A 232,867-nucleotide genomic window follows, 5' to 3' on the forward strand; every position below is an offset into this window, starting at 1 on the left:
GGTGGCAATCGGGCACTAAGGCTGCTGTGAAAAGTGATATTGGGGAATATCGCTCTTCACGTTTCCTCCCTTCCTTCTGCACTGCTGCTGGCATGGCGCTGCCTTCAGAGCTGGGTGCCCAGCCAGCAGTCACTGCACTGTGCTTAAATAAGGCGGCAGGGGGGCGATGAAATAAGTTTGAGAGCCATTGGTCTAGATCCTCCAAAGTCTTTAGGTGCTTAACTCTCCTTGACTTGAATGGAAGTCAGGCCCCTAAACATCTTTGAGGATCTGGCCCTTAGACACTTTGTTTCAGATGTTTAAGGAGTGGTAGTGAGTCAAATGGGAACAAAGAGGACAAATTGCCCTTCAAGCTCTATGAATCTGCTCTCAGTGACTGAATTATCCCCTGGTACTGGAGGACGTTAGTCAAACGGCTCTAACAGATATTCTCAGAGAGAATGAGGGCACCCTAGATTTCAAGAATAGCACAATTGTACAACGGCGCTGAGAAATATTTGCCTCTTCGCGACCTAAAAAAGAACAGTTTGTCAGATAATGGCAAGGTGAGCCATGGTTATCCAGGCCAGACGCAAGCTCTTCTACTAGGCGAGATAAGTGGTGGTGGATACTTTTTTTTCCTGGAGATTCAAGGAAGCATATAGCAAAAGAGTAGCCTGAAGTAGTGGTCAGCATTGTACGTACAGCTGTGTGTGACAGCTGCTTCCCCTCCCAGGTGCCACCTTGCCTAGGGAAAGAGATCCATTAGAGAGAGAGAGAAAATTAACTGCTCTCCTTATATTTCTCTTTTGTCCTGCTGAAGCAGTGGTGCTGAATACGGATAAGGCACTATTTAGTCCAACCTCCAGGCAGTCCTTTCTGAGTATTAAATGCTGGTGCCAAATGCATGACCTTTGCGAGAACTCTGTTTTGCAAGGACAGGTATTTTTGTAGCCTGAGCTGGAATTTAAGAAGATTGAGTAGCTCACTTGCTGATAGTGCCGGTGTGTTTTTGTTTTGGTTGTGATGAGTGGAGGGAAGGTGGATGGATTCTCTGGAAGGAGAGTTGCTGGAGGCTCAGGAAAAATAGGATTTGAACTAAAAGGGGGTAAATCAAAGGAGAAAACAAAAAGCAATACACAGCATCAGGCCAAACCGTGACTCAACCCCATCTCCCACGAGGTGGGTGCCAGCTGCTGGACAGGAGGGACCTGGATCCCTTGAGCAGTGTTGAATTGACTATGGCCAGGACTTGCAAGCTCAGAAGTTGAAGCACTTAAGGTGGGATTTCAGAAGTGCTCAACATTGGCCTCACTCTTCTCCCATTGAAGCCAACAGTCAGATGCCCACTGACATCCATGAGATCAAAGCTAGGTCATCCCAGAGTTCTTAAAGCCACACGGAGACACCTAAATAATTGGCTTGATTTTTCCAAGCTGCTGAGCACCTTCAACTTCCATTGAAATCGATATCTGGCCCATCGCAAGTGTGCACTGATTTATTGATTGATTTTTGGTTTGGTTTTGCTTGCTCTTGCACATTTGCTGGTGCAAGTCCACAATGCATTGCATAGGGAGACTGAAATAAACGAATTTGTTCCACTTGCAAATATGAGTTTGAGTATAACCATTTCTAGATCAATGTGCTTCTGATTATTTTAAAATAATCTTTTACTTCCTATTGCTGGCTCCTTTAACGAGTCTATGCCCATCTGATTATAATTTGTCTGGGTGAATTCACTTCTGTGTGGCTTTTGAACTCTCTGTAACTAGGACTCCAGATTTCTGGGAGTTTTCCTGGGTATTTATGGCTTCAGCGTGACAGAGAGAATTTGAAAATGTGAATCTGCCCTGGGGGTGATGTTTCTTGCTGCAAAGACCCAGAAGTACATTACAGGATTCACACATGCTTTATAGAGCAGTTTATCATTTTCAGAAAGACTGCAGCAAGTTGTTCACAACACGTGAATTTGGAGCCATCAAGCAATATCCCACAGATTCACATGGAAAAAAATATTTCTGCTCACCCACTAAAATGTTCTCTGTTCTCTTTCACTCTGCTCACAGAATTTCATCCAGGTAGCCCAGTACTGGGCCCAAGAACTTGTGTTTGACTAAAGCACACCTTCCAGAAAGGCATCCAGTCCTGACTTGAAGACATCAAGATGGGGAATCTACGCCTTCCCTTGGTAGTTTGTTGCAATGGTTAATAAACCTCCTGCGTAAAAGGTTTTGTCTTATTTCTAATTTGTATTTGGCTGGCTTTGGTTTCCAGCCGTTGGTTCTTGTTCTGCCTTTCTCGTCTACATGAAAGAGCCCTCTGGTACCTGGTGTTTTACACTATTCTTTCAAATACGCCCATTCTTGCTTTCAAGCTGGTTAGTTACAGTGGGGCAGCACTGGAAAATAGACTGGATGGCTTTACTGGAAGCGAGATCTTTTCTAAGCCAAGTGTCGGGCTTGTTCTGAGGCCTGAGTCTACCACTCAGTCTGTTAATGACTCCAAGAAGTGGCTCAGCCAAGAAGACAGTGAGTTGTTGGGAGTCTCACAATGCACACATAGCGCTCCTGAGCCAGAACCCATCTTGGGTAGGCGATTGCTATTGCTGTTCCATAGGACAGCCGTGCCAGGTTTTTGCTAGGGAATGGGACAACTGTACTTTGCACACCACACTGGAGCAATTCAGGGCACTTTACACATAAATTAACTAAGACTTACAACACATCATTGAGGCAAGTTAATATTTAGTCCCATTTTACAGATGCCAAAACTGAGGTACATGCTAAAGTGACTTGTCCAAAGTCATACAGCTAGTGGAGAGTAGAACACAGCACCCTGACCGCCCCAGTGCCCCCTGCTCTAACTACTAGGAAACACTGCTTCCCCATACAAACACTCCAGGACAGTAAGTGCATCCACTCAGTGTTGGTTTGCTGGGCAGCAGTATGCCATGAGATGAAACAATGGGCTTTAAGGGCAAGCTGCTCAAAAGAGAAAATGGTATGAGAATCCTTGGTGGACCTCAGTTTAGTCCTCGGGGACCTTGCAGGGCTGGACAAATATTGCAAAATAAATTCATGGCCATTCATAGACGGTCACACTAGATGCTCACAGTGATGTTCTCTGGCTTTGGAATTGACAAATAGCTGCAGTCGTAGCACCTCCCCATTGAGTCGCTTTGGGTAAAATGTATGCCCATTCATAGGGCCAGCACATGCCCAATTCACCATGTAAGGTCCACTTATGTCCTCTAGTCAGTTGAATAGACTTTGGGGGAACAATGCAGCTGCTTGGCCAAAATGACATTGTTACCTCCAGCTGTGCCATCACCAATGTCAAGTGCCACCCCAGAAAACAGTTTTGATTTGTTTAACATAGCGGGTCTGACGACACAGGAGAGAGCCAGGGACATTAGGAGCGTGTCATAAGTTGGTTCTTCAGCCAATGATTTTACGGGCAGGTGTCACTGTAATCACGCTCCTTTCAATGACACATCGTCCACATTCAAAATCAATGAGAATGCTGTGGATGCAAAAATTGTTTCCTTTGGGGATGCAACCGAAGCTTGACTTGGAAGAATAATCAGCTCATTTCAGGGCACAAACTAGTGACGAGTGGTTGTACCGTGCCTTAGAAACTATTACGTTTGACGAGGTCCCTGGGGTTTTTTCCCCTCCCCCTGAACTAGTGGCTAAGTATCACTGGGAGGACTTTACATTTAATCAGGATGCTAGCTGGCGCTTGTACCCACAATTAAGCTGTGTGCTCAGTGATGGTTCTGTTCTTAGGTGCACCCCCAACCCTTTTATCTAGGAATCATGCTGACCTGGCTGCTTCTTTTCTTAACTCTACATGCCCCTGGGTTCTTTCAGCTGGGCTTCCCCAGCCCCATCCACAGCTCAGCCATGCACTTTATGGTCACTTTGGGTGGCCCTGACCAGACGAGATTCATTTTATTTATAACCAGGCCAAGAAGACAGTGGCTGAAACAACAGTTGAGACCAAAACGAAAAAATGAATCAGAACGGAAGTAATTTCCAAGCGGATGTTTAAATGAATTGTAATTAGGGCTGGAATAAAACGAAGCGGGGGAGAAGGGTGATAAAATGGGTACTAACTATGGGCTTGGACTGACTGTTTTAGCATCAGATACCTGATCAGATTTTTAGCAAAAGGGACGACAGGCTAGACTAGTTCGGCTCATACAGCTGTCAAAGTTTCTAAAGAACGAGATGTCTATTCTTTTGACAAAGGCAATAGACTACGATTTTAATAATTTTTCATGGACGTTATGGCTTTTTCGCCATAAACATTGCACCTTTTAAGGTCACCAGAGTGCCTGCACCCTTTCTTTCCTGGGGCTGTGAAATTTAGTAACTGCAAAGCGATGGCGAAGAAGATAACTCTCTAAGTGCACTGCTGTTCCCACAGGGGATCAAAGAGTCTAGCCACAGCTTGTGCAGAAGGTAAACCAGCAAGGCCTGATGGTTACAGAGCAGAAGGTTACAGGGTTGTAGCCTCATGGTCCTAGTTCAGAGGGGTTGTCAGAACCATTTAATCATGCTCCACATAGGCTAACAGAAAGCATTAATAGTTTTCTCATGTATAGTGGATGGTAGATAGCAGCCACTTCAGAGCCCATACTAACCCTGTGTTTTCACCCTGTTTTCGCGCTGAACTTTTTTATATGCTTTGTCATTTCCCAGCGGTGGATGCCTTTCAAAAACTGAAGCAAAAAAAATCCCTTCAGCAATGTCTGAACTCAGTGAAGGGCAAAGCGATGCGCCATGTCTCCCATTGTCATCCAGCCATCCCACACGCGTCCTTGTGTTTGTTTGAAAACAACGCAGGCCGACCGCAAAGCTGGTTGGCATCTGAACCGTGGCATGTACAGAGCCCACCCTGGGGCGAGCGTGTTTTCTTGGCGACAATGCGGCGTTTGACGTGTTGGAGCTGGGACTGCTTGAACACTGAGCAGCGAGCCGAGCCATTCCATAAAATCGGGTCACATGTAGAAAACCCAAAGCCCATTAACCAGGGTGACCTTATGGCCTGGACAGGCCCTTTTTTAAGCCCTGTCCCGGCCATCCCAGCAAGAGCAAATGGGACAAATGCCCACATTTGCCAAAAACAGGTGCAGAGGAATGTGCAGGGGAGGGGGAGGTGAGCAGCTAGGCCAGCTCTGCAGGGGGGGAGGGCGGGGTGGGGAGGAGCAGGGCTCAGACCCTACCAGAAGTGCCACATGAAAGGAAATTGGTTTGTTGTATTCAGCACAGGAGAGGCATCCACTGGAGTACAGTGTCCAGGGGAGGTGGAGTCTTCCTAAAAGTGTGTGTGTGTGGGGGGAAACACACACGCACACTTTTAGAAAGCCCCCACCCCCCCCCACCCCGTTGCTCACTCTGCCATCCACTGGGACTCACTGGCCACCCGCCTAGTCAGGCTAGGAGGCACTGACTCGACACCTGCTCAATGGGTCACTTCCCAGAGCGAGGGGGCTGGAGAGGGGAACTCAGGCAGAGCAGGGCGGAACTGACCCCAGAGCGAGGGGCTGGGAAAATTGGGGCACTGGGAAAGGCCCAGAGCGAGGGGGTCAGGGAAATCGGGGCACAGCAGGGTGGGGGTCTGTACCTGGAGCATAGGGCTGGGAAAATCAGGGCATAGCAGGGATGGCGGGGGCAGGACCCAGAGTGAGGGGCGGGAAAATTGAGGCACGGGCAGGAATGGAGTGAGGGCCTGGGGAAATTGGGGCACAGCGGGGTGCGGATCTGTCCCTGTAGCAAAGGGGGGGGGAACCCAGAGCAAGGGGCTGGGATAACTGGGGTACAGCAGGGTGGGGTGGGGGTGGTGTCTGTCCCTGCAGCAAAGGGCTGGGGAAATTGGGGCACAGCTGGGCAGGGGGTGGGGGCATCCCGAAAGCAATATGTGGGAAATTGAGGCACAGCGGGATGCGGGGGTGGGGCAGAGTGAGGGGCTGGGCAAATCAGGGCACAGCAGGATGGGGGTGTCTGTCCCTGGAGCAAAGGGCTGGGGAAATTGGGGCACAGCTCGGTGGGGGTGTCCCTGGAGTAATTGGCAGGGAAATCGGGGCACAGCAGGGCAGGAGGGAGGTGAGCAGAACGAGGTGCCAGGCTAATCAAGGCACAGCAGGATGCAGGGAACCCAGAGCGAGGGGCTGGAGCACAGAGGGGTGTGTGTGGGGTGTCTGTCCCTGGAGCAAAGGCCTGGGGAAATCGGGGCACAGTGGGGTGTGGGGGGTGGTAGATAGGTTATTGCCGCTGTCCAGGAGCAGCCAGGTCTCTCCATCAGGCTGGGGGGTGGGAAGAGCCGCAGTTGCCAGGTGGTGGCGGTCGGTTACTGCCAGGTTCCCCTTTTCAACCGGACGTCCTGGTCGAAAACCTGGCAACCTTAGGCCCCGCCCACTTTATGGCCCTGCCCCTCCCCTTCCCCCCCACGTGACCAGAGTGTAACTGAAACAGCGAAGGCTGCTTGAGTCTGCAGCCAGCCTGAAACAGTGGCTTCGAGGTGTGTGAACATGCCCACGTACTTACACTCTTAAGTCTAACATCTCGTGCTACCACTGTCCGTATCATAGACTCATAGAATCGTAGAATATCAGGGTTGGAAGGGACCTGAGGAGGCCATCTAGTCCAACCCCCTGCTCAAAGCAGGACCCATCCCCAACTAAATCATCCCAGCCAGGGAATCACCATTCCCCCGTGCAGATCTTATCCGACAGGATTGGGAAGGCACTGGCTGTGACCTCCCATGGGGAGAAGGAGGAGTTCCTGGGAAGGAAATGCAGAGGGGAGAAAAGAAGAGCCACACAGAGACAGGGAAGGGGGAGAAAACCAGAGAAAGGACAGCAGGGGAAGGAAGCCAAACAAAGGGCAGAATAGCTGTGGGGCTAAAGGTGAGGTTAATTTTCTCCCTGGATGAAGGTGACTGTCACTCACCCAGCAGTCATGATGCCACGAGATCAGTGTGCAAACCTCCCTTCGGCCTCTCCTAGCTCTGCTGGGAATTGATGGGGTGAAGGCCGGAGCCCCACTCTTCTGCCCCAGCCTCGGGCCCTCAATTTAAAATGGAAGTTTGACTCTCTCCCACCACGGTTATATGGTGACTAAGCTGAGGTGGTTTTTTTCGAAGGGCTAGTTAGCAAGCCTGGGCGATTTCACGCACCTCGGCCTGCGGCTTTCTCCCAGATGCCGGGACAGAAACTGGACGCGGCGTCCGTGGGTTCCTCTCCACTGCAAGCGGGCGATGTGAGTGCAGCACATATAACTCGCTCAGACATTAATCGCGGGGCAGCTTGCAACCTGAGCTAGCAGCCTGCGTACAGGCCTCCCCCGGGGGCCCTGAGTCAGCGCTCAGGTAGGTAGCCAGCCTGTGGTGCAGAACGCGCGACTGCAGCTTCACGGCTATCGGTTCCAGGGCTTAGCTTGGGCAAATCCAGCTCAGGTAGGTCTACACAGGCTGCGTTCAGACCTCTGCCGCGTAGACAGATCCTGCAAATAGGCAGCTTCCTTCTACTCGACACACACAGTTGTATCAAGCCTCTGGGGGAAAGGGCCTGGTTTCTTTCACTGCAATCTTATTGAAAAATTCCATCTGTAGCGCAGACATCAGTAAAGCATTAGCTCCATTTTGCAGGGCACAGAGCTCAAGCTAAAAATGTTCAAAAAGTCTCCTGGAGGCAGCCCACACAAAAGACTCCAAGCAGGGCAGAAGGAGCCAGATAGCAGCTCCGCTTCACAGCCTCGATCCCTTACAGATGGTGTTGGATGTGCTTGAAAGGAAAGCAGCTGATGGCCGGCGGGTGGGGGAAGACACAGTCCTTCAAGTTGAATTACGAATGGCCTGGTTTCTGAAAGAGCGGCTCAGCCCTTAGGCTTCCATTGACCACAGAGCTTGACTTCAATGGGAGCCATGGGTGCGCAGAGCTCTGAGAATCAGGATGAAAGAGGTGCTAAAACAGAGATTAACAATGGCAATGCTGCAACATTCTTAGGAAAGATGTAGCCTAATTCACTGAAAATTAGAGGGAAAATGCCTTCCACTGCCAGAATCCCGGGGTGAAATTCTCTGCCTTGTGTTATGCAGAAGAGCAGCCTCGAGGATCAGGACAGTCCCTTCTGGCTTTAAAATCTCTGCTGTTTACCCTGTTAGTATAAAAGGTCCAGAGTATACATGCAGTCAGGTCAGGCCTTTATGGCCTGCTCCTGGCACCATGGAACCTAGTACAACATACCATGGGTCGGGTGCTCGGTACCTAAACCAGGAACCCCACCACTCACTGAGTGATGGGGAGGAGGGGGGGCAGGAGGCCGGGATGCCAGATACCCACTTGAATGAAAACCAGTACCCATAAAGGAGCATCTCCCTCTGGCATTGCTGCCCTGCAGCTAGTTCTTGATCAAATAAAAGTGAGAGGTGTAAACCCTGAACCAAATGCAAGGTGGGGAAAAATGTTAGACACACGGCACTGCAACTCAGCTCTGCCCTCTGGCATCTTCTGCAGCCATGCTGGCTTCTGAATGTCTTGGCCTCCAAGACTTTGGGCCCAGTTGGTGCTGCCAAGAGTGGGGGCTTTGCTGCTTATTAGTGTCTGCCAAGGCAGACATGCCAAAGGTTTGGTTATACTGGTTGCTCTTTTTGTACATGCACAGGAATGACAAACAAACAATCTAGAGGTGGTCAGTGATCCAAGAAAGGCCTCCATCATTGACGGAGAGCTGGAGACGCTTGATGTAGACATAGCCACTTCTCCGAAACCAGCCTAGCTGCCCCAGGTTCACTACATGAGCTTACATCTCGTTCGACTTTGGAAAAAGCAAACAAGATTGCTGCGAACCCGAGGTGAGTTTTGCAGTCAAAACCTTATTAGAACCTGTGGTTGAATGTCCCGTTGCAACATGAATATCCTTCACCGTTTGCTTTGTCATTTTCACCCTTCCATATGGCCCAACACTTTCCTCCACCTCTGAAGAAAAGGACTTGCTCTATCAGCAACTCCGTGGTGTCATCAGTAAGTTACCAATGGGTGAGGACCTCTATCTACCAGGAGACTTCAGTGCTAGAGTTGGGTCAGATCACAAGATGTGGTCGCTATGCATTGGTCACCATGGGATGGGAAAAATGAACGACAATGGGTAAAGAATGTTGGAGCGCTGCACCCACCGACGATTTTGCATTACCCAACACGTGCTTCCAAGGTGGTCCCCTCCAGAAGGGCTGGTGGAGACACTTCGGAGCTGGACCCTGGCACCAACTGGATTGAACTGTCACTTGTAGAAAACACCAACAGGATGTTCTCCATACTCTCCGTTTTCCCAATGCAGACGGTGACACAGGCCAGAAGTGTGTATGTTGCCAAAAAAAGGCTTTCTCTGTGGAAATTCCATCATACCAAAACCAGCTGTTAACATCAACAACACGAAAGACCAAGGAAGGTGTTTCCAATTTACTACAAATCTCAGGGAAGCGATGTCATTGATTGCACCTCCCCTGAATGCTAATGTAGCATGAAATGCACTCAGACTAATAGCCATGTGGCTGCAATCTTAACTTCTGGTTAAAAAAAAAATCTGTATGCGATAAAGACTGGTTTGCAGCATACTCTGAAGAACTGCTTCCAGTTACTGAAGTCAGCTGTACTGCATACTTCCACCACCACATGTCCTGAGACATGTGCTAAACTCAGAGTGGCCTAGAATGCATTGCAACGAACAGCAAGGCAATGTGCCCATTCACAGCGGTTGGTATGTGCAAGAAGATGCAAACAGCCTTTGAGAATGGAGATCTAAGCAGTGTATTTGATGGAATCAAGACCACAAGAGGATCTTCACCCAAGAAGTTTGCCGCACTCAAATCTCTTAATAGAGACCTCATTGACAGAAGCAAACATATGCAAGGTTGGGTGGAATTCTATCACAAACTCTATTTGATTGAAACCACTGTTTCTGAAGCAGCACTAAATGTGATGCCCAAGGCTCCAGCCTATTAAAGCATTGCTATAGAACCATTGATGAATGAGCTTAAAATGGCAACCACCTCCCTGGCCACAGGAAATCCTACAGGAAAAAAACCTGAAATTCCAGTTGAAGTACTGAAACAAGGAGGACCGATTGTACTTAAACATCTGGCCAATGTCTTGCCTGCCTGCTGGAGGGAAGAAGGGGTACCACACGATACAAAGGATGCCAACATTATAACATATAAAAAACAAAGGACATCATAGTGTTTGTAACAACTAAAGAGGAAGCTATCATTTTAGTGTTGTAGGCAAGGCATTCACATGGGTCATTCTCAAAAGACTAAGGTATTGATGAATGGGTGTATCCCAGCAGTCAGTGCAGCTTTTGTGTGGACAGATCAACGATCGACACAGTCTTCATACTAAGGCAATTGCAAGACAAGTATCAAGACCAAGGAAGACCTCGCTACATGGTCTTCATTGATCTTACAAAGGCTTTTGACCTGGTCAGCACAAAGGGCCTTTTCCAATTGTAAGAGAGAATTGGTTCCCTCCCCCCTCCCCCGCCTCCTCCACACCAAAAATCTCAATCTGATTTGATCCTTCCGTGGTAGCATGAAGACTATAGTCCAAGTCCAGTATAATGATGATGAAGTAGACAACTTTGAAATCCATAGTGCTGTCAAACCAGGAGGCGCTTTGCCACCAATATTCTTCCCTCACTGCTTTGGCACGCTGTCTCATCTAGCCCCAAGGATGTACAGCTTCATGCAAGATCAGGTGGAAAATGCTTCACCAGTGCATGTCTAAGAGATAAAGGCAATGTCAAACACCTGCTGATACCAGAACTTTTCACTGATGCTGCAGTGTTCATTGTGCACAGTGAAGAGGAGCTCCAGCAACTTTGCTTATGATGGATTTGGACTAACCATCAGTCTAAAGAAGACCATGATTATGGCACAAGGTGGGTTGACTGCACCAGAAGTTAGAATAGCTAGTGTGCTCTGCTGGACATTGCCAACACAGTAGCTCATAGATAGCAAAACTTGTGCACAAACTTAACTCCAGATGCATAGCTTAATTCTCACATTGGCAAGATACCACATTTGGCCAACTGACCAATGCATGTGTGAAAACAGGAAACTAACACTGAACAACTAGCTACAGGTCTACCAGATGTGCGTTCTAAGCCTGCTGCTGCATGGTGGCAAGACCTGGCCCATGTACAGCAGTCATGAGAGAAGGCTAAACAACTTCCACACCCATAGTCCTCACCATATTCTAAATATCAAGTCCCTGACACTGAAGTACTTGAGAAAGCAAAATTGCCAAGTCTAATCACTAGCCTCAGCTCCATTGGCTTAGTCATTTGCACGGAATGGCCAATAGGCGCATTCCAAAGGCTCTCCTGCAGGGGACCTCGTGGCTGCACCAAGGCCACTGGGCCGATGTAGGCGCAGGTTCCAGGTTCAGAGGGACTTGAACACTTTCAATATTGACATAACACGTGGGAAGAGGGAGTTAGGAACAGGCAACGCTGGAGGGCTGCACTACATCAGGGAGTCACAGAGGCTGAAGGGAGGTGGCTGAGAGAAAAGAAAGCACAGCAGGCCTCAAGACGAGTAGGCCACCATCCTCTGCCTTACACACGATTAGCTGGGGTAAGGACTGTCAGTTGAGAACTGGACGTTTTAACCATGCGTGGTGCTGTAGCGTGACACGCAGTAGCTGAACTATGCTTACGCAGTCATCTTTCAAGGTGGACAGTAGCTACCCTAGTATAAAGGAGACGCAGGTCCCAAGTATCTAGACTGCCCTAAAATACACCCACAGCAGCGTGGCCGAACAGCAAGGTCACATCTGGTCCTACACGCTGTATGTGAAATGACCTTTGCGGGAAAGCCATGTGTATGCAAAGTCTTCCCTGTAGTAGCATATCTCACAAAACTGTCAATACTCCAGGTCAGAAAGCTGTAACCCAGCCAGATGACAGACAAAAACATGATTAAAAATGGAGTTCCCCTCACCCCTGAAACCATGCTTATCATTCCTGGGGCTCAAGACAGAACACCCCTTCAGCTCCTTAAAACTCTCCTCTGCCACATGCCTAAAATAATTCAACAGTGGTCAGGCAGTGCTAAGATCACCATTTCCCTCATGCTGACCCGTACTGACTCATCGCGGCCTTGTACTTCCCATCTAGCTACGCCGTTGTCACATGCCTGATCCTTAGACTGTAAGCTCTCTGGTGCAGGGACTCTCTGTTCCTTGTGACCAGCACTGGGCAGCACTGATTCATGGCTGGAGTTGCTAGACACGAATAATTGATAAAAGCGTTATTGGTACTTTCTTTTTTTCCTGCTTTTCTTCATCTGAAACACGGCTCTAATAGACATAACTCCACCGACGAAAAGGAATTATTGGTGTTATTATAGTGCTTAGGAGCCGCAGGCATGGCCCAGAACCCCACTGTACTAGGTGCTGTAAAATCAGATCACTTGCATAGGTCACTTGCCTAGCTATAATTTTAGGTGCCTACCATTAGCAGGCATGTTTGAAAATTTTGGCCTAGATTTTCTGTGCGGTGTGCAGCAATAAGTCTGCCCAAAAGGGTCTCTCTGCCCCAAAATGTTACTTGCCTAGGTTGAGTGGGACAACAGTCCTGCATGCCTTTGCTCTTGGGTTCCCCCTTCTAGTACAGCTGTATTCTTGGAGTCATAAAATTGCATTGAGAGAGGAGGTACCTTTGGGTGTGATACAGTGACTGTGGCACCTGTGTATAGCGGAGAATGCTACAGAATCAGGCCATAAATAGGAATTAGCCTAAATATCACTGAGGATCTGGAACCCGGGGTTTGGAGTTTTAGGTGGTAATCCATGCTGTCGGGTAAATATCTTATCCTCTAAACTTTCAGTGGGTTGACCACATGGCCATAGGAACCTTCTCTGTGCTGTTGCTACACCAAAGGTTGGGCTTACTTCTCCCCCAAACTGATGGGTTCTGTCACTCGTGCTCCTTTGATTGCTAACTGCTAAACTTTTATTGCTTCCTATTTCCTATGGGGGGCCTATAATCTCAACCGTATTGTGAGAACTCATAGGGACTTTAAAGAGCTGGCATCCTCCCTTCTCCTACCTTATTGTGGGCCTTCCAAATATTCCCAAGATAGTAAACCAGCTCGCTGGCTTTCAACCGTGGCAAAGCTTACACATCCCTCAGGCAGGGAGCAGGGACTATGGCAAAGGACTTCTCTCTCTCTCTCTCTGTCACAGGAGAGAAGCAGGTTTCAATTGTCTATATGATGTGACTGGCCTTCATTTAATTTCGTTGCCATGGAAAATATTGGAGAGAGGGATTTAAGCAAGGGGTAGATTGTACATGGAACTTCTGAGAGATTGCTTTTTCCAAGTAGCCCTGGATGAACACATTTGCTGTTTAATGAAGACTGGAGACATCAATATAAGGAATAGTCTGGAGCCTGGAGAGGCTCATTGCTTAGCTTCTTAGCAGAAAATGAGTATTTTGTATCCACAAGCGATGTCAACAATTTTTAAAATTTCATAAATACGGAAAACAGGGAAAAACTGACACATTTTCCCGCAAATAACTACTCGCATTATTCAGCCACTTAAGAAGGGAGGGTCCACACTTTTTTTTTTAATTTTGAAATTTCAAAGAAGTTGTTTCAGTAACATGTCTGTGAAAATATTCCCCCATTTTTTGGAATTGGTGCCAGTGTTCATCTTGTGTGTTTTATACAATTGCAATTGGCCTTATTTGCCGACTGAACCTCAGTGTTAGGTGACAGAAAGACAGCTATAAGTGAACTTTGTCTGTTGGTAAGTAAGGAGTTTCTATGGAGAAATGACAATGTTGGGGAAACAGGAAAGAACAATGCAAGGATGATGGGAAATAAATTGACAGCGACCCACGGCATCTCTCGCTTTTCTGCATGAAACAGCAATCCACTCCTCCTCCTGCTAAAAACCCCAAGCTTTTCTCTTTGTCCTGCGAAAGGATCGAGGAGCTCCTTGACAGGAATTAGCAAAACAAATCCTAGGGCAGTGGTCCTCGAATTGCCTCTCTTCACCTATGACACTCTCATTGATAGGGCTGCTCAGATTTTAATATATTCACTTTTACTTTACTCCATCCTTGTAGTTTTTCTTTAAAGGCAAGTGTCAACTTCAGACTACGGCTAACCTTTCCCAAAGTGCATGGGTCCCAGATCCTCAAAATTATGGAGGTGCCTAACTCCCACTGAGCTGGGCCCTAGTCCTGACTGATGGCCTAGGTGGAGGTATCTCCCTCTGCTCAGGATTCTCAGCCATGAAGCTTCTCGTGGCGTTAAGTCCTATGGCAGCCCATGCTCTAGTAGCTGAAACCCAGACCTTGCTTGCAAAAAAAAAGAGAGGCCTGTCCATACAGCCAATAGTCCAAGGGTTAAGGGTTAGGGGATGACCATGTTTCAAGTCCTTGCTCTACCTGATTTGGGGCAGAGACTTGAACCAATATCTCCTACACGAGTGCCTTTACACAGTGTTTCCCAAGCAGTGGCTTCCAACGCACCAGTGGGTTGTGGGAAGGATCTAGGTTGGCCACGCATGCCCTGGAGGTGCTTCTGTGCTCACTTCCCCGGGCAGCAGCACAAAGAAAGCGCCTCTGGGACATGGGAACTGGCAGGGTGGGAACTGGCTGTGGCCTGGCATGCTTGGTAGCGCTGGCTGCTTCCTCTGCAGGGCTGCTGCTGCCTGGATCCCGCTCTCACTTCCCCAGGCAGCAGGCAGCAATAGTGTGGAGGAGGAAGAGGCCAACAGCAGCCTGGTAGGGATTGTGGCCTGGCAGCAGGAAGAGAGGGGCTGGCTTGAATGAGCATGCCCAGACACAACAATCCTTTCTTTTTAGCATGGCATTGCAACGTGGGCCATATTTTCAGCACCTATGGAATGGCCCTAGTTCTTTTCTGACTTCATTCATTAAGATTCTTATCTTCTGCAAAGCCATTCCATGTCAGTGGCCCATACCTAGAACAGCCTGGGGGATTAGGGCCTTAGAGAGGGATTATATTGTAGCAATCATCTCTGATTGGTGATAAGCCTTGACCTCCTGTTTAGGTAACCGGCAAATGTAACATTATAGCCACTGATTTTATCAGAAGACTTTTCTTCCCATTTTAATGTTGGTAATGCAAAGCCATAGAAGGCAGTAACCTTGTAAATGTTGGCCAAGAAATTTATGAATTGACTATACAAGTGAGAGTTAATTCTCAGGAGGTTCAGTTATGTGAAGCACTTAGATCTGAAAGACAGTGTGCGGACCTAAGAGATTAATTGTGTTTTTTAATCAGTGACAATGAGTGAAACTGTATTTTTGAGACGCAAAATTATATAAAGTACCCTGCGATTAATGTCATATTTGTCATTGAGAGAAGTCAACTGACCCTACTTACCAGAACTCTTTTGGATACCATCTAAAAAGCTGGGATTCTTAGTAAGAAAAATGATTTATAAATTACAGGTCAGAGCCTCACCTGATGAAAACTGGTGTCACTCTAGATTCCAAGAGAGCTATGCCAATTTTCATCAGTTGAGGAAATGGCCATACATGTGTAAAATGTGAATCAGAGTCACATTAACACAGCCGATTGCCAAGGAGCTCCTATATGTGGACGATGCTGATTTCTCAATAAACCATCAAAATCAAATCATATAGGGCAGTGTTTCTCAATGACTGGTCTGTGGACCGGAGCCGGTTCCTGAGATCTCCCTGACAGAGTTTAGGAAGGCAGCAAGCAGGTCCCTGGTATCAAAAAAGTTGAGAAACACTGATCTAGGGGATTTAGTTAGTTTTTGTGCTTTAATAATAGAACAGACTGAAAATAAATGAAAACGATGACTCATAACTTCACAAGTAATAGACATTCTTTAAAAAAAACCACACACACACACACATTGGTCTTTTTCCCCTTTGGATCAATATTTCCATTTATTCCAACTGGAAAAACATTTGTTGTTTTAATACTTGGTCGTGTCTCTCTCTTTTTTTTAAAAAATAATCATCATCACATTCTCCTTACAAACAACAAAAATTTCCTAGCAATAGTCTGTGGTATGGAGACCTCCATCTTCAAGATTTCCCGCATTCACTGCTTTTGACAGGCAATAGTTTGTTCCCAGTTACAAAACACGTTACGTTTGGTCCCAATCCTGCAATGGAATCTGCCTTTGTGGCTCTAACTGCAGGAATGGGTCAGGAGCATAGAGGTCTTTCGGTGCCTAACTATGCAGACACGTGCTTTTGTAAACCCCACTAGGTGCCTAACTCCCATTGACTTTCAGTGGTGTCTGACCTGCTTAGGAGCATTTGAAAATCCCACTTTGCTGCATCTTTAGGCACCTAAATGCCTTTGTACCTCGGCTCCTTCTGCCACTGACATCAATGGGAATTTTACCATCAACCCCAATGGGCGACTGGTTGAGTACTATACTGGTTCCACAGTATAGTACAAAAGCTGTCGTGACCTGGCAACACCCTGGCTGGGAACATGTGAAAGAAACTGCACCCATATCACAACCCTACAGAAAATCTGCCCTCTGCACTGTCCCATGTGGGCACAGGAGGGGACACACCTTGATGTCAGGACCCAAATGGTTTAAAGCATACAGAGAAAAACTCACATCCACCACAGCACAATACATTTGAGTCCTATTTATATAACACTCTACCATGTTGATGCTTTTGTAGATTGATTCTAGCTCCAAATAATGGGCTCAATCCCACCCTTGGACTATGCATGCCAAACTCCTATTGACCTCCAAGGGAACTTGGCAGGGCATAGCTCCAAGATGGAATGAAGCCCAATGTGATTAGTTTGTATTCATTTTATAATGATCTATGTAGTAGGCAGTGTTGAAGATTCCTTTTGGTAATGAACAGCAGTTAACATAATCCAGGAAACTAGAGCACCATAAGACAATTCTATACTCAAAACGACGTCATGCTGACATCACACAATTGCACCATTTACACTTTTATTTACTCCAAATAATAGTTCAAAATTTAGTAACATCAGCATTCTCTACAGAGATGGAAAATTCCTTCCCCAACTTTGGTTGTTAAAACTTTGCAGACATTTGGTAGTTGGTTCTATTCTATTTGACAAAAAAGTCACTTTTGCAATTGTAAAGACTCCTGTATGTCACTGATAAGAGTAACTGAAAATCGAAGGTGTGAGCAGACTCCAAAACGCCATCTAGACCTCTTTAAGATTGAACAAAGCATAAAATGTTCTTTTGATTTCCCAGGAATGAAAAGACTTAATCCTGCCCCACCCCCAAGATTTCACTGATATACTTAATACATTTGATGGCAAAATGAGAAGGAATTCTGAAGTACCATTTGTTTAGCTCTGGCTGAAAACAATTATGAATGTGCATGCCGTTTCCCAGTGACTCCTAAGATATAGAAATTCCTCTGATATTACAAAATACAAAAATATTTTCTCCAAACTCTCATTTACATTGCATTTACAACAATCATGGAAATAACTTAGACTCCAGCACTGACTGAGAGACAAATTACTTACCAAAATGGGTAATGAAAACCAAAGCGCATTAGGAGAACACGAGCTATTGATTACAGTGAACAGGGGTAACTAAACCATACAGACAAACTGGACTTAAAGGAGTAGAAGTATTTAGGAAAAAGAGGGACAATACTAGGTAAATACTCCAGGCTAAAGTGAATTGTTTTTTTCCAAAGTAAAATGTGCAAAATATATTCACCGTGCCAACGATTTATGACTACTTATAGAAGCCAATCTACAACCTTCTGACAAATCCCCGGTCTTCAGGGCTTTTTGTTACAATAAAAAGCGCATATAAGATCTAAAACAGTGCAAGGTTATGAGTTAATTTACATTCTCAGAAAGTGCCCAGGCAGTGACACTGTTACGATATGATACAGTTTTTGCTCTTGTGTCTTTTTCGGCTGTGCGACTGTCCTCTGCCACCCAATGTGGAAGACTTGGGCATGCCATACGGTCCATATTTGAGCGGGAGCTCCTCGCTGGCGACGTATCGGAGACGGGCCGGTGGCGGGATTGGCTCCCCGAGGAAATAGCCTTCGTTGCCAGACTCTGAAGAGGAGGAGCAAGTAGAGCACCAGTCATATTCGGCAAAGTAGGGGCCCCGCCTCTCCCCCAGATGGTTCTGCAAAGCAAGATCCGACACAGTCCTTGGACACTGACCATACAGGTCTCTGCGGGGGCCCTGTTCCAGCGTCTCCCTGCAGCTTCTCCGATGCATGAATTGGTCATAGTCCTCTCTGGCTCGCGGCGAGGGCCTCTCTTTCAATCGACAGCACTGTTCGCTGGCCAGATGGAGGGCGTTATCTGAGCGGGAGCGCCTGGACCGCCGGGGTCTGTGCGGGCGGTAACGCCGATCGTCATCCCGGAGATTAGTTCGTCTGCGGGTGCGCTCGCTCATAGGGGGAAGCCTAACACTATCCTGTCCAGGAATTTTGTTCCCTGGAATCCCGCTGTCGTACTCAAAACTCTGATGCATCCTTCCATGCGACGGCATCTCTCTGTAACTGACGGGATTGGCAAGGTCGCGCAAGGTCGGCTCCATATCTTGGTACTGTTGCACAGACAAGAGGCTACGGACTGACTCGGCACTTCTAAACTGCACAGAGGAATTCAGCGTCCCCATGTTACTCAGCTTCTCTGAGACATTCATTCCAGAATCTTTGCTCAGATCAGGCATTGAGAATCTAGAGAGATGCTCCTGGCGCTTGGCGCCACAGTCCGCAGAGAGTCCTGGTGGGGAGGAGGAGAAAAAAGGCCGTTAACATGAGAATCTTCCATTGCAACTGCACAATGCGAGGAGCTGCACTTTGCTTGGCAAAACCGAGTACTGTATGGTCTATGTGACCCAAAGAGGAGCAATTCTGTCACCCAGGAGAGGGCACTGGTGCAAACAGACATGAGCCAGTTCACTACAGTGGTGCACAGTGTCCCCCACAAATGGGATGGGAAAGAGGAAACAGTTGCTTCCATGGCACCGTATACCTGCCCACTTTGGAGGCCTGGGGCCTGGCCAGGCTGTGGTGGAGAGGTATAGGGAGCCAGGCTAATGGCAGGCCTAGGGCCTGGCCAGGCTGTGGTGGAGAGGTATAGGGAGCCAGGCTAATGGCAAGCCTAGGGCCTGGCCAGGCTGTGGTGGAGAGGTATAGGGAGCCAGGCTAATGGCAGGCCTAGGGCCTGGCCAGGCTGTGGTGGAGAGGTATAGGGAGCCAGGCTAATGGCAGGCCTAGGGCCTGGCCAGGCTGTGGTGGAGAGGTATAGGGAGCCAGGCTAATGGCAGGCCTAGGGCCTGGCCAGGCTGTGGTGGAGAGGTATAGGGAGCCAGGCTAATGGCAGGCCTAGGGCCTGGCCAGGCTGTGGTGGAGAGGTATAGGGAGCCAGGCAGACACGTCACCTTTCCTCCAGGGCCACGGAGCTCCCTGAGACAGTGCTGGGATTCTGCAAAGCTGCCCCAGAAGGACCACAAGGGGAGTCGGACTGCTACACAGGAGCGGGGTTTACCAGTGCAGACTGGCCCTAGCCTCCCTGGGGAACTGCCTCATTTTGGGGGAATGATCAGGGATCCTTGTGCTGATTCTCTGTCCCAGAGCCTCCTCTTGTAGGATGGGGGAGCAAGCTAATATTAGTAGTGAGACGTACAGAATGGCAACTGGGTGGGAAGTCAGTGGCTCTTAGCAGCAGTAGAGGGCTTGTTACAAGAGCACAGGTTAGCTCAACATCCCCTTGGGAACGGGAACTAGAATACAACCCACGCCCTTCACTGTTCCTCCCAGTTCTGCTCTCCCAGCCTGAGAGGCTGAGACTATCCGCCCACTGGCCTGGCAACTGGTTGTGCCCAAGGCTCATGTTGCATTCTCTAGATGCCACGTTTCAAAAGGGATTTCAGTTGCAGTCTAGTTTAGCCCAAATCCCAGGGCGAAGGGTGACTTTGGCATTTTTTGATAACCTTTCTGCGCAAACTAATTGGTAAGATCTCTGCACCATTAGCATGATGCATGCCCCTTATGCCATCGCTGAAACATTCTGACTCTGTAAATTGGTTGAAAAAAATCACAAATAAATTGCTCTGTTTTACTTAATAAAACTTTCCATTGATTAATCCGCAGCCTGACTTCTTTGGCATAAGCCATTTTCTGGCAAACTTTATTTTATTAAGGCCAAATTCTGCTCTCAGTAACCATGGTTTAAATCTAGAGCACTTTGGTCAAAATCAGGATGTTACTCTGGACTTTCTGCATAATTTGGTCCCTGAAAAGCAGCTGTTACTTGACAGAAAACTTCAAAGATTGACCAGGATTATCAAATGCGCTCAGTTTTGGCTTATCCTATCCCACTGAAGCCAATGGGAGTGTTACCATTGCAACGTTGCCAACTCTTATCATGAGTCTGACGATCTCTCGTGTTTTTCTTCCAGCCCCAACTCCTGGAGTCATGTTATTATGTGAGAATCTCAGCTTTCATTTTAAACAAAGTATATTTCTAGACCTAATGGTTATAGAGAAAAGCTAAAAAATGTGACTCCTAAAGACTCAAACCCCAGAAGTCAAATAAACCAATGGTGCATTTTTATTTTTTAAGCCAATCTCATGATTGGGGGGTATGAGACTCATGATTTTGGAACATTTGGGGTTGGCCACACTGACTTTAATGGGGGCAGATTGAGGGCAACCCTGCACACTTTTGAAAATCCCGCCCATAATGTCTGTTTAGAAACAGTCCTGCCTTATGCTTGATGCCACTTTCATTTTTCCTTTCCTCATCTCCCCCGCCTCTGTCATCACTATTGATATTTTCCTGGCAAATGGATCTTTGCTGCTTGAGCAGTTATCTTCCCCTCCTCCTTGTTCCCCACTCTGTCACACCAGTCCCTTCTCAAGCAATCAGTTTGGGGATGTCACAGACGTGAAGCTTCAAATGAGGAATAACTGGCTTTTACTAATAAGGAACAGCAGCACCACTTTGCATTTATAGTTTCAAATACCTCTGTGTAGTTCCACAGCAGCAATGGATTGAGCCTCAATATCCTGTGAACCAGACACAGGGAAAGAGAGCAAATAATTTTCCTTACATACACAGCAAGCCTTCCCTGATCAGACATTAGAACCCACATCTCTTGCCCCGCAGTCCCATGCTCCAACCATGAGGTTCTGTTAAAAACACTCCACTTCCTTTAATTCATCATCAGTAATAATAAAAATTACTGTCAAGGGAGAGTTACATACAATATGGAAGTAGATCTACAGCTGAACAATGGTTTTAAATTATCCAGGAGATAACTTAGGATCCTTAATCCCACCAATCAAGACATGTGCAAAGGAAATGCATGTCACACTGGGCTCTTCTCATGTTCGAGATATGAAATTCTAAAGAGATGATCATTTATTTCAGGTAGTGCCCATGATGCGCTAGGCCAGGGGTTCTCACAAGAAATTTTTTGGTGGCCTCAGAGTGCGGCCACCAACTCTTGCTGGTGGCCACTCTGATAATTTTTCCTAAAATACTTAACCTTAGGAAAAACAAATATGCACATATCCACGTTCAAATCACTGTCATTTATTTAAGTAGGGGTTTGTGCTGACTCAATAAAAAAAATAATGTACAATTGTCCCTTTTCTTTACTGGACCTAAACAGAATGGAAACTAAATAAGGTGCTTTGCAAGGTCATGTCTTTTTTGTTATTTCCTTTGCTTTTTAGATTCCTTTTTTAAAGAGTTGCTAGCTAGTAAGTCTGCTGCTGTGAAAACTGATATTTGTATGTTTGTTAATCTTCACTTTTCACAGCAGATTTACTAGCTAGCTGGGAGGCAGTGAAAAGTGATATTAACAAACACAGAAATATCACTTTTCTACGGCAGACTTACGCAGCCCCAGCACAAACTGGGTGACAAATTAAGCCCTGGATAGAGTGGGTGGGAAGGCACCGGAGGCCGGGGCGATGTAGGGCCGAGGGAATTGGCGGGGTCCAGAGGCAATGGGGGATTGGTGAGCCCGTAGCCGGAGCTTGAAGCCCTGAAGCTGGGGGATGGAGCCCCACAGCCAGAGCCTGCCGCCCGCCACCCTAGGGAGGAAGCCGGAAGCCCAAGCCCCATGGCCGCCCCTGGGAAGGTGGGGAACTCACATCGGCTGCCTGCTCCTCTGGCATTTGTGGCTCCAGACAAGGTTGGTGAGTTGTATGGGCCCATGTTTCAGCAAATTTAGGGCCCCGGGCACCTGGCTCCACTAATGTTCCCCACCTGCTGCCCCCGCACGCCTCCCCCATACCCTGGGGACCGGGCGGCTGCTCCCTGAGAAGGGAACAGTGCTGGAGGCAGGGAGGAGGTGCAGTGGCATGTCAGCCTCCCCCGCCCTGGCAGGCAACTCCTAGGGGGCTTATCCTGTCTGGACCTCCTGAGGGGTAGCCTGTGGTGTGGGTGAGTGTCGTGCCGGGGGGGGAGGGGGAGGAGACGAGCTCCCGCAGATCTCGCTCCTGCTGGCAGTGAGAGGGCTGTGGGGAGTCCTCTCTGGCCCCAGCCCTGGGGAGCCAGCCTTCTGCACCCAAAAGTTTGAACTCCTCATCCCCGGCCCAGCCCCACCCCAGAGTCCGCACCCCCAGCCATTGTCCTCACCACCCCCCCCGACCCCAACTCTCTGCTCCAGCCCTGAGCCCCCTCCTGCACTGTGAACTCCTCATCTCCAGCCTCAGTCTTTGCTTAGGAGTTGGCATTTCTTTCCTTTGTCCTTTATAAGTGGTTCTTAGGGGTGCATTGCTGTGGGTACTAGACTGTCTGGTTTGCAGGCCTTGTCTGCACTGGGTGATTTTACACCAACGTAGCTGCAATTGTGCAAGCCCCTAGTGTAGACAATCCATGCCCAGTTAACCATGACTTGTGCAGGTACAGTTTATCTCAGTGTGAATCCCCAGCGTGGACAAGCCCTTAGTAAGGGGACAGCTCCACTTTATCTAAAAAAAGAGCTTTATAAAAACAAACCCTTAAGACCCACAGAAAAACATTCCCCCTGTTATGCTTTTAAATTCCATTGAAAACACTGGTTTTACAGCAAGGACAAATTTCCATCACGTGTTCGCAACCCGAGTGTTACAGCACTGAGAACTTGGAAGCACCTTGATTGATTTTCATTGTCCAAGATAAGAGATGCGCAGACCGAGAAGAGTCATAAATAGGTAGAGAAATACCTGTTTACAATATCTGGCTTTCCGGATGGCCATGTCCCCAATAATAGAGTTCCGCCTTTACCTCCCTATGCACATTAATGAAGATTTACCCTTTTAGATTCCTTTCATCTTGGTTACTAGGCTGAAATATTTGTATAAGAGTTAAAACAACAAATCCAGTTAAATCAGTGTACATCCCCAGTCGTAATGCTCTGCACAGCCATGCCAGTAATCCAGTTCTGCCTGCTCTCCAGCCTGGGAGAGGAAAGGAATCTTACCCCTCATCCCCACCCCACCCTAGAGCCCACACCCCCAGCCAGAGCCCTCACCCCAACCCTCTGCCGCAGCCCTGAGCCCCCTCCTGCACCGTGAACCTCTCATCCCCAGCCCCAACCTGCAGCCCTCACTCCCAACCCTCTGCCCTCACCCCTCCCACACCCCAAACTCCATATCCCTGGCCCCACCCCGCAGCCCTCACCCCTGCCCCCCAACCCTGTGCCCTACCCTGCGCCTCCTCCCACACTCCAAACCCCTCATCCGCAGCCCCACGCCAGAGCCCTCACGCCCAGCCAGAGCCCTCATCCCCCCCTCACCCCAACCCTCTGCCCGAGCCCCTCCCATGCCCCAACCCCCTCATCCCCAGCCTCACACCAGAGCCTGCACCCCCCAGCAAGAGCCCCGCCCCGCACCCCAACCCGCTGCCCCAGCCCTGAGCCCCCTCCTGCACTGTGAATGCCTCATTCCCGGCCCCACCCCACAGCCCTGACCCCCGCACCCCAACCCTCTGCCCTACCCTGAGCCTCCTCCCACACTTCAAACCCCTCGGTCCCACCCCATTGATTTTGTGTAATATCATCAACAATGGATAAATTCTTAATAAAGTTACCCAGAGGAAAAAGAACAAAAGGATAATTCATCAAGTGACGGCCTGAGTCCGACACCCAGCCTGTAACCTTAGACAGAAGAAAGATGCGGGAAATCTAAAAGATCAGAAAGGAGCTTTCATCAGTCCTGGCTGTCAAGATTTACGTGCTTGGAGTCCAATAGCGAATTACACAGAGCTTTTTGCTTTTGGGGGTGATTGATCCAAGAGTGCTTGGTTGTTTCCATATTCAAAAGAGTATTAATAAAGTTGATATTCTTAGTTAAATATATTTTTCTTACAACAGTGATATTGTGCAATATAGGGAAACTGTTAAATGCTTACTCTTTCCAGTTTGTGGAAGGGAGTACAACATACAGACAGTTACGTTATGCTATGTGCCCTTAGAGCTGTTACCCTTTTCAAAGATGTCCAAAGGAGGAGAGGGCGGGTCATTAGGGCATTGATGATTAGGTTGAAATTTGTGTTTGATGATCACGGAGTCGCCACAAGCAGCAGAGGTGTGATAAGATTGCCAGTGACTGACATAAATTGAATGTCCACACAGACCTCCTTTAAAAACTTGGCTAGAGATTGAGCTGGGTGGGGCTACATCTTCAAGGAGGCCATGTCTTGAGGATGGCAACATGTTTCCACATTGTACAATTTTGTCAGAAGGAAAATAAATGGCATGCGGCTTTCTGGTTGGCTGCCACGCGGTCCTACTCTTGTATACTGGCAACCCATCAATCCATGGAACTTCAAGCCAAGAATGTCACTGCAGGTAACAACAGCTGTAATAGTGAAAACAAACAGAACTGCAGAGGGTAAACATGGCCAAAGGTTACTTGACAACAGAACACGCGATGGCCACGCAATGCTTGCCTGTTGATGGAAAGGGACAAGAGGCACGTCGCCATAAGAACTGCAGAAAGGGGCAGACGGAGCACCAGGAGGAGGAAGAAAAGTTCTCAAGCAAAAGTTAAACGTCTGCCAAAGAGAAAGGCCCTCTCCTCTCTGATGGACTCACCAATACACTGGGCCTATATAAGACTTTCTATATAAATTACACAGTTAAAAATAGGACCAATTTTCAAAAGCTAAAGACCCCCAGAACTCCTGCAACCAAATTTCTCCCATGCTTTCTCCCTCCCATCTCCTCACAGGAAAAGTTTGGGACAAGTGACATGTCTTGTACACACTGTGCATCTGCTTCATGATCTTTGCTCCCGAACAGCACTGCTACCGTAGGAACCTCTATGACCGAGGAAGGCGGGGGGCGCGGAAGGGGCAGGTTGGAGTTGGCCTTTAAGGTGCTTTGAGGTTCTCCAATAAAGGCTCTAGAGAAATGCGAAAGGAAACTCAATGGGACGTTAAGCAGATAAGCTATTTAGGCATCTAATGATGCAGAAAAGTGCCTACATCGACATCTTTAGGTGCCTAATCCCTATGGAAATCTGGCCCTGAGACAATGTGTGTGTGTATATATGTGTGAGTGTGTGACATAGTCACAAATGGTTAACCACAGCTACAGTAGTAGTTAACAGCAGATCCCCTGGCTCAACCCATTGTGCAACAGAACTACTGCGTGATTTGAAGCCTTTTGACATTATCGTTGGTCATTTGTATTGCAGTCAACTCATGGTTAACAAGGTGGCTGTGGAAGCTTGTGGTTTATACGTGACGTTTATCCACATTGCCTCAACGTACCTTTGAGCTCAGTTTGAAAGTGGCAGGTTCTAACAGGGCCCAGTACTGGGATAGTTATATGCCTAGTAACCGCTACAGGCCCCAGAGGTGCAAGGTGCCACTTTAACCAGTTCCTCAGCATATAGGGAACACTCAGCTACTGTTGAGCTGATGTAGTTCTAAGCCGTGCCCCATCGCAGCAGTTGGGCACTGGGGAGATGGCTGGGAAAAGAGGGTGTGTCAGGAGTGCCTCTGCAGTCTGGCTAATTCCAGCTGCCAGAGCAATGCCTTGGGGCCATGGGCAGCCAGGTGTAAATTAGAGCAGCCTTTGGGTTGCTCTGATTTGTACCAGGGGCCATGTTTATACCAGGGGCTCCTGCTCGCTCCAGAATTGTCTCTCTCCCAATTGGATTCCTAGTACATTTTAATATAAATTGCGTTCACTGAATAAGGTGCAGTTGAGGAAACAGGAGCCTGAGTGTCCACTCCATTACACGGGGTGTGTAACCATTATGTGAGTGTGTCCCCACTGACATCAATGGAGATATACTAACGTAAAACAGTGTGACAGAGTTGAGATCTAGGCTGTACTGCTCAGATCCACAAAGGTATTTAGGCTCCCAACTTCCAGTAATTTCAGTGGATCTGGGCCTAGATCTTTAATTGTGCTCAGTGCCTTCCAGACTCTTCCCCACTCACAACACACACACAGCTATTTTTCTTGAGAACTGGAAGTCACACAGGAAAACGATTTCGGAATACAGGGCAAGTGATGCAGCGTTATCCAAGAGTGGGGTTTAAGCAGCACTTCTTAGGCCCATGGGATTTTGGGGCTCTTCACCCATGGAGCCTCATTATTAAACATACATCAAGATTTAGAAGAGTGGGGGAATTGTTGGTTCCAGCCTGAACCTAGTTCTGAGAACATCTACTGTAATCACTGCTGAACAACTGCAGGGTACGCTACTGCACACACTCTGAGAAGCCCCCAGCGCTGTTCCTGGAGGGAAGACACTCCAAAGCAAACAGGAAGTAAGTCAGCTGTCCAGCAGCTGCATATCATCATAAAGCTACTCTGACCATACCCGTGGAGTGAGGTTAGGCCCGCCATAGCTAAGGGGGAAGCCAGCTTTTCATTATCTGGCTTAACTTGACTCGAAATAACTTTGCAAAAACTAAACCAAATCCACTTGAAACTTCACAAAGACGATCTCATGCCAGCATAATTTTTTTTCCTACCAAGCTTGAAGCAAACTGGAGAAGGGTGTCCGTGGAATATGAGGGGGTCCAAAAAAAAAAAAAAGAGGTGGGCTTCACTTTAGAAGATTTCCCCTAACTTTTGCCTCCTAATCTGTCAAAAAATAACTTGGCCTAGAGACTCCAAATTTGTTTTAATCTTGTTGACCTTGGCAACGAGGAGCACGTTTCACTGGTCTGAGATTGCTGGAGGAGAAAATTAGCTCATTAATCAATGGCACTGACGCAGATATCAGGAACGCTGTGGACTCTGAAAGTGAGCAAAGCAAGGACGTGTGTTCTAGGCTATTCACAACCACAGGCTGTGGAATGTCTAAAGCACCTAAAATGCAAGTGGAACTTTGAGGGTGAGCTACAGGAGATGACTTAGTGATCCAAACACCAGGGCTGTCCCCACTGACGTCAGTTTGCCATTGATTTCAATTGGGCTACGATTTCTAAAAGTCTCCAAGAAGCTAGGTTTATATTGGCTCAAATGTCCTGATTGCTCTGGCCAAACATTAGAAAATCCATCATGCATTCAGGAAGACGACGGATTTGCCCTGGTGTCCTGTACCATCCTTCTCTTGCACCCAGTCTCACGCCGCATGCTGGCTGAAGGTACCCACCTCTCCAGGCGCAGCTGCAGTGAAGGGCATCATATGTATATCATTTGTAAAGTGCTTTGGGCCAAAAGGTACTTTATTGGGATATCTCCTAAGATATTAGTCACAGTGCATGGAGTTGGGCCCATGCAAAAGGCTTTTTTGCAGGATAACGGCTTTACTTTAACAATAATGAATGGTAATAACGGCTCTGCTTAAGTGTCGTATCTCCTGCTTGATCGACCAAGTGCCAGTAAGTGGGTTCTAACCAGGTGTCACCCATTTTAACTCATTACTGTGCACAAGGACTGGGCTCCCCGTTGCCTTGGAGCTTTTACAACTAATGTGACTTTGCAGCTAGGCTGTCTATGCTTTGCCTTATAAACCACAATGGCCTCGGTTCAAGGTGTCAGCAGCAACAAATGTAATACACATGTCTGCAGGGTTTGAGACGTTCTCAGTTGCCGAGGTATCCAGCAGTAGTGGGGTTTCATATTAGTCGTGATTATGGTCTCAGATGTGTATTGACCCTCCATGGAGGAATGAGGAGACATGAGGGTAATATTTAAGTAGTGCTGTGTTTCCATAATATAGATGAATGTACCATTAACTTTCCATTTTCTCTTTTTTCAGGCATTTGTTTTTTAATTACGACTACAAAATCCGGGGTGATGCCCTTAAATTACTGATATTTATTTACAGCCCCCTTCGCTCCAGCTTAATGATGTGTTTTGTCTGGGAACACAGTTCATAATTTGATCAAGTGAAATGTTACCCTGGAAGAAAGAGAGAGGGACCCTGCCATGCAAAGGATATTTTTCTATTAAAGAAATTTGAGAATCTGTTTCACCAGACTATCCAGGCGAGCAGAAAACTTACGCTAGCCCATGGCTTGAGGACGTTTTTATTGTACAGATATAGTTTCCCATTTCCCCTCACATCTGCAGGACCTTCTGAAATGTCCGTTTTGATTGGGATTAAATCACCATCTCCTGATGACGCTTCAAAGCCTCAATGTGAGGAACTGGAACAACTGTATAGCCTTGCCAAGCCTACTGCCGTGTGACTTGGCTGAAGGTAGATGGCTCCCTGGTGCTACCAGAGTGTGGCACAGTGCAAAAGGCCAAGCATCTTGTTTTGCTGATTCATGTCAAATTGTTGAATGAAAGCACCTGCCTCATCAAGACACCATACATTAAAGGCTAGAATTATGGGGGACTGCAAATATCTCAGCACACCCTCTGAGTTTCCAATTCCAAACAAACACGAAAGCCTCAAAGCACGACTGACCCCATCTACATTTGAGAAATCTACCTACCCTCCTGCTGTCTCATTGACAGCAATTGATCTTAAGCAACACTATTTCCAGTCAACAACTATACGGTTACAGGAGTACACTCCCCCTAATGTAGTTACACTGCACAAACATCAAATGAGGCTCACGCCTTGTAACAGCATCCTTGCGTAACATCAGATTAAGCTGCTTTTGTACAAACCCCGTTTGATGTCAGTGCAGTGAATCTACATTAAGGGTTTGCAGTGATGTGACTGCACTGACATAGTTACACTTGAAAGCACAGAAAGGGCGGGCAACGTAAATGCTTCAAGGAGAATCTCAGCTCATGCTGCATATTGGTAACTTCGAAGGCCCAGCCAAGGACAGACCTGAATGGAGAGCAACTAGCGATAAAAGCTGTAAACACTTGGAGAAAGACAGATGCACAAAACAATTTAAAAAGAGCCAAGTGTCATGTCAAGTCTTCAAGGAGAGGCTTTAACTTCCGATGTCACATCTGTTCGTGACCTTGCTCCTCACAGATTGGCTGTACAGCCACAAGAAAACACATGAGCTGCCGCGACACCATTATCGGGTACGATGGACAGCCATGCACAGTTACACGGGTTCAAATGTCTCGGACGTAGGCAGGGCTTCAGTCAAAACCAATAACAATGACCAGTGTCCATGCTGGGCCATGGAAAACCAGACTTTAGATGAATGCACACATCATCTGGAGGTCACTCTAGACCAAGCTCAAGTTCCCCTAAAAGACTTGTGAACCTTGTGATGATGCACAAGACACGAGGTAGGTTTTGCAATGGTTTTAGGGTTTCTCTGTGAACATTTTTGCCCAACTGCAACTTAAATCCCACCCTCATGCTGTCTCATTGACAGCAACTGGTCTTAAGCGCATGCTTGATGCTTTGCAGAACTGGGCAGAAAGGAGGTTTCAATAATGCTTGATTAGTTTATTATACCACTTGTGAATACAGCAATTCACTGCCACTCCATTTCCTTACACTCACCACAGGGAATGGAAAGCAAGTCCTCTGTGTAGCATAATAACTGAGGTCTGAAGCGTATTAAATGTGTAAAGCTGAGTGTACGTTTCCAAAATCAGCGTCTCCTGAATTGGCTTTGTTTAACTGCAGCGTACGCAGGCAGAACAGATCTGAACACTTTCACTTCTGACCTTCCCTCCCCCAAGTGCCCCCGAAGCTGTTGGATTCTGGCTGCCTCTGTAGTGCTAGGTAGGCACTTTCCTAAGAACCCACAGCCCATGAAATGGGCTTGATTTTAAATTCCACCGCAGGAATTGAAAGGAACTTAAGAGAAAGAGGAGCAGTACTGTCAGTGACTTGTTTATAGCACAGCTTCACTCCACTTCGACCCTGGGATTTGCAGAAATAAAAGGGAACAGTTATATAACCACTGGAAAAAGCTAAAAGTAAACAAGGCTGGGAGAGAAAGGCAAGGAACCTTGTAATTCAGAGACAAGCGAAGTGCCTGCCAAGCCATTCACGATTCTGACACTTCGCTGTGCAGCCTGGTGCACTGTAAATCATGAAGATTTTCTAACGATTTCAGGATACGTTTCTTGTCACAAACAGCTCAGACACCCAGCGCACTGAAAACAGCCACTATGCCAATATCATCTGGGTGAGAGATTTGACTGGAAATGATTACTGCAGTGTGCCTAGTTTAACCACCTCATCCGCCATGCCTCATTAGTGAAGCCTCAGTCTTTGGGGTACTCAGTGAGATAATCAGGGGAGGTTTCTACACCAGTCATTCTGCAAACAGGACTCCCCCCCATTCCTCCCTCTGTTTTGCCTGCAGCCAGAAAAGACAGCCCCCTTCTTGCAGAATCCTTCTGCTGCTCCTTTTGTCTGCCTGCTTTGCAGTGGAGGAGTTTTCCATAGGAAAGAAAGCTGTCAAAACTCTTAGATTTGCATGAGGAAGGGGCTGGTATCATTTCAATGCATCATTTTGGGGACTAATTCCAGTTTTTCTCCCAACAACTGATTTGCAGGTAAGAAAGATGAACACTGTTACAGGGCAAGCAACAGCTGAGAACGTGTGAGCAAACAAGGGAGCACCACACATTAGAGAAAGCGTCAGCAGAGCCCTCCAAGTGGCTAACGTTGGATTTTACGACTCTCCACAAAACCAACAGGATTCCATCTTGTAGAACACAACACTCTGGGTTTGGAAGGGTCGCTGATGGGTCAGGGAAGCACAACTATTTGATGTACAATTATTTTCTTGCCACAAAACGGGTTTCCAAGGGTCCATTTCAGGTCTCGTTTTGTTTTGCAAAGCATATGCCTCCGTGCCTTTGTCTAAAATAAAAGTCCATGCCAGCAGCCTAGTGTTTACCACCGGAGATCCAGCAACAGCAAACTAGCATATACTCACGCAAGGCAGGAGCATCTCAATATACGCACAGACTGCAGGCCAAACTTCCAGGGGAACGAAGGAATGAAAAACAAAAGAGTGCACAGAGTGTACTAATCAGAGTTAATACACCTTGATATTGTCCTTGTCAGAAGGAGACTCTCAGGCTTTGCCTGTTTGCCTGGGAAATTCAAGGGTCTCTCTCTCTATATTTTGAAGTTGCAACAAGTCTGCTAAGTGCTGTTGCCCTAGTGACTTGAAAGAAATGTTCCATTTTCCAGGGCTGGAAGGGAAGGGGATGGCTGAAGAGCTGGGAGACGTCTCCCTACCAGTGAAAAAGACAGCGACAGCTCAGTGGAATTGGGAGCGGTGTGCTGACTAGCTATGTATTGGATGGTACAACACTCTGTCTTTTCATCCACCGCCCTGTCACGAACATCCGCATCCTCAATGGGGGCGGGAGGGGAAGAGAAAAGAATACATGAGGAGTGGGATTTTCAGCAGTGCTCAGCACTGGCCACTCTGAGCTCCCCAGCTTCCAGGGACTTCAGTGGGTTTTTGGAAACCCCCACCCACAATCTTTCATCTACCTTTACAGCAACAAAGAAAAGGGAGAGGCTAGTTTGGGCCCCCAGGTATTGCAAGTATGTCTGAACTGCAAGCAGGGCTTTCCGCTTTGAATCCCCTCCTCACCTGGAGGAAGAAAGGGAAACAGATTGAAAGCAAAGAGCCCGCCAGGTCAGTCTTACTGCCACTGTCGTCCCACTCCGTACACTGACAGACTCTCTCCACCCCTTCGCTTCTGATTCTTTGTCCGATGCAGGGAGGCAGATGGGCTTGGACGCTGCCATGAAAGGCTGGGAACAGAGCTGCTCAGTTGGGGTGAGACACTATTTTCTGAGCTTCCTATGACAGTGGTCGAGTCTTGCCAAATATGGCTGACTTGGCACAGGGAGATGACCTTTTTGAAAAGGTTTTTCCGTCGTAAAAGATCCTGAGCTTCAATGCCAGCATGAAACAACTTCTATTGTGATGGTCTCACATCCCTCTCTTCCCTTTTTGCACGTGAAGCTATAGTTTGCAGAACATACTTGAGGGGAGCAGAGATGGTAATTCTCTCCCTCTCTGTTTACAGGCGGTCTGAGTTGCTATAAAGCTCAGCTGGAATTTCCACTTTAATTCCAGAACTGGGTCTTTGTTAGACACTGCAGCCTTCTTTTATGCATACCGCGTTCATTTTACGGCCACCGTCTTTACTCTGCTAACGCCCATTTGTCTGTCTCTTCCACCAGCCTGCAACCTTAGACTGGAAATTCTTTTGGGCAGAGACTACCTTTTACACCTGGTTGGTCAGTTTTTAGAAGAACCTAATTGGGGTCTCTAGGTGTTTCGTGATATAAATAACTCCAGTAGATACCTGCTCTATACCTGTTAAACCCAATTCTGCCCTGATTGACACCCCATGGAATCCCACTGACTTCAGAGTAGTTACTCCAGATTTCCACCTATGTCAAATGAGGGCAGGATTTGACTCTATGTTGTTAACCTACATTGAGCTGGTTTTCTGGTTAAACTTTGTTTCTCCTTTTGAGCACTCCAACAGTGTCATCATTCAATGTGGGCCTGACCTCTGATACCTCCCCAAGTTGTCTGCAAACAAAGAGACTGTTATTTGACATTGAAATTTTGCTTGCCAGTACTTCTTAAAGGGGGCTCTTAGACCGACTGGTGTTTTGCTAAAACCATTGTTCGGAATCAGCAGAGAGAAGCTTTTATTTATAATTTGGTCGCTAAGTATGTGCAACGCTTTGCATCAACTTTGACAAGGTTATGAAACACCCATTGGAATTAACATGACAATAGCAACAAGACAACTATTGGGCTCAAGATCAATTCAATAAGGGACTGAACGCCTTCCAGGTTGTGCTTAATCTCTGGCAGGATCAGCTCGTTCTCATGAGATAAGGATCACAAACGCCAGAACACCAGCATCCTGCCAGTTTAATGAATGAGACAGAGGCTTTGGTGTAAACCTTTTTACAATGGTAGAATCTACTGTTGCTAATTTTGTGATGTTGGTAACTTCCATTTAATGGAGATTCCCAAAGTTGGCTGGCCAAAGGAAACTGAATATGATAGGCAGGGGAAAAGTAGCTGCCCTTCAAAGAGTGAGCTGCAAATCTATTAACATCTCAGCTTCTAAACTGGGTGACCCATCGCAGAGCAACTCGGAATGCTGAGTTTACTGGAATTGCAGCTGTGAGAATGCTAAAATGCTGATATACTCCCCCTAGTGGCTCCATTCTTGTTGGCCAACAAATAACTGAAAATGAAGAGTTCCATGAAGTTCTCTGAAGAACTCGAAAGCACAAATGTTTTAATATTTCAGCACCCTGTCTGTTCACAAGAGTAAAGCCAGCAAAGAGGCTAGAAAGATGGCACAGCTGGGAATTTAAGAATGTTGCGGCACTCTCTTTTGGAGGCCAAATATTGGACCTGCCAATTAGGTTCTCTTATGAACCTCTGTTGGGAGTGGGACTTCTGTAAAGTTGCCCATCTGATCTCAGTAGGAGGATGCTCTCTGACTTTCTCATAGAGCTCCACTGAGACCAGGCTGGCTCCAGGCTGCATTGGAAAACTAATGTATTTCTTCTCCTGCCCCTACGTCCGATTCTGTTTCTCATACATTTAGACAGATTAGTCTAATCTCAATGAAGGCACCATAGCAATTCAGATTGTCTCATAGATTACGATTGATACTGAGGCCAAGGAAACATTTAAACAAATCACAATTAAAAAATGAAAGGGAAATGAGTTGCCTAAAATTAGGAGTCTATTTTCCTTAGCTGGTGTGTGTGGTTACGTCCCATAATTGTTAATGGAGATTAGACATGCCCAGCTAGGGGAAAACAGAGCGCTAGGGACCTAATTTAAATGCACAAACAGAAAGGATATGCAGAGTTATGGCTAGCACTGAAAATTCAGTGGTCTAGCTGAATCTCAAGATATTAGTATACACAGTGTGACGACAGAGAACGTCTAGACACTCAGGGTGAGTGGTCAGTAGGTTTTCTCTTAACATTAGTGTTACTTAACTATCCCATTAGGAATTGGCTCTCAAGGGTTTAACTAGAATCTGCTTAGAAAGAATCCCACAGGATTTCATGCCATTCTCATGGGTGTAAAATCCGGCTTACAAAGTCACCAGTGGGGCACACTTATCCAGTGCTTATTGTCCATCCGGTGCAACCATTTACTAGGTAGGACCATGAGGAAAGGAAGATCCGCTTGATGCCCAGGCACTGGACTGAGACTCAGGAGATCTGTGCTCAATTCCCACCCGTGCCTCAACATTCCTGTGTGACCTCAGGCAAGTTATTTAGAAGAGCCTTCTTGGGCAAAGCACTTACGCGTGTGTTTGTACCTCAAAGTTTGTCAGGACCCTGTTGACTTAAATGGGATTACTCATGTGCTTTGCTGAATCTCTCTGTGCCTGCATTTTCCATCTGTATAGAATCATAGAATCATAGAATATCAGGGTTGGAAGGGACCCCAGAAGGTCATCTAGTCCAACCCCCTGCTCGAAGCAGGACCAATTCCCAGTTAAATCATCCCAGCCAGGGCTTTGTCAAGCCTGACCTTAAAAACCTCTAAGGAAGGAGATTCTACCACCTCCCTAGGTAACGCATTCCAGTGTTTCACCACCCTCTTAGTGAAAAAGTTTTTCCTAATATCCAATCTAAACCTCCCCCACTGCAACTTGAGACCATTACTCCTCGTTCTGTCATCTGCTACCATTGAGAACAGTCTCGAGCCATCCTCTTTGGAACCCCCTTTCAGGTAGTTGAAAGCAGCTATCAAATCCCCCCTCATTCTTCTCTTCTGCAGGCTAAACAATCCCAGCTCCCTCAGCCTCTCCTCATAACTCATGTGTTCCAGTCCCCTAATCATTTTTGTTGCCCTTCGCTGGACTCTCTCCAATTTATCCACATCCTTCTTGAAGTGTGGGGCCCAAAACTGGACACAGTACTCCAGATGAGGCCTCACCAATGTCGAATAGAGGGGAACGATCACGTCCCTCGATCTGCTCGCTATGCCCCTACTTATACATCCCAAAATGCCATTGGCCTTCTTGGCAACAAGGGCACACTGCTGACTCATATCCAGCTTCTCGTCCACTGTCACCCCTAGGTCCTTTTCCGCAGAACTGCTGCCTAGCCATTCGGTCCCTAGTCTGTAGCTGTGCATTGGGTTCTTCCGTCCTAAGTGCAGGACCCTGCACTTATCCTTATTGAACCTCATCAGATTTCTTTTGGCCCAATCCTCCAATTTGTCTAGGTCCTTCTGTATCCTATCCCTCCCCTCCAGCATATCTACCACTCCTCCCAGTTTAGTATCATCCGCAAATTTGCTGAGAGTGCAATCCACACCATCCTCCAGATCATTTATGAAGATATTGAACAAAACCGGCCCCAGGACCGACCCTTGGGGCACTCCACTTGATACCGGCTGCCAACTAGACATGGAGCCATTGATCACTACCCGTTGAGCCCGACAATCTAGCCAGCTTTCTACCCATTGTGTATAATGGGCACAATGCTACTTTGTTTTTCTAACCTTTGTCTGTCATTTAATTAGACAATAACTCTTGGAGGGGGGGTTCTTCCTGTGTGTGTTTGTACAGCACCTAGATCTCAGTTGGGGTGTCTAGGTACTATTGACAGCAATGCAGATATAACAGTCACAATAACTTTTCACAGGTGGAAGACACAGGTAGCTTTTTACCCATAGAAAATGGACTTTAGCCACACACCTGGTTTGTTATCTGCTTTCCCTGGCACCTCCAGCTAATTACTGGCTGAGCTGTAATAGAAACATCACAGCAGAATTTCCTGCCAGGATGGAGTCAGTCAGATTGTAACATGTGCTGTGCAGGTCAGAGACTGTTTGCCCTTCAGCTCTATATAAAATAAATGTTTTCAGTGATGTCATAAAAATATTGGACAGATTCAGAATGAATCACTCCACACAGTGTATTTTACAAGGTGGAGCAACTGTGTGGAGAGAGAATTTTAAAGGGACTTTCTCAGTGTTTTAGTACAAAGGGAAACGCTGGAGCGTTTTGCAAAAAAAACGCACTCGAGCTTTCTTGGTGGGAGTCGCAAATCGCATGGATAGAGTGACCCTGTGTGTTTACTTTGCTTCATTTAGGAGACCTGCAGTTTAGCGATGTGTCAAGGAATGCTCCGGAGCAAGAGGCACCGTAGGCTGTTTCTGATTTGTGACATATTTACTGTGGCGTTTCCTTTGCAGGGGGTCTGTACTGAGTGCTTTCCAAAAGCCAGGCTGAGCCATCACGAAAAGCAAAACACCATGTCTGAGCTGCACATTGGGTCACGGGCTGAGCAACAGCAGCGATAAGAGTGGGTGGGAGGAAGGAGCCCTGCATCTGAGTGGAGAGGGCAGCTAAACAAGGTAGCACGTGAAGTACTTTGTTTTCTCTTCCACAACTCTACTGAAAATAGCCTAGCTGGCTTCAATTCCCATCTCTGCTACCTATCTCCTGCATGACCTTGGGCAAGTCACTTAAACTCTCTGTGCCTGAGTTGGCTATTTATTAAATGGGAATAATAATCCTTTCTTTCTTCTCCCAGGGAAAAGACAAGTCAGCCTTGTCTCTTCAGATAGTGAACAATTTGGGGCCGGGATTGCCTCTTATTCTATTTGTTCTGTGCCTAGCACAATGGAGCCCTGATCTCAGACGGGGTCTCTAGGCACCATTGTAATACAAATTACCATTGAAAACTATGATCATCATCTGGATTTCATAAGTACTTGTTTGACACCTTCAAAGCAAGCCTCAGCATTCTGAGCTACTTCTCCAGTAGAGAAAACTAAGCAGGAAGGAACAGATTAATTAATATACATTAATAGAGCAAGTGTTTGGAAGGACAGTTTGATTTTAAGGGCAGATTTTCAAAGGTACAACCGGGAGTTGAGTGCCATTGAAAACCTCCCCATAATGCTTTAAAAAGGGATGTCCTAAGATTAAATATAGAGATATTTTGCATCGTAATAATTAAAACCCTTTTTTAAAATTGCCTGTTGACCTGTGCCAGATAACTTGTTACATGTGAGTGCCAAACTACAAAATCATTATTTAAATAGCTGTACATTGCTTGCATGCTGCAAATCCAGCAACAGACCTCAGTGCGGCTCAAGTTTATTTATGCTAACAAAGTTTCCATATCGGGAGTATGAAGGGTGTGGGTCTGAGGCTCTCTCAGATTGCTTTCACCTACACTCATGCTTACACTGATTTCTGAAAGCGATTTATTTTGCCTTCTCTGTCCCCAATTTCAGATTCCCTTTTGGAACTGTATATAGGGCGGGAAGACCGCCTTCTTCTTATGTCCTATTCTGAACTTAATTTATGGAAGTTGAGCGAGGATATGGCCGGAAACAGATTATTTCAACTCCAGGTAGGGTGCTGGCACACTTCCAAGACAAACACACCAGAACCCATAAACTTGTCCTGGGGGCACCGGAGTAACAAAAGAGTCCTGTCATTTCAGGCTGAGGAAATTCATAACCCTTCTAAAATTCACTCAGTCTCCACTAACCCCTCTCCGCTCTTAAAGCCGGATGCTACAAAGGGGCTTCAGAGACACCTACAGACTTGTCCCTATTGCATTTCCTGAGCGGGGTTGGTATGCTCTGAGCTCTCAAGGGCTGGACAGGGCCTCGCATCCATTCACACAGTGCCAAGCATACTGCCAGCACCTTGCAAAGAACAACAATACCAGCCCATGCAACTGGACTCTGAACCGTTTCTAGGCAGCTAGTTAGGAGGTGAAAGCATGAGAGGTAGATCAGATTTTCAGGGGGGAGGGGACTGTACATGGCTGAATCCAAACAAAGCTTGGCCGAAAAGAAAAAAGCCCTTGGGGGGGGGGAGGGGAGGAGAAGCGAAGGGGAATAGGGGGAGGGAGAGGAAAGAAAAAGCAAAGTAAATATCTGTGGCTAACAAACTATACTTGGTATTTTCTTTTCAAGGAGGTTTCATGCTTTAGGGACTCCTGAGGAAAGGCGGTTAGCTGTGCCAGATTAGCATGGTCATCTGATAACGTAAACTACTGTCGACTAAAGAAAAACTCCATTGCACTGGGGTCTGAATCAAACATAAAGCCTGTTTGCAGACTAATGTGTTATATCTCCTAAGCCCCAACAGGCTTATTCCACACACACGCTTTGCTGGGCCAAGGAATGAAAAGCAAATGTAGTCAGACCAAGCGAATACTGAATATTTCATTTAGATACATTTACAGTCATGGGAAGCCAGCATCATCTCTGTTTTTGTGACTAGTTATTACAATACAATGAAAAGACAGGAGGGGAAAGAGTGGTGTATATAAAAAGGAAAGACTAGTAAACCACTAAGCACCATAATGTTCTACTTAAAAAAACACTACACAAAAGGGGGCTTATTGTGGGCCTGTCATGGGTTATATTTCAAAGTATTTTGAAATAATTTTTGCCCCCAGCTGTTGCTTAGAAAAGCTCCTTGGGCTCTTGAGGCTAAAATCCGTCTCTTCTCCAGCAGCTGGCATTAATGATTTTCCTTCTTTTAAAGGAAGGATTAAAGAGCAGCAATGGGTTTGTTTTGAAATACACTAAAAGCCCCCCCCATCCCGCACCCCAAAATAATTATATTTAGTAAACAAGAGAAATCAAAGTGAGGTGAATTCAAGGTCTTGCAATGCTCGACTGTCTTATTAAACCTGCAAATTCTGGGATTTCCACAGTTAAAGCAGACACTCCATTACTTGCATGCACCCTTGTTTTACAGACTATACGGTACTTTCTCGGTTCCAGGGAGGTTGTACTGCTGGCTGTCACATACTGTGTTCTCACTCTGATCTCTGCTCGGTATCTATGCTTCTGTAGAGCTAGACCAGAAGAGGAGCACAAGCTGTCTTCTTTCCTCTCTTTGCTATTCTGTAGACACAATAGGGCATGTACCTCACTTGTCCTCCACCATGCCCTTCTGTCCCAGTCCTGATCAACTCGCATTTACATTCTGAAGACATCTCTCAAATAGACGCATGGTGCATGAGATCAGCTAAGATGCTCTGGCCACTGGCCCCCATGGGAGAGAGACATGGCGGCAGGCTGGTCTCTTGAACTTGTTTCCCCATCTAGGTCTGACAGCACTCAAGCCTACTGACCTTCAGGGCACACTGCAGAGCTTGCCATATCCTCAAGGGTTCTGCGAAGGGGCTGAGTCAAAAGGGAGGGCGGTTAATGGAGTGAGAGGGAAGAGTGATTTCTGAATGAAGCTGAACCGGTGAGGAGTGTGTAACTTCTTCTCTTAAGCAAAGTAAGCTGTCATGGGATAAGAGGGAAGGTCCTCTCATGGATCAGTAACTGGTTAAAAGATAGGAAACAAAGGGTAGGAATAAATGGTCGGTTCCCAGAAGGGAGAGAGGTAAATAGTGGTGTCCCCAGGGGTGTGTTCTGGGACCAGTCCGATTCAACATATTCATAAATGATCTGGAAAAGGGGGTAAACAGTGAGGTGGCAAAATTTGCAGATGATACAAAACTATTTAATATAGTTAAGGCTCAGGCAGACTGCAAAGAGCTACAAAAGGATCTCACAAAACTGGGTGACTGGGCAACAAAATGGCAGATGAAATTCAATGTTGATAAAGCAAAGTAATGCACATTGGAAAACATAATCCCAACTATACATATACAATGTTGGGGTCTAAATTAGCTGTGACCACTCAAGAAAGAGATCTTGGAGTCATTGTGGATAGTTCTCTGAAAACATCCACTCAATGTGCAGCGGCAGTCAAAAAAGCAAACAGGATTTTGGGAATCATTAGAAAAGGGATAGCTTATAAGACAGAAAATATCATATTGCCTCTATATAAATCCATGGTGCACCCACACTTTGAATACTGCGTGAAGATGTGGTCGCCTCATCTCAAAAAAAGGTATATTGGACTTGGAAAAGACTCAGAAAAGGGCAACAAAAATGATGAGGGGTATGGAACAGCTTCCATATGAGGAGAGATTAGTAAGACTTGGACTTTTCAGCTTGGAAAAGAGACGACTAAGGGGGGATATGACAGAGGTCTATAAAACCATAACTGGTGTGGAGAAAGTAAATAAGGAAGTGTTATTTACTTCTTCTCATAACACATGAACTAGGAGCCACCAAATGAAATTAATAGGCATCAGCTTTAAAACAAACAAAAGAAAGTATTTTTTTCACACAACGCACAGTCAATCTGTAGAACTTCTTGCCAAAGGATGTTGTGAAGGCCAAGACTATAACAGGGTTCAAAAAAGAACTAGATAAATTCATGGAGGATAGGTCCATCAATGGCTATTAGCCAGGAGGGGCAGGGATGGTGTCCCTAGCCTCTGATTGCCAGAAGCTGGGAATGGGTGACAGGGAATGGATCACTTTATGATTAACTGTTCTGTTCATTCCCTCTGGGGCACCTGGCATTGGCCACTATAGGAAGACAGGACGCTGGGCTGGATGGACCTTTGGTCTGACCCAATCTGGCCGTTCTTATGTTTGATCCAGTTATTTAGGGATTTTATGTGTATGTATACCTAGCACAACGGACAGTCAAATCGGAAAACAAAGTTAACCATGGAGGTGCCCTCTGGATTCAAAAGCAAATCACCGGCTCTGCTGCTGCTTGGCTCCACCACACAGCCACAGGGCTTCAGACTCTGATTTTTGCATTGCAAAAATCTATTACGATTGTCAAACCCTGGAGGCATCCCTACCTTTTCATCATCACCCACATGCATTCCCTATGCTGCTGCAGAGCTCTGCAATTCTACCTCCACACAGCAAACCATAATTTTGTTTTAATAGGTGGATTCACCTACCTTTCTGTCTGGCTGCAGGATTAACAACAGAACACTGTGCTAGCTGGTAGTGTCTTACCTGTGGCATTTGAAAGGGCGAGGGACTCCATTGAGCCCCGTGGTGTTTGCTCGGTGGGTGTTAGGGCCTCAGTGAATTTAAGTGCATTGATTGGATGCCTTGTTCGACACTGTTGGGTAGACATCCCGCCTTCTTCCTCTTCATCATATTCTGGAACTTTGATGCTTCCTCTGGTTTCATTAAAACTCTGGTTAGACATATCGCTGTAGCTTTCTTGTGACCTAAGCCTTCCTGAGTAATAATCTTCTCTGCACTCCTGGATGAAGCTTCCACTATGCCCCTTCATAGCTATAGATGAACTTCTCTTTGGATTGCTGAAATGTTTGGCCCATAAATCTGGTTGAGTGCCTGGGACCTGTCCTGGGTTATAGGAAGTCCTTATATTACACTGGCTGAGAAGTTGCAAGGGGCTTTGGGATTGACTTTGCTCCATTTGATTTCCATAGTGATAGAGTTCATCTCTACTCCTCCATATGTGCTCTCTGTTTAGGCTAGGAGTCTGACTAGACAAACTCAGCAAATCCATCTGTAGCGACAGTGGGTCCACATCTGCAGAAAGTCTATTTGAGGTCACTTGCAGTTGACTGCACTGATTTAACATGTTTTCCTCCACTTTCCCTTTGTTCTTGCCAATTTTGGCACTGCGGCGGGACTCCTTTGCTCTTGCGTTCTGAAATGCCGAATCTGACGAATCCGAGCCGTTAGGATCATCGCCCACGCTGCATGCCCTCGAACAGAATATCTGCCCTTGTTTTGGTAGGAAAGGTCGACCAAGTAGGGATTTCTTGCACTGAGCACAGCAAAAACAGGTTTCTGTAGCATGCCAGTGTTGGCCATCATAAGTCATCTGGCCCTGGTCAATACCTTGGGGGAGGGGGGGAGAAAAACATATAGAAAGTGTAAGAGCTATGTCATGAATTGGAAGTTACTCCCCAGAAATTTCAGTGGTTTCATTTTCTAACAATTCATGAAAGATGAATCAAGAATGAAAACACAGAAGGCCCTGATTCTACAACCTTTCCTCATGTTGAGGAGCAAGCCCATAAAAATAATCCACATATAGGTCCCAATCCTTTGGTAACTTCAATGGGACTACTAAATTGTGTAAAGTTAAGTATAAGTCTTCACAGGTTCAAGGCCTAACCAAAGGACTTACTTAACGTAGAAACGGTGGCACAGCTGAGTCAGGGGTTATTGAATTTTAAATACTTATTTCATATTTTAAATGGTAGGAACATGAAAGTTTCTTCACAAAGTTGTTGAAGTCAACGCAATAAAACCACTAGCTACTTAAAAAAACCCCACAAAAACCAACAACCCAGAAGAGGAATTTGTGCTGCTTTCCCAGGTTTGAGATGCAGCTAAATATAAACCCATCCCTGCCCTTGACTGCTCTATTCCCTGTAGATTTTAAGACCCAAACTTCTTTTAACTATTCTAGCCTCTTCTCTAAAGAGGAGAGGTAAAGAGACTACATGAACAATCACCTTGGATTGCTTTATACTCAAATCCATTAGGTAGCAGCCATACAGAGGATAAAGTTTGCCTTCACTCAGCCCTGCCTGGCTTACTGAGGGAATTAAATTCATTGTAGGCCTAACAATGAGAATCTGTTCTGAACAAGCAGACGCATGAGGCTTACCAGTCATAGGTTACACCAGCTGTAACTTCAATTGATCACCACCATATTTACCCAAGAATTATCCCTGCCAGGTTAGCTCTTCTTTGTACTCACAATGGGAAGCTGGCTTTAAATCATTTGTATTCCCTGAAATCCTCTTTACTAACTGGTGTTAAAGGCTTCACTGCAGACTAATGTGCTGTATCTCCACTCCCCCACACCAAAATTCAGTTTTTTAAAAATGGGGTAGCCAATGGGAGAGTGGGCAAAGGGCAGTCTATCCGTCAGCACTTAACCCACACAACCACTAAACCGAAACACAGTCATTACATTGTCACTCCAACCTCCTGGGAATCCTGTGGGGAAGATTCAAAATGCGTTTTCATTAACCCTCCCTACCCAAATGTGTACGGCAAGCGGAGAGCAGTTAGTCTGTATTTATAAACAGAAGAGCCTAACACCAAAAGAAATTACAACAGACTGGCTCAAAGAGAGGCAGACAAAGAATGTGTGTAGTACATACGTGGTAATCCTTTTTTTGGTCAAAGATATAAATATTTTCCAGGGGGGTGAAAACAGCATCTGAAGACACAATTATAATTCATATTTTTATATGTCTGGTTACATTGCAGTTCTCGGGAAAAAGTAATTACCTTAGTAACGGCTGCATGATATACAGAATGCTCAGGGCATAAAGAACATTATGAAGAACTCAACTATATGTGTGTGCAACACAAGTTTGCACATAGAGAGTACATTTGACTAATTTTATATATATAAATTTTCCCATTAACCCATTATAATATACCCATTAGCACATTCTATTCCGAGCTAGAACTGTTTTCAGTGTAACTCTTTTCTCCAGTGTAACAAGCAAACCACTTATATTGCATTTGAATGCCAAAGGGAGAGAAAGCAGTGGGTAGAACATCAGCTTTTTATTCAGCCAGATAGCATCCTCTCTCCTGAAGTTACTTCCAGGAGAAGCATGAGGTTTCTTTCTCATTTAGAGGCCCTGCTATACACCCCAGTTCTGCAAAGATCTTAAGCTCGTGCTTAGTTTTAACTGATATGGCGCTTAAGCTCATGTTTGCATTAATTATTATTATTATTAATAATAATTTGTATTGTGGTAGCACCTAGAGGCCCAAGCCCTGCTGTGCCAGGCATTGCACAAACCTATGGTAAAATACATTCCCTCCCTTGGAGAGCTTACAATCTCAGTAGAAGACAAGGGACAGACAGGTGGACAGCACAAAGTAACAGTGAGACAAGTGTGATAAGCATAGCAGCTGCTTCTCCAGGGTTGAGTGTTCTGAAGGCATCACAGCAGACATCAGTTTTAAGGAGGGACGTGATGGAGGACAAAGTTAAGCATGTCCTTAAGTGCTTTGCTGAAATTTTTATTCCTCCGTTGACTGTTGGGCCATTTCATGTGAGAAAAAGGGTTCCCCACCCCCACCGTGCAGTACTGCATAAAAATGTGCACTTACCTATGGGTACAAATAAAAGCCTGTCTGTGCATCCATCCGTGTAAACAGATTTTTTTTTTTTTTTTACAACGCACAGCAAAACAGCCAGGCAGATTCCAGAATGTAGTAACATTAGCTGCCAAGCTCATGTTAACCATTGTGATTGGTACTAGCTTAAGGAATGTTAATGTATCAGTGTTTAGGAATGAAATGAGCTAGCACCCAGTGTACAAATGTATTTTTAGAGCAGCAAAATATCAGCACCAGAAATCTAGATTAAGTCTGCAGTTGTTGTTAGTTTTCTTTTTCTTTTCCTCTCTCTCTTTCTCTCTCTCTCTTTCTCACTCTTTTTTTGCTGAGCATATCGCATCTATTTGTGGATTAAAAAAGCAAATTGAAATGTTAATGATTTCTAATGAACACACATTTCCCCTTGGAACAGCTCATTAACCCATATGCCCCCTTTGAGAGCTGGAGTGAGGAGGATCAGCTACAACAAGTGCAAGAGTATTTAAAAGAAAATGTTAAAATGGACAGTAAATGAGTCAGTGAAATCTTTGCTTTTGGTAGTTTTATTATCTCCTGAGACTGCTTTCCAATGTTCTTCCTGTTTCAAAAAACCCTCCCTAGCACAAAAGGGGATATGATCAGCCTCTCTTTTGCCTCCCTGTAAAAGCAGTCATTTAAACAAATAAATTACCTGTCTTGATTCTCCAGGAAAAGTCAGATGTTTGCATCTATAGTTATTTCCGCAGGGCAGGGACATGGCTGGCGGCAGCTGTGCATAGATTTTCCTCGCACAGCGGAAATGCGGCGGTATTGACTGAAGTCCCATACAGACTCCTGCACTGCCAAATGGTTTCCGAAGGATTTATTGAAACAAGTAACAGTGCCAGAAATGTCCTTTCAAGTAAAAGTCATTTCAACAGGTTGCCTCAGGTGTGTTCCGCTCAAAATATTACCAAACCAATGAAATAAAAGCAACAGCACAATAAAGCACTATATCACCGTCTTAAATGAACCCACATCAAAAGCTGCATGACTTCATTCCCCCCCCCTTGTGCGCTCTCCTGTTGACAGCCTGCAGGGAATTTTGCCCTTACCTATGTGTTGTGCACAGGTGTCGCAGAACTCCGCATACAAGGACTCAAAGCAGTTGCAGCAGTACGGCCTGCCTTCCTTCATGATGTACCTCTGCCCCCCCAGCACCGTTTCGCATTCAAAACAGCAGAAGTGCTTCATGTGCCAGTGTCTCCCTTCGGCCTCGGTGCATTCGTCTGCAAAAATGATCTGGGAAAAGCCAGAGAAGGAAATGAGCCAACCAGGATTGCAGACGGACAGAGAGAGGGCTTAGAACGTGGAGATTTGTGTTACGCCGGCCACGCCGCTCTCCTCCACCGCCTTTGTCAGTTTCCCTCTCCTGTTGCGTACTGTCCAACATGTGGACTGGGAGCTCCCTGGAGGAAGGGAGTGTCATCTTTGTTATTTGTCTCTATGGCACCTAGCACAATGAAGCCCTGAGCCCTGATCAGGATTTGGAAGTAAAAGAGCTGCCTTGGTTTTATTTATAGCCAGGGGGATTGATTTTAATTATGATTTAAATCAGCAAGCAGGAAACCTTGATTTAAAACGTCCATTTTAACCATGCTCTGCATTTCTGCTTCTTAGTTATTTTCTTAACGAAATGTTGATTCGCATTGATTGGTAATCTCTAAAATGCGTTGAATTGCACCTAAATCTTGGCACTAAATTTGGTGCTTCTGTTTGATATGCAAGAGGCTACGTTCTAGCTATACACCTTTATTTAAACCAGTGGTTCCCACACGTGTTCCACCGTTTGTGCAGGGAAAGCCCCTTGCGGGCCAGGCCGGTTTGTTTACCTGCCGCATCTGCAGGTTTGACCGATCGCGGCTCCTGGTGGCCACGGTTCACTGATCCAGGCCAATGGGAGCTGCTGGAAGCGGCGTGGGTCAAGGGAAGTACTGGCTGCCACTTCCAGCAGCTCCCACTGGCCTGGAGCAGCGAACCGCGGCCACTGGCAGCCGCAATTGGCCGAACCTGTGGACGCGGCAGGTAAACAAACCGGCCCGGCCCGCCAGGGGCTTTCCCTGCACAAGCAGCAGAACAAGTTTGGGAACCACTGATTTAAACAATTGTTTGGTTTAACTGAGAGGTCCCCAAACATTTTACTCATGACCCACCAACTGCAATGTGTCTTTCTTGGGGACCTAATGTTGTCCCTGTTCTTCCACCTCTCCATACCTGCTCCCCTCCCCTTCTCAGCCCCGCAATCACCTGCTCCCCTCCCTTCTCAGCCCAAGCCTCCTGCTCAACTCCCTCCAGCCCTCTGGTTCTCGCTTTTCCAGCCCCATCCCCTTCTGCAGCCCTAGCCAGTTTCTGTCCCCCTGTGACCAGATTGTGATTGCTGACTGTCTGCTTGCTGGCTCTGGACACTTCCTCTGAGCCGCTGCTGCCTGGAACCCGTTCCCCATGTCACTGCCTGCTGCCCAGAGAGCGTGTCCATGTGCGGATCCCTCCCAAGACCCACTGGTGAGCTGGGACCCACCATTTGGGAAACACTGGCATAATTTACCTTTATTCAGATTCTTAACTTTTCCTTTTTTTATGTTAGAAAAAAAATGAATTATGCATTTCTGATTTAGTAGATGATGATTCATTTCGTACTTATGATTTGTGCCAAGCTCCATTTGGATGGAAAGTCAACTCCCATTAAAAATGCACAAAAACAGATTTAAAAAAAAAAAAAGAATAAAACTACCCTGGATACATAAGAAAATAAAAGTTGACCAAACTGTTGATCAAAACAGCTTTTTACTTTCAAACAAACTGATTTATTTAGAAAAAGTAAAGAATATCTGTAGTTAGTGAGCTGAACTGATTGTTTCTGGCCACCATGCCCTTCAAAGTTTTAGAACCTGTAGATCTCATCCTCTCAAACCATGGCTGTATCCAGAGATTGGAAGAGGAAAACAGGCTTTCCCGCTCTTTCAACTCCTAATTGGTTTCTTTACTTTGAAAGAACTAGTCATTGAACTGAACTAGTGGAATAAACTGAACTGAAAAAAATATTCTCTTTGCATCTTCTGAAAGCGGCTACTGCTGTCAAAAGCTGACTTAGCCTTTTGACAGATTCTGGTTCCAGGTGCTTAGCCAGAGACTTCCACAAGTTCAGTGGTTTAACTCTTTAAAACTTGGCAGCAAACATGTATGGCTGAATATTTATTTTTGCATTCAATTTAAATGATTTTAATACATTATAAAATGTTTAGCTTTTAACATAACTTGTCAATTTCAAAATTTAATTTTAAATAGGTTTATTTTTGAAAAAATAAATCTGGATTTAATTTAAATAAAAAAATCCAATTTGAATAAAAAACTGGTTTTTCTTTTTTACTTTAAAAAATGATCACATTTTATCCACCCCGTTTATAGCACAATATTGCAGGCAGGCACAGCACTTCACAGGAAAACAAAAAGTTTAGATCCTCTAACCGGGATCTTACTGTACTAATTAGGATCACTGCACGAATTACAGTGCAAACAGAGTCACTATTTATATAAAGGTTATATTAAGGTACCTGGTGTCTGAAGGGTTAATGAACGACTCATTGATGCTATAAACATGTTACAGACACGAGTAGTGTGAGTTATAGATGATTCTGAGCACATCAGTGGATGATGTGAAGTCAAAGTAATAAGCAACTTCTTGACCTGTGGGACTCTGGATTAATAACTGATTAACCTTTTTTAAAACCCCTATTAATCATTTATGAACCATTTATAAAGGGAACCTTAATATAAAGAGTGACTGAAACACAACAAAAATGATAACCTATCGGGGTGAGGAGCGAGACGGCAGCAGTAATGCGTAGCATCCCGACAATGCTTTTCATCCACAGACGGCCAAAAACGAGAAGGAATCAGCATCCCCATTTTATTGATGAGGAAACTGAGGCCTGGAGACGTTAGCTGAGTTATTTGAGGTTACACTGAGTGAACAGCTGAGTTGCAAATAGAGTCTCGGCCTCTCAACTTCTAACAACATTCCTATGCAGTGAACTACTTGGCCTCCGTGACAGAGGCTAGGACCAGCACAGTATATTCCGCCGAGCAGGTGAATAGGAAGCTTTGTTTTGCAGTTATTTCATATTATTTGTGATTATTTTTGGACGTAGAAGAAGTGTTTTAAAGAGGGAATTGAACAGGGTATTTGTATTAGAATTTGTAACAGGACTTTGCAAGGATAAAAGTACATGAAAAAAAGTTACTCCGCTTAAAAGAACCAGAAACAGGGCCATTTCAATGGTTAGGAGTTTGTTTTTTACTGGGAACGTTACAAATATAATTGGATACATAAGTCAATGCTCTTTATACTTCATGTGGATATACAGTGGGATTTTTATTGGACACTTGCACAGAAGGGATTTAGGATTTTTATAATACTTATGGTTTTCCACACTTCAGTTTTCATAACTATCCAAGCCAGAACAATTTCCTTCACCAGCCTTTAAACTGAGATTGACACTTGAGAAACATCCAGAATCAGCCTCGAAGGTTTTTTTGTATATTTGTTCTGCTTCTCATATCCCTTTAATCTCCTCTATGAAGGTCTATTTCAATACAGTGTAGAGTCAAACTCCACATATCATAAGATATAGAATGCTCTCTCCTCCAGTGCAAATGTGAGGTTTCTGCTGGTAGACCTGGGTACAGTGGAGGCACCATCATCCATGGCTGGGATGAAATTGCACCACTTGGTATGTCATTACAGGAAAGTTACTGAAAAGTTCTCCAAGGCCCTGACCCTGTGAGTAAACCTAGACCTCGGTTAGCGTGACCCTGGGCTGATTTGAACCTGAAACCTCCCAGTGCGAATCTCCTGGGGTGCAAACTTGAAATCAAAGGGAAAAATATTCATGAACCCTAACAAACTGAAACCACCAAATTTTATATGGCTTTGTGTGTTTTCTCTACCACTTAGTGTAGAAGTTGAGCTATATCAGGTCTACACACACTCACACATCAGGTGCTGCAGGCCTATCCACAAAACTCAGAACATTGCAGTGTCAGTTTATTTTAATGTTAGTGGCTGTATGCAGAGAGTATCCAACATCAGCAATCCCACAATATGGTGATTATTTTTCTAAAGGAAGAACCTGTCTACAGGCAAGATTTGACTTTCGCCAAGCCCTAGTAGCTCAGCAGGCCTGAAGTCATTTTTCTGTTTAGCATTTTTAGTCTGAGCATAAAAATCTTTGCCTTTTATAAGTAACCAATCACAGTCCATGTTAGAGCTGAGTCAATAATTCCTAACAAATTATTTACTTTACGAATCAGCCCATTTTGTTTGGTCTGCGAACATATTGCGATTCTCTCCGATTTATTCATTATTTAACATTAGTCACATTTTTGCACAAAGTTAGTTTTGAGCTCGGAAATCAAAGTAGCATTGCATAGTTTTCAGAGTAACAGCCGTGTTAGTCTGTATTCGCAAAAAGAAAAGGAGTACTTGTGGCACCTTAGAGACGAACCAATTTATTTGGTGAGCTGTAGCTCACGAAAGCTCATGCTCAAATAAATTGGTTAGTCTCTAAGGTGCCACAAGTCCTCCTTTTCTCATTGCATAGTTGTGCTTGTCCTATAAGCTGGACAATACTGGTTCTGCTCCACGACTGGATGAGCTTAAACGTTGACAATCAGGTTTCTGGTGCAAATTATTGTGGAAAGAGAATTTCAGCTTCACTGTGAGGATTCGAATATTTCCACAATCCTTGGTGCTACTAAAACACAGTCCCACAAATGTTCATGGAAAGTGAATGTCCTTTAAAAATTGAACAGGGAATGTTCTGCAGTATTTGCTAAGCTCATGACATTATAGAAGAGGGGAAATGGTTAGCAGTCAATGCACATTTGCAGCTTTCAGCTACCTTGAACACAAAGGTACCATGAGGCTCTCTCCATCCAAAAGTCTCTACAACCATACTGTTCATGCAAGGCCTACCAGGAGGCAGAAGCGGACTGTTCAGTGGACAGCCTAGTCAGAGGACAGGTGAGCTCCTGAGAATCCCCCACAGTACAGAGTTGCTGAACTGGTAAATTAGCTTCCCTCACCTACACAACACAGACTCTTATCATGGGCCTGGACTCTGCTTCTCCTGTCATCCCCATGGAGTACACAGTGGTTTCTACAGCCCTCCAGCTGTGAGAATCCCCTTGCAAATCTCCCTAAGGAGAAGCCGAGACATGGGTCCGGTTTGGCCTATGAACTGTTCAAGACTAATATTTCCTGCCTGAGCAGCGGCTCCATTCTCCACCTCCCAGTCCTAGGAGAGACATGGTGCTGGCTGGAGAGGGAGTTGGAACCTACCTACATTGCTAAGGAGCTGGGGGTCTGGGGTCTGTAGGAACCTGAAGAATTCAGTCTGATAAGCTCCTCTATAGCCCTCCTGGACCAAGTTCTGATTTAGGGCTCAGCCATCTCCAGGCTGCGTTGCTGCTTTAAAATTTCTTCCATGGCTGATGGTCACTCAGAGTAACAAGCCCATTATTCATGTCTCTCTGGTGCCTCTAATTTCATGGGGACATCACTCAGTGAAGTCCCAAAATCAACGGAGTTCCATGCAAATGTGGTGTCTTCCCGTTCCCTTTTACTGATGAAAAAGACTGATGGCAGCATGAAAGCAACATGGGGCAGAGATGACCAAGAGGGACACGTGCTGCAGGAACGGAATCTCGCAGCGCTACTTTCCTGCAGGAATAATTTGCTGGTCCCCCTCATTTTGACCCACATGGCTCCCCGCAGTTGGACTCTGGCGGTAGTTGGAGAGGCAGGACCCTCTCGGTTAGGATGGGGAGTCTCCCAGTCTCATGGCCAATGGGCTGAGCACAGGCTGTAATTAGGAGAATGGCAGACTTGAATGGCCACAGGATGCCCCAGATCAGTATCTCACGGCGAAACAGGCAGTGCGGCTAGAAGCTAGGCAACTCCCACGGTCCAGTAGTTTCACATATTCCATGGGCCAGTAGCCACGGCAGCAAATTTGGGATGGATGAGCTGAGTTTTTGAAGAGGTGGCTCAGTGCCAGTCACTGCGATCAGAACTGTCTATGTAGTAACCCAAAATAGCATAACACAAGCACCGAACACAAAGCGGAGCTTGTTCTTACCTCATCACACGCGGCACATCGAGGCTTCAGGCATTCCGCATGGTGTCTGCCACAATAAATCTTCCCCTCTTGATAAAAGTAGATCAGATCAACCAGCAGCTCATTACAGACCGTGCATATGAAGCAGGGTGGGTGCCAACAAACGCCGTGGCCTGCTCTGGAGGCAAATACAGCGATGTCGCCTCCACTGATTTGGCCCCCACACTGGCAGAAGAACAACAAACAGGAAGAGGGCTTGGTTTGACACTAGTCCGAAGGGGCACACCACGTTTCAGAAGGTGACTTATACAATGTGATAAAGCAGGAGCTTTTTCCCCCCACCCCCTCCGGCTGACAGTGTTTGGACCCATCCAATGAAACCTGGTTTTGGTGTCACCATCTCTTTGATCCTAGACTGCGGTTTAGGGCAGCCCAAAAGGACCCTATGCGCTACAGCTGTCTCTCTCTGGACGCTAAAGGCAGCAAATCTACACAGTTTCTCCGGAGAACAAACAGAGAGGATTCTTGGGACGCTAGTTGGTTACAATTACTGCTGTGTCCCAAAGCTGGCTTGACTCTGGCTACCTTCTGCTGCACCCAGCTCTGTGGCACTGTCTTCGCAGGCTAGCCAGTCAGATCCTATGGGCAAGCGTGGTGCCTTCAGGGAGCATTTCCTCCATAGGCCTGTAAGGGGGGAAATGGCCTTCCTGGCATGGCTGAGTTTCTGCTGGTTGGGGAACTCTATGGAAAAGCCAAATGGAGTAACCACCTTGGCCAGCTGGTCACTTACCACTGCACTGAAAAGCCAAATGCTTCTGAAGATGTCAGATGTAACAATACTTCCCTTTCACTTACAGCTTCCTGAACTGAACACCAGGGGCCCCATTCATCCTTCCTCCATCATCTGGCTCCTCCCTCTTCCAGCAGTCGCCCTTCCCACAACCCACTCTCTAAATATCCCAAAACCAACCTCCCCTACTGATCTGGGCTCATTCCTCAACTTTCCCCTCTTTCCCGCACTGGGCTGCTTCCCTGTTGTTTTCCCACTCTGGCTTCCAGCCAATTCCCTCACTGACATTCTGGGCGTGAGCTCAATCAAACTGCCTCAACCCTGTTTTGGGGTCAAGAACCAGTGTTTCAGGAGTGGTTCCTGTGGGGAGTACAGGCTGGAGATTAATCAGGACTATTTCCAGCCGTGAGGGAGGCAGGATGGGTTGGGATGCCTGCCCGGACCGAGTTGTGCATGAAATGGACACCACTGCCTGCTACCTGACCTGGGAAACCCCTAAAAACACCCAGCTTGTTCCCACTTGGGAGCTAGCCAGTTACCTAAGGGTTAATTCAGCCTTCTGGCAGGAGAACTTGGACGCAGAGGTAGAGAGATTGCAGTGCATGTGTGAGAGTATCGGATGCATGCATTCCCTCTACATAGGCACAGGGGGATCAGACTTCCCAGTGCCCGACACAGGGACAGAATGGCTTGCTCTCATTTAAAACAACCCAAGCTAATGTACAGAAAGCCCCATGTGAATCAAAGGAAGCCACTGGGCAGAATAATAACGTGTCCCGTAATTGGCACTTACCTGTTCGCAAATGGCTCCGGTCATGGTGACGGGGAATGGTCGAACATTGCCTCTCCCTAGATTCTCCCTTTTCCTTTGATTGCTGAAGAGTTTGAGCTCCCTCTTCTCTTCCTCATCCAGTGAATTACAATAGCGGACCTAATAGGCAAGCAGTGATATTTTGCTTTACCATGAACAGAACCACAAACATACTTGTTGTAACTGTGCCTTCTATTTTCAAAGCTTGGTTGGGTTACCACCAAGTGAGAACTAATCACTTGAGACTCGGCAGGGATGATCTGGAGCAAATGCAGTTATGCTGATTCAGCTGGCTGAGGATCTGGCCCAAGTAAGGAAAGGCTGAGACCATGAATGCTCTTTATAATCCAGTAAAGGATAGTCATTTATTTCCTTCAGTCTTTTCATGCTGGAGGTATTAGAGCAGCCCTGTAATGGTTCAGCAACAAGCTCTCCTGTGACACCCACTCTTCATAAGTTTATGATGTGGTACTAATTATTTGCTATGCGATGAAGACTCTATGCCCAGCTGCAGCTAAGGATTTATTAGAAATTCCAGATTTTTTGGGGCGGGGGGCAGGGGTGGGAAAGGGGACGATGTAAACAACAAATTCATAATCTCACCGAAAGTTCAGAGAACGAGAGGTTTCCACAGTTCAAATATTATTTTTGTGCTTACAGATTTGATCTGATTCTAATTTGAACCCAATGGAATCGGGTTATGGCATTTGGGGAGAAATGTTACTGCCATGAGCAGTAACAGGGCCAATCCCACATTCCTTACTCACATGAGCAGAGTCATCGAATTAACTGAGTTTCAATGGGAAATGGATGCCTAACTCCCTCCCTGTTTGCAGAAAAATTCCAGGATGAGGACCCGAACTTGTAATAGCCAATTACGTATTTATTTATTGTCAGGCACTGCAGATTCTCAGGGAGCTGCTGAAGCTTAAGCCCTACGGGATTGGGCCCTGAAGAATTTGACTCTGTCCTCACTGGTGTTCAGAATTCTCCTTGATTCTGATAATACTGCATTGTATTTATATGGCATCTTGCCAGGCACAGACAAGCACATTAAAATATGACCTAGATAAAACAAGTTACGGACATGTCTTTCACAGAGGAGCAATGTGAGGATCATTGTTTACGCAATGGAACTTCATGAGATATTCAAGTTCAACGTCCGCACACATAAGAAAAGAATTTAAAAGATGGGGCCCTTTTTTGCTGTCTCATAAACAACACAGGATTTAATAATTATCTGAATACACCTTCCATTGCTGTAAATGATTTTGACTGGAAACTCAGAGTTGAGGTTCAACGTCTATAAAATCACAGATCTTAACTCGTCCTCTAGCTGTTCAGCGCAAATACAGAATCACTCCCTGTTTAGACACATTTGCAAGCCCTAGGTGAGACAAAACAGGATTTTGTATAGACTTTGGAGTTAATTTTAAACCAAGCTCTAGTTGATTTAACTGGAACCTTAATACAATTGTAACAAAGTTTTTGCCTTTGAGTGTAGAAAGGTTTCTTTGTTTTGCACACACCCGATTTTAGGAAGATGAATTAAAAAAATTAAAATTAAAGCTAAAACTTAACCTTTAAAAACAAAACAAGAGCTTCTAAATGAATAATGTAGCTATCACCTTAATAGGGATTTAACGAGTAAGGATCTCAAGAAATTAATGTTCTATAGAAATTTATTTACAAATATGCAGAGAAAGATCTCCCCTGTCTACAGCTTTTTTAAACCATCCTAGAAAATGTAATAAAGAATTGGATACTTGCTATCGAATGCTGTAGGTTGGTTTAAAAGGTTAGGCTTTTAAATTCTGGAGGAGTTTTGCATAAGGGAGCTTACAGCAATCCGTGACAGTGAAAGGCACCTGGCCATACCATTTTCATAGCACAATATTCCAGACAGATGATAGAAAACACATAAAAGTTTATTGGTTCTTTTTAAAATGAAATCAAGAAAACTCCAACTGAAAGCTGCAGTAATGTAGCAAGATTCTTTCAGTGGATCGGCTAATCATGACACCAACGCTAAATCAAAAAGGTGCATTCCCCTCAACACCAAATATGATATATTGCAATGTTTAAATTACGGTATTTTTAAACCACTCACCTCATTGTCATGCGGCGGCAGCTGGTGCAAAAGCTGCTTAATGCGCAATTTCTCTCCAGGACTGTTCACGTAGGGCACTTTGTCTTCCGGGAGGCAACTGTAGTACTGATGAACCTAAACATTAAAGAAGGTACTGCAGTACAATGCCTTGATTGGCTTTGACACATTCTCCTCAACTGACAGAACAAAACACTCGGAGAGCAAGTGGTCACTAAAAATGAAAGGTGCAAATGGACAAAAAATGCTTTTAAAGTTAAACCATCTGCTCTTCTATATATGGAAACAAAGCAACTCAGTTTGTTTTTAAAGAGAGAGATAAAGAGGCGACAGCAGGAGTTCCATGTCTAACCTAACTCTCAGGGGTTGTTCTTTACCGTTTTCTCTGTTAACGTCCATACTGTTAGCATGTTTCCCTTGGCCGGGAGAATGTGTTAGCATCTGCCTTTGCAACAGAGGTTAACAATGCTACTCCCTGGCACCCAATGTGTTAATGGGTACTTTAGCCTCCACCTACTCTGAAACCCTCAAGGTCTTTTCTGTAACAATTTGTGAAAATAATCAGCAGATAGAACCTGTTGGAAGGCTTGTTTTTCTCTCCAGTCTCCGAGTATATAATTAAAACAATTATTTAAAGTACAGCACGGTGGAGCGCAACGTGCCCGCCTCCTAGGAGATTGTGCCCGCCTCCTTGGAGATCCTCTGTGTGTGTGTGTGTGTGAAATACACGCACAACTCCAGCTCATCAGTCGTCTGGCTGATACTGGGGCTTGGGTGAGGGCTTGCTGGCTGAGGCTCAACTCATTGGAGCCTGTGGTGATGTTTGAAGGCTTGGGAAGAGCACCCAGAAGGTTTGACAGAAATTAAATTGTCCCCCTTTGGCCAAGGGAGCGCGCCCACTGGTCAGCTCTGAAAATTGCAAAGAATCAGCTGTAGGTAGATACTCTGATGGCAGATGGCTCTCTTTAATCTGTGCTTGGCTACAAGGGTGTGGATCTCAGCATGGCTCCTCGTTCCTTCGCCACCTGGAGGTTAATCTCCCGCTGTGCATCTCTACTTTACGATACCATAGAAATTTAATCGAGAGCAAGATGTAGCTGCCTGCTAATTTAGCAGGGCTTCACTCAGACAGTAGCTTCCCACCAGGTCCCCTGTGGAATTTAAGATGGGTTTGGCCTATGAAATACCAAGGGATCTGACCTTCCTGAGACAGTACCTCTCCCCTGGTGCCAGCCCACTGCAACAGCAACTAGGGCTGCGGTGCCCCAGCTAACAAGATCTTTCAAAGGATAGAAACTAGGGAGAGGGTCCTTCACCCTGGAACTCTCTATCCCACTGGTGCTTTCAGGTGGCTGCTGCCCGACTTACCTCTTCTCCTGGGGGCCTTTTCCCAAAGGGTGAGTGAGGAATGTGGAATGCACGGCCAGTGGAGTCCATTTTATATTTTTAGAGTAGGAGAGGTTTGGGGAAGATTTTTCACCCTTCAGGTGGCCTGCCTTCCTCTAGCCCCTAAAGCACTTATGGACACCCCACATCCCAATCACCGAATGGGGGCAGAAGGCAGGAGCCATAGCATGTTAAGGGGGAAAACTGGCCAGCATACCTAAGGGACTGACCTCCAATGAGGGTTGTGCTTCTGAGGGCTCGTTCACACATGGTTCACACATGGAATAGCTACTGTAGTTTAAGGTCACACCCTATCTTAATCTGAAACAACTTTCAAAAGTCACTTTTGAAAATCTCCCTCAGCCTGTTTTATTCCGGAGTCCTTATCTGAAACAAGCCTAATCCTCCAATCCTCCCATCATTGCTTTCATACTGATGGTGAGTTTTTTACATGCCTCCATATGTATTTTTGCCCTGCTGATGGCAAGGGGCTTACATGCAGTATGGACTGCTGGATTCCGAGAACCCATTGGGCAATATGCAATGATCCAAACAGATGGCACAGAATTCATTTCACTAATGCAACAGATAGACAACCTTCTAGTGTGGAAACCAGAAAAGAAATGGAAAGTTCCAAATAACTCTTATTTAAAAATAATAAATCAAATACTAAATACAATAATACTTACTTTCCATTTATAGAGCATCCTTCATCCAAGGATATCCAAGTACTTTACAAATAATTAAGCCTTACAACACTGTGCCAGGTAGCAAATACAACCCCTTTAGGAAGGACTAACTGAAGCGTACAGATGTTAACTGATTTATCCAGGGTCACGTAGCTAGTCGGTAGCAGAGTTACTTATACATTCCAGCAGGAGCTCTGACTGCCAGACCTTTCATCTAAATGCTGGGCTATACCACCCTCCATATTACTGAGGTCTGCTGATTTCCAATCAAGTGTCTGTACCGATAGCTTAGCCTCTTTGCTCTATATCACCTGGGCTCAGATTGTTGTAAATGAAGATCTTATGCACAATTTGTCCTTGAAGTTGAAGGAGTCCAGAAATAATTTCTTCTTGACTAGCTGCCAAATTACATTATGTTGTTCAGGTCCCCCAAGTAATGAGCTGTAAGACACACATTGTATGCTAAAGGAGCTACGGATCTAATGCAGGTCTGCACTCTGGTATCTGGTAACTAGGTGTTTGTTTCCTGGCCATCAGACAGACAGATGTGTGCGTATGGCCATTAGTGTTTCCTCTGGGAATTTTTCCATTTCATCTCAGGAGGCCCGCTGGAGCCAGCTCCCATAAATTTAGCAAAATATTTCTGTAGGGATGGGCAAATTAATTTGGAAAACAAAACAAAATAAAACAAAAATAGCAGGCCCAGACCTGCGCGGCATTGCCTAAAATGAACCTGAAACATTTTGTCATATTCAGATCAGCTTCGGCAGGCCTTCCACGCGGTATCTGTCAATCTGCAGAGTCAGCGGAAGGACTGTCCTCACGAAGACATCTGTCTGTTCCCTATGAGTACTGACCCTCCTCCCTGGTAATGCCTTGGGACCGCCATATGATCCATCATGTGGGATTTTGCACAGTCATATTTCCCCTGGCTGGTGTTTTTGCTTGTATTTGCCCAAAGGACCAAATCCTTGCCCCAATGGGTACACTCTAACAATGGAAAAACAGAGTGATTGTTATATATTGATGCCGTTAGTGGCCACAATGCGCTAGGTGCTTTCTAGATGTTCAAGAAGGGATGGTCCCTTTCCCAAGGAGCTCATGGGTTAGGGACGCAGAGACAAGTTGGGGGAAAGGGAACAATTAAGGTTATTTTTTAAAAAAGCTTGCTTGATTCTCAGGAGGTAGCATAGCAGGAATGAGTCTTTAACCATGGTCAGCACCTGCATTCTGCCCTCCCTGCACATCTCCCATGCTAATGACTGACGCCTGGAAGAGAAATGGATGAAGTGGGGAAAGCATGAATAGAGGCCATGGGAAGATTGGGCCATGGCAAGGGTTCCACACCAAGACACATGGACATCGTCCTGCCCTGGAACACCAGGAGGGTCTCTGGAATGTCAGCTTCCTGAGTTCGGGGAAAATCTGGATACTCACAACCTGTCTTATAATTGCTGATTTTGTGAGTGTGTGTGTAAGAACCAAGCCAGAATCCAGCCCTTGGATGCCTTTTGTCTACTGTTTTTTTTTTAAAAGGAAAAATATAATTTGTTTATGGCTTCTGTAGCAAGGAAATGGAGCTGCTTTTTACCTTGTGCATTTATACAAGGGCCGGTCTACACTACCGCAGTCAATCGATCTAACTTACGCAATTTCAGTGACATGAATAACGTGACTGAAGTCGACGTAATTAGATCCACTTACCGCGGGGGCTACACTGTGCTGTGTCGACGGGAGAGCATCTCCCGTCAACTTCCCTTACGCTTCTCGGAGAGGTGGCGGACACAAATCGAAGGGAGAGCGCTCTCCCATCGATTTAGTGTGTCTTCACCAGACCTGCTAAATTGACACTCACTGCACAGGTTGCAGCACTGCGGATCTACCAGTAAGTGTAGACCAGCCTTAAGTGAAGGGTCCCAGCTAGGTATTAAGGGGGGAATCCTTCCCCGGCTTCCAAGGGCAGGGAGGGCGCCCTGACAGTGGACCTGGTGCGTGAGGTTCCACTGGGGGTCCTCCATTGAGAAGGTTGTGCAGGCGATGGACTCTGGCTCTCTGCACACATGGAGTACAGCTCTGTGCCCCAATGCAAAGGAGAAGTTGCATCGGAGCTAGGAATATTTCCTATGCAAATCCCACCCACCCCCATCTTCCTTGCTGTGGTGGGGACTTAATACACATGCAAAACTGTAGGTTGCCGCAGCAACTGTGGAAGTGGCGGAAGAAAGATTCCTTCCCCAATGCACCCCTCAGCGATCTGACGTGGGCACAGGACTGAATTCTCTTCCCTAGGATTGGGACAATCACTGAGCCATGGAGCATTCATGGCTGTGTAGAACAGGTGCTGTCTGTTTCTGTCCTACACAAGTTTTTTGCAGATCATATAGTGTTTAACACAGAGATTGAAGTCCCTTTATCTGAGGAATTATTGAGTAGATCTGGGCAATATTTTGTGTGCGCGCCACGTAATTGGCTGAAAAATGCAGCTGAGGGACGACCAAAAGTGTTCATGAATTCGGATTGAATTTGGTGAATAGTTTTGGCTGCAAAAAATGGGGGGAAAAAATCAAAATAGTCAAAACATTTTGACTTTTCATTCCAAAATGATATTTTGTTTAGAAATTGAGCTAGATTTAACTTAAAAGGGGGGGGGGGGAACACTCCTGAAAATGAAACAAAACGTTTCATTTTGGGTTGGAAAAATTTTTGTTTTTATTTCAGAGAGAAACATTTTTAAATGGTCATTTTGGATTGACCTGAAGCAATTCCCCCCATCTGGATTTTCTTGGTGTGGCCACTGAACCAACATATCCGTTATTTGCCCAGTTCTATTACCGATATGTTGGCCTTGCTGGGTCCTGACAGACTGCTCCGAGATTCAGCCAGGTTGCAGCTGGAGAGCATAAAGCATTGTCTCACCAAGCCTGAGACAAATTCACGTGTGTGAAAGAGCATGTCACCTTTGATGGCAATTCTCTCTCCATACAGAAGGTTCACACAGTGGTAGGGGGAAAAAATAGTTTGGAAATAAATGGGTTTTCAACTTAGAGCAAATGTGCCAGGAAATGAAAGTTTATACCAAAGAATATGACAAATCCTTGGTGTTAACCAACTTCAGAAGCTGTCGCAGTTCTCTATGTTTAGTCTATTGTTTAGCTGTTTACTGTACCCTTAATGGGTACTATCTATCAATTCACAGCTGGATAGGGAGTCTAATTTAATGGTTACAGGGACTGTGAGGCAGGAATCACGTGTTCTATTCTTGGTTCTGCCACACGAAAGTGAAGAGTTTCAACAACATCCATTAATTTGGTGGGGGGGGGGGGGCAAACCGAGATACCTGGGGCCTGATTTTCAGAAGCGCAGCAGTCTCGTTGAAAACTTTGTTTTTCTGGAAAAATGGCATTTTTGATTAAACAAAAAAATCTTTCAGGGAAAGCTTCTGCTTTCTGTGGAAAACTTCAACTTTTAATTGAAAAACCTAAAACATGTCGGTTTTCTTTTTCTTTCTGACAAAACGTCAGAATTATCCACAGACTCTCCCCTGGCCCATTTTCCAAACAGCTCTAGTGCAAAACACCCGCAAGTCTGTGATGTCAATGAGAACAGTGAGTATTCAGCGCTTCTGAAAAGCAGGCCCTACGGTAATACTAATAAATACTAATAATAATGAAGGAGAATTCAAGATGGGTATCCCAAATAAGTAGAGATGTCTGAAAAATTTGTTCTTTCCAAGTCTCAGTCTGTTTAACTGTGAAATGGGTATAATGTCATTTGTCGGCACACAGTGAATCATTATACTTTTAATTCATCGTGTGTAAAATACAGATGGAAGATGCTATGTAAGGACCTAATTCAAAACCCACAGAAATGAATGGGAGTCTTTCCACTGACTTTTGCAGGCTCTGGGGGAGCCCGAAATACATATAAGATTTGATTACACCACAGAATCATGTTGTAGCGTAACCCAAATAATTTTTTTTACTGTTAACTATTTTTAATTACTACACTATTCAGTACTTTTGCCACATACAACACAAAAATTCAGTTTTGTGTTATTTCTCTTTGTAACAACCTCCTTTATCTGTAGCTGTTTTAGCAAGCACTGTTATAATTCATAGTCTCTCGAGGAGGCTAAATTAGATTTCACTCTGAATTAATCTGTGTTCATCTCTCCTCCGTGCCTTGTGTCCAATTTGAATTAGATTTACTGTGAAGGAATTTACAAGATCTCAGGCCAAATCCTAATAAAAGTTAACCCACGTCACAGACCCCAAGATACAGCCTGGACCAGTAACATGACCGTAATGGAATAGAAAGGCATTGTAGGGTGGGACCCAGGAATACCGGCAAGGCAAGGGGAGTAGCTCCAACGGGTCTGGTCTTGCTTTTAAGGAGGTCTCTCTCTCTCAAATTCACAAAACAAGCGAGGAAAACAAGACAAAATGAAAGATATTGGTCTTTATACTCATCGTTCTTTTCCCAAAGTATTTGAGTCTCATCTTCCCGCATCCACCTCAAAAAGTAGATCAAACAATATACATTTTAAAGAAGATATTTACTAGCAAAAAAGCTAGTAAGTATTTTGGAAATTAACAGCTCCTTCAAGAGAAAAAAAAATCCTTGTAAAATGAAATTAGGAAAAAAATTCTTTAAAGTTGAGCCAACTCTATTCAATTAATTGAGGGAAATAATTACATTAGTACACAAATGCTTGTATGTTTTCCAGTCTTATTAGTTCTGGGGGTGTTTTCAGTTTAATTCCTCAGTTTCGAAGTTTAACCTTCAAACTCTGAATAAATGATAACTTCAGATTCCTTTGGTGAATGTATTTACTTCTAGTGACTAAGTATGCAGAACCTCTTTCAGAAAGAAAAGGTTGCACACACTGCAGGGATTCAGTTGTTTGTTTGACAAAGACATTCCATGGGCAAGGAATTGGGAGCAGCATCGGCTGTCCTTTTGCCTTGAGCTGCTGCAGCAAAGTGGGGCTCAGCCATTATTTTCCGCCCATGACAAACTCTGGATGGTATCTGAAAATCTGAGGTTGCGTGTTTAGAACTATAATCTGCATCAGCTGTTCTAAAAAATAATCGCTCTCATGTTTCTCCAGCCACATTCCAGTGAGACCCTCTTATTTACTTATTTCTCATTAAAATGTCAGTCTGGGATCTGATTACTCAAATTGCCAAAATAAAGCCCTTTTTACAGTTCAGACTATTCCTCTGCTTCGGTTTCATTGGGAGCATTGTAGCAACAACCATCCGAAATACAATTCCACAACATAAATAACTTTTTAATATTTAAAAGCTTTATTGCTCTTAAAACATAACACAGGGATACTGATCTCCCTCTTTGTTTTCCATCCAGATAGCTGCATGGTCTTCATTACTGCAATATCCGAGCCTTCAATACCAAAACCACAACTCTCTAACTCAGGGGCTACAGGAGAACTTGTTTAGCTGTGAGAAAGTAACAATATTCTAGTATCAGGACAACACAACTAAAAGAGATGTGATCACGTGTAGTGTGTTACATAGTTGGTATTTCCAACATCTCAGCTTCAACCCAGCCAGTCCCTAATGCCTTTCTTAGTATGTGATGCATGTTGCCAAAGCTGCAAGATCATTAGTGCAAGAAGCTTAAGTATCTGGGTTTGGTTGATATCAACACTGAACATGGGTTTTAAACAGCTCCCAGGCTTCTCTTTTGAAGGTGTTGTGCAGGTTTCCTTTGAGGACAAGGACTGAGAGACCAGATTTGGAGAGATCGCTTTGTGAAAAGTGGTAACTCATGGACAATAGGGTGTTTTTGTCATTTATCATTTTTCTGTGTGAGTTCATTCGAGAGCATAGTGTTTTTCTGGTTTTACCCACATAGTTGTTGTTGGGGCATTTAGCGCACTGGATGAGATACACCACAGGTTGTGATTGGCATGCATAGGAACTGTGGATCTTGAAAGATCTGTTGTGGGGGGTATTGATCATCGTACCAGTGGAAAGATTATGTCTGCATGTTTTGCATCTGTTGTTCTGGCAGGGTCTGGTACCACTTTGCGTTGGTGTGTCCCAGTCTGTGGGGAGCTTGCTTCTGATGGTGAGGTTCACTCATGTGCTTAAAGTCAAACACATGCTCAAGTCAAACACATGCTGGAAATGGCCCAACCTGATGATCACTTTAGATAAGCTATTACCAGCAGGACAGTGGGGTGGGAGGAGGTATTGTTTCATATTCTCTGTGTGTATATAAAGTCTGCTGCAGTTTCCACGGTATGCATCCGATGAAGTGAGCTGTAGCTCACGAAAGCTCATGCTCAAATAAATTGGTTAGTCTCTAAGGTGCCACAAGTACTCCTTTTCTTTTTGCGAATACAGACTAACACGGCTGTTACTCTGAAACATGCTCAAGTGCTTCCTTGGATCATGGCCAGCGCACTCAGAACTTTGCAGGATCTAGCCCTATGCAAACTAAAAGCATTAGGTATATAACTGGGTGTGGATCTGCAGCATATTGTTCCATCAGGAGTTACTGAGAGGCACATACTTATATCCCGCATAGAGCTCTGTGCAAAATCCATGAATGTCAGCAGTCAGTCAGGGAGCAGGATGCATTGAAGTCCACCAGTGACAGCGGGATGATGAGTCACATCTTACCTATGAGTAATCAGGGGCCAGGAGGGGACTCATGAGAGAGCTAGCATTGCTGCAGGATTTGCTTATGCAGCAAAGAGCTCCTGGTTCTACAGTCCTATCTGGGAACATAGGAAATTCTTATCCCTCCTCACTGTAAGTGAATGGATCATGTCGGCATGCAGAGCTGTTTACATAATGAGGTGCGGGGCCGTTTCTGCTGGTACATGTGTGTGTATGTGAAATCCACTTGTGGCCTCATCTCATGACCCTCTGTGTGAGAGCTTGAAAACGAACATTGGCTTAAGTGGGAAGAATGCAGCAAACAGTTTAAACAAGTCTGCACTGGCTTGAACTAGCAGAGCTGCTTCTGCAACTCATCTGGCAGAGCACTTAAAACTCGGGGATCCAGGTTCTAGTCCCTCTCTGACTTCTCCCTGAAAACTAGCTTATTAAATGGCCTTTTTACAAGATGGTTCATGGACTTTAATAGTGCGTGTTTAAAACGGACATACCTCTAAAGAAATGAACACTGTTTTCTTGCTGTAGTTGGTGTTTATATTTATATGATTCAGACTGGGCTAAATTAAAAAAAAATACCTCCAGAATTTTGCATGTGCCCTTATTTACATGTCCATGGAACAGAATTCTACAACTTCGATACATGAAAATTACAGCATCTGCAAACTTAGAGGAAGGGTTAAAATCTCTCTGAAAATTTGGCCCATCATGTATCATATAATATTCATGGGGAAACAATATATTTCGACAAACAACCTTTGTATTAAGTCAACACATATACAGCTAGTCAGATACCACAGACAGATGACTAGTACTTACTATTTGTAGTAGTCGTACTACAGTAATGTCTAGGTTCCCCTCCGTGAGATCGAGGCCCATGTGCAAGGCACTGTACATACACATAGTAAGAGAGAGACCCTGCCCTGAAGGGCTAACAAGCTCAACAGACAAGACAGAAAGGAGGTATTTATATCCTCCATTTTACAGATGAAGAGCTAAGGAGCAGAGTTTAAATGACTGGTTTATGATCACACAGAAAGTCTGTGTCAGAGTCAGGAGTTGAACCCAGATCTCAACTCCCCGATCCAATGGCTTAACCAGAAGACCATCCCTTCCCTTACCTGATTTCTGTCCAGGGCTGGGGCTGGGGCTGGACACTATAATTAAATCCAAACTAGGAAGGCAAAACATTTTGTGAGTGCAATTATTTTTCTAGTTTAATACATGAAGACTGGATTTTGGCGTGAGCCTCTGGAATCTCTCCACTTAATTTCCTCCCTAAACATTCCATACTGGGCTGAACCATTGTTTCGGCTCAGAGAGACAGAGTGTGTATGTGGGGGGTAAGAGGACATGCACAGGGGGGTGAACTAGATTTGGCTAACAAGTGTGGAAATGGACCTAGCGATAAACACACAGAGAACAAATAAAAACTCATATAAAATTGGGGAGCGACCACAAACAATCTGACTAGCTAATGGAGCCTAGCGGCGATCACGCAGGAAGAATTAATAAATCTCTTTGGCAGGAAAGAAATTATATTAAAAGAATCCTTGTATGTTTGTTAGTATTTAAAACCACATTAATCCATATTATAATTGAGGAACACCAAGGTGTGCATATAATCCCATGCCTCCGGCGCTGGAAATCATTCTGTCTTTGATTTTAAGCCTCACGGTACAAGACAGGTGTACTCGTGTAAGGTGTATCGTAGATGAAAATCCTAGGTGGGATGAGAACGTCATCACCGTATAAGTCTAGATGCACCCTCAAGGGCCCTTAGAAACCGGGGCTTTAAAATTCTGGAGGTCTAATGGCAAAGCACAGGTAGATCTGAATTGTCTGGATGTACATCACGGGCCAGATTCTCAGCTACTGTAAAATCAGAGGCCCTTTCTCCCCCATCAAGACACCCAGGACTGCAGAGAGGGTGGCTTAGGAGCAAATGGGGACCCCTCAATATACCAATTTATACTAGCTGAGGATCTGGCTCTTTTTATGGGGATTGCTCAGAACTCTTGTTGGCAAATCAGAATTCTGCCACGTTTCTTAGTCAATCATTATCCGGCGGTGTTGTTCCTGTTGTCTTTCCAGTCATATGTAAAGGGACAGAGACAGGTGAAAAAAATTAGAGTTAAAAAATCCCTTTGTTACCAATGACCCCAAACACTTTTCGCTGGTTTTACTTCTTCAACGTCTCTTGGCATGGATGGCAGCCGTCGATGAGTCAGTTTCAATGGTGTTCTACTCACAATCACACTCAGTTTCTCATGCTCTAGTAGAGCTCTGCAAGGCTTGGTTTGCAAACATTCTTTAAGCAAGCTGACTTCATTGGCATTGCAGAAAAAGAATGAAATTGGGGAAAAATATCTACTAGGGTTAGCTGTTGTAAAAGCCTGGGAGGGAGACAGGAAAGGGACAAAACCTCAATGTAGCCTTACAATGACCCTTTAAGATCACTTGTAAAAACGATTAGCAGTTGTTTTATGCTGGGATCTACCAACTCACTGCATCAAAACCTCTCCTAACAGCGCTAAAATCCCAGGAGCCACCAAGAATTGGGATAATCATTTACTGCAGGTACCGTAATTGGCATGTTTAGAAATCCACCGGAGAGCACCAACTGAGAATTCATTTGTATTTACAGTACATGCAGTAGCATATAACACTTGGCGCCACACTGTAACATGCAAAGCTAGCAGATGTTGCATGCTGAAATAAAGCTCCAGTACAACGTTAGACTGAACACTGTGGAATGTGACAATTTTAATTTCCCTGTCCTTGATATTCCCCTGCTTCTTCCTCTGCTGTCCAGTACACATACACTTCCAGTTTCAAAACATGTGAACTGCTTCAGATTAAGTTTAAAGAAAAGAAAAATAAATGGAGAACTATTAGCATCTGGTTTCTGATGTAATAGTTTATACAAACAAGCTGATTAACTCTGTGATAGTACAAGTCAGGGAAGGGAACTTCCACAAGAATCAAGCTGCACCAGCCATTTCCATCAGCTAAAGAGAATCAAATCGATCCCACTGAACAATGGGTCGGATTCTCTGCCTTATCATGATTACATTCAGCGAAGCAGAGAGAGGCAGGCACCATGAACAGGGTTACTGGTCCCTGATTCCCAGCACAGCAGGTTAGAGGATGAGACAATAAAACTTATAGAGACATATAGAGACAATAAAACATATTCCAAGTAAAACAAATCTATGAATCTAGAGCGTTGTGAGGCTACTCTAATCTGTGCCAGCTGGCAAAGGGCCCTGAGGGAACATCTGTCAGAACACAGCATGCCCTGGCCACTTCTATTGTCTGCCACTAACACATCCGCTGCATCAGGGGCTGTAGCGAGGGTGACCTGGTTACACTGGCCTTTTCTCTGTTGGGAACACCCCAACAATGTGCAATCTTCAGCTAGGGGGATGGGGTCTGTTCCTTTTGCACTACCTGAGCAATGCACAGGTAGCAAAGCAAGGCAGAGCATCTAAAAATACATTTTCCTTCTCCTGTATGCAAAGCTGCAATAGCTGACAAGTTTAATTTAGTGGGTAAGTCTGTGAATTTGACTAAAACTATAGGAGACCCTTGGCTGTTCTTTGCCCTACCGTTTAACGGCTAGACTAGCTACTGCTGTAGCTTGAGGGTATTATAAACTAGGCCTCCTTCGTATACGTCGAGCCAAAGATACAGAACAGAAGCCACTGAATGTATTAACTATTGAATAGATTCTCTGTGACAGCTGCTCATTTCACACCACGTTGCAATGCTCTCAAGGCCAAGATTGCAGTGTTCGTTGTAGAAGAAATTGGTCTCATGACCCTTCGCACTATTAATATTACCGTAGATCATATTTTTATAACTTTTAAGGGACTTGTCCTGAGCAATTGTAATATCAACAAAAGAGATTACATTATTTTGCTATATAAAGGGGGTTTGAGTCTGGGAATGACAGGAAACCCAACTGGAGGTTATGGGGCAGTTGAAAGAGAGGACCACTAACTACTATCATTTGTTCAACTTACAGAACATGCCCATCACACCCCCTTATCTCATATTATTGAGGCACAGTACAGATGCCACCATTAAGACGGTGTAAAGCTTTTGGCTTTGACGGGGCTTTTAAATATCTCTGTAGCTCAGTCTGCACAACATTTCTGAAAAATATGAACCACCACTGATGCTGCTTTGAATTTCAAAAGCCATTGGGAGAGCAAACAAGCTATAAACCCGCAAAAATCCCTCCTAGTCAAAAATGAAGTCGGGATGTTAAACCTTGATCTAAATTTCTCTAGCTAGCAAACCACAGCCCCTGGGAACTCCAACCCTCCCACTCTTCCCCCATAGTGTCCAACAATATAGAAACTACACATTTACAATTTTAAATGTATGCCCTTAATCGGACATACCCGCAGGGAGCCATGTGAAGGTTTAGCTAGCAGAGCACCAGCTCCAGCCAAGACTTTGGCTGCTGACACTGTCTCCCACGTTTCCTGAGTCAGCAGAGAGCGCTGGTCTGTAATTCCAATTTACTCGTCTCTATTGGCTTTTTAATACTGAGATGCAAAACACATACAAAAGTAACGAACTATGGATGAGCCTTCCCTAAAATGGTCCGTCCCTAACAATTCCACATACCCCTCACAGGCATGTGTGTGTTTTCCTTCACCTAAGAGATAAATTCCTTTCCAAGAAAAAAGACATTTTCAGATAATCTTATAAATCAGATGCTCATAGAGGCCTTGATCCATTGAAGTCAAATGGGCTTTGGATCAGGTCCATGAAGCAATTTCTTCCATGCCAACGTTCCAGTCTTTTGAAATTGGGACTTAAGAGCCTTTCTGTCATCTGAGATCAATCTTTTTCCACAGCTGAGGCCAAAGGATAGCCATTTTGTACAAGACTTTGTAGTCCCATGCATTGAACACCATCCTTTAGCTAATATGGTTTTAACCCAGCTGATGAACACAATTCTTATAGCATTATTTATAAAATCCTTGACCTCAAATTTCTATTACTGTTAAATAATGTGTGTCAAGTTACCAACTTGATTCTTACATGGTCAGCACGCATCATTTTCAAATTGACCATATTTGAACAAGTGGGCAAGAAGCCAACCCATTTTTGTCTGACTGCACTGACTCTCCTTTAGCTATACTTGTGGCAGCTTAGAGATGCATCCGATGAAGTGAGCTGTAGCTCACGAAAGCTTATGCTCAGATAAATTGGTTAGTCTCTAAGGTGCCACAAGTCCTCCTTTTCTTTTTGTGAATACAGACTAACACGGCTGTCACTCTGAAACTTAGCTATACTTAAACCTCTAGTTATAGACTTTTTGGACTATCAGAATTCAGTAATGATATATCGAAGCTGTCAAAACCCACTACTGTATTTGTGGACAAAGGATTTCTGAACTGGTTATACATGGGGATGTGACCTCATATTCATTCATAATTTCATCTACTGATGCCAAAGGAAAATGGAAACACTTTTTTTCTTGTAGACCTTAGATCTACTGTGGGAACTAAACAGAAAAAGGAAACATGGACAGAAGCAGCAGTTTAAACTAATTGGTCATCAGTGATGGATATTGGTGACTTTCTCCTCTGATAGCCTTCAAAGACTCTTAGTAAATTATTGTGTCTTACTGAGATGGAAGTTCTGTCTTCCAAGCATATCAAGAAACATATCCCCCTAGTCTTCCAGGGGATTATTTCCTAATGTACTCAGACTTTTTTTTAAAAAAAGAGATTTTAATAGAGTTGAAAATGGAAGAAAAACTCCCTCCAGCAGCACATCAGAGAAGTGCTATAGAAAAGTAACAAAAAACATGGAAACAGTCACTGTCTGCAAATCCGTATTTCAGTAGATTTACTCCAGATTCACAGAAGTGAATCCAGCCCAGAATGTGGCCCAATAGCCAGTTTAATGGCTGCCTTAGGCCTATGCAGTTGCATAAGACATAGTGCTTCCAGGGACTCCACATCATGTACACACACCTGACTTATCAGCCAGGAAGCCATGTGGCTGGCTGCAATTATGTATGACTCCCGTACCAGTGAGTTGCTGCAGAGACTGAATCTTCTCACCGAGCAACCCCAGTTCTGCCTGTTGGTAATTGTGCTTCACTCGACCTCCTGATCTATTTAGGGGGAATCGCCCAATGGTTTGGAACTTCACGAATGGACTGGGGCCAGAAGTGGGAGTCAGGGCCCAGCAGACAGGAGGCTGCAGGATGGGGGAAGCAACGGGTATCGTGTGTGTGGACTTAATTATGGCAGCAGGCCAGGGTCCCACTTGTTGCTTTTCCTAGGGAGACTGCAAAGTCTAGTACTGGCCTAGTTTTTCCACAGTATAGATGAGTCAGACCATAAGGCTGTGCCCTTAGAGGCCCATCGGAAATAGGATCGGTCCCAAAATGGCTCCTGGCTAAGATCAGCAGAAAATCTTTAAGCATCCATCTTAGCAACAGTGATTTAGGTTCACAGCACTAGACTTTGTTCGTTCACAGTACTTATGCTGTCTGTGTCATCTCCGTGGTGATTACAGCCAGACCTAGAGTTGCACATTTGTTCGTCTGAAGATCAAATAAGGTGGACCGAGAACCGTAACTAGAAAGTTAATATTCATGTCAAGGAGCAAAGTGACCTCAGAGAGAAGCATAAGCTAGAAACTAATGGATTAAAATGGATTAACCTGGGCGGTAATTCAGACTTTCAACATCCCCGGCAGCATTTTTAGATTACTCGCTTTAAAAGATCCTAAACCAATGCTCCATGCACATGCGTTATTTCTCAGGATGTGCCTGAAGTCAAAGCATCTTGGAAATACAACAAGCGTCCACACAAGGGGCTGACCTCCATGTTCTTTTGGAGTATGTGCCACCATTATATTGGAATTTGGGTTCTTTTGACTCTAAATGTGTGTCCTCCGAGTCTCGGGGAAGGCACAAAGGAAATCTCTCACTGTGAAAGCTGAAAGAAAGGAATGTTAAATCTGAACTAGCCCAGCTAGAAGAAAGAAAAGGAGGACTTGTGGCACCTTAGAGACTAACCCATTTATTTGAGCATAAGCTTTCGTGAGCTACAGGTCACTTCATCGGATGTACTCCTTTTCTTTTTGTGAATACAGACTAACACGGCTGCTAGCCCAGCTAGATGGCAATAGATGAAATGTAAGGTGCCAAGGAGTTTAAAGCAGGGATTGAGCATTGCTGTAATGCTCGCAGAGACAAGAAGGAAAAATGCAACTGGATTTTCTCCAGTCCGACAGATAATATTTACAGCCTGTGGGTGCCAAAATATTTCAGGAAATGCCGAAGACTTTCGGAATAAAGCTAGGGAAAACAGAATTTTTAAAGACAGCTAATACAAGACTAAGAATATAGGCTTCCCACCCTATTTCAGCCTCCTTACATGATTTCAAAACGATCACCATAGCAATTATCAAGGCTAACCTCATTTCACAATCTCCTCTGGAAATTAAGCTTTAAGTCTAACATGTAAAAGCTCAGCATAAAGGCTAAACAAATCAAGTAAACTGCAAGTAATCGAAATAAATGAACATTTTACACTGACAACATCCTGGGATAAATCCACCCTATTAATTTCCTATCTAGAAATATGCAACCTTCATTTTAGTCATTTGAGTGACTTTACCCGGTGAGTTATAGATAGTATCCCTGAGAAACCAAACCCATATGGGGAAAGTATGAGCATTTGTCCAGATCTTTAGAAGTGCTGGGTACTCGCATGTTCCTTTGGTCTTAATGCAGGAAGTCACACGATTACTTTGGTTCCTTATGTGTCATGATATATAGACTCCGTTTTTCTTAAAGAGGAGACATTAGAGAAAACAGCTACAATGACACCCCCCTCCGCCACCCCAAAAAGGGCAGGTTCCACATCGGGTGACCAGATAGGAAGTGTAAAAAATCGGGATGGGGGTGGGGGATAATAGGTGCCTATATAAGAAAAAGCCTCCAAAATTGGGACTGTCCCTATAAAATCGGGACTTCTGGTCACCCTAGTTCCACACAGCACAAGTCCCAGCTTTGTCTCACTTGTTTACCTAGGCCACAAGTATCTGGAACACTATACAGCACACAGAGACATCTAGTGGCTGAATAGCATACTGCAAGTAAACATCTCCCACTCAACACCCCTGAATATCAGGCTAATTGTTTCTAAAGGAGAGTTTTAAAGCACATTTTAAAGCAAAGGTTTTACCTGTTCTGGTTTCAGCCCTGGAGGCACCCATGCATACTCTTCCAAGGCACAGCCTGAGTCATCATCAGATGTGGAATTCCTCTGAAAGTCAAACATGAGCTTGGTCACAGTCTTCTCCATCTCCAGAGGCATAACTGTTACAAAGTGCTCTTCTTGTGGGCACTTACAGTGAAGGCAAATCTTCCTGCAAATTGTGAAGAAACAAATCCAACTGTGAGTTTCATTTTGAAGAAGAAACAATCTGAGTGATTGCTGCCAATCAGCAAAGCTCAGATCCCAAACTATAAACACACACTCATTGGCAGCATGCCCCTGGCAATAAGCCAATTCATCCAGAGCAGTTTTCTAATTCAGTATTTATGTCTTTCCTGGGGGAAAAAAGTCCAGACTTGCTAAAACAACCCCAGAGAGTCAAGGACTGTATCAGATTGTTAAAGGTAGTGGGAGACAGAATTGTTTCCTCCTTTATGCTGAGAAATAAACTTCCACAGGGCTAATAAATAGGTGTAGAGACAGATTCTCAGCTAGTTTACACTGGCAGACCTGCAGTGACTTCAGATTGACACCAGCTGAGGACCTGTCCTGTCCTATTAAATATGTAAAATGTCAGGTGAAATGGAAAGATGGGAATGAAAAGTTCCTTTACCATTCTAACAGCATAAATTAGCTTTAAAATGGCATAAAACATATTATAATCTAAGCATTGTTAAATGAAAGGATGCTATGAAACACAATCCCACTGCAGTAGTCTCTCTTTCAATTACTTAGATTGTAAAGTCTTCAGGGCAAGAATCATGTTATATGCGTTTACACAATGGGGCTCCAATCCCTGACTGAGACCACCAGGTGCTACTGCAATACAAATAACTAGTCACATAACAACCTAACAGTTGCCATTCAGACACACACTAGTTTAATTCATCATGAGTGTCACCTTTTTTTAGCTCAGTAAGCCTGATCTCGCATCATTAAAGTCAAGGAGAGATTTTCCATGGTCTTGAATGGGAGCAGCAGGAAGTGCTAGGGAAAGGCCAAGAAGATACATAGTACAACCCCGTTTACCTGAACTGCTTCAAGGACATGAATCACATTCAGTGAATGGAGTGATGGGAGACTGTGTAACCAGGGAGGTTGCTGGGTATGATTCACACTGGGGGACTGGAATTTGGAGAAGAGGGAGTGGAGCTGGGATAAACTGGGTTGTTATGGGCGGTATGGGAAGATACAATGCTTTTCTGTAACGTGGCCTATCAGTGTGTGCTTTACGTTTAATGTGTTAGACTCTGTGCTCACTTGCACTATTGACTTCAGCTATGATTTACACTACTGCAGCAGAGGGCAGATTCAAGCCTGCTATCTGTTACTCAGAAAACGATGAGGCAATACAGAAAACAAGGGAAGGAATGGGTTTACAGATTGCTGGTTTACAGCCAAGGAAAACCTGAAAGCAGGAACAGGTAGACTCTGTGGCCTTTTTATCCCAAACTTCCTTATTTCATTTTAGCCTTTGCTTCAAAGACAGCTAAGAATATTAGCAGTCTGATCCAGTTTTAGTCTAAATTTCCACTGAGCCCTTCCATAACACAAAAAATGCACTCTAGCAAAAGTCAAGAGGCTCCGTTAAGTCAAGCCAGGGAGATCTGCCAGATTTTCCCATTTCCTACTTTTCATCAAATCTAAAATACACACCGACCAAATGCACAGAATGCGTCTGGCTTGCATCCAGTCCATCAAAGGGGCTCAGTACAGCCTGTGGCTGTTACCTTAAAAAGTAATCAAGGCACAATTTCTTGTGAATACTTTAATTAATCAGCTACTGTGGAAAAACAGAGCAGTTGGTTTCACAACTGTTTCCATCACATTTTATGATATGATTAGAAGCAGCTCAACATGCAACAATGTGGTGGGAATAAATAATGTTTTTAAAGGCTAAGACTTAGCATTTCAGAATTTGATATGTATTCTAGCAGGGTTTAGTTCTGTTTTACAAAATTTAATTATCAGGATAGCAATCACGTTCTTCCAGCCAGCCAACACCACAATATTTAAAGCATTGGGAACGAACAAAATAAACTCCAATATCAGGGGCAAAATGAAGACAATGGTGAAGGCAGAGAAGAGAACCAGAACATATAGCAGCTCTCTCATTGACTGAATTCCTGGAGGTGTCTCTCAACAGAAGAGCAGTTAAAAGGAAAGAGCTTGTATTATAATCAGCAGATATTAAAGTAGCAGTAAAGTAAGCACAGTGGAAATGGGCTTTACAATCTCTCCCCAAACTGCTCAAGTCATAAACATTGTCACTGTTCAGCCAATTGGTTATTACTAGTAGTAGGCTCTGATGCTACTTTTAATATTTTATATTCTTCCAGTTTACGTGTCATGGTCACCTCTCACCAGGGGCCTGATCCTACTCCCACTGAAATCAACAGCAATGCTCCCCCCATACACGTCAGTGGGAGTCGGAGCAGGCCCCAGTGTGAATGTTTAGACTGTTTTTCACTGTGGGCTTCTAATCACATCCATTCCGGAGGAACTGGAGTAGCTCACCCTGAAACCAGAACACTGTCATAGATCGGTCCGCCTTTTACACAAGGCACAGGATCGTGTAATTGTGACATCGTACGGACAGCAAGATGTTTGAAAGTACAAAAATTGTAACATTAAAAAAAACCCCCAATCTATGTTCACCCCAGTCCAGCGATAGGGACACAATATTGAATGGCACTTAACTGCCAAGAACGTGACTAAAGTTTTCAGTTGTTATTAAATGAGGTAAACTGGCCATTGATGATGATTGTTTTAAAAAAATGAGAGGCGGCAGCACAAAAAGATAAATGGTCAGTCAGAATCCTTGCTTTATCCTACCTTGGGTCTCATCACATCACTGATACCATGTCTATATACAACTCGGCTTGTGAGGAAAAAATCCAGGAAGCTTGTTCATACATAGCCTTGCTTCCTACAAATTTCAGGTATTAATTATTATTATGATATTTGTATTACTCGAGCACTCAGAAGCCCTAGTGCCGGACCCGCACCCCATTGTGCTAAGTGCTGTACAAATGCAGAACAAAAGGATGGTCCCCACTGCTGTTACCATACATGTACATGTTCACCCATTAAGGGATCCCGGCCGCAGACCTTCACTCTTACGGAGAGGACTCAGTTTATCCTGGGTGCAACTACACTAGATGAATTTGTCCCTTTCCTTAGGGATACTGTTCATTTCACACTGTAGTCTGTGTATTAAAAATAATCTATGAAGGGAGGATGTTTGGTCTCCCAATTACTGTGGGTCTGTGCAATCTCCTAGCAGGAAAACATCTGTATGTATAAAGAATGGTTCATATAATCAGAGGAGTTGGAGAGGCAAAGATTAAATAGCTTATCTAGTTCATCTCCCCAGCCATGTGGAATTGTTCTGGACACTGAGCCGTCTAAGGCTTTGTCCATCTCAGTGTTGAATGTCTGAGAGGATGGGACCTCTATCACTTCTCTGGGAAGATTTTACAGATGTCAAGATCTTGCCATCAGGGAGCTGAAGTTTCTACCTTTCCTCTCATTACACCATCCTAAACAACCCCACTCTCCAGTCTCTGACTCACTAGCATCTTGTCAACCAGTACACAATGATCGGTCAGACAGGGCTGCAGCCCTATCATTTTGTATAGAATGCCCTTGGGTCTGGTATCGCTGAACCATTACAATTTATTGTGTGACCATTTAATTGAAAGCTGAGAAAATAATATTTCTGAAAACTTTATTTTATGAATGTTGGGATTTGATGTTTCACGATGGCGAAACGCAACACCTTATGGGTACCTTTCTTTACTAAAATATAACCCCCATTTGTTCTCTATATAGGTAGACATATTTATCATTGTTTTATGAGTTTCTAGCCCAATTCAATTAAAAAATAATCTCCCTTAATGCAAATCTGATAGAAATGTGAAGATTCCAAACTTCACCTCTGAGAGATGAAACTGATGGGGCAAAGGCATGTCAATGATTGGTGTATTGTATTCTATGATTCTATGTATTGTAGGTGTATCTAATTATGCAGAAAGATGACGAAAATGACAAGACAGTGCCAGTATTATATTTGAAAGGCAAAAGGGACCCGATTCTGACTCTGGTTTCACACTGGTGTAATTCCAGTGACATCAATGGAGTTAGTTCTCATTTGATCAGAGTCTGGCCCCATGAATGCTCACCTCTGTGTACAGTATCACTAACACCATGTCCTTGCAAACCAAAGCAACTGGAACACTCATTGACCGTAGCAAAGATGGTATTTAGCCAGTTGTACATATGAGGTAAGAATATGAGAGTCTGGACAAGCTCGAGGTTCTTAGCTAGCACGCCAAATACATTACCATATAAAGAGTAAGGCAGAGCCTGCAGGTATAGCCATATATTTCACTGCGGGGTAAACCCATTAACTTCATTTTATCCAGCCGGCAGCACTGACTTAACGATAGTGATGTTTTGATTAAGAAAGACTTTTATCTTTAAAGTTCTGGGCAGAGCATAACTTTTCCACACATGCAGAGGAACCCAAGGCTGTCTGAGAAAACAGTTCGTGCATTTGCTAAGGAGAAGAAAATTAAGCCAATCACTCAGCATCTTTCTAGAAATCTCATCTTCATTCCAAAGCAAGCCTTTTTGGTGTCAGTCTTTTAATAGTAGGGGTCTAATTCTGCCCTGGAATACACACATACAATCCCCACTGATGGCAGTGGGGGGAGGGGTTGCCAAATTGTGTTAGGGAAATGCTTGCCCTATGGTAATTTATATGATGTTAGAAGCTCATAAGTAGCTATTCTAACATGCTTTTTGATTTCAGAGATGCCTTTGGGAGACAAGTTCAACATGGCCAACCTCAAGCATTCAGAAACCATGAGTCAGCCCCCCCAAATCATGAGATTACCTTAGAAATCATGCGAGTTTTTAAAAAATAATAATTTGGGGTTCTTTTATTTACTTTCTGTTTGTTTTTTTTTTAGCCTTTCAGTTTCACCTTTTCAGGTTTTTCTGCACAACCCTGAGGACTAGAACTTTTTTTCTTCAAATGATAGCAGAGATCCTCATGGAAACACCTGACTCCAGGAAGTGGGGCTTTAAGAGAAAATTATCATAAGACTTGCAATAAAATCATGGGTGTTGGCAGTGCTGCGAATTCAAGAGTGGGTGTGGGACCAACTGATGCAGGGGATTCGGGGAAATCTCAGGGTTTGAAAAATATTAATAGCTTGTGAAAGGGGAATAAAGAAAAGAGGAAGCAGGATGCCGACTGCTCGGCTACTGAAGCTTGAGCTACAGAACAGCCTTGGTGTTGCTATTCTATAAGGAGTTACACACTTGTTTGCCTTGCAGCAGGCCCAGGAAGGAGGGAGGTAAATAGGAAGAAAATACCATTTCCCGCTTTCATATTTTGTTGGAAAGAAGCCCTTGTTGAATTGACTTCACATGGTACCAAGATGTAACCTCCCTAAACGCATTGAAAAATTTGTTCTACCCGGGGTCAACAATTCATTTGACGAAGTCACAGGATGGAGGCATTTTATTTTCAACATCTGTCTTTCTGTTGTTTTCCTGGTGTAACTGCTGCTGCACTCTGCAGAGAAGGGACTAAACTCTGTTCTCAGTTACATCAACACTCTCCCCACTGGCCACAATGGAATAGCTGAATAGAATCTGGCCCGTGGGCTTCAAATTAAAGGGGACCTACTTGCCTCTCAGAAAAATAATCAACATTCATACAGTTACTGCACTGCAAGAATAGCTCAGACTGGCCTGTGGAGAACAAAGGCTCAGTGCAAGCTCTTTTGATAAGCCACGTTAACCCCACCACATTGTTGTACAGCTCGGCTGCCCCACGAAGATCACTGCAACAGTGAGCTGATGAGAACAAGAAGAGTAGAATTCGTAGCAACGATGGGCCCAATCCACAGAGTTTGGGAGCTGGATCCAAGCTCAAGGTTTGCAGCCAGGTTCCCAGTTTCTGGCACATCTGTGTTTCTCAGTGGCTTCACTGATCTTTTGTTATATGTTTGTACGGCATTTTGCACAAGGAGGCAGGCCTCCATCTCCATTGGAGCCTTTGAGGGCAGTGTTCTAATAGCAGCAGGGGAAAGATAATATAGGTGGAAGGTGCTTATCAGTACTAGGGAGTTATTAAGAGGATTGTAAACAGGCATGGTGCTTCATACAACATACGGTGAGACAGGATCTTTGCTCCCAAGAACCTGCAATGCCTTTTAATTGGATGAGCATAGGGCAGCACCTGCCACTCAAATGACAGAGGGGCAGAGAAGAGATTCATGAAAGGGGTGAGCTTGAAGGTGGGATGTGAAGAAGAGGCCACTTTACAAAACCCCTCCTAACTCACGCACTAGAGTCTGCCAGTGTGACTTCTCCCTGGACGGTGCAAATGTCGAGGGAAACCTGGCGGTGAAAATGAATCACCTGGTTGTGCCAAATTCTGTACTGCGCAGCTCAGGGCAACAGGATTTTATACCTCTTCCCAGCCTGTCATTATAGCAACCCTAGTAGCTCCTGCTGTGCTGAAAACCTTCTATTCTGCCCTGTCCTGGTTTAAAACCTTAATTTCCTGGCCAAAGTTATTTTCAAGGCACCATCCACCAGTTTTGTCATTTCTGGTAGCCTGCTGCATAGTCACTGAATCAGTGCTAGCTCCAGTGGTAGCTTCTTTCATTTCTTTAGCGTTCTTACAGAGATGGTGAGCAACTGAGTCTGGGAGTGAAAAATGTCTAAAAGGGAAGTATTCCCAGATCTGGTATCTTTGATATTTCATTAACGTGAGCTGCAAAACAAAGACTGAGGTAAGCCCAGATTTATGGGCCAGATGATCCTACCAACCAGGCTGATGCATTCTGGGATATGTCCAATAACCAAATGGCAGCTAGAGGGTTTTGGAGATGGGGAAACTAATTTTGACCATTTATGTTAAAATTGATTTCTCTATTGGATTCCTTCCTGTCTCCAACACACAGCCTCTGATCACTAGAGGCATTCAGCATAGAAATCTGTCCTTAACTCTGGTTTCTCTTTGCAGGTCACCTTTAATGAAATATCAGAGATCCCAGCTGTGGAACGTGCCACTCTCTTTAGGTCTTTTTCACTCCTGTATTCTGCTGTTTACCATCTTTAATTAAGGAACAGCTGTGAATGTGTAATGATTGCAAGCAGGCCCCCGCTAGCCACGTTTTTCCATCTCCTGCATTATCGTAATGACATGTTGCAACGATTCTGCAGCCATAAATCAATAAAGCTACACAACACCCCGGTGAACAGATCTGCGATTATCCTACGTGTGCCATGATTAGCTGCTGGGGTCAATGGAGATCGACCCTTGTCCTGTAACGCTTGCCAGCACTCCTGTGTGTCAGACCCTTATTACAATACCCATTCTGCAGACTGCTAAACTGAGACCTGAATGATAAAGCATGTGACTTGCTTAAGGCAATATCAGTCCAAGCCAGGAATAAAAGTCAGGGTCCCTCTGTTCTAGCCATTACGGGGGACCGCAAACCTCCTCTAGGTTGTTACATTTCTGCAGGTGGAATCCTGTTGTACTTCACAAAGCAGAGGAGAGGTGTGGGGGCAGCAGGCTGACACCTAGTGGATACAGTAGGGCATAAGCATTCTATATTTTGACTCCAGCCTTCAGTAAATCCTACCGCACTGGATCACCCTATGCATGGAATGTACGAGTCTGATCTTGTCTAAAATGGAAGCAGCAGCAACAATCAAGGCAAGATTTATTGTCAAGGCAGAGATGCTAACATCAGTTAGGCTGGAAAAGGGACAGATCAGGAACACTCAGCATTCCTGGCATTGCTTCTCCTTCCTCTGTTGTCTCTTGTGGGACTGAATTCAGTAAATCGTATCAGACAGAAACTTCATTACCAGGAGAACGTGCAACAATTTCCTGACTCGTAGCACAAGCTACCGGCTTTGCTCCTATTTGATTCATAGTGTAAGGAGAAGAGATGGTTGTGCCATCTGTTTAATAAAGGATCTGCATACATTTGTGTGCATATTAATATGTGAGATTTTGTAATCCCTTTAAAGCCAATTCTCTGGTTTCTGAACAAAAATTACAGCTGAGTTCCAATCAACTACATTTTGCAAAATTAGTGGGGTGCTTTTTTGCATCTAGGCTGCTTGACATATGCATGAGTTCATGATCTTTTGCAGTATTGGACAATGATTTTGATTGTCAGGAAACTCTGAGCCATGTTACATTAGTCAGTGTACCATGAAAGATTACTGGAAAGCTGCCTGATCCAATGCACATTTCTCAGGCATGGTTTCTTAGGGTCCAGTTCTGTTACCCCTCCTGCTGAACACGATTATGGAACCATTAGGGGAGCTAATCAGGAATTAGGAGGGATGGTGTCCTCAGCATGTGTCTGTCTCTTCTGACCCTGCCAGGAGAAGGAATAATTCACTGAGGCTAAAAAATTAACATAATTAGCTGTTGTATAGCACTTGCAGCCACAGCATTTTACAAAGCAGAGTAATCATCACTCTCTCCTTTTCCACATGGGGAAACTGAGGCACAGAGAAGGACCGTGACTTCCCCAAGGTCACGCAGCACACCAGTGACAGAGCAAGAAAGAGCAACCCTGTTTCCTGACTCCCACTCCTAGACCATGCTGCTTTAAAGTATGGATGATTGCGACACAGATGAGGACTAAGTGGCTAAGACAAGTCTGAAATGTTGTGTTGGGGCGGATAATACAGCTGGGAGAAACATCCATGTTTATGTCCACACCCCAGCTATCTCTGCAGATCCTGGTAGCAGCAGTTGCAGTCCTTGGCACAAAGTTGAATTATTTTTTTCCTGATGTGGCCCTCGCTGTGGTTACCCATGTCTTTGTCACCTTGAGATTGGGTTACCACAACGAGCCTTCCTGGAGGCTATGCCTTCAAGCTATTCAGAAATCACGGCCAATTATAGAATGCGGCAGTCCGCTGGCTAAGGAGCCTTTCAGCAGACAGCGCATTACACTGGCTGCCGCTTGATTTCCAAGGGAAGTTTAAGGTGTTGGTTTGAACTGAAGAGCTCTAAATGGCTCTGCTTTAGAGGCTGCCTCTCTCCCTGTGTGAAACTATGGTAGTTGCCTTCCTCCAAGGTGCTGTGATGTCCCGGCTCTTGAACCCAGGCCTAGGAAGTCCCAGACAGCTGCCACAGCCTGGCATCCACACAATGGCTACTGAAACCAGATGACCTGGAAAGCTACCAGGGCTATAGCCCCAACCACGGGTGCTCTGATTGGAGGATCACCCAGCTCCCCCAACTGGTCCAACTATGCTATTTAAGCCAGGAGGAGGAACAGGAAGTTTGTCTGAGTAACTGGGTGGTTTCCTGTTGTGGCTGCATTGGACCCTGCTTGTGCCTGACTACTGCTCCCAACCCTGTTCCTGGTTCCTGCTCGGTTCCTGCCTTACCCCCGCCTTTGCTCCTGTTCCCACCACGCTCCTGCTCCATGCTTGATCCTTGCCTCCAATCCTCAGTGACCAGTCCTGGCTCTAACCCTGGTGTCCAACTACTGACCCTTGACTCTGGCTTGACCCTTGGCTCCGACCCTTAGCTTTGTTTCCTGGTTCCGACTCTTGGCTTGAGCCCTGGCTCTAGTAACTGGCAGTTGACTCTGGGGCTGACCCTTGGCTTCGTTCCTCACCCTGGATGCCTGTTCCACCCACTAGACCTGACTCCTGCTTTGACCAGTAGGCAAGACTACCTACATCCTAGTCCCTAACAGATGCTCCAGCTACTAGCCCTCCTGAATTAAATGAGAGAGGGCAGAGGGCAAAGTCGTTGGGCTTTGGAACTCACATCTCTTTGTAGGTCCAGTGCTGGATATGGCGCATGCTGCAAGCCCTGTCTGTGGTTTCTGAGCTGCAGCTGGTTCTGTTCTAATGTCCTTTTCGACAAGGATTTTATTATTGTCTGTGCTTGTAACATTGCACCCGGATATTGACAGGAGCAACCGAGAAACCTCTAAATAAACCAATGTAAGGGATGTTCTGCTGGGGTTAGTACCTCACTCCATATGTCTTTGTTTAAGCAACTTGAGTAATATTAAAAAACAACCACCACCCTTTGGGTTGTGCCCAGTGAAATTTCCTGTCTGTAGCCTGGCCTGGCTGCATAGAAATGATCTGTCAAATATGGAGGTCTAAAGTTGCAACAGTTTATGGCAGAGAGACTGAGGAAGATTCATACATAAGACCTACCAGGAGAGCAAAACAAAAATCAATGTATGGCATTTAAGAGATTAGCATAGCCAACCTGAGGCCAGATCCCACACTGTGGTCACCATAAAGTACAAAGGTGCTCCTCAGTACCCTTCTGGAACGAAAGATTCTGAAGTATCAGGGACTGACACAGAAATGCCAAGAAAGGAGCTGGGGGGTGGCAGGTTGCCCAGTGGAAACACAGTGCCAAGAATTACCATTGCAGTTGCTCTTGACACTGCAGACAGAGGGATTTTGAATATTGCTGCATTAACCCTGCAGTTGTGGATGGCAACAGGTTTCACAACTGAACCTGGCAGTTCAATCCACAGAGCTGAAAGCAAACCATCCCCTGGATATTGACACAGAATCATACAATATCAGGGTTGGAAGGGACCTCAGAAGGTCATCTAGTTCAACCCCCTGCTCAAAGTAGGACTTAATCCACAACTAAATCATCCCAGCCAGGCTTTGTTAAGCCTGACCTTAAAACCTCTAAGGAAGGAGATTCTACCACATCCCTAGGTAACGCATTCCAGTGCTTCACCACCCTCCTAGTGAAAAAGTTTTTCCTAATATCCAACCTAAACCTCCCACACTGCAACTTGAGACCATTACTCCTTGTTCTATCAAATAGAGTAATTACCCTTGGAAATCAAGAGGTAAATGGAGGCTGGGTGTTCAAACTCCAGCATGCCATCAACTTCAAGTCTATGAAAAGCCATTGCATTGCCCTAATGCACCTTCAGGTTCACCTGTGTCAATCCAGGATACTTCCAACTTCACCGCTCTAAAATTCAGCTACATCAAAGCCCAGAGAGATTATTTTGCTCTAAACAGTTGCAGTTTGGGTCCCTGAATAACATTTTATGTGAGCGAATTGTATGATCTCTCTAATGAGCACAAACTCTTTCCGTATGTCTTTATAGGCACTTTTGCAGTGGTTCCTATAGTGATCTGGTACAAAATATGTGCTGCATTGTTAAAGAGCAAAGACGGAAATAGGATTTTTAAATGGCTGAACAATATAATCTGCCTCGGAGTATCATGTGAGAGATCAAAAGAAGAGCTGCCAGCTTGAACCATACATTGACCCGGAGTCCTGCCGACCAGAAATGTTGGATCCCTCCTGATCCCCCACTCCAATCTTTTCCAACTGCATTCTGACACTGTACTTTGTACCAAACTCTCAACTCTTACCCACCACTCTGCTGGGAGCTCCAAAGTGACCACAGACTTCAGCTACAAAGCAGGTCGTTTTTGTACAAAACATTTCTTTGACTTCACACATCCTTCAGTTGCTCATTAGTATGACACTATCTCTCAGTAGAAGAAAGAGCTAACAAACATGTACCATTGTTCATTTGTATAACTGGGTTGTAAATGGTATAGAGCAAGAGTATTTTTCTGCAAAGTATCTTAAGTCTTCCCGAACAAGGAAGCAGAAGGAAAGCTGCCACTCCTCTGCTTTAGGAAATTCGAGTTGCAGAAGCAGCCAGCAAGTTGTGGTTTTCATAGCACTGAGTGCTCATGAAACAAGGAATTTGATTTAGGGGGAAAAATGGGCAAACACTTCCCGTGCCAAACCACCCTGCAGCCCCTCAAAACACACATATTCAGACATGATCATTTTTGAATTACCCAATAACCGCTGAAGGCAGTTGAACGAGCTTTTTCGGTTTGCTCAGGCAGAGTGACAGAGGACAGTGTGAAATATGCAGCATGGAACCATTTTGAAGCCTGGTAACAATCAGTACAATTGTCATGCAGCGTGCAGCTTGTTGGTTACAAACAGACTCCTGCAGACACTACTTGGCAGAGTGTTTACTCGCATGAGGAGTTGCTTACCACTGTGAGGACTCCCAATGAAGTCCAGAGGACACCTTATGATTGCAACCACTGTGTCCTCTAACGAGTTTTGCATGGCTGAGGCCTTAAATGGTAACCCTTCACAGTGGGGTTCATTTTGCTTTGGTGGCCACCATGACGCATGCACACTGATTGCCATCATGAAAAGCAAGCTCAAAAATCTGGTACCAGCACAACAGAAATATGCAACAACGGGTGGTGAAGCACTGGACTGCGTCACCTAGGGAGGTGGTAGAATCTCCATCCTGAGAGGTTTTTAAGGCCTGGCTTGACAAAACCTTGGCTGGGATGATTTAGTTGGTGTTGGTCCTGCTTTGAGCAGGGGGTTGAACTAGATGACCTCCTGAGGTCTCTTCCAACCCTAATCTTCTATGATTCTATTATTCTAAGACAATCAGCTATGGCAGAGGAGCACCCAGGGCAGCTTAGGACATGGGGGTACCAGGATGTTCTAAGCAACCTTTACACTCAGCTGGTCCTGGGCCAGCTGTGCCCTAGGCCAGCCCCTGAAGTTATAACTTGCACCAGCCACTGACAAGGGGCCAGTGTGGCAGCTGGGCATTATCTGTGGGCTGGAGCACTAAAGCCTTAATTCCTTACATCAGATGCCAGGGGTGGTGAGATTGCCTTCATGCTGCGACATTCACTCTGTGCCCCCTACTGTGGAGTGATGGATGTTGTAGGTCCAGAATTTGATGGCAAAGCAACTGCAGTGCACCACAGGGAAGTTATGCCGTTAGCCTAACAGATGAAAAGCACCATCATCTATATATTAAAATACTAACAGAAGGAAAAAGCATCCCGCTAATATGAATAATTGTAGTGGCTACCATAGATCATGCGTAGCTGCACATCCCAAGATAGGATTTGCATTTCATGGGGTGCCCTTCTCTTCCTAGGAAAAACAAAGCAGGATGACAAGTGACAGGCTGTATTTTCACTGTAAACTTTAAATGTCGTTGGTTTGGGGATGTAAGACATACCCTTCATGTTCCCTGGATTTAATTCCCTGGGACTTTTATAGGGGCAACAGCAGCTTATGTTATAGCTGAGCTTATGTGAAGTCTTTCATTATAACTAGACTGTATGATTTTTATTGGTAAATGTTGGGAAACATCAATTTCGTCGTACACACACAAACCAAGGAAAAAAATATTTCCATCGACAATAACCGCCGTTTACAGGTAGGCAACGAAAGAAAAGTGCTGTTTGAGACCTTATTAGCATTTACAGATATTTACTTTGTATATTTTGACATGTGATGTTGACAATTTGTGTTTTAATGGTTATTAAGGGTTAACTTTTGAATCTCATCATCTATGATGCCCCTCAATATTTCCCGCAACTGGGAAAATTGAAATGGATACAAAGAGAAAAAAAAATGCTTAAACCCCATAATTTTGCGCAACTGTGAAAATGTAAATCTGTAAAAATAAAAAAAAAGGTTTAAATAGAAACATTGATAGTAGTTGTCAACATTATAAAAATAAAAATTGAATTTTGCCAAGATTAATTATAACTTCCTTTCGAGGTATTGATAACTCTCTGAAAAATTCCCCTTTCTGGCTGAAATTCTCCTTGCTTGGTCTCAGACCACAAATTATTATTTTAAAAAAAGAAAAAGATTCAGTAAAATCCCTTCACCTGTGATTTATTTTATGGAAAGGAGAAAAAATAAATTGTCCCCCTTTTAAATCAATGTTAATGGCTGAAACTGACAATGTGAAATGATGTTCCAGTTAGCTTGTCCTCACTGTGAATTAGGCCTTTCAATTCATGCAAAGGATGAAAGAGACAGGAGTCCCTCACTGCTCTACTCCTCAGCTGAGCACTAGAACAGAGAAGGCTGGGGGCAAAGTTATCTTTAAACTACCATTGTGCTCCCCTGGATTCTAAAACTTACTGGGGGACTGCACAGTCCCTGGCACATATTAAAGCAGCCTCAAGGCTGCCTTGATTTATGTTCTGCTACTTACAGTCTCCTAGCCAAGAACAGTTGGAGCACAGAGTCTGGGGAAGCCCTTTATGTACTGGGACCATTTGTGCCTTGTTTACAGCCTCTCCTACGCTACTGGAGCAGAACCAAGAATAAAACCCATGAATGTACGAAAGCTCAAGACCTGATTCTGCAGGACCCCGGACCTTGTTTAATCTTGTACACCACTGCAGAGTGAGTTCAGAATAGGAATGTTCTGATTTGTTCTTACACCCAGGAGTCAAATTGTGACAATAAGTATGACGTATATGCTGGATAATGATGAGGAACTTGTAATAATGATAAATATGTAGCTTTTACACGGCACTTTTCATCCATAGACCTCAAAACAACTTGCAAAGGACATTACATATCATTGTCTCTCATTTACAGGTAGGGAAACTCAGGCACGGGGAGGCAAACTGATGTATGCAAAGTCACTCAAAAAGAAAAGGAATACTTGTGGCACCTTAGAGACTAACCAATTTATTTGAGCATAAGCTTTCGTGAGCTACAGCTCACTTCGTCGGATGCATCCGACGAAGTGAGCTGTAGCTCACGAAAGCTTATGCTCAAATAAATTGGTTAGTCTCTAACGTGCCACAAGTACTCCTTTTCTTTTTGCGAATACAGACTAACACGGCTGTTACTCTGAAAAAAGTCACTCAGCAGGCCAGAGGCAGAGACAAGAATAGAACCCAGGTTTCCTGAATCCCAGTCCAGCCAGTCCAGAAGACACATGGTTTGTGGGGGCCCGTCCTTTCTCATGGAAAAAAATATATATAAACTACCACAGCAGAGGCAGGTTGTCAACTCACAATTTTAGCACTAATCTCATACCATTTAGTGTTTTCTTAAAGCCCCAACTTCTGGAATCAGGTGATTACATGACAACCATTTTTTAGCCCTCAAATTGTGGAGAAGAGCTTGAAAATGTGATCCTGAAAGGCTCAAATCCAGAAGGCAAATACCCCCGCACCGCACTTCCCAAGAAAATCATGGTCTGAAATCCTAGTCCTGGTGAAATCAATGGCAAAACTCCCACTGACTTCAACGGAGCCAAGATTTCACCCACTACCAGTATTATTATTGTTTAAATCTCATGATTTTTCAGGGGCCTGACTCATGAGTTTTGAACACTTGTGATTGGCAACACTCCTGAAGCTTCCCCTATGGCAGCAAAAACACGATTCCTAACCTTTTCATGAACTGAACAGACCCTTTCAAACGCATAATGGCAACTCCAAACACACCATTGTCTGGGTTCTACAAACATCATTCCAAGTGCACTGTGAGAACCAGACTTGCATAATGAAGACTCAGCAAAATCCTTTACTAAACGCCCATTCTCGTTTTAATTCCGCAGCCCTCTGCCCAAGAGAGCTCTCAGTTGTTAAAACATCAGTGTCCCTTGAAAAGCTTGCACTGTACCGTAGGTTATCTTTTGACATTTTTAATTACACCATTCTGTTGCTTTCCAGCTCAGCAAGATACAGCGCTGTAGACCAGTCTCAAAGGATTTCTTTATATCTCCTAAATAAGGGAGAAGATTGCTTCACAGCGTTTGATTCTACCAGGGTTTATACTTTAATTTCTAACTGAACACAGCTCTTACTGAGCTCCAGACAGACAACTGTGGCCTTGGTAGCATATGCAGTCCTTTATTTGTAAATTTACTGAACAATTGACCTCTCCACAGTTATTTCATTGTGTACCTTGTGTACCATCACATTCTAGGTTTCATTTTTTATAATGAACTCTGTCGATTCTATTTTAAATTAAAGCTGTTTCACTATGACGTCTTCATGGTGCTATTTTTGCTTTAAAAGGATATTTACAGCCTTTGATGTGTAGTAGTAGACAGTAAACATGGTTCCCTTTTAACATATCCTGGACAAAATACTCAGACAAAATACTCAGAAATATTATAAGCAATGTCACACTTGGAAATATCGTAATTATTTCAAAGTTGAGGCTTACCAGAATTACTGACCCATCTGTGAATGCCGTCACCAGCAGAATGGTTTTTGTGCATGTTGGTTAACACTGGCAAATACTGTACTGTCTGAAGGAAACAAGCTAAGCCATTTCATTTTGTTAAGTACAATAAAGTTGTTTAAAACAAACTACAGGAGAAGATTGAAACACGAAGCAAAATATAATCTTGTTAACTGCAGACAGTTTACTGAATAAATCTTCGCCACAGATTCAAGTCAGTACCCTTATAAATAGAACACACTGAGGTCAGACATTTAAGCACTCACACAGTAGGTGAAAATAATCACTGAATAAAAATGGGTAGGGTAAGGTACAAGGCAACAGAGCTAAAAACTAAAAGAATGACACTGCATCTGGTGTGAATAATTATTCTGGCATTATTCTGTCCAACGTTAATCCTCAATGGTTCATAAAGGTTCAATCAGTCTTTAGTATAGCCCAGGAATCATGGCAACAAAACAAAGAGTAACTGGATTAAAATCTTTACATGGTCACAGGTCACGTCTATGTCACATATGGCCGCTCAAAGGAATATAAAGAAGAATCCACTAAAAGAAAATTCCATTAGAAAATATAACTTCCTGGTATAAGGGCTAGCTCAAACTACAGAGTAGGTACTCTGGCAGTATAACAAAGGTGCAGTATGATTAATATTTGAAAACTGTTTTCAAAATGTCAGTAAAATAATAAAACAAATAACCCTAATTGTAATGTCATCATCTAGAAACCTGTACTGTATACAATTTGCTTAAAATACCCAATGGTTCCAGACTTCCTGAAGCTGAATTTACCAATGAGAGATCAGCATGTATTTCTATTTAAAACCTTTCATAATTATTTTTAAAATAAAAAACATGTTATGGAAGCTGAAGCATTTATCTTTGACTTCCTGCAGCTGTAAACTTCAATTTAACAATTAACCTTTTTCATTCACAAACAGCAAGAACAGCAAGGTTTAAAAAAATTCTCTAACGGGTACCAATCACAGTAAATCAGCAAAGTTATCACATCACTACATGTACACACAGCATAGGTGCCTATCCCCTCTGCCCCCCAGCATAGGCTTCAGCTTCTCTCAAAAAATACATAACAAAATACAAGTTGCTAATAAAAGGTCATTTCTTACCTAATCTCACCAATGATTATGCCAGTCTGGTGGTGGTGGGGGGAGAGGGGAGAGGAGGAGGGGGTGGAAATCCGCTCAATTGTTCTGCTATGTTAGTTTTTACAGTTTACTTTCCTGGGGTATGCTGCTACCAAGAACACAGACAGCACTGCAGTGTGATAAAACATCTTGTTTTCGTTCTCAAAACTGCATGGCACACACTGGTAGGAGCCTTCTTGAAATGAGCAGCAGGCTTTTGTGGAAGCCTTTTAGAAGAGACACACACAAAACACACTGTTGCTTGAACGAAAATGTGCTGTAGGAACCATTAGCGGGGAAAAGTGTGATTTTTGCCCTGTGTCTGGATGGGCTTTGTAGCTTACATTGCCTTCCTCAGAATTCCAGCTTGGTCGTTTTGGTTTTCCCCTACCATCTCCTCTTCCAGCCATCCAAATGCTTTCAGCAGACCCCACAATGTTGGCTTTGGTAAATGACCCTTAGAGGCAGCCAGAGTATATTCCATTTGCTCTCCAAATCACAAGACATTAACAAGGAAATATGTAGCCCATCGAGAATAATTGCCAGCTTGGTAGCGGAGCCTGAATCTTTACTGTTGCAGTGCTCTCATCTCCTGCATGCTAATGAAGCAGTGATGTCAGCCAGTCAAAGTCATTGCATCTGGACAGTTCAAATTGTCATTGGCCAGTGTCTATAATTTATTTACATGTAAATCAGGCTGTTCTTACCAATCAATAATCCCTGCAGGCTGTTTAGAAAAAGACAAGAAAATCCTTTTATCTGGCTCACGTGTATATTACAAACAGTTGTCTAGCTACCCACAATCAAAACTGAATGGTTTGAAGATACCAATTATCCTTCTAGACCTATGATCTTATTTGTTGCTGACCAAATCTCAATTTACAATCCAACTTGAGTCACTGCATCCCATTTAAGCTGTTCTACCCCATTATCTAATATTACAGCAGGCTATTAAAGAGACCAATTTTATAGTTCATAACAATTTATTTTTCTCCTAACTTTCAATGCCCTCTTAATTTTATTCCCCACTAATTTCCTATGATGCCCCACTAATCTTAGACACAGCATATATGCACCAGCAGGGCTAAATATTCTGAGTAATACACGTTATTATTAAGGTGGCATTTTATTTAGTGCATATTTTATGACCTGTACTTATCTGGCCCAGAGAGTCATGTGATTTTCATCTTTTGTGTATATCCCTGGTACATATTCTGGACCACAGGAATAAGCTCACATAGTCAATGGAGAAAGAGCATCCCCATCACACGCCATGGTTTTAAAAGAAGAGAAACCATACAGAGTAAACAGTGTGGTCAACGCTTGGGCTTTCATCACAAGACTGACAATATTTGGTGTTTTCCTTAAAGCCCAGCTCCTGGAGTCATGTGATTACATCAGAATCTGAGGTTCAATTGAGGAAAAAGGGTGTTTCTAGCCCTCATATGTGAAGACAAAAGCTTGAAACTGTGGCCCTTATAAGCAAAAAACAGAAGGCAAATAAAAAAGAATCCAAAATGTATTACTTTTCGACCAATCTCATGATTTTGGGGGGCCTGACTCAGGATTTTGGTGTACTTGCTACTGGCAATGGTGAGTAAGTTAGCGATGAGTTTCCAATGTCATATATGATGGATTTTATTATGTGATATAAATTTGGTTTCATTATGTGGGATTATACTCAAAATACCAAGGGCCAGATCCTCAGCTGGCCTAAATCAACATAACTCCACTGACTTCAGGAGAGATCCTTTGGGCCAGACCTTACTGAAATAAATATTTATGGAATTAGCAATTTTTTCAAAAGAAAATATCATTCTATGTAAATTACTGGTTCAAACACATGGCCCTACATAGTAAGTTATATGCTCTAAAGCAAGGAATCAGGCTCTGATCCTGCAGTTGCATTCACAGAGGCAGAACCCAGAGGCTGCTCCAAACTGGCCCCTGGCTCTCCCGAGGGGTGTATGTATGTAAATGGGGGATGAGAAACACAAAGTTGTCTTTAAGCCATTTTTGTCTCCTCTGCCAGGTCCTCTGCTGAGCTCAGCTCAGCAAGACTCAAGGAACTGAAACCCTTTGTTTATTACAGTTCTCCATACAATTCTATTAAAGAATAACAGTATCAAATGCTCTACTAAGGATACACTAGGGATTTGGGTAGGTTTCTATCCCCCTCCTCAAATTACACAATTCAACAGAGTATGTAGGAGAGAAAACAACCTCCCCTGACACACACTTCCACTAAATAGCCACATTTTGTCTGTTCCTGCTTTCATCACTGTATAGGCAGGCTGGCTGTAAACGCAATCCTGAATGGTTAATGTGGATATAGCACAAGCATTTGGTAAAGCCCTGAACAGTCTGCCTGCCAAGGCCCCCAAGTGACGTATTTTATCTTTAATGCAGGATATGTTAATTCAAATATGTAGTAAATGAGACAAAACTCCACCGGGCAAAGAGCAAAATGAAGTTTGTTTACAGACTGATAATTTAAAGCAGAAACAAATTATACTTGTTTACTGTAACAATTTTCCTTGGAAATTCTTTTAAAACCACATTACATGCAGGTAAAAATGGGCTTCATAAAATGACAGAAGATTAGGGTCGGAAGAGACCTCAGGAGGTCATCTAGTCCAACCCCTGCTCAAAGCAGGACTAAATCATCCCACTAAACCACTAAATCATCCCAGCCAGGGCTTTGTCAAGTCAGGCCTTAAAACCCTCCTAGGATGGAGATTCCACCACCTCCCTAGGTAACCTATTCCAGTGCTTCACCACCCTCCTTGTGAAACAGTGTTTCCTAATATCCAACCTAGACCTCCCCTACTGCAACTTGAGACCATTGCTTCTTGTTCTGTCATCTGCCACCACTGAGAACAGCCGAGCTCCATCCTCTTTGGAACCCCCCTTCAGGTAGCTGAAGGCTGCTATCAAATCCCCCCTCATTCTTCTCCTCCGCAGACTAAATAAGCCCAGTTCTCTCAGCCTCTTCTCATAAGTCATGAGCCCCAGCCCCCTAATCATTTTCCTTGCCCTCTGCTGGACTCTCTCCAATTTGTCCACATCCCTTCTGTAGCGGAGACCCCAAAACTGGACACAGTACTCCAGATGTGGCCTCACCAGTGCTGAATAGAGGGGAATAATCACTTCCCGTGATCTGCTGGCCATGCTCCTCCTAATGCAGCCCAGTATGCTGTTAGCCTTCTTGGCAACAGAGGCACATTGTTGACTCATATCCAGCTTCTCGTTCACTGTAATCCCCAGGTCCTTTTCTGCTGAACTGCCGCTTAGCCAGTCGGTCCCCAGCCTGTAGCGGTGCGTGGGATTCTTTTATCCTCAGTGCAGGACTCTGCACTTACCCTTGTTGAACCTCATCAGATTTCTTTTGGCCCAATCCTCCAATTTGTTTAGGGCACCCTGGACCCTATCCCTACCCTCCAGCGTATTTACCTATCCCCCCAGCTTGGTATCATCTGCAAACTTGCTAATGGTGCGATCCATCCCATCATCCAGATCATTAATGAAGATGTTGAACAAAACCAGCCCCAGGACCAACCCCCGGGGTACTCCGTTTGATACCGGCTGCCAACTAGACATCGACTCATTAAACACCACCTGTTAAGCCTGACGACTTAACCAGTTTTCTATCCATCTTATAGTCCATTCATCCAATCCACACTTCTTTAACTTGCCGACAAGAATATTGCGGGAGACTGTATCAAAAGCTTTGCTAAAGTCAAGCTATATCACGTCCACCACTTTCCCCATATCCACAGAACCAGTTATCTCATCATAGCAGGCAATCAGGTTGGTCAGGCATGACTTGTCTTTGGTGAATCCATGTTGACGGTTCCTGATCACCTTCCTCTCCTCCAGGGGCTTCAAAATGGATTCCTTCAGGACCTTGCCAGGGACTGAAGTGAGGCTGACCGGTCTGTAGTTCCCCAGGTTCTCCTTCTTCCTTTTTTTAAAGATGGGCACTATATTTGCCTTTCTCCAATCGTCCGGGACCTCCCCCTATCGCCATGAATTTTCAAAGATAATGGCCAATGGCTCTGCAATCACATCAGCCAACTCCCTCAGCACCCTCGGATGCATTAAACTAGCCCCATGGACTTGTGCATGTCCAGCTTTTCTAAATAGTCCTTAACCTGTTCTTTCACCACTGAGGGCTGCTCACCTCCTCCCCATATTGCATTGCCCAGTGCAGCAGTCAGGGAACTGACCTTGTCTGCAAAAATATCATTGATTACTGCAGCTTTTCCCACATCATCCGTTACTAAGTTGCCTCCCTCATTCAGTAAGGGTCCCACACTTTCCCTGACCACCTTCTGGTTGCTAACGTACCTGTAGAAACCCTACTTGTTACTCTTCACATCCCTTGCTAACTGTAATTCCAATTGTGCTTTGGCCTTCCTGATTACACCCCTGCATGCTTGAGCAATATTTTTATACTCCTCCCTAGTCATCTGTCCAAGTTTCCACTTCTTGTAAGCTTCCTTTTTGTGTTTAAGCTCACCGAAGATTTCTCTGTTCAGCCAAGCTGGTTGCCTGCCATATTTGCTATTCTTTCTGTGCATCAGAATGGTTTGTTCCTGTGCCTTCAATAAGATTTCTTTAAAATAGAGCCAGCTCTCCTGGACTCTTTTCCCCATCATATTAGCCTCTCAGGGGATCCTGCCAATCAGTTCCCTGAGGGAGCCAAAGTCTGCTTTTCTGAAGTCCTGGGTCCGTATTCTGCTGCTCTCCTTTCATCCTTTTGTCAGGATCTTGAACTTGACCATCTCATGGTCACTGCTGCCCAGGTTGCCACCCACTTTTACTTCCCCTACCAATTCTTCCCTGTTTGTGAGCAGCAGGTCAAGAGGAGCACGGCCCCAATTTGGTTCCTCCAGCACTTGCACCAGGAAGATGTCCCCGACACTCTCCAAAAACTTCCTGGATTGTCTCTCCCAGCAGATGTCAGGGACTCTTCAGTTCAAAGATTAAATGCCATTTGTATGAGAGCTCCTGGTGAGCACTAATTTTCATTAAACAGATTAGTAAAAAGCTTGTAGTTTTTCTGTATTTACTATTGAGGAGCTAGGGACACTAAATGCACACACTTCTGAATGGAGGAGAGTGAATTTGTGGGGGGGGGGGGGGTGGAGGGTGAGAAAACCTGGATTTGTGCTGGAAATGGCCCAACCTGATGATCACTTTAGATAAGCTATTACCAGCAGGACAGTGGGGTGGGAGGAAGTATTGTTTCATATTCTCTGTGTATATATAAAGTCTGCTGCAGTTTCCACGGTATGCATCCGATGAAGTGAGCTGTAGCTCATGAAAGCTCATGCTCAAATAAATTGGTTAGTCTCTAAGGTGCCACAAGTACTCCTCTTCTGAATGGAGTGACTCGTGGTAATGAGCATTGCACTCCATACAAGTGTTGGCAGGAGATTTTAGCTCTGCCCCTAAGTGCATGCACCCAGCCTCACGCATGCACCTGATCCTAGGGTGACCGTACATCTGGGTTTTCCTGGACATGACCTCTTTTTTCTCCTCTGTCTGGGAGGATTTTTCTGCTCCAGCCATTGAAGCTCAGAAGGGGCCATCTCTGCATCTGGATTGGTCTTTCCCCTGCAGCTGCCGGATCCCGCCTGCCCTGGCCCAGCCCAACAGGTAAGCGGAGCTGCCAAGCGCCTCTTGGCCGGTCTGCTTGCCCCGCCACGGGGCCTCAGAGCCTGGCCGGGAGGGGTGACAGGGCTAAGCCCCTGCTCCCTGCCCTGGGGAGGGGAGAGGCCTGCAGGGAGGCAGTGACAGGTTAGCTCTGCGTCCCAGGCCAGCCACCCTGCCACCGTGACAGGGAACATGACACTGCCCCCCAGCTCGAGTGTGAGGCTGCAGGTACCCTGTCCAGCACCCCCCAAATACCCCTCTCTGTACACACAGACCCATCCAGCACCCCAAATACTCCCTCCAGCACCTCCCCAATTGTACTCCCTCCCCAGCTCCCCCTCCCCCCAGCAGTGTCCTCTATTTGGGAACTTGAAATATGGTAACCCTAATCCTGCAGGTATTTTTCATGCATAGGAATCACTCCCATTTCCATTGCAAATCAGGTGGTAGAGCGAGCAGATATGATCCACCTGAACTAACCGTCTTTTATTGTGCTCAGAATGGTCACACCCCCATTTTGTTTTGTTTTGAGGGCAGCATCAGCTGCTCCCACAAAAGTGGCTTTGCATAATCAGAAGCTGGGGCTGACAATTTAGCTCCCACAGTCAGCCTGTTCTAGCCCTGCCACTCCTCAAGTCTAACTTCTGTGGCCTATTTGTTTGACTATTTATGTTGGTAAGTAAATACTGCTGGAAATAGCAATTACATGCAGAATTCCAAGATTTTAGGTGCTAGTTGACACACAATGTTACAATGAAGGTGCAGGTCGTGACCTCATGTAACAGCCCCATAAAACAAATGTTTATAGCCATGCAGCTAACCTAGGGGTTAGCTTAGAAGAAGAAACCTTTGCATCATAGAAGGGCATATATTTCTCCTCACTCCTGGCAGATTTCCTCCTCCAGTACTTGAGAGACAAAGTATTCTCCAAGTACAATAATTATTGTACAAGAAGTACTATTAGTCTGAGACAAACCAGATGAGATTGTTCAAGTTTTGGTTCCAAATTTCTCATGAAAATGTACTTTTCTCTTCTGGAAAGGTGCTGAATGGGTTTGTAATCATCACTTTCATATTAACTGCTCTACTGCCTGTGAAAACATCACACATGTTCAAGTAACTCCAGAGGGCAAATTGTGTTTCTTATGACCGAAACTGTGCATTTTAAAGGGGTGTTTCATTAAGGAGAAAGGTGCTGGCCAAGCAAACGGAGCTTGTTTCATAAAGGTCACTTGAATGACTTTTACAACTATGGAGATGGATCTTGCCAACACTCAGATGAGATTATTGCTCCGAGCTACCATTTTGTTCAGAGAAGAACTTTGGGACGGGATTCGGAAATTAAAAAAAGAGAAATTATTATCATCAGAACTTCGAATCCCATTCCCAGATTAGGCAGTGCAAGGGCAATAATTATGCCAAAGAAATGTGACATCCTTTTTTGCTGTTGTTAAGACAGAAAAACTGACTATAATGGTCACTAATTTGTACAAATTCATCCCCACAGCTGCAGGAACTGTCATTTTAAAAGTACACAAGCTTTTTTCAACAGCTCAGTTTACTGATTACTGATTTACTTAATTAATTAGCCTCTTACAGTTTGTATGGCAACTTCCACCTTCTCTGTATGTATGTATATATATATATCTTTTTACTGTATGTTCCATTCTATGCATCCGATGAAGTGGGCTGTAGCTCACGAAAGCTTATGCTCTAATAAATTTGTTAGTCTCTAAGGTGCCACAAGTCCTCCTGTTCTTTTTGTCAATCAATGCGGATTCATGTTACATTGTTTATTCTTTAGACTGCAAAAAATAATACACTACACAGCGAGTGGTAGCAGTGGCAGGTAATCATCAGTGAGGTCACCAGGCTCCTAAACCAGATGGATGTCAGATCAAGTTGCCTTTCTGAATTATTTAGTGAACATCCTCTAAAGAGGCTGACCAAGCTTGTCAAGGCAGCCTGCTACGGAAAGAATGTGGTCGCTTGCGGATGACTCACGGGCTAGGAGCTGCCTCTGAGGCTCCCTTACATGGCACTCGGTGAATATGCAGCACAAAGAAGCAAATCCTGCTTTGGAACTTGATTGCTGGCACTCTCTTTAGCCAGAGTAAAACTGCAGCTGGCCAACGATCCCATGAAGCTCAGAGAATCAGAGGAAGGTACATCAGTGAGAGAATGCAAAAAGGAAACACTGTTAGATAAAAGCAGCAGTGACCTACTTACAGTATATTTCAGAAGGGACATTACCCCCTTTGGATAGGAAAAAAACCATCTAGCTCCCAATGCATGTATCTTCAGAGGAGATAGGCTGAGGAATCTACAAATACCGGGTGCCAGGTTGTAAAAAACCTTGCCCTAAACACACAGTGCTAAGCAACGCTCCCGATTTAAAGCTACAAAACAATACATTTGTTCAACAGCATGTACTGGCTGGAATTCTTCTTGCAATTGTGGTGCTGATTGTTGGTGGCGATGGTGGATTATTTTGTTGCTGTTGTGGTTCGTGTCACAGTACTCCATCACGGATCCTTTGTTTGCTCACAATAAGCCTCTCAAACTTCAGATACACACAACAAAAGCTCACTTGCTCCACGTTATTTTACCCACAAAAATGCAGAATTGGTTGTTTTACAGTCATTTTTTCTGTCCCCTCCACCCCTTCTGCCCCCACCCTTTGCGGTTTGCACAGAAAATCTGATACATCTGATCATAAGAATGCCACAATAACTAACTTACATTGCAGAAGCACATGGTGCAGTGATAAGACACTAGACTGGGAATCCAGAGCTGTCGGTTCTAGTCCTGGCTCTGCCACTGAACTGCTGGGTGGCCTTGGGCAAGTCACTTCCCCTCTCAGTGCCTTTGTGTTCCCTCCCATCATCTGTCTGTATTATATGTTCTTCAGGGCAGGGACAATCTCTCCCAGTGTGTTTGTACAGTTTGCAGGAGGGGGCCCTGATCTCAGTTGAGGCTACTGTAATACAGATTCATCACCATCAGCCAGCCTTATTCATCAGAGCCACAAGTCATTCTGTAGCATGGCTAATAAATAAATACTCTCTTGTTTTGCATATTCCTTGCCTGCACTACACCCACCGTGTTCCTTCCTAAAGGATCTTTAGCACGCTCAGGGGATGTGTTATTTCCTCATTAATATGGACTAAAAAATGCAGCAAGTTGGTTATTGAGTGGTTTTCATAATGAGTCACTTTCTTTTCATTTCCTGACCATTTTCAGGTACAGTCTGTCAACTGGTAGGGTCAGAAGAGCATGACCATCCACAGGCGACAGCTAAGGTGGGTAGAATCAGAGGTTGGAGAGAGACAGGCTGCTGTTGGCGAAAGCTGAAGGAGAAACAATGTGATGAAGCAACTTCCAAATGCCATCAACATCCTCAGAGACTAGTCGGCAGTGTGCTGGTCTGAACGATAACCTCAGCTCCTGGATATGACTGTGCAGGGAAATGAAGACATGAATACGCCTCTGGATTCTCGGAATGAAAATCCCCAGCTGAAGGAGAGAAAAAGTGAGCAGTTGGTAGACGGAGAAGGACTGATGGCCTCAGAGGAGAAAACCTCCCACTTAGAACTAACATGGGTTGGAATGATGAAAGCTAGGTTAGAGGGGGAAAAAAGCTAACCACAGAAAAATGAAGACTTGCAGCCTTTCATATAAAGTTGGATCAAAACTGGCATGAATAGTGGCCACTGGAAGCCCTGGAGATCAGATCCTTCCCTCTCCAGGATGCCTGAACGAAGGGATTTGCCTCCCAGTTTAAAAACAAAATGTTGCTGAGTCGGCAAAGAGGCTGCACCCTGCTGATTTCCTTCCAGTTTGCTGGCAGCTGCAAAGAGCGGATACAAGCTGCAAGAAGGAGCAGTGAGATCGAACAGGAGGGTGCTTTGACCTCATTTCCTCCTGATTATACCCCTGTCTTTGTCAGGAGAAGTCAACCGTTTTGGGGACATGAAAAGTTATTTGGAAGACATGGGCTATGAATACACTCTTCCTTTTTCAAACAGACTAGGGTTTTTTTCGGGGGGTGGAGAGGCATGTTGTCACAGACATTCCCAATTTCAGTGCCAGAGGGAGTTTTGGCCTTTTGGATGAATGCATTAAAGAAATTGCAAAAGTAAATGGGGGGGGGGGGAGAGGGGGGGACAAAATTCAGATGGTGACAGTGTATTCTGAAAACTTGGACTTTTTATATTTTTGCTTCAGTTTGTGTAGGACTCAGGCTTTTATCTGTATGTTGGTTAATCCCTGGCTTTACATGTTACTCCTGTGCTTATAATTGCTACTTTTGATTCAAAACGCAGAGACATGCGTACAAGAGAAGTGGATGGTTGATTTTCTAGATGTTAACGTGTAACACTGGTTGCAGGTTCAAAATAGTATACAGTTTGGCAGCAGGCTGTATGAGAGAGGCCTCCATGTACTCCATGTCCTCTGCTTTCATATCTGTAATTTTATGTGCAGAAATAATTATTTACATATATTAATAAATTATCCAGTAATGTATGCTTAGTCCTGCAAAGCCCTAAGCACCCTCAACACCTATTGGTTATGGGTGAAATATGCCCATTGGTCCAGCAAAAGGCCTATAAAGCACTGAAGTCCTAATTAACTTCTCAGAATAGAGTTTAAGTGGTAAATAGGCCTAATGCTGTACTGGGAATAATTTCTCCCTATATTAGTAACAGATTAGTAATACTGTAGATCAGGGGTTCCCAAACTTCATTGCATCACAACCCCCTTCTGACACTGCGCAATGCAGAACCATTGCGCAATGCAGAATTTTGCAGAAATTAATGTTAGGTGGGCAGAATTTCCTTTCCCCCCCACAAAAATGAGCTGCAGAGATGTCCGCCACCACTAGGGATCGCTGGACCCAGCAGAGCCCAGCTCACAAATAGAAGACAAGGCCAGAGGGAGGGGGAGGGAACTGGAGGGTTCCCAGCAGGGGCAGTTTCCAGCGCACCCTGAAGGAAGGAGGCAGCATGGCACAGGAAACTCTGTGCAAGCCCAGGACCCAGCGTCAGGCTTTCTCTCCCTCTGCATCCCTGGGCTCTAAGAGGGTAGGGTCTGTGAGTGTCTGGGCTGCGGCTGGGCTCTGGGGGGGGAGGGGGGGAGGGAAAGGGGTGAGAATGTCTGGGCCTCAGCTGGGCTTGGGGGAGAGGGTGTGTGTCTTGGCAGGGGAGGGCCCTGCAGCTGGCCTCTGATGGGTAGGGGGTGAGTGTCTGGGCCAGGGGTGGCACAGATGGGCTCTGGGGGCGTAGGGGGTGAATGTCTCCCCTCTCCTCCCCCCGGCTAGGCTCTGGGTGGGGCAGAGAAGCAGGAACTGGGTTGTCATAGGTTTCTTTAACACTCTATTCCTGGGGGAATTTTTGTGTGTGTCTGTATTGTTACAGATATACTGGCTGACAGGTATTTTGAAATAAATTACCCAAATAAATGAAACTGGCATCATTATATAGTGTTATTTTGACAAATAAAATTTGCAGAATTTTAACATACTGTGAGCAGAATTTTTGGTGCAGAATTCCCCCAGGGAAGACAATATAAATAATCTCTACTCCCAAAAATTGATAGAGTGTTATTTAACCCAACTTTTTTGGGGGAAAGCGGAGGAGGAAAACAAGCCAGAACGCCAAAGTTAGGCCCTCATCTTGAAAGCTAGTCTTCACGGCCACTGAATGAAGCAGCTTGCAGTACTGGGGCCTTAAAATAGCCAAATTACAGCTCACACTTAAAGTGCACAGAGAGATGAATTGCACAGGAGATGCTGGCATTTACTTGCAGTAGGTCTGAGTACGCTGGCTCAAGTCAGAGCTATCAATTTCTCTTTCATTCACATCACAATTCTTCACTGTTTACAAGAAAAAGAAAACAGCACATGAGGAGTATAATATGGTTACTCCATTTTTAACCCATCATGCTATACAAGCTACTGCAGCGGGCTTGAGATACTGGCAGATCTTACATGTCACGTACACTGCTGAGACACAATGGAGCAAGATACAGACTGAATTTCAATCACTGTATCTTCTTTTTTTATAATCACCTTAATGCTAGACGCTTAGAGCACTTAACAGTAATAAGCCTTCTTCATCGCCTCCAGCCTTAACTATGCATGATTATATTTTTTGCTTTTGTATTTTGGTCAGATTTTAAACAATGGTGGTGTCTGTTTTTTCCCCTCTGTCTTTCTTTTAGCTGGACAGTATTCTCATTTTAGGAGGAAAAGATGGTCCCTTTAACAATATCTCCAAAGGTTGAGTTAAAGCATGTATCTGAATTTAAGCTAAATAAACTTAACATTGGTGTTTTTTTAAATTAAATATTTTTCTTGGGGGCTTTCCATGGCCAATAAAACTTTCTCCAAAAACATGCGATGAAGGAAATTCATAAATCTTCTGCTTATCTTGTGGGATGTTTTCCAAAAGATCTAAACCTTTGATCAGTTACACAAATTAATTTTCTATTTACATAAAATTACAAATTTACAATAAAACTGACTCGCCTTGAAAGTCTGTTTTGACATATATCCCGGCAGCAGCTTTCATTTATTTCATTCTAGCTGTTTTTACTATCTGATGTTGTCTGGGTCAATGTCATGTTAGGTTTGAAACATACCCACTGGGGTATTTAGGGGCAGTGCTTGTGCCTTGAGAACTTCCCATCTTCCTCCATCTATCTTCTGTCCCCTTTACTGCAGCCCCATCCTTCTTGTGGGTTAGGCCAGGAGATGACGCCTTCTGGAGTCCATCAACCTACCTCCTTAATCAGCAGGCAGGAGTGCTCTTGAGTGGCTTTCCACGTTGTAGGCCGTCACAGGATGGTGGCAGTTCACTGGCCCAAGAGCAAAAGACTGTTCTGAAGATTCCGATTAGCTTTCCTGAAGAACAGCGCACAGTCCCGCTAACTTAGATTGGCCAAGGTCGGCATTATTGTACAACTCCACAGAGGTGTGCTGCAGCACGGCAAGACGACAGACCTAATTTTCAGTGGCATGCATTTGTCCCTCTGTCTCCTGTGGAGACATTCTCCCAACTCTCTCTCTTTTCGCTTTCTCCCTTCTGCTCTTCTGTGTGTTCAAATGGGTTCTTAATGTTATGTTGTCTGCACTGACTTACCCAACCTATATGAGAAAATGTTTTTCCTGTACATTTTGCCTGGACGTGCATGAGCCTCTGCCACTAGAAAACATATATTTTTGGTCCATTAAGTCCACACAACAGAAATGAGAGCAATGCCATAAGACTCTCCTTCAGAGAAGCAGGAATCTCAGCAAAGGCCAAACTATACCATGGATAAGAAAAGCAACATGGTGATCATATGGAGAAACAGCAAAAGAACAAAATCGACTCCCATAAGCATATAGCGATGCAAACCAGGGAGTTTTCCTCATATGTTTGCCACATGCCCCCACATGAAACAAAAATCCGTCGCTGCTGACAGTACCATGATTGCAGAGAGAGCCCTCATTTGCAGTGCTTGACGCTGGTACAATAGCTTCCAGATCACTGCCTCCATCTGTCTCCTCAGCAAGGTGTGAATATTTCTGTAATGATGCGCATTCATTTGCACGTGCGCACCTGAGCGGCTCCATGCTGACAGATGAATCTCTGGCCATTCTGGATGACAGAACGACTGTGCAATTTCCTGAAGTTCTTTTTAGAATTAATCTACTGGAGCTGGGTTACACCTCTTACCCAGTGCCAGGGAGGATGACGGCCCTGATCCAAAGCCCCTTGAAGTCAACAGAAATTGGCGTCAGTTGGCATTGGATTGGGCCCAGTATCCTCCATGGAGGTTGCAGAACCAACTTGATACTCTTGACTGGCAAATATCTCTTGTGACCAGAACACAGGCAGAGCTGCTTGCATGCACAGACAGGTGACCACACTAATGCTCAGTAATTGCATCTGCAGAGGCTTCTGGGTAGTAGCTAATGCATCTAGGAGGAAGAGATTTCCTGGATGACAGTCTTAATTTTCACAATTTCTGTGACATGAGTGTGCCAGACTGACAATACTCTGTCATATCCTGAGTTGCCCTTATAAAACTTCACTGAAGTAAGTCAAACCTTATTGAATTAAGGTTAATACTTCGGGGAGGGAGCGGTGTACACTGTATTAAAAATGCAATTGTGCAATTTTGTACCAGTCTCTAGTAGGGAGAGGGGATGCTAATTTCTTTCCTCTGTATCAGCCTTTGATGCCTCCCTCCCCGGAGAGAGATGCATATACTAGTTCCAACTAGATTCTCCAACAGACAAAGAAAATACTTTTGGATAAAAGCCTAGGTTTTCAATGGACTCACAGCCTTCTTCCTGATCCAGCACACAGACAGGACCCCTGGGCCATGGAGGGCCCCAGTCCTTAGGGGAGCATTGGAAGGACTTAGCCTACCCATAAGACCATGTGCTTCTTCTGAGCTGAAGCTCCGATGATTTGTAACCACAAAGAAACCCTGACGATGGGGTGATGCCTGGTAAACTTATTAGCAAACATGTAGGTTCTTTTATTGGTTTTGTTTTCTCTGTAATGCTTTTTACCTTAAGAATAAAGTAGGCTTACTGAGATCGAATTGCGTGCTAGCAGTCACTGTGTTGTCAGTCTCTGCAAAGAAAGCAAGCAGGCCTGGGTAGGCAGACTGCCTGTGCTGGGAAATGCACAGTGAAGACAGGGAACTGTGCAGTCTGGGAATACCACGGATAGAAGGGAGAGAGAGAGAGGCGGGTTTCCACCCAGAAAGGCAACGGCTGGCTATCTGGAAGCTGAGAACGGGTGCCCTTGCACAAACACGGAGGGGGATATGCAGGTGCAGTTGCCTTGAACTGTGACAATGAGAATCTGCATCAGTGATTCAGTGGCCTAAAAATGCAGCTTTTGCCTCCTTTTAGAGGTAGACTGGGGCTGATATTGATGCCAGAGACAGAATGTGGAAGTCACTATTTAAAGCATAATGCTCCCATTTCCACACTGAAACCAACATGAACCACTTATCAGCCTCTTTCCTCAGATCTGCCGCATAGATAAAGTCATGCGGTAAAACCCTGGCCCTTTTCTTCTCCAGGCAGTCAGCTTTCACCATAAAGCCCTATTTTTGCCCCCTCTATAATTTAGACTTGAACATTTCATTCTGACTGCAAGTTGCCAAATTCACTCAGATTGCTCAGAAGGCAAAGCTTGAAGAAGACATTTTATGAACACTTATTCTCAGTTATTAAAATTTTACACTGACTGGAATGCACGGAGATGTGGCGATGAGGTCCTGATTATAGGACCAGCTGCACCTTTGACTTTTCTCTGGTCTCACTGAATGCACCCCTCTCAGGGGTTAGCCCACTTGCCTTCACCTGTCCTGGGATGGAATCCCACCATTCTCCCACTAAGTCTTGAGCTACTGCCCCCATGTGCCACCTGGAACTTCTCAGCAGGCCTCGCGGAGCTCAGCACCTGCAAATCTGCCCTTCAGGAGCTTTCTTACAGCAAAGTATTGTTTAATCTTAACAGTAGATTCCTAAATTCATCAATTCCAGGACCAGAAGGGACACTGTGACCATCTAGTCTGTCCTCCTGTATAACACAGGCCAGAGAACTTCCCCAAAATCATTCCTAGATCAGGTCTTTTAGAAAAACACTGAATCTTAATTTGAAAATGGCCAGTGAAGAGAGAATCAACCACCACCACCCTGGGTAAGTTGTTCCAAACACAGCACTGGACTTTTAGAACAATAAAATAGTCTACAAGCATATCTGTCTTCCCTGAGGCTTTCCATCACCTGGCAATTAGTGATCCTCAAAGGCTTCAGACTCTCTCTGCAGGACCTATCGGTGTGTCTCTCTGTGTCAACCTGTTCTACCATGAACCTCCCTCCCCACATTGTCCCTTTCTAATGGTTTAGTTTCCTTGAGCTGTTAGTTTCCAGCCTTGGCAAAAAAAAAGGAACTTACCTGGTGCTTGTAAATAGCATCTTCCCAGTTTAATAGCCCAGGTATTTTCCCTTAGCCTTCTTAAAATGATTAGCAGGGAATCACTCATCTAGGGCCAATGTCATAGAATCATAGAATCATAGAATATCAGGGTTGGAAGGGACCCCAGAAGGTCATCTAGTCCAACCCCCTGCTCAAAGCAGGACCAATTCCCAGTTAAATCATCCCAGCCAGGGCTTTGTCAAGCCTGACCTTAAAAACCTCTAAGGAAGGAGATTCTACCACCTCCCTAGGTAACGCATTCCAGTGTTTCACCACCCTCTTAGTGAAAAAGTTTTTCCTAATATCCAATCTAAACCTCCCCCACTGCAACTTGAGACCATTACTCCTCGTTCTGTCATCTGCTACCATTGAGAACAGTCTAGAGCCATCCTCTTTGGAACCCCCTTTCAGGTAGTTGAAAGCAGCTATCAAATCCCCCCTCATTCTTCTCTTCTGCAGGCTAAACAATCCCAGCTCCCTCAGCCTCTCCTCATAACTCATGTGTTCCAGTCCCCTAATCATTTTTGTTGCCCTTCGCTGGACTCTCTCCAATTTATCCACATCCTTCTTCAAGTGTGGGGCCCAAAACTGGACACAGTACTCCAGATGAGGCCTCACTAATGTCGAATAGAGGGGAACGATCACGTCCCTCGATCCGCTCGCTATGCCCCTACTTATACATCCCAAAATGCCATTGGCCTTCTTGGCAACAAGGGCACACTGCTGACTCATATCCAACTTCTTGTCCACTGTCACCCCTAGGTCCTTTTCCGCAGAACTGCTGCCTAGCCATTCGGTCCCTAGTCTGTAGCTGTGCATTGGGTTCTTACGTCCTAAGTGCAGGACCCTGCACTTATCCTTATTGAACCTCATCAGATTTCTTTTGGCCCAATCCTCTAATTTGTCTAGGTCCTTCTGTATCCTATCCCTCCCCTCCAGCGTATCTACCACTCCTCCCAGTTTAGTATCATCCGCAAATTTGCTGAGAGTGCAATCCACACCATCTTCCAGATCATTTATGAAGATATTGAACAAAACTGGCCCCAGGACCGACCCTTGGGGTACTCCACTTGATACTGGCTGCCAACTAGATATGGAGCCATTGATCACTACCCGTTGAGCCCGACAATCTAGCCAGCTTTCTACCCACCTTGTAGTGCATTCATCCAGCCCATACTTCCTTAACTTGCTGACAAGAATACTGTGGGAGACCGTGTCAAAAGCTTTGCTAAAGTCAAGAAACAATACATCCACTGCTTTCCCTTCATCCACAGAACCAGTAATCTCATCATAAAAGGCGATTAGATTAGTCAGGCATGACCTTCCCTTGGTGAATCCATGCTGGCTGTTCCTGATCACTTTCCTCTCATGCAAGTGCTTCAGGATTGATTCTATAGCCTTCCTGTTACTTTCCCAACAGCCCTACTATTAAACTAAATCAAAACATGCACACAGCAAACATTCCAACCCAATATAGCTAAAACAACTCTTCAAGAACCAGGTCACATCCAGCATTCATCAATTATTACAGATCAGCAGCAAGAATCATAGAATCATAGAATCATAGAATATCAGGGTTGGAAGGGACCCCAGAAGGTCATCTAGTCCAACCCCCTGCTCGAAGCAGGACCAATTCCCAGTTAAATCATCCCAGCCAGGGCTTTGTCAAGCCTGACCTTAAAAACCTCTAAGGAAGGAGATTCTACCACCTCCCTAGGTAACGCATTCCAGTGTTTCACCACCCTCTTAGTGAAAAAGTTTTTCCTAATATCCAATCTAAACCTCCCCCACTGCAACTTGAGACCATTACTCCTCGTTCTGTCATCTGCTACCATTGAGAACAGTCTAGAGCCATCCTCTTTGGAATCCCCTTTCAGGTAGTTGAAAGCAGCTATCAAATCCCCCCTCATTCTTCTCTTCTGCAGGCTAAACAATCCCAGCTCCCTCAGCCTCTCCTCATAACTCATGTGTTCCAGTCCCCTAATCATTTTTGTTGCCCTTCGCTGGACTCTCTCCAATTTATCCACATCCTTCTTCAAGTGTGGGGCCCAAAACTGGACACAGTACTCCAGATGAGGCCTCACCAAATCCAAGCATCCTGCTCTACGCTTCAGCTAAGAGTTTAGAAAGATGAGTGCCTACTGTTAAGTTCCTAAGCCCTTATTTGGGCTCCCAAATAGGTGACCTAATTTTCAAAAGTGCTGAGCATTTCCATGGAAGGCGCCGAGTCCACAACACTTTTAAGAACCAGGCCACTTATTCAGGGGTTTAAAAATGGACTTCGATGCCTAACTTTAGGCACCCAGGTTTTGAAAGGCTGTTCCTGCATTCCTATCCCATTTACTGATGGACCTCACTGCTAACCTACATCTGCTGTAACCTGTGGTAGGGCCTTCACACTACAACATGTGCAAAGCGGGTCAATGGATTTGGTGGCATTGTGATGCAGACAGCTGTTCAACTTTGCCCAGCATTCTGGGCACGCTTGTGAATAAGGCTGAATGAACTCGGGTGTCTATCAGGTAGAGGCCAGTATGGTGTATTAATCATATTTGATGCCTGCTATTTCCTCCTTCCCCCACTGTTTTAATTAGAAATAACATTGCTATCGTAGCTTGAGTTTTTTTTTCATACTTAGGAATAAACTGCTTTATAGAATGAGATGTTGAGATTTCCTTGTGCTTTCTGTGTTTGTATTAGAGTTTCCTAGCTTATAACAAACCATGAAATTCACCACTCCGGCCACAAGTGACCTATGAAATATACCACCCAGACTGTGATTTATATGGCATCTGACTCATGGAAATTAAAAGGCTTTAATATTCCCTCTAAGACCTTACAGAACTGAAATTTTACACAGCTGAATTTATAAAAAAATTTGGGGGCACAAACTATTTCATTGTTTTATTTGCCTCAGAGGTACGAATATTAAACTCGGGATAAAAATAATTTGCTCAATATTAACTAATTTGAGTGTATAATTTGAACAGCCTTCTTGATAATATGCTTTCTAGTCTGCAAGCTATTTCATTTGCTTCTTTTCCAACAATTTGGATATTATGTAGAGGAATATTTTTAACAACAACTTCTTCAGGGGTAATTTACTGCTAATTAGGCAAAACATATTCTGGCTGAAATAAAGTAATTGAGAATTGTCTCTGCCTCATAACATTTAATAGGAGGAGGACAGTCCCTCATAATCTATAGGCCTTTCCCAAAACCACACCAGGAACGTCCACCGAATACAATACACAATAGCCAGCTGCATCAAAATCATTAAAAAAGCCCCATGTGCCACTGCAAAGAGGTCACCATGTCAGCTGTCAAATCTATATGGTTGAAATACAGATCAATCCCAAATCCACATCAAAGGGGACTAAGGTGAAGTCAATCAAACTGCTCAGTTTGAAAGCTGAATCCCTTTGGTATTATAAACGCATCCCTTTTCAAACTCTGCTAAACCAGTTTCCGTATTACAAATCGCAACAAAACTCTTCTCATATCATGATCTATAGGGAAAGTAATCAGCACAGTAAGGGAAGATTATGATTTGGGGTGGAGTAGGACTACATTGGGTCTGAGTCCACCAAAAGTTTGGACACTACTTTCAACACACTCCTCCCCGCACTTGCTCCTTCTCTGGAGAGTTAGCCATGTGGTCATTAGATCATCCAGTCTGACCTCCTGTCTATCATAGGCCACCAACACCCACACACTAAACCCAACAACTAGGGTGGCCAGGTGCCCAGTTTTCGACCGGAAAGTCTGGTCGAAAAGGGGACCTGACAGTGTCCAATCAGATCTCCTGACCGGACACCCAAAGTCTGATTACTGTGAGCGTGGGAGGCGCTGGGCCATCACTCGCTCCAGCCCCTACTCAGCCAGGGCCGCCTCCTACCTTTGTCGGGCAGCTTCAGCTCCCAGCCTCAGCTCCACAGGCAAGTCCCTCCTGATCCGGGCAGCGGGAGGGGAAAAGCAGCAAGCGATGAGAAGGGGGAAGGGGGAAGAGGAGTGGATGGGGGCGGGGCCTCAGGGGAAGAGGTGGGGCAGGGGCGAGACATTGGGGGAATAGGCAGGGCAGTGGGGGGGCCTTAGGGGAAGAGGTGGGGTAGGGGAGGTTCCAGTGCTCCTGCTAGAGTGCCTGGTTTTTAAATATTGCCAAGTTGACAATCCTACCAACAACCAAAATGAGATCGATGTTTTACAACCCACTCCGCCTGCTCTTCCCCACTCCCCTCACTTCCCTAGCTGATACAGGAGATACGGCCCTCTGAAGACAATGCAAAGACTTCTCTTGAAGCCAATCGATCAGGGTCTTGGTGTATTTCCTCCAGCTTCTGCCCTGTGCCAGAGAATGGCTGAGCAGCACCAATTAGCTGCATGCTGTGTTGCCGGCTGCTCGTTGACTCACTTCCAACCACGGGGCCCAGATCTCAAAGATCCCGCTTTGCAATTATCCCTCTCCCTGAGACCACGAGGGCATATTGACCATTGCGAAGTGAGCTAACAGTAAGCACAAGAAGGGTTTGTGAAATCAAATTGCCCAGCATAAAATCACGACTTGTATTTAACATTAGGGGAAAAGTCATTATTTAATATTACCGCTGCAATGAGCCATTATTCGTTAAGCATGCTGAAAAACCACAGGCCATTTCTTCATATTTTTCCTCACCCCACTGTGCTGCATGCAGCATTATCTTCAAAGGGTGAAACAAACATGTTTGCTAAACATTAGCAGACTAAATTCGTCAGCCTTCTAAAAATAATGGTTGCTGCCAGAGATTCTGTTGATCTCGCTGTTTGGTGGCTCAGAAAGTATTTTGCCGACTGCTCTAGAACGGATTGTTCTTCACAGGGACATCTTTGTGACAACGAACAAAACGTTTTTCTAAAAAGCAGTAAAAAACAGGTGGCGATCAGAAGGAATCTTTTTCTTTGCGGGGATTCAGCTTTGCCACCCAATCAGTAACACAACCCTTTGGGCTGAAATGAAAAATCACAGGTACTGCAAATCAGCTTTACAACGGCATTACATGCTGCCATGTTAAGGTATTCACACGATGCCCCCTTATTTTAAGGGCTTATACTTGAACTATAAAAAGTCCTTCTATGCAGAAAACGGTTATCTCTTTATTTATATTGCAATAGCAGACAAGAGACTCAAATTAGGGATTAGGGCCCCACTGTCCTAGACACTACACACGCATCACAAAAAGACAGTGCCTATCTCAAAGAGGAAAGACAACAGGCGGCTAAAACAGACAGATCGGAGGAGCTCAAGGTATCAGCAAGACCATGATCATTAGCATAGTGAGCCGCAATCACAGCCACCTCGCCACGGCTGAGTCTCCGCAATGCTTGGCAAACAAGCAGTATTTTTATCACTAAATTTCTAACAAACCTATTTGGCTGGTTTGACAGTTATTCTAGAGCAGGGGCAGGCAAACATTTTGGCCTGAGGGCCACATCGGGTTTCCAAAATTGTATGGAGGGCTGGTTAGGGGAGGTTGTGCCTCCCCAAACAGCCAGGCGTGGCCTGGCCCCCGACCCCTATCTGATCCCCCCTGCTTCTCGCCCCTTAATGCCCCCCCCGGGACTCCTACCCCATCCAACTCCCCCTGTTCCCTGACGGCCCTCCCAGGGCTCCTACCCCATCCAACTCCCCCTGTTCCCCGTCCCCTGATGGCCCACCCGGGACTCCTGCTCCATCTACCACCCCCTGCTCCCTGTCCCCTGACCACCCTCTTGAACTCCCCTGCCCTCTATCCAACCCCCCCTACCCCCGTTTCCGCGCTGCCTGGAGCTCTGGTGGCTGGTGGTACTGCAGCCATGCACCGCGCAGCACAGAGACCGGGTCAGGCCGGGCTCTGAGGCTGCCCTGCCCCAGGAGCTCGCAGCCCCCCCCCCGGCCCAGAGCATGGTGCCAGCGGCGAGGTGAGGCTGCGGGGGAAGGGGGGACACTGGGGGAGGGGCCGGGAGTTAGCCTCCCCGGCCAGGAGTTCAGGGGCCAGGCCGGAGGGTCCCGTGGACCGGATGTGGCCCACGGGCCATAGTTTGCCCACCTCTGGTCTAGAGTGACACAGGCAGAGGCTGCAGATTACAGATGCCTTCATGCAGTTATAGAACTCAAAGAATTTGTCTGAGGAAGTATCACCTAGTGCTTAGAGTAGAGGTTTAGAATGAAGAGGACCTGGGCTCTGTTCTCAGTTGTGCGACTGACACCTGGTTTGATTCTGGAGTAGCCACTTCACCCCTCTGGCCTTCAGTTTTCCCCTCTGCAAAATGGGGATAATCCTATTACCCATCTTCATAACGTGCTTTGAGCATTTCAGATGAAAGGCTCTATAGAAAAGTGCAAAGTCTTATTAAATTGTTCATCACAGAGATAGTTGGTCACTCATTTCTGAAGTGACTGGGTGTACTGTGCATGGCTGGCATTCAGGCATGGACAATTCCCATGTAATACTCTGACATTTGTTCCTGTCTTGCCCCCGATCACAACTTCAGAAAGTAAGTGATGAGGATAACATAAGAACGTAAGAACATAAGAAAGGCCGTACTGGGTCAGACCAATGGCCCATCTAGCCCAGTCGCCTGTCTTCACACAGTGGCCAAAGGCAGGTGCCCCAGAGGGAATGACCAGAACAGGTAATCATCAAGTGATTCATCCCCTGTCACCCATTCCCAGCTTCTGGCAAACAGAGGCTAGAGAGACCATCCTGGCCAATAGCCATTGACAGCAGGGGAAGTGGATCTGGAACTCATTTTAAAAAGCCTGGCCAAACAGGTGAAATCTTAAACACAATCAAGCTCAGATGCATATCTGACAGTTTCAAGTTCCAGAGGCAGATGTAATTGTTTTTATCAAAAATGTGGTATTCCTTTATAATAAGGCTTAATTATTTTGGGAAATTTGGAAAAAGATCATTGAGAATGGGGAGGGAGGGGAGGGGAGGGAGGGTGTTTAGGGACAGAAATTAATTCCATCATGGGGTCATGGAACTAACAGCAACACACCAGATTACACATAGATATCCCTTTGATTTGATTTGATGTTGAAAGGCACTTCCTCTGCTTACTGTAATTGGGGCAACATTTTGTTGTGGGGGAGATCTGCCAATCTCTGCTCAGAACCAGGGGAAAAAAGGAATTCATTTCAATCCTTCCCTGCTAGCAATGGAAATGCTGTTGGGTAGTGCAGGTTGTGAAAAACGGCTTCCCCATCTACTCTGCAGAAACACTTGGTAATATTCAACTCATAGCTACACCCATAACTATGGTAGGTTGAAGCATATATTTTTGGACAATGCTACAGTATGGGGCTAGCTGCAGATTGAACACTGGCCATGTGTATGAAACTCATGTAGCTAATCAAAGAGGGTCAGATTCCTCCTCGGTTAAACCTATGCACTTCCACTGATGCCAAAGAATTTGGCCTGGAGAAGAGAATTCCTACAGGAGAAGGAAGTGGTAGATTCTCCATCGGTTGGTCTTGAACTGAGATTCCGTCTTTCTGAAAAGCAAGCTTCTAGTTCAACAAGAAGTTAAGGAATTAGTGGGTGAAATTCTAAGCCCTGCGTTATGCCTGAGGTCAGGCTACATCATCGTAATGCCAACTTCTAGCCACAAAATCTATGTACTGTATTCCACTCTGATACAATGGATGCAGTTTCCACTGACTTCAGTATGGGTTATACTTACACAACAGAGCAGACTTTCACTCAGAATGGTCTCCTCCATCCATTTTTGAAATGTGAATTTACACAAAGTCCTCCACCTCACACAAACCACCATTATATCTGAGCTGGCAGACTGGCATCACAATAGAGAATCCAAAGATTCCCTCAATCCCAGAAGTCTTTGCCAAGAGTTCACATATCCACTAAGATTGCACAGTGTTTGTGCTAGGCCCTTTACACTGACCAAGATGCTGAGTTCCAGTATGTGTGAGCCATACGAACAAAGGGAAAGGCACATTGCATCTGCTCATCAGCTGGGCCATGCAGCCTGTGCTGTGTGGCTACTAGGTTGTGGTGTGGCCATAGATGAAAGAGCAAATGTTTGACATGCCTTTCACTTTGCTTCCAATTTGTGCCATGTGCCACAAAATTCTGATACATGCTCTCACATCTAAGGTAGCCAATGCTTAAACAAAAACCGGCTAACAGACAGGTCTCAAAATAAAATAGTCAACAGGGAATCATCATTGAGTGGGTGTGTTTCCACTGGGGTCCTACAGGCATCAGTTCTTGGCCCTATGCTATTTAACATTTTTGTCTATGATCTGGAAGAAAACATAAAACCATCACTGGTAAAAGTTTGCAAATTACACAAAAATTGGGGGTGTGGTAAATAACGAAGAGGACAGGTCACTGATTCAGAGCAATCTGGATTGCATAAACTAGGCTGGGAGAATAATTAACCCGGGGAACAGTTTACGAAGGGACATGGTGGATTCTCCATCACTGAAAATTTTAAAATCAAGATTAGATGTTTTTCTAAAGGATCTGCTCTAGGAATTATTTCGGGGGGCAGTTCTCTGGCCTGTGTTCTACAGGAGGCCAGACTAAATGATCACAATGGTCCCTTCCAGCCTTGGAATCTATGAATATAATTCTGTGCTAGTCTTTCAGAAAGCAAGCTGTACCCCATTTGCTCATCCCAGAAATTGGAAATGTCAACAGATAATGACAGTTTACTTTTAGGGAGTAGGATGGATGTAGACCAGGATGGTCCTGTAGTTAAGGCCCTGGACTGGCACTCTTGAGAGCAGAGCTCAATTCCAGGTTCTGTCACAACCTTCCTGGGTAACTTTGGGCAAATCACCTAGTCCCTTTGGGCCATGCACAAAATAGTGAAAATGATACTTCCTTTCCATTACCTCTTTCTCTGTCTATTTACACTGTAAGCTCCTTGAGGCAGGGAATGTCTCTATCTATGTGTATGTACAGTGCTTAGGGGGCCTCTGAGTGCTACTATAATACAAATATTAATAATAAAATAAGGTTAACAGGCTGTATATATTTAGTCTGAAACTGCATTGCATAGGACAGTTTCATTAGTGAGTGCATACTGGTGGTGAAATAATGGAATTATGATGCCAATGAACTCTACATGAAAGACTGAAAAAATAAATCTTTGCATTTGAAGCCAGAACAAAGATTCCTCAAATGTTCTAGCACAAGAAAATAAATGTGTATTTGAATGACAAACTGCATGTTTAGAAAAACGAGATGGGAAAAGCATTACAGCTTTGATCATCGTTAGACCAATTCTGAGTCATCCAAAAGAAAATCCGGACTATTTCAAACAGGCGACATCCACTAACTTGCAAATTCAGTAAGTGTTCTGCAATCATCACTGCCAATGATCCACACAAATGTTAGGAATCAGTTATTCAGCGGTGGGATAGAAGGCAGGTTAATCAAACACATCTAAGCATTGTGTTACACTGCATCAGTTTACATGAAATGACAAAACATGACACAACAGAAGTTGACGCATAGTGAGAAATTCTCAGCTCTGTGAGAGAAGAATGAGCCATGCAATTTTCATTAATGTTACTGGGAACTGTAAGGTTCATTTCTCATGCACTGCAGGAAAAAATAAATGAGACCTTTGGAAATTACAGGTATATTCATGTCTGTTACTTGCAGTGTTTGACTCCGCAGTTCTGTTCTGGTAAGAATCCAACCGAAATTAATGGGAACACATACGGATGGCAAAATCAGCCCCATCATGTCTTTCAACTTCCTGGCTACAATAAGCACACGTTTCCCTATCTTTTCACTATTTGTTCTTGGTACCTCACTTTCTGCAACTGTCAAATTAAACAGCACGTTTGCATTTTGTTTCCAAAATTATCCTGAATGCTGCAAAGCCGCTGTCAAGATGAGTTTAATATTAACCTCAGTCTTTTCTCTCTCCTCAGAAATGTTTCATCTTTCTATTAGTTTCCAACTGCTTCAGACACTTTCACTTATTACTGAGGGATACATATTGACACATGCCAGTATGCTAAAATTAATTATACTGTCACAAATAGTCAAATACACTTCAAATACTAGCTAGCTTAACTATTCCAAGCGTACAATGTGATTTAACACACAGTAATTTAATGTTTTACAACTTGTGATTTCATAACAATTACCAAATCAGTAAGAGTGTTTGTACCACACTAACCCCATATCTAATTTTGAGGGCATAATTGAGAACTCCAAAATAATACTGTTCATAATTTTGCACCTACAATGGGTTATGGTTATTGGCCTTGAATCAACAAGGTGGTTTTCAGAATCAAGGAGAACTCAAACTCTGAAAAATCCGGCCCCTTTAACATGTCTCCAAGTTGAGCATTCTGAAACAGAAGTACCCCCAAATCACTAGTCACTTGCAAATTTAGGCCTATCTGCCTAACTACCTGTCCCGTCCATGAATCAGGAAGTGTGATGTCAAAGTGTTACTAATTGTGCCTGAAAAATGTGAAGCCAAGTTGGTGCCAGTCAGAAAATCAGGTCCAAAATATTTATCATAAACATTCCCATAATGACAGGTTTCAGAGTAGTTTCAGAGTAATTTACACTTCTGACATAGTGCCATTGTTGTTCATCCAAAGTATGATTAAGGTACAAGGACTATATTAGTATAACAGTGTAAGAATTCATAAGCTTTCTGGACTAAAACTCTTTCCAGTTATTTCACTACATGACACAGGTTTGAATTCTCAGGAGAGCTTTGTTGTCCAGTGTCAGCACAGTGAAAATGTTAATGAATACAATCCTATAAATCATAGAATCATAGAATATCAGGGTTGGAAGGGACCCCAGAAGGTCATCTAGTCCAACCCCCTGCTCGAAGCAGGACCAATTCCCAGTTAAATCATCCCAGCCAGGGCTTTGTCAAGCCTGACCTTAAAAACCTCTAAGGAAGGAGATTCTACCACCTCCCTAGGTAACGCATTCCAGTGTTTCACCACCCTCTTAGTGAAAAAGTTTTTCCTAATATCCAATCTAAACCTCCCCCACTGCAACTTGAGACCATTACTCCTCGTTCTGTCATCTGCTACCATTGAGAACAGTCTAGAGCCATCCTCTTTGGAACCCCCTTTCAGGTAGTTGAAAGCAGCTATCAAATCCCCCCTCATTCTTCTCTTCTGCAGGCTAAACAATCCCAGCTCCCTCAGCCTCTCCTCATAACTCATGTGTTCCAGACCCCTAATCATTTTTGTTGCCCTTCGCTGGACTCTCTCCAATTTATCCACATCCTTCTTGAAGTGTGGGGCCCAAAACTGGACACAGTACTCCAGATGAGGCCTCACCAATGTCGAATAGAGGGGAACGATCACGTCCCTCGATCTGCTCGCTATGCCCCTACTTATACATCCCAAAATGCCATTGGCCTTCTTGGCAACAAGGGCACACTGCTGACTCATATCCAGCTTCTTGTCCACTGTCACCCCTAGGTCCTTTTCCGCAGAACTGCTGCCTAGCCATTCGGTCCCTAGTCTGTAGCTGTGCATAGGGTTCTTCCGTCCTAAGTGCAGGACCCTGCACTTATCCTTATTGAACCTCATCAGATTTCTTTTGGCCCAATCCTCCAATTTGTCTAGGTCCTTCTGTATCCTATCCCTCCCCTCCAGCGTATCTACCACTCCTCCCAGTTTAGTATCATCCGCAAATTTGCTGAGAGTGCAATCCACACCATCCTCCAGATCATATTTAATGGGTACCTCCCTTTCAGTCCTGATGTCATTAAGCAGCAACCTCATTACCAGTCTACCTTTCTCCTTCACTTTTATCCCTTCACAACACAGTATGAGCTGGAAATATGGACATATAATGAAATATTGGAAACATCAGTCCATAGTCTAAAGCAGGAGGAGAAAATCCAAACCCAAAGTGTCAGGTCACGTAACAGAATTCAAATAGCAATCACCTCGCTCCACCTTACAACCAAAGTTTGTGCAGAAAGGCTGAAGAGACAAGCCAGCAATAGGAGTTTATGGATAAACCTTGGGGCCAAATTATTATCATTATCATTTATTTATCTTCTGGTAGCCCTCAAACAAGACCAGGCCTCATTGTGCTTAGCTGCAGTGCATACTCATAGCAAGAGACAGTCCCTACCCCAAAGAGCTTATGATTTAAATAGACAGACAGAGTCTGTGTGAAAGGCAGCGTTATTAATCCCGATTCAAAGGTGGGCAATTGAAAGGCAGAAAGGTCAAGTGAGTTGCCCAAGGTTACCCAGAGATCTGTGGCAGAGCCAGGAACTGAATCCAAAACTCCTGAGGCTCAGCCCAGTGTCTTAACCACAGACCCATCCTTTCTTTCTATTCAGTTCTGGCTTCATGTACACCTGTGCAATTCCATTAAGCTCAGTGAGACTGCATGGGTCTAAGGGACGGGAGAACTGAGCACCAGGGACTCCATTTCATATATGATAATCTGCCTCTAAAATGTAAACAGTAAGAACATTCCACAACCACAGCTCACTTACCCACCCAGACAACCTCTATTGCACAAACCCACTATGGGAGTATCCAACCTGGCACACAGCAGCATCTTACACCTACAGTACAATACTTCCAATCAAGCTGTCAGCGTTAACTCAGTGTCTCCCCAGTGATATCTGAGCTAGAAGCATAAAAAAGGGAGGTAATTTCAGAGGCTGCTATATGCTAACTGTGGGAAAATGTTGATTTTTTAACCACGTTCACTGTTCCTTTCTCCAACTTTAATTTTTTCCCATTGAAACTACATGTATACATACAAAAAGGGTAAGAAATGAGTGCAAAAGATAGACAAAATATTCTTCAGATGCAATATTGCCAACCCCGAGCATGCAAAAATCATGAATCAGGACTTCAATATCATGAGATTGTCTTAAAATCATGAGATCAATCAATAATAATAAGAGGTTCTTTTTATTTGCCTTCTAGATATTGAGCCTTTAGAGTTCATGCTTTCAAATATTTCTCTGCAACTATTAGGGCAGGCAGCTTAGTTAAAAAAAAGGAAAGCTGAGATTCTCACATGGTCACTTGATTCCAGGACCTGCGGCTTCAAGAGGAACACCAAATATGTAAAGGCTAGTGATAAAATCACAAGAGTTGGCAACACTAAAATATGGTATTCTATAGCTGGTGAAACCAACTTGTATTGACTGCCAGATCTGACCCATGGGATTTTTAGGACAGCCGTGTGCGCATTTTCCAGCTGGAGCACTCTGACTCTTGCAGAGGTACGAGGTCTGATTTCCCACTGCATCACTCCAGTGTTACACCAGTGTAACCCCACTGATTTTGGTGGTATTACCCCAGGGTGAAATTGGAGTTCTGCACCAGAGAATCTGACCTGTCATGTTTCTGGTCTAAAGTTCCTTAAGAAAGAGAAGAGTGTGGTATATTTAAAATTTAGTCAGTGCTAAAAATAAAATAAAAAAGTACAGAGTAAATCCTGCATATTTTACAACTCTTGATAATCCATCCAGAATATATAACTTTTTTGGCACAGATGTTAAGATTTATCGGAAGGTCACAAAGCAACCCTTCAGTTTTGTTTTACTTGGGACAGCCCCAATTTGTGTCTCTTTTGGCTTGCATTTTAAATATGGAATCAGCCTCATTCTACATGGTACATTTCAGCAAGTCCTCCATAACTTAACAGAGTTGGCGAGGAAGTATTAACGGGCTATTTCAGAGTAACAGGATGCAACTAGGAGCAGAAAAAATTAGGCTTAATGTCAGGACTGTGAATTGTCATCTTGTACATCATCAGTGATCTTCAGAGCTAAGAACATGAGCCTCTACGGCTTGGACTAAGAGACTTTGACTCCTAAATGAGCGCTCGTGCAGAGTTCGATGCACCAGACACAGAAAAAGAATGCATAAGCACATACTGAGCAGAGATTAACTTAGAGGGATTCTCAAACATTTACAGAGTGGACCATCCCTTGATGTAACCTCATGGACATTTCTCCTACCACAGGTGATCAAATAACACCCCTTGGGCAGCCACAATTGCTTACATGGTCAAGTCAGGTTAAAAATACATTAGATACTTTCCTAATTTCTCTTAATGTGAAGAGAGCCAACAACAGAGCAACAACTGCTCTCTACAGATAACCAGCAAATGCTCTGTGGACCAATGGAGGTCCAAGGACCTCTGTTTGGGAACCACTGTATCAGAGAGTTGAACATTCTCCAAGACTAGTAATGGAAGGCCCATTGCACGGCATGGGTAAAATAAGGATGTCAAAGTACCGGAAAATATCCCGCATAGAATAACCCAATGGTAGGCCTAAGGCAGGGGTGGGCAAACTTTTTGGCCCGAGGGCCACATTGGGGTGAGAAACTGTATGGAGGGCTGGGTAGGGAAGGATGTGCCTCCCCAAACAGCCTGGTTCCCGCCCCCTGTCTGCCCCCTCCCACTTCCCGCCCCCGACTGCCCCCCTCACAACCCCCGACGCATCCAACCGCCCCTGCTCCTTGTCCCCTGACCACCCCCTCCTGGTATCTCCCACCCCTAACCACCCTCCCAGGACCCCACCCCCTATCCAACCCCCCCGGTCCCTGTCTCCTGACTGCCCCGACCCCTATCCACACCCCGCCCCCCGACAGGCCCCCCCGGGACTCTCACGCCCTATCCAACCCGCCCCGTTCCCCGACCCCTGACCGCCCTAGAACCTCCACCCCATCCAACCACTTCCTGTCCCCTGACTGCCCCCCGGAACGCCTGCCCAGACTTTCACCGCCGTATGCATGCTGCCGCCACCCCATTACCATGCCGCTTAGAGCCATAACGGCAGCATAACTGCGGGAGAGGGGAGCCAGCAGGGGAGGAGTCGGGGGCTAGCCTCCCTGGCCGGGAGCTCAAGGCTCGGGCAGCATGGTCCTGCGGGCCGGATGTGGCCCGCAGGCCATAGTTTGCTCATCTCTGCCCTAAGGGATGAACCAAGTGATCTATTACATGGGCTCTCAACCTATACCCCTTTCAGAAGGCTGATTTGTCTTGCATACCCCCAAGTTTCACCTCACTTAAAAACTACTTGCTTACAAAAATCAGATAAAAACACAAAAATGTCCCATTTCAGGTATTCCTGAGAAGTAGCTGACTTTCATTTTGCCATCGAATTATAAAATAAATCAACTGAACTATAAATATTGTACTTCCATTTCAGTGTGTAGCCTATAGAGCAGTATAAACAAGTCATTGTTTGTGTGAAATTTTAGTTTGTACCGACTCCGCTACTGCTTTTTATGTAGCATGTTGTAAAACTAGGCAAACATCATTATGAGTTAAGTACTCCCTGGAAGACCTCTGTGTACCCCCAGGGGTATGTGTACCCCTGGTTGAGAATCACTGCTCTCATAACCAATTCTGATTTCCTGTTAAAAGGCCTCACATGTCAGTCAAGCCCTTGGTAGCCAAAATGTCAACATTTTGAAACAGAAAATCCTTGCAGCCTCAGGGGGGTATATGATGTTATGTTGCAAGAAATTTCCCAGATACCTCTATGAAATATGCTGGTTTGCTTGATGACAAGGATAGGAAGGATGGTCTTGTGGTTAAAAGCTCTGGGCTAGGACCTAGGAGATCTGTGTTCAGTTCCTGTCTCTGCCACAATCTTCCTTAGATAGCCACTTACTCTCTGGGTGCCTCAGTTCCTCATCTGTAAAATGGGGATACTAATCCTTCCTTTGTCTATTTAGACTGTAAGCTTTTTGGGGCATGTGTATGGATTGTGCCTACCACAATGGGGCTCCAATACTGATTGGCACTTCTTAGTGACAGACAGGCCCCCGGCTATGATGCTATTTTTAAAATAAGGAGATGTTTCAATATTGATAGCTAACTGAAATTTGTGCGTCAGAGTCTGCTGTCCCCTCCCCTCCCTCAATGGATGAATACAAACACAACTGACCCTGCACTAAGCAACACTAATGCCTACTCTGGTGTATTCATTATTACAGACATAGTACATCTTCAGTGGGTTTTTCCACAGGATGTTATCAAAAGTTTTCCCATCGGCTCAGCCGAATGTGCTAATTTGACAGTAACATGCGATTTCCTACAAAAGCCACTAGGAGTGCGCCTTCTAGCAGAGCACTGGAAAGACACCCAGTGCTGTGCTCTGAATTGGAGGAGGGAAGGTGTTTTATTATCTGGAAGGTATGTGCTCCGTGACTTGGCTGGGTGCGCTTCCTCAGAGCAAAGAACCCGAAAAGGCATTTGAAGATTAAACACTGTGTATAATTTCCAAAGACACTGTTAATGATTTGGCCCAGGAGCTCTGACAACTCCCTGGCACTCCTGCAATCCTGGACGGTGTGACAGTAATGCATGACTTCATTCCACGCATGCACTTTCCCCCTTACCAACAGCGACCATCTAAATACAGTTGTTCGCACAAGCCGAGTGCAGCGCCCCTCCCACGTCAGCCTCCAACACTCTACCAGATAGGAGGGTGGTGAAACACTGGAATGCGTTACCTAGGGAGGTGGTAGAATCTCCTTCCTTAGAAGTTTTTAAGGTCAGGCTTGACAAAGCCCTGGCTGGGATGATTTAATTGGGGATTGGTCCTGCTTTGAGCAGGGGGTTGGACAAGATGACCTCCTGAGGTCCTTTCCAACCCTGATATTCTATGATTCTATGATTCTACACGATACAAAGATCTGTACCTACATTTTGGGCTGCGTCGTCCCTGGCCTTTACACATGAGCAGAGTGGAAATGGGTGCAAAAAACCTTTCCCTCTCTCCCCTGCATCTTGTGTAAGGCCCAGTGAATACTCCATCCTCGCATCAACAGATTGCCCCTACAAGGCACAGAGCCGGCCCTGCTCATTGGGAAGAGAAGGATGCACCTTCCCAAAGGATAGTGCAGACAGCGCATTTCTCCCGCATGCTGGAGAATTTAGGAAGGTCCAAAGACACAACCCCTTCCCCAAGCTGTCCCACAGATAGTGCATGTCTACACACACCCCTCTTGTGGCCTTGTGCTCAAACACCTCAGCTAGCCTACTTGTACTGCATATCGTTTTAAAATATTTTCTCTGGTTGGGTTGGAGACAGCAACCACCCTCCCATTATTGTATATAATTAACATATTTAACATGCCCATTTCTAAGACACATTTGTAAATGCTGTTAAATCCTCTCTCTGTTTGAGAACAACTGCCACCAACAGATACAAATGGCTGGTCTGTTTTTCAGTGACACATCAAACAATGCTGGGTAGCTGTCACCCCTTCTCAGATTTGAAATGTCTGGGTGCATATTTAGGTAGCCTTCCATCAGTGCTGTGCCCTCTGGTCTAGTTAAAATCCACCAAAGTATCTTACAGAAATATTTTAAGCACATAGGCATCTTCTCTGGAGAGAGGCATTCTAAAAGCCATACTCTCTCCCTGACTGGGATCCTCTGTAGTTTTGAATCATCACTGACAAAAGATAAAGTCCCAAAGAGATGCCATTTTGCTTCGCCTCACTGGGAGCAGCTCAGGGCTGTTACACAAGACTGTATTTTCAGTTTCCTGCTCTCCCTGACATCTTTACTCCTTTTCTGTTCATGAATGATGCGCTCACTGGTAGCCCAGGCAGCTTTAACAATGCCGTCCTTATTTCCCACTCCCCAGCCCTGCAATACAAATGCCATAAACAATCGAACAGGACTGTTATGTGTTGGCTCGGTAGTGGTACAGCCCTTCAATTTAAGCTCTAGTGTTACCTAACAAGGAGAGAGTCACCTCTGCAAAAATTCATATAGATTCTAATCACTAGAAGAGCAAAGAAAATAAACTCATTGAAGGTATAAGTAGATCCAGCAGCTAATTAAGGAAATAAGTGATAACTTAATCAAGATCATTAGCGAAATCAGCATGTTGCTCCGATTACTTAAATGGTAATGTAACAAAAATACTCTTGCGTAACCAGAGCTTTGAAAGGCTCAGGGAGGCCTGCTCTGTCAATAGGCAGCGCAACACAGAAAGATTGCCATGTAACAGTACTTTCTTGTATTACACCAAAAACTGTGTCCCATCTGAGGCTGATTCAGGAAAATACTCAAATCCCCTGGTAATTTCCTGCAGACAGAACATTTAATCATCTCCAAGCCTCCACCACGAAAATCCAAAGTAAATGATTCACACTTTCAGAGGAATTTGCCTTAAGAACAAGTATAGTCTTCTGCTCCAGGATGGATCAACTATTTGTTAGTGCAAAAATATTTTATTTCCCTTTCTCTCAACAGAAATAAAGTCAAGTAAGCCTGGCCATAGCATTTCTCTTTTACTTTTTTTACGTCAGCCAACTGCTCCTACGATTGGGATTATGCGCAGGTCTGTGGGTGTAGGATGTGCACTGACTCTACAGATTCATAATATTGGATCATTTTTATTTTTTTTATCCCCACGAAGGGGCCGTTTGTAATATGATGAACAGAATTAGAAACTTATAAGGTTTTCACTGCTCCAGCTCACTTGACACCTTCACTTGTCCGGCACTATGTTCTCAAGTTTTTGCCACTGATTATTTTAAGAATTGTCCTAATCCACTCCCTCCCAAGTGGATATTTGCTCTGTCTGTATACACAGATCACTATGTCTGCCTCTCCAATTACTCCACCAGTTGTGCAGATAAACACATCTGCTTGAAGAAAGCAGGAATCCCAAAGCATACAAATGATTTAAACTGGCTAAACGAATGCAAATACTGGAGGAGGTTAAACATATCTATAGCAGCCAATAGCCAAAGTAACTTAATGCAGACCAGCATTCTGTAGACGGCGTACTAGTTTGTATTTGCGAGAAGTATCTTTTTTCCACTCAAAAGTGTCATTTATGACTAACCAATGAACATGTGAAATGTGACTTGCTAGTTGCTTATTTGCAAAAGTATTCAAAAGCCAGTAAGTTTCATTACTTAAAAAAATCTTTCTTTTACTTGAAAGAAAAAAAGTGCTTTACTTTGCATCAGAGAAAGTCTACATTCCCTTTAGAATTCATGCTAATATTTTTAATACAAAAAGTCAACATCCAAGAGTTAAAAACAACATTTTAGCCTGTATTAAACACAGCTGTCAAAAGGTTCAAGATTTGCATTTTGTCATTCCACACAAATCCCCACAGCAGCTGAGATGACATACGCTACATTCTGAAACTAAGAGCTAAAGATAAGCTCCAGATCCCACAGTGTTTTACATTTTAGACTCTTAACGCACTAAATAACTACCCGTGGTTTTGAAGTTGGTAAGAGAAGCTGTGCAAAGCCACGGTTCTGTCAATTTTACAACTTCCCTAGGTAACAAAACAAAACAAAACCCCACTTGAAGTACAGATATTATTAATATCCTATATTAGTTAAATCAAGTCTCTGAACTGTAATTTAGCAGCAGTAATTAAATGAGACCAAAACTCTCTCCAACATTTGAGCTAGTTAGCTCAGTTTTCCTGCCTAATTGCAAAAGCAACCCTGAGTTTACAGATGGATACAGAATATTACAACTGAAAACAACTTTCCAAGTGTAAATATTAGTCTCAGATTAAATGGCTTATGCTTTCCTATGTTACAAACTGAAGATGATTACTTACCCGACTAAGCAGGCATTTATTTCGTGTGCACAAAAACCACTGCGTCAGTGGGAAGGAGAAAGGAAAGGGAGAAAGATGGACAGGAAAAAAAAGAGACGTCTCTTCAATGTCTTCCTAATGAGAAAAGTGTGGTGGCTGAAGGAAAGAGCAAAATGCTTACTGAGGCCCTCTGGGGTACTCAGCGAGAGGTGGAGAAGCGTTCTTACACAGCCTGACTAAACCACTGCCGTGTGGAGTGGCTCTGCTCTTCGGAGCTGCAAGTCAGTCAGGCCCTTTGGGGAGTTAAAGCACTCAGGCTGTTTCCAGGGACGCCCACCGAAGTTTTAGCTTATTGGTGAAAATCAGGAGGCTCAACCCAACCCTGTCCCTCGAACCAAATTCCGATCTCAGGAGCCAGCATCCCTTACAGCTTTAACGAACAGAGCGCAGGAAAAGTCGCTTTGCCCCACAAAGCTCATGGCTGTACGCCAGTAGAAAAAAGGGTTATAAGCAGCACGTAGTTCTAAAAGTAATAACGAGTCTCACAGTTAACTCTCAGCCGTCAAAGACACCGGGCAAATAACCCGAATACTATTCACATTTGTTCTTTTCGATAGAACCTAGCTGTAAAAGAGGCTCAGTCCTTTTCACTGCATACAGATCGACATGCTTGATCACGGTAATAACTTTTGATACTTACACTAAACGAGGGGCTACTCATAAAATTATAAACTGCAGAGCTACAACGTGTGCCACTTCCTACAGGAGGCTCAGTGACCTAGAAACGTTCTGTTCATTCCCAAACAACAGGTCAGCATGGAAGAAGCTGCAGGCCTTTTATGCTCACGTGATAAATGTTGATCTTTTACAGTTGTGTAATCCTGGAGAGAGTCCGCTGACATATTGTACCTGCAGAATTTAGTCGAAAGGTGCATTCGGAATAAATCTGAAGTTATGTTGTAGTTATGGTGGTAGTTTTCAACCTGGGATCCGCGGACCCCTGGGGATCCACAGACTATGTTTCAGGGATCCGCAAATGTTGACTATGAAAATAAAAGTTTCAGATCCCAGAAATGGCATTCCATTTTTCTGATTAATCAGAAGTATGCGAATACCCCCACCTAACAGGTCAAAACCTGGAAGTGGTGTTATGACCATAGAAGCCCACAGTTTAGCGCCCTTTCTCATTAAATGCTGGGCAGAGCAAACGCAACATTTATAGTTGAATTCTGTTCAGTCAGTTTTCAGTTTTAGACTTCTATGGTTGGGGTCCGCGGACCACAGGTTGAATTTCCACACCTGCTTTCGACATTTTTTTAGGGATCCGCAAATGAAACAAGGTTGAAAACCATGGCCCTATAGTGTATACTCAAGAATATTGAATTGATGTAAGGACTGCAGAAACCAGCCTTAAAGTAGTTTTTTCCAGCTTGGCACAGGCATGTGGATAAAGCCAATGAAGACTACATGGGAGCAAAGGAGTGAGTCTAGAGAAATCATTTAGCTGTGGTATTCCCAGATTAACTTTAATGGACTGTTTTGCATTTCAAAAGTATTACCTTGCAGATGCAAAATACACATTCTAAATATAGAAAAGGAACTCCAAATAAAAGTTCCAGAATAACCAAAACACAGGCAAGAAAAAAGGTATGTCTTTAAAACTTCAGCAAGATCACAAGGAGCGAGAGTAGGAAAGCAAATTTCACTTCCATTAATTTTTGCGATGATGGAGAAAAATCAAGGAATGGAAGATCAGAAGAATGCTTGCAAGAATAACCATGACTATCTCAGCAAGCAGGCTTCCAGAAACTCACTCTTTTTGATTGTTAAAAGCACCCCATTTTCCTGCAGCCAGCTCTCGCCAAAATTAAATGTGTCGAAAAGAGTCTAGCAACTTCAGCCCCAGAAAAAACACATTTCACCAATGATCTTCCAGAGCATCAGAATTTGGGGCAGGCTATTATTACCATAGAAGGCTAATGGGTGTGCTTGGTACTTTATAATCAAATGTCCCTTTACCAAGGAGTTTACAACCTAGGTGTGATACATAAGATACTAGTCAAAGTACAAGAACACATTCAGACACCACCAGTGCATCACTATACATTGGAAACTTCACAGACTAAGTAGGTTCTAAGGAGGAGTTTGGAGGTTATCCTGCTCATTCAGGAGATTACTCAGAGCAACCAATAAGAGAGTCAACTTGTGTCTGATAAAATCCCCAAATCCGTTTTTACCCGGCCCTCAGTTATACCATACGACTGGGCTTTACTGAGGCTGTTGTTTTAATTATGTGAATTGTAGCGCTCATCATAACGTGACAGCAGTGGAAACTGATGTCTTCAGGGGTATCCACAGAATCAACAGAACTGCAAGGCAGCCCTCAACACATTGTTCTCCCTCCATCTAGAGAGAGCACAGCAGAGTGCAAAAGGAGGGAGTTTGGTCTCCTTGCATGTTCAGTCCTGGGTTTCTTTGTTGAGGCTCCCAACAAGAAAGGCACTATTTACAAGAGGCATGTCCGCCATCCGAAAGTGGAAACCTGTCTGCCCACCAACAGAAGCAGCTGCCCCTCCACTGGATGGAAAGGTCTTTCAAACACTATCGACCTGAGCTGCAACCAAATGGAAGAGAACTGTTTTATATCCATTTACCAAGCCCCAGAACAAAAGTCTACCACCTGAAGCCGAGAGGAGAATCTGCCAGCTTCTGATTCTGTTTCGACTTGTTTTGTAAGCTGCTTTTTGGTTGTACTCCTCCTCCGCTTGAAGAACCTATTCAGCTTGTCCCCCATAACATTTCGTCTGGCCCATCGCAGGATGCTAAGGTCCAAGAGGATCTGCTTCAGGTCCAGGTATTTGGCTCAGTTTGCTTACACGGCAGGATCTCCTTCAGAGATTGGGTAGCACAGTCCTTCCTCTTCAGCCTCTCTGTTACCCAGATACACTCCATGTGCCAGCAACATCACCTGAGCCAGCAACCACAGTCTAGGCTCAGCAGGGATAAAAAAAAACCCTCCACACTGCAATACAGCAACTTAAAACTCCAGCCTGGCAACTTCTTCTTTCACTAAACCCACATTAGGAACGTCCACAGGAGCTGATTTCACTAGAAGATGTCACGAATATTTATGCATGATTTTTGTTTAGCGGTGTGTATTGTAGAGCTGGGCTGCCCCACCCTCCCCAAGCCACAGTGTTACTACAGCCTAGACGTGCGTTTGTTTGCGCGTCTCCTAAGGTACGCCAGAGCAAAGGTGGGGCCCTGCAGTGTGATTTTCAGTTCTCCCATGCATTTACTGAGGGGGATAGCATTGCTGCACTGAAAATGCCAGATGCTTTTCTGCAGCCCAGCCCCTTTGCAGCACTGGTAGAAGTAGGAAAGCCACCGTATCTTCCCACCTTAGGATTCCGCTGGAAACAGCCAGCTCTTAAACCCCCCCCCCCCCCCCGCCCGCCCCCAGAAGGCATGGAGGGGGGAGGGGGCATGGCCAGGGCCCTCTTGCTGTCTGGCTCCTTTTGGCTGGTGTTATAACCTGTTGGGGCACAGCTAGCTGGGAAAGTTTGGAGCCACACCAACGCTCCTCGACCCTGTAGAGCCAGCCACAGAATCGGAGCCACAACTAATTCCACCACTGCATCCAGCACATACAGGGCCCAGCTACAAATATGTGTTTCCAAGCATGTTGGTGCGGCTGAATCTCACGAACGTAGCCGTGCTCTCTTGGAGCTTGGTATTGGGTTGGGTGGGAAAGTTGCCTTACTGGAGGGTTTTCTTCCTCTTTAATGTTTGAGTTGCTGTGAGGAAATAGGTTAGAGCAACTTTAGCTCAAAATTAACAAAGTTATTTTTTGTCCAGAGATGTTCAAACACATCAACCATATCAATTTGTTATCCTGAAGACTGTGGGATGCGATTTCTCTCCAGGAGGCAGCAGGACTCCAAAGCTAGAATTTATCAGATTATGAATACTTTCCTATCCAACCTCTTTTACTGCTCTATAAATCATCTTCTCATTGTCTATACAGTTCCCCCCCCCCAATATTGGATTAGCCTGAAAACCAATAAACATACTTTTAAAAAGATCCTCAGCTACACATGTGGAATGGATTAAATGATATTCTATTTTCCATTTGCTAGTGCTAAAGAAAATCTGTTCCTTGAACCATTTTTATTTTGCACATATAAGCAATTTATTCCTATTTTATAAAACTATTTCTCTTCTAGCCAGTACTCCAAACATCCATCTATAAATTCATTTTGAATGTGCCCAAGACAGAACTATTTAAGTGCAATTTACCAAACTATGATTCAAAAACATCATGTTCAAAAATCTCTCTCTCTTTGAGATGGGTGTACAGGCAAGCCAAGTTTTTGGTATTTCAGACAAGCTAATCAGTCCTTTCTTTTAGCCTCACCAACATAAAAGCATGTTTACGGACTCTGTGGGTCCTCTGCACTGATAAGATATTTTATCTCTACAGTCAAAATGGATCCATGGCATTTTAAAGAAAACCTCTGAAAAGATGAATGAGAACTGCTTTGTGAAAAGAAAAGGAGGACTTGTGGCACCTTAGAGACGAACCAATTTATTTGAGCATACGATGAAGTGAGCTGTAGTTCACGAAAGCTTATGCTCAGATAAATTGGTTCATCTCTAAGGTGCCACAAGTACTCCTTTTCTTTTTGCGAATACAGACTAACACGGCTGTTACTCTGAAACCTGCTTTGTGAAGTATCTACACAAACTCACAGTGCTATTTGGCAATTACCTGCCAGATCCGCAGGTGGCGTAACTCTGAATGGATGCTTTGATGTCACTTCACTTCAACTGTGATGTTCCAATTCACACCACGTGAGGATCTGGCCGCTAAAGTCTATGGGGACGGTAACAATGGAATTGATTTGGCCTGTCTTGCTGAAGCACTTCTCTTTCTAGAACCACCATACTCTTGCAAAGTATGCATTTTCTTCTTTTTTTTAAACCCAGGAGTCTGGTTTCTGCATGTTGCTGACCTGTTTTCAATGGGGGCTTGAGAGGGCCCAGCACCTCCCAAGATCTGGCTCTTAACCTCTTTCTTACACTCCTCCAGTTTTATTTCTTGCCTCCCGCCCCAAGTACCTCAGTAACTGACATTGGGCCACTTTATCTACAGCCGTAAGGGCAACACATGCTGCTTCACTTTTCGATTCCCCTTTGAAGCTGCTCTCTGAGCACTTCAGAGACCACTGTCTCGACGACTGAAAATTTCCATTAATTTTTGGTTATGATTAGCAGGTCAGTCCTCGCAACTCCAATAACAGCAGGGTTGATAAGTGCAACTATATTAAAATTATCTATGCATAAGGGAGAATAATTAGGGGAGCAAATTCTTGCCAACACTTATCAGCTGTATGCTGGCTGCTTGCTTTTGTACTAGTAAAGGCTTCAGACAGCCAGGAAGGCTGCACTGTGCCCTAAACTTCATTGCTCCTCAACACAGTGTCTCCAGGAAGACAAATCTCTCCTCTGTTGTGGGCGAAATGTTGATTGCAAAACCGTGGAGGCAATCCCTCTGGGAGGCCGGAGCACAGAGAAATTAGAGGAACATTTTCCTCTCGGTGCATCTGCGCCACTTCCATTTACACAGATGGAAATTATGCACGCAGATCAAGTAGGTGACTAGGTTTAGAAAATTCTGCTCTGGCCTCAGGAGCACGAGGCGTGGGGGGAGGGATAGCGAGGAAAGAAACACGTCTGCTGAAATCATGAAAAGCCATAGCTGCTTGTAACCACAGGAACTCCTGCAAATGTTCCATTCTGTACCTGCCAGCAGGCGTCATTAGTCACTATGGCAAAACTGATCAAGATAAAAGGTGGTTGAGACAGTCATAAAAGACTTGTAAAAATGTTTAAGATCTCAGCTCCTTTGAAGCCATCTAGAGCTCTGCTAAATTGCTTCTTTTATTTGTTTTCTGGTAGGGGTTAGCTTAGTTTTCAAACTAACAATATTTATTTGAATACACCACATATCTTGGTCTGTAGGTCAAAGCCACGACAGACATGCACAATTATTTAGTGTAATTCCCAAGCTATGAAATTAAGCCCAGCACTGGGGAATGCCAACTTCTACTCTCTGAAATTAGAGTGGGGTTGTAGGAGCTAGGGCATGGTCTACGTTGCAATCACATGGTTTTGCCATTGACTTTATGGGAGCAGATACATTCCATGTATCTGGAAGAGTCTGTTCTGTTTGCAAATGTTCTGAAGAGCTCCAACAAAGTTCTGAACTGTGAAAAATGGATAACACTGATGAACATCACAGGCTAGATTAGGGTGACCAGACAGCAGGTGTGAAAAATCGGGATGGGGTGGGCGGGGGGGTAATAGGAGCCTATATAAGAAAAAGACCCAAAAATCAGGACTGTCCCAATAAAATCGGGACATCTGCTCACCTTAGGCCAGATCCTCAGCTGGTGTGAACTGTAGAAGTCAACAGCGCGAGGCAATTTACACCTGCTGACGATCTAACCTATTGTTTTTAAAACTCCCTTTCTCAGAGTGCTTTTTATTCTTTTCATTCTGTCACAGTTGTTTCATTATTTGCATTGGAATAACAGAAGAAACATGCCTTGACATGATCTCTCCATTTCTTAAAATAGGCAACTGTAGTGGAAGGTTGGAATAATGACCAGAGGTACAGTTCAGAGCTTCATTGCTAGAACTGTTCAGCTTTACAGTCCTGACCCCCAAACTACTGACTAGGTGGCACTATAAGAAGTAGCCATAAGACCTATGAACGTAGCTTGTTGTTCAACTAGTTAAATCGCTCAAGGGATCGGTCTGTGGATGTTTCTGAAAATGCCCTCTCAGGGAATGGAATGGCTATTGCAGTGAGGAACTGTTCAGCTGTTTCCAGCATGAGTGTGTTGTGTGCAACATATTCTGAGGGGGCTTTCAAATACCATAAATTAATTTGGGCAGTGGGGCCTGTCTCTTTCCCTTTAGCGCAGGCGTGCTAGAACGGTTCCACTTTGCAACGCAGTCCAGGCCACCCGCCCTGTATGCATCCGATGAAGTGAGCTGTAGCTCACGAAAGCTCATGCTCAAATAAATTGGTTAGTCTGTAAGATGCCACAAGTACTCCTTTTCTTTTTGCAAAGACAGACTAACACGGCTGTTACTCTGAAACCTGTTTATTTTGTATTTCCAGAGTAGCTCACAAGGCATCACTCCCGGGCACGTGTTAACATACAGAAGAACGTACAACAGTACAAATACACAGAAGTGCAAATTAGACACCTAAAACGCTTCCAAACAGAACTAGAAATTTACATTTTTAATGTGTCAAATCATGAAAAATAAGAGCCTTCACTTCCTTGTGTTGAGGACACCTTACTTCTCTCTCCCTCTGCCATTTCTTTGGCTGCACTGGACCCTACAATGACGGGGATTGTTTCTTGAATTAGGGAAATGAAATCTAATTGGGCTCCATTGGTAGCAGTTACGGGAATTCTTTTCCTGAGCATTCTAATTCTGACTTAACTGTCATCATGTCCCATTACATTAAAACACGCCCATGACAGAAAGACTACAGGGCCAACTTTTACAAAGCAAGCCATTTTATTTTATTTTTTTTAACCACCATGCTTGAGGACCAGATTTTCACACACAAACTCTGTACAAGCAATTACTGCAGCTGCCCATGCAAATGGCCGGTTGGGTATTCTGCATGTGCACTCCCTACAGTTTGCTGATGCTTATATCATCATAGCAGCATGCGTGAGTTATTCACACGTGTTTCTATACACTCCACTCCAAATGTCGTCATCATCATGGTATGAGGAATCACAACTCTTTTCAAACAGGAGGCATTTTATTAAATAAAGCAGCTACCCCTACCAAAACAAGCTAACAGGCTTCCAAAGAGCTTGAGTTCCCATTTTGTCTCTCTTGTTCACCAGGGAGCTCATCCTCTCTGGAATTCTATACAGCACACAGAGACACCTAGTGGCTGGATGATAGTCTGTATACAAAAATATCAATATTGATACTGTAGGACCCTTTATTTCATTCTCCTTTGTTACACCAAACTATGTAAATGCTGTATCCCTTTATAAAATACTGTTGAGGATTGTAAGTTCTTTTCCCTGAAGAAGACCCGAACCACTCCCTGTTTCAATGTTAGTGCCACTCAGCTTTGGTGTTTAGGTTCCTCTCTCCTGGTGCTCGCAAAGACTCTACCCACCCCTTATCAGGGTGCACAGTCGGGGAGGAGGAGAACACAAGCAGCCTGCCTTCCATAACCGTGGCCTGGACCAGGGCCAGGCACAGTCCTAGTCATTGTGCTGATGGATTGGTCTGTCCTTCCATCCCTATTTGCTGGGCATGCTCAGTGCCCAAAAAGAGGCTTGGGAGGGCTAGGGCGCCCCTCCCCACTTATACGCTAGAGGGTGAAGCTGGCTGGCCACCTGTGGGGTTGTGGGGGGGAGAGTAGTGAGCTGCACTCTGAAGGGGAGCAGCAGCATAGGCGCTGACTCTGTGGGTGCTCTGGGGCTGGAGGCATTTTTCCATGGGGACAAATTAGCGGGTACTCTGCACCCACTGGCAACCAAGCTCCCCTCACCCCCCGCCCCACCTCAACTCCTCCCCATACACCCTTCCGCCATTCCACGCCATGGGCAACAATATCAAGGACATCAGATCCGCACCATCAATGAATACATTTCACTCGTGCAGGATTTTTAGAAAACTAAAAGGGAAACAAAAATTTGCCGGTGTAGATTAATCTCATGAACGATGCCCACAACAGCTTTTTTTCTGGATTTGATTAGAGAATGTAACATACCAAAAACATTTTTCCCCTTTACGATAAAGTCTGTATTCTAAAATTAAACCCAGCAGGGTAAGCAAGATCCTGTATAGATTTCAAAAGATACTGCACTCTTTCTGACTTTCTGCCTGCACTGTAGACACACATTGCGAAAATGCTTGAGTACCTCTGGCACCAAACATAAACACTACGAGAGCTAAAATCATGTACTGTTTTTATCTTGATAGTCTACACCACAGAGCACAGCTGCGGTTCGCCATTTCAGGATAAACCACTCTCGGCTTTAGATCATTTTTAGTGTGTAACTGTGGATGCGAAAGCAAGATGGTATCAAAAAGTGACAAAAAGAGAGGGAGAGGGAACAACCAAAGAAATGTGGGAATTAAATGACAGACTTTTTTAAAACACATTTCTTAGACATCAGAGTTAGCGTTTCCCTTAAAGACAACTGAACCCTTTCGTGAGTATATAATAAACCCTAAAGAAATTCTGGATCTTTTGTAAATAGCAGGCTCCTATATGTATTTTTCAATTGAGATGACTGTAGCTGGGTCTCTGCTTTAATAATCCCAAGGATTACTTACATCTTCCGTAGTTATTTCTACTGCAATGGATAACTGGTGCTTATTAGAAGAAAGGAGTAAACCTTTCACTTTTTTTTTTTAATAACACTCTCCTACACATAATAGTGGTAAGTAGGCTATAAGATCAAAACAATGTAAGAGCACTGTCTAGTGGCTTAATGAAATCGCATAGAAAGGAATTATCTCTATCCCTGTAATCTCAGAGAGAAAGAAAAGCCCGGAAAAGTGGAGTAAGTGCTCAGTAGTGCCAGCTTGCACACTTTTAGTGAGAGTCTTGCAATATTTGGTGTTTCTTTTGAAGCCTCAGCTTCTGGAGTTGGGTGATTATGAGAGAATCTTAATTTTAAAAAGTAATTTCTTTGTCCTCCTGGTAATGGAGAAAAGCTTGAAAATACGGCCAAACGCCACTGACTTGAATGGGGCTAGGATTTCACCCATAAGCTATACAGGCTCAAAAACCAGAAGGAAAGTAAAAAGAACCCACATTTTCTCTCTCTTTATTTATTTATTTATTTATTAAATAAACTAAGTCTCCTGATTTTTAAGCCCATTTCCTGATTTTGGGTGGCCTGCCTGATGATTGTTGAGCATTTGGGGTTGGCAACATTGGATGCTTGAGTGGCGGAACTCCTGCAGAGATGGAATGCTTCAAAACTAGCATGTAGACTTTGCTTTCTGTTTGAGTCAACAACAACAGTTTCCAGTTACACAGGCTCCCCTCATTTCTCATCTTTCCTTAATTACGGCTCTCCTGGAAGAATACACAAATGGCTACTTACAGCGGAAGAAAGCAGTTAAATACTCTTGAACAGTAGGAGCTGCAATTGGCACGTTAATGAGATTATTGATTTTTAATGTACTTGTTTAAAAATAAAATTGCATGCATTTGTACAGAACTAGTAGCTTCCCAATGCACGGGAAACCATCTTAATGCACGTTACCCCAGCGCTGCCTTGAATAAAAACTGATTTCTCCAGTGCCTTCCAGCTGTTTGTCACATTTCCAGAAAAATGGCACCTGACTGGAAGTGTGTACAGTGTTTGGACCCAAACTAAAAAGTGTGGAGTCATTTCAGCTACCATTGAGGTCAGTGGAAAGTTAGGACATTTTGCACCGTGACTTTGCAGAATCAAGTACCATATTCAACTCAGGTTCTTATATCTTCCTATATTTTCACGCATTTCATTAACCTTTCACATATGGCTTATGACCATGTAGGGCAGCCACCATTTCTCCTGACATCAAAGATCTGCGCTGAAAACCTCGTGAGCTAAATCCACGGGTCTCTTCATCTCAACCTGAACCAACACTTTGAAGCTGGAGGCGGTAACAGACTCATGCACTCTTTGGATCAGACCCAGAGATGGACATATAACAGACCAGTGGGCAAAGTTAAAGGAAAAGTCAAAGTGAAATGGCGACCTCCTGAAATTGCAAGTCCTTATGGAGCAAGAAAGCTTCATCAAGGCATCTTTAACTTATTTCTCATAGAGAATGGGGCTTCAATGGGACTACAAGTGCCTAAAGTTAAGCACATGCTTAAGCGTTTTGCTGGATTAGGGCCTAAAACCCATTTTATTAAATGGTCATGCAACTCAGGCCGTAGAGGTTCATGCTTTCAGAACCAGAAGTCCCAGACTCAATCCCCACTAACAACAACCCACCCATGGGTGCAGCATTACATGTGCCCATATAGGGCAGGTGCGAAGAGTCAACCGAATGCATGAAGGAACAGGAAGAAGGAAGTATTTATACCATAAGTTCCACGGCACTGGGTAACATTACAAGGCCCATTGTAATCTCTACAGCTGTATAATGCCATGTAGCATGTGATAAAGGACAATATGTGCTGCCGTAGTTTTGAGGAGCTCCCATATGTCTGACTTACCACAGGGTCACTCCATAGCAATCGGGGGGCATTTTGAGGGTCATTCCTTGAAGCGCTGCCCCCTGGAAAACAGGGCTTTTGTGAATTATGTCACACCATGAGCCGACGCCTTACGCTGTGATGCGATACTTAGAAGCACTGTGTCTGTGGCAAGATGGTGGAACTTTCTCTGGTTTAGAGGTTCAAGAGATAAAATTCTCAAGTTCTCCAGTGTTAGGAGGTATCTGTATCCAGGTATCCCAAACTAAGCGAGGTCATCTTAAATCTGAAATGTTCTAGTTTCTTTGAGGAAAGGTTAGATTATAATCCATCAACATTGTTTTACAGCTTTTAACAGATATCTGACCAATGGACATACTGTATTTATTTATTTTTCTAAAACGGAACACAAACAGAGGCTCCTGTGTACTGAAATTGGTAGGAAACTTAGCATTTTCTTGGCTTTTACGGAATCATAGAAATGGCGGTCTGGAAGGGGCCTCGAGAGATCATCCAGTCTGTCCCCTGCACTGAGGCAGGACTAAATATTTCTGTAAGCACTTTCGTGAATTAAACTGCCTTCAGCAAGGAACCCTGCAGTACTATCTAATTCATGACGATCAAAAGCAGCAAGCAGCCGTTCAGAAGAGAGGCAATGATCCTTGCAAGACAGTGATCTATTAGTAGGGATCTACTATTCCAAACGGATCCCAGTTTCACCTCGCAGCTACCCTCTGAAAGGGTATACCAGCGCAGCTTCTTGTTCAGAATCAACACAGTTGTTTGCATTGCATTCTTCTCTTTCTTACATGTCTCACTCAGCTCCTTTCCTGTATCCGTAGAGTATTACATGATTGTTAGTGTTGAATGCTTGTTCTCTAGTCATAATTTCTTTAGCCACACTAACACTGGAGACTGATCAAAACCCTGGACTCTCCATTTTGAAACACAGTCACGAGGCAGCTTTTACAAACTCCACCTCAGATGCAGATATTCATCTGCAGCAAAAACGTGGGAAGCTAAAGGGTCAGCTGAGCACTGGCAATAACCTTAGGAGAATATGAGCAACCACTCAAGGTACAGTGGCTTCATCTGCATCATGTCAAATTCCAGTGGTCACAAAATGAAACCAGTAATGCCAAGGCACTTCACTTAGGCCTTCCCTCACTACCTTTGCTTTGCATTAATGAAAGGGTTGACCCTCATATCCAAGTAAATTAAGGGTTAAATTGTCATAGTTCAGCCACTACCCACAGCAGGATGTAAGTGAAAATGTGGGAGCTCTCAGAGATAGACCCAACGCCTCCACCGTTGTAGACTGGGCTCATGCGGTTCCTTTACATTCCAAACAGGCCTTGATAACATACGGCTCATCTCCAGGAGTGAAATCAGTGTGTAATATCGACTTCCAACCTAGCAGAAAATAATTCTAACATTATGCAAGGGCAACACTGACAAGAGAAGCCCATTGAAACTTAATTGTTGTGGGTCACACAGAGTCAATCAAACAGTCGTTGGAACTCAGATTGTGGACACATGTAGCATGTTACCAGTTATAATGCCGCCTCTGAGTTTTCATACCCAGGAAGCAGCATTTCTGATGCAATATTTTTGAAAAATCCAGAATCGGTGAATAAACACAGAGAAAGAAACAGCTTCCAAAACCACAAGGCAAAAAGTTAATTTCCGCAATCTTTGCCCTTCTTGTACAGCGTTCATTATACACTGAAGTACTCAACAATTCAAAATGGACTCCACAATTCAGTTTTACCCTCCTGGTTACTTATCAAGGGACAATGTCATGTAATATTTCTGTTAGAATAGTGAATCTTCCTAGATCTTTGGAAAATAATCCAATTACATTTAACATTATTAAGTCATTTGTTACATGAAACAAAGCTATGGATAATACTCTGATTATTCCCTAATAAATATCTATACAACTCAGGAGGAAATCGATTAAAATGCATTTTACTAGAAACCAGAGATAGAAGAAATATTCACGGTCTTGATTATATAAATAGAGAAAATGCATTACTATTTAACTCCCAGTCTACAAGGAGATTATTGGTTTATCTCAATCAAAACTAAATATATTCAGCTATTAAAATATTGCATACTTTCTCACTTTATACAACCTTCAAAAGAAGGCAATCATCAAATCTTTATACAGCCTCCAAAATACATTAAATTACTTAAATGTAACATATGGAAACCAATAGAATGTTTTGTATCATATGTAGGAATAAAATAATTTAGAGTCAGAACTAAATATCAAAGATTGATTTAAACTAAGGAAAAAAAAGTTCAAGTCCTCAAAATCAGCCTCATATATTCAGACCTGATTTTTGTTTTTGGATATTAACAAAATTACATAAAGCATATCTGATACCAACAAATCTATGTTTCAATAATACTGGTGATTCAATTAATCCCAAATTCTTTGAGCGTCAAACCCACTTTAGATATTGGGAGAAAAAAAACGAATTGATTTAATAGACATTACTGTTGAAAGTTGATTTTCACTTGTCATTCTGAAGTCACTCTCCCTGAGTAATCTAGCTGGTATTAAAACGAAACACAAAACCCATTGCCAGATACTGTTATTCTTATACTGAAGAAAAGGAGAGACACTTAGAACTCTCTTTTAACCAATGGGCACCCTCCCGATTGGAAACACACATGTGAAAGACATTCAGAAAATCAAAATGGTTCAACTAATTTATAACCCATTTGGCATCCTGTTGAAAGAATGATGGAAGAATCATTTAGGAAGCTCATACCTGCCTGACCAAAATCTTTTCTTCTCCTTTTTAATTTCTTTCCCTGTAATTGTATTATTTACTATTTGAAGATATACATGTTTTTATAAAGCTGGAGTTTGCAATGGAGCTTTAACTGAACACCCAGTGATTTGGGTACCTAACTCCCTTAGGCTATTTTAAAAATCCCAACTTAAATCCAGTGGAAGTTCTGATCCAAACAATAACAACAAACAATCCCTCCCCAGGACAGAAAAAAGCAGCTCCTATCATATCCTGCTTATTCTTTGTTGTACAGGATGAATAGACCGCTGCCTAAATACCCTTTAAGAATTTGTAGGTATCATTGTTTCAGGCTTATTATGTTTGTTTTAAAAGGTGCTGCAGCCAGACAGGTTAAAGCTGTAGTGTTCCAGCGATGCGTTACGGTGTGAAATGCAGTGACTTCTCCGGATCCAGCTTTGCTCAAAGTCTTATTCAGGAGACACAGGCAAATATTAAAATATAACAGCTGGGGAAGAGGGAAGGGGTAAAACGTGGAATTTTAACCAAATAACTCCCATGGGAAACACTTCTGCCATGCTGAGACTCACAGACATTTAAATCTGAGGGTGGCAGGGGGTGGGGAAAGGGATTATTTTATATCTTTTTAAAAAAAAAAGTAAGCAATTTTTGAGCTCCTAAAAGCAAAACCAGAATGTTAGCAGGACCTAGTCCTATACCCTTTTTCATTTTTTTTTATCTGCAGAATCTGATCCTGAGATCTGCTAAACTCGTCCTGCAGGATGCGGAGTGCATTCAGCTGTCACTGAGAGCAGAGGGCACCAGGCACCCTGCAGGTGGTGCTATGCAGCTCACTGGATCAGGCTCTCGAGCAAAGTTGTCTAGTGGTGGCAAAGGTTCTAATTTCACAGCTCTCCTACAAACGACAGACACTATTTCAACATGTGATGCCCCAGGAGAGCTTTATTTTATGCACACACTATGCATGCATACACGTATACAGACCTGCGCGTGTGTCTCCCAGTTCAAAGCTCTGCAAATCCAGCTAATGGAGAATTCCCCCTACCTACAGAGCCAGAGCCTACTTCTCCTCGGACACAGGGGCATGACTGTGGAAAGGGGTGCCGGCTGGGGTGTCCCAGTGCCCCAGTGATATGTGGCTGTTGGCAGTTTGGTCAGATGCTTATCTTCCCTGGGAGACTGGAAAGGTGTAAATGTGACCTACAACTGCCTTTGTCTTTCCCTTCTCCTCCTGGTCTTGCACTGAGCACTGCTTAGCCAGGCTGGAAAATCTGGCCCATACACACCCATCTGTACACACATGCTTCAGAGACAATGATCTGCCCAGCTCCCACTGCTGAGACTTATAAAATAAAATGCTCCTTGGCCAAGAGTCAGAACTGCATTGCTTGATCTTTTACACCAAGACTGCAGATCTCCACATCAACAAACGAGCATTGATTGCGTGGGGAAACTGGATCTGTTATCACTTCAGAGCCTGCTGTAAAGGTCAGCTGCTGCAAAAAGGCTACACGGGTTATTGTAAGAGGTTATCATCAAATGTGAAAGTGTTCATGGTGAAAGATCTTCGTGCATACAGACCAGACAGTGAATAGCCATCCTCTGCTAAGCAGGTGATTGTTTCTTCGGGGGGGAGGGATAGCTCAGTGGTTTGAGCATTGGCCTGCTAAACCCAGGGTTGTGAGTTCAATCCTTGAAGGGGCCAGTTAGGGATCTGGGGCAAAACTTGGGGATTGGTCCTGCTTTGAGCAGGGGGTTGGACTAGACCTCCTGAGGTCCCTTCCAACCCTGTGATTCTGTGAATGGCTACGCAAGAGCTTCCAAATATGCAATCCCAAAATGGAAACTCTGCAGAGTTTTTATTAATCTTCATTGAAAAACTTTTGTAGTCAAAACTCCAGAATATTCCTAGCCACACCTATGAAGACAAAAAAGCCCCACCCCAACATCATGCAATTAATCAAGTTATAAGTACCCCACAATCCGCCTTCACAGCTATAGAGGCTTAGGACACCTGAAAGTGGGAAAGTAGAACTGAGTGATAAAGCCTGGCTCAGTGCCAGTTTACAGCACTGGGCAAAGATCATGAAGTGTCTGACTCAAAACAGATTAGGCAAAAGTCCTCCCTTGATGACACTTGCCTGTGAAATGGTTTCTTTCTGGCTACCTATAAAGCGGTGGGTTGATAAGAAGTCTCTGCTGACTTTTGACTCTCTCTGATAACCGAGGGACCTGACTCGACATTAGTTATTCTTGGCTATTAAGGTCAGGCTTGACAAAGCCCTGGCTGGGATGATTTAGTTGGGGGATTGGTCCTGCTTTGAGCAGGGGGTTGGACTAGATGACCTCCTGAGGTCCCTTCCAACCCTGATATTCTATGATTCCTTGATTATCTAGGACCCCGATTCACTATTGCATTGATGCATGTGCTTAACTTTCATCCAATCCCCATAGTCGGTAAAACTTCAAACACATTCTTAACTCATAAGCCCCATTGCAGCCAGTGGCACGTAAGCCAGTGCTTAAGGGCTTTGCCGAATCAAGGCCCATGCTATGACACCATCAACATTTTAGGGATTGTACCATTGTGCTTTTAAATTAAAGGGCAATCCAGCCTTTGTTGTAGTATCGGTCATATACTCCTGGAGCAAATCACCACAAACTCTCTCTCCCTGCATCTTAAAAAAGGCTGAAAACTATTTAATTTACATATTTTAGGTATTTTCTATTTTAACCACTGCCAGGCCTCCCTTTGGAATCATGCGACTTTGCTTGCTTTTTTAGTGCTTTATTTGCTTAATTTGCTCTGACTTTACACTCACGTGGTCTTAAATAGATGGGTTCATCAGCTAATAGTACAAAAATTTGGCATTGTTTCCTGATGTATAAATTCCATGCTTTGTTCTCTATTGACTATGACCTCTGTAGTCATGGGCAAGGAGAGAGTACAATGGGCATACAATGCAAATCAAAATGGTTGCATTTTACAGCCACTTTAATTACTCTGGGGCTGGTCAATGTCTGCACATGGCCCAAGGTCATGGAGAATGAAGCCCAATATTATTATTGTTATAATGTATCTGAGCTCCCACAGAACACTCCAGTCCTTTGAGGGAACAGAGTGTTTACAAATGGACAGCAGAAGAAGAGATGTTTGAGAGAGAGAGAATTCCTTTATAAAGGTAAATATTTCTATTTACGCAAATCGCTCAACAAGATGGTTGTCTTTTAAAATCAGGCAAACACAAAAGTATTAACACCCAACACACGGCTGTAAACTATTCTAAGATTCTTATTTTATTCTTTTAAATATAAGGAGTTTCTGGTGAGGTCTTCCATACACTTATGTTGCTGTAACCATTTAATAATATCAGAAGACAGAAATCATTTGGGAAAGTATTTTGAAAATCCTCCAATAAACAATCCTACGTGGCACAATCTCAGTGTTAAACACGAATTAGAAATAGTTTTAATCAAATTTACCTGTGACAGGTCAGATTATCTTGATCTGTGGCTGAACCTCTGATGCCTAATCGGCTTTGGAAGTGCCTGTCTTTGAGTGACAAGAACCAGAAACCCGTATTGTTCAGATGCCAATTTCAGCAGGAGTGTGAAAATTGTACAGTAATTGCTGAACTGCTCTTCCTGCCAACTGAAGAAACAAGTTGTTCCAGTCACCTTGCTGGAGAACAACATTGGCATGGTTACCTGGATACCTGTTGCTGAGGGATTCGTACACTGCAGTGGAATCTTGGCAAGTTAAAATGCCTGATGTGTCACCTAAAATGAAAACCCATTCGAAAATTTTACTTGGGCGAAACACATGCTGTGACCCAAGACTTTTGAAAGTGAGCGGTGATTTGGGAGTACTTCAATTTCTGAGTGGCCAAACTGAGGGTAACGTCTAGACTGCAATCACAAGGTACAACTGCAGTTCACGTAGATATAAACAAAGTAGTTGTAATCTAGCAGTACAAACCCACCCAGGAGCTTGGATAATTACTCACGGGGCTAGACCGTGCTGAAGCACGAGCTGCTGCATCTTCATTACTCCAGGACTTGAGCTAGCTAAATTAAAGCTAGCATGGGTTTGTCTACTCAAACTGCAACCACATCCCATGACTGCAGTACAGACACACATCCTAAAGGGGCCTGACTTTCAGGGATGGGCATTCTGAACTTTCTGAACCGTCCCTGATATAGGATTAAGCAGTCAATAAGGATTTAATGATTTTGGCAAAAGTGTGTTGGTGGAAGTGGGGTTTTCAAGAAGAAAAGCAGCTGACAATCCCAATTTTAAAGGGAAGGGCACTGGATCTGCAGAAATATTAAAGGTATTACATGACATTAGAAGTGTAGCTTTCTTGAATAGTCCCAGTAGGACCTTGTAGATTCATAGATTTTCAGACCAGAAGGGGCCACTTTAGTCTGACCTCCTACATAATAGAAGTAACAGAACTTCACTCAGTAATCCTTGCAGGGGAAGGGATTCTTGCAGATGAACTGGTGTGTAAGAAATGCCTGCACTGTGAAGAATAAAGAGAAAAAAACATAGGTAAGAAGAATCAAATACTAAACCAGAAATGACAGGCACTATTGGCAAGGTGCCCCACATACGAAGCTCTTCCACTGGCTGAAAGTTCTGTAGAAAATGTTCCCACAGTAATACAGAATTGGCAGAACAATTCCCAAATAATATTTCTAATGGGAAAGAGCAAGAGAAAATGATTGTGCTCAGCCATTTACTACTGTTTTTTAACAGGATTGCTTGGTAGCTAAAAATAAAAAACAGCATATATGGATTTAAAATAGCAACTCAGGATGGCTCGTTAATGTGGAAAGTGAAGAATGTGTGTTTTACTGGTATTGTCAAGAGTGCTCATGTCAGCAACAGAGCAAGAATGAGTGTAATCGATCCTAGTTATTTAACAGAAATTGAGTTAGATTTCACCACTTGGGAGGAGGGGTTGCTTCTACAAGGGTGGAAAACCTGACACAAAATCAAGCTTTCCAAAAACCACAGATGCAACTGGGGAAGACTAAAACCCCAACACAATACTGCATCAGCAATATGTTTGTGCAGGATTTTAACATATGTGTGTATCTGCTACTGTGCATCTGAAAGAGGTTGATGCTAAGTAGCACTTACAAGCTCTAAGAAAGTTTATTTTAAAAAATACAAACAAACAATTGTTAAAAAAAAAGTCAAAGGACTAACCATCGTATTAGTGTTGCACTTGAAATTGCTATTGATTACACATATCGCTCACTTCAATTCTAACTGCAACCATTCATATCGGTCATTTCCCTTAGTCTATCGTTTCTCTTGTTTAATTTTTCCCAGCAATATTCTTTAGTTGTAATTGCATGCCCTGGTATAGTTATGGACATAAGTATGAACAACTGTGTTCATTATGCCATCAAAGGCTTAAAGTCCCAAAGCCACATCTCTAGGGACTTTTAAAACAAGACTAAGCTATTTCCCAATTAGTGAAGGATGGGGGCTCTTTGTCTCTTTTCTAAAAGTAAAGAAACAATATGACCTGCCACCCTCAGCAGAGTGGCAGTACTTACAACTAAAACATTTGCTGCCATTTCAATTTGGTCCAGATGCCCTACTGGGAACCTTGGAAATGCTTCATAAACTCCCCTGGCCACTACCACTATGTATGCTTTACCGACGAAGAGGAAGTCCATTGCAGTTCTCCGTGAAAGCACAGGAAGGAGTTATCACAGCTTTTCAAAGAACCTCAATGGCAGAACATATTACTGCACCTGATACAGCAAACAATTCTATTCAAAATGTATCGGATGCCACAGAGGCTGCGCAAGCTGGGGGGCCTTGTCCTCAGATGTTTGTGGGCTCTGTAATAAAGAAAAAGGAAGCCTGATGCATATGCTGCAGGACCGTCCAACCGTCAGGCAGCTGTGGAAAAAGGTGGACACAAGAGTGAAATTGGCACTTGGCTTCAGCAACCAAGTCCCAGCTGAAAATTATATCCTAGGTGGGGGCTACACAGAGGCCTTCCAGGGGGTCTATCAACTCATCTAGAGATTTGCCTAGTTCTACAACAGGCTACGTAAAAAGCATGAGCGAGGTCAGTACAAACTAAATTTTCATACAATAACCTGCTCTATATACTATACACTGAAATGGAAGTACAATATTTATATTCCAATTGATTTATTTTATAATGATATGGTAAAAAAGGAGAAAGTCAGCCATTTTTCAATAAGAGCGTGCTGTGACACTTTTGTATTTTTATGTCTGATTTTTTGCACAAGTAGTTTTTAAGTGAGGTGAAACTTGGGGGTATGCAAGACAAATCAGCCTACTGAAAGGGTACAGTAGCCTGGAAAGGTTGAGAGCCACTGTCCTAGGTTATGTACTTACTTTGCTAGGCTAACTGTGCCACAAAGTCTTTGGTTCTCGAGGGCTTCAATGATTACCAAGAGCATTATTTTACAAAAATGTAGGCGTAGGCCTAGGCCTACAAGAAAGTCGTGGTATTTGGACCTGTCTGAGTTGGCAGAGAAAGAATAGCTTAATGACACAGAAAGCAATTATGTGAATTTCTACAAATTAGGACCCTGTTCCACTGCGTAGGAAAGATAGGAAGTATGGCAAATAAGCCACTCTGGGCTTAACCAGGAGATCTTCAATGATCTAAAAATAAAAAAAAGAGTCCTACAAAAAGTGGAAACTAGGTCACATTACAAAGGATGAATATAAACAAACAACAAGTATGTAGGGACAAAATTAGAAAGGCCAACGCACAGAACGAGATCAAACTAGCTAGACACATAGAGGGTAACAAGAAAACATTCTACAAATATATTAGAAGCAAGAGAAAGACCAAAGACAGGACAGGCCCGTTACTCAGTGATGGGAGAAAAACAATAACAGAAAATGTGGAAATGGTAGAGGTGCTTAATGACTTCTCTGTTTCGGTTTTCACAAAGAAGGTTGGTGGTGATTGGACATGTAATGTAGTGAAGGCGAGTGAAAACGACGTAGGATCAGAAGAGGCTAAAATAGGGAAAGAACAAGTTAAAAATTACTTGGACAAGTTAGATGTCTTCAGGTCACCAGGGCCTGATGAAATGCATCCTAGAATACTCAAGGAGCTGACTGAGGAGATACCTGAGCCATTAGCAATTATCTTTGAGAAGTCATGGAGCACAGGAGAGATTCCAGAAGACTGGAAAAGGGCAAATATAGTGCCAATCTATAAAAAAAGGGAAATAAGGACAACCCAGGGAATTACAGACCAGTCAGATTAACTTCTGTACCCAGAAAGATAATGGAGCAAATAATTAAGCAATCAATTTGCAAACATCTAGAAGATAATAAGGTGATGACAAATCCATGCTGATTGTTAGTTAAGAACAAATCGTGTCAAACCAACCTGATAGCTTTCTTTGACAGGGTAATAAGTCTTGGGGATGGGGGAAGCAGTAGACGTGGTATGTCTTGACTTTAGTAAAGCTTTTGATATTGTCTCGTGTAACCCTCTCATACACAAACTAGGGAAATGCAACCTAGATGGAGCTATTATAAGGTGGGTGCAAAACAGGTTAGAAAACCATTTCCAGAGAGTAGTTACCAGTGATTCACAGTCATGCTGGAAGGATGTAATGAGAGGTGTCCCGCAGGGATCAGTTCTGGGTCTGGTTCTGTTCAATATCTTCATCAATGATTTAGATAATGGCATAGAGAGTACACTTATAAAGTTTGAGGACAATACCAAGCTGGGAGGGGTCGCGAGTGCCTTGGAGGATAGGATTAAAATGCAAAATGATCTGGACAAACTGGAGAAATAGTCTGAAGTAAATAGGATGAAATTTAATAAGGACAAATGCAAAGTACTCCATTTAGGAAGGAACAATCAGTTGCACACATACAAAATGGGAAATGACTGCCTAGGAAGGAGTATTGCGGAAAGTGATGGGGGGGGGTCATAGTGGATCACAAGCTAAATATGAGTTAACAGTGTAACACTGTTGCAAAAAAAGCGAACATCATTGTGGGATGTATTAGCAGAAGTGTTGTAAGCAAGACCTGAGAAGTAATTCTTCTGCTCTCCTCTGTGCTGATACGGCCTCAGCTGGAGTACTGTGTCCATTTCTGGGAGCCACATCTCAGGAAGAATGTGGACAAATTGGAGAGAGTCCAGAGAAGAGCAAAAAAAAAAAAAAAAAGATTAAAGGTCTAGAAAACATGACCTATGAGGGAAGATTGAAAAAACTGGTTTGATTAGTCTGGAAAAGAGAAGACTGAGAGGGGACATGATCACAGTTTTCAAGTATGTAAAAGGTTGTTACAAGGAGGAGGGAGAAAAATTGTTTTTCTTAACCTCTGAGGATAGAACAAGAAGCAATGGGCTTAAATTACAGCAAGGGAGGTTTAGGTTGGACATTAGGAAAAACTTCCTGTCAGGGTGGTTAAGCACTGGAATAAATTGCCTAGGGACGTTGCAGAATCTCCATCATTGGCGATTTTTAAAAGCAGATTAGACAAACTGTCAGGGATGGTCTAGATAATACTTAGTCCTGCCATGAGTGCAGTGGACGGGACTAGACGACCTCTCGAGGTCCCTTCCAGTCCTATGAGTCTATATTATCTCTGTAAAATATTGTCTGATTTTATACGGTCTGTCCTGTGAAGCTTTGACAAGTTGTAAATTGGTGCAATTGCATAATTTTATTGGATAGCCTGTCAAACGTGCGGTATTTGGTACCATACACAAGCTGGAAGTCATTTATCTTTCTGTATTTTTCACTCTTTGTTTCTTTATGAAAACTAATAAAATAATTGATCACAAACAAAAATAAGATGAGGCTAAACATTAAGGGCAAAATTCTGGTCCCATTGAAATGAATGGGAATTTTATCATCGACTTCAGAGAGGCCAGGACTTTGCCCTATAAATGTACTGTAGGGAGTCGCCCTTCACAGATGGGGACGTGTGTTTTCTATTTCTGACTGCCATAATTCTATGGAAGCAACATCATGTTTTACTGTATGGGCCAAATTTGTCACAGAAGTTGCTCCACTAAATATGAGTCAACAGTGAAACGCTGTTGTAAAAGAAAAAGCGAACATCCTTCTGGGATGTATTAGCAGGAGTGTTGTAAGCAAGACACAAGTAATTCTTCCGCTCTCCTCCGCGCTGACTAGGCCTCAACTAGAGTATTGTGTCCAGTTCTGGGAGCCACATTTCGGGAAAGATGTGGACAAATTGGAGAAAAGTCCAGAGAAGCGCAACAAAAATGATTAAAGGTCTAGAAAACATGAGCTATGAGGGAAAATTGAAAAAACTGGGTTTGTTTAGTCTGGAGAAGAGAAGACTGAGGGGGGACATGAGAACAGTTTCCAAGTACATAAAAGAGGGAGAAAAATTGTTCTCCTTAAGGATAGGACAAGAAGCAATGGGCTTAAATTGCAGCAAGGGAGGTTTAGGTTAGACATTAGGAAAAACTTCCTAACTGTCAAGGTGATTAAGCACTGGAATAAATTGCCCAGGGAGGCTGTGGCATCTTCACCATTGGAAATTTTTAAGAGCAGATTAGACAAACCATCAGGGATGGTCTAGATAATACTTAGTCCTGCCATGAGTGCAAGAGACTGGACTGGATGACCTCTCGAGGTCCCTTCTAGCTCTATGATTCTAAAGCCACAGGGTTATATTCAGGGATGAAAAAGATGTCCTCTCTCTGAAAGCTTTAATCACAGTTAAAACCAATATGAAAATACTATTGAGCTACAGAATCCCAGGTGTCTCAACTTGGTGTTAAAATGACATACCAAAGTTTATAGCTCCTTTGTGGTAATCCTACTGAGTAGCACCACTTTGTAAATATTTCATTAAATATTAAAATCAATGCAGACAATTCCCTCTGTAACCCCAGGCAAGTCCCCAAAGATTCATCAGAAGATACTCTCTGTTAAGGCAACTGCAATCTAAGACACACAATCTTGCTATCGTGCTTCTATGATAGCCTGTGGGCTAGAATATGTAAAATGGATGATTTCAGTTCAGTTCTTGGAACTGAGAAAATAGATCAGCTAGCAAAGTTGAATCTGCTTGTGAAGGTAAATGTTCACACAACAACATTCTCCCTGCAAGCAAGATAGAGGCATGCTAGATTAGCTGTGTTTATCAAATCAATGTACTATCAGTAATAGATGCAAGAGTTCAGACACATTCAGAACTAACCACTGTGGACACTCTGGAAAAGCCCTGGACATCTTTATCATCAGCCCAACCCTGGTCCATGCACAGCAGTGATTTGAAACTGCAAACAAAATGTTAGAGTGCAGAGGAGTGGGATAGGAAATACGGAAACTATTACAGTGCCATTCTGCAAATCAGTCATCGCTACAAACATGGAGGTCAAGAGCTTAATAAAGATTAGACATTTATATGGATAATGAGGATCTGTGCAGTTACATTACACAGGATACAAACATTATTTCTGGTTTTTACAAGGGCTATAAATCCTCATGCTTCAGGGTACAAACCAACCAATAGTTAATGTCGGTTAGGAAGAAAAACTTCCCCTGTGAGCTTGTTATTCCATAGTTTTCCATTACAGGGTTTCTTACACCTTCCTCTCAAGCATCTAGCATTGGGCTCTCTGAGTGTATCCTGGACTAGGTGGACCACTGGCCCTCTATGCTCCTAAGGAAAGAACAAGCTGCAGCATTCATCCCCTGAAAAGGGCTAAATCTAAAAAGAGGAGACCATAGTTCTGCAACTGGACCTACTGCTGGTTGATGCAAGCCATGTGGAGCCCCAGCCCCTTCTAGATGGCTGGTACTGGTAGTGTGCTCTGCGTACCAGGAGCTCAGAGGTAAATTAAGTACTCCCAGGACTAGGCCCCACATGTGCAGCCCTCGGAGGATTCCATAAATAGTCACATGATCTGAGTAAATGAGGAGGTTTGCTAGAGCTCCCAGAAATTAAGAAGTACTCATGCCCTCGCCACGATGATTTTAAATTACAATGGAAGATCCATCCAATGGTTTCTAGCTCAGCCCCTGGGGACAGTCCACGTATGGGGGCGTAACCATAACAGAGTTTTACTGGGGTCTCCTCTGTGCTTCCCCTTTGCTGAGCATGTGCAGTCATCCCCACGCCGACTGCTTCCAGACCACTGCATCCTCCTGCCTCTGCTACTGCTGGGCCCCTGCTGGCACCAGGCTGCCTGTTACCTGGCCTTGCCTCCGCAGCCAGCTCCCAGGATTATGGAGCCCTCTCCTGGTTAGAACAGAATTTGAACTGGGAAACAGAGCCCTCCACTAGCTGGGGGTGCAGGGAAGCTACCAACACAGTAGGGATCCAGAAAGGGAACCTCAGATGAGACAGGAGGTAACAGACACCCATCTCCCTGTCTGTCCATTTGGGCACTGTATGCCTCCCAAGGTATGCCTATGTGCATACCGAGCCTCAGGTAAAAGAAGAGATGGCGAAAGGAAATCTACTAAATGAAACAAACAGCAAAGGGTGGTGGTCCTGGTTATGAATAAAGACAAAGGATTGTGCTGGTATATCTTGGGGTGCAAGGGATCACATGGGATCCTTCAGCTAGGGTCAAGCTGAGAGCACATCTGTCTCACGTAAGGAGGGTCACAGCCAACCTGGCTGCAAAGATTTTGGGTGAGCAATACTGAAGAAGAAAGGAGTTTATCTCCAGAAAGTGTAATTTCATATGCACTCATTTGTCGTCAATACTTCTCCTGGTTATCACTTGAATCTCTATGCTTTGTAAAATACATTTATACTTAATTTCACTCTGAGCATAAGTAAGGGTCGTGTGTGTTAAGCAGAGCAGGGATCTGAGGTGGAACCGGTAAGCTGGGGTGTACTGTGACGTTGGAAGCAGCGAATCTGTGAACACTGAGCAGCCAGTGAAGCAGGGGCTGGACACTCCCGGGAGATGCTCAGAGGGCTTGTGGGATGTGCCTATCGCTAACCTACAGAGTAATAGGAAGGCTTGCGAGGCCAGTAGCTGGTGGAGCTGACGCATGGCAGGCCTGACAGACAAGGCTTCCTTATGCCAAAGGCAGCTGGTAGTGAGGGGTCTCACAGACCTGGGTACCTTGGGTAGCATCACAGGTGCGTCTCCTCTGTGTGTTACTTGTGTTTGCAATCTGGGAGTCTGGTTAGATTCTCAACCATTGCTGGATTGTCAACCTTCAGCAGTATCTGAAACAGCCATCTATCACCGGTGTATGGCTGGAACACGGTGACTTCTTCTCTCTGACGTGGAGGCATCATCACCCCAATTCAAGTCTTTGTAACCAGCCGATCAGACTGCGGTGATGTGCTCTACACATTGCTATGCCTCAAATCATTCAGAAACGGAAGCATGCTCATAATGCAGTACCTCACTTGATCAGTCCATATTAAACCACTGCTCCAGGATGTACTGACTGCCTGTGGGTTTCCAGGTGGAGTTTAAAGGCATACTGACCTATAAAGCTAAAAAACGAAGAGTTTCAATTTGGAAATGGTGCCACAGTGCACCATGGGGGTTGTAGTTCAGATGCTCATGTCCCCATTCTCCTGTATGGGCTGGACTCCTATAATGCACCATGGTCTCCCTTGTTTCTGAGCCACAGTGGTGCATCATGGGAGTCCCTGGCCACAGTGCATTCTGGGAGGCATAGTTCGGGTGGAGTACCCAGCCCACAGAACAGAATGGGGGCATGAGGCACATAATGCAAAACCTTGGCAGTGACCCCAGCAGTGTTAAGGCAAAATAACTTCCCAAATGCACAGAATGTGTGAGTCAGCTGTGCAGCTCTGCTGACGTAATTGCTATACAAGCTTAAGGTTTTGCATTTGAGTACAAGTCTGATGAAGTGTGAGTATGAGGGTTGTGAGAATCTGATTTGGATGAGTATGCATCGCTTAAGGGTATCTGCTGGAGATGGAAGTAGAAACCTTATGTAGCAAAGGAGTCTGGGCAATATGAAGGTAGAAGGGGACGCATGAATCTTTCTCCTTAATTTATGTCCATGTTTTTAAGATGTTGGATGGATGTGGTGTGCCATGCTGCAACCTTAATCACCACTAAATACAGTAAAAGCTTTGTTATCCAGCATGGTGGGGGAAACAAAGAGTTATATTTACCAGTGGAGGCAGGGAGTTTGCGTGTGGGAGCAGGTTCAGGGCAGAGGGTTGAGATGCAGGAGGGGTATCGGGATGCCGGATACAGGCGGCGCTCACCTTCGGCAGCATCCCTCAAGCGGTGACATGTCCCTGCTGCTCCTAGGCAGAGGGGCGGCCAAGTGGCTCTATGTGTTGTCTCTGTCCACAGGCACCGCCCCGCAGCTCCCATTGGCCGCAGTCCCTGGCCAATGGTAGCTGCGGAGCCAGTGCTTGGGGTGGGGCAGGGGCAGCGCATGGAACCTCCATGGCCATGCCCCACCTAGGAGCAGCAGGGACATGTCACCGCTTGGGGGGAGCTGCCCAAGGTGAGCGCCGCGCGGAACCGGCGCCCTGAAATGCCGATTTCTAGAGCTTTTCGGATAACACAGCATTTACTGTATAGTCTTTGTTTGCTAATTAGATCAATGTCTCATCTGGAGCAGTGATAAGCAAAACCTCTATCAACAAAATGCTTCTTAAGACCAAGCCGGAAAGAACATTTCACTTTATCTACACTCCTTCAAGCAGATTTGCCTTCTCAGTGTTGTTGTTGTTGTACAGAATGTTAACCTTTATATAGTACTGGGCTTTGAAGTGGATTCTATTTTTTTTTTAAAAAGATGAACAATGATATTTTTGGTAACTTATATTTCAATTAAAAGATTCCCACTCCATGAATAAACCCTGCATAAGAGCATATTATCACTTCCCAGAAAACAAATGTTCCACACAGTAGGAAGGCGGTGAAAGCACCATCAAATCAGAGGGGGGAAATCCCAACTGCATTTATGTAGCCTACTGGGTTTTTTTAGTGCAGGAACACGAAGCTTTTACCTTGTCAGATGCTACAAGCATTTGACATTGTGAATGCAATCCAATAATCCAGGACACAAAAAGCAACATTCCAGGTCTCCAAAGGGATAAAATTATATGCTATTTATATACAATAATGTGTGTGTATTTTTTTCCCAAGCAGTTCATGTTTCTTTTAACAAGCTGCCTAACATAATTGTCTAAAGAGATTTAAATAGAAACTGAAAATTCCCCCAAAGGGCTTAAACTACACTGTCCAATTTGTAAATATCCTGGGTTCTATGGAAGGTAGATAGTGTTAACATAGGAAACCTCACTAATATGGACAGAAAGTTCTCATTATGGAGTTTTCTTGAAATGACAATGCTCAGATCACAAAATAACCACCAAAGTCTGCTTTGGATTAGAGGAAACTGTTTAGTGTTACCACTATGATTTGCTGTTTCTATGGTTCTAGGGTTGTGTGCAATACTTTACAGACAAATGTAAAGATAACGGCTGAAATCCTGGCTCCACTGAAATCAGTGGCAACATTTCCACTGACTTCAATGGGGCCAAGATTTCATGCAAAGTCATTGCCCTGGTTAGTTTACAAAGAGCCTCATTCTACAAGCACTCATGCATGTGAGTAATTTTACTTCCGTGAGCAGTCCCCAGCAAGGGGAAGGAGACTGGGATTCAGTTATCAGGCAAATGCTGATATATGGTTTTACCAGTGTTGCTTTTTGTGAATCCCGGTCAAGCCGATCAATTTTATTTTATTTTATTTGGGGAGGGGTGGCATTGAAAAAACCACAAGAAGGTTTATTTGGTTTGAAATGTCTCCCTCCCCCTCCCCCCCATGAAAAACTTCACAATGAAATCTTTTGAAATGAAATCATTTGCATGTCCGTTTGGGGGAAAAATTGTTTTGAATTTGGGGACGTCATGGAAGTCAGTTGAGCTTCACCCATGTACACCAGCTGAGAATCTGGTCCGTGTCACTAACTGTTCCAGCCTGACCATTCAGCTCTCTGCAGTGAGCAGGCTCACACTGTAACTTCAGTGTGAATGTTGGACAACACGAAAAGTGAGATACCATAGACCAGGGGGTCGCAACCTTTCTCTTTCTGAGCCCTCCCCCAAACACGCGATAAAAACTCCACAGCCCACCTGTGCCACAACAACTGGTTTTATGCATATAAAAGCCAGGGCCCGCATTAGAGGGTAGCAAACAGGGCAGTTGCCTGGGGCCCGCACGCCACGGTGGGGGGCCCCCCACGAAGCAACATTGCTCAGGCTTCGGCTTCAACCCTGAGTGACGGGCCCTGGGCTTCGGACCCATGCGGTGGGGCTTTGGCTTTCCGCCCTGGGCCCCAGTGAGTCTCACACTGGCCTTGCTTGAAGGATGCTTGTGAACCCCCAGGGGGCCCTGGTTGAGAACATCTGTCATAGACGAACAAAGCCATTTTCAGCCACCATTCTTGGAAATCTCTGTGTGTGTTTTAATCAACATATTTTGACTAAAAATGCAATCAATTGGGTCAGTATTTTAGAAAATTTAGTCCAAATCTACGTGGGAGATGATAGTCAATAGTCCCATAAAAATGTGCATGTCTAGTTTACTAACCCAAACCATTTGGCATGCATTTCTTTTTGCTACAAGGGATGACACTCAACCACACAAAAGAGACGTACCCTTGCAAGCCAGTTTGTGCAGTATTAATGAGACAATATAGATGATAAGAAATAGATCCAGTGTCTGGATATAATGTATGCTCTGGGGAACAAAAGTTATACTAAACTGGAAAATAACAATCTATTGTGTATAGGATGTATGTTTGAATGAATGATTTCCAGATGGGACTTCGCCACTCAGAGATTGCAATTGTAGAAGGCTACTTTTAAGATCTGTGTTCATGTTGTAGCTTTTGTTCTTTCAAAAACAATTCATAAGGAGAATTTGTAGCAGCTTAATTGTAATTAAGAATTGAATGTTCACTGAGCAAATATTTAGATCTGTAATTTTCAGTTAGTTGGTTTTTTTTGGCAGGGGAGGGCTGGTTGCAGCTCTGTGTAGAACAGGTTTTTTAACTCAGATGAGGGGAGTTTAAAGGAGCATTACCAAACCTTGTTGTATAAACTGCCAGATCCGATAACTCTCTAGACAGCAAAGATGCATTCACAGACTGGTGCTCAGACGCTCTCTGTCTGAATCCTGGAATTTCTTAGTTTTATGGCATTCCTACATGCATCTATGAATATACCCAGTGTCACCAAAATCATCACTGAGCATGAGCAAAAATAATCCAATGTGCACGGATTTAAATAAATGCATCAAGCTATCAGAATATGAAAGTTATTTGCACAGTGCAATCAAACTCCTAAAATTACTGAAAGGTCATTTACTAAGGCCACATGGAAAGATCTTTACTAACAAATCATGCTAGAAGATTATAGTAGCAAAGAGCAGTACATGTGTTTTGGAGAGACTGGTAACTGGAGACAAACGCCATTCTAAAACTTGATAGAGAGGTTATTAAAAAGCTGATTAGTTTACTGTGCACAGTGCTGTTGAAAGTTTCCCTGCTTGCCAATGAATTTTAAAGCAATTTTCAACAAGGTTTGGAGTTACTACTGAAAGTCATATAGGCCATGTCTTCATTGTGGAGTGAACCCGGGTGACTGGCACCTCAGACTGAACACCAGGGTTTGTCCTCGCCCCGGTGCAAGCATTCCGACTGCAAAGCTCTACCCATGTTACAGCATCCTCACTGTTTCTGCACTTGGCCATGTGTGTTTGGGGGCATACTCCATGGATCTTTGTGCTGAGATGCTTTAGGATTCTTTCCCAATCAACCATGGGAGAATTTGTCTGCCCTTTGGCCGGGGGGGGGGGGGGGGGGAAGGGAGGGAATTATGGGAAGGCTTTGGAGGACTATCAGCACTCGGGTGATTTAGATGGTCCCCTCACTGTCAAGCAGGTGGGTTCCCACCCAAGTTAAAGCAGAGCCAGTCAGGCCAGCTCGCCCAGGTTTAAAGCTCCTCCATGCAGAGGTTTTTCTATGCGGATGATAGTGGGTGGGCTGGGCTAACACTCTGGGTTATCTCTGCAGTGAAGATTACACCCTTAGGGCTCAAACCTGCATTGAATGAAATCAACTGGAGTGCTGCCATTCTTAACTTCAATGGATACAGGATCAACCCTTTCAGAGAACTCCACGAAATAAACAGACTCTGATTTTGCTAGTTGAGGTTAACAAGCCTAACATTTGACCTACCTTCTCTTTCTTGTGTCCATTTGCACAGCCCAGATATTTATGTATTTTAATTAAAAAAATATATATTTTCCCCACAAAGAATGTCAGCAGTTTGGCACTTCTGAGTAAGGCTGCGAGTCCGTCAGAGGTCACGGATTCCATGACTTCCGGGATCTCAGTGACTTCTGCATCGGCCAGTGCGGCTGGCCTTGGGCAGCCCATGCGCCAGCCATTGCTGGGGCAGTCTCAGGCCATCACACACACACACCCTGCAGCAGCGGGGGTCCCAGGCCGTTGCGCCCCCCAATCACCAGCGGGGGTCTCAGGTTGCCGTGCCCCCACCACACCCCCAGCAGCAGTGGGGGTCCTGGGCCACACCCTGCTACCCACCCCCCCCCACCCAGCAGCAGCAGGGGCCCCTGGTCACACACCGCTGCCCACCTGCCTGCCCTCCCACTTGCACCAGTGGGGTCCCGGGCCGTGAGCTGCGCCTCCGGCCAGAGCACCCAAGATTTAGTCAGGGGTATATAATACAAGTTCTGGACAGCTCATGGGCTGTGAATTTTTGTTTACTGCCCATGACCTGTTCACGCCTTTTACTAAAAATACCCATGACTAAACCATAGCCTTACTTATGAGCTACCCTACAATAACCAACCACCAGAACCTCTTACTGATGTTCTGGCTTCACTTCTCCTCACACCTCCTCATCTTGGCACACACTAGGGTTGCCAGGTGTCCGGTTTTCAACTGGAACACCCAGTCAAAAAGGGACCCTGGCGGCTCTGGTTAGCACCACGACCGGCCCATTAAAATTCCGGTTGGCAGTGCTGTGGTGCTAAGACAGGCTAGTCCCACCCTGTCCTAGCTCTGCGCCGTGCCCCGGAAACAGCCAGCAGGTCCGGCTCCTGGGCAGGGGGCCAGGGAGCTCCACGCACTGCCCCTGCCCCGAGCACCGGCTCTGCACTCCCATTGGCCGGGAACTGCAACCAATGGGAGCTGTAGGGGCAGTGCCTGCGGGCGAGAGTAGCGCGCAGAGCCTCCTGGCCCCCCGCCTAGGAGCCAGACCTGCTGGCTGCTTCCTGGGCACAGCACGAAGCCAGGACAGGTAGGGACTAGCTTGCCTTAGCCTCACTGTGCTGCTGACCAGGAGCCATCTGAGGTAAGCCCATGCACCAACCCCCTACCCCAGCCTGAGTCCCCCAAACCCAGAGCCCCCCACCTGCACCTCAAGCCCCTCATCCCTGGCCCCACTCCAGAGCCTGCATCCACAGCCTAGAGCCTGTACCCCCCTCCCACACCCCAACCGCCTACCTCAACTGCAGCCCCCTCCCACACTCCGAATCCCTTGGCCACACCCCCAGCCTGGACCTCCCTTCTTCACCCCAAGCCCCTCACCCCAGAGTCTGCACCCCAGCCAGAGCCCTCACCCCTCCCACATCCCAATCCCCTTCCCCAGCTCAGAGCTCCCTCCTTCACCCTGAACCCCTCATTTCTGGACCTACCCCAGAGCCTGCACCCCCAGTTAGAGACCTCACCCCTCCCGCACCCAACCCCCTACCCCAGCCCAGTGAAAGTGAATGGGGGGGGCGGGGAAGAGTGAGCCACTGAAGGAGGGGGAATATAGTGAGCGAGGGGTGGGGCCTCAGGGAAGGGGCGGGCCAGGGGAAGGGGCTGGGCTAGAGTGTTCGGTTTTGTGCGAGTAGAAAGTTGGCAACCCTAGCACACACTGATGGGACCGCCTCGTCAACCTTCTTCTGGTGTTGGTCAAGATGGCCATTCACCATACCAGGAGGATATACCATACTCGTTTATGTAACTATGGGGGTTGGAAGGCCATTCTGTGACTGTGGGGCCTATTTCCATTTCCTTGTGCAGTCACACCTCCAAACACCTCCTCTGGGTGGTGTCCACTGACTGCTTAGACACTTTGGGGGAGCAATGGGTGCTGTCAGTGGTTCTCTGCTTGGTGTCCCCTTCTGGTTCTCTGATTTTCACCCTATGACCTTCACTCCTGTCATAAATATAAAGGGAAGAGTAAACCCCTTTGAAATCCCTCCTGGCCAGGGGAAAGCTCCTCTCACCTGTAAAGGGTTAAGAAGCTAAAGGTAACCTCGCTGGCACCTGACCAAAATGACCAATGAGGAGACAAGATACTTTCAAAAGCTGGGAGGAGGGAGAGAAACAAAGGGTCTGTGTGTCTGTCTATATGCTGGTTTCTGCCAGGGATAGACCAGGAATGGAGCCTTAGAACTTTTAGTAAGTAATCTAGCTAGGTATGTGTTAGATTATGATTTCTTTAAATGGCTGAGAAAAGAATTATGCTGAATAGAAAAACTATTTCTGTCTGTGTATCTTTTTTGTAACTTAAGGTTTTGCTTAGAGGGGTTCTCTATGTTTTTGAATCTAATTACCCTGTAAGATATCTACCATCCTGATTTTACAGGGGGGATTTCTTTATTTCTATTTACTTCTATTTTTATTAAAAGTCTTCTTGTAAGAAACTGAATGTTTTTTTCATTGTTCTCAGATCCAAGGGTTTGGGTCTGTGGTCACCTATGCAATTTGGTGAGGCTTTTTATCCAACATTTCCCAGGAAAGGGGGGGTGCAAGTGTTGGGAGGATTGTTCATTGTTCTTAAGATCCAAGGGTCTGGGTCTGTAGTCACCTAGGCAAATTGGTGAGGCTTTTTACCAAACCTTGTCCAGGAAGTGGGGTGCAAGGTTTTGGGAAGTATTTTGGGGGGAAGGACGCGTCCAAACAGCTCTTCCCCAGTAACCAGTATTAGTTTGGTGGTGGTAGCGGCCAGTCCAAGGACAACGGGTGGAATATTTTGTACCTTGGGGAAGTTTTGACCTAAGCTGGTAAAGATAAGCTTAGGAGGTTTTTCATGCAGGTCCCCACATCTGTACCCTAGAGTTCAGAGTGGGGGAGGAACCTTGACAACTCCCATCCATTTTTTCATTTGTTGTCCCCAGTATTTAGTTGCAGCCTGGGTCCTCTGGTGCCGCTCCCCCTAACTAAGGGGGTGTACCTTTCACTATGGGTGGTTCTTGGCCTGCCATCTCCCGGTACCCACTACTGGTACAATAACCAACCATTCATTGTACACAAGTTGGCATATTTTTGTCTTTTATCAATATAATTTAGTACCTGACAACACAATGTGTTTTGACAACTGTCTGAGGATTGGTATGCATTTTGACATGTGCTTTGTGAAAACAAGACACTGAAAAATTTCAAAAGAGCTGATTCTGATCTCATGTATACTAATATAAATCAGAAATAATTTCCCCAGTGGCCAATGGACTTATATCAGTGAAAAGATGGTGAAAAATCAGACCCCATTTCAGCCCCCAAAGCGAGTAGAACTAATGTAAGTTCTATTAGGTTCTTAAAAGACCACATGTTGAAGCAAAATCCCAGTACAAAGAGCTCTGAGTGATGCTATGCAAGGTGTCAAGTGCCAAAAGAAAAAGCCAATGCCCGGTGGCAGATATTTACCGTTTTGCCTCAGATTCTGAGATACCTGTTCAGAGACTGTTCTCAACAAAGGATAGCATGGCGAAATGACAGCAAAGATGTGATATTAGTGCCCAGTTCTGCAACAAATGTGTGTTACTGATAAGTTGCCTTGTAAAAAAAAAAGAAGAAAAGTATTCCCCTCCCATCATCGGACAGGTAATTAAAATGTGGGTTTGTGCTTTTAAAAACATTTCATAGGGAAAAGTTTTTTTTAAACTCTGAATAACCTGGGTTTTACATTGGTAACCACACTGGTAACCACACTGGTAACCGTGCTACTCGTTTATGTAACTGTTTCTTTGGTTACCAACATTTTCAAACATTTTAAATGATTTGTCAGAAAACTACTAACTAAAGGAGTTTTTTCTTTTTAAAAAGACAATATCTGGTGGCCGCTTTCATTAAATCACAATACCTCCTTATTGCCCGGAAAGATCGATTCAAAACAGAGCTGGGCTAGTGAAGGTCTGTCTTACGAAGAGGAGAAAAATCTGATCTTTTCCTGAAGATTCTTGACACTGGCACAAAATACCTCACTTTTACAAAATATGAACTACAAGGCTTCCTCTGAATAAGGCTTTCTTCTCTATCTCAGGTATAAGAGCTTGGTTCCCACATCCACTTAAGTCTAATATAGACTCTCCAGGCTTGGTTTCGGTTTCTTTTAGACTGGTTTCTACAGAAGAGTTAAAAAGATTAGAAGCACACCCAGCTGGTACTGTAATTTGTTACACTGAATGATTCCAGCAATAGCACTAAAGCAGAGGACAACCAACCTATGGGAAATTTGGGTAGATTTCAAAACTTAAACACTGATTACAATTTGCTTCTTTTTTGTCTTCTATGCAAACTGGCTGAGAACTCAGAAAATAATTTAAACCCATTCTCTGCCAGCCTCTGGGCAACACCCGCAGTGGCTGATGAAACTCCATGGATAAACATGCCATGAATTCCTTTGTTACTAAGGCGAGGTTCACTCTATGGGACTATACCAGCATTGCTATGGCACTGTAGCTATGCCAGCATACCATTTAGCACAGACAAAGCCTATCCTGACAGAAGGGGTTTTCCATCGGCGTAGGAAGACCACCTCACCAAATGATGGTAGCTCACAGACAGACACACTCGGCCATCAACATAACTGTGTCTCCTCGAGGAGTTAGCTCAGCACAACTGCATTGGTCAGACGGGTGGGTTTTTCATACCCCGACCAACGTAGCTTTGTTGACCTAAATTTTACATGTACACCAGGCCTTAGTCTGAGCCCAAGCTAGTTAGCTGACTGGATTCATTCCTCTGTACGGTTTACTTAGTGCAAAAGGCAGTTACAACATTCATTTATTACAAATTCATGAGTCAGAATCAGCAAACATGATGTAATTATAAAAAATAAGCTGACTTGGAAAATCCACTTTAAAAAAGCATCCTTGAGGGAAAACACACTTCTTGATAAAATGCTTCAAAAAAAAAAATTACTTAAAAGCATCTTGACAACACAGTAAACAACCTAGAAAGGGATTTCATTTCATATTGTGCAATTGATACTCCAGGCAGCTCAAATTGCATTACACAGCAATACTGTGTGTTAAGAGCACAGCAACAAAGGACCAGGTCCTGCAGTGAGCCACATGCATGTAGCCTCCTTCCATTTTAGGCTCAGCAACAGCTCACCTATCGCTATTAGAATCTATTGTGAAGCATGACAGAATGGCTATCACTCTCCGCTTCGCAGGGAACGCTAGGAGATCTTCAACTTCCACTTGTTCAGCCTCTAGAGACAAGGCAGAAGAGACCTTTGTTTAACATCTCATCCAAAGCATGGCAGCTTCTTTTCATATGCTCGAATGGTGTCGAGTCAAAACGCAACCAATGCACTTTCTAACTCTAATTTTTAGAAAGCCGCCCAGCATTGTGGGCACTTCAGAATGGTGATGCTAAACCAGAGGGAATCCAGAAAAGCACAACAAAATTATTGGGGGATATAGGAAGGAAGATTAAATGCTAGGAATATATATTGCTTGACCATGTGGAGGGGGAAATTAAACATTTAAATACTGCATTTAATCTCGCAGTATTCGAGAAGTGCAAACAAATAATGGAAATGAATTACTTTGAGTGGCACAAGTGCATAACTCACAACATGAAACTGACCACGGGAAAATTTCGATTGAATATCAGGAAATAATTTCCTAAACAGAGAGATCTGTTAGACTGTGGAATAGCAAGCATGGAAAGTGGTAGAAGGCTTGAGTCATTTAATACCAGACTGGACAACAAAACAACTGCTTGAGTCATTTTCAACTAGGCTAGACAAAACATTTGAGAACATACAGTTGTTAGGAAGTTGAACAAGATGAACTAATAGTTCTATTCCAGCTCTAGTTTAAGATTATTTTTTGTTCCACAAGGTTTCTTTTAGTTTTTATTGAGCATGTAACAAGCTAATCATCCTAAAATTACATTTTAATTGTCCTAAACTCCAGTTACTGAGATCCAGAACATTTGTTAATTTCCCTTTTATCATTAGTTGTCATCTAGCCATAACCAAGGCTCGAAATAGCTGTATTTATTTGAACTGAACATAGCTGACTTTTTTAATACACAGTGTCACTCTCAGTTTTCCTTTTTCCATTTGCAAATAATAATAATAAAATAAAATAGGTTAATAAAAGGCAAATAAGGCATGGGGGCTTGAGGTGCAGGAGGGGGGCTCTGGGTTTGGGGGACTCAGGCTGGGGTAGGGGGTTGGTGCATGGGCTTACCTCAGACGGCTCCTGGTCAGCAGCACAGTGAGGCTAAGGCAAATAAAACCATTTGGATAATAAAACCAACAAGAAAAGCTTTGCACAACATGTGCACCTTCACATGGTCAGGCTATTATATTAGATCTCCCAGCAGCTCACAAGAGCACCAACCACCAGGTTTACTGACTTGCCCACAGGGCCTGTGGACAAGGTTATTCTTCTGTGGCTTCTTTTCTTTATTTCCAAGAAGCCTTAAAGGGTGTTGCTGGGCAACTGCTAATCTACTCTGAGGGCACCATGGAGTCATGGCCTCTTGTTCAAAGTGGGGGTCACTTGAGGAGACAGGGAAGTATTTTGAGTTGCAGAAATATCAGCTTAGTCATGCCACTTAACTCCACTTCTCCGATATGTCAGAGCCAACAGCTTTCCTTTGTTTCTGACAGCTTGCAAACACGGAAGCCAGGATGATACCTGAGATGGCGCTGGATAAGGCTGAAGCCAGCTTATTTGTACGACAATAGTGCCTAGTAATTCTAGTTATGGATCAGGGCCTCACTGCACTAGGCACTGAACAAGCACATGGCATGGATCCAACCCCTGCCCCATGAAACCAGGATGATTCTAGCTGGCAGGGAAAAGCAACTGGAGAAACTCAAGAGGCGCCTTTGCTCAGAAGCTCTCAAGATGGGTCTGGCTTCCTCTCCTGTGTGCGTTGGCTCCCTTTTAAACTCCTGGCCCAGCTGCAGAAGGCTCTGCATGGGCAGAGTTACCCTGGCCCAGAACTGCTCCTTAATGCTTACTGTCCCAGTGCGGGGTTTATATACCCCATCAGAGGCCCCTAGCATTACCTGGCTGAATTTAATCTCTCTACACACCTGAATAACATTCTGTGATTTTCCAGACAGTGTCTATGGAAACATGCACAAATAAATAGATTAAGTTGGGCACCATGGGATCTTACTCGCTTTCAACATGATTCCCTTTTACTTTTCTTTTCCTTGTACTAATTGCTGCTCCTCACTCAGTTCAGAAAAGATGACGCTGAATCTCTTGCCAGTTCCCAGCCTTTGTATTTTCCATCGGGTCCCCTCCTATCAAAGAGAAGCAGGTCATTTTTGCCTTCCACTGGACCAGCAGAGCAATTGTTGCAGGTCTCCATGTGTGGTCTGTATTTAAGCACCATCTGTCTTGAGTTTAGCACAACAACACTGCAGTATAAGCAATTAAAACAAGCTGCTCGAGTTAAATCCTACATGAATGCAAAGTTAAGTAAATGATCAGAGGTAAAGATAAATAGAACTAGAATTCTGGAGTGACAGAATGTATCATACAACCAACAGGAATGGGCTAACACAGCTGAGAAATATTTTGGCTACCTTCCATTATGAGGGTACTTGCAACGCTGCCTCTTGCAATATGTCACAGATTGACACCACAAAACCCCACACCAGTGCTTCCAAGAAAGTGGCTGAGATTGAGCTGTAGACTTGGAGAAGGCGTTTTTATAAAAGCACGTATGATAGACAAGCTGTACATGTAAGTATGCAGATTAAAAACAAAAAGATGTCAAAACCCCCCTCTGGCTGCAAGAGCTCAGATCTTTCTGAAGGTTAGCTGCCCGTTCACATCCCAGATTTCAACACATATTGGTTTGCCAGAAAGTGACAATCGCTTATCTTAAAAAATACTGAACAGAAAACAAAACTTTACAATGGACTTGGAGTGATTCCAAGATAATAACTAGGAGATCCTCTAATCAGAGGCTAGTAAAACACTGAAAAGCCCAGGACATCCAAGACTCAAGGGACTTGATTCCCTTTACACTTATGCCACTTTATAAACCATTTGGTTCAGCTGAGCTTATTTCTGATTTAATACCAGAGTGAGAGAAGATCCAAACCCTACATTTCTACAGGACTGAGGAATAATGACAAGGATGAAAAGACAAGCCACGTTCCAAACACTCCTGAAAATCCCCAAAGCAGAACAATTCCGGGCACATCCCTTTTCCCATCCCAGCCATTCATGTTCCAAGATCCCAGTGAAGTCAGGAGATTGGCTTTAAAATAAAATTGTAGATCTAACCAGTACACTGACTCCTTTTCTTTTTCTCGCAGCACGAGCATTAGTTAAAGGCGGGAGGACGAGCATGAGACATCACTCTTGAAAAGACAACTGACTGTCAAAGCCCAGTGTTCGTGGAAAACGGCAGAGAAAATCTAAAGCCTGGGTTTACCATCGAGGGCTAAGCCCATCCATTAAAAGGAGGCGCAGGTTTAACTGATGGAATTCCAGATTCCTCAAGGGGCAGCTAGGTTTTGGCCATATTTCCCCCCATTTTTGACAAGGAAAAGAGCAGGAAAAAAGGAGGGTGGGGGAGGCTAGAAGTGCATCGCTGGCCTCCTGAGGCATTAGCAGGTGGCCAGAGTGATACAGTATGAAATCCACATACACAATGAACCAACCATTTGTATTGGTTTGGAATATGAACATTGCTGAGTCAAGCTCATCTCTGGACTCATGTTACCACTTGATGTGGTTTCCACGAAACCTTTAGTTACATCCACGGCTACAGCTAACCTCTAATAGTTTTTTCTTGCATATTCTGCTTTTAAAAAAAAAGGCGGGGGGTCTATTCCACAGTTTTAGGAAGTTATGTATAGAAAAGTAAAGTAAGCAGAGGATGGGTCAGGTTTACACAGGTCAGAGATTACACAGGGCATTAACTGTCCATTACAGCACATTCCAGGCTGCCAGCTCTGACTGACTTTGTCCAACTCCTTCAAGCTGTCATCTGGAAACATGAACCACTGTGCGTTAAAGGGCTTGAAAAAGACCACACTTAATTCAATATGCTGCGGGAGATGGAACGTCAGCTACCTCATGCCTTACTCGCCATGCCTTGGATTCCCTGTGTCCTACAATGGTGTTAATAAAACTTTTCTGGTATGGGAGGGTGATTACAGACGCACACACCCTACCTTTAAACACTGCTTAAACTTGCTGAACAAAGGCCTTCCTGTGTACTGCAAGAAGCAGAGCACTTGGAAATATATCTATCGTTGTGAATAGTTCACAAACTCTGCAAGGAATGAAAAATCCTGAACCAGTAGCAGGAAAGGAACAAACTTGCTGAAACATAAAGGGAGCAGTTCCAGATTGCTGTAGCTGAACTAACTATGGGACATGTTCTAGTCTTTTCTTGAGCAAAACGCCCACTGAGACCAATGCTGGGAACCAATGGAGTTCTGGGGAAGGGCTGAAAAAAGGCTGTTGGAGTCATGCTGCAAAGGCTGGAGGAACAAAAAACGAAGATAAACCAACTACATTGCCAAAATGCCTCACAAAAGTAGCTAATGGGTTGTCTTCCCTTCTGCCCACTAGAATCCTGTCACTTAACTTTCTGTGGCTATTGGATTTCTCAGCTGGCGTGGGGAAATGACCCTAGCTGAAACTAATCTGTTTGAGGGTTTTTAATATGGACTAAAAATGTTTGGACTGTGGATCAGCTCTTGCCTTTTGTTTCTTGTAATTATTTCTCAGCCCCGCCCCCTATTCCCAGGTGTACATCACTAGGATTTCGAACCTTTTGATCCTATTTATTTCGTTTCTGTAGTTCAGGCAGCAAACAGATGGGAGCCACCACTGCAGTCACACTGACAGAAGCAGATGGCTCAAGTGTCTTCATAAATACATAGTCTGAAGTGTGTGCACTTGCGTATATGAGGAAAAGGTTGAGGCCATAGCTTCAAAGCTATCCTTCCCATCGCAGAACTGGTGGAATGTTTTAGAGGAAGTGACACTGCTCAGTGCATGCATTCAGGACCAAGTTAACACCACGATTTCCACGCTATGCATGCGGATTATTGAAAGAATGATTTATATCTCAAGTCCTGGAGGTTTTGCATTTCTCTGCCTGCTCTCAAAGTAGACGAGCTTCTGGGGATTTTAGGAGATGCAAAAGTGACTTGTGAAAGAGAGGGAGGCCCAGTGACACTATTAGACCATTAGCCATTCACAAAAACGGTTATGTGTGTGTCTGCCTTATCCTAGGGCTCACTGCCATCACCCCAAAATGCATCAGGATTAGCCAGACAACCTGCCTTGCTTTAAACCAGTGGGGGAAATGTTTCTACGTTGAAAGACGCACAATAGATTACAAGGATGTAGCAAGTCACTTGGGAGTGTATACACAAACAGATCAGCTAAGCCATGTATCCTATTCACAGGATACTTAGAATTTCCTAACTTAGACAACCCATTGCACCCAGTGGCCCAGATTGCTGTACTCTTCCTGAAGAGTACCTGAACTCCACAAACTGTCCCTTTGACTTCAGTGGAATGACTCGTAGTGCAAGGTACTGTTTAGCATCAGTGAGGATGTCACAGCCTGGCCAATATGATCATTAACTGCCTGATTCTGCTTTCATGGAAGATGTCATAAATATAAAGGGAAGGGTAAACCCCTTTGAAATCCCTCCTGGCCAGGGGAAAGCTCCTCTCACCTGTAAAGGGTTAAGAAGCTAAAGGTAACCTCGCTGGCACCTGACCAAAGTGACCAATGAGGAGACAAGATACTTTCAAAAGCTGGGAGGAGGGAGAGAAACAAAGGGTCTGTGTGTCTGTCTATATGCTGTTCCTTACTGGGGATAGACCAGGAATGGAGTCTTAGAACTTTTAGTAAGTAATCTAGCTAGGTATGTGTTAGATTATGATTTCTTTAAATGGCTGAGAAAAGAATTGTGCTGAATAGAATAACTATTTCTGTCTGTGTATCTTTTTTGTAACTTAAGGTTTTGCCTAGAGGGGTTCTCTATGTTTTTGAATCTAATTACCCTGTAAGATATCTACCATCCTGATTTTATAGGGGGGATTTCTTTATTTCTATTTACTTCTATTTTTATTAAAAGTCTTCTTGTAAGAAACTGAATGTTTTTTCATTGTTCTCAGATCCAAGGGTTTGGGTCTGTGGTCACCTATGCAAATTGGTGAGGCTTTTTATCCAACATTTCCCAGGAAAGGGGGGGTGCAAGTGTTGGGAGGATTGTTCATTGTTCTTAAGATCCAAGGGTCTGGGTCTGTAGTCACCTAGGCAAATTGGTGAGGCTTTTTACCAAACCTTGTCCAGGAAGTGGGGTGCAAGGTTTTGGGAAGTATTTTGGGAGGAAGGACGCGTCCAAAGCTCTTCCCCAGTAACCAGTATTAGTTTGGTGGTGGTAGCGGCCAGTCCAAGGACAACGGGTGGAATATTTTGTACCTTGGGGAAGTTTTGACCTAAGCTGGTAAAGATAAGCTTAGGAGGTTTTTCATGCAGGTCCCCACATCTGTACCCTAGAGTTCAGAGTGGGGGAGGAACCTTGACAGAAGACAAAGGGATTATGCCATTGATTTCAGTGGCAACAGGAGTTAACCCTAATGCAGCAGGTGCATAGATCTCGGAGGGCCAATCAGGGGCCAGATTATAGCTGTGTGGTAGCATCCCGATAGTTAAGGTTGAGACTAGCTTACTGTTCATCAGCTGATGTTTCTAAGTGCTCTGAAATCCACATCCTTACTCGGATTGTACCTGGCGGAACACATTCCTCCTTTTCAAGATCAAGAGCCCTCCACCCCACCTGTGGGCCCGAGCTAAATCTAATGGGAGTCTTACCACTGACTTCTGTGGGCTTTGGATCCGGCCACTTTTGCATAAGATCCACTGGTTCCATTTTGTTGGCTTAGGAATTGCAGGTGTGAGCTGATCAGCACAACCAGCAGCAGAACAAATTCTCACACAAGGGCTGGGAGCCCAGGGGAAAAAAAATCATCTTCCCGCTACAGATGAGTGGACCACCTTAGGAAACTTAGTCAGCCAAACTTTGGTCACCTGTATCCTACATTATATGGTCTGTAAACATAATATACAATATCCCAGTGCTGATTTCTGGGCAGTAATGTATCTGCTTGTATTTACCACCCACATGCTATTTTATTCAGACATAATCAGCCTCAAACGAGAACGGCTGCCATTGGTGAAGTTTATTTTAACATATGGTTGACTCAGCCTAAGAAAACCATGTAAAATACATTTTAAACCTGTTATTCTTGCCTAATGGTTTTTATAATTTTCTTTTGCCCAATATACACATTCCAAACATGAGGGGTAGGTAAAAAAAATATTCTCTCAGTCATAGGGTTACTTGCTAAGTGAAAAAGTACTGGATTACCTTTGCATTAGTCCAAAAATGCCTGTGCTGTTTTAATTTTCAATATACGAAGGGTAATTTGTGGTTTCATAAATTCTGTTCACAACATCATAATTCTTACATGGTAACAGCTGGCAGAGGTAGATATGGTTCACTACGGCTAAGAACCTTCAAGCCAGAGATGAATCGCTCATAGAGCTCACAAAGAATGTAAAATGTAGCGAAATGATTCCAGTTTAGAAAAGGCCCAGATGAACTCCTATTCAGGATTAGTCACCAAAATCACAATTCAGCGAGGCATGTAAGTATCTGCCTAATGTTAAGCATGAGAGTAATTTCATTGATTTTGGTTGGTCTAGTCACAGGCTTAAAGCTATGCACATGACTAAATACTTTGCTGTATAATCACTGATTGGGCCACAACTAACTGGCCATCAGCTGCAGAGTTATTGTCTCTTAAGAAATGTCCTCCCAGCAGCATCTTTTCCCGGGGCTGTAATCTCACTCGCACAAGTACTGGAGGTAACACCTGTAGGAATGACACATCACTTTCCCAACCTGGGGGGCGAAGCGATCACAAATCATCAGCCTGATTCAAAGCTGCCGAACGCTCCAGTGCTAGAGAAAATTATCGTTTCCCAAACTGCTTTCCAGCAGCTAATTACTATCCCCAAAGTGTTTGACATGACGTTAGACAAAATGAATAGCCCTTCTAGTTTCACTGCTAACCACCCGTAAAAGATTATGCTTGCTAATTCTGTGCAGCTATGAAAAAACTATAGTTCGCCATTCTTGGCCAACTGCAGAATAACACTGGAATTGTCCATGTGCTTGCAGTGCATTTTGTTTTGTTTTTAAGATCCTTGCCACATTTTGACAGCGTGGGCTGATACGGGTCTAACATTTATCACCTTCAGCTGTTCATTCAGAGACTCCTTGTTAAACAAACTTGCCGGTTGTGTCCCAGCCATAGCCCTGAAAAGACACAGGAAAAATTGTCTTGTGGTTAACACACTGAACTGGGACTCGGCAGATCTGCGTTCAGTTCCCTGCTTCATCACAGGTTTGTGTGATCCTGGGCAAACCACAATCTCCCTGTGCCTTAGTTCCCTATCTGTAAAATGGGGATAGTACTTCCTAGTCTCAAAGGGGTATCGTGAGACATTCAAACACTGCCCATTGCTGTAGCATCTGGGTGCCATACAAACCACCACCACACAAACTGTTCCCAATAGCCAGATGGAGTATAAAATCCTTTCCCATAACCAACTCCACCTATTATTGGAAAAATTCCTAGTTGCAAGGGGCTGATCATGCATAATTTATCATAACCCATAGAGCTGCCTACATAGGCCTTCTAAACGTTGCTTGCTTTTCAGGCTGTCAGAAAGCAAACTTTATAGGCATTATCCTTACATTAAAGCCCACAGTGCGTTATTTAATGGAATGTATTTTAAAATATCAACTTTTGTTTCTTGACAGATAAACCAGAAAATAACTCTCTCTTATATGTATATTTGAAATAGGGATTGAACTAAGGATTCAGTAGTTATTTAATACATTCCCCTCTGAATCTAAGGTTCCAGCCCAGGATTTAAATATTCACGTTATGAGATGAATTTGCAAGACATGTTTTAAACTGCAGTAAGCACATTCTAAAAAAGGAATCAAATAATCAATTCCATGTGCAAATCTCTGGCTTCCCAGTAACCTCAATGACCCAAAGAAGACTGACACCATGACTAGTTAAAGTCGTTTAACCCTCTGCCAGCTCATTGCCTGAAGAAAGTAAGCTAAGAGGTCAAGATAAAAACATTTCCCAATTTTGTAGGTTTCTGTTAAGACTCATCAGAAAACAGATGGCAGGACTAGCTGGAAAGTTGAACTTGGAGGACACTTGAGTCATCTGCTTTATGCATACACTGCATACCTCTGTGCATTATTTACGTTCTGATTCACATCCTGTTTTGATCTAGTCACAATGCTACTTAACGGCTGTTCGCAAATTTGGCAAGTTCTAAGGCTGATCCATCAAAGCCCTTAAGCCTGTGCTTACCTTCAAGCATATGAGTAGCCCCTTTGAAGTCAAGGGGGCAGCTCAGGTGCTTAAAGCTACGCACACGCCTCATTGTTTTGCTGGATTTGCTATAGGGCCCAATCCTGTAAGGTGCTGAGCACCCTCACCTTACTAAGAGTTCTGAGTTCCTTGCAGGAACCAAGCTCGTAAGAAGACATTTAAAACTGTGCTCGGTTAACGCTCCGATCAGTCACACTAAGTTATGCTATGCTGCTACACACGATGCAGTGACAGAACAGTCAAATCGACATTCTTAGTACATAATCAGTTTGATCTGGTTTAGGGTATCCATGTGGAAACAGCTACGCCACAGTACAAGGGACAGAGCTCGAAAGGCAGCCAGCGTTGGCTGCATCTCAGAGAAACCCACCACCACTGATCACTCACTAAGGGGGTGGTCTCTTCTCATGCAATGCTATCTGCATCATCCAATTACACCCTATTCTCATGGGAAGCTCTCAAGATTGATCCCGTGCCAGCTCTGGGTTGTCATTTTTGTGACCCGGCTCTGTTGCTTTTTTTTTTTTTTAATAGAAAGAAGAATTATGGTTTTCTACATCCAGTGAATCACACTCCTTATAATTAAGGTTGCTGGTTTCTATGGCAACAAGGAGCCAACTCTGTTTTATGTGAAATAAAAAAAAATAAAAAAAAAAGAATAGCAACGCTACAGCGGTTGGTGTGGTCTGGGCATTGAAAGCCAGTAAAAAGATTTCATTGCTCGTTCGGTACAGCCAGACAGTATTTAAGTCAAATACATCCTGTCTCTGGGGTCAAGGTGCTGAAAAAACTCAGCCCAAACTCAACTTTTTTATTTGACAGCCACTGGAGTTCAGGTTCCTCATGCTTCCTTTTTCCTCTCCAGGCTGGGCCTGCTGGTTGAACTAGAGCTCCCATGACACATCACCGTCTCCACTCTTGGAAAGTGGATCATGGGAGTCCCTGGGCGTGGAAGATATAGTCTAGCTGGGGAGCCAGGCCCATAGGGGAGAATGGGGACAGGAGGAAATCAAACGACTCTCATGAGACATTGCCAAATTGAAATACTGCCATTTTTGGATCCGATGAAGTGAGCAGTAGCTCACGAAAGCTCATGCTCAAATAAATGGGTTAGTCTCTAAGGTGCCACAGGTCCTCCTTTTCTTTTTGCGAATACAGACTAACACGGCTGCTACTCTGAAACCTACCATTTTTGGACATTGTTTTTTTGACAAAATTACACTGTGCATGGAAAGCAGACATGGTTTGTGGGGGAAAAAGTCTTTTAGCTGAAAACCCAAGTTTCAGTTGAAAGACAGTGGTGACCTGACACAAAAGTTGGCAAGCCCATTTCCAATTATACATAGAGAAGGGTGCACATAGGTCCAGTCATGAAGTGTCTCTCTTCCAGATGTCACGTTAAAATTATATTTTATATGCATATTTCTTTTTAAAAGAGCCTAGTTATGTTTACTCTGGTATGAAAGTTCTTAAATACAAAGTATTCTTGCTATTTGCACAGAAGTTAGAGAAATGGTTTTGTATTTTTGCTGAAGGATGCCTTTAACTTTTGATGGACTTTTAAAAAACAGCGTTTTCATTAATTTTGCCCTTCACCATCTCCAAGCCCAATGACTTTTCCTGTTACCATGATAAATATCACAGTCCTAACTATGATAAGAGTATGTACATTGATCAAAAAAAGTCAGGTAGTTTGTATGAGAAACACTAACAAGCAGGTTAACCTCAAATATCTGATGGTCTCTATAACTGGACACATACGTCAAGTGTTTGCACTGCTAACTGCCCAATTTGAATATGTAAATATTAATCTGTGCAAAAATTTGAGGGCTTGTATATACCAATGGATTAGTCTTTAAACTCCACAAGTGCATTTTAGGAGGCTATTACATATTTAACCTTCTAAGGTTAAAGCAAAATGTCTAGAGTAAGCTGGTATTTTTTATGAAAAAAACTCACATTATTTCACTGTTATAGAGATTATCCCTGGTGAGACTATAAATGTTACACCAGAAGAATCAATATACATTCCCTTTGCTTCATGCAGTCTAAACAGATTTTATTTTTTCCCCACGTTTTAGCAGGTTACATACACCAAGGCCAGGAACATTTTTTCATTTTAAGACTAACATTAAATAATTATTGAATTCCTGGGGCACTCCTTGAACGAATCCAGTGGGGGAAAATAATGTGTGATAGGTTTACAAAATTCACTTGGTAATTACACAGAGGTGCATGCTCTCTAAGATAGCCAGCCTGGTCAAAACAAAAACTTAAATTTTTTTCAAAGTTACCAATTTTTTTTTTATCAAGAAGGAGGAGAAATTTTTAGTAAGTTTTCAGGAGAAACTATATTGTCTTGTTGCTTTGACAGCTAAAAGAAAACTTCACATACAACTAATAGCATTGCTGAACCCTTCATTAGAAGCAACATTTCTGGCTCTCTGTGCTTATAATCTGACATGGATTTAAAGAACTCAGTTGCAAACTGGAAACTCACATCATACAATCTATGCAGTCTATAAGTATCTACCTGGGGAACAAATACTTAATAATGGGCTTTCCAATCTAGTAGAGAAAGGCATAACATGATCCAATGGCTGGAAGCTGAAGCTAGACAAATTCAGTCTGGAAATAAAGCATTAATTTTTAATGATGAGAGTAATTAACCATTGGAACAATTTACCAAGGGACATGGTAGATTCTCCATCACTGACAATTTTGAAATTAAGGTTGGATGTTTTTCTGAAAGCTCTGCTCTAGGAATTATTTTTGGAAAGTTCTCTGGCCTGTGTTCTACAGGAGGTCAAATTAGATTATCACAATAGTCCCTTCTGTCTTTGGAAACTAGGAATCCCTGGTACAACCAAGTGTCATTGAGGAACAGAAGCAGTCGAATCTACAACTTGAGCAGCTGAAATGAAGCTAAAGGTGTTGGCTTGAATCTACACTAGGGGGGAAAAAAAGTAGGGTTTATGTTGGATTTAGCTAACATGGATTAGCTAAACCCAAAGTAAATTCAACTATCTTTCCTTGTGAAGACAAATGCTAATTCAAACAGATATGATACAAAGGAGAGGGTGGAGAGGAACACCTTTAAACCGCTAGATTAGAAATTATTCAAGAAAACAGGTCTCTCTTCCGAAAGGAGTGGGAAATGGTTTTCAGAGTTGTAAGAAACTAACCTTAGTAGCATTAGAAAAGATGAGAAAAAAGAAGTTCCGTTAATTTCTGGAATGGATGCCTTGGGACATCTGCTGAACGAAACAGGGAATACAGCTAAAACTTATAGCCCTGGTGAATAAGGGGCCTGATCCAGAGCCCTCTTAAGTGAATAGATTTTTTCCCATTGGCTTTAATGGGCATTGGATCAAGCCCTAGATGAAAAACAACTGCCATGAATGATAATGGAAGTTGCACCTCTAAGCCAACATGCATAATGTTGAAATAATTATATCCGTTAACCATCAGTAAATATGGCAAAGTTCCCCAAAAGGCCTAAAAGTGTAATCATTTTTTTCTGACACTCCCCCTCCCATGGCTATCGGCCTTCCAGTACTAAAGCAGTGCCCAGATAAAAAAAATCTTCTTTCCCTTAGCAACAGTGCAGAGTAGGCTTTTTAAAAAAATAAACAAGTCGCAAGCTAACACTGATGATTTCAACGGCAATAAATATAGTACGTGGGCGTAATCAAAATCACTGAAACACAAATCACACTTTTTAGCCTGGATTATTTTAAAGCATGAGCAGAATTGCTAGTGATCTGCAAAAGAAAAAAGACGGGGCGGGGAGGGGGCTGGGAGGAGAGATCTTGTTAGTATGGAACGATATTTTACATTCTTCTTAACTAAATCTCAATCCTTTATTGTTGATGAGATGCTGGATATTTGTCTTCAGCACTCGGTACTTTCTCAGATTTCAGCAACATATTTCTCTGCCTACACGTTGCAAAGGTCAAGTACAGTCAAAATCTGTTAAATGCATAACCTTGGTGCACAGCAAATGTATTCTTTTCACAGCTCTATTCCTTAAACAGGTCACTTAAGAGAGCTGTATTGCGTTTTTCCATTTGGTGTTGGGAAAATGTTTTCTTTCACTTGGCTTTGAGCCCAATTCAACAGAGAGATTAAAAAAAGCCCTTCTAGTTTCCATGGGGTTCCACAGTGCGGAAGCCGGACACATTTTTGCTTTAATTTGGTCCACTTCAGTCTTTTGTCAGGTATTCGTTTAGCCCTCTTTTCTTTAGCCGTTCTCTTCCCCTTACCACTGAGTGGATGATTGAACCCTTTGTTGTTCAAAGTCCACCTTTACCAATGGTAACAGCAAGTGCAAAATTCCTCATGCTGCTTTTCTTGCTCCAAGTGTTGGAAATCTTAGGGTCTGCTTCCAATCACACTTCCACTAATTTGACACCTCCAGAACTGCATCGATTGCAGTGGAGTTATTCCTGATTTACACCATAGCATAACTGAACAGAATCAGGGTTGGAATCCTGGCTCAACTGAAGCCAACAGAAGCTTTGCCATTGACTTTAATGGGGCTAGGATTTAACCCCAGATCCAAACAGTCGAATGGCCTTATCCAATTTGTACTAAAGTCAATTTAAGTTTTTCTGGTGCTCAAAAACATCTTGCACGGCACATCTCTGATTATATGAAGGCTCTCACAAATGGCTCCTACATTTCTACTGCTAACACCAAAACAGAACCCTGGTTTTGGGGGGTGGGATGGTAAATAGAATCTCTGTTTCTCTTTCTTGTTTGACACACTCACACAAGTCTAAATTCCCTCTCCCACCCCACCCCACAGCGAGACCACATAACCTAGGTTTTGGGGGGTGGGATTGTAAATAGAATCTCTGTTTCTCTTTCTTGTTTGACACGCTCACACAAGTCTAAATTCCCTCTCCCACCCTACCCCACAGTGAGACCACATAACCTAGCATGGTTTCTAACCCAGAACTACACAAAGTTAAATACCACTGTTTGTGACACAATGTCACAACATGGTCTGTCATAACATATAAACACTGGCCTTTAAACATGGTCATTCACACAACCAGCACTGACAAACCACGGCCCTATGAATAGCCCGGAGCCTGCACCTTTCCTCATTCAATCCAATGGGGCTTTGTGCAGGTGAAAAGATCTGGAATGGAGTCATTTGCAGGATCGGGTCATCAACAGGAAACGTGAGCAAATATGACCTGGACCCATGCAGAAATCTTTGGAGAACTCCGTGTTCCTAAGCTGGTAACGCAGTTTGAAGGGCAAATTAAATAAATAAATAAACAGTACTTTAGATATGTTCTCCATGGTTTTTGATCACATCATGCTCTTATTGATTGTGAAACTAATATACAGAGAGCTTTCCTGAATTCTCAATCAGTTACAAAAGGTGAACCAATTATCACTGTCATCTTATAATTATTCCACCCAGAAAACAATTCTTGTTGTGTTGTATTAGTGAAGCTGTGTGCAAGACACTGTGCATTCTGTGGTAAGCTGAGCCCCAGTCCCTGACACTCTCATGTGGCAGATGAGGGACTCCTCAGTCTTTGGGCAGCAGCCTTGAAATTAAAAAGTTGGGGATTATTTATTAAATAAATAATGCAATCAGCACAAGGCCCAGCACTCATTGCTATATTTTCTGTCTGCCATGTGAGAAAGATTGCAGCACTGACAACGCACAGCTGCAGCAAAGAAGTTGTCAAGGGGAAACCAGAGGCTTTGGTGATCAGATAGAAGGACAGTTGAGGTTTCTGGCACTCGGGAATGCATTTGGGACTGTAGGATAAACTATAACAGGGAAGATCATAACACTTGGAGCTTTCCTTTCAGGTTCTCTTCAGACTCAGGAAGACAACAACAGATCCAATTTACACTCAATCCCTGAATTTAAAAAGTTTTCTAGCAATCATTAGGGAAACAAAAATTGCTTTAGTTTTTGGCTCCTCTGACTGAAAGAGCATGCTAAAAGCTTGCCTGTCTGAAAACTTCTCTTCCCTCTTAGTCTCATAAACACAATTTACCAGGTGCTTTTGTTTAAAAAACTGCCAGCTTTGGGGAAAGTCCTTGACAGAAGCTTGGCACCATAGCATGGATTAACTAAAAGCTAATTCTCATCACATCCGGACATGATTAATCTCTCTGAGGTCCCGTATGTTGCAAGACCACAATATATATATGTGTGTGTGTGTGTGTCTATATCTATCTACTTCAGTAGAGCTATGCTGATTTACACCAGCTGAGGATTGGGCCATTTTATGTTTACTTATAATACATATATATGAAATCCCTAAACCTGAAGTAAAACGGTTTGAAAGCTCCAACTATAAAAGACAGATTTGCTCCCAAATCCCCATCATTTTCAATCTTAGTCTCCCATATTTTTCCTACATTCAGTGGACCCTTAAGGGGGGGATTAGGTGGCACGTGATTATGTCTTATCTTCTTTATGTTCATAGTGACTTGTTTCCAAACCTTCACCAACTTTAATTAAAACTACAGTACCAATTTGCGTAGAATGGAGAGAGAGTCACAGTGAAAATAATTTCTCAAACCAAATTTACATTTCTAAAGCACCCTTGCACGCGAGCACCTCGGGACAATTGCATAAAATCAGCTTAAAGATAGAGCAGTATGCGAATAGAAGCACTCATAATATTAAACTTACAGAGATCAGCAGACGTCTGAGATCCCTACATTCAGAGAAGAGGGGAAAAAATCGTATCTGACCAAAAAACCAAACAAACAATAAAAAATACTCAAAAAGTAGCAATTTGTAAAGTAAGAATGTCAGTCAAACTCAGTAAGCTACGCATGTATGTATAGAACCACAAACTATCCCACTGAAGAAGCGTTAAGAGTTTGCCTTAAAATGACAGAAGCCTAGAAATTCAGAGTTAAGGCTCGGTTCTACCCCACCAGGCTGTTTTTAAGGACTGCAATACCTAAGAGGATATAGATCCTCTCAAGATACCACTATAACTCCCATTAAAGTTAATGGAACTGAAGTGTGCAAAGTACAAGATGGATACACATTACTGTATGCAAGATTATACCACTACAGAAACCCTTGCACTAGCTAAGCACAAGAGAGTGAGTTAAGAATGAATAATCAGTCTGAGCTCCAAAGTAAACATCCTCCAAAGTGATCTTGGAGAGCTGCTGGAATTGTAAGTTTAATGTGATTTATTTAAAACGGGATCTGATACCAAAAAAAAAAAAAAAAATCAGCATCAGGTCATGTCCCCCTTACTGACACTGTGCTTCAGCCCGGACAGCTGAAGTTTGCAGCTGGGTTCACTGGTCTATTACAGAAATACTAAGAGAAATGTAACTGGTGCCAGTGACTGCAGCTATAATACGAATATTGTCGTTTATAGAAACTATGCGTGAGTAGTGGCCATCCCAAACACCGGCCAATAAAAATATTTATACCACAATCATCATCATGGTTATATTTTAGAGGTAGGAGGACAATGCCAAAGCTTTGACTGTGAACCCCTTCAAAATTCAGGGATGAGGTTTTGGACCTGAAGCGCTCAGGCCCAAACCCGTGTCTTCAGTTCTGGTTCAAGGCTGGATCTGAAGTTGGAAGGGTCTAAAACCAAAGGTAGCAGCAGGGGCACAGGAACAATTTTTATGGGGGGGTGGAGAGGGGAGGAGAGGGTGGCTGAGGGCCATTGAACCAAACTGCAAACCCTGTATCTAATCGAATACATTTCAAGCCAGGGGGTCCGGCAGCACCCCCTGCACACACACCCCCTTAGTTCCAGCACCTATGGCAGGTATCAGTTACCAAATTCAAGTCCAATCTGTAGCCTGAGCATTACCTCTGCAGTCCATCAAACCAAAACAAAAACAATCCTTGTTAGAAGAATGTTAAGGATTCATGGTTAAGACCTCAGAAGTCAGGTGACATCCAGATTAGGGTTGCACACACTCTTCATTCATGCAAGGGGAGCGTGACCATCCTTAACTGTGTATCTTAGGTGAAATCCACGCATGTGAAGAAGGGACAGTGCTATTCAGCCTTGTCCCAATTAAGTTTTTAAACTAGGGCTTTGGTAGAATTTAAATCATGCATGGCCTTTGGGCTTGCCCTCTGTGCAGTGGTGAATTCACTAAAATGTATTGTGCATACACTGTCCTCAAAATGTCAAAGTAATATGGGTCAGCCAAATCAAAAGTAGTTTTCCCTGGAACACACCAAGGCACTTCCCAGGAAGGGCAATTTCATGCCGAATTTTAGCTTTCTATCCCCCGGTCATTGCTGCTGAAGAGCTTCCAAAAGTAGTGAGGTTTTCTTTATCAGAAATCATGGAGAGGTCTTTTAAATCCTCATTATGCTCCAAAATACTCAAATTTGTCAAAAATAAATGATCTTCAGGCAACAACCAAGGATGAAATCCAGGTCCCATTTCAGTGAGTGGCAGAACTCCTATTGACTTCAGTGGGGGCAGGATCTCCTATCAAGCCTGGACTATTTCAGGACAAAAAGAGTAAACAGTTAAACTCAGTTCAGTGAGTGACTGAAAAGAGGAATTAGAACAAAAAACATTATGTAACGGTTGCCAGCACCCTGATAAATTGTACATTGTATGACCCGAAGGTTAGGGAATCCACTTTTTTCTTTATGCAATATTGTGTAAAGGGTCTGCTCCATGAATCTATGAGCAACACGGGAATGTTTCATTGGCCCCTTTATGTACTTTGGGGGTTTTTGCAAATTCCAGCATCATCCAGAAAAAACCTGAAAGAACAGAAAATCAGCTTAAAATAAATTAAGTGATAAATCTTGGCGGGAAGATTATCTATTACAAAGGTTTTGGCTGCCACATATAAAAACATAGTAATGAAAAAAAATGTGATAGACTATATAGCTGGACTTCATTGCACAAAGAAAACAGCTCAGCATTTCCTTAACCCTGTCACTGGGACACTGGGGTGCTGAAGGTGTGAATTTGGTTCACAGAGAGGAAACTCATGAGGGCTCTTTGCATGTATGAAGTACGCTTGGCAGCACTCGACTGGTTAATGCTGTGAGGTTTTAAAAGCCTTTTGTATGTCTTGCATGAGGGTCCTTTAAATGATTATAGTTAAACAGTAATCATGCATGGAGGTCCACACATTAATATAAGAAAATATTTTAACTGTGTATTTAAGTAGTTTCACGGCTATTGACATTGGCAAAGGTGAGTCTTTAGACTAGAAGGTCTTAGAACAAAGCAGGGATGCCATTAGCACAGTCATTCTAATGATGTGTTAATAAATACACATGAATGCTAAAAAAACCCTATGAAACTATCATAAATCCTAACCTCTTGACTGGTCAATATTCTGAAGCACTCTTATTTTGCTGCATGTGGCGTCTCATGCAGCTCCCACAATGGCGGGGAAGCCTGAATGGCAGGAGAGGAGACAACCAGAGAGTGTATTTTTGTTATGTGTTTGTACAGCACTTAGCAAAATGGGGACCTGGCCCATGACTGGGGCTCCTACACACTACTAACATCATCTTCTACGGTAAGGAAATCTCTCGCAGAACTACACAAACAAAAATACAGACACCACTGTGTTCACATATGGACAAATGTTTCTACGCAGCATGGATTTCTCCTGTTGTAGTGTTGGAGGTGAAATACTATTGTAAGTGGTAGAAGATATCAAGGCCTATCAAGTCATCCTCCTGTTGGAGGTGAAATCAGTGATATGGAATCAGGGTATATTCTCAGTTCAGCTTGGCTTAGACTATATTCTTTAGTCCTGGAACAGATGTGGTTACAAACAGCATGCAAGCAATCCCCTGTGTGGCAGAGCTCCGACTTTGTCCCTGTGGGTCCCGTGCTTCCAGGTGGTTTATGCCAGCTTCAGAGGCTCACTGCAACCCTCCACATAGCCCTTTTCTCTCTAGGGCCAGGGATACAGTCTACTGAGCCCTTTTCATCATAAGCGAGCAATGGAGGTTGGTGAAAGAATTCCCATGGTCTCTGTTGCTCCTACGGCCTGATGCCAAAACAGTTTAGCCTCCTGTCCTGACAGGGGCTTGTTTTCCCCTCCCAAGAGTGTTTCTGTAGTGGTGGGTTGGGGAGGAACCTGTGCCCACCCTCTACTCCTGGTTCCGGCCCAGGGACCCTAAGGTAGCAGCTGTTGTCAGCCAACCTTTTACTGCCAGAATAGCTACATTTCCCTGGGCCACTTCCCCACAGCTCTCCTGCTTCACCCTTACCTTAGGGCTCCCTTACCAATGACTTGAGAGTGTCTTCATTAACCAGCCCTACAGCCGCATTTCCTCTCCTCTGGCTCCTCTCAGCCTGACTGGAGTGAGCCTTTTTATATTATCAGAGGGGCCTTAATTAGAGTCAGGTGGTCATATTAGCTTAACGGCCTCACCTGACTCTTTGCAGGTTAATTGGAGTCAGGTGTTCTCATTAGCCTAGAGCAGCCCTTTGCACTGGTCAGTCAGGGAACAGAAAACTGTTAACCCAGTGGCCAGTATATCTGCCTTCTGCTACTCTGCTATATGTCTGGGCCGAGTCTTTGCAGAGCGGGGTCCTCCCTCTTTCGTGCAGGCGAGCTGTGCTCGCCTTATTGCCAAAGAAGGGGGACCTCCGCGATTTACAAAATTGGCATCCTGTCTCGCTCCTCAGCATGGACTACAAGGTCGTAGCGAAAGCCATCTCGCTGTGGCTAGGGTCCGTGCTAGCGGACGTGATCCACCCAGACCAGACCTACACCGTCCCAGGCCATACCATATTCGACAACTTGTATCTGGTCCAGGACCTCTTGGAACTCGGGTGTAGGGACGGTCTGTCGTTCACCCTCCTGTCCCTGGATCAGGAGAAGGCGTTCGACAGGGTGGATCATGGGTATCTCCTGAGCACTCTGCGAGCGTTTGGCTTCAGACCCCAGTTTGTGGGTCTTCTCCAGACGCTGTACGCCTCCGCAGAGTGTCTGGTCAGACTCAACTGGACCCTGACCGAACCAGTCAGCTTCGGGCGAGAAGTAGGGCAGGGGTGCCCCCTCTCGGGCCAGCTGTATGCTCTGGCGATTGAGCCCTTCCTCTGTCTCCTCCGCAGGAGTTTGATGGGGTTGGCGCTACGGGAGCCGGAGCTGCGGCTGATCCTGTCGGCATACGCCGACGATGTGTTACTCATGGTCCAGGACCCGGGCGACTTGGCGCGGGTGGAGGCTTGCCAGGCCGTCTACTCTGCAACCTCCTCCGCCCAGGTCAACTGGGTCAAGAGCTCTGGCTTGGTGGTAGAGGACTGGCGGCAGGCGAGCTCCCTCCCACCCGTGCTTCAGGCCATCCGGTGGAGCGCGGGTCCGCTGCTCTATCTCGGCGTTTACCTTTCTGCCACGCATCTGTCTACCACCGTGCCAGTTCTCCGGCGGAGAGCGGCTCCAGAGATGAACAGGACTGCTCCGGTGTCTGTCCCTTCAAGGGAGGGCACTGGTGCTTAATCAACTAGTCCTGTTCATGCTCTGGTACCGGCTCAACACCCTGGTCCCGGCCCCGGATTTCCTGGCCAACCTCCGGACGTTGATTCTGGAGTTCTTCTGGTCAGGACTGCACTGGGTCTCTGCAGGGGTTCTCCATCTGCCCCTGGAGGAGGGAGGGCAGGGCCTGAAGTGTCTCCACACTCAGGTCCATGTCTTCCGCCTCCAGGCCCTGCAGAGGCTCCTTTATGGTGCAGGTAGTCTGGCGTGGAGCGTACTGGAGCCTTCCTGTGCCGATTCCGAGGGCTCCGATATGACCGGCAGCTCCTTTACCTCCATCCGAGGGGTCTTCCGCAAGATCTCTCCGGGCTGCCGGTCTTCTACCAGGATCTCCTCCGGACCTAGAAACTGTTCACAGCGACCAGGTCTGTGGCGGCCTCCATGGCGGAAGATCTCCTCGCGGAGCCCTTGCTACACAACCCCCAGCTCCATGTGCAGGTGGTGGAGTCCCCCTCGGTGCACCAGAGGTTGGTCCTGGCAGAAGTTACCAGAGTCGGAGACCTCCTGGACTACGACCGGGGAGACTGGCTGGATCCCCTGACGCTCGCTCAACGCATGAGGCTCTCCAGACCTCGTAGTCCCCTGTGCGTACTTCAGGAGGTGAGGGCTGCTTTGCCGCCCGCTGCTTGGGTTTACCCCGATCGGGTCCTACGAGAGGGCGCGCCCCGCCCACCCTCCACCCCAGGCCCTCCGGACATTTTCATTGGGCCCCTGCCCCGTGGACCCAACCGACCCCCCAGTCCCTTCACCGCGAGCCAGCTACACTAGCTGCAGCCGGTCTGTTTCCAGACCTCGCCAAGGAAACATCTCTACACGTTCGTGCTCCACACCCTTCACGTCCTCACCCTCGCGTCCCGCCCTGACACGAAGTGGCAGGACCTCCTGCCACCTCTAGAGGGTGAGGAACCCTGGTGGGCCAGCCTCTATTCCACCTTAGTCCTGAGGCCTGCCGGGGATATCAGTTGGCGGCTCCTTCACAGGGCCATGAGCACGGGCATGTACTTGGCGCGGTTCACCCCAATCCCGGACACCTGCCCCTTTTGCGGCGTGAGGGAAACCCTGGCGCACGTCTACCTGGAGTGTGCCAGGCTGCAGCCTCTATTCCGGCTCCTCACGAATATTTTGTTAAGATTTTGGTTGCACTTTTCCCCTCACCTCCTTATCTATGCACTCCCTGTCCGTGGCCCCGCTAAGTCGCAGGACCTCCTGGTCAACGTCCTCCTGGCCCTGGCTAAAGTAGCCATCTATCAAACCAGGGTGAGGAGGTTGGCCAATGGAGTCTCCTGCGACTGTGGGGCCTATTTCTGATCCTCTGTCCATTCACGCCTCCAGGCAGAGTTCCTCTGGGCGGCGTTCACTGACTCCCTTGACGCCTTTGAGGAGCAGTGGACGCTGTCCGGGGTCCTCTGCTCGGTGTCCCCGTCCGGTTCCCTTCGTTTGACCCTTTGACCGCACCTCTGTCCCTGTTATTTCATTAGTTGTCCCCCGTAATCACTTGGTTTTCCAGGTCCTGTGGACCCCCCCCCCTTAGGCTGGATCCTGGATCACTTTCTGGATCCCGGATCACTTCCTGGATCCCAAAAAGGCTACACCCAACTGGCCTGGGTCTATCACACCCGCTATAGGAATTTCAGGCAAATAACCAACACCCAGTTCCCAGGGAGCAACTCTGGCTCCAGAACTGACCGAACTGGGCAGAAAAATTTAGGCAGAGAGCAATTCCTTTATCCATGCCACAGCTCCAACCCAAAACATGCTGCCTCGCAAAACTAACCCGATAAACATTTCCTAAAAGACTGAACAGCGCTCATGTTAAGATGAAGAACTTGTTTAAAAAAAAATAGAGAGAGACCTATCTGTAACAGCACCGTCTGGTGACTGCTCCCATAACACCACTCAGACCTCCATAACAGGATAATTGTTAGCATATAAAAGACGTTCCAGCATGGAGTGTGCTGTGCAAGGTTTACTATACTGTTACTATTTCAAATATTTTGAATAGAAGGTATTTTCAAATGTCAAATATCCATATTTGAAACATGCGCAATAGAACCCCCCCCCCAATTAAAACTGATTCTTCATCTGCTCCTTGCTATGCATCAGCAAGCGGGGAAATGAGCCACAGAACTCGTTTTCGCTTCTGCATCCCAGCTGCTGTTGCGGGCACTGGTTTCCTGTTGTTATAGTTAATTCCTTCCAGCACATCACTGGTAACTCAGCTCTCACCTCCAAGATTCCAGAAGAAAAAAAAATAATCTTTTGTCACAACCGCAGGTGTGGCCTGTTATCTCAACTACACAAAACTGGAACACAGGAATTGCCCCACAGGATCAGAACAGTGGGCCACCTGGTCCAGGATCCAACATTTCCAACAGCGGCTAGTACTAAATGATGCAGTGAAAGTTCCAAGAAACCCTTAAGTGGGCAATTAGGTCTCAGTCTAGTAAAGCACTTAAGCGTCTTCATGTCTTTCGACCTGCGAGCAGCCCTATTAAAGCATATGGGACAACTCATGTCCTTCAAGTTACGGTTTGAAGTGTCCTTCAAGTTACGGTCCGTACTAAAATGATTTGCTGCATCAGGACCTTACCAAATAATCTGCCTACGGAGAAAGTCTCTAACACACTCAGAGGTTGTTTTAAGCCCAAAGGCCTGAAGGTTTGTATCCCTTCCAAACTCTGAGGGTTTTTTAACTCCTTACTAATATAACTCCGCATGATTCTGATACCATATCATTCCAGTTGATCTTTAATCATAGAATCATAGGACTGGAAAAGCTCAAGAGGTCCTCTAGTCCAGGACTAAGTATTATCTAAACCATCCCTGACAGGTGTTTGTCTAACCTGCTCTTAAAAATCTCCAATGATGGAGATTCCAAAACCTCCCTAGGCAATTTATTCCAGTGCTTAATCACCCTGATAGTTAGGAATTTTTTCCTAATGTCCAGCCTAAACCACCCTTGCTGCAATTTAAGCCCATTGCTTCTTGTCCTATCCTCAAAGGTTAAGGAGAACAATTTTTCTCCCTCCTCCTTGTAACAACCTTTTATCTACTTGAAAACTGTTATCCCCCCCCCCCCCCCCCCCGCCCCGGTCTTCTCTTTTCAGACTAAACAAACCCAGTTTTTTCAATCTTCCCTCATAGCTCATGGTTTCTAGACCTTTAATCATTTTTTGTTGCACTTCTCTGGACTTTCTCCAATTTGTCCACATCTTTCCTGAAATGTGGCTCCCAGAACTGGACACAATACTCTAGCTGAGGCCTAGTCAGCGCAGAGGAGAGCGGAAGAATTACTTGTGTCTTGCTTACAACACTCCTGCTAATACATCCCAGAAGGATGTTCACTTTTTTCTGCAACAGTGTTACACTCTTGTTTCATATTTAGCTTGTGATCCACTATGAGCCCCAGATTCCATTCCACAGTATTCCTTCCTAGGCAGTCATTTCCCATTTTATGTTTGTACAACTGATTGTTCCTTCCTAAGTGGAGTACTTTTGCATTTGTCCTTATTGAATTTCATCCTATTTACATCAGATCATTACTCCAGTTTGTCCTGATCATTTTGAATTTTAATCCTATCCTCCAAAGCACTTGCAACCCCTCCCAGCTTGGTATCGCCCGCAAACTTTATACGTGTACTGTCTATGCTGGAGAGTGGTGCGCATTACCGTAAAACCTCTCCAACATTTCCATGTTTCTCTAACTGTTCTTTACACTCCACAGATATGTAAACAACATTTACATAGCTTGAAATTTTGGTTATCTTTGACTACAAGGACTATTGCTATAGTTACCAGACCCCCTGTTCAATACAATGATGTTCATACTTTCTGCACTCTGTCGGTGTAAAGCCTTTCGAGACTGCATTGACTCTGCACAATTTGAATAGAAAAGGGGTGGTTGCCAAGGGAGAATGTTGAAATCCTGTTAGATAAATGGCAAATTCTAAAATTCGGTATGGAATTCTATGGGTCTGCCTTAAAGTACATGGGCCAAAGTGTAATATCAGAAATGCAGCTGTATTGAATATTTAAATATGCCATAGTGAAGTAAAACAATTTAAAGTTTAAATTGAACACAGGCTTGGCATTTTCAAAATCATACAACTGCTTGCTGAACAAATGCCAACACATCTCACTTCTTCAACAAATGCGCAATATGAAATACAGAACATTTGAGCAGGGGTTTTTCCCCTCCTTAGGGTGACCAGATGTCCTGATTTTAAAGGGACAGTCCCGATTTTGGGGTCTTTTTCTTATATAGACTCCTATTATCCCCCACTCCTGTCCCGATTTTTCACACTTGCTGTCTGGTCACCCTCCCCCTCAAAAGAAACACTTAATATACACAAAGTAGTTCAATGAGAAACGGTGTCAGTGTTGGATTTACTATTTAAAATGGTGTGTTTCTGTATATGGCACTGCATTGAGCAGCCTACAGCCTCGATTTTTACTTCAGCAGGAATACTCAGTGTGCATAATGAATCACTTGCCTAGGTCTTTGCAGGATTGGGGACTTAACTAACATGTTTGGGGTTTGATGAATTTGCATGTGTGAGTAACTTTACTAACAGAAAGAGCCCCATTGACTTCAGAGAGACTACACATGTGAGCAAGTAAACATCTTAATTAAGGCCCAATCCCGCTACCCTTATTCACAAGTAAGATTCTACCTACCAGGAGTGCCCCTGAAATCAATGGGGGTATTGGTAGAGTATGGCACTTTCCCGACGAGAAAGGTGGCAAAGTCTGGACATTGGATTGTAAGGTCTTCTTGTGCAGGACCGTGTCTCCCTTTTCTGCTGTGAAGCACTTCTGACACTTTTGGATGAAATACATATCATCTAATATTGCCTAGATACTGCTCAAGAAATCTCTGATTTGTAACAGTGCCCACAGCTATACCAACTGGTAGGGAAAGACTCCTTCAGACATACCTCTACTATGCTGACATCTTTCATCATTACTCCTCTGTGTCTCTCAAAATGTATCTTCCTTATCCGTAAACCCCTGAAGCTCAGTGTACCAACAGGCTGAACACTAATCAATATGACAAGCTACTGAACCAGCTTCAGTGGTGGCCAAATATATGATATATACAGCCGCACTGTCATTAATTTCTAAAAAATATGATTCAAGCAGTTTTTTCCCTTTATACAGATATTAAACAGCAAAATACTCAGCTAAGCATTATATGGTGCCCTCTGCTGTACATTGATACAAATGCTCCTTTATTTAAAATGAAGAACCAATGAGCAATTTTAATATTCATAATTTTACTTTGGATTAAATGTTTAATAAAGTTAAATGTTGTGCAACTGAGATGCTGAGCATAATGCTAATGCCTGGAGATGTCTCCCATCAGACACTTGCAAATATTCATGTTTCATATGCCACAGTTGCATCACCTTTGCAGAAAATAAATACAGTCTCTCCTGGAACTTCGGGATGTGCAGTTTGGACATGTTTTATTTATATCTCTGAAAATAACAAGGGAAAATAAGAGCAAACAATGTGGCTTCTTTATTCCGGAATTAATCAGATTGTTTGCATACTTTGCCGAATTTCACATCTGTTACAGGTACAAGCTAAATCCATCACATGACAATAGGAAACCATTTTTGTTCTGCAAGAACAGCATTATTCCTGGTATTAGGAAGAAAAATCACCATAATAAAAACAAATTCAAACGCATCTATTTAAAGCCTTAAATGCTCCATGTTACAACTCTGTACAAACTGCAACGAACAATATTAACTTTTATTGTATTCACGTTTCTCCACCCTCCTTAAATCTGACATCTAAAGGCGATACAGTTCCAGCACATTATCTTTATGGCACAAAATACAGATTTAATACAGCAGGAACGCAGCTTTGTTATAAATGTTACAATTCGTTCTGCATGTGAGAAGAGAAAGCAATTCTGTGTCTCGCATTGTTCTCGACTGATTGCCTGTTCTTTAATAGTCATGTATTTTAAGCAAAAGCCTGACTTTTCTATAGTTGTGGGGTTTTAGAGCTACAGTGATTAAATAATCTGTAGAAAGTAAAAGCATGGTTGTCAGGACTCAAGTCTATTGGGGTCTGGTAAAGCTGGCCTATTTTCATCTCCAGGCACACGATGCAAACGCCATCTAATATGTGCCTTCTCTGTAGAAGACAAACAATAGTTACGAACTTGGTGAAATGGAACGCAACGGGCAAGAGAGATTCCTTTCAGCGCAGGCAAGAAAAGTCCTTCAGTCTTTGTAACCTGACACGTTGCCCTTCAAATGGCACTTTGCTCAAATAGGTTCATTGCCATAAACAATTAGTGGTGTTTATGATTTGTTAAGAACTAAGGATATGTTCAGCACAGTACGTATACACAAAATTACAACCGTCTGTGGCCCAAGGAGCTATGCCCATTGCTCCATTTTCCTAGCGTTCATGAGTCTATTATAGATTCCCTTCCACCGTGCATAGCTGACAACAAAAGTGCACGGCTACTCAACCATAGCCAGATTTAGTCTGCTGAAGTTTCACAGCACCCAGGTTTTACTTTGAGTTTCAGGTTTAGGCAAACCTAAAATTTGTCATAACAAAACAGGGGACTCATCTATTTAATTAGGAAATCAACTTCATTCTCCCATATTCTCTTCACACAAACATTCCAAAAATGCCCCGATATCTCTTATTCCCTCACTCCCAACTGATGCAATCTTCTGGGGAAAATGCACATGATAGCATTAGTCAGAAAATTAGAATTTTTTCCTGCAAAAAATTTAGATGAAAACCAAAAGAATCATTTTTTGTCCAAACTTTCTACGGAAAATTTAAATTTTTGGTGAAAATTCAAAACCCCAAAATATTTCAGTATAGAAATGCCACCACAGTGCCCCATGGAAGTTGTAGTTTGGGTGCCTTGTGGTCCCATTCTTTTCTATAGGATGGGGCTCAGAGATGAGACCTCTCCCGATGCACCATAGTCCCCCACTTGGACAGGGGAGGTGGTACATCATGGGAATCTCTGACCACAGTGCACCATGAGAGATACAGTCCAGGCAAGGAGTCTGGCCTAAGGTTGCCAACCCTCCAGGATTGTCCTGGAATCTCCAGGAATTAAAGAATAATCTTTAATTAAAGATGATGTCACATGATGAAATCTCCAGGAATCTGTCCAACCAAATACAAGAAAATACAACTCCCATGAGGCACTGTGGTGGAATATCCAAATCTAAATATTTCCAGAAAAAAAGTTTTGAGGGAAGTTTTTGACCAGCCCTAATTGCTTCTCCATTCCAATAGTCAAAAAGGGACCAGAGCAAGGGCATTCACATTACTAGACACCCTCTCGTCAGAGGCTAATATGAAACTGTACAAGGTCTAGGGCAGAGGTGGGAAAACTCCGGCCCACGGGACCGTCCTGCCCAGCCCCTGAACTCCTGGCCGGGGAAGCTAGCCCCCAGCCCCTTCCCTGCTGTCTCCCTTCCCCGCAACCACACCGCCACACGGGCAGTGGGGCTGGTTCCAGCAGGGCAGCAGGGCTGAGAGCTCCTGCTGCTCTGAGCAGCATGGTAAGTTTGCCCACCCCTGGTCTAGGGGCAGCTCCCTCATAGAAACCCCAGCTACTGGAGTTGATGAAGGCTGCCCCATTGCCTTACAGACAGGGGTCTACATACTCTCATCTTGTAGTCTGGAATGGTCACTGTGACAGAATGGGATGTGTCTGGGTCAAATTGTGAACTCCGTGTTGTATTGTAACCTCCATTTTGTGTTACATGCTGAACTCATGTCTAACCTGGCCCAACGCAATGTTATCACTCCGTGTATTTCAGTCAGCAGCCTTACTCCAAAGAGGTGTTTGACACCTTGTGGAAGGACTCTCCTGGGGAAGCCATCACAGAGCAGATCTGAAGCCATCAACTTTGATGGCTGCTAAACTGCTGGCCCAACCCCATGGAACAATGGACTCTCTGTAAAGGAGCCTAGAGCGGGGAAGGGACAAACATGGCACATGGCAAAAGAAGACAGAGACTGTATTCAAGGGTGAGTGCTTCTCTGTGGAGTGGGGTCTGACCATCGCCACAGGGAAGCAGGGGAGGAGAGGGAGGGTGGGGTGGGGAGGATCTGTTCAGTCTGAAACACTGACAAGACTTTGGACCCACAGACATTGTCAGATCAGACTTCTGTTAGTTTTCAAAGATCTGTAACTCTCAAGTGCTTTTAAAAGTTAAATGACTATGTGTAAGGGGACTGTTGCCCCCTTACTAACATTCAGTGGGGATGTTTTAGTTGCTAGCTCCCAGTACTAAAAGGGAAAGGGTCTATGGGAAACCAGGACCCTGAGACTGATAGTCTCCAGGAACAATGGGGAGAGGCCAGTGATCCAGGTCAGCCTGAATGACAGGGCGGGCAGGCTAATCAGAGAGTCAGGAGGCCAGGGAGGTCCCGTCCTCTGTGTGAGCTGGATTTGCCTGGGTCAGACAGAGTGGGGCCGAGCTAAGGAGAAAGCAGGGGCCCGAGCTAAGCTGGGGAGCAGAGGTGGGCTAGATCCAGAGGGACAAGAAAAGCAGCCCAGAGAGAGCAGACCCTGTCCTGGGAGCAGAGCTGCAGCCCCAAAGCCAGAGGCACAGCCCAGAGAGAGCAGACTTGCCCTGGGAGCAGAGCTGCAGCAACCAGAGCCAGAGGGGCCAGAAAAGCAGCCCAGGAAGCAGGTCAATGCTGGGAGCAGAGTCACAGAAGCAGCCTGCAGAGCAGACCTGTCCTGGGAGCAGAGCTGCAGCAACCAGAGCCAGAGGGGCCAAAGAAGCAGCCCAGGGAGCTGGAGGCAGAGCAGCAGAGGCAGAGTGCTGCAGCTGGGACTGGAGCCGTCCGGAGCTGGGTGCAGTGAGCAGCTGGAGAGAGCGAGGCGGACCCTGGGCAGTGGGCCCAGCACGGGGAGACGCCTCATCCAAGAGGCTCTGCAGGCCAGGCTTGGATCGTAACCCCGACAGGGCGGGGGCGACACTGGGCAGAAGGGTCCTACCACTTAGAGCCTGAGAGCGTGTGGCCACCACCAGAGCAAGTGTCCAACCCCCAGCATCCCTGCAGCACAGCCAGGGCCTGAGAAGGGGCCTGGGACTTACAAGGAACAGACTGTGAACTGCCCAGACATTCCAGAGACACTGTTTGTGATGTTCCCTGCCACCGTGCGGGGTGATGTGTTTCCTTTAACCTTTCCCATTTCCCCTTATTCTTTTTAAAATTAATTGTTGATGAAATAACTTGCATTTGCTTTAACTTGTATGTAATGGTCAGTGGGTCAGAGAAGTGCCCAGTGCAGAGAGAGTACCCCGGAGTGGGGACACCCTAGCCCCTGTCCTAGGTGACCACAGCAGGGTTGGGGGTTGAGCCCCCCAGGAATCCTGGGCCCAGCCTTGTTGGGGTTATGAGGACTCTGCCAGACAGGGGAGTGGAAGGGGAGTCCTCAAGGTCAGGGAAGCCACTGGGTAAAGGAAGTGGGAGCGAGGACTCAGATCCTTTCGCTAGCCCACTTCACCAGGGTAGTGCAGAAGCCAGGAAAGTTCCCCACAAGAGAGGGACTATTCCCCTGCTTACATATGGTTAAGAAATTCCTTTGCTAAGCCTGTATCCCTTGCTTTCCTGACACACTGTTCCTAAAGGAGTTAAACTAGAAGCCAGAATGCCCACATCCTTGTTGGAGCTTTAGGGTTGTATATGTAAGCAACTGAGGGCCTCGGAAGGTATGACAACTGGTTTCAGGATCTAGGGCAGCTGGATTGCAGAGCCACATCCCAAGGAAGGATGTCAGACAGAAGGCCTGAGCCTGGAAACGTGCCCTGTGGATCCAGAGCTAGAAACAAGCTAGACTCAGCCCAGACCCAGTTAGTTTACAACCACATGGGACCCAGCGATTGGGTCTACTTACAACAGATGGGGACCCTACAGAATGGCACTGGGCCAGGGTGTCATAGTCACACCATGGAAAAGTAGAATTTCCCATCAAATGCAGAATGACAGTTCCACATAATTATCATCATCATCATCTCACCAGCAGCAAGCAGGATGAACTGTCAAACTGCCCTGCTGAAGCAGAAGTTGAATTTCTCCCTTCCCCCGCAAATCTCAAAAAAAGCTTGGTCCAGCTGTGTTTACCCCCTCCCACCCCCCCCCCACCCCCCCGTGGAGCAGCAATGACTGACGGTGCCTTAATATTTGTGCCAGCGTACACTGAGATGACAGGGAAAGATGATGACAAGTGAAGACCCCTCCTCCAACCCCACCAAGTTCTCTAGTCTGACTAGTTTATGCATGCTTCTCTCCACACATCGATCTTCTGCACAGCGGCCCACGTGTGGAATTACCAGCACGTAGGCTGTCCCTGCAATGGCCAAGGTACAAACTGAACAGTGGTTTGTGAAACAGCAGATGGAAGGAGGAAAGAGCAGACCCGTTTGCTTGTCATTGAGGCAATATATATTTACAGAGACTGTAAGCTCCTTGCAGCAGGGGCTGTCTGTTCTGTGTGTCCACAGCACCTAGCACAAGGGGTTCTGAGCTATGGTTGGGCCCTTTAGGTGCTACCAGAATACAAATAAATTATAAATAATAATAATATATGTTTTTGGGGTTGGGAGGGAGTGAAAGGATTTGTATTTCTGCCCTGTATGGAATAATATTAATTTTACGAATCATTAATGGAATCTTCCCCTCCTCCTCACCTGGCTAACGGTGATACCAAAACATAAGTGCCTGTTCCCCTCCCCATAATGTTCATGCCCAGAGCTGGGCTAAGTATTTTTTATTTTTGCAAACAATTGCCCTTTTTCCAGTGCCAGGATTGTCCATGAACGACCTGTCTAACTCTAGCTCTAATTCCCACTTGCACCAATGGTTTCCAATTCATTATGAGGATTGATTTAAAAGCTTCATTTCCAGCACTAGATTTGCTTTTCACTTCAAGTTTCCTCCATGCAGCAGTACACACGGGACCCCTCCTCTGAATAGGTCCCAGAGAAACATTCCCTGTTTCGATTTCCTGATAAAACTTTCAACAGAATGTCTATTTTCAACGAAACACGTTAATGGCATTTTCACATTTTTTTCTTTAAATCAAGATTCTCCATCCTTGCCGAAGGGTGAACGTTCCGTCTCTTTTGCCCACCCTGGGTGACTGTCAGCTCTCCAGGGACTGTGTTACTCTGTATTTGTACAGCTCCTAGCACAATAGGGCCCTGTTCTTGGGTGGGCTCTAAGCACCACAGTAATACACAATAATAATTACAGTAGTTACAAACACCAGAGTTACAAACTAACCAGTCAATCACACACCTCATTTGGAACCGGAATTGCACAATCAGGCAGCAGCAGAGACCAAAAAGAAAAGCAAATACAGTATATTACTGTGTTAAATGGAAACTAGGGGGGGCAGCATTTTTCTTCTACATAGTAAAGTTTCAAAGCTGTACTTTAAGTCAATGTTCAGCTGTAAACTTTTGAAAGAACCACCATCATGAGTTGTTGAATTATGAACATTTCAGAGTTCCGAACAATCTCCATTCCCGAGATGTTTGTAACTCTGAGGTTCTACCGTATAGTACGTCCTCGCTGTACCAGAAACACAACATCTTTCTAAAATAGTATCAGAAAAGAACAGAGAAAGATAGCAAAAGGGAATGAGGTACTGGGAGCCAGCTCTCTTTTCTTTCTTGAGCAATTAGCATCCAACGTACAATGTCCTCTGCACCCTTTGAGTGCTCACAGGAGTCAGACGATAGCTATGAAACTTCATTTCTTCTAACAGATCCTCCTACAAAAGGTTTTCTGGCCAGCTAAAGAGAATTAGTCACCACATCTTGGTTCCCCAACCCCCAAGCTGTGCGAAAACATTCCAGTACACTTGAAGGAATGGCAGACTTGAGGTGCTCATCAGCCAAGGGGCACAGCAAATATTCTCGGCCCTTTGCATGGTTACAATGTGCACAAGACACCAAGGATACTCACTGTTCTGTTTGCAGAGTACACAGTTAAAATAAAGGAGCCAGGAACCAAACAAGACACATTCAGAAGGTTTCCTATGGTTACTGCTGCCATGGAAATCATTTTCATCAGTATGGTCTCAGAAATATCTGGCTACAGAACTAGAAAACATGCTCCTGTCCCGGTTAAAAAATAAAAAAGGGACCTACAAGAAGAAATGGAAAATAAAGAAAAATATGCTTGAAGCTTGAGACTGGTCTACACTGAGGGTTTTAGCCACCAGCATAATTGCACTGATGCAAGCCCGTAACACAGACATGACAAACACCACCACAATGCAATGGGCACTGGGCAACTTCTCCTGGTTCCTATCCAGGGGTGACCTAAAGTGGTACAAATCACATCTGTGCAGATTTGTGCTAATTCAGCTACCCCAGGGCTAAAATGCCTACTGTGGAAAAGGCTTTAGAAATGAACTTGTAAGTTTTTTTGAGACCTTGGCAGCTCTGGGTAATTGGGTGCAACTCCCAATAGCGAATGAAGAGGCTGAATTTGTTCCTGTGGGTAAGACCAACAGCCCTTTGTAAACCTGTTAGCCACAGTGGCTAATGCAACTGCAATTCACTAACTACACACAATTTGCTCAAAACTCTAATATTCTCACTCCCCAACTTGCTAGGGGCTTCCCTTTTTTCACTCATGAATTCCAGCAGGTTGGTGACAAGAAATAGGAGGAGGAAAGGTGGTGGTGGTGGGGTGGGTAGCTAATTGCTCGCAGCTGCGACCAGACAGCTCCAATTTAGTATGCCAGAAGCTGCAACCGGCTGGAAAGCGTGCTGCGGCGAGTGGTTAGCATGCTGGTTAGGTGGAGTTTCATCCCTTCTCTAGGGCATAGCAAAGTGCCCCAGGAGCTTCCCTTGCAGATATAGAGGCAGAGGGACTCATCTATCTACAGGCTTCCCACCCCACCTCCACAGAGGGACTTCAGTAATTATATTTATATAGCTTCCTTATCTCCAAGAGCAGCCATTACGTCTTTTATCATTATAGCAGCAGCTACAAGGGCAACTGGTACCGAATGAAATATTTGCCGTGATGACTGAGTGCGAAGCATCACCCTCCTTAGTTGTAATAATAATAATAGCGATTCTGAGCACTTCAAGCACCAAGCTTTGGAGTCAGATCACTGCGGAGCATAAGAACCATACATAGAGGAAGAAATAGCCAGGCTCTTTCTGCTTAATGCAAGAGCGCACTGTGATTTTTGCAGATCCAGCCTAACTTCCGCAGTTACTGCTCTCTTAGGCCCCGATCCTGGTTGGTGCTCAATTTTAATGGACCTCTCTGTGCCTAGACAGAGCATCACTGACTTCAGTGAAACTCCATGTAGGTGCAGAGCTCTGTGAGAATGAGGGCTTGGAGTCCAAATTTACACAATGTCCTCAGCTCCCTTTGAAGATAGGGATTGGACCGTCATCGGAGGTGGTCGGCGCCTTGCAGAATCTGGCTGTATGCAGTGGAGCATCCCGTGGAGCATGGATGGGAGTACAAGTGAACAACAAAGTGAGTGATTTCCAGCTGAGAGATCATTTCCCTTACACGGCTCTAAACGAGGATCAGCTCCACTGAAACTAATGGAAGACTAGATTGGTGTAAAAAAGGTACAATAGACCCATAAACAGCCACAGCATTTTAAGGCACATGCAGTGTACACCTAGACATACCAAAACTTAATTGGAAAGTCTGTCTATGTAGCAACAGCCATGCCTGTATGGCTTACCCAGAAATTTGTTTTCTTTATAATCAGACAAATTACAAATAGCATTTCGAATTCCTTAAATATTAGCTAATGACCACAAATCAGCGTCATGTCGGGTGCACTGCTTACAGAACCTTCACCCCTGATTTCCTGTGTGATAACTGCCTGGTTATTCATGGCAGAAAAATTAAATGTACAGTTGAAATTCATAAACAAGCTATTATGAGACCATCAGGCAAAAATCTGAGTTGATGCTATCTGCCGATACTTAAGCTTTTCCATGCACTTAGAGGACCAAGATTTCTATAAGGAGATTGTGGTCAATTAGAATGTAATAGATTATTAAAACAGTGATTCACTGATACAATCATTAATGGATTACAAAACTGAAAGAATGGGGAAAGATTTTTAAAGATAAACAGTAGAATAGGGAAGAGAATCTCTGGAAAGAAGTGAGAACAATTATCTGTAATGGGGAACAAATCAAAGACAAGAGCCTGACTTCCGCTGATGGAGCTCAGCAAAGATACTGCACTAGTTTACAGCAAGATCTGGCTGCAGAAATGTTTATGTCTTAAGAAAACGAATCCCGACTCTGTATGAAAGGCTGCAAAGTGAAATACTGGCCAGGAAAAAAGTGATCTTTTTTAGACTAGCACATTTCGGTTTTTAAAGTCCCTTCTCTCTGAGACTATAAGCCCTCTATTGAAGGTGTAGGAGTTTCTCTTAAAGCGTAAATGCCCATTCGTGCTATAATCCCCACCCATGGTGGAGATAATGATACTAATACTGAGCCCTTTTGATTGGGCCTTACGCATTAGAGCACTGCACAAAAACATTCATTAGCTCCCTCAACGTCTCGCAGAGAAATATTACTATCCCCATTTTACTGGGTGGGGAAACAGATATATAGGGCAGCATTGTAGCTTTCCCAGCTTTAGCCATGCTCCAGGGGTTCCCAGAAGTATTCTCCCTGCAGGACCTGAGAAGTAGAAAGTAGGAAGGGGGAAACCAAGTGAGAACACCTGGGAGGACACTCTTGAAAGGGTCCAATGTACACTCCCTCCCACAATGTTCCCAGAGCCCCTCCCCACCAGCCACAACCCAACCCAGCTAACAGGCTCCCGTTTGGGCTCACAAAGCACAAGGTATGGGATTCTTGAAGTGAGCTGTAGCTCACGAAAGCTTATGCTCAAATAAATTGGTTAGTCTCTAAGGTGCCACAAGTACTCCTTTTCTTTTTGCGAATACAGACTAACACGGCTGTTACTCTGAAACTTGGAGGCTGACAGTGAGTCAAGCAGAATTAGAATCCATGAGTTCCCTGCTCCCAGTCCTGTGCTGATTCCATTAGACCACAGGGCTTCCCAGGATAGGTCTACGCCGCAAATGAAGTCTGACTGCAGTGTGGGTAGGCATATCCCCTGCTAGCTTTCATCTAGATAGCATGGGCAACAATAGCAGAGAAGACAAGAGAGTGAGGAACCTGGAGCAGGCCAAAAACCCAAGTACTTACAGTCCCCAGAGGGCTTGGAATGGGGCAGCTAGCATGCACCAAAGCCTGCATGGGCCACATCCTCACCACCACTGCTACCCACGCCAACTGGACGAAAGCTGGCTCGATCATGCACTGCAATCATAGAATCATAGAATATCAGGGTTGGAAGGGACCTCAGGAGGTCATCTAGTCCAACCCCCTGTTCAAAGCAGGACCAACACCAACTAAATCATCCCAGCCAGGACTTTGTCAAGCCTGACCTTAAAAACTTCTAAGGAAGGAGATTCTACCACCTCCCTAGGTAACGCATTCCAGTGTTTCACCACCCTCCTAGTGAAAAAGTTTTTCCTAATATCCAACGTAAACCTCCCCCACTGCAACTTGAGACCATTACTCCTTGTCCCGTCTTCTTCTACCACTGACAATAGTCTAGAACCATCCTCTCTGGAACCACCTCTCAGGTAGTTGAAAGCAGCTATCAAATCCCCCCTCATTCTTCTCTTCCGCAGACTAAACAATCCCAGTTCCCTCAGCCTCTCCTCATAAGTCATGTGTTCCAGACCCCTAATCATTTTTGTTGCCCTTCGCTGGACTCTCTCCAATTTATCCACATCCTTCTTGTAGTGTGGGGCCCAAAACTGGATACAGTACTCCAGATGAGGCCTCACCAATGTCGAATAGAAGGGAACGATCACGTCCCTCGATCTGCTCGCTATGCCCCTACTTATACATCCCAAAATGCCATTGGCCTTCTTGGCAACAAGGGCACACTGCTGACTCATATCCAGCTTCTCGTCCACTGTCACCCCTAGGTCCTTTTCCGCAGAACTGCTGCCTAGCCATTCGGTCCCTAGTCTGTAGCTGTGCATTGGGTTCTTCCGTCCTAAGTGCAGGACTCTGCACTTATCCTTATTGAACCTCATCAGATTTCTTTTGGCCCAATCCTCCAATTTGTCTAGGTCCCTCTGTATCCTATCCCTGCCCTCCAGTGTATCTACCACTCCTCCCAGTTTAGTATCATCCGCAAATTTGCTGAGAGTGCAATCTACACCATCCTCCATATCATTTATGAAGACATTGAACAAAACCGGCCCCAGGACCGACCACTGGGGCACTCCACTTGACACCGGCTGCCAACTAGACATGGAGCCATTGATCACTACCCGTTGAGCCCGACAATCTAGCCAGCTTTCTACCCACCTTATAGTGCATTCATCCAGCCCACACTTCTTTAACTTGCTGACAAGAATACTGTGGGAGACTGTGTCAAAAGCTTTGCTAAAGTCAAGAAACAATACATCCACTGCTTTCCCTTCATCCACAGAACCAGTAATCTCATCATAGAAGGCGATTAGATTAGTCAGGCATGACTTTGTGCCTCAGGGTGTGTCTACACCACAAAGGCAATCACACCCGCCTTTGTGGTGTAGACACACCCTGAGGCACAAAGTCGATTTACAGAATAAGAAAATTTAAATAAACAATTAAAAAAACCACAACGTACTCACCTATAGATGGCAATAAACCACAGTTGCACTACCATGAGCCACAAAGCCAAATGACAACTGCAACAATCAAGCCCTTAAGCTGGTGTAATTAAGGCCAACTAAAAGCCTCACAAAATGTGTACGCCTTACCAGTTTAAGGACAACCACACCAGGACTCTGTCAGAATACTAGAGGAAGTTATTAATTATTATAGCATTACAGACAATTACCTAGAGACTTATTGTGCTTGGCACTGTATGTGTGTGTACACCCACCCACACGTGCAAAGATGTGGTTCCTTTCCCAAAGAGCTTGCAAAGTGAAGAGAAAACAGTGGGAGAAAGGAAGTATTATTATCCCCATTCTCCAGATGGGAAATTGAAGCATCATAGAAGAGATCTGGAATTTAATCCAGACCACCCCACTACCAGCCCTGTGGCTTAACCGCAAGATCATCCTTCTTTTATGGAAGAATGTGCCACACTGAAGGACCTTCAAGTCTAAGGAAAAAGACCTTATCCTGGAAAATTCACTCCTAGGAATTGGCAGCAAGAACACCTGAGACAATCTCAACTGCTTCTACTAGCCAGGAGAGAATCAGGATCCAACTCTGCTCTGAGTGACACCAGTTTTACACCAGCCACATCCCATCTCTTGTGACCTCACAGGAATAATTCCCAATTTACAGCAGCATAAGTCGGAGGAGAATCAAATCTTCAATCTCTTATATCAGAGGCCTTCAAACATCTTTGCAACATGGACCATATCTTAATACAGAGAAAAGTTGTCTCGTGGATATCTCCCACTGACAATGCCACAGACACCCTCTCCTTCCTATTTGTTATCCCATAATGTCCTGGTGGCAACTAAAGCCATTATTTCCAGTGAAAAGTAATACTGGGGAAATACTGTACGTATTTTTAGTTGACTTTGTCACAATGTGGCACCTAGAAACAAAAAATTGCCAGCATCATGTGGGCTGACAGCTCTCCAGGGCTCTCCACGGAGTGCTGGGAGGGCCACCAGTGGACCACAGTCTGAGAAACACTGTTTCAGTAAATCACATCCTTTAGACGTCTTTGTACACCCTTTTAATTTTTAGCTGTGTTTCTCTTCTCTGTACCTAGGTATTTTTCTCACCAACCCACTAGTATTACTCTGAATCTTTTCATTGGGGGGGGATCTTGAATTGCTAGTTTAAAAAACACTCTGCTATCCTAGAGCAGTGGTTCTCAAACTGTGGGGCGCGACCCCATTTTAATGGGGTTGCCAGGGCTGGCTTAGACTTGCTGAGGCCCAGGGCCAAAGCCAAAGCCCAAGCCTGAGGGCTTCAGTCCTGGGCATTGAGGCGAAGGTTATAAGCCTCTTGCCTGGGGCTGAAGCCCTTGGGCTTCAGCATTGGCCCCCCCGCCTGGGGCAATGGGGCTTTGCCCCTGCCCCCGCCCCCACCCCCACCCGGGGTGGCAGGGCTCGGGTGGGCTCAGGCTTTGGTCCCCCTTCCTGTGGTGCTGTAGTAATTTGTTGTCAGAAGAGGGTTGCAGTGCAATGAAGTTTGAGAACCGCTATCCTAGAGGAATAGCTCCCTTGACAAAACACCTCTCTTGTCAACAGGCTACAAATGTCGCTGTAAGAAACCTTCCAGAAAAGGATCAGCTGTGAAAACCATCAAACCATAAGAATATGAACCGTTAAATAAATAGGGTCAGCTACAGCCAATGTTCAAGTGATCTGAATGAATGAATGAAGGGCTATTCGATCACACAAATATTTGGTCAGTGATGGCTGAACTAACTTCCACCATCCAGGATGGCTCTCTGCTTCTGAAACATTGGATGCTTCTCAAGAGATTGCTCCCACTGAGGGTACTCAGCCCCTTCCATGATTAATCTTTCATCTCTCATTGAGCCATGGGGCACGTGAAGTGCTGATGATAAATACGAGGCCCAGGTCCTGTCAGGAAATAAATGGTAGCAGGTAGCCAACTAAACATTGTTACTATGCAAATCAGAAACCTGACTTGAAAATTAGAACAATATCTGCAACAGAGCTACAGAAGGGAACTTTGCTACAGAGCACTGGGACTTCACCAAAGACTTCTTATGAGGAAATATGTGAGATGCCTTCAAATCCATCTACCAGCTGAATACCCTCAACAAGTGCACAATAAAATATTGCAGAATTCAGATCAAACTTTGATCAAAGCAACCACCCTCCCCAAACAAAATTCTCCCACTTCACAAGTTCGCCAACTGCTGCTGATCAGTTCTTTTCATACCAAGCATTACTTAGTTTACATGCACCTAGGACAAAACAGCCCTGATTCCTGATTGTGGATTCTAAGCAATACAAATTAATATCACACTAAGGGGTAAAACATGTCTTCTCAATTACTCGTAGGAGGCAATGCCTACTCAGCACAGCAAGAACCCTTCATCTTCAGGGGGTAGAAGAAATAAGAAAACTGACTGCCTTCCCTCCAGCCCCCTTGAGAACTTGGTCCAGCAGGCAGACTATCTGAAGCATCAACATTGTTGCTGCAGGAGAACCGCATGAAACAAAATGTAATTGCCACCATTTTTTCCTCCTGGCACCCCAGAAAGGAGAGAGGCCAGGAGTCAAGGCTATGAGATCCTTGGGGAAAAGGTGCAATATTGAAAAACAAGCCATGCTAACAGGCAGAGCCACTGAAACCTCATCCAGTTCCACAAAGGCCTTATGAGAAGGTAGGCACTGATTTATACCTGGTAATCAAAGAATTATTTAATAGTCACAGATTCTTGTTCTTGGCATCCAGAAATTTGCACACTGCACAGTACTAAGAGTAAGTCTTCTCCAGACATGGAATTCCAGGTGATGTCTTTCGCAATAACGGGCCCCAATTTTCCAGTGCAGATTTTAGGCAATTTGCCAGAGATGGGGATTTTCATCTCAAAAATTCAAGTCCAAATTACCACCAATCAAATGGACTTGTGCAAAGGTCTAAATGGAAAGTAAAGAACTTTACGAAGAAAACTTTTGACAGTGGGGGTGATTTGTATAAACTTTACTGGTTTACTGAAGTACACCTCTGGAGAATGGCTTTTCTCCAGCTCAGCAGTTAATGGAAAGAAGGATCCAATCTAATTCACCAACTTCCTGAAATCTCATCACAATGAAGCCGTCCGGAAGACGAAAGAAAATCAGAAGTGGAAGCAGAAAGACTGTTTTGACAAAAGAGCCCATGATCTTCCATCTCTTAATCATCTACAGAAGGGAGCTTTGCTACAGAGCACTGGGACGTCACCAAAGGTAGGTTCTTATGAGGAAATATGTGAGATGCCTTCAAATCCATCTACTCCTCAACAACCCAGGAGATAGATTATGCCTCAGGAATCACACCTCTCTTACTTCCCTACCTCACAGGGTGCTGTAAGGACACACACATTAAAAATTGTGAGGTGCACAGCGGCCCATGTAAGTACCATAGAGAGATCAATCATATTAACACTGTTTTTTCCGATGAAAACTTACAGAGAGAAGTCATAAAATAATAAATTAGGTCCCAATACTACAAACACGTCTACACATGCTTAACCTAACACATGTAAGTAAATGGGACCATTGAACTCACATGCTTAAAGTTACATGCGTGCACAAGTATCTTGCTAAATCAGCGTTTTTGTCTGTATTGCTCAAGAGCACCACAATTTAGTTTCTAGTTTGTGTCTCAGAACAGAAGGCTGAAAAACAACTTCAGCTTTGGCAAGAAAGTTATTTTCCCCTTTTTAGGGCTTAGCAGTTGATAGATCAGTTTTACAATAACTGAAGACAAAAGTATGTTAAAAGTAAATGTTTTTCTTAGAAGCATTTTATAGTGTTCAATAAAAATACATTAATTTAGATTTGGTCAGTCATTTGAGTTGAACACGACTACTACTGTATGTCAGGTTTTGAAGTGGTAGCCATGTTAGTCTGTATCTGCAAAAATAACGAGGAGTCCTTACGGCACCTTAGAGGTAGATTTGTTAGTCTCTAAGGTGTCACAAGGACTCCTCGTTATGTTTATTGTATGTCAGGGCATTAGTTTTCTTCCAGGGCTTTATAATACATACACACAGTTAAAAAAGAAACAAACAAATATAAATTCTCACAGGTATGTGGAGATAAAATTAACCCCAATGGGGCAATTTAAGTCCTGGCGTAAAGTCAATGGGCTAAAGCAGCAATTCCAATGTATCCATAGTATGTCTACACTGCAATTAGACACTTGTGGCTGGCCAATGCCAGCTGACTCAAGCTTATGGGACTCTGGCTATGAGACTGTTTAATTGCAGTGAAGACTTCTGGGCTTGGGTTGCAGCCTGAGTTCTGGGAGCCTCCCACCTTGCAGAGTCCGAGAGCCTGGGCTTCCAAGGCATTTAACGGTGTAGAGCAAGAACATGCAGAAATTAATGCTGATAGACTCAACATTAACTGCAGAGGATATATCATCACGTAGAACAGCGTTCCATGAGATAGACCCTTTTTTACTCACTCCTATAGAACCCCCGAACACATGACAAGTCCAAGGAATGGCTTCTGGAGATGAGAATGGAAGGGTATTCACGGTCATTAGGTTCAATATTCTTCTCACCGGTACAGTTTTGTCTATTTCAGCAACCCACCACAAAAACTGAATAAGATAACATGGCCTTGAGTTACTGAAATGGAAGTGATACGAACAGAAGCTCATACAGGATAAGATTGTGTAAGGTATGCTCATGGTCTCCAAACTAAAAGCCGTAGAAATAAAAATGCAAGGATGTGTAGAATATCTGAATTCTAAAGGAGACAGAGATGCAAAGCATGTTATTCATGAAAGGAAACAATTGCAAGCAGTGTAAAAAGGCTGAAAACATATGGAAGCAATAATCTGTATTTTCTTTCTCTTTTTTTTCTTTTTGAAACCAGAGACAAATGCTTCAGAATTCACAGTTATTCATTCATGTGCTACACTGAAAACATTGTTGTTTCTGCCCTGTGGAAGCTGCACCAGTAATCAAACTGAAGACCAAAAGCCGGCCAGGGAAGTGTACATTTCCAGGGAAGAATGTGACTCCAATATATGCAGATTTGGGTTATGCACAAATATACAATTACTAGTTATTTTATTAATTATTAATGGTATGTTAGTCCCTAGGACAGTGGTTCTCAATCAGGGGTACATGTAGCCCGGGGTACACGGGTACATCACCTCATCTCGATATTTGCCTAGTTTTACAACAGGCTACATTAAAAAACACTAGCGAAGTCAGTACAAACTAAAAATGCATACGACGACTTGTTTATACTGCTCAATATGCTGTACAATATTTCTATTCCAATTGATTTATTTTATAATTATATGGTAAAAATGAGAACTACGCAATTTTTCAGTACTCATGTGCTGTGACACTTCTGTATCTTTATGTCTGATTTTGTAAACAAGTAGCTTTTTAGTGAGGTGAAACTTGGGTACACAAGACAAATCAGATGCCTGAAAGGGGTACAGTTGTCTGGAAAGGTTTAGAGCCACTGCCCTAGAGGACTCAGCTGAGATCAAGGAAAAGGCACTGTACAAACACACAGTAAGAGACAGTCCCTACCCACAAAGAATTTACCATCCAAGTAAAGCAGACAAAGGTTGGGCCTGTCACACACAGAGCCTAGGTGATTTCCCTGAGATCACACAGCAACTAGGCGTCTTGACTCCCAATCCAGTACTCTGTCCACTAAATCATGCCACCTTTATATAAATCTAGGGTCCTCTTTTCTTGAGGCATTGTACGCTTTATAAGCACAGTGAATGCTTTCAACAGTTCTCTCCACAGGATTTCATTCATTAATGTTAAACATTACCAAACTGAGAAACAAATGGTTTCCCTTCTTTTAAAGATTCTGCTTTATAGTGTCTTTTTAAGTACTGGGCAATGCTTGTTACATAAACATAAGCCAAAGTTATAGAGACTGTAAAATAGTTTAACAGGCTCCTTGAGGAGAAGTGGAACTCTTGACCATCAAACTATGACTTAGGGGGGAAAATGTCACCACATGTTACAGGGACAAGAATTCAATAAACAACACAAATGTGATTTCACAGTGGCAGTCAAAAACTAAAAGCATTAGCATCATTTTTATGGCACATTTATTACTACTATTTAAAGCTCTTGCAAATGAAAAGCATAACTATGGCAACAAAGATTTTCTGCAAGAGTTTGGCTAATTTTAAAAATACTATCTATCTTAGGGTTTTATACTGCCACCTGTCAGCACGGTGTCTGGGCGCCTTCCATGTAAAATCAATAGCAACAGCGAAGTCTCTAGTGGACTTAATGGAGTGTCTGGCACTTCTCCATTTAAGAACATAAGAGTGGTCATACTGGATTAGACCAATGGTCCATCTAGCCCAGTATCCTGTTTTATGACAGTGGCCAGTGCCAGATGCTTCAAAAGCAATGAACAAAACAGGACAATTCTGTTTGGTCATCCCCTGTCATCCACTCCCAGATTCTGACAGTCAGAGGCTTAGGGACACCCAGAGCATGGGATTGTGTCCCTGACCATCTTGGCTAGTAGTCACTGATGGACCTCTCCTCCATGAACTTATCTAGTTATTTTTGAACCCAGTTATAATTTGGCCTTCACAACATCTCCTGACAACGAGTTCCATAGGTTGACAGCGCGTTGTGTGAAGTATTTCCCTATGTTTATTTTAAAGCTGTTGCTTATTAATTTTGTTGGGTGACCCCTAGTTTGAAAGTAAATGACAGTTTAAAGAGGTAAATAACACTTGCCTATTCTCTTTCAATCATGATTTTATAGACCTCTATCGAATCGCCTCTTTTGTCTCTTTTCCAATCTGAACAGTCCCAGTCTTTGAATCTCTCCTAATATGAAAGCTGTTTCATAACCCTAAACATTTTTGTCTCCCTTTTCTGTACCAGTACTAATATCTCTTTTTTGAGATGAGGGTGACCAGAACTGCACGCAGGAGTCAAGGTGTGAACATACCATGGATTTATACAGAGGCATTATGATATTTTCTGTCTTATTATCTATCCCTTTTCTAATGGTTTCCTAACATTCTGTTGGTTTATTTGACTGCCAATGCACACTGAGTGGATGTTTTCAGAGAACTATCCATAATGATGCCAAGATCTCTGTCTTGACGGGTAACAACTAAATTAGATCCCATCAGTTCTTTACTGGATCAGGCCTATGGTAAGATGAATATGCATGGAGAAATTATGAGGTTAAAACTCTGCTTGGAATAGGGGTTTTTTGTGGGGGGGGGGGAAGACTGGGTGGGGGGGCTGGAAATAAAAGGGGTGTTTGAATTGTGAGGGTCACTGATGGTGAAAAGACTCTCTGAAAGGGGAAACATCTAAACAATACAGGGCTGTAGATGATACACCAAAATCAGGCAACGTGTGGCAGTATGCGTGATTGTATTCAACAGTATATTTTAAAAGCGGTAGGAAAAGCAATTTCAAGTATAACTTTCTCCAATGTCCATGTGAAAGGACTATCAAAAACTTCAGGGTGGCGAAAGCAGCAGGATCCCTTGTCCTGATTGGTACCCATTTGTCAACTTTAAGGTTTGCATATTCATACTAATTGTATTAGGAATAGGGGATAAATTCCCTTCCCTTTTCTCTCCTCTGACCACCTCTTTTGCAGGCTTTTCTTCAGCCAGACATTATGCACAAGACACTTCTAATGGCTATTCATTCACTCAACTCCAGAGACAGCTTTATTTAATGCAAAGCTTGTTAACAAGTTGAATGGCAAGTAGTTTAATGTAATGCAGATCTGATTAGGAAACAGCAACCAGAATCCTAAGGAGTTGGAGATTTTATTGAATAAGATTTCACTTTCTCACACAACGCCACCTTTCAAGTACCAGCCTATATTAAATACTGAATGAGTAATCTGTTGTTTACATTACTGGTAATTTTCAGGAACATGGCCATACACAAATATTTGTCTTTTTATATCTTTAGTACACAGTCTACTGTAATTAAAAAAATCATGTTATTAAAGTAAAAAGTCACTTTGCTGTTCAAGACCACTGAGAAATTGCAGGTTACAGTAGCTACTGTTTGATAGTCATGTCTTTGGAGGACTGCAGTGCAGAATTGATGTCTAGTGATGACTAAATTCAGTCTTGATTCTTTTAAATAAAATAGTCTATTTTTCTTGTGGCACCTTCGAGACTGACAAATTTATTTGAGCATAAGTCTCTAAGGTGCCACAAGTCCTCCTTTTCTTTTTGCGGATGCAGACTAACACGGCTGCAACTCTGAAACCTGTTTTTCTTCTCTTTTTGCGAAATCATTGCAAACTGAAAATTTAAATTCTCAATTTACGTGGGGGATCAGTGACGCACAAACTTCCATGGGCTTCATATGGGTATTGTGCATATATATATAAGGACCCAAATTTAAAGAATATGTTGCATATGATTTATTCTAACTTGGATCCATTGAAATACATATTAAAAATGCTGGCACATTAACAGAGAAAATCCACAAGCTTCCATGAATGTGACATTGTAATGTAAAGATACCATTACAACAATTCATTCATCATGATAAATCAAGATTTTTTTGAAAACCCCTTTCCTTTTTAATTATTATTTCACTTCCTTTAAATTAGAATGGCGGTCTTATTCGGAAGGCAGAAATAGTTTGGAAGAATAGGATTTATTTATGAATGGTTTCCTTCAAACAGGAAACATGCATATGCTTCCAAGAATGATCATTTCAATCAATAATCAAAATCAAACCCATACCTGAAAAAAGTGACTTTCCAATTAATGTAAAAGCATAAAAATCTCTGAGATCTGACAAGACACAACTTTGCTTGCTTGTTAACATGGACATATAGATCATGCCCCAAACTGCAGTTAATTAGAAAACACACAATTCCACATAATTATCTATAAAACACAAAGCTTGCCTCAGCAACTGGGATGAATTCCACTTTCAGCGTCTGCATGCTTATAACTTCCTCTCTCCCTGATCTATGCTGTAAATTCCCATCTCTGAAGCCCAAGTCCAATTTACATTTATCAGCAAAAGTACACTGTTAAAGGATTACAAAAAGGCTTACGAACCTCTAGTGGTTAATTGATATGGGCTTGTATCCTTAATCCGTACATCCCCTTGAAAACTATTGTTTCTTTCAATTTCACCCAGCAGTTTAATATGTTCATGAACATCCCCAGTACTAGTTAAATATACTTTTTTCCATATTCAGCAGATCTATTCTCCCGTGAGTGTGTGACCTACAAAAGTAACTGTTATTAATATTTGCCTACTTATAAGTCCTAGGCACTAATGGGAGAACAGACCTCTAAAAGTAAAATTGAATGTATGTCCACTGTATATATTTATTTAAGTAGGCAAATTAGCTGGCTTCATTTTACTTGATTATAGATTCATACATTTAGGCAATTCAAAATAATTATATGGGAGCTGGTACAGTCACCAGTATAACAAAACAGCTAAAAGAGGTTCTAACTTATGCACATGGGCTATTAACATAAGAATATAAAAACGCCCAGACTGGGTCAGACCAAAGGTCCATCTAGCCCAGTCTCCTGTCTTCCGGCAGTGGCCAATGCCAAGTGCCCCAGAGGGAATGAACAGAACAGGTAATCATCAAGTGATGTCACCCATTCCCAGCTTCTGGCAAACAGAGGCCAGGGACACCATCCTGGCTAATAGCCATTGATGGACCTATCCGCCGTGTACTCATCAGGTTCTTTTTTGACCTTGAACTTATCTAGTTCTTCTTATTCCAGCAGCCAGGGACAGCCAGAGTGCGCAGTACAATTGCCACACACCCCATGTCCTTGGGAACATCCTGCACTGGCTGGAATAGAGGCAATGCGGAAGCTCCAATGTGAAACAAGGTAGCCAACTGCCTTGCATTGCTAGAGCATTAGAAAGCAGCTGGAGCAGGAGTCAGAATCTGGCCCACTGATTTCAATGGATTTACTCCTGACATTCACTGGTGAAAGAGAGATCAGAATCAGGCCTTCCATTAGGATGCAGGAGATAACTCCCTCCACTGATATGGCAGCCTTTCCTTTAGAGCCAACACCATCTCACTCCCAGTCTGCCAGAAACCCTCCGTCAGGCTTGGAAATTTTGAGAGAGGGCAGCTGCTGCCATGTTAGTGCAAGCTGATGGCAAACCATTCATCCACCGAGATGTGTGCAATTCCATTGGTGGTGGCAAACAGCATCACCAGGTTGTGACATTAGGGAAAAAATGGCCTGCCAAGATGTTGAGAAGTAGCTGCAGATTTTTACATAATGAAAACCAAACCTGGACCCCGCACAGCGATTTGTGATGGTTAGAGATGGTAACCTTGAGAGGTGCCTCCATCTTCATGTAACATATTTATAAGGTCTCCCTGCCTCTTTCTGACATTTTGAAGCACCTTGCAAGCTTCTGGGACAATACCAAGTACCACAAACCTGAGATCTGAAGATGCCTTTGACAGCTAACAAAAGCCTGTATAACCCCTGGAAAAAGATGCACGGGGTGACTGTACAAATATATTATGACGCAAATGTGGCGGATGCAGAGTATGGGAAAAGCAGCAGGACACGGCAGCTGCCTCAAGAGAACAAGAGCAAGTGCTGGGCACACTGCTTCCGTCAAAGGTTGGGGCGTGCAGCCAGGAGAGCAGTCACCATGGGAAAAGGCTGCCCGTAGCCCTCAAACCTGCTGTACGGGACAGACACTGGGTCGTGGGGCATAATTGCTCATTTGTACATTGAGAAACGCCCAGTAAGGGGCAGGCTGGAGTGGAAGAGAGGAAATATCCTGCCTGATGTTTAGTATCCTGCCTCAGTTTGGACCCAGATTTGCCTCCATCCTACCCAGATCTTGCAGCTTTCACTATTGTCAGTAGGATATAAACACAGGATTAAACTGAGGATATAGAATCATAGTGGAAGGGACTTTCAGGGGTCATCTAGTCCAGTCCCCTGCACTCAGGGCAGGACTAAGTATTATTTAGACCACCTCTGACAGGTGTATGTCTAACCTGCTCTTAAAAATCTCCAATGATGGAGATTCCACAACCTTCCTAGACAATTTATTCCAGGCATCGTTCATGCCAAATAAATTAACCCAGCTACTTCCAGCATCATGTCGTTCATGTCCCTCATTTTGAGTCTGCTGTTCCCTCTGATGAGGGACACCCAACTGTCAGGGGGATGGCAGAAGCCACAAAGATGAGTTGGGCATGTAGTAAGCAGTGGCAGCTGAGCGGGCAATTCAGAAACAAGCAGCCAGGGACCATCATTCTAGCACAAGATGGGGGAGGAAAGAAGTGCTTAGAAATGTTGGCGTTCCTCTTGCTCTGGGTGTAGGATGGATTTCAGTGCTTTACAATCCCAATGCCTAATATCACAAATCCACCTGTGCCCCAGGGAGGGAAGCAACTTGCTTATGAAGAAGACCAATCCGCCAAACATGACAGGCAAGGGAGCTAGGGTCACAATTCAACATTCACAGCTGATTTATATAAATTAAAAAAAAAACAAAACCCACGGTGACATTTTCAAACTGGAGATGAACTGTAAAAGTTCTGAAGCACTGTCTCAGTGAAAGGAGAATGAAACCCCAGCCACAGGACACTGAGCTAAGCATGGCTGTTCAAACATGGGAAAGGAAGCTCCCAGGGCCACAAGCCTCACTGAATGGCGCACCCGCTGCTGCAGCTCCTCTTTGAGCCTTCAGGTGGGAAAAAAAAGTGAGGAAATTCACCCACACAAATCACCCCCTTTTGCACCCCTGCAGTGAACTTTGCGGCCTGCCGTTGTTTCAGTTAACCAGGAAACTAAAAGATTCAGGGGTTCCTACCTCCATTTATGCAAGGCAAACCCCGGGCACTGGTCACCACATGCGTTGCAAGGCTGTCCTCTCTCCGGCTCGCCCAAGGCAGTCAGCTTTAAAAAAACAACACCACCAAACAAGAAAGCAAAGCAACGTGTTTCCCCCTCCAACCCTAAACCCGAGTCTTCCCACCCCACCTCCCCCCGCTGCTGGCCAGGGCTCCGATCGGAGCGCTTTGCTCCCACCCAGGTGACGCGAAAGCAGGTGGGTTTGGGAGGTGCCCCGGCGAAACGAACGGGCCAGGCGGCGCCTCCGGGCGGCTCGCCCCGGACAAAGGCGAGCGAGCCCCGCTGGACGCGGCTCTGGGTCCGTGCCGGGGAGCCTCCTTCTGCGGCACCTGCGGCGCGCGTAGCGGGGGCGGACTCCGGGCAGCGGCCGGGATCCGGAGGGGCGGCCCGGGCTCGCCGCAGCCCGCACCGCGCCGGGGCCAGGGAGGGCGGCTGCCCCGGGGCCAGCGCGGGGCGCTCCCCGCCAGCAGGTGCCGGACCCCGAGCCCTGGCTGCAGCGGAGCCCGGGGAGCCGGCCGGGGGCGCGGGCAGGGCGCACTCACCGATCTGCCGGAGAGCCGCTTCCGAGAGCCCCGGCCGAACATGGCAGCGCCCGGCGCCCGGCGCTGCGGCTCCCCGCCGCCCGTGTGCGAGAGATCGCGGCCGGCACAGCCCTGCGCCCGCAGCCCGGCGAGCCAGCGCCCCGCCTGCCTCCCACTCGTTCCCCGGCTCCCTCCCCGGGCTCCTAGCCCGGCCCGCCCCGCCTCTGGCCTGCCCCTCGTCCGCTCCCGCCCTGCCCCTGCCCCCTTTCCGCTGCCCCCGCCCCGTCCTGCCCCTCGTCCGCTCCCTGCCTGCCCCCTTCCACTGCCCCTTTCCACTCCCTCCTGCCCCTCGTCCGCTCCCGCCCTGCCCCTGCCCCTGGCCTGCCCCCTTTCCGCTGCCCCCGCCCCGTCCTGCCCCTCGTCCGCTCCCTGCCTGCCCCTGCCCCTGGCCTGCCCCCTTTCCGCTGCCCCTGCCCCTCGTCCGCTCCCTGCCTGCCCCCTTCCACTGCCCCTTTCCACTCCCTCCTGCCCCTCGTCCGCTCCCGCCCTGCCCCTGGCCTGCCCCCTTTCCGCTGCCCCCGCCCCGTCCTGCCCCTCGTCCGCTCCCTGCCTGCCCCTGCCCCTGGCCTGCCCCCTTTCCGCTGCCCCTGCCCCTCGTCCGCTCCCTGCCTGCCCCCTTCCACTGCCCCTTTCCACTCCCTCCTGCCCCTCGTCCGCTCCCGCCCTGCCCCTGCCCTGCCCCCTTTCCGCTGCCCCCGCCCCGTCCTGCCCCTCGTCCGCTCCCTGCCTGCCCCTGCCCCTGGCCTGCCCCCTTTCCGCTGCCCCTGCCCCTCGTCCGCTCCCTGCCTGCCCCCTTCCACTGCCCCTTTCCACTCCCTCCTGCCCCTCGTCCGCTCCCGCCCTGCCCCTGCCCCTGGCCTGCCCCCTTTCCGCTGCCCCCGCCCCGTCCTGCCCCTCGTCCGCTCCCTGCCTGCCCCCTTCCACTGCCCCTTTCCACTCCCTCCTGCCCCTCGTCCGCTCCCGCCCTGCCCCTGCCCCTCGCCTGCCCCCTTTCCGCTGCCCCCGCCCCGTCCTGCCCCTCGTCCGCTCCCTGCCTGCCCCCTTCCACTGCCCTTCGTCCGCTCCCTGCCACTGCCCCTCACCTACCCCTACCCGCTCCCTCCTTCCACTGCCCCTCACCTGTCCCTGCCCACTCCCTCCTGCACCTGCCCTGCCTCTTCTCCGCTCCCTCCCTACCCCCTTCCACTACCCCTCCCCGCTCCCCCAGCTCCCTGTCCTGACCCCTTCCCGCTCCCTCCTGCGCCTGCCCCGCCCCCTCCCCTTCCTCTTCCACTGCCCCCTGCCCGCTCCTGCCACTGCTTCTCACCTGCCCCTTCCACTGCCCCTGCCCGCTACCTTCCAATGCTGCCCTCTTCCTGCCCCCTTTCACTTCTCCTCGCCTGTCCCTGCCCGCTTCCTCCCATCCCGCCCCATGCCCCCTCCCTCCTGCACCTGCCCTGCCCCAGTCCCTGTCCTGACCGCTCCCTCCCTGCACTGCCCCATCCCGCCCCTGCCCCACTCCCTTCCTGATCCCTCCCAGCCCAGTTCCACTGCCCTAACTGCTCCTGCCATTGCCCCTCACCTGCCCCATTCCAACTCCCCCTTCCCTGCCCCTGTCCTTTCCTTCCAGCTCCCTCCGCTGCCCCCCATGGTGCTGGAACAATTTTTATAGTGGGCTGAAGGCAGAAACCATGTATTTGGGTTGTTGTTGCTCTTTCACACCAGGGGGTGCAGCAGCACCTCTAGTTCCAACACCTACGTCTGCCCCCTTATAACTCCCCCTCCTCTGCCCCTGCTCCCCCCGACCACTGCCCCTACTTGCTCCCCCACCTCCTCTGTCCAGCTCACCTCAATGCCCTGCCCGCTCATCCAGCTCACTTCCCTGCCACTGCCCCTCCCCACTCTCCCTGCCTGCTGCCTCCTCCTTCCAGCTCGCTCCCCTGCCACTGTCCCTGCCCATTCCCCCTGCCCCCAACTCACTCCTTCAGCTCCTTCCTTCAGCTCTCTTTCCACTGCCCTTGCTCCCCCTGCCTCCTGTCCCACACTCTACTTCCTGAACGGCCAGTGGATCTCTGCCCAGCTGATGGGGTCCTCTGCCGCTTCTCAGACCTTTGTCAAGCCTGTGTGCTGAGCTGCACGCTGGACCTAATCCCTGCAACAAGGCCCCTCTAGTCTACAGTACTTGGGTGGAAATTGCAGCAGCTTCAGTTAAAATTGTTGGCTTTTTAAGTGAGTATTTTATTGAATTCAATATGAGAATAAATAATGTACTCAGTAACATAGCCCTTGGTATGTTGTTCAATTTATTTTACGCTGTCCTCACAGTTCCAGTTGTCAGTAAACTACAGCATGGTGTCATTAAGTTTCAGAGTTAACAGCATATTTATTAACCTATTCTTATTGTTTATACAGTGTAATCAAATAGGTGCAGCAGACCAAACACCAGCACCTGACCTAAGGTCTTTGCAATCTGGCACAATACGGAACAAAACACAGAGAACGTTGTGGGGCAAGAACATTTCATAAAACGGGGTTCTATAGACATGCTTAGGGACAGAGAATCAGGAGGAGCTGATCTCCAGCCCAGATGGTGGAGCAGCATCTCCATTATTATTTCGTAGGTTCACCGTAGCGTTTCTTGTCCCTCACACTGTCATCTCATCTCCCTCCTTTCCTTCGTGTTTGTTCTCTTCTCCGCCTATCTCACTCACTTTGGGACCCCGTCTCAGAGTTAGTCAAAAATCTGTTCATCAGTTTCATAGTTTTCAATAAAAAAAATGGAACTTTTTTGCTGGAATTGTAAAATAAAAATCATGTTTAATGTTGGTCCAAATGTCCAGTGAGCATTTGTTGAGGTTTTGGTGAAGGAAATGAAACAGAAAACCTTATTTCCTGTTTTTTTATGTATTAGTTTGAGTTAAAATGTTCAGTTTTCCAAGTCAGATGGTTGGTTTTCAAAGCCCAGTAACTGAACAATGTTTACCCTAAAAGTTTCTGTAGAAGTTATGGAAAAGCCACATTTTTTCTCAAAAACAAAATTTTTGCACAAAATTACATTTCAATAGAAAATGTTGACCACCGCGTTCCTTCTCTCCCCTTCTATGCTTCCTTTGCCCTGCTACTTCTCATTCCCCAACCTTCCTCTCTCCCTTAGTCATTGTTTTCTGGCTTTCTCCCTCTTTCTCTTTGTCCTCCTGGATTTTTTCTCATCCTGTTAGCTGTGGGAGGTGACTTATGTACACACTGTAAGTTGTTTGCGGGGCAGGGCCTGTCTTTTGAATATGTGGATGTACAATGGGGCTCTGATCTCTGCATAAGCTTCCAGTTGATATTATGGTACAAATAATAATTAATAATGGGACATGGTAAATAAACTAGTAATGAGCACTCTCATCTCTAGGCAAAGCCAGGGGCATTTCATATCACGAGGCACCTTGCAAGACCAGGCCCTAAGTTTATGGCATTTTGGTGCCCTGTATGAGGTACTGTACAGAATACCTCAAATGTCAATTTAAACCTGCCAAAAGAAAATAAGCACCAGAAAAATGATTTAAAACCAGAATCAATGTGCTATGGGAGATGCTTTCCAGGTTACCTGCAAATCATTTTTGGTTTAATTGCTTTTGCGATAAGGGTTTGAGTGCCCTCAATGGTCTGGCTGGTCAGGTCACGTGTAGTAGGTTTAAAACTTTTTTTTTTAAAGTAATCCAGACTTCTAGGGCTAAATCCCCTGCTGGCGTAGCTGCACTGAAATCAGTGAAGTTGGTCCCGCTTAAGCAAGGGCGAATTTAGTCCTAATGTACAGGCCGTCCCGCTTGGCTCAGTTACTGGGAGCATATGGCAGGAATTGCTACAGATGGTTCAGTTTTTTATAAATTGTGCAGTTCACTCTTAATTTAAAAGGGTATGGGTCCAGATTCTCCACTGCACCTCACTGGGACAGCTGAACAGGGGAGCAACGACAGCTCCATGATCTTCTGCTCTAGCCCCAGCCCGGAGGCTGCTCTAACTTGTCCCAGCTTGTTATGGTCTCCAAAGATCCCTGTGTCAGTTGGGGATCATCAGAGCAGACTGTGCTGAAGGTGTGCTCCCTTCCCAGCCAGCACACCCCTTCCTGCCACCAACACACCCGCTGCACGGGGGGGTGTACAAGGATGGAGGTGTACAAGCTTGCTGCAAAGTCCTCTGTGACTGGCGAATCCCCACAGGGGACTTGTGGGTGGCTTCCCCAGCCTTTACAGTGCCTGTGTGGCACATTGGAGGGCTGGCTTAGAACTCAAAACAACCTTGGCAAATTAGAAAATTGGTCTGAATTCAATAAGATAAACTTCAGTAAAGACAAGTACAAAGTACTTCACCTAGGAAAGAAAAATCAAAGGCACTGCTACGAACTGGGGAGTAACTGGCGAGGCAGTAATGCTGCTGAAACGAGTATTTGGGGTTCTAGTGAATCACGAATTGAAGGTGAGCCAACAATGTGATGCAGTTGCTAAGGAGGAGAGCAACAAAAGTTATAAAAGGTTTAGAAAACCTGACCTCTGAAGAAAGGTTACAAAAACTGGGCATGTTTAGTCTGGAGTAAATAAGACTGAATGGGGACCTGATAACAGCCTGCATGTACGTTTTGCAAGTGTGGTGATCAGTTGTTCTCCACGTCCACTGAAGGTAGGGCAAGAAGTAATGGGCTTAGTCTGCAGTTAGGGAGGTTTAGGTTAGATATTTGGAAAAACTTTCGAACTGTAAGGGTAGTTAAGCATTAGGGTTAGGAGGTTTAAACGAACAGGTCGGACAAACATCTGTCAGGGCTGGTCTAGGTTAACTCGGTCCTGCCTCAGTGCATGGGGCTGGACCAGATGCCCTCTTGCTGTCCCTTCCAGCCCGACATGTCTATGGTTCTATGAAAGGGAATTGAACAGGACAGAGAACCTGCCCCATGGTCCTAATGACCTGCTTACAGGCCAAATTCATAACCTGTGGAACTCCACTAGTAACTCCAATGAGGTCGGCAGCTGGGGCATTCTACAAAGCTGGATTCTTCAACTGACCCAGCACACTGAGCTTGTTCTTACAAATTGCTGAGCCCCCTCAACTCCTACTGCCTTCAGTGGGTTCTCTGCACCACACAAGGATCAGGCCCATCATAATCCAAGCACAAGACTGGGATCCAGGAATCCTGGGGTTTTTTAACTGGGTCCTGTCCCTGACTTCTTGTGCAACAGTGGGCAAGTGATGCAACTTTACTGGCCTTCTTTTTCCCCACCTGTAAAGAGGGGACATTTATCCCTGCTTCCCTCACGTGGTCTTAAATGATTAGTGTTAGTGAGATCTGAAGAAGAACTCCTTGTAAGCTCAGAAGCTGGTCTCTCTCACCAACAGATGTTGGGCTAATAAAAGATATCCTCACCCACCTTGTCTCTCTAATATCCTGGGACCAGCACGGCTACACCACCACAAACAGTAGTGTTTCCCAAGCATTTGGGGCTCCTAAAATGAAAGGAGCTAGAGAAATATAGATTGTATGTTACATTCATGGCTATATTGCCAGCTCCCTTCTGCAACAAAAATCACGTTGTGGCTACTTCCATTTGCACTAGGGTAATATTTCCCATCCTCTGGGGCCTGCCCCCTGAGGCCATAGGAAGGTGGCATGGACCTACCTTTTAATTGTTCACCACTCTCAGCTTTCATTAAGATAAAGTCAGTCTCTAACTGTTATGGTTGCAAAGACAAGCTTCCGAATGTGACCTGAGTGTAGCCAGTGCAGAGGTGTCTGCCTGCCTTTGTCGAGAGCCTGTGCTCTGCCTTGTTCATTTCACTGGATGCTAACTCAGATGCTAATGGTGATGTTTCAAACATTATATATTTTGTAGCTCAAAGCATATAAGAAAAGAGAGGAAAGTGTATAGTATGAAGATTTACAACAGTGTGTCCCAAAAAGTGGAGCTTGCACCCCTTGGGCATGAAAGATTAGCTTGGAGGGTGTGGGGGGCAGGAACATCTAGAAATTAAAATCTGAGTTTGATTCTTGGCTTTGCCACAATGTTCCTGTGTGAGCCTGGGCACGTCATTTAATCGGTTTGCCTCAGTTTCCCCTCAAGAGAATGGAGGTGGCCATCCTTCCTTACCTCAAAGCCCTCCTTTGAGGAGGCATTCATTAATGTTGGTGAGATGCTCGGATACTTCAGTGCTAAGGGACCTCATAAATCGAGAGACGGGCCAGGAGAACATCTGTGAGATCATTGCAATTTGGGAGCGCTATGCATTTTGGGAGGAAGAGGGAACCAGGAGGCAGCCCCTCATCAAACCTGCCCCCAAGGAAATCCACTGGGAGTTAACACTTCTCAGGGCATGGTTTCTACCACTTTGAAAGCGGGGTGATGCACAGCTCCCATCCTGCCGTGGTTTTGTGGGGGTGAAACCAGGGAGCAGAACTGATTTTTCTGGCTGTTTATCCCCACATGTTCCCAAGCCTCCATGTAATAAGAAGGCCACCACCCCATACCCCTATAAACACCCTCCTTCCAGAGGGAAATGCGCTGGAGCTACGTACAGAAGTGTCATCCTTCTGCGGGTTATTCTGCGGAAGGCAATGAAATTCAGATGTGGTATTATTTTTTGGTGAGACAGACACCTCCAGCAATAGGCTCAGTAGGATAATATCTGTCAGAGGCAATATATTTGACACATGGTTGACTTTTGGTTATTTAAATTGTTCAACACATTTTGCCCCACATCACGCCACCAGCCCTGTGCAAAGCGGTCCATTCTAATTGCTGCCCTTTCCTTTTTAAGGCTAATCCCGTTTTTTCACAGCGAGCAGAGCTCTTGCTTCCTTTTGATGTTTCAACCTGCTGGGTTGAGCAAAGTGGGAGGAAAGTTCATTTGACCCCTTCGCTATTGTACCTAGTGCATGCAATCAATGAGCTCCAGGGAAGGTTGAGGACAGTTCCTGCCTAAACTTCAGTTACCCGGCTGAATGGCTTCCAGTTACACTACAAACGTTACTCCTGTGTACAAATACTGCAGTATGTACCATACCTTACTAGCTTTTCCAAGGGTAAACTGGAATTTATTCAGGAGTTTTTTCTCCTATGGATGGAGCAATTTATGAAATGTTTCTTAATTCTGATTGGTCAGATATGTCATGGGGTATTGTTCCTATGCCCTGACTAGCTGAGCACACTTCTTGCATGAAGTTTTGCAGAGCACATTTAAAGTTCTGTCTCTGCAAACCTTTGTGGCAGCAAAAGTCAAGGGCGCGAAGGTGCTTGGAAAGCAGACGCACACACGGGGCGGGGGAGTGGTTTTCACACAACTAATTTGTTTGGGGCTCGATTGTGCACGGACTTCGGCCCAGCACTCAGAGCCATGTTTCCCGGCCTCAGACACATTGCCCCCCGTGCTCTGGTGGAGCATGCATGACATTACACCCATACGGATGCTGTTCAGCATGTGTGTGTGGGAGGGATGCTGGCAGAACCATGGCTCTGCCTACTCAGTGCCTTTCCATTCCCTTTTTAGGACAGCTGGCAACACAGGGGAATAGCTAGAGTGCCATCTCTGAACTCCCCTCAGGTGGGCACTGGAATTCTGTCTGACCTTTGAGGGCCAGCCTTAGGGGAAATGACACCCTGGGTGAACTTGTATTTTGGTACCCCCGGTTCCTGCTGCCTCCCTGGGCTCCCCACAGCCCTGCACTCATTCCCTCAGGCTCTTACTGCACCCCTGGGCCCTGCTGCCTCCCCACCATTGCTCCAAACACCCTTCTGTGGCCTCGCACCCCAGGCTCACCCCACTCCTTGCCTGTTTAGACCATGGTGCCCTACCACAGTGACCTGGGCGGTTGCCCACCCATAAGACTGGCCCTGCCTTTACAGGACAATGCAAGAAATGGGAGGTTCCTAATTCCCTTCTGCTGCCCACCCCGTACCATACTTGTAAAATATAGACTATAACCCTTCAAATTTAGACAAATGTTCCTGGAAAATTTCTAGTGTTATTCACCCAGCTCTTCCAATACTTGTCCCCAGGTGCTGTGCAGAGCTAATTCCTGTCCACCTGCATCCTGCCAGCAGCCCCACTGAAGTCAAATACATTGCATGAGCAAGGCAAGCAGAATGTGGCCTTTCTAGAGAACATTTTAACATCAGCTGCTGACAGGGATAAATTACAAGGCAGCAGACCAGATCCTCAGCTGGAGTAAAAATCATCATAACCCCTTTGTACTCACTGGATCAACACTGGTTTATGCCAGCTGAAGATCTGACCCCCACGACAATAGTTTACATCACAAATGACGCTGGATGTTTATATATTGCTCAGTCAGCCCTCTTGTGGCTCTTGACACGGAGAGCTTCAGCTCAGGTGAATTACAGCCCTTTATTAATTCTGCAGCCATCTACTATCTCATTGATAATAACCCTCTGGTTGCTATTGTCTAAGCCCTTTCAATAACAAAAAGAGAGTTAGAAAACCAAGTAAGTGTCTCTAAATACCATGTCGCTGAAGGACTGGACTATAAAACAGGGATCTATTTTACAGCACCGTCTTCTGCTTATTCACCAAACCCTTTCTTTGTGGCTAAATGCGCCCTCACTTGGGTCCTTTATTAGGGAGGCAATGTGATGGCCTGAAAACCTTTCGGTTATTGAAAATAGAGATGATTATGCATCAAGACCAGGCTGGGGAATTTCAAGCTGTGCCAGGCAGAACAGCAACTCAAAACAAGATGAATCGTGCCATATTGCTTCGTTTACTTTCATGTATTTATTTATTGCACTGTGTAGCTTTTCTGCTGCATAGTCCATTAGCATTCTCATCTCGGTAAAATGTATGTGGAATATTCACTGCACAGTTATTCTGTGACACACACACTTTGAATGTCTGAAACAGCAGCAAAGTAAGCCTAGAGAGAGTCAACGAGAGCACTCTGTGTTCCATCCTTTACGTGGAATGCCATAGAGGCTTGTTGTGCTCATTATCACAGCCCTCTGACTAACACATGAGCGTTGCTTTCGCACTTGTGTCACATTGCTGGGGTATTTGGATCGAAACCGCTTTGAATAATTTTACAGCAGTTCCCTGCCTTGATCGATACAATAATTTGTAATGATCACATGAATTTTCTTTGTCCTCCCACCCAGAAATGTAAAACTGGGCATTATGTACACACCAAGGTATTTCTAAATAAGCCCCCTCCTTTTAACCTTTGCATTTTAGTGGGTTAGTTGCTAAGTAACTGACTAAGATTTATAGTCATCTATTGTTAATTTCAGAGGCTGTCTTCAGCTTCACCATAAATAGTATTTGGGAGTCAACTTCACAACAGAGCGTAAGAAAACCTACCAGCCAGTTTTTACCATGTGGAGACAAACACACTCTATGCAGGTCAGAGCCAAGCAAAACCAGAAAAACTGCACCCCCATCCCAAGGATTTGCATGGCCCCTCTGAACAGATCCCATAATATACCTACATTAGATCAAATCTTCAGTGCCCTCTGGCACCAACTCACAGAAGTCCTTGTATAGCTTAGCATCCAGGGTGCACTCAGTCTGACTGCATCCTGTTTACCACTTTGCTGGTACCTCACCTCCCACATAAATACCCACCACTTGTTTTTACATTTCCTTGTCCTTTTAAGCTATTACTCACTAATTAGCAGAAATGACAGGGAACAGCTCCTCTGAGAATTGCATTCCTCTGCCATAAAGAATAGGATATTCTGAATATAGCTAAATTTTGCATACGTTTCTTTGTGGGGTATGCTATTCAATGCATTTGTTTTAATTAGAGATTTAAAGCAAAGGTTAAATAAACATACAGAGATGGGTCAGAAAAGGGGCCTTCTCTAGCCATATGTTGGGAGTAATAAAAGGAAATGCAGTGTACATAATTCTCTCCCTTCCCTGCAGTGACCTCTAGTGTGACCTAGCAGGACTACTTACTCGTCAATCTCCTCCCATACTACCTTCGTTTTGGATCTTAACTGAAGCAGAAATCTGAGATTTGGGGAAATCCATAGAGATGGAAGGAAAGGACATTAAACTATTTAGAGCAGAGTTATTCTGATGTTCGCTTGGGAGTGCAATGGAAGCGCCAAAGTCACTTTATTCAGTGTCTCAAATTAATCGTGCATTGCAGTCCCACAGGTGGAAAGGTCCATCTTTTAAAAAAATCCTCTCAGCTGTTCGCCCCGTGCCCCCACCACCTGCCTATTAGGAATAAAACACAGTATGTTTTTCAAGGCAGTAACCAAATGTCCTTAGCATACAGACTGTTCTCCCGGTTTTTTGGAAAATGTGGGCGTAACAGAAGGTAATACATTACTCTAAGGAAGAGCTGTATTGCAGAAACCTTTTTTCCTTTTATACATGTGACAAAGTGGAAATTTTTTGTCATAGTTTTGTGAATCCTACTCGTGCCTCAGTTTCCCTATATAATTTGAATCGCCATCCAGTGGGGGATTCAAGGGTTAAGTCTGCTTTGGGGGGCAGTGCAGGACCTAAGAGGTGGGTGTCGCCTTGCTGTCTGGCTGCAATGAATGAGTTGTTAAGGAACCAGATGGAACCTTCTGAAAACAACCGGTATCAATGCAAAAAAGAGACCACAGCTGGCCTCAATGACCAGAACATTAACACCAAGGGAAGAAAGTTTCCCCTTGACCTCTCTGCTGGGAAGCTGTCCAGAGACTAGCTCCAGAACAAAGGACTGAGAGGTGACACGCAGAGGACAAAGAGTGTGCCTGGGACTGCCAAAGAAGTCAGAAAAGAGACAGAGCCTGAAATGTTGGCTGGTGGAGTGCTCTGGGTTGGCCAGATGGCCTTCCTCTTAATGCCAATTCCTCTGTGCTAACCAAAGGACTTCCGACCTCATGTGACGGTTGACTCATCACTCCTACTGTTTTGCAAACCCTGCCTCTTGTCACTGTAAACACTTGCTGCAGCACATCAGTCCCTGGAGAGCGCAGTCTCGAACCAGGCGTCTATTTCAACTGGATTCGCTGGGCTGAGCTCATGGTGTGAAGGAGTGCTGAAGCCAGGGGCTCGGTCGTGGAAGCATAAGGCTGCATGGCCTACCATGCAGGAAGAGTGCGACCCCTTGGAGATCCAGCACACTAAGGTGCTTAAATAAGGGCCTCTGGTCTAACTTCAGGCACCCAGTTTGGAAGCTCTTGGCCTATATTTATATATTGGGGGGAGCAGGGGAAGGGATAACTCGGTGGTTTGAGCATTGGCCTGCTAAACCCAGGGTTGTGAGTTCAATCCTTGAAGGGGCCAGTTAGGGATCTGGGGCAAAAATTGGGGATTGGTCCTGCTTTGAGCAGGGGGTTGGACTAGCTGACCTCCTGAGGTCCCTTCCAACCCTGATATTCTATGATTCTATATTTTGTTGATGTGCAGTGCATTGCCGGGTTTTCAATCTACAATTTTTGTGAGACAACTAGGATATGTTTAGGTCACCTATATTCAGAAATGCAAAATATAAAGAATCAGAGGTGGGTTAGCTTGGAATTTGGTCTTTACTGGGCTGTGAATTGAAACCTATTAACCAGTAAGCCGAAACATACAGTTCAAAGAATAAGTTCGTAATGCAATAGTCGTTAGATCCTGGTCATTATGATTACGTTACATGAGCACGTAGAGGCCCTAACATGCTAGGTGCTGTATATACACATAGCAAGAGACTCTCTCTTCCCCAAAGACTTTACTGTCTAACTTGATGAGCCAGCCAAAGGGTGGGAGGGGAAAGAGACTTACACAACTCAAGTGACTGACCCAGCTCACACAAGAATTCAGAGGCATTGGTGGGACTAGCCCCATCATCTCCTGACGTTCACGCCGGTGCCTTATCCACTAGCCCAGTGGTTCTCATCCTTTCCAGACGACTATACCCTTTCTCTTGCATACCCCAAATGTTACCTCACTTAAAAATGACTTGCTTACAAAATCAGACATAACAATACACAAGTGATACCGCACACTAGTACTGACAAATTGCTTGCTTTCTCATTTTTGCCATATCATTATAAAATAAATCACGCCTTCCCGCCAGGTTAAGAAACATTCATATAATATAGAGAGCAGTATAAACGAGTCATTGTCTGTATGACATTTTAGTTTGTACTGACTTCGCTAGTGCTTTTTCTTTAGCCTGTTGTAAAACTAGGCAAGTATCTAGATGAGTTGACGTATCCCCAGGAAGACCCCTGCGTACCCTCAGGGGAACACGTACCCCTGGTTGAGAAGCACTGCACTAGACCATATATAAAAGACATGGAAAACTCATTCTGTCAAATGAAAAAACAAATCATGAAATCAAAGTGTCCCAATTTATATCACACATCTTCCCCAGTACAGGAATAAACTCATTAAGGAGAAGGCAATTATCAGCCTAGCAAGGTCACATAATTAAGGGGCCCTCCACTGTGCTAGCATGCATTCTTATTAATTTCAGTTATGCCAACAACCATGGAAATGAACTAGCTCTGGAAAAACCTGTAGTTTGTTTTCTATTACACAGCACAAATCTGTGGACGCTGATAGGGGTTGTTGGAAGCACTTTTCTAAGATGATTGAAAGGGACTGGTACAATTTGATCAGCAGAGTTTACAAATGCGAGTGTCATTTCAAAGGAAGGTATCAGAAACAAGTGCTTGCTGGCCTAATAATGAGTTAAATTTTCATCTTCATTGGAAGAGGAAAAGTTACTTGGCTTGGAAGCCAGCAGTACGGTGTGTCATGACATGGCTTGATCCCGTTGTACAGCTTTTATTGTTCTGTACGAAGTTTGTGTTTACAGAGATATGATAGACGGGGAAATCCATGAAGAAGGAAGAGTCAGCACACCAGGCAAGAGGGAATGAAGGCAAAGCTAAGACTTTCCCTGGAGTTAGAGTTGGGGGAGTCCCATACATGGGAAATATCGTGGATGTAGTGGCAGATGTATTAATTGTGTTATAGTAACACTAGGAGGCTCTGTGGGAGCTGAAAGTTGTAGAAAAAGGACACTGTAGTCTCCACTCTTGTAGAGAAAAGTTCCAATTTACTTTCTTCTTCTCTGTTGGCATATTGAAACCAATGGATTTGCACCCATTTACACCGGCAGAGAATTTGGGGCATAGCACACTTGGCTTATTACTTGTGAGTTCAGTTAAGCGTTTGCAAGTTCAGCAACATTTCATTTGCGTCTGAATTTATGTCACATAGGGCCATATTTTCAAAGTCTGTCCCACGTAGCTGTGTACATGCAGCTATATACGTCTAATGCAGAGCCATACCTGGTTGAATGGCCACAATGGGTAGATGTGCATGGAAGCCAGGTATGTGCAAATGAATGTGCTCAGCTGCATGCTCCAGACGTTGAAAATCTGACCCAGGCTGTAAAGGTCTGGCATAACGTGAAGACTGTAGTACAAGAGACCTGACATGCATATATGATGGCCACCATCTTGGCCAACACCTTGGAATGAAGCAGAGCGCTCCCGAAAAGCATGAAGTGCTTTTAGCCTCCAAGTCCTGGCACTGCCCCTGCCTTGGGATCTCTCGGCACACTTTCGGGGTGCAGGACCTCTAGCGTGCTTTCCATCCTGACCAACTGAGACCTCCACAGTCCAACAACCTCAACCCTGGTACCAGTGCTGACTCCCAGATTTCCCCATTGCTTAAACACACCCACTCCCAGAACTCTAGCCATGTGGGTCTACAGATCAACTCTTCAAGGGCTGTAAGATAGCTGGAGTGCGCACACACACAGAGACAGACTTTGCACAGGATTCTAAAGCACCATTGCTCTTTACTTAAGACCTAAAGCACAACAGAGACCAGATCATTTAGAAAACAACAAACACCCTGCACACAGTGACCCTCATTCTAGCTCACCCTTCCCTTGGGACCATCTGAGTTCAGGTCGGCAGGGTCCCCCACAGCTTCATGCCTCTACTTTGAGCTGGCAAAAATGACAAAAGATCTCAACTTGATAAGCCTTCCATTTTATGACCTTGGTCAGGTGACTTCAGATCACCTTCCTCAGGTGATCACAGACCCCGACCAGGTGACTTCACTGCTGGGCTAGCTCTCCCCTGACAAACTGTTTCTCTTTGGCGTGAGCCAGCATCATCTCTAGGCTGTTTGTATTTGACAAGAGGAGCATTCCAATGTAACGGCCCTCTGGTGTCAGCTTTGTATCACCGCCTCTTGGAATTTCAGCCCAACACAGAAGTGAAAGGACAAGACAGAATTTGCAGCTTGGTAAAGACAGTGCTTAAATTATGGGAAAAAGTGGCTCGCTTTAATTTAAACAGTAGTGGGAAGTAAGGGGCCCACAAGACAGAAGTGAGGTAGTCCCTAAAAGAAGGGAGCCCGCCCCCTTATCCCCACCCCCAGTGAGAGTAATTAACCAGTGGAACAATTGACCAAGGAACATTGTGGATTCTCCATCACTGGCAATTTTTAAATCTAGTTTGGATGTTTTTCGAAAGATCTGCTCTAGGACTTATTCTGAGGCAGTTCGCTGGCCTGTGTTCTACAGGAGGTCAGAAGAGATGATCACAGAGGTTCCTTTTGGCCTTGGGATCTATGAAAATTCACTCCCACCCCCACTAATTCAAGCGTCGCATACAGAAAGTTCAAAATCTCACACAGTATTTGTAAACTGTCCCCAAATTGTTACACCAGTATACTTGACTTTTACCATTAAAAGGTGTAATCTGCACTTGTGTTTCTGCATTTAAAAATATTTCTGGAGACCGGGACAATCTCCAGTACTGAGAAACGTTGGTGACGAATCTGTGCAATTACTAAGGTTTTCCCCCTCAGACATCCTTGCAAAATAGAGAACATTGGCAATGTGTTCCCATGAAGTCAACCATCATTCTCTGCTACACTGCAGTTAATGAGTTTTACTTAAAATATTCCCTTCTGTGTAGTGCGAAAAAACCCAGTAGCGAACAGCTTCAAAGAAGGTCAGCAGCTAGCAAGCCTGGATTAATATGGGACAATGAGGCAAAAACCTGATTAATTTAATTGTTCATCAGAAGTGTAGTTAAAGATTATGGAAGGATGATGAAAATGATCAACATATGAATGGAGCCAAGTAATCATTTTTATTTAAGGAAGAATACATATGTAACCCTACCCACAGACACACACACACAAGGACTTTGCACTCAGGGATTACTCTTTAGATATCTGGGTTTTGTCCGTAGCTTTCTTGTCAAAGATGAATATTTTTATACACCAACCACTAATTAGCTGCAGTTGGATATCGTTGTAGGCTCTGATTCAGCAAGGTACTTAAAGCCAGGCATGGTCTTGAGCAAGTGAATGCTGAAGGTTAGGCACATGCATAAGTGCCTTGCTAACACCAGGACCTTAATGGTGAAAATGGACAATCTTAAGTCATAGCTTGCCACTTGCCTAATCAATGCTTCCGTATGTGCACTGTACCCCATCTAGATTTTGTCTTAAAGGAACAGCTACTGGATACAAGAATCAATTTTTACATTAGAGAGAGGTAAACATTTAAACAGATTCGGTACATGCTTATATATGATTTATTTTGTCTTTTAAGATGTAACCTGGAAAGAAATCTTGTGCACATTCATTCTATCGTATGTCCAAACATTTTAGAAATGATATGTCCAAGCCAAGCTGTGTGGGAACCAGAATTTATGTTTCATGGGACATTCTGCAATTTTGAAATTTGAAACCAAAGAAATTGGAAATTTCTTGCAAAATTTCATTTCAGGCCAAGCAAAGTGTTTGGTGTTGTATTTGATAATTTATATTATGTAATCTGAAATGAAATAGATTTCTAAAACAAGAGACAAGGTGGGTTAGGTAATATCTTTTATTGGTCCAACTTTTGCTGGTGAAAGGGACAAGCTTTTGAGCTACACAGAGCTCTCCTTCTCTGTGTAGCTCGAAATCTGGTCTAGTTCACCAACAGAAGTTGGTCCAATGAAAGATATTACCTCCCCCACTTTGTCTCTCTGATACCTTGGGACCAAGACAGCTACTATACCACTGCAAACAATTTAGAAACAAAATCATTTCAAAATGAAAAGGTGAAATATTTCATCCCCACAGGGTCAACATGCCCTTATCACAATACCTCATTTCAACTTCTTTTACATGACATTTCACCAAAATCAACATGTTCCTGCAGAAAGTTTCAGTTCAACAAAACAACATTTCTGATGGAAAAATGTTGTTGGAAATTTTTCAACTGACGATGCTATGGGCATACCACGGTTTAAAATTAGCTCTAATATGACTCAGCTTATGCAAAAATGCAGAAGTTGGTCCAATAAAATATATTACCTCACCTACCTTGTCACTCTCAGGGAAAATGGGGCCATTTTCAGAGACTGTTATGGCTGTGACAATTTCCTGCAATAGCCTGGACCAGCCTCATTGAATTAAATTAAACCTTACTGAATTAAGTTACAGTATCGTAGGCGTTCTCTATTAAAAAGGCAAATATTTGTGTAGTATTGTGGGATTGTATGTAACATCTCTAGGGAGGAGAGCAAACTAATGTAAACTCTGGGAAGTTATAAGCTTTTAGAGGTAAGTCGGTTTCCTAGGAAATGCTTGGAAGGAAGTGTGGAAGTGCAAATTTCCCACCTCTGGCCCTTTGAAGTATCACCCTGAGGAGGGGCCCTTTTGTCTGCTGACCAAAGGAGGAGGGATCAAAGACCCAAACAGAATAAAGAAGTGACTGAGGGCCAGTCTCCCTTGAGAGGTTAGTGGCACAGCTTCAGTGCTTCAGCTACATGGCTGTAGTGTAGACACTTGCTACAGCAGCAGAATAGGAGAGGTTCTTCCAGCACTGCAGTAAATCCACCCCTCTTAGAGGTGGTAGCTAGGTTGACGGAAGAATTCTTCTGTCAACCTAGTGCTGTCTACACCGGGGCTTTGGTTGGCTTAACTAAACCTCTCGGGCGGGAGTGGGGGGGGAGGGGGAGTTTTTCCCACCTTTAAGCAACGTAGCCAGATTGGCCTACGTTTCAGGTGTAGAGCAGGGCCTCACAGATTCATGGGTGTGCTTGTTCTGACCCAAGGCAGTTTTGAGCTTGTAACCAGAGGAAAAAAACACTCAGTGGGGTTTGAAGGATTGTCAGCTGTCAGAGCCCTTGTTGACGCTGGGGTGATCTCAGAAAAACATACTGGCATTTGTGTAGGTTCTTTTATTGTTATCCATCTGTTTTCTCTGTAATGCTTTCACCTTAAGAATAAATGTGCTTGCTTAGAAAAGGCTATGTGGTAACTTTACAGAAGGCAAAGCAGGCCTGCTGTGGTAGATTACCTTATTGGGGTTATCACAGTATAGGCCAGGAGCTGTGCAGCCTGGAAATACCCAGACAGGATGCAGGGAGACACGTGTCTCTGCCCAAGAGAGGTGATGGCCAGGTAGCCAGAAGCCTGCGAGTGGGTGCCCTTGCTGGACCACAAGAGGGAAATACAGGTACCGTTGCTCTAGTTTGAGTTCCTGCGTAGCACAGGCCAGAGAGTCTCACCTAGGAATTTCTGCAATGGAGAGACTCATTGTCCCACACAACATAGGTAAACACTCTTGAGTCCAACAACATTTGGATGGACAAGAGTGTATCTTTTAGCCGGGGCAGCTCTGGGGAGAATCTTGCAGGGGCTATAGCCACCCCAAAATTTGCCTTAGCCCCCCTGTAGCAGCTGCTGATCTCTGGCCGCCCAACTCTAAAGGCATAGCAGAGAGAGCAGCAGCTGCTGGCCAGGTGCCCAGTTCCAGTAGCAGCAGAGAAGTAAGCCCAGGCAGGGGTGCCCGAGAGCAGCCCCTGGCCCATGTTCCCACCCACTGGGGCACACCGTCCAGGTCAGGTTGAGGGTCTGGGGCTCCCCACAGCAGCCTGGAGTGACCCACTCCAGCCCAGGCTCCTGGGCCCTGCTCCCTGAGTGCCAAGAGGGGCTCAGCCTCATAAGGGGGGGCTAAGGCCCACCTCAGCCACCCCCCCCACACACACACACACCAGGAAGAGGCTGGAACCACCCCTGCCTTCTAGACAGACATTCAGTCTTGATGTAACAACTCCAACTGATGGAGAATTTACTACATCCCTTGGGGAGTCGTCCCAATTGTTAATTACCTTCACTGTTAACAAGTCGTCGTATTTCCAGTTTGAATTTGTCTGCTCGATAAAAGGGCCTTCTTATGTCAGATATCATCTCCCAGCCAGAGATTCCAGCCAAAGCAAGGACGGCTGCATTGGGTGGAGGGGGGAAGGTGGGGCCCAGACAGAGCCTTCCCTCCCCCTGCACTGCTGTGAGCCCCCCACAACACTCACACATACCCACACAATCTGGAGGCAGTAGGACCCAGGAGGTGCTTTCCCTCTGCTCCCTCTGGCCTTGGGATAAAATTGCAAAGAGGCCAGCTAGATTCTTCAGGGCAGAGACAGTGTATTACTGTGTCTGCACAGGGCCTAGGACAATGGGACCCCACTCTTGGTTGTCCCTTAGACACTACTATAATAAACATAAATAATAATATTAAGAAGCTTAATCGGTTTGGCTCCTTAAGTCTTGCCCTATAGCATAGATCTACCCAACCTCAAATCACTCTTGCAACTCTTTGACCTCTCTCCAATTGTCCAAAGTGTGCACGCCACACCTGACCACAGGATTCCAAGCAGTGATTTCCCTGATCTATAGAATATACTCCTCTCATTTAAAAGCAGGAGGAAAAAAGCATTCCTGCAGGATGTGAACAGATGCAAAGTAGCTCTTTTACACAAGAGATCAATGAAATCCTGGCATGGATGAAATATTTAGGTCGAACACACGAGCATGGAAGTCATGCAGGAGACATCCTGCTTGTCGACAAATCTTTAGCTGTGCTCCAATTCTGTGATAGCAGATCACAGATGATTTTGGGCGGTGTAAGATCTGGGGGTGAAATCCTGGCCCCACTGAAGTCAATGGCAAAACTCCAATTGACTTCAGCTGGGACGGTACTTCCTCTCGGTGTCTCCATGGCCCCACTGAAGTAAATGGCAATGGCTCCTCACTCCTCTGTGAAGGCAGCTTGCAGCCAGCCTTTTGTGGCAGGGCTTTTCCTTTTCTTTGCAGAGTCTATTAACCCTTTCTTCCCCTTGCTGAGGAAGGGGGCAAGGTACATCCACCCCATCAAAGGCAGTTCTGTGATTAATTATTAGTAGTAGTATTTGCATTATCATAGCATCCTGGAGCACTAGTCATGAACCAAGGCCCCATGGTGCCAGATGCTGTGCAAACATATAACCAAAAGACAGTGCCTGTCTCACAGACCTTACAGTCTAAATAAGCTTTGTCTCACTCTTATCCCCTGCCACCACATGCCAACCAGCTCCCAAACCAAACTGCTCTCAAGATGACTCTGCAAGAGATGGGACAGTCCAGAAGCAAGAGCTCGATCCTGCAAGGTGCTGAGCACCGCAGCCCCCCCTCCAGCCAACCACTGAAGCACGCTGGCTTTCCAGTTCTGAAACCAATATGCCAAATTCAGCCCTCAGGCCTACTGTGCTGTCTTAATGGGTTTACTTACTGGTGGCTACTGATAACAAAACTCAGCTCACAAGCCCATCACTTTGGAGAACTTATGGAAAAAAATAAGCGATGCAGTGAAAAGCATGAGGGGCAATACGCATGGCACTGAACTGTCTGGGTGATTTTAACACTTCCAATCCCTTGTCATGGACTGCACCAGAAGCATTTGAACAAATAGGTGGACCCAGAAATGTATTTCACTCTTGTTCACCAGAGTATTTGATAGAGAGAGGTTTTCTGTTGGAATTGTCTTGGGTTATGTGCATTTTTTTTTTACTTTCATAACTGATGCAGCAAGCCCACAGGTGCCAGGGCTATGAACTGCCAAGCCTAGAGGTGCCGGGGCTCAGCCCTGGCAGAAATTAAGCACAGTGTGCACTGAATGGTACGATACTATCTGCTGTAGATGGTTGCAGCTATGGCTACATCAACACGATGAGTTAGGGGCTCGGGCCCCTGCTTGCGTGTACATATGCTACCTTGCAAGTATAAACAGCAGCATAGCTGTGGTAAAACAGCTAGCATACTCCTGCGGAATTCTGCACGAAAACATTAAAAATTCTGCACCAAAAATTAAAAATTCTACACACAATATTTTAAAATTCTGCAAAATTCTGCAAATTGTATTTGTCCAAATAACGTAATATAATCACTCTGGTTTCAATTATTTAGGTAATTTATTTAAACTACAATACAATGGATGGAGAATGGCAGTGGGGAGCATTGGGGGAAATCCACAAACCCCCTTGCCTAATAGTAATGGAGCTAGGTTTGACCCTTTATTTCTAGTTATTAGTCAACAAATATATGCAGCCATATGCTCAGTGTTACATCATAGGTAACTGAAGAGCAAGTGAGGGCTGGGGACTCAAACTCACAATTTGTATTGGCTACTGACCATCTCCAAAAAGGTCAGTAGCCAACAGTTCATGTAGCACATTTTGATAGGAAATTTTCTCAGTCCAAATATTTAGACCAGTTCTAATCATGAAAGCACCATAAGCATTTATAAGGCCACACTGCCCTTTACACCGCTCTGGCAATGCGAAGGAGCCTTAAAACTTTTGCACCTGTTTTATACTCCTGTGGGAAATCACAAAGACAATGGGAACAATTCACTAAGCAGGCAGGCTGCTTCATTCTGCTCTGCCTGAGGGGAGAGAGCCTACCCCATGCCTATCTCCTCAGAAACACCCTGAAGCCCTGCCCCTCCATGCTGAGCTTGCTGCAATAGCTTGCATGATTGCCCAGCTCACCACCTCCTGGTGGTGATTTAAGTCTCTACCAGCTGCTCCGGGCACCCGAGCCAACCTGCCTGTGTTGCCAGGGAGAGGCGCATGACCGCTCTTACAGCTTCCCTTTACTTTCCCATCAGAAGCATTTTTCTGCAGGGAAGCAAAGAAATCTGCGGGAGACATGAATTCTGCGCATGGGCAGTGGCGCAGAATTCCCCCAGGAGCACACTACTAGTGGCAGCTGAGGCATGGCTTAGCTGTGCCAAGTGCATACCCACCAGTTTCAGCAAGCTGGGGAATCTGTTAGTGCTTGTCTACATAGAGCATTAGTCCCACCAGAAGGGTGTAAATTTTCGTCTGCACTAACAGGCTGCACACTGGCCTGCGTGGACCCTGCTGGCGTGTATTCAGAGTTTCCTACTGCATGTTAACATAGTCCCATTTCAAACAGTTCTACGTTAATGCACACTAGGGAATTTTTCGCACATGCCAGCAGGGCCCACATGGGCCAGTTAGTACGTGACATACTTGTGCAGACTAAAACATACACCCCTCTGGTGCAGACTAACACATAATATAGACAAACCCTAAGATACAGTATTCTCGGTGGAATGTATCATTGTTTGGTAACGCTCCTGTAGGATGTTTTTTTGAAATCTCCCTGCCTTGAACCCAATTTTATCTTGTGTTCAGACTTCCTTACATATTTAATGTTCATCTAGCTTTTCATAGTTCTATATAAAGTACATATATATCACCCACTATCTGACCCTTATTAGATTGATCCTCACAACACCCCTGTGAGGCAGGGCCGTACTATTATCCCCATTCTACAGAGAGACGATCTGAGGCACAGAAAAGCTAAGTGACTGATCCAAGGTCACACAGGGAGTTTGTGGCAGAGCAGAAACTTGAACCCAGTTCTCTCAAATCCCAGTGTAGTGTCCTAACCCCGG

General features: G+C 44.6%; 1 protein-coding gene across 6 annotated transcripts; it reads right to left on the bottom strand.

Annotated features, from left to right (window-relative positions):
* Positions 1-15,786: 15,786 nt before the first annotated feature.
* Positions 15,787-211,200, bottom strand: PRICKLE2 (prickle planar cell polarity protein 2). Of its 6 annotated transcripts, XM_073350993.1 has the most exons (9): positions 211,099-211,200; positions 210,516-210,601; positions 72,159-72,342; positions 55,209-55,322; positions 53,081-53,218; positions 51,519-51,722; positions 45,435-45,621; positions 41,239-42,102; positions 15,787-18,774 (listed from the first exon to the last, which is right to left on the bottom strand). In XM_073350993.1, exons 1-9 carry the CDS (start codon positions 211,138-211,140, stop codon positions 17,906-17,908), a joined length of 2,688 nt encoding a protein of 895 aa, XP_073207094.1. In that variant the 5' UTR covers positions 211,141-211,200; the 3' UTR covers positions 15,787-17,905. The 6 variants fall into 6 exon arrangements, with proteins under 6 accessions (XP_073207094.1, XP_073207099.1, XP_073207098.1 ...); XM_073350998.1 differs by lacking the exon at positions 210,516-210,601 and having other exon boundaries at positions 211,099-211,195; XM_073350997.1 differs by lacking the exon at positions 211,099-211,200 and having other exon boundaries at positions 72,159-72,239; positions 210,516-210,558.
* Between the last annotated feature and the right edge of the window lie 21,667 nt (positions 211,201-232,867).

Source organism: Lepidochelys kempii, chromosome 7 (assembly GCF_965140265.1).
Source record: "Lepidochelys kempii isolate rLepKem1 chromosome 7, rLepKem1.hap2, whole genome shotgun sequence".
In the NCBI taxonomy this organism is placed as follows: Eukaryota; Metazoa; Chordata; order Testudines; family Cheloniidae; genus Lepidochelys; species Lepidochelys kempii.

Bases quoted from the DNA above. Each gene is read 5' to 3' on its own strand.
- PRICKLE2 (XM_073350993.1), bottom strand. From the start codon at position 211,140: ATGTTCGGCCGGGGCTCTCGGAAGCGGCTCTCCGGCAGATCG. The intron at 72,343-210,515 runs GTAGGAACCCCT...CACAATTTGCAG, and splicing joins TTTGCCTTGCATAAATGGAG to GAAGATTTGCCTTCACTGTA. The intron at 55,323-72,158 runs GTAAAACCTTTG...TTTAATGTTTAG, and splicing joins CAGGGCTGAAACCAGAACAG to GTTCATCAGTACTACAGTTG.